This window comes from Oncorhynchus clarkii, unplaced genomic scaffold, assembly GCF_045791955.1.
Source record: "Oncorhynchus clarkii lewisi isolate Uvic-CL-2024 unplaced genomic scaffold, UVic_Ocla_1.0 unplaced_contig_1139_pilon_pilon, whole genome shotgun sequence".
Classification (NCBI taxonomy): Eukaryota; Metazoa; Chordata; class Actinopteri; order Salmoniformes; family Salmonidae; genus Oncorhynchus; species Oncorhynchus clarkii.
Window position 1 is genome coordinate 1 of NW_027260903.1, and position 288,358 is coordinate 288,358.

General features: G+C 44.8%; 10 protein-coding genes, 1 long non-coding RNA gene and 2 pseudogenes across 19 annotated transcripts in view; 5 read left to right on the top strand and 8 right to left on the bottom strand.

The window, feature by feature from the left end:
- Positions 1-7,757: 7,757 nt before the first annotated feature.
- LOC139402176 (cell surface glycoprotein 1-like) lies at positions 7,758-10,734 on the bottom strand. The gene is made up of 4 exons (XM_071146271.1): positions 10,713-10,734; positions 10,099-10,157; positions 8,834-9,360; positions 7,758-8,763 (listed from the first exon to the last, which is right to left on the bottom strand). Exons 1-4 carry the CDS (start codon positions 10,732-10,734, stop codon positions 7,758-7,760), a joined length of 1,614 nt encoding a protein of 537 aa, XP_071002372.1.
- Positions 10,667-20,865, top strand: LOC139402175 (NLR family CARD domain-containing protein 3-like). 4 transcript variants are annotated; one of them, XR_011633239.1, is made up of 8 exons: positions 10,667-10,800; positions 10,900-11,013; positions 11,125-11,187; positions 11,658-13,421; positions 13,578-13,751; positions 19,601-19,774; positions 20,008-20,072; positions 20,186-20,865. XR_011633239.1 is itself a non-coding variant. In XM_071146269.1 (8 exons), the coding sequence occupies exons 1-7, from the start codon at positions 10,733-10,735 to the stop codon at positions 20,018-20,020; spliced, it is 2,373 nt and encodes a 790-aa protein (XP_071002370.1). In that variant the 5' UTR covers positions 10,667-10,732; the 3' UTR covers positions 20,021-20,066; positions 20,186-20,276. The 4 variants fall into 4 exon arrangements, 3 of the variants coding, with proteins under 3 accessions (XP_071002370.1, XP_071002369.1, XP_071002371.1); XM_071146269.1 differs by having other exon boundaries at positions 11,122-11,187; positions 20,008-20,066; positions 20,186-20,276; XM_071146268.1 differs by lacking the exon at positions 20,186-20,865 and having other exon boundaries at positions 11,122-11,187; positions 20,008-20,161.
- Positions 20,866-21,285: 420 nt separating this feature from the next.
- LOC139402163 (elongation factor Tu, mitochondrial-like) lies at positions 21,286-31,259 on the bottom strand. The gene is made up of 10 exons (XM_071146254.1): positions 31,190-31,259; positions 30,522-30,568; positions 30,152-30,296; positions 29,781-29,947; positions 26,577-26,846; positions 25,354-25,486; positions 24,866-24,970; positions 23,315-23,466; positions 21,832-21,951; positions 21,286-21,722 (listed from the first exon to the last, which is right to left on the bottom strand). The coding sequence occupies exons 1-10, from the start codon at positions 31,257-31,259 to the stop codon at positions 21,552-21,554; spliced, it is 1,380 nt and encodes a 459-aa protein (XP_071002355.1). The 3' UTR covers positions 21,286-21,551.
- A 2,789-nt stretch (positions 31,260-34,048) lies between these two features.
- Positions 34,049-42,480, top strand: LOC139402173 (hsp70-binding protein 1-like). 4 transcript variants are annotated; one of them, XM_071146262.1, is made up of 8 exons: positions 34,049-34,243; positions 34,849-34,979; positions 35,110-35,323; positions 37,048-37,272; positions 37,677-37,832; positions 39,890-39,986; positions 40,079-40,190; positions 41,409-42,480. In XM_071146262.1, the coding sequence occupies exons 2-8, from the start codon at positions 34,860-34,862 to the stop codon at positions 41,487-41,489; spliced, it is 1,005 nt and encodes a 334-aa protein (XP_071002363.1). In that variant the 5' UTR covers positions 34,049-34,243; positions 34,849-34,859; the 3' UTR covers positions 41,490-42,480. The 4 variants fall into 4 exon arrangements, with proteins under 4 accessions (XP_071002363.1, XP_071002364.1, XP_071002366.1 ...); XM_071146263.1 differs by having other exon boundaries at positions 34,072-34,243; positions 34,854-34,979; XM_071146265.1 differs by having other exon boundaries at positions 34,073-34,243; positions 34,854-34,979; positions 39,896-39,986.
- A 524-nt stretch (positions 42,481-43,004) lies between these two features.
- On the bottom strand, positions 43,005-46,062 carry LOC139402174 (lysoplasmalogenase TMEM86B-like). Its single transcript, XM_071146267.1, has 3 exons — positions 45,831-46,062; positions 45,392-45,635; positions 43,005-43,588 (listed from the first exon to the last, which is right to left on the bottom strand). The coding sequence occupies exons 1-3, from the start codon at positions 45,879-45,881 to the stop codon at positions 43,134-43,136; spliced, it is 750 nt and encodes a 249-aa protein (XP_071002368.1). The 5' UTR covers positions 45,882-46,062; the 3' UTR covers positions 43,005-43,133.
- Positions 46,063-47,645: 1,583 nt separating this feature from the next.
- On the top strand, positions 47,646-56,741 carry LOC139402167 (aspartate dehydrogenase domain-containing protein-like). Its single transcript, XM_071146259.1, has 8 exons — positions 47,646-47,748; positions 49,889-49,948; positions 50,954-51,098; positions 51,178-51,262; positions 51,745-51,894; positions 54,439-54,662; positions 55,763-55,902; positions 56,008-56,741. The coding sequence occupies exons 2-8, from the start codon at positions 49,894-49,896 to the stop codon at positions 56,043-56,045; spliced, it is 837 nt and encodes a 278-aa protein (XP_071002360.1). The 5' UTR covers positions 47,646-47,748; positions 49,889-49,893; the 3' UTR covers positions 56,046-56,741.
- Positions 56,742-57,542: 801 nt separating this feature from the next.
- Positions 57,543-82,025, bottom strand: LOC139402166 (glycogen [starch] synthase, muscle-like). 2 transcript variants are annotated; one of them, XR_011633237.1, is made up of 17 exons: positions 81,817-82,025; positions 78,413-78,531; positions 77,117-77,298; positions 75,167-75,358; positions 71,771-71,956; positions 70,657-70,801; positions 70,257-70,374; positions 68,072-68,192; positions 66,755-66,861; positions 66,570-66,629; positions 65,469-65,661; positions 64,866-64,992; positions 64,420-64,515; positions 63,992-64,155; positions 63,826-63,906; positions 58,783-59,560; positions 57,543-58,667 (listed from the first exon to the last, which is right to left on the bottom strand). XR_011633237.1 is itself a non-coding variant. In XM_071146258.1 (16 exons), exons 2-16 carry the CDS (start codon positions 78,528-78,530, stop codon positions 59,312-59,314), a joined length of 2,139 nt encoding a protein of 712 aa, XP_071002359.1. In that variant the 5' UTR covers position 78,531; positions 81,817-82,003; the 3' UTR covers positions 57,543-59,311. The 2 variants fall into 2 exon arrangements, 1 of the variants encoding a protein (XP_071002359.1); XM_071146258.1 differs by having other exon boundaries at positions 57,543-59,560; positions 81,817-82,003.
- A 3,345-nt stretch (positions 82,026-85,370) lies between these two features.
- On the top strand, positions 85,371-118,821 carry LOC139402171 (DNA polymerase delta catalytic subunit-like). Its single transcript, XM_071146261.1, has 27 exons — positions 85,371-85,450; positions 87,840-88,026; positions 88,363-88,476; positions 88,786-88,926; positions 89,219-89,344; positions 89,710-89,878; positions 91,197-91,311; positions 91,391-91,520; positions 92,479-92,645; positions 92,756-92,860; positions 97,047-97,187; positions 98,106-98,216; positions 98,792-98,983; positions 99,084-99,172; positions 99,479-99,595; positions 100,461-100,574; positions 101,549-101,696; positions 103,760-103,855; positions 103,972-104,109; positions 105,063-105,238; positions 109,469-109,621; positions 109,802-109,904; positions 110,022-110,154; positions 110,382-110,495; positions 114,869-114,921; positions 117,263-117,360; positions 118,550-118,821. The coding sequence occupies exons 2-27, from the start codon at positions 87,840-87,842 to the stop codon at positions 118,635-118,637; spliced, it is 3,318 nt and encodes a 1,105-aa protein (XP_071002362.1). The 5' UTR covers positions 85,371-85,450; the 3' UTR covers positions 118,638-118,821.
- An 8,694-nt stretch (positions 118,822-127,515) lies between these two features.
- LOC139402165 (NACHT, LRR and PYD domains-containing protein 3-like) lies at positions 127,516-142,022 on the bottom strand (annotated as a pseudogene).
- Positions 142,023-192,705: 50,683 nt separating this feature from the next.
- Positions 192,706-195,643, top strand: LOC139402170 (uncharacterized). Its single transcript, XR_011633238.1, has 3 exons — positions 192,706-192,805; positions 195,252-195,390; positions 195,517-195,643. It is a non-coding gene; the product is annotated as an uncharacterized lncRNA (long non-coding RNA).
- Positions 195,644-197,613: 1,970 nt separating this feature from the next.
- On the bottom strand, positions 197,614-204,654 carry LOC139402168 (GTPase KRas-like). The gene is made up of 5 exons (XM_071146260.1): positions 204,358-204,654; positions 202,623-202,735; positions 201,172-201,350; positions 199,505-199,664; positions 197,614-198,645 (listed from the first exon to the last, which is right to left on the bottom strand). Exons 2-5 carry the CDS (start codon positions 202,731-202,733, stop codon positions 198,532-198,534), a joined length of 564 nt encoding a protein of 187 aa, XP_071002361.1. The 5' UTR covers positions 202,734-202,735; positions 204,358-204,654; the 3' UTR covers positions 197,614-198,531.
- Positions 204,655-208,405: 3,751 nt separating this feature from the next.
- Positions 208,406-262,848, bottom strand: LOC139402169 (vesicular glutamate transporter 1-like; annotated as a pseudogene).
- An 8,184-nt stretch (positions 262,849-271,032) lies between these two features.
- Positions 271,033-288,358, bottom strand: part of LOC139402164 (sodium-dependent neutral amino acid transporter B(0)AT2-like) — a 28,665-nt gene continuing 11,339 nt past the window's right edge. For both annotated transcript variants that reach the window (XM_071146255.1, XM_071146256.1), the window contains 9 exons: positions 284,567-284,693; positions 284,075-284,250; positions 283,412-283,522; positions 281,992-282,233; positions 281,070-281,250; positions 277,139-277,340; positions 276,309-276,468; positions 273,162-273,324; positions 271,033-271,527 (listed from right to left, as the gene is read on the bottom strand). In XM_071146255.1, the coding sequence (XP_071002356.1) occupies positions 271,192-271,527; positions 273,162-273,324; positions 276,309-276,468; positions 277,139-277,340; positions 281,070-281,250; positions 281,992-282,233; positions 283,412-283,522; positions 284,075-284,250; positions 284,567-284,693 (1,698 nt within the window). In that variant the 3' untranslated portion in view covers positions 271,033-271,191. The remainder of the gene's footprint in view (positions 271,528-273,161; positions 273,325-276,308; positions 276,469-277,138; positions 277,341-281,069; positions 281,251-281,991; positions 282,234-283,411; positions 283,523-284,074; positions 284,251-284,566; positions 284,694-288,358) is intronic.

Here is a 288,358-nt window from a genome sequence, read left to right on the forward strand (position 1 = left end):
ACATTAATGTGGATGCATTATTATGATCCATTATTATGGATAATCCTGAATGAATCTTGAATAATGTGTGAGAAAGTTATATACTCTACATGATCAAAAGTATGTGGACGCCTGCTCGTCGAACATCTCATTCCAAAATCATGGGCATTAATAGGGAGTTGGTCTCCCCTTTGCTGGTATAACAGCCTCCACTCTTCTGGGAAGGCTTTCCACTAGATGGTGGAACATTGCTGCAGGGACTTGCTTCCATTCAGCCACAAGAGCATTAGTGAGGTCGGGCACTGATGTTGGGCGATTAGGCCTGGCTCGCAGTCGGTGTTCCAATTCATCTCAAAGGTGTTCGATGGGGTTGATGTCAGAGCTCTGTGCAGGCCAGTCAAATTGTTTCACACCGATCTCGACAAACCAACTCTGACCTTGCGGGAGGTCCAGAGAAACTGCATTACGCCAGTGGTCAGTATAGGTTTATAATGGGCTGCAGAATAGCATTTTGGTGTTGTAGCGAATTTGGAGAGCAGCTTGACATGGGACACACACAGCCTCCGCTCTCCAGGATCCTAAGATCATGTGTTGTAATAGCTGTGCTCACGTAGCCTACTAGCCTATAGTCGTTAGAAGGATAGTTGCCATATGGGGGAAATAAATACTACTCTTAGTAAAGCACCATGGATAAGGTCATTAAAAGTTGCTATTATGCACAGAAGTGTTGTCCTAAACTACTCAGCAGAACGTTGTAGCGAAATTGGGACAGCAGACTGACAGGGACTCAACCCCAGTTCTCTTCACATTCAGAGATGAGAATGTTTTTTGTTTGTGCTCATACCGCACTATGGCCGTTAGAAGAGTGTATGATAGTATGAAATTGCCAGGGGGAAACTTGGGATGTGTGTGTGTGTGTGCGTGCGTGTGTGAGTTTTTAGATCAGTTGATTGATAAACGTGAGTGTGCAGTGACGCCTGTTCAAACAAGTGTGTTAGATTGTTAGATTTATGGCCATTTGTTTTGTTTTTCCCCTACTTTTCACCACCCACACACACCTGCATACACACACAGCCTGTCCGTCTCTACCTAATACTGTATGTAACCATGGGTTCTCCTTCTGAAAATAATCGGTCGTACAACCTCTTCCTGGTCCTAATACTTATAATATGATGGTTATTATGTGCTAAAAGAGCAAGGATTTCCTTGTTACTGAAGCCAATTCTGAAGTATAGTTTCACCAGATCATCTAACTCAGGTATTTCAACAGTGGCGCACACACAGCAACAGGCAACAGAAAGAAAGAACAAAACCCTGTCCCTTTCTCTGATGTCATTCTAATGGAATCCAGAAAGAACAAAACCCTGTCCCTTTCTCTGTGATCATCATTCTAATGGAATCCAGAAAGAACAAAACCCTGTCCCTTTCTCTGTGATGTCATTCTAATGGAATCCAGAAAGAACAAAACCCTGTTCCTTTCTCTGTGATGTCATTCTAATGGAATCCAGAAAGAACAAAACCCTGTCCCTTTCTCTGTGATCATCATTCTAATGGAATCCAGAAAGAACAAAACCCTGTCACTTTCTCTGTGATGTCATTCTAATGGAATCCAGAAAGAACAAAACCCTGTCCCTTTCTCTGTGATGTCATTCTAATGGAATCCAGAAAGAACAAAACCCTGTCCCTTTCTCTGTGATGTCATTCTAATGGAATCCAGAAAGAACAAAACCCTGTTCCTTTCTCTGTGATGTCATTCTAATGGAATCCAGAAAGAACAAAACCCTGTCCCTTTCTCTGTGATGTCATTCTAATGGAATCCAGAAAGAACAAAACCCTGTCCCTTTCTCTGTGATGTCATTCTAATGGAATCCAGAAAGAACAAAACCCTGTCCCTTTCTCTGTGATGTCATTCTAATGGAATCCAGAAAGAACAAAACCCTGTCCCTTTCTCTGTGATCATCATTCTAATGGAATCCAGAAAGAACAAAACCCTGTCCCTTTCTCTGTGATGTCATTCTAATGGAATCCAGAAAGAACAAAACCCTGTTCCTTTCTCTGTGATGTCATTCTAATGGAATCCAGAAAGAACAAAACCCTGTTCCTTTCTCTGTGATGTCATTCTAATGGAATCCAGAAAGAACAAAACCCTGTCCCTTTCTCTGTGATGTCATTCTAATGGAATCCAGAAAGAACAAAACCCTGTTCCTTTCTCTGTGATGTCATTCTAATGGAATCCAGAAAGAACAAAACCCTGTCCCTTTCTCTGTGATGTCATTCTAATGGAATCCAGAAAGAACAAAACCCTGTCACTTTCTCTGATGTCATTCTAATGGAATCCAGAAAGAACAAAACCCTGTCCCTTTCTCTGTGTGTCACGTTCTGACCTCTATTTCCTTTGTTTTTGTATTTATTTAGTATGGTCAGGGCGTGAGTTGGGTGGGCAGTCTATGTTTGTTTTTCTATGTTTTGGGGCAGTTCTATGTTTTCGGCCTAGTATGGTTCTCAATCAGAGGCAGGTGTCATTAGTTGTCTCTGATTGAGAATCATACTTAGGTAGCCTGGGTTTCACTGTTTGTTTGTGGGTGATTGTTCCTGTCTTTGTGTAGTGTTCACCAGATAGGCTGTATTAGGTTTTGAGTTCTCACGTTTCTTGTTTTTTTCGTTAGTTTGTTCATGTATAGTGTCGTAAATAAAATACAATGAACAACCACCACGCTGCGCTTTGGTCCGCCTCTACTTCACAACAAGAGAACCGTTACAGAATCACCCACCACAACAGGACCAAGCGGTGTGGTAATGGGCAAAGGAGAAAGCAGCAGCAGGAGCAGCGCGAGGAGGTATGGACATGGGAGGACGAATTAGACGGTAAAGGACCTTGGGCTCAGCCAGGAGAATATCGCCGCCCCAAGGAAGAACGGGAGGCGGCGAAAGCGGAGAGGCGCTGGTATGAGGAGGCAGCGCGGCGTCGTGGATGGAAGCCCGGGAGTCAGCCCCAAAAATTTCTTGGGGGGGGGCTAACAGGGAGTATGGCTACGCCAGGTAGGAGACCTGAGCCAACTTCCTGTGGTTACCGGTGGGCTAGAGAGACCGGGCAGGCACCGTGTTATGCTGTGGAGCGCACGGTGTCCCCAGTGCGGGTGCACAGCCCGGTGCGGTACATTCCAGCTCCGCGTATCGGCCGGGCTAGAGTGGGCATCGAGCCAAGTGCCATGAAGCCGGCTCTACGCATCTGGTCTCCAGTGCGTCTCCTTGGGCCGGCTTACATGGCACCAGCCTTGCGCACGGTGTCCCCGGTTCGCCTGCATAGCCCAGTGCGGGCTATTCCACCTCGCCGCACTGGCAGGGCGACCGGGACCATTCAACCGGGTAAGGTTGGGCAGGCTCGGTGCTCAAGAGCTCCAGTGCGCCTGCACGGCCCGGTCTATCCGTCACCACCTCCACACCCCAGCCCTCCGGTGGCAGCTCCCCGTACCAGGCTGTCTCTCCGGCCCATCCGTCCAGAGCCTCCCGCCTGTCCGGCGCCTCTGCCGGAGCCTCCCGCCTGTCCGGCGCCTCTGCCGGAGCCTCCCGCCTGTCCGGCGCCTCTGCCGGAGCCTCCCGCCTGTCCGGCGCCTCTGCCGGAGCCTCTCGCCTGTCCGGCGCCGCTGCCGGAGCCTCCCGCCTGTCCGGCGCCGCTGCCGGAGCCTCCCGTCTGCCCAACGCCGCCAGCGCCGCCCGTCTGCCCAGCGCCGCCAGTGCCGCCCGTCTGCCCAGCGCCGCCAGCGCCGCCCGTCTGCCCAACGCCGCCAGCGCCGCCCGTCTGCCCAGCGCCGCCAGCGCCGCCCGTCTGCCCAGCGCCGCCAGTGCCGCCCGTCTGCCCAGCGCCGCCAGTGCCGCCCGTCTGCCCAGCGCCGCCAGTGCCGCCCGTCTGCCAGGAGCCGCCAATGCCGCCCGTCAGCCAGGAGCCGCCAGTGCCGCCCGTCAGCCAGGGGCCGCCAGTGCCGCCAGTCAGCCAGGGGCCGCCAGTGCCGCCAGTCAGCCAGGGGCCGCCAGTGCCGCCAGTCAACCAGGGGCCGCCAGTGCCGCCAGTCAGCCCAGCGCCAGCGCCGCCAGTCAACCAGGGGCCGCCAGTGCCGCCAGTCAGCCAGGGGCCGCCAGTCAGCCAGGGGCCGCCAGTGCCGCCAGTCAGCCAGGGGCCGCTAGAGCCCCTCCGCCCGGAGCAGCTGTCCCTCTGTCCCGAGCAGCTGTCCCTCTGTCCCGAGCAGCTGTCCCTCGGTCCCAAGCAGCTGTCCCTCTGTCCCGAGCAGCTGTCCCTCTGTCCCGAGAAGCTGCCCCTCTGTCCCAAGCAGCCCCTCTGTCCAGTGGGGTCATTGAGAGGGGTGGGCATGGTGAGTAAGCCACGGAGGCGGACAATAAGGCGGACTGAGACAATGGCGAAGTGGGGTCCGCGTCCCGCGCCAGAGCCGCCACCGCGGACAGACGCCCACCCAGACCCTCCCCTATAGGTCAAGGTTTTGCGGCCGGAGTCCGCACCTTTGGGGGGGGGTACTGTCACGTTCTGACCTCTATTTCCTTTGTTTTTGTATTTATTTAGTATGGTCAGGGCGTGAGTTGGGTGGGCAGTCTGTTTGTTTTTCTATGTTTTGGGGCAGTTCTATGTTTTCGGCCTAGTATGGTTCTCAATCAGAGGCAGGTGTCATTAGTTGTCTCTGATTGAGAATCATACTTAGGTAGCCTGGGTTTCACTGTTTGTTTGTGGGTGATTGTTCCTGTCTTTGTGTAGTGTTCACCAGATAGGCTGTATTAGGTTTTGAGTTCTCACGTTTCTTGTTTTTTTCGTTAGTTTGTTCATGTATAGTGTCATAATTAAAATACAATGAACAACCACCACGCTGCGCTTTGGTCCGCCTCTACTTCACAACAAGAGAACCGTTACACTGTGATGTCATTCTAATGGAATCCAGATAGAACAAAACCCTGTCACTTTCTCTGTGATGTCATTCTAATGGAATCCAGAAAGAACAAAACCCTGTCCCTTTCTCTGTGATGTCATTCTAATGGAATCCAGAAAGAACAAAACCCTGTCCCTTTCTCTGTGATGTCATTCTAATGGAATCCAGAAAGAACAAAACCCTGTCACTTTCTCTGTGATGTCATTCTAATGGAATCCAGAAAGAACAAAACCCTGTTCCTTTCTCTGTGATGTCATTCTAATGGAATCCAGAAAGAACAAAACCCTGTTCTCAAACATGTACATCAAAGTTATGGACAAAGACTAAACATCCACATCAAATTAAATATTTTCTTGATCAAATAACATGGAAAACAACCACTTTTTGTGCATGAATTCATTTATCATCCTTACAAACCACTTAATGTAAATGTACATTACTCTATTGAACATAAGTTGGTCATCGTGAAACCATCGGCCAAACGATGGTTATAATATAAAGATGTTTTCAGTGCAATTCGAGTTTTATTAAAAACGTAACTTAAGAAGTAGGTTAAATTACATGACCCTTATATTGTATTCCTGGGCTGTATCAGCCAATATGCTAGATGTACTGTAGGTTGAAGAGAGCAGAGTAGGAGTGTCACAAACCTCGTCAGGGAAATGACCAGACCAAGCTGTCGCGTGGGGAGTAGACATTTCTTTTTATTTTAAATGTCGCCAACAAAAACTATGCTTACTAGGGCTATACAGGCCACTAACCAAGTCAACTACCCACAACTAAGGTGGCAAAACAGGCTGCCTAAGTATGATTCCCAATCAGAGACAACGATAGACAGCTGTCCCCGATTGAGACCCATACCCGGCCAAAACATAGAAACAGAAAACATAGAAATAAAGAAACTAGAATGCCCACCCTATTCACACCCTGGCCTAACCTAACCAAAATAGAGAATAAAAGCCTCTCTATGGCCAGGGCGTGACAAGGAGAGACTTGCACTTTCTCTTAAGCTATTTTTATAGCCAACATTTTAGGAGTGGGAAGATTTTCAGACTGAGAAATATGGGTGATCAATATTTTGTCTTATTTCTAGGCAATGTAGTAAACTTTAGTCGAGTCACAGGCCTATTCAGGAAGTTAATTTCCTTGGAAAGAGAACTGCTCTGTGCTTGTTCCTAAGATCTGTGGTTCGTCAGTGTAAGTTGAGAGGGGTGTATCTTGGCTATAAAATATCTTTGTAATTTTCTGGTGGTACTTCTCAACGGTTCATTAGAAATAGTGAATTGTTGAAAGTCAAATGCTATTGCAAAGCTTATTATTATTAAAGATGTAGTTTAAGTATAACTCTGACTGGTGTGTAGTTTGTAACGCTCCTCATTTGGTAAAGCTGAAATATGCCACCACAGATCAGACAGTGACAGGGGTCTCAGCAGTGTCAGACAGCCAGGGAAGACTAGTTGGTGACAAAGGTGAGGTGAATTAGTGCAGATACAATACTTTGTTCTCTCTGTGCAGCAAACACTGGACAAGCCATATTATATTTTAAGGCAGTCTGACAAACCTCAAGTTGATTTCCATCGTTTATAAAGGGTTGATAAAGGCTTTTCCCGACGACACAAATAAATTCATTAAAAATCCTACAATGTGATTTTCTGGATTTTTTTTCTAATTTTGTCTGTCATAGTTGAAGTGTACCTATGGTGAAAATTACAGGCCTCTCTCATCTTTTTAAGTGGGAGAACTTGCACAATTGGTGGCTGACTAAATACTTTTTTGCCCCACTGTATGTGAATGCCCAGTCAGGTTCATATCATCTCAGACATAAGTTAGTGCAGTTTAAGACCATCCATAGAACGTACTATATGACAGTGTAATTCCTCTGCGGGAGGTGTAAAACACGAAAGGAGACATATCTGCATATGTTATGGTCTTGTGAATAGTGGATGAATTCTGGCAAAGCGCATGTTCTTTTATCTCAGCATGTCTACAGATTCTCCCTTATCCCTGTTTTTGTTTGCTTGGAAATGTTGATACTGGAGACTGTTATCTGAAGAAACTGTGTAACCTAGCATTTATAGCGGCTAACAAATGCATTGCCATTAATTGGAAGGTTGGTTATCCTCCTACAATGTCAAGTTATGTATCACTAGATTGTATTTACTACCAGTTAAGGGTTTACTGGGCAACGTTCATAAGATCTGGATGCCTTATGTGGAATACAGTACGACTAAAGGGGTCTGTAGTGAAAACATGCCACATGAGGCTCAGTCCTGGCCCTGGGGGTCTGCCGTCCTGTGGGTTGTCACTCTGGCCTAACACACCCGAAAACCAATAATGAATGTTTCACTTAGATGCTAAAGCTGAGTGGGATGTGTTGGGTTGGGACGCTACAGGGCTGTGGACCCCTAGGGTCAGGTCGGGGTGACCCAGCTATATTGTCTGCAAGTAAAAATAGCTCTACAGTACTATTAGTCCTATGCGATTAATTATATGGAGGATTTGCTGTTTCTGTGTGTTAATGTATATTTGAGGTGTATGTGGGGTTTTTTGTTTTAGTTTTTTGTTTCCAAACCTTTCCCTTGGGAATTAAAGAAATGTAAGGTGTGAACTGGGAAGGAAATTGTTTTGGGAGAGTTGAGTTATTGACTAGACTGGTGGGGGTCAGGCGTGCAGGTGGCTCGGGCTGGCTGGTCGGGCTGGCTGGTCGGTCGGCTGGTCGGTCTGGCTGGTCGGGCTGGCTGGCTGGTCGGTCGGCTGGTCGGGCTGGCTGGTCGGTCTGGCTGGTCGGTCTGGCTGGTCGGTCGGCTGGTCGGGCTGGCTGGCTGGTCGGTCGGCTGGTCGGTCTGGCTAGTCGGTCTGGCTGGTCGGTCGGCTGGTCGGGCTGGCTGGTCGGGCTGGCTGGTCGGGCTGGCTGGTCGGTCGGCTGGTCGGTCTGGCTGGTCGGGCTGGCTGGTCGGTCGGCTGGTCGGTCGGCTGGTCGGTCTGGCTGGTCGGTCGGCTGGTCGGGCTGGCTGGTCGGTCGGCTGGTCGGTCTGGCTGGTCGGTCGGCTGGTTGGGCTGGCTGGTCGGGCTGGCTGGTCGGTCGGCTGGTCGGTCGGCTGGTCGGGTTGGCTGGTCGGGCTGGCTGGTCGGTCTGGCTGGTCGGTCTGGCTGGTCGGGCTGGCTGGTCTGTCTGACTGGCTGGTCCGGCTGGCTGGTCGGGCTGATGGCTGGCTGGTCGGTCAGCTGGTCGGGCTGGCTAGTCGGTCGGCTGGTCGGTCTGGCTGGTCGGTCGGCTGGTCGGTCGGCTGGTCGGACTGGCTGGTCGGTCTGGCTGGTCGGTCGGCTGGTCGGGCTGGCTGGTCGGGCTGGCTGGTCGGTCAATCTGGTCGGGCTGGCTGGTCGGTCAATCTGGTCGGGTTGGCTGGTCGGGCTGATGGCTGGCTGGTCGGTCAGCTGGTCGGGCTGGCTAGTCGGTCGGCTGGTCGGTCTGGCTAGTCGGTCTGGCTGGTCGGTCGGCTGGTCGGACTGGCTGGTCGGGCTGGCTGGTCGGGCTGGCTGGTCGGTCGGCTGGTCGGACTGGCTGGTCGGACTGGCTGGTCGGGCTGGCTGGTCGGACTGGCTGGTCTGTCTGACTGGTCGGTCGGCTGGTCGGGCTGGCTGGTCGGTCTGGCTGGTCGGACTGGCTGGTCGGTCTGGCTGGTCGGACTGGCTGGTCGGGCTGGCTGGTCGGTCGGCTGGTCGGACTGGCTGGTCGGTCTGGCTGGTCGGACTGGCTGGTCGGGCTGGATGGTCGGTCGGCTGGTCGGACTGGCTGGTCGGTCGGCTGGTCGGACTGGCTGGTCGGGCTGGCTGGTCGGACTGGCTGGTCGGGCTGGCTGGTCGGTCTGGCTGGTCAAGCTGGCTGGTCTGTCTGACTGGTCGGGCTGGCTGGTCTGTCTGACTGGTCGGTCGGCTGGTCGGTCTGGCTGGTCGGGCTGGCTGGTCGGTCTGGCTGGTCTGTCTGACTGGTCGGGCTGGCTGGTCGGTCTGGCTGGTCGGGCTGGCTGGTCGGTCTGGCTGGTCGGGCTGGCTGGTCGGGCTGGCTGGTCTGTCTGACTGGCTGGTCGGGCTGGCTGGTCTGTCTGACTGGCTGGTCAGGCTGGCTGGTCGGTCTGGCTGGTCGGGCTGGCTGGTCTGTCTGACTGGCTGGTCGGGCTGGCTGGTCTGTCTGACTGGCTGGTCGGGCTGGCTGGTCGGTCTGGCTGGTCGGGCTGGCTGGTCGAGCTGGCTGGTCTGTCTGACTGGCTGGTCGGGCTGGCTGGTCTTTCTGGCTGGTCGGGCTGGCTGGTCTGTCTGACTGGCTGGTCGGGCTGGCTGGTCTGTCTGACTGGCTGGTCGGGCTGGCTGGTCGGTCTGGCTGGTCGGGCTGGCTGGTCTGTCTGACTGGCTGGTCGGGCTGGCTGGTCGGGCTGGCTGGTCGGGCTGATGGCTGAAATCTGATAGAGGATTTGTTGTTGTTGTATATCTGTAAGAGTTGTTCATTTGTTAGGCTCTTGGTTAAAGGTGCAACACAATATGTATTATTGAACCTTTGTTCAGTCAGTCTTTTAAACATATGTAATAATGATCTCTTACTTAGCTTGATGACTTAGGGCATTTTGCTGACTTTTTGTTCTAAATAGAGACAGCATATTGGATTTTGTAAAAATACAGGAAATTAGCTTTAGATGGCCCAAAAAATTGGTCATCCTCCCCCAGACCCTCGTCAGGTTATGTCCCCACCACTTCTAAAACAAAAGTGGCACCCCTGGAATCTGCTATGTAAATTGGAGACACTGTTTAACTTACATTTCACTCGGGCTGGGATTCAAAACTGATATATTTTCTGGAATATTCTCTCCTTAGGTTTCCTCAGGCTATCAGGCTATCAGCATCAAAGTCGTTGCTCCATGTTTTGCTTTGTTGTCCTATAATGAAATCATAAACAAAGATAAATGCTTATTTGCAGAATGCTTCTACCAAATGACAGTTGGATGTTGAAAGACTCTTGTTGAATGACAAAGAAGCTCCACCTCCTTATATAACAGGCTCTACAATGAGTCAAAATTAGTCTCTCTGGGGAGAAATAGGAGAAAAGCACTCCCTCTAGAATGAGTCTCTCTGGGGAGAAAGAAGAGAGGGGAGGCCCTCCTTCTAGTATCTGTAAAAAGACTGAAGAAGAAGTCACTGCTTCTGGAGTGAGTTTGTCAGGGAGTGAGGGAGCGTTGTCCCCTAAAAGGAGTTTTCCTACAGAACAGGACACTGATAGTGAACTTAAGAGGTAAGATAATCAAATAGGTGTGAAGGAGCTGAGAGATTGTAACAACTATCTAACAAGTCAGTATTGTTATGATTTGTCTTTATTTCATGCAATAGATCAAGTGAATCAGGCATTTTGTTGGAGACACATGTAATATCTCACTAACCTGTAACTAGTTGTTATGAGCATTTAGACTGAAGACAAATATAAGTAACCATAACAAGGACAGTTACAAGAATCTGAGATGTGTTCAAACTCTCCTACTCACTTAGAAAAAAGGTGCTCTTCAGCTGTCCCCATAGGAGAACCCTTTGTGGTTCCTGGTAGAACATTTTGGGGTTCCATGCAGAACCCTTTCCACAGAGGTTCTACAATGAACCCAAAAGTGTTCTACCTGTAACCAAAATCGGTTAGAGGGTTCTTCAAAGGGTTCTCCTATGGGGACAGCCGAAGAACCCTTTTGGAACCCTTTTTTCTAAGAGTGTATGTTGTAAACTCACATCCTGCTTTACACAGGATCAAGACACACAGACCAGTCTCACCTGTACCTAGCTGTGTCTCCATGAAGAGTGACATGTCTATGATACCTCCTTTTAACTTCAGGGAGGGAGACTTTTCCACTGAACAAAGGTGAGACCTTGTGCTTCTGATATATTATGCTTTTTCTGGTTTCTTCTGTGGGGGTTCTGAGGGAAGGTTAATTATTTCTGCTCCTGTGGCTTTTAACAGGATCAAGACAGACAGACCAGTCTCACCTGTACCAAGCTGTGTCTCCATGAAGAGAGACCAGTCAATGGGACTAAATATTCTCTTCAGGGATGGAGAATTATCCACTGGGCAAAGGTGAACTGAGACATAACATGGTGTTTGATGATGTCACTTCCTTTTATTTACCATCTTCTGTATAGATAAAGACTGATGTTATTTCTCTCTGTGCTCATTTCTACCCAGCAGTATCTCTGAGGAGAATGACCAGTCAATGGATCACCAACCCAGAGTCCCTACTGATGACAAAGTGTGAGTGATCGCAGTTTGCACAGCTTCCTACCTGTTTTCTAGTTTATTTCACCATACATGTGTCTGATCACATCTAGTACCTTTACTCTGTGCATTTCCAGATAATAGCATCCAGTTCATCATTCAGGACGCCTCATTTAGCTTCTTATAGGATTTTAATTGTCTACAGGACATCATTCAGTCTGACTTTATACTAGAAATGTAAATAAAATAATAATATGATGACTATAATAGTGAGACTGGACCCAATGTTGAGTGTAACTATCAGGAGATGCAGAGGGCATTGTCTCTCAGTAATTGCACCATATTTTGTGGCTTCATTTTCACTTAGCTGAACTAACTCTAGGATGTCAAACCATGTACTGTTTCATCATTAATCACATTCAGGTTAGAGTTCATATTTTATATATTTTTTTACCAAAACAAATATAATTCAATTCAACAATGAACATCTTTTTTTCCACACATAGGTACAACACTGTTTCCACTAAGACAGAAATCCAGGAGAAAATGAAATCCTACTTGAAGAATAGGGCATATTCTTTATTTGAAGGCTTTGAGGATCAAGCCAAAAAAACACCTCTTAACAACATCTACACAGAGCTCTGCATCACACAAGCTGGAAATGGAGAGGTTAATTATGAACATGAGGTGAGACAGATTGAGACAGCATGCAGGTTTCCAGTAGAACAAGAGACATCAATCCAACTCAATGACATCTTCAAACCCTTACCTGGACAAGACAAGCTTATCAGAACAGTGCTGACAATGGGAGTTGCTGGCATTGGAAAAACAGTGTCTGTGCTGAAGTTCATGTTGGACTGGGCTGAAGGAAAAGCAAATCAAGACATCCAGATCATCTTTCCACTTCCTTTTCGGGATCTGAACTTGATGAGAGATAAAAATCAAAGTCTGATAGAACTACTTCATCACTCCTTTATAGAAACAAAAGTATCAGAAATCTCAGAAAACAAAAATATTGTGTTTGTTTTTGATGGTCTGGATGAATGTCGCCTTCCTCTGGACTTCCAGAATAATAAGATCTGCTGTGATGTCACAGAGTCAACTTCAGTGGAAGTTCTGCTGACAAACCTCATTAAAGGGAATCTGCTTCCCTCTGCTCACATTTGGATAACCACCCGACCTGCAGCAGCCAATCAGATCCCTCCTGAGTGTGTTGACCAGGTGACAGAGGTACGAGGGTTCAATGACCTACAGAAGGAGGAGTACTTCAGGAAGAGAATCGGTGAGGAGGACCTGGCCAGCAGAATCATCTCACACATAAAGACATCAAGGAGCCTCCACATCATGTGCTACATTCCAGTGTTCTGTAGGATTTCAGCCACTGTCCTAGAGAGACTATTGGTTGAAGCAGAGAGTCAAGAGATCCCCAAGAATCTGACTCAAATGTACGCTCACCTCATGATCTTCCAGTCAAAACTGAGGACTCAGAAATATCCTGTAGAGCATGCCAACAATTCTCACTGGGATAAAGAGATGATTCAGGCACTGGGAAAATTGGCTTTTCAACAGCTAGAAAAAGGCCATCTGATATTCTATGAGGAAGACCTGAGAGAGTGTGGCATTGACATCAAGGATGCGTCTGTGTACTCTGGAGTGTGCACTCAGATCTTCAGAGAAGAGTCTGGGCTTAACCAGATGAAGGTGTACTGCTTTGTACATCTGAGTATCCAGGAGTTTCTGGCTGCACTATATGTGTTCCTCATGTTCGCTAACGACAACAATAATCTGATGGCTAAAGAGAAATCCCTCCGCAAAAACAAAATATACCAAGATGCAGTGGACAAGGCCTTGCAGTTTGAAAATGGCCATCTGGACCTTTTCCTCCGCTTCCTTCTAGGCCTTTCACTGCAGTCCAATCAGCATCTCCTACAAGGCCTACTGACACCAACAGGAAGCAGATCACAGAGCAACAAGAAAACAGTCAAGTACATCAAGGAGAAGATCAGAAAGAACCTCCCTCTGCAGAGGTGCATCAATCTGTTCCACTGTCTGAATGAACTGAATGATCATTCTCTAGTGGAGGAGATCCAAAGCTACCTGAGATCAGGACGTCTCTCAAAATCTAAACTCTCAGCTCAACAGTGGTCAGCTCTGGTCTTCATGTTGCTGACCTCCGAGAAGCTGGGTGTGTTTGACCTGAAGAAATACATCAGATCAGATGCGGCTCTTCTCAAACTTCTCCCAGTTGTCAGATCCTCTAGAACAGCCCTGTAAGTGATTAGTCAAATTACATTCCAGACATCATGCTAATGTAACATAATAATGAACATCTGTTTGCATGACCATTTAGGCTGACAACTCAGTCCTTAAGGGGAGATTTTTTTGTTGGCACCTGTGTTTCTTGAGATGTTTCTTTTTTTCCACAGGCTGAACAAATGTAAACTCACCAAGAAAAGCTGTGATGCAATAGCTTCTGTTCTCAAATCCAATTCATGCTGTCTGAAACTGCTGGACATGAGTGGCAATAAACTCCAGGATTCAGGAGTGAAGCTGCTCTCTGCTGGACTGGAGGATCCACACTGTAAACTGGAAACATTGAAGTAAGTGACTTCGTGACTGTCTCCACTGCAAAGTGAAGTGGATGTTGTAAATATGAAGATGTACATTCTTGTTATACAGTGCCTTGCGAAAGTATTCGGCCCCCTTGAACTTTGCGACCTTTTGCCACATTTCAGGCTTCAAACATAAAGATATAAAACTGTATTTTTTTTGTGAAGAATCAAGTGGGACACAATCATGAAGTGGAACGACATTTATTGGATATTTCAAACTTTTTTAACAAATCAAAAACTGAAAAGCCATACATGCTCATGGAGGATAACACACAATACAGTCTGGGACTTATTTCCATTGTTAAGTCATGGAGGATAACACACAATACAGTCTGGGACTTATTTCCATTGTTAAGTCATGGAGGATAACACACAATACAGTCTGGGACTTATTTCCATTGTTAAATCATGGAGGATAACACACAATACAGTCTGGGACATATTTCCATTGTTAAGTCATGGAGGATAACACACAATACAGTCTGGGACTAATTCCCATTGTTAAATTATGGAGGATAACACACAAAGTCTGGGACCAATTCCCATTGTGGTCCTGTCACGTTCATTTGTAGAAACGGACCAAGGCGCAGCGAGTTCCACATAATATTTATTTGAAAGTGAAACTAAGCAGAGACAAACAAATAAACAATAAACTAACCGTGACTACAGAGATGCTACGTGCACTAACTCAAACAAATAAACTAACAACTAACCGTGACTACAGAGATGCTACGTGCACTAACTCAAACAAATAAACTAACAACTAACCGTGACTACAGAGATGCTACGTGCACTAACTCAAAATACACACTATCTCAAAACAATATCCCATAAAACACAGGTGGAAAAATACTACTTAATATGATCCCCAATTAGAGACAACGATAGCCAGCTGCCTCGAATTGAGAATCATACCAAACACCCAAACATAGAAAAACTAAACTAGAACCCCACATAGAAAATAATAACTAGAAAAAAAACAGTCACCCCCTGACCTACTCAACCATAGAAAATAAGAGTTCTTTATGGTCAGGACGTGACAGGTCCTCTTACAGTGCAATAATATCTAACAATTCACAACAATACACACACACACACACACACACACACACACACATCTAAACAAAAATAATAGAATCAATAAATATATAAAAATTAGTACGAGCAATGTTGGAGTCCGGAGAAAAAATATTATAAATGCATGTATGTGTATATGTCACAGGAGGTTGGTGGCACCTGAATTGGGGAGGACAGGCTCATGGTAATGACTGGAGCTGAATCGGTGGAATGGTATCAAATACATCAAACACATGGTTTCCAGGTGTCTTGTGCCATTCTATTTGCTCCGTTTCAGCCGTTATTATGAGCCGTCCTCCCCTCAGCAGCCTCCACAGGTATATGTGATGGGATGTATAGACGTTATTATGAGCCGTCCTCCCCTCAGCAGCCTCCACAGGTATATGTGATGGGATGTATAGACGTTATTATGAGCTGTCCTCCCCTCAGCAGCCTCCACAGGTATATGTGATGGGATGTATAGACGTTATTATGAGCTGTCCTCCCCTCAGCAGCCTCCACAGGTATATGTGATGCGATGTATAGACGTTATTATGAGCTGTCCTCCCCTCAGCAGCCTCCACTGGTATATGTGATGGGATGTATAGACGTTATTATGAGCTGTCCTCCCCTCAGCAGCCTCCACAGGTATATGTGATGGGATGTATAGACGTTATTATGAGCTGTCCTCCCCTCAGCAGCCTCCACTGGTATATGTGATGGGATGTATAGACGTTATTATGAGCTGTCCTCCCCTCAGCAGCCTCCACAGGTATATGTGATGGGATGTATAGACGTTATTATGAGCTGTCCTCCCCTCAGCAGCCTCCACAGGTATATGTGATGGGATGTATAGACGTTATTATGAGCCGTCCTCCCCTCAGCAGCCTCCACAGGTATATGTGATGGGATGTATAGACGTTATTATGAGCCGTCCTCCCCTCAGCAGCCTCAACTGGTATATGTGATGGGATGTATAGACGTTATTATGAGCCGTCCTCCCCTCAGCAGCCTCCACTGGTATATGTGATGGGATGTATAGACGTTATTATGAGCCGTCCTCCCCTCAGCAGCCTCCACAGGTATATGTGATGGGATGTATAGACGTTATTATGAGCCGTCCTCCCCTCAGCAGCCTCCACAGGTATATGTGATGGGATGTATAGACGTTATTATGAGCCGTCCTCCCCTCAGCAGCCTCCACAGGTATATGTGATGGGATGTATAGACGTTATTATGAGCCGTCCTCCCCTCAGCAGCCTCCACAGGTATATGTGATGGGATGTATAGACGTTATTATGAGCCGTCCTCCCCTCAGCAGCCTCCACAGGTATATGTGATGGGATGTATAGATGTTATTATGAGCCGTCCTCCCCTCAGCAGCCTCCACAGGTATATGTGATGGGATGTATAGACGTTATTATGAGCCGTCCTCCCCTCAGCAGCCTCCACAGGTATATGTGATGGGATGTATAGACGTTATTATGAGCCGTCCTCCCCTCAGCAGCCTCCACTGGTATATGTGATGGGATGTATAGACGTTATGGACAGTATGTCAAATTGTATTGGTCACATACACATGGTTAGCAGATGTTAATGCGAATGTTGCTACATTTTTGTGTGTCTAGTTCCCGACTATGCAGTAATATCTAACAAGTAATCTAACAAATTCACAACAACTACCTTATACACACAAATGTAAAGGGATGAATAAGAATATGTACATATAAATATATGGATGAGCGATGGCTGTGCGGCATAGGCCAGATGCATTAGATTGTATAGAATACAGTATATACAGTTGAAGTCGGAAGTTTACATACACTTAGGTTAAAATCATTAAAACTTGTTTTTCAACCACTCCACACATTCCTTAACAAAGTTAACAAACTATAGTTTTGGCAAGTCGGTTAGGACATCTACTTTGTGCATGATACAAGTAATTTTTTCAACAATTGTTTACAGACAGATTATTTCACTTATAATTCACTGTATCACAATTCCAGTGGGTCAGAAGTTTAAATACACTAAGTTGACTGTGCCTTTAAACAGCCTGGAAAATTCCAGAAAATTATGTCATGGCTTTAGAAGCTTTGATAGGCTAATTGACATCATTTGAGTCAATTGGAGGTTTACCTGTGGATGTATTTCAAGGACTACCTTCAAACTCAGTGCCCCTTTGCTTGACATCATGGGAAAATCAAAAGAAATGGTAGACCTCCACAATTCTGGTTCCTCATTGGGAGCAATTTCCAAACGCCTGAAGGTACCACGTTCATCTGTACAAACAATAGTAAGCAAGTAAAAACACCACAGGACCACGCAGCCTCCGTACCGCTCAGGAAGGAGACGCGTTCTGTCTCCTAGAGATGAACGTACTTTGGTGCGAAAAGTGCAAATCAATCCTAGAACAACAGCAAAGGACCTTGTGAAGATGCTGGAGGAAACAGCTAGAAAATTATCTGTATCCACAGTAAAACGAGTCCTATATCGACATAACCTGAAAGGCCACTCAGCAAGGAATAATCCACTGCTCCAAAACCGCCATAAAAAACCCAGACAACGGTTTGCAACTGCACACGGGGACAAAGATCGTACTTTTTGGAGAAATGTCCTCTGGTCTGATGAAACAAAAATAGAACTGTTTGGCCGTAATGACCATCGTTATGTTTGGAGGAAAAAGGGGGCTGCTTGCATGCCGAAGAACACCATCCCAACCGTGAAGCACGGTGGTGGCAACATCATGTTGTGGGGGTGCTTTTCTGCAGGAGGTACTGGTGCACTTCACAAAATAGATGGCATCATGAGTTAGGAAAATTATGTGGATATATTGAAGAAACATCTCAAGACATCAGTCAGGAAGTTAAAGCTTGGCTGCAAATGGGTCTTCCGAATGGACAATGACCCCAAGCATACTTCCAAAGTTGTGGCAAAATGGCTTAAGGACAACAAAGTCAAGGTATTGGAGTCACCATCACAAAGCTTTGACTTCAATCCTATAGAAAGTTTGCGGGCAGAACTGAAAAAGCGTGTGCAAGCAAGGAGGCCTACAAACCTGACTCAGTTACACCAGCTCTGTCAGGAGGAATGGGACAACATTCACCCAACTTATTGTGGGAAGCTTGTGGACCCGTTTGACCCAAGTTAAACAATTTAAAGGCAATGCTACCAAATACTAATTGAGTGTATGTAAACTTCCGACCCACTGGGAATGTGATGAAAGAAATAAAAGCTGAAATAAATCATTCTCTCTACTATTATTCTGACATTTCACATTCCTACAATAAAGTGGTGATTCTAACTGACCAAAGACAGGGAATTTTTATTAGGATTAAATGTCAGGAATTGTGAAAAACTGAGTTCAAATGTATTTGGCTATGGTGTATATAAACTTCCAACTTCAACTGTATATATGAGATGAGTATGTAGAATATGTATACATTATCAAAGTGGCGTTATTTAAAGTGACGAGTGATACCTTTTATTAAATGTATTTAAGTGGCCAGAGATTTGAGTCTGTATGTTGGCAGCAGCCTCTCTATATAAGTGATGGCTGTTTAACAGTCTGATGGCCTTGAGATAGAAGCTGTTTTTCAGTCTCTCGGTCCCAGCTTTGATGCACCTGTACTGACCTCGCCTGGATGATAGCGGGGTGAACAGGCAGTGGCTTGGGTGGTTGTTGTCCTCGATGATCTTTTTGGCCATTCCGTGACATCGGGTTCTGTAGGTGTCCTGGAGGGCAGTTAGTTTGCCCCCGGTGATGCGTTGTGCAGACCGCACTACCCTCTGGAGAGCCTTGCGGTCTTGAGGGCGGTGCAGTTGTCGTACCAGGAGCTGATACAGCCCGACAGGATGCTCACGATTGTGCATCTGTAAAGGTTTGTGAGTGTTTTAGATGGGGGGGTGAGTGGTTATTTTCCTGACACCACACTCAGAGGGCCGTCTCGTCGTTGTTGGTAATCAGGCCTACTACTGTTGTGACGTCTGCAAATTTGATGATTGAGTTGGAGGCGTGGCCACGCAGTCATGGGTGAACAGGAAGTACAGAGGGGGCTGAGCACGCACCCTTGTGGGGCCCCAGTGTTGATCAGCACAGTGGAGGCGTTTTTTCCTACCTTCACCAGCTGGGGACGACTGTCAGGAAGTCCAGGACCCAGATGCACTGGGCGGGGTTCAGACCCAGATCCCTGAGCTTAATGATAAGCTTGGAGGGTACTATGGTGTTGAAGGCTGAGCCAATGAGTTTTACTTACGTTTCACTTGTGCCTGGGATTTAATCCAATGCGGTGCACTGGACAGCCGACATTAAAAGTCACAAAGGTAATTTATGCCTGAGTTGACATGCGCTACATTTACAGTGAATGGGATCTCTACAAGTGTTGGCAAAATGTTGTCAGTATTGTCGACTGTCCAGTTGCTGCCCTGTAACGCCTTGGATTGAATTCCTCTTGTCACTATTTCAATTTTTATCTTTAACACTGAATTTTTGGAAAAGGACCCATAAATTAGCATTTCACTGTTAGTCTACACCTGTTGTTTAAGAAGCATGTGACAAATACCATTTTATTTGATCTTGGCCTTGGTCTCTGATGTAGCATACATTTTGTCAGCAGTTTGTATAGATGTGTCATGGAGTATGTACAATTATCACATGAAATTATGAATCGGGGCGCCAGTCCATTATTTGACAAAATTGATCAGTTTAGTTGTGTTCATTTCAATTCAATAAAAGGTTCAACATATGAAATTAAAATGACACTTATCTGCCTCTCTTTCCACAGGCTGGCAGGCTGCAGCATCACAGGGAAAGGCTGTGCTTCTCTTGCTTCAGCTCTGAGGTCAAACCCCTCCCACCTGAAGGAGCTGGACCTGAGTGGAAATACTCCAGGAGACTCTGGAGTAAAGCTGCTCTCTTCTGTACAAGAGGATCCCCTCTATACACTGGAGAGACTGCGGTGAGTTTTACTGATCAGGTTCATGAGCACACTGATATAGTGATCAGTAAGCCATTGTAGACATCCAGACACCAGGTCATATTCAACACATGCTAGTTTCTTATTGGATAAGTTCAGGTAGTTCCTGCCCGTTTTGTTCCGTGTTCTTCTCTTTGATGTCTAGTGAATACGACCCCTATATGTCTATGCTTCTGTATAAGGACTTAGATCCACTTCCCTTCTTTCCTTCCCAGGTTAAATGATTGACAGCTCACAGATTCAGTGAAGGAATGGCCTCAACTCAAAATCCTTGGTTGTGGTAGTGCCCCGCAGTTACATGTTTTTCCAACAGTTACTAAATTAATTTAAAAGTGCATGAATGTAAATATTTAATGCTTCGAATCAATGATAATAGCTCCTTGAATCAATCAGAGAGCTCTGGCGAAGTGGTGCGAGGAAAATAACCTCAACAAACACGTCACCAGGGACATACTGCCTGCCCTCCAGGACATCTACAGCACCCGGTGTCACAGGAAGGCCAAGAAGATGATCAAGGATCTCAGCCACCCGAGCCACGACCTGTTCACCTCGCTACCATGTAGAAGGCGGAGACAGTACAGGTGCATCAAAGCCGGGACAGAGAGACAGGACAGCTTTTATCTCCAGGCCATCAGACTGTTAAATAGGGGGGAGGGGTGGGTGGGTGGTTGGATGGGTGTGGCTGAAGAAACAGGATGAGAGGTTCAGACCCACTTTTTAGTTTTCTTGTTTGAATATTGTACCAGTGTTCTGTTAGCTTAGTAAAAAGCCCTCCTTTTATAATGACATGTTATATACATATTGACTGTAGTTCAGTGTTACTATAGTCAGCGTCTTCATCTCAACAACCTTATAGTCTTCCTAGTGACTGTACATCTTACCAGACTGTAGTTCAGTGTATTATGTCTCAGGATTGTCTTGTGTTGTACACTGCTTTGTTTTTATTGTAGCATCGTGGCTTTTTGAAAATGTAGCATTTCTGACATTCTATGTGACCCTGTGTGTTAATCTATGGTCAACTGTATTTCATATTCTTTATACCAAGTAAAGCTGTTATTCATATTGCCGTGTGACATTGTGTCCGTCTGTGATTGAATTACAGCTATGAATGTTCCTACAGTAATAAATAGGTCTACCTGTGTGGTGAAAGCTATGATCCCTTATTGATGTCACCTGTTAAATCCACTTCAGTGTAGATGAAGGGGAGGAGACAAGTTAAAGAAGGATTTTTAAGCCTTCAGACAATTGAGACATGGATTGTGTACAGCATGTGGGCCAAGGCATTTAAGGTATTCTGCTGGTCCAACTAAGATTGATTTGACATGGAACAAAAACATTTCACTACTATACCATATTGTAATAGTTTCTGAATGGGATATGAAGCAGCTAGTTCAGGTGACTATTGCTGCCCAAACCTGAATCTAAAGAACCTAGAAAACCTTTATTATAGAAAGTCACCAAACAATGAAGTAGATGTGAAAACAGGCAGACTGTTTTACTATTAAATACATTTTATTACACAAGAGGACAATGACAGTCTGGCCTTTTCACAGAAAGACAACTATGAACATCTCATTGTGGGTCTTCTGGTTGGTCAGTAAAGCAGAGAGACATGCAGTCTGAGCAGCTCCTTACTGCTGTGTGTGTGTCTAAAGACCGATATATTGGACAGCTAGATGCTTCCTCCCCCACCATTAGTCCCCCTTCCTCCCCCACCATTAGTCCCCCTCCCTTCCCTCCCATATTGTCTTCTCTCTCCTCAGCCCCAGTTGTGTTGGTCTTCCTCTGTGGTGGTCAGTATGTCAGTAACCAGGCCGGTGCCAATAGTTTTGTTGCCATCTCTGAGAGTGAACCGTTGACCTTTCTCCAGAATCATAGGCTGGCGCAGCGTGAGGGTCAGAGATGTGTCTTCACCTGGCATCACCATGTCCTGTTAGAGAGGAGGAGAAGGTAAAGCACAGCCCTGGAACTATGGTACACACTTTATTTTAGAATACACAAATCACATTGGGGAAAAAGATTGACAGATGGACACATACCTTGTCTCCTGCCAGGTAGACCCTGCAGGCCATGTCCCAGGTGAGGGAGAACATGACTGGCATGAAGTTACTGACAAAGGGCTTGTGTCTGCCTCCCTCCTCCTTACTCAGAACATAGACCTGGGATGAAGAGATGTTTTAATGACACATTCTACATCCATTCCATTAAAGAATAATACACTAGTACATAAACACAATTTACAAATATACCACAAATACTATATACCATAGCTCTAGACAGACATATTTCATTTGATCAAATAGTTGAGGGTCAAATTTAAAACGCTGAATAAAGGGAAATTATTTCAGAAGACGATATATTGGGAATACTAGACTGCAACACTACGCATACAATACACCTAGAGTTCACACTCCTCTAGGGCTGCTAACTGAAGATACAGACCTGGACTTTATTTATTTATGATATGATACAGACCTGGACTTTATTTATTTATGATACAGACCTGGACTTTATTTATTTATGATATGATACAGACCTGGACTTTATTTATTTATGATATGATACAGACCTGGACTTTATTTATTTATGATATGATACAGACCTGGGCCTGGACTTTATGATATGATACAGGCCTGGACTTTATGATATGATACAGGCCTGGACTTTATGATATGATACAGGCCTGGACTTTATGATATGATACAGGCCTGGACTTTATGATATGATACAGGCCTGGACTTTATGATGATACAGACCTGGGCCTGGACTTTATGATATGATACAGACCTGGGCCTGGACTTTATGATATGATACAGGCCTGGACTTTATGATGATACAGACCTGGGCCTGGACTTTATGATATGATACAGACCTGGGCCTGGACTTTATGATATGATACAGACCTGGGCCTGGACTTTATGATATGATACAGACCTGGGCCTGGACTTTATGATATGATACAGGCCTGGACTTTATGATATGATACAGGCCTGGACTTTATGATATGATACAGGCCTGGACTTTATGATATGATACAGGCCTGGACTTTATGATATGATACAGGCCTGGACTTTATGATGATACAGACCTGGGCCTGGACTTTATGATATGATACAGACCTGGGCCTGGACTTTATGATATGATACAGACCTGGGCCTGGACTTTATGATATGATACAGACCTGGGCCTGGACTTTATGATATGATACAGACCTGGGCCTGGACTTTATGATATGATACAGACCTGGGCCTGGACTTTATGATATGATACAGACCTGGGCCTGGACTTTATGATATGATACAGACCTGGGCCTGGACTTTATGATATGATACAGACCTGGGCCTGGACTTTATGATATGATACAGACCTGGGCCTGGACTTTATGATATGATACAGACCTGGGCCTGGACTTTATGATATGATACAGACCTGGGCCTGGACTTTATGATATGATACAGACCTGGGCCTGGACTTTATGATATGATACAGACCTGGGCCTGGACTTTATTATATGATACAGACCTGGGCCTGGACTTTCTGGTGGGGCTGGATGGAGCCTGGTTTGCTCATAACCATCCCTCTCCTAATGTCCTCCCTCTTCAGCCCTCGGACCAGAGCCCCCAGGTTATCTCCTGCCTCTGCTCTGTCCAGAGACTGGTGGAACATCTCAATGCCTGGGGAAGAGAGAGGGGGAGCGAGGGAAAGAAAGAGATGGAGAAGGGAGGTGAAGGAAGAACAATTAGACTCAGAACGGTGGTATGTTTTGAGGTTTAGGATGGAGTTGACGGGTTACCAGAGGGATATTTTGGGTAACTGTCCAGTAGTCTTATTAGTGGGTAATTGGTGCTAGAAGTGCAGTGGAGAAACTGTTGTAGTTGTAACTTGGTGTTAGAGCTAGTTCTGTCACCACTCTGTACTAGGGGTTAGAGCTAGTTCTGTCACTACACTGTACTAGGGGTTAGAGCTAGTTCTGTCACTACACTGTACTAGGGGTTAGAGCTAGTTCTGTCACTACACTGTACTAGGGGTTAGAGCTAGTTCTGTCACCACTCTGTACTAGGGGTTAGGGCTAGTTCTGTCACCACTCTGTACTAGGGGTTAGGGCTAGTTCTGTCACCACTCTGTACTAGGGGTTAGGGCTAGTTCTGTCACCACTCTGTACTAGGGGTTAGGGCTAGTTCTGTCACCACTCTGTACTAGGGGTTAGGGCTAGTTCTGTCACCACTCTGTACTAGGGGTTAGGGCTAGTTCTGTCACCACTCTACTAGGGGTTAGGGCTAGTTCTGTCACCACTCTGTACTAGGGGTTAGGGCTAGTTCTGTCACCACTCTGTACTAGGGGTTAGGGCTAGTTCTGTCACCACTCTGTACTAGGGGTTAGGGCTAGTTCTGTCACCACTCTGTACTAGGGGTTAGGGCTAGTTCTGTCACCACTCTGTACTAGGGGTTAGGGCTAGTTCTGTCACCACTCTGTACTAGGGGTTAGGGCTAGTTCTGTCACCACTCTGTACTAGGGGTTAGGGCTAGTTCTGTCACCACTCTGTACTAGGGGTTAGGGCTAGTTCTGTCACCACTCTGTACTAGGGGTTAGGGCTAGTTCTGTCACCACTCTGTACTAGGGGTTAGGGCTAGTTCTGTCACCACTCTGTACTAGGGGTTAGGGCTAGTTCTGTCACCACTCTGTACTAGGGGTTAGGGCTAGTTCTGTCACAACTCTGTACTAGGGGTTAGGGCTAGTTCTGTCACCACTCTGTACTAGGGGTTAGGGCTAGTTCTGTCACCACTCTGTACTAGGGGTTAGGGCTAGTTCTGTCACCACTCTGTACTAGGGGTTAGGGCTAGTTCTGTCACCACTCTGTACTAGGGGTTAGGGCTAGTTCTGTCACCACTCTGTACTAGGGGTTAGAGCTAGTTCTATAGGTACACTGTGACAATGAACAGCAATTAGTGTTAAACTGTACAGGAATAATTCTAGTAATATGAACACAGTTTTACAGCATATGTTACCCTGTGTGCTACAGCTCTAAAATTGAAATTAATCTTTCTATAGTGGTGTGGCTCCCCATTCACTTACCCGTGACCACAGACTTAAAGGCACGGTTGTGCCCCACAAACTCACAGTCGTCGCCCTTCTTAATGACACCCCTCTCCAAAGTGCCAGTCACCACCGTACCCCTGCCTGAAAGAGGGATGAATGAATACACGTTTAATAAATGGTGTTGACGAGAGACGTGGTTAGACAACAGCAGAAAGATCAGAACAGAGACAGAAGTACTGACAGCTGACGGGACAAGGGGGCAGGCTCTGTATGCACGGGACAGTGGGATCCTATCACTGTGTTTTATCTATTGTCATGTTTTCATTAGGAAACACCTATCTGAAGTGCACAGTGGAAGAGCTTGAATTTATCCCTGCAGTACTTCTGAATGATGTCATTTTAAATAGCTTAACAATGAGTCAGATCAATGACATAGAGAGGAGAAGAAACCATGTAGTGGCAACAGCTTTTTAACTAAATGACAAATCTGGGTTTCTTTACAATTTGAGATAGATGTCAGTCACCTGGGATGGAGTAGACTCCCTCGATGGGCAGCAGGAAGGGTTTCTCCAGCTCTCTCTTGGGCAGAGGGACGTATTCATCCACTACTGCTAGGAGCTTCAGCACTGCGTTCACCCCCAGGTCAGGCTGTTTGTTCTGGGAGGGGAGGTTAGACGAGATGAGACAACAGGTAAGGTTTCACCTAAAAGTTATCCTCAATTACCAGACTGATTACCGCTGCACTATCTGTCTGGAAGGGACGCCGTTTGGGCCAAGAGGCGTTGCACAAAACAAATTCAAAAGTGATTGAATCACCTTCAAACCAATCAGAAGAGAGGCCACAGTGCTGCATTTTTCGGAAGTAAGACAAGCACTTGCCATTTTTCAAGAGAAAGGCATGTCGAACAGCAGGACAAATCAGCTAAATGAGCCAAAAAAGGCAGATAAATATTATCAACGTGAGAATAAAATAAATATTGTAGCCCAACATCAGCTAGGGGTATATCTAACGAATTTGCACCTAATATTTTTGCCAAACTGTAGAGATGAGGGTACTACATCAGAATCAATACAGAGAAAGTCTTGATACAGTAACCTCAGATAGCCTTCAGTTCTCTAATTTAGATGAGATGCTTTCACACAGAACGGAGCAGCTCTGATAGGGAGCAGAGTTTATTTAGCAGAGTTCAGACTGTCATGTAAAGCTTTATATTTAGCCATCACCTTGTAAGTAGGACATTACATGTGTTGTCTACTGTCTGTCTACTGTCTGTCTACTGTCTGTCTACTGTCTGTCAGCAATGGTGCTACGTGTCCGTCATCAACTAAACCAATCCCATAGTTCAGAGGATGCTGATTGGTGTGAAGCAATGGTGATAGAAAAGACGGGGCTCATGCTGTCGCAGCCCTACCAGACTGACACCCCTGCCAGACTGATACCCCTGCCAGACTGATACCCCTGCCAGACTGATACCCCTGCAGCGTTTAATGTAAGCTTGTGTTTAATGTAAGCTTGCGGGGTCAGGAGGATTTGTGAGGCTACGTAAAATGACCACATTGAAATAAGTCAGTTGACTTTGTGTTTTTAAACATCAATTATGTTGCATGTTTGTATTATTGTACGAACATGGCTGAAGCAACAGTGTGTATTATAAAACGGTCAAATAAAATACAATGGATCAACCTTCCTAGCGAGCTGACAGCCTATCTGTCACCACCACAACCCTACCTCGTACCAGGCACTCACCTCCAGGGCACAGAGGGCCGAGCCGATGACGACGGGCGTGTTTTCACCGTCGTAGCCAAACTCTGTGAGCAGCTCTCTGATCTCCAGCTCAACCAGCTCCAGCATCTCCTTGTCCTCCACCGCATCCGCCTTGTTCACAAACACCACCACGTGCTCCACGCCGATCTGCCGGGCCAGCAGGAGGTGCTCCCTGGTCTGAGGCATCTGTCCGTCCGTGGCCGCCACCACCAGGATGCAGCCGTCCAGCTGAGCCGTGCCTGTGATCATGTTCTACAGGAGAAAGGTCAACATGTCACCTTGTGTGACAATCTAACTGTCATTCTCTATTTCTTTACCTTTCATACTGAATACTGCATTGTTGAGGAAGAGCCTGCTAGTCACCACCTCTCTGTTCTGTTTATACCTGCTGTGACAAATCAACGTGAACGTGAACTTGAGCCAATGCCCCGAGCCTCAAACCCCCATTAAAATTCTGGTCCCATAATCACAAAGTGTCTCAGTAGGAGTAGAGATGTAGGATCGGTTTTGCCTTTTAAATGACAGACCTGCCAAACACCCCCGGTACCCCCGGCACCACAGATAATGGTTTTTACATGTTTTTGTCATTTAGCAGCCACTGTTATCCAGAACCACTTACAGGTGCAATTATGGTCAAGTGCCTTGCTCAAGGGCACAGACAGATGTATTACCTAGTCAGCTCAGGGATTTGAACCAGCTAACTTTTGGCTACTGGCCCAACGTTCTTAACTCGTAGGCTACCTGCCACCCCACGCGATACCCACACTGCCCAAATCATAGGCAAATACACATTTGAGTTTCTTTACCTAATAATGATGTTGGCAGAAGACTCAGCAGGAATGCTACAGACTGTTAAAGGTACTTGGTCATTGGCTCTTCAGTAGGTTTTTAGTTTTACCAGGCAACTCAGCTTGCCAGGTAAGAACAAATTCTTATTTTCAATGACGGTCTAGGAACAGTGGGTTAACTGTCTTGTTCAGGGGCAGAACAATAGATTTGTACCTTGTCAGCTCAGGAATTCTATCTTGCAACCTTTTGGTTACTAGTCCAACACTCTAACCACTAGGCTACCTGCCGCCCTAGTTAACTAGAAATACGTTTAAATGTGCAATCAGGGCTCTTCCTAGGATTTTCTGACAAAGTGGTGCTGATGTTGGCCAAAGGTTGGGTAGGGGGAGGTCCGGAGTGGTTTAGTCAACTTCCCCCTCAGGAAGTTGGAGCATTTAGCAATTCTGAAAAACCTGTAACTGCCATTTCCTGAAACCTAGAGTCTTAAATTATATCAAACAATGTAGCCAATACAGAAGTCTTGTATGAGCCTAAATAAAACTGAAGTGGTCTCAATGAAGCTATCAGCATTATTCTAGGTTCAATTTAGGGGTAATGATCATTCTAATTAATAGTTGTCTTTATGTGGATATTCTAGTGAAAATGTAAAGAGTCTTGATTTTGTTTGGGGAGAAAATTCAGAATAATTAAATAACTGGATGCAATGTAGCGGTCCCAGCTGACTGTAGCGGTCCCAGCTGACTGTAGCGGTCCCAGCTGACTGTAGCGGTCCCAGCTGACTGTAGCGGTCCCAGCTGACTGTAGCAGTCCCAGCTGACTGTAGCAGTCCCAGCTTACAGTAGCAGTCCTGCTGACTGTAGTAGTCCAGCTGACTGTAGTAGTCCAGCTGAAGTAGTCCAGCTGACTGTAGCAGTCCAGCTGACGTTCCAGATCTCCATCCCTGACCTCATCCATCCAGTTAGGTCTGACTACCAGGCTGCCATTCATTCAACATGCCTTGTCGTCATCCCTGACCTCATCCATCCAGTGAGGTCTGACTACCAGGCTGCCATTCATTCAACATGCCTTGTCGTCATCCCTGACCTCATCCATCCAGTGAGGTCTGACTACCAGGCTGCCATTCATTCAACATGCCTTGTTGTCATTGCTGACCTGACTATTATCACATCATTAGCAGCCTACTGTTGACCTCCAGCTATATGAAGAGGACAGATCAACTGATTCATTAACAAGGGACTACTAATCTTTAACAGTGAAAGACTATTAGTGGAACAGCTCTCACGGCCATGTCTGTTTCCATCCACGCAGCGACGTGCACTGAACTACCGATGCTCTGCACGTTTCCTTGCGCGTCAATGCGCTCGCACCTACTACGGTGGCGGAGATCAAAGCATCTGTGGGCAAAAAAAAAGTGCTCTCACTTCGTTGACTAAACTCTGTAGCTAACTACTTCCTTTGTAATGACGCCTTAGCTAAGGAGCCAACTACCAAATAATAGTGGTTATGTGCTTGACTAACACATCCATTACCCAACCCGTATTCCTCACACATCAGTGGTATCAACAGACGAAGTGGAGAGCTGCCTTCCAGCTGGAGGGAGAAATAAAATACTCAAGGGGGCGGGACAGAGCAGAGGGCAAGAGATTTTCTCTCCTCGCCCAGGACCTCTGATTGGCTCAGCTCCAACATCAGATGGTTGAGTCAAAAACAATAATGTGTTCTGTATATTTTAGAGTTGTTTTTTTAACCGGAGTAATTTGATCTCAAATTGCGTGCATGGTATGCAAAATGTGTGCAGGTTGGCAGGTGTGAAATTATAGTGAATAAGAGGGAGGAACTGATCCTAGATCAGCACTCCTACTGAGACTCTGTGAAAACGGGCCTCGGGGTTATGGCTAAGCAACATGCCGAACATCCCTGTGCCGTATAACCATCCAATCAGATCTTCTCAAACCCACAGAGGGGTTTACCTGACGACTCAAACTGAATTCTTCCACTGCTCTATGTTCGCTACATATTTCAGTCTGAGACTACCATCATTGAAGTGGGTTGTGGTGACTTCAAAATGAGGGGGGGGTTGTACAAAACAAAAGTTGTCAGCGATTGGATCGTCTTTCACCAATCAGAGTATCAAAGCCAATGGCAAATTTTCAAAACACCACTTTACCCCCGTGTGTTCTGGCTCTGGCCTAACCCATCAGTTTCTGGGACCAATCAGAATGGTTACATTGTGTTTGTGTTCTAGAAATCGTCAGGTAGGTACGCAGATCCAGACTCATTGTGGGGAAAAAAAACTCTAGTCTGTGGACGTAGTGTGGCATTTGGCTGGAGCAAGGAGGTATGGGTTTAGGGTGGATTTTAGAATGGGAATAACGTGTGTTCAGGCGCTTGTGTTACCTTGACGTAGTCAGCATGGCCCGGGCAGTCTGTGTGTGCATAGTGTCTGTTGGCTGTGGTGTACTCTACATGGGATGCATTGATGGTGATGCCCCTGGCCTTCTCCTCAGGGGCATTGTCAATGTCCTCATACTTCTTATAGCGGGCGCCTCCAGCCTCAGCCAGCACTAGGAACCACAAAGGCTCAATTAGAAACATACAATAGCACCATATATAGAGAACACACAGCATCTGACAAAACATTGTTATTTTGCTGGCAGATGCTTTGATTGGTCAACAGTCCACAGTAACTCAGTGGGTTTCAAGCACGCTTGTTATCTGCTTAGTTTGAATTCAATAATACAGATGTAAAATGAGGTGACATCTGTTACCTTTGGTGATGGCAGCCGTTAGAGTTGTCTTGCCATGGTCAACATGGCCAATCGTGCCAATGTTCACATGGGGCTTGTCTCTTGCGTATGTTTTCTTGGCCTTGGCCTCTGCTGCAAAGTTCCGCCGAGTAAATGGCACTGCACACTGAAAGAGAAAAAGGATGAAGAAGAGTGTTTGATGGACAGCAGGGCCAGAAGACACATATGGGCAGGAGATCAGTCAAAAAAGGCAACCCAGTTTTTGCCACCCAAAGCATTACTAAAACCAGCAAACATTACTACCCCCTAGGACTGTAATTTTATATCCCTGATTGGTTAGCCATAGGATGTGTGAATGAATGCATACTCAAAACACCATCTAGGTACTCACCAGTTTATAGGAGCTGTGCAGAAGACCCGGTGAGGAAAGCTGAAGGGCTAGAATGACAACATGTATTTAATAATCAGGTGGACTCCCGAGACCGTCGACTGTGTCAAGAGAAGTCGCTAGCTAAATATCACAAGGTATACATACATGGCTTAGGGCCATCTAGCTTCGTCCTGCAACATAAGAGATTATGTTGACATTGGGTTTATTATATACAACTAGCTATGTTGCTGGACGAAGCTAGGCCATGCATAATGTGTATAGGCTAGTTATCTGTTATAACCTAGGCTACCTCAATACACATTACTGTTCCCTGTATGTTATTCTTTCAACATGCAAATGTTTGTGACGCTAGCTACATCGTTAGAAAATTAATGTCGTTTTTAACTGTATCTGACACGTTTCTGATAGGCCCAACGTTTTCACAACGCAAGTGATAGCTAGTTTAACTAATATTATTTAACGTGACCTTGCTCTGCCTGCGGAACTAGTCGAGCGGCTAGCCTGCTACAGCATCCTTGCTCACTAGGGTTCATTCAAACCCCACATACGTTTCGTCGCGATTAAAAAGCAAAACATTACAATGGTAAATAAAGATTATTAATAATTGAACGCAGTAAATTACAATATTGGGCGTGTGGTTGTCAATGCGTTGTATAACTTTAACTAACCAGAGAAACATGCACGAAGCCCAACGAGCGCCGCCATCTTGGACTGACAAGCGGATGAAAGTGACGTCATTACATGGTGACCGTTTCTTTTTCTTCTTCGTCTGTGGGTTATATGGCGGACTACAACCCCAAAAGGTGTGTTGCCGCCACCAACTGGATGGGTTGAAACCAAAACAAGGTAAAAAGAAAATCCGTACGTGGTAAGGAAACTAATTTAATCCACCCAAATAAAAATAGCACATTGACAAAACAAAACTCCCACTTCTTCCTTCTTTCAATTCTCCATATCTCCTTTCTCAGGCTCTAGGGCCTGATAGGGTGGTACGGCTTGTGACAATATTCCATTTAACTCCTTTGATAAGAAATCTTTCAGCCCCAGAAACCGCTCTTCTGCATCCACAATGATTTATATCTTCCTGGACCTTCTCTCCACCTTGGCAGTGCCATTAATTACCATAGCTAAAAAGGCCACAAAGTCCACCATCTTAAGTCCAGTGCTTCTCTCCTGTTACTGGGCAAGTGAGCATGAAGGTAACACATACCCATCCTTCCAGTACGTCGTAACGAACTGACTTACAAAACTCTGTATTGGACGAGACTGACCTTACCTTCATTATCCTAGTTACACTTTGGAGTAAATGTTTATAGTAGAATTACTTAACTTCAAAGGAAGTCTCAAGTAGACAAGTAGGGTTGGGGCGGTGTAGACCACTCTAGCTACCTAGAGAGTTTTCATCTGTATTTTTTGTAGCTGTCTACATAGCACCAGACCAAGGCTGGCACTAAAACTGAACTCAATGAGATGTATTCCGCCGTAAGAAAACAGGAAAATGCTCATCCAGAGGTGGAGCTCCTAGTGGCCGGGTAATTTAATGCAGGGAAACTTAAATCAGTTTCACCTCATTTCTAGCAGCATGTTAAATGTGCAACCAGAATGAAAAAAATTCTAGACCACCTTTACTCCACACACAGAGATGCGTACAAAGCTCTCCCTCGCCCTCCATTTGATAAGTCTGACCATAACTCTATCCTCCTGATTCCTGCTTCCAAGCAAAAATTAAAGCAGGAAGCACCAGTGACTCGGTCTATAAAAAAGTGGTCTGATTAAGCAGATGCTAAACTACAGGACTGTTTTGTTATCACAGACTGTAATATGTTCTGGGATTCCTCCGATGGCATTGAGGAGTACACCACATCAGTCACTGGCTTTATCAATAAGCTCATCGAGGACGTTGTCTCCACAGTGACTGTACGTACATAACCCAACTAGAAGCCATGGATTACAGGCAACATTTGCACTGAGCTAAAGGGTAGAGCTGCCACTTTCAAGGAGTGGGACTCTAACCCGGAAGCTTATAAGAAATCCCTCTATGCCCTCCGACGAACCATCAAACAGGCAAAGCGTCAATACAGGAATAAGATCGAATTGTAATACACCGGCTCTGACACCCGTCCAATGTGACAGGGCTTGCAAACTATTACAGGCTACAAAGGGAAGCACATCCACGAGCTGCCCAGTGACACGAGCCTACCAGACGAGCTAAATAACTTCTATGCTCGCTTCGAGGCAAGTAACACTGAAACATGCATGAGAGCATCAGCTGTTCTGGATGACTGTGTGATCATGCTCTCCGCAGTCGATGTGAGTAAGACCTTATAACAGGCTAACATTCACAAGGCCGCTGGTCAGATGGCAGGACGTGTACTCCGAGCATGCACTCACCAACTGGCAAGTGTCTTCACTGACATTTTCGACCTCTCCCTGTCGGAGTCTGTAATACCAACATGTTTCAAGTAGACCACCATAGTCCCTGTGCCCAAGAAAACTAAGGTAACCTGCCTAAATGACTACCGACCCGTAGCATTCACGTCTGTAGCCATGACATGCTGTGAAAGGCTGATCATGGCTCACATCAACACCATTATCCCAGAAACCCTAGACCCACTCCAATCTGCATACCGCACCAACAGAACCAAAGATGAGGCAATCTCTATTGCACTCAACACTGCCCTTTCCCACCTGGACAAAAGAAACACCTATGTGAGAAGGCTATTCATTGACTACAGCTCAGATTTCAACACCATAGTGCAAAGCTCATCACTGCATACCGCAGTTAACGACCCTGGGACTAAACACCTCCCTCTGCAACTGGATCCTGAACTTTCTGACAGGTAGCAAGGTAGCAACACATCCGCCACGCTGATCCTCAACACGGGGGCCCTTCAGGAGTGCGTACACAGTCCCCTTCTGTACTGCCTATTCACTCATGACTGCACAGCCAGGCACAACTCCAACACCATCATTAAGTTTGCTGACGACACAACAGTGGCAGGCCTGATCACCGACAACGATGAGACGTCAGAGACCTGACCGTGTGGTGCAAGGACAACAACCTCTCCCTCAACATAATCGAGACAAAGGAGATGATTGTGGACTAGATTTGGCATGGGTCCTCAGATCCTCTAAAGGTTTTACAGCTGCACCAGCAAGAGCATCCTGACGGGTTGTATCACTGCCCCCCCCCCCCCCCCCCCCCCCCACTATGCTTCTGCTACTCTGTTATTATCTATGCATAGCCACTTTAATAACTCTACCTATATGTACATACGTACCTCAATTACCTCGACACCGGTGCTCCCGCACATTGACACATTGACTCTGTTCCGGGTCCCACTGTATATAGCTCCACTATTGTTATTTACTGCTGCTCTTTTAAATATACATATTTTTTCTTAAAACTGCATTGTTGGTTAGGGCTTGTAAGTAAGCATTTCACTCTACACCTGTTGTACTCGGCGCATAATACAAATAAAATGTGATTTGATCCCATCCAGTTGGTGGCGACAATACACCTTTTCGGGTTGTCGTCCTCCATGAAACCCACAGAAGAAGAAGAATGGCTTCCTCTGAAACGCATGATGATTCTACGCACAGCAATTAGCTTCGGACTCAACTAGAATGTTCTAGTACCGTTACATTCTTGTACAGTATTAAAGGGCAGCGAAATAAGAACCAACTTTAACATTGTGACAGTCGGCGTCTTGAACAAACAGGCGAGTATATGAGACCAAAGTAAAAAGAGCAGCCCAGCTACGTCAAACTGCCTGACATGTTGTTTACTGTGCTAACAGTAGCTAGTAGGATAGTTTTATTTCTGGCTTTGTAGCCTACCCAAGACCTTTGCTGTAGCTCTCAAAATAGCTAAACCTAGCTAACGTTATTCTGTATGTGCTTGATATTTATGTGACAACTTTCATAGCCAGCAACTTGCTCGCTGTTAGCTAGGCCTAGTATCAGGGATAAAAAGTCCTATTCTTCGTCACTTACCTAGCTAACGTTCGTTACAACCACTTTAATACCAAATCGGGCTATGGAATGTGTCGGTGGTCAGGAACCTGCGGCTCTTTAAATGCCCCGTAGCTGCTTCCTGGAGATCTAGCTAAAATTAGTATTTCAAGTTATCAATAGACGATAGAATAATACTGATGGTATGTCAGAACTTGTAGAGCAGTTTGGAACCTTAATTGCAATCAGCAGTTAATTGAACGTTAAAGTGCATAGGTTGATTTTGCTTTCTGACCACAATTCAGTGCCAAATTTGGGGAATAATACATTGACAAACAAGTTCTGGAATAATTTCACCCATTTTTCTCATCAGCACAGAGCATCATGGCAGAAGACCAACGCAACAGGAGACATCCCCAAAACCTCCAGGGTGTCCTTCGATTGGCTGTGGAGGCTGGCTCTGCTGCAGATGGACCCGCCCTCCCTGAACCCATGTCAGAGGAGGTAATGGTCCTTCTTAGTCACCTCCCAGGTCGTCTTCATTACAGATGACTGTGTAGATCAGCAGATCTCACAACAACTTGTTACATTGACAACCAATTTTACATTGACCGTAATGTCACTTTTGTTACAGAGGAAAGAATGGTTGAAAGGAGCTCTTGCGGAAGTGGCCAAAGGACAGAACAGCGAGGTGGAACAAATGAAGGAGTGTATGCGTGTTCTGCTGAGAGATGGAGGGTGTGAGAGGGGGAGAGAGGGAGAGGAGGAAGGAGAGGATGAAGAGGGGGAGACAGAAGGGGCACTGGAGTTTCTCTCAGAGCTGTGTGAGAACCTAGACAATGCCAGAGGTGAGACATGCCAAGAAACAGGTGCTGATGTAAATAAATTACACTTCAGCTTGTGACCCAAAGGAAAGATTCCACTGTCTTTGATGGACCCTAGTTAAAACAATATCAAATTCAACTTTAAGTTGCTGTAGTTTTATACATTGCATTCGGAAAGCATTCAGACCCCTTGACCTTTTTTCACATTTTGTTACCTTATTCTAAAATGGATTAAACTATGTACAATACCCCATAATGACAGCAAAAAAACTGAAATATCACATTTACATAAATATTCAGACTCTTTACTCAGTACGTTGTTTAATCACCTTTAATAGCAATTAGTAACTCATCTTTTTGGGTATGACGCTACAAGCTTGGTACATGTGTATTTGGGGAGTTTCTCCCATTCTTCTCTGCAGATCTTCTCAAGCTGTGTCAGGTTGGATGGGGAGCGTCGCTGCACAACTATTTTCAGGTCTCCAGAGATGTTCAATCGGGTTTAAGTCTGGGCTCTGGACTTGTCCCGAAGCCACTCCTGCGTTGTCTTGGCTGTGTGCTAAGGGTCATTGTGAAGTTGAACCTTTGCCCCAGTCTGAGGTCCAGGGTGCTCTGGAGGAGGTTTTCATCAATGACCTCTCTGTACTTTGCTCCGTTCATCTTTCCCTCGGTCCTGACTGATCGCCCAGTCCCTGCTGCTGAAAAACATCCCCACAGCATGATGCTGCCACCACCATGCTTCACTGCTGAGATGGTGCCAGGTTTCCTCCAGATGTGATGCTTGGCATTCAAGCTAAGGAGTTCAATATTGGTTTCATCAGACTAGATAATCTTACTTCTCATGGTCTGAGAGTCTTTAGGTGCCTTTTGGCAAACGCCAAGCGGGCCTTCACTCCTTTTACTGAGTTGTGGCTTCTGTCTGGCCACTCTACCATAAAGGCCTGATTGGTGGAGTACTTCAGAGATGGTTGTCCTTCTGGAAGGTTCTCCCATCTTCACAGAGGAACTGGAGCTCTGTCAGTGACCACCGGGTTCTTGGTCACCTCCCTGACCAAGGCCCTTCTCCCCTTATTGCTCAGTTTGGCCAGGTAGCCAGCTCTAGGAAGAGTCTTGGTGCTTCCAAACTTCTTCCATTTTAAGAATGATTGAGACCACTGTTCTTGGGGACCTTCAATGCTGCAGTCATTTTTTGGTACCCTTCCCCCAGATCTGTCCTTCGACACAATCCTGTCTCGGAGCTCTATGGAATTTTCCTTCATTCTCATAGCTTGGTTTTTGCTCTGACATGCACTGTCAACTGTGGGACCTTTATATAGACAGGTGGGTGCCTTTTCTAAATCATGTCTAATCAGTTTAATTTACCACAGGTGGACTCCAAGTTGTAGAAACATCTCAAGGAATATCAATGGAAATAGGATGGACCTGAGCTCAATTTCGAGTCTCATAGCAAAGGGTCTGAATAATTATGTAAATAAGGTATTTCTGTTTATTCTTTTTAATATATTTGCAAACATTTCTAAAAACCTGTTTACTCTATCATTATGGGGTAGAGTGTGTGATGAAAAACATTTGTAATAAATTTGAGTAAGGCTGTAATGTAACAAAATGTGTAAAAAGTCAAGGGGTCTGAATACTTTCCTAATGCTCTGTATATTATAGTAAAGACAGATCAACATAGACATGAATGACAAGTTCTATTCATTAATAATAATACTGTGTGTATTGTCTCTGGTCTGTCTGTGTGTCAGACCTGATGACCCTGGGTGGGTTGGACCTGTGTATGTCGCAGTGCTTGAACCATCCTCAGGGCAGCGTGAGGTGGCGTGGTGCCCAGCTCATCGCCTCCTGTGCCCAGAACATGCCCCAAGTGCAGTGCCACTTACTCAGCAAGGGGGCGCTACCCAAACTGCTACAGCTGACTGACTCAGATCCCCACCCCACCGTTCGAGTGAAGGCCCTCTACGCTGTCTCCTGTAAGTGTTGCCCCTTGGATAGTTCTATTCATTAATAATAATACTGTGTGTAAACAATATGGGGAGCACATTCAGGGCAGCGTGAGGTGGCGTGGTGCCCATCATCGCCTCCTGTGAACATGGTGCAGTGCCAACTCAGCAAGGGGGCGCTACCCAAACTGCTACAGCTGACTGACTCAGATCCCCACCCCACCGTTCGAGTGAAGGCCCTCTACGCTGTCTCCTAGTGCCTATCAAAAGGCAAGGTTAACATATCAAAAGGCAAGGTTAACATATTGCTAATATCTCCTGTTCCTCTCAGATCTAAGGGAGGTTCTGCTGGCCTGGGTGTTGCTGATAGGAGTTCATTTAGATCTGAGCAGTAGTGAAGTACCACACAGTAACTCTTTCTCTCACTCCATCAGGTCTGGTGCGGGAGCAGGAAGTAGGTCTCCGGGCCTTCCTCTCTCACGATGGCTTCTCTGTGCTGATGAGAGGCATGCAGTCTGACAACGAGAAACTGAGGACCAAGTCGTCTTTCTTACTCCTCAACCTGCTCACAGTCCACCCAGAGCATAAAGGTGTGTGACTAACAGGTCCTCTGTCTGACTGCGAGACTCATTTGGAGACTAGAGACTGTCTCTGTTTGCAGCTGTGTGTTGTTATTGGTGGAGACTAGAGACTGTCTGTTTGCAGCTGTGTGTTGTTATTGGTGGTGTCTAGAGACTGTCTGTTTGCAGCTGTGTGTTGTTATTGGTGGAGACTAGAGACTGTCTCTGTTTGCAGCTGTGTGTTGTTATTGGTGGTGTCTAGAGACTGTCTCTGTTTGCAGCTGTGTGTTGTTATTGGTGGAGACTAGAGACTGTCTCTGTTTGCAGCTGTGTGTTGTTATTGGTGGTGTCTAGAGACTGTCTCTGTTTGCAGCTGTGTGTTGTTATTGGTGGAGACTAGAGACTGTCTCTGTCTGACTGCGAGACTCATTTGGAGACTAGAGACTGTCTCTGTTTGCAGCTGTGTGTTGTTATTGGTGGAGACTAGAGACTGTCTCTGTTGCAGCTGTGTGTTGTTATTGGTGGAGACTAGAGACTCTCTGTTTGCAGCTGTGTGTTGTTATTGGTGGAGACTAGAGACTCTCTGTTTGCAGCTCTGTTTGCAGCTGTGTGTTGTTATTGGTTGTCTAGAGACTCTCTGTTTGCAGCTGTGTGTTGTTATTGGTGAGACTGTCTCTGTTGCAGCTGTGTGTTGTTATTGGTGGAGACTAGAGACTCTCTGTTTGCAGCTGTGTGTTGTTATTGGTGGACTCTCTGTTTGCAGCTGTGTGTTGTTATTGGTGGAGACTAGAGACTCTCTGTTTGCAGCTGTGTGTTGTTATTGGTGTGACTCTGTTTGCAGCTGTGTGTTGTTATTGGTGGAGACTAGAGACTCTCTGTTTGCAGCTGTGTGTTGTTATTGGTGGTGTCTAGAGACTGTCTCTGTTTGCAGCTGTGTGTTGTTATTGGTGGAGACTAGAGACTCTCTGTTTGCAGCTGTATGTTGTTATTGGTGGAGACTAGAGACTGTCTCTGTTTGCAGCTGTGTGTTGTTATTGGTGGAGACTAGAGACTCTCTGTTTGCAGCTGTGTGTTGTTATTGGTGGAGACTAGAGACTCTCTGTTTGCAGCTGTGTGTTGTTATTGGTGGAGACTAGAGACTCTCTGTTTGCAGCTGTATGTTGTTATTGATGGAGACTAGAGACTCTCTGTTTGCAGCTGTGTGTTGTTATTGGTGGAGACTAGAGACTGTCTCTGTTTGCAGCTGTGTGTTGTTATTGGTGGTGTCTAGAGACTCTCTGTTTGCAGCTGTGTGTTGTTATTGGTGGTGTCTAGAGACTCTCTGTTTGCGGCTGTGTGTTGTTATTGGTGGAGACTAGAGACTCTCTGTTTGCAGCTGTGTGTTGTTATTGGTGGAGACTAGAGACTCTCTGTTTGCAGCTGTGTGTTGTTATTGGTGGAGACTAGAGACTCTCTGTTTGCAGCTGTGTGTTGTTATTGGTGGTGTCTAGAGACTGTCTGTTTGCAGCTGTGTGTTGTTATTGGTGGAGACTAGAGACTCTCTGTTTGCAGCTGTGTGTTGTTATTGGTGGAGACTAGAGACTCTCTGTTTGCAGCTGTATGTTGTTATTGATGGAGACTAGAGACTCTCTGTTTGCAGCTGTGTGTTGTTATTGGTGGAGACTAGAGACTGTCTCTGTTTGCAGCTGTGTGTTGTTATTGGTGGTGTCTAGAGACTCTCTGTTTGCAGCTGTGTGTTGTTATTGGTGGTGTCTAGAGACTCTCTGTTTGCGGCTGTGTGTTGTTATTGGTGGAGACTAGAGACTCTGTTTGCAGCTGTGTGTTGTTATTGGTGGAGACTAGAGACTCTCTGTTTGCAGCTGTGTGTTGTTATTGGTGGAGACTAGAGACTCTCTGTTTGCAGCTGTGTGTTGTTATTGGTGGTGTCTAGAGACTGTCTGTTTGCAGCTGTGTGTTGTTATTGGTGGTGTCTAGAGACGATCATGCTGTGTCCTCCTGATGTAAGAAATGATTTGAACTGGGTTATTTAGATCATAACTATATAAATGTGTCCTTGTGTGGCAATGTACTATCTCTCCCTCTCTCAGATACAGTTCTCTCCATGGGTATGGTGCAACAGCTGGTGTCTGTTCTACGCACGCCCCACTCCTCCTTCCACGAGCACGTGCTCGGCGCCCTCTGCTGGTAATACATGTGAACACACAGAGGAAAATGTCTTGAAAGTTGCAATGTCTTCTCAATGGAGCTTCAATAAAACAAACGCTCTCTGTCTGTAGCCTGGTGGAGGAGAGTCCTCTGGGTCTGAGGGACTGTCAGAGCCCTACCTTGGGGCTGGAGGAGATGCTCAACCAGCGGGCGGAAGATCTGCAGGGGAGAGAGGAGTGTCAGGTAGGTACCCCTACACACTTTTCTCCACTCTTCTCCTTCTTTCACTTCCCGTGTGACTCATGAACCTCTCCATCTCTCTAAAGGCGTCGTCCGATTGCTTCCCATCTGGAACAGTTTGTGTATATATTATGAGGTTTTGTGATGTTTTTGGTCTTCGGCGAGGGTTCGGCTGTTCATGACCTTTTTTCTCAAGGCAAAGTGAATTTCGGTAGCTGAAGTCTATGCCCCTTCGTCAGTCTTAAATGAAGTGTTAATCCTTCAACGACAGACTCGTTCACATGCACATTTTATTTTTATTTTTTAAATACTGCACCAAACATCTTAACTAGATGTAAAATTGCGCAACTAAACGTCAAAAGTAATAACATAACTTAAGTTATCGTAGATGAATTCAGAGTATTTTGAGGAAGTGTAAACTGACTACAGCATCTCAAGATGGACAAACGGGACTGTTGCCACTTTTTTTCTCGTTTTTCAAGCAACTGTCTTTGAAGGGAGGAGGACAGTGGTCTGGCTAGACGCCATCCGAAGCCTTAATACCACCCCTCTGTCACTCCCCATGTGTCTCCTCTCCATCTCTAATACTGTCCCTCTGTCACTCCCCATGTGTCTTCTCTCCATCTCTCTAATACCACCCCTCTGTCACTCCCCATGTGTCTCCTCTCCATCTCTAATACTGTCCCTCTGTCACTCCCCATGTGTCTCCTCTCCATCTCTAATACTGTCCCTCTGTCACTCCCCATGTGTCTCCTCTCCATCTCTAATACTGTCCCTCTGTCACTCCCCATGTGTCTCCTCTCCATCTCTAATACTGTCCCTCTGTCACTCCCCATGTGTCTCCTCTCCATCTCTAATACTGTCCCTCTGTCACTCCCCATGTGTCTCCTCTCCATCTCTAATACTGTCCCTCTGTCACTCCCCATGTGTCTCCTCTCCATCTCTAATACTGTCCCTCTGTCACCCCCCATGTGTCTCCTCTCCATCTCTAATACTGTCCCTCTGTCACTCCCCATGTGTCTCCTTTCCATCTCTCTAAAACCACCTTTTCGTTCTGGCCCTCTTACTCTTCCCACCGGTCTTTCCCCTCTCTCAAGGTGCATCACTAATAACATGGAATAATGTATTGATTCCCCAGTCTTTTGCCTGGTATATATTGTTACTTATTTGCCACTAGGCTGCATCTTGTCTGATTTCCTTCCTCTGGTATCCTCTTTATAGGAAGAGTTGGAGTTCTGCAAGCGCTTGCGTTCTGCTTGTTTCTGCAGACGGCAACCTGACGACAGTGGAATGGATCGCTGAAATCCAACTGGTCCTCCACTTCTCCTGCAGTGCCGTCATTGGCTAGGAGACATAGGAGGACATTATTTTAAATTAAATTAACTCCTTGAGGAAAATCTGCTGATGTCGTTGTCCCTCTAGACCCATGTTACAGGGTGGCTGGATCTAAGAGTGTAGCAGGCTTTAGAGAGCAGAGGGTGCTTCACTAATCACTGTCACCAGGCGACGCAGATAAACTTCTATCTCTTGTGTTCAGTCACTTCTACCATGTCCAGTCTATATATCATTATGATCTACACCTGACTACTTCCTGCTGACCTCTTGACCTCTTGCAAAAGAGCTTTCTAACTTCTAAGGTGTTTTCCTGCTTGAATAAAGATACAATATTTTATTTTCTGAAAGCACCGTAAGTCATTTCTGAACATTTCTTCGGGTTATCTTGACCTTTGGATTCTGGCCCAACAATCCCTCAGATTCCACACACAAAATATCAGATGTCACATTTAGTGATGATGCGATTTCACAGCCCCGTCACCATTTATATATCTGGCATAGTGTGACGTTACTTGGTAATAATTGGTATCCTCTTGTATTTGTTACAATTATTTACTAAGTGACCGTGTTACCCAATAACTAGTTAAGTAATTTACACTGTTAAACTACATAAAATAGTTCTTATGTTTCTGAATAAATAGCAGGTAATTAGGCTGTAAAATAAAGCGTTACCCATTTAGCAGCTTTCAGCTTCATTAGTCAGATGTTTTATTAGAATCCATTTTGATCGAGTTTCACTACCCATAAGGCATTTCTGTTGGCTTCTTGTGTTTGGCTTTAATGACTGTCTTTCATTCAGAATGTCCACCGTTTGTCGATGTTTTGTTGAGATGTTTCTGTCTATAAACATAATGGGTGACTTGCAGAACGTCTGAAATAACATGAGATAATAACACAACTTTATTTTTCATCCCCATTTCATCATGAATAAATTAACATTTTATTTTTTCATAAGGGACTTCATTTCTGAGAATCGTCTCTTCATATCAACAGACCGTTATACAGAATGTGTTTGATAAATCACAACTAACAAGGGAAGTGCATCATCTCAAATCATGTCTTTAAGACCGTAGGACTGTTTTCACAGACAGAGTGAAGGAGAATGATATTTCTAACTTTATTCTGGACTATGGAAAATACTGTCAAGTCAGTCTCATGTCAGTCCTTGCATCTATCTGTCTGAATTTTGGCAGTGGTTATGTTTCCCATCCCTGAGCTTTCTCAACAAACGGACAGACTGTCCTGATACTCTGAGGTTTAGTTTAATAAAGAGGATTTTCTTTGGGGGGAATCTTCCTTTTTCAACTTCTTTCTGCCTCATTCTCAGTCTAGTCTCAACAAACAGCCTGAAGTTCCTATAGCTGCCGACTAGTCAGAGAATGGTAGTCCCAAGTTTGCTTTCCATGGCAACGTCCTGATTCTCCACCCTTTTCCAGAATTGTGCACTTAACCACTCCCTGTCATTGATTTAAAAGCGTGAGATTAGTATAAGTAGGCTGGAGGGAGTTTCCACCATTGTAATGTCCATGTGAGAAAGGGGACAGTTGTTTGTACACTTCGGGAGCAGGGTGGAAAATTGGGACCTGGCCCCTATCTCACATGACCCCTTAACTAAGATTTCTTCCATTTGGCAAACTCATCCCCGCCCTCCGCGGCCTTGATGTCACCCACGGCGATCAGCAGCTGCGCCAGGTAGTACGTCGTCATGACGATGTGCCTGCCGTGCTCCAGGGGCTCCGTCACTTTGAAGGTCTGCAGCGCCAGCGTCAGGTCAGAGGTCATGAAGATCAAACTGCCCAGCATGATCAGCGGTCGGCGGGTGCGAACCGCCAGCGTAGCCATCAGGACGATCAGAGCCACGTACACCCCGACGCCGGGAGTCAGGGCGGCCGCGTCCGGCGTCTTCTGCAGGAAAGGGAAGAGGTAAGCGTAGAGGCCTCCCCCCAGCAGCCACAGGAGCAGGCAGAAGAAGTAGGACAGGGAAGAGGAGGAGCTGGGGGAGGAGTAACGAGTGGAGAGGAAGGTGAGGGAGTAGAGCAGGTGGGCCAAGGCGAAGGAGGCCATTCCTGAGGAGAGGATTAGAGAGACAACAACATTACTTTATTGCCTGTATTCTACCTGAAATAGAGATTTGTCTATGTGCTTTATCCTCCCCAACAAGACAAGCAGAGCGGTTGGAGCAGACAGTCAGCTGCAGTGCAACACCCCAAGAGCAGCAGTTGTGGGTTGAGTGTCTTGCTCAAGTGCACAACAGCAGTTGATGTCACCATTTATTGATATGTTACCAGGTAAGTTGACTGAGAACACGTTCTCATTTGCAGCAACGACCTGGGGAATAGTTACAGGGGAGAGGAGGGGGATGAATGAGCCAATTGTAAACTGGGGTTTATTAGGTGACCGTGATGGTTTGAGGGCCAGATTGGTAATTTAGCCAGGACACCAGGGTTAACACCCCTACTCTTACGATAAGTGCCATGGGATCTTTAGTGACCCCAGAGAGTCAGGACACCCGTTTAACGTCCCATCCAAAAGACAGCACCCTACACAGGGCAGTGTCATCAATCACTGCCCTGGGCCATTGTTTTAGACCAGAGGGAAGAGTGCCTCCTACTGGCCCTCCAACACCACTTCCAGCAGCATCTGGTCTCCCATCCAGGGACTGACCAGGACAAACCCTGCTTAACTTCAGAAGCAAGCCAGCAGTGGTATGCAGGGTGGTATGCTGCTGGCATACCTTACCATATTAGCCATACATGGTTTATAGTCATTGAAGTATGTCAGAGTACTCCAGTGATGTTACACACCAGCCACCCTCCAGTCAGACATGGGATTCAAACTGCCAACCCTCCAATCAGACATGGGATTCAAACTGCCAACCCTCCAGTGACATCCAATCAGACATGGGATTCAAACTGCCAACCCTCCAGTGACATCTAATCAGATATGGGATTCAAACTGCCAACCCTCCAGTCAGACATGGGATTCAAACTGCCAACCCTCCAGTCAGACATGGGATTCAAACTGCCAACCCTCCAGTCAGACATGGGATTCAAACTGCCAACCCTCCAGTCAGACATGGGATTCAAACTGCCAACCCTCCAGTCAGACATGGGATTCAAACTGCCAACCCTCCAGTGACATCCAATCAGACGTGGGATTCAAACTGCCAACCCTCCAGTGACATCCAGTCAGATATGGGATTCAAACTGCCAACCCTCCAGTGACATCCAATCAGACATGGGATTCAAACTGCCAATCCTCCAATCAGACATGGGATTCAAACTGCCAACCCTCCAGTCAGACATGGGATTCAAACTGCCAATCCTCCAGTGACATCCAGTCAGACATGGGATTCAAACTGCCAACCCTCCAGTCAGACATGGGATTCAAACTGCCAACCCTCCAGTCAGACATGGGATTCAAACTGCCAACCCTCCAGTGACATCCAGTCAGATATGGGATTCAAACTGCCAACCCTCCAGTGACATCCAATCAGACATGGGATTCAAACTGCCAACCCTCCAGTCAGACATGGGATTCAAACTGCCAACCCTCCAGTCAGACATGGGATTCAAACTGCCAACCCTCCAGTCAGATATGGGATTCAAACTGCCAACCCTCCAGTCAGACATGGGATTCAAACTGCCAACCCTCCAGTCAGATATGGGATTCAAACTGCCAACCCTCCAGTGACATCCAGTCAGATATGGGATTCAAACTGCCAACCCTCCAGTGACATCCAGTCAGACATGGGATTCAAACTGCCAAACCTCCAGTTTCTGGCTTGCCCTCTCTAACCTCTAGGCTATCTGCCATGTCTGCAGTGTCTGCAGGACTTTATCAGTAGCAGTAGAAAAAGCTCTCGTTACCATGGAGAAACAGCTCTGGCCATATAAGGCAACAGTCTCCGCCTGCCGAGAAGATCAGGCCCCCCGCCACGCCGAGGAGACTCCTCCCCCCTTTGTAGCTCAGCACCAGGAGAGCCAATGAGATGACAGGGGCGGCCTTAATAGCCGCAGCGAAGATGGAGGGGGAGGAGTCAGGGATCCACAGATAGAAGTAGACAGCGATGGCCAGGAAGAACGGCGAGAGAGAGAGTAGTAGAACACAGTACTGAAAGAGAGAGAGAGAGAGAGAGAGAGAGAGAGAGAGAGAGAGAGAGAGAGGAAGGGGAGACGAGAGGAGAGGAATAAGGGAGGTAGTTAATATGAGAGATTTAAAAGAATGACATTATTATACATTAACACAAACAAGTGTTTGTGTGTGTGTGTGTGTGCATGCGTGTGTGATTAGAGGTAAGGATCATACCGTGTTCCTGCGCTGTCTTCGGTCATAGGCGGCTGTTTCAAGGATGTCCATCTCTCTCAGAACCAAGAGCTGTGTGTATCTGGGCTGTACCGGTTTCCTTCAGTCCTGCCTCCTTCCAGAGGATTTCATGTGTTTCTCTTTTCCTCTGGACTTCCTTGTCTCTTCTCTCTCCACTGGTTCAGTCTGTCTGAGTGTGTCCCTGTCTCTTGGTGCCGGTCGACATTGAACTTTGGACCAATCACAGTGACACGTTATCTGTCAGATTGCTCAGTTATAATCAATGCCCAATGTCTCCTCCTCTCAGTTTTCAACTCTGCCAGTAGTGACCCTTGGCCCATCCAACTAGACCAGATAAGTGACATCATCAACTTGAGGGTGAAGACTGGGCCAGAGCCATGTATTAAGACATGGCTCTGAACCGGGCTGTGTTCAGCAGGACACATGACTCTGAACCGGGCTGTGTTCAGTAGGACACATGACTCTGAACCGGGCTGTGTTCAGTAGGACACATGACTCTGAACCGGGCTGTGTTCACTAGGACACATGGCTCTGAACCGGGCTGTGTTCAGTAGGACACATGACTCTGAACCGGGCTGTGTTCAGTAGGACACATGGCTCTGAACCGGGCTGTGTTCAGTAGGACACATGACTCTGAACCGGGCTGTGTTCAGTAGGACACATGACTCTGAACCGGGCTGTGTTCAGTAGGACACATTACTCTGAACCGGGCTGTGTTCAGTAGGATACATGACTCTGAACCGGGCTGTGTTCAGTAGGGCACAACGCTGTGGAACGTATGTAGAACAAATATGCTAGCCTGGGTGCCAGTCTGTCTCGGCTCTACTGCCAATTCCTAATGGAATTTAGTAGTCAAAAGTGCAAACAGATCTGGGACCAGGCTACAAATATGTCCCTCTGACATGCAGAATATGGACTTGTGTCAGTAGCCAATGTCAGATAGCATGGCTATTACCTTGGGGACAGTCCTTACAACAATCCCCGTACAATATACAATCTCTATCAGCATCTCATCAAAACCATTCTTCTCATCATTTCCTGCCTCAAGGTTGTAAATAAAGACAAGTATTAGTTGGTATGTGATACATTTTGGGGAATAGAGCGACTCACTCTACTTAAAGTGTGTCTATCCACCACTGTATGCAACAGTCACCAGCAGTACTTAGTTTGTCCACACAGTGGCAGTAGATACATTCAGTCATACCAACACTAAGGGTTCTAACCCTAGTTCTATGAACAATAGTGAACCTGTAGTGAACCCAGAACCCTACCACCAAGAGGGTCAACTAGCCTGTCGGGTCAGGTGATCTAAGGGCAGAATAGGTCATTAACTAGCAGGATGCCGGTATGACGTCACACACAGACAATGTTGTAATGGTATTCCTTTGATGCTTCTACGACTGTGTTGCCACTGGAGGCAGCATGTGACTTAGGCTACTGTGTACATTGTACTGTGTACATTACATTGTCCCACATTCAGCTGTAATCACTTCCGTGTGTGGCGCAGCTCATAGACTTTGCTGTGTCCATTACAAGACCAACAGAAATTGTGTTGATCAAAATATAGATAAAATCCATCAAATATATTATCAGTCAGATAACGGCAGTATAGTTATCATTCGGTTTGTCCATAATCTATGACTTGTTCAGGTAGTTTCCTTTCACTGCCAGCTCTTCCTTTCACGGCTGCTAAACTTTGTGAAAATGTGTGGGTTCAAAAACAAAACCCACAACAATTTCACTGATACAGGGACTAATAATTAACATATTCTCTCAGAGTCGGACTTTGACCCCTACCTTTCCCACAATCCTCTGAGAAGGGGTGTCAGTTGGAATGTAGATTGCGAAGGAGAAGGTTTGGAGAGAAAGAGAGAAAGAGAGCAGGGAGAGGAATTCACCGGTGAGTAGCAGTGAACGTTGTTAAAAGGAGAGTTTTGAGGACCACCAGAGTAGATAGGGTCTAGGTACTAAGAGAAGGCCTTGAAAAGATGAAGAGCTGAGAGAGAGAGAGAGAGAGAGAGTAGATAGGGTCTAGGTACTAAGAGAAGGCCTTGAAAAGATGAAGAGCTGAGAGAGAGAGAGAGTAGATAGGGTCTAGGTACTAAGAGAAGGCCTTGAAAAGATGAAGAGCTGAGAGAGAGAGCGAGAGTAGATAGGGTCTAGGTACTAAGAGAAGGCCTTGAAAAGATGAAGATCTGAGAGAGAGAGAGAGAGAGAGAGAGAGAGAGAGTAGATAGGGTCTAGGTACTAAGAGAAGGCCTTGAAAAGATGAAGAGCTGAGAGAGAGAGAGTGAGAGAGAGAGAGAGGGAGAGAGAGAGAGAGAGAGAGAGAGAGTAGATAGGGTCTAGGTACTAAGAGAAGGCCTTGAAAAGATGAAGAGCTGAGAGAGAGAGAGAGAGAGAGAGAGAGAGAGAGAGAGAGAGAGTAGATAGGGTCTAGGTACTAAGAGAAGGCCTTGAAAAGATGAAGAGCTGAGAGAGAGAGAGAGAGAGAGAGAGAGAGAGAGAGAGAGTAGATAGGGTCTAGGTACTAAGAGAAGGCCTTGAAAAGATGAAGAGCTGAGAGTGAGAGAGAGAGGGAGAGAGAGAGAGAGAGAGAGAGAGAGTAGATAGGGTCTAGGTACTAAGAGAAGGCCTTGAAAAGATGAAGAGCTGAGAGAGAGAGAGAGAGAGAGAGAGAGAGTAGATAGGGTCTAGGTACTAAGAGAAGGCCTTGAAAAGATGAAGAGCTGAGAGAGAGAGAGTAGATAGGGTCTAGGTACTAAGAGAAGGCCTTGAAAAGATGAAGAGCTGAGAGAGAGAGCGAGAGTAGATAGGGTCTAGGTACTAAGAGAAGGCCTTGAAAAGATGAAGAGCTGAGAGAGAGAGAGAGAGAGTAGATAGGGTCTAGGTACTAAGAAGAGAAGGAGAGGGCCAGTCTCTCTGGCACCATGGGGAGGTGGGTGGTGTGAGGTGTGAGGTCATGAGAGAAGGAGAGAGCCAGTCTCTCTGGCACCATGGGGAGGTGGGTGGTGTGAGGTCATGAGAGAAGGAGAGGGCCAGTCTCTCTGGCACCATTGGGAGGTGGGTGGTGTGAGGTGTGAGGTCATGAGAGAAGGAGAGAGCCAGTCTCTCTGGCACCATGGGGAGGTGGGTGGTGTGAGGTCATGAGAGAAGGAGAGGGCCAGTCTCTCTGGCACCATGGGGAGGTGGGTGGTGTGAGGTGTGAGGTCATGAGAGAAGGAGAGAGCCAGTCTCTCTGGCACCATGGGGAAGTGGGTGGTGTGAGGTGTGAGGTCATGGGGAGGTGGGTGGGGTGAGGTGTGAGGTCATGGGGAGGTGGGTGGTGTGAGGTGTGAGGTCATGAGAGAAGGAGAGAGCAAGTCTCTCTGGCACCATGGGGAGGTGGGTGGAGTGAGGTGTGAGATCATGAGGGAAGGAGAGAGCCAGTCTCTCTGGCACCATGGGGAGGTGGGTGGAGTGAGGTGTGAGATCATGAGGGAAGGAGAGAGCCAGTCTCTCTGGCACCATGGGGAGTTGGGTGGAGTGAGGTGTGAGATCATGAGGGAAGGAGAGAGCCAGTCTCTCTGGCACCATGGGGAGTTGGGTGGAGTGAGGTGTGAGATCATGAGGGAAGGAGAGAGCCAGTCTCTCTGGCACCATGGGGAGTTGGGTGGAGTGAGGTGTGAGATCATGAGAGAAGGAGAGAGCCAGTCTCTCTGGCACCATGGGGAGGTGGGTGGTGTGAGGTGTGACGTCATGGGGAGGTGGGTGGGGTGAGGTGTGAGATCATGGGGAGGTGGGTGGAGTGAGGTGTGAGGTCATGGGGAGGTGGGTGGAGTGAGGTGTGAGGTCATTGGGAGGTGGGTGGAGTGAGTTGTGAGGTCATGGGGAGGTGGGTGGAGTGAGGTGTGAGGTCATGGGGAGGTGGGTGGAGGGAGGTGTGAGGTCATGGGGAGGTGGGTGGAGGGAGGTGTGAGGTCATGAGAGAAGGAGAGCTCCACTGTCAGTGGGAATTATCAACTCATATACTTGTCTTCTCTTGTCTTCTTTCTCACCAGGAACCATGACTGACATGTTGCCAGTGATGAGAATTGGAGTTGTGGGATATGGACATTTAGGTCAGTGGTGTATTCCTCCTCTCTTCCTCCCTCCTCACCACATCTCATATGTTCTCACTGTGGAATGGATTCATTTATTAAATGTAGTTTTACAGGGAAGATGCACATTCATCAACATTACTATAAAAGTGCCAGCCGGCTAATTTTCAGCTGCAGTCCCTGGGTTGATTGCTGTGGTCAGTCTGTGTCAGTAGGTCCCATCTTCCTAAATCATACCACTTTACAACAGGGTCATTCATTTACAGGCCCTCGAGGGCCTAAGTACTGCTGGGTTTCTTCTCTGTCTGATTGTTCATTGATCAACTAATGTACTGATTGGGCGGAGAGTTCACCAGGTTCATGTTCTGTTTGACCTTTTATCTACAGATGTAGGATCTTAATTTGAGCCAGTTTGCTACAGCAGGAAAATAATCCTGCAGCAACAGGAAATGTGGATTATTATGTGTATTATTATTAAAGGACATTTTTTTGTTAGGGAAAATCAAGTCTGAAATTTCAGGGTGGAAATTACAAACTTCAGAAGACTTTTTAAAACTGAAATACACTACAAGTTGTCCTGCAACAGGGTGATCAAATTTAGATCCTACATCTGTACCTACTGGTATTCATAATGTTGATTGTATATTTATGATAGGCCTTTTGTTGTATTCATGGTTTTCAGTTTGTATTGCCTACTACTGTATGTAGTACTCGATACCACATAATAATGGCCAGAACGGAGCAAACGGAATGGCATCGAACACCTGGAAACCATGGAAACCATGTTTTATATGCTTGTTACCAATCCACTAATATCGCTCAAGTCATTACCACAAGACTGTTCTCCCCGATTAAGGTGCCACCAAACATCCTGTGATTACACAGGCAGCCCAATTCTGATATTCCTTTCAACAATTGGTCTTTTGACCAATCAGATCAGCTCTTTGCCAGTAAGAGGACAACATATCAGAATTGTTCTGCCTGTGTAAACACTGCCCATTCAAGGTGAACGTGTTGAACTTTCAGGGCAGTACCTTGTGGAGCGGCTCCAGAGAGAAGGGGCCCAGGTGGGCCTGACACTGGTCTTTGTGTGGAACAGAAACACTGACAAACTCAGGGAATCAGTGGCTGAGGAGCTCATTCTACACAACCTCCCAGACTTTACAGACAGGTAGAGAGCCACGTCACACACACACACTGTAATGTGTGTTATGTCATGTGCACAAGTAACGTGTGTGTCTGTGTTCTAGGGGTGCTGATGTGATTGTGGAGGTGTGTCATCCCAAAATTGTAAAAGACTTTGGAGTCCAATTCCTCTCTAAGGCCCATTTTCTGGTAAGATCTCTCTCTCTCTGTTTCTATTTTCTAGTTAGATCCCTCTCTCTCTCTCTCTGTTTCTATTTTCTAGTAAGATCCCTCTCTCTGTTTCCATTTTCTTGTAAGATCTCTCTCTCTGTTTCCATTTTCTTGTAAGATCTCTCTCTGTTTCTAAAAACATCTAAATGAACACTTTAGAGCATTATCTCTTATTGAACATTCTTTAGCTAGCATGGATAACCTGGCAAAACACCTGGCATAACATGCCTATATAAATAAATGCTAACAGTATATGCTAATGACAACAGGATAAAAGGAGGATTTCCCTCACACACCAATCTGAAACACGTCAAGTTACAGTACGGAGGTAGTCCTTGAAAAGATTGTGGTCTAATTTCTTCTTTTAAAGTCATTTGTTACCCTGTGCACCAGAAATGAAGTAACTACTACACCCTCCCTCCCTCTCTCTCTCTCTCTCTCTCTGTCTGCCTCTGTTTTAGGTGGGCTCTCCTTCAGCCCTCTCAGACCCACAGCTGAACCAGGAACTGCGCCAGGCTGCAGAGCATCATGGGAGGACCCTATATATCCCCAGTGGTGCATTGTGGGGAGGCCAGGATATCCTGAGACTCAATGATAGTGGATCTTTAAAGGTGCCGGGAAGGAGGGAGGAGGAAAGAGGACTTAACAAATACAATATGTTCATTTATAAGGGATAGCATAGTTAATAGTTAAGTTGGTTACGTTATGTAGATAGTTAAGTTAATATATAAGAGTTAGTATAAGAGAATGTGTAGACCTCATCAATATGAGATTCAATTCAGATTGTTATTAAAGGTGAAGAAGGCCATTGTTCTCTATTTCGAATCTTCTGATATGTCAGAGTAGAGCATACAGAATGGTTATACTGGACAGAATGCTGTTACATACAGAATGGTTGTACTAGACAGAATGCTGTTACATAGAGCATGCAGAATGGTTGTACTGGACAGAATGCTGTTACATAGAGCATGCAGAATGGTTGTACTGGACAGAATGCTGTTACATACATAATGGTAATACTGAACAGAATGCTGTTACATACAGAATGGTTATACTGGACAGAATGGTTGTACTAGACAGAATGCTGTTACATAGAGCATACAGAATGGTTGTACTGGACAGAATGCTGTTACATAGAGCATGCAGAATGGTTGTACTGGACAGAATGATTGTACTAGACAGAATGCTGTTACATAGAGCATACAGAATGGTTGTACTGGACAGAATGCTGTTACATAGAGCATGCAGAATGGTTGTACTGGACAGAATGCTGTTACATAGAGCATACAGAATGGTTATACTGGACAGCATGCTGTTACATAGAGCATACAGAATGGTTATACTGGACAGAATGCTGTTACATAGAGCATGCAGAATGGTTGTACTGGACAGAATGCTGTTACATAGAGCATACAGAATGGTTATACTGGACAGAATGCTGTTACATAGAGCATACAGAATGGTTGTACTGGACAGAATGGTTGTACTGGACAGAATGGTTGTACTAGACAGAATGGTTGTACTGGACAGAATGCTGTTACATAGAGCATGCAGAATGGTTGTAGTGGACAGAATGGTTGTAGTGGACAGAATGGTTGTACTGGACAGAATGCTGTTGCATAGAGCATACAGAATGGTTGTAGTGGACAGAATGCTGTTACATAGAGCATACAGAATGGTTGTACTGGACAGAATGGTTGTACTGGACAGAATGATTTACTGGACAGAATGGTTGTACTGGACAGAATGCTGTTGCATAGAGCATGCAGAATTGTTGTAGTGGACAGAATGCTGTTACATAGAGCATACAGAATGGTTGTACTGGACAGAATGGTTGTACTGGACATAATGGTTTACTGGACAGAATGCTGTTACATAGAGCATACAGAATGGTTGTAGTGGACAGAATGCTGTTACATAGAGCATGCAGAATGGTTGTAGTGGACAGAATGCTGTTACATAGAGCATACAGAATGGTTGTACTGGACAGAATGGTTGTACTGGACAGAATGGTTTACTGGACAGAATGGTTGTACTGGACAGAATGCTGTTACATAGAGCATACAGAATGGTTATACTGGACAGAATGCTGTTACATAGAGCATGCAGAATGGTTGTACTGGACAGAATGCTGTTACATAGAGCATACAGAATGGTTATACTGGACAGAATGCTGTTACATAGAGCATACAGAATGCTGTTACATAGAGCATACAGAATGGTTGTACTGGACAGAATGGTTGTACTGGACAGAATGGTTGTACTAGACAGAATGGTTGTACTGGACAGAATGCTGTTACATAGAGCATGCAGAATGGTTGTAGTGGACAGAATGGTTGTAGTGGACAGAATGGTTGTACTGGACAGAATGCTGTTGCATAGAGCATACAGAATGGTTGTAGTGGACAGAATGCTGTTACATAGAGCATACAGAATGGTTGTACTGCACAGAATGGTTGTACTGGACAGAATGGTTTACTGGACAGAATGGTTGTACTGGACAGAATGCTGTTACATAGAGCATACAGAATGGTTATACTGGACAGCATGCTGTTACATAGAGCATGCAGAATGGTTGTAGTGGACAGAATGCTGTTACATAGAGCATGCAGAATGGTTGTACTGGACAGAATGGTTGTACTGGACAGAATGGTTTACTGGACATAATGGTTGTACTGGACAGAATGCTGTTACATAGAGCATGCAGAATGGTTGTACTGGACAGAATGGTTGTACTGGACAGAATGGTTGTAGTGGACAGAATGCTGTTACATAAAGCATACAGAATGGTTGTAGTGGACAGAATGCTGTTACATAAAGCATACAGAATGGTTGTAGTGGACAGAATGCTGTTACATAAAGCATACAGAATGGTTGTAGTGGACAGAATGCTGTTACATAGACCTTATTTTCTGCATTTTCCCAGAATCCCTACAAAAACGCCATTCATTTCCCCATAGACGTTGTCCAACGAACCATGGTGGAGTTAGTTCCTACAAAAAGACTTACTATTGCTCTCTATTCCCTTTAAATCTTAGAGTTTCTGTTGTATTACTGATGTACAAAACACACGTTTTCTAAATCCCTCCTCTGCCTCTGTTCCTCTCCTCTTTCTTTACTAATCTCACGCCCCTCCTCTCGTTGTTCGCTTGAAGGCACTGTTCATCCGGATGTCCAAGCACCCGTCATGTTTCCGTCTGACAGGAGACGTGCTGTCTGATTGGACAGAGGATGAGGGGAGGCGGGTCTTATTCAGTGGCTCCGTGGCAGAGCTCTGTCCCGTCGCCCCTAACAACGTCAACACCATGGCGGCAGCGGCCATCGCAGCGGGGACCCTGGGTTTCGCTGGCGTCCAGGGGGAGATTGTGTCGGATACGGCGTATGCAAAGCTTCATAAATAACCCAAGATTCAGAGTGCTCTTTTACAATGGGAATCACTGTAACACTATGGGCAGAACAAGCAAGGAGGTGGGCTTGTTCTGCCCATAGTGTTACAAAATATATTTCAATTAAGGAACCCCCACTCTGAAGCACAGCTGTGCAAGAACTTAATTCACTAATTACCATGTGGTGGAGGTCACTGGTGCCAATGGCTTCTCTCCATCTCCTAGACTAAGTGATTACCATGTGGTGGAGGTTACTGGTGCCAACAGCTTCTCTCCATCTCCTAGACTAAGTGATTACCATGTGGTGGAGGTGGAGGTTACTGGTGCCAATGGCTTCTCTCTCTCCTAGACTAAGTGATTACCATGTGGTGGAGGTTACTGGTTCCAAAGGCTTCTCTCCCTCTCCTAGACTAAGTGATTACCATGTGGTGGAGGTTACTGGGGCCAATGGCTTCTCTCCCTCTCCTAGACTAAGTGATTACCATGTGGTGGAGGTGGAGGTTACTGGTGCCAATGGCTTCTCTCTCTCTCCTAAACTAAGTGATTACCCTGATGTGGAGGTTACTGGTGCCAATGGCTTCTCTCCCTCTCTTAGACTAAGTGATTTCCCTGATGTGGAGGTGGAGGTTACTGGTGCCAATGGCTTCTCTCCCTCTCCTAGACTAAGTGATTACCATGTGGTGGAGGTTACTGGTGCCAATGGCTTCTCTCCCTCTCCTAGACTAAGTAATTACCATGTGGTGGAGGTGGAGGTTACTGGTGCCAATGGCTTCTCTCCCTCTCCTAGACTAAGTGATTACCATGTGGTGGAGGTTACTGGTTCCAATTGCTTCTCTCCCTCTCCTAGACTAAGTGATTACCATGTGGTGGAGGTTACTGGTGCCAATGACTTCTCTCCCTCTCCTGGACTAAGTGATTACCATGTGGTGGAGGTTACTGGGGCCAATGACTTCTCTCCCTCTCCTAGACTAAGTGATTACCATGTGGTGGAGGTTACTGGTGCCAATGGCTTCTCTCCCTCTCCTAGACTAAGTGATTGCCATGTGGTGGAGGTGGAGGTTACTGGTGCCAATGACTTCTCTCCCTCTCCTAGACTAAGTGATTACCATGTGGTGGAGGTGGAGGTTACTGGTGCCAATGGCTTCACAGTGCATACAGTGAGGAGGAACCCAGCCAAACTTGGAGCTGTAACTGGGAGTGCCACCTACAACTCCTTCTGGAGCAGCTTACTGGGTGGGTTCTGCTGTAGAAGGGTGTGTGTGTCTCTCGCATGAATCAGTGTGAGAACATGAAGGGTTGTGTTCTCTAACGGTCCATCCTCTCCTTTTCTTCTCTCAGTGTGTAAGGGACATGGTGGCCGGGTTTACTTGTGCTGAAGAGGGAGGGATTTCAGAAGACAATTCCCTCTACCAACCAAACACTCACAACACCATGGTACTGAAACACACACTACACAACATTACGGTACTGAAACACACACTACACAACATTACGGTACTGAAACACACACTACACAACATTACGGTACTGAAACACACACTACACAACACTATGGTACTGAAACACACACTACACAACATTACGGTACTGAAACACACACTACACAACACTATGGTACTGAAACACACTACACAACACTATGGTACTGAAACAAACACACTACACAACATTACGGTACTGAAACACACTACACAACATTATGGTACTGAAACACACTACACAACACTACGGTACTGAAACACACTACGGTACTGAAACACACTACACAACATTACAGTACTGAAACACACACTACACAACATTATGGTACTGAAACACACACTACACAACACTATGGTACTGAAACACACACTACACAACATTATGGTACTGAAACACACACTACACAACACTATGGTACTGAAACACACTACACAACATTACAGTACTGAAACACACACTACACAACATTATGGTACTGAAACACACACTACACAACACTATGGTACTGAAACACACACTACACAACACTATGGTACTGAAACACACACTACACAACACTATGGTACTGAAACACACACTACGGTACTGAACAGTCTGCAGTGGCTGTGTCTGTAGTTACTGATCATGTGTGAGCAAAGTTCGGCTTGCTTCATATAATATGGTGTGACTGTATCAGGATTGACAAAGATGGGCTTGCTTCATATAATGGTGTGACTATCAGGCTTGACAAAGATGGGCTTGCTTCATATAATATGGTGTGACTGTATCAGGATTGACAAAGATGGGCTTGTTCATATAATATGGTGTGACTGTATCAGGATGACAAAAACCTTCAAGTCTGCATCTACAATTCTGGGGAATCAAATGTTGCACCTTCATCCTACACAACATCCTACTACTGTATCCCAGCAGCACTTCCCTCCTTTTCTCTACAAATTAAAACATGACTTTGTGAAGTAACAAGTTAAATGAGCAACTCTCTCAGGGTGATGGCAGACACCACATTCATTAGCAATCGTCTAGCAACAACCCACATCTTTTACAGCTCTTATGCAGTTACATCCACTACTGAGCTGTAATACATGTTAACAGTAATGTATGAGGATCTTTATGTTGACACCACACACACACACCATTGTGACCTTAAAACTAGAAGGTTCTATCTGCAAAAAATAAGGTTCTGAAGCCTAAATGGTTTGAATGATGTATTCTTATCTTGTATTCTTTTGAACTTAACATTGGGTTATATAGTACTCCATGTAGAGAACATTGTACAGAACAAGGAATAACAAAATGTCAATAACAAAACATGCAGATAGAACCTTATAGTTTCAAGCTCTCACAGTATTTCCTGTTGTAGTAAAACCCCAACAAAAGAGAAGAGTCCTGTGTTTCATCATTAATACATAGAATATACTTTATTTTCTCTTCCTATGGTGTGTGATTGTAACAAACAAACAAACTGACACAGCAGTGTGGGATCTGGATCAACTCATCTTGGTTTCTGGCTGTGCACAGCTAGGAATAGGATCCACCCAAACCTGTGACCTTTTCCCTTCGCTCCTCTCTAATACAGTCTGTCGTCTAAAAACACCTCTAGCTTTTCAGGACGGAAGCCCCACCTATTTACCTAAACCTCAGAGTGCAGGCAGAATCAGTGTTCCATCACAAATACATTCACACACACACACACACACAAAGAAAAACACTCAAACACAGGCTCACTGACTGAAAGGATAAAAGGTGACCAATCAACAGTTTTTACACACAGTAATGCCGGTTCTAATACAGTACAAGGCCCAGAGACGATGACAACGCCCACAGAAAGGTCTGAATCTCTGAGCAAATGGGAGCCTGTTTCAGCAGGAGGCTCTTCGGCAGGACGTTCTGAGGCTCAGCCATAGAGTTAGAAAGAGGACTCATCTTAGTATCTGTGGTAGAAGCCCTCAATGGCAATGTCCATGCAGTACATCTATCTAGTCTAACTCTATGGGCCCAGCTCTAAATGTGTTGCTTATTGGTTTCCTAGCCCAGGGAAGTGCTGCTGCTGGTTGGGTTGCTGTTACTGCTACAGTGTGACAGGAAAAGTGCTGCTGCTGTTTAAACAGGTTGCTGTTACTGCTTCAGTGTCTGAACAGGAAAATTGCTGCTGTTGGGTTGGTTGTGTGACTATGACATAGTGGGCCAATGCCTTTGCCCTTGTTAGCAAGACTAATTAGCCCTAGTTTTTTCTTTATCCTGATGATACCACTGGTTATATGGTTATCTTAGCCTCAGTTACAACTCATGTTAGTCAACACTGGCAAGGATTTCATAAATTCCTAGATTAAGGACCAGAGCACAGGAGGTTGGGGAGGACGGGCTCGTGGTAATGGCTGGAGCAGAATACCTGGAATGGTATCAAACACATGGTTTCAGCCATTATTCCAGCTGTTCCTCCCTCAGCAGCCTCCTGTGGACCAGAGGTAACCTAGATTAATGACCAGAGGTAACCTAGATTAATCACCAGAGGTAACCTAGATTAATCACCAGAGGTAACCTAGATTAATCACCAGAGGTAACCTAGATTAATCACCAGAGGTAACCTAGATTAATCACCAGAGGTAATCTAGATTACTGACCAGAGGTAACCTCGATTACTGACCAGAGGTAACCTAGATTAATGACCAGAGGTAACCTAGATTACTGACCAGAGGTAACCTAGATTACTGACCAGAGGTAACCTAGATTACTGACCAGAGGTAACCTAGATTACTGACCAGAGGTAACCTAGATTACTGACCAGAGGTAACCTAGATTACTGACCAGAGGTAACCTAGATTACTGACCAGAGGTAACCCTCCTATATACTCCAAGTTACCCCACTTTGTTATCTCAAAGCTGGGCTCTTTAACTCAAGGAAACATCACCCGGCTAGCCATCCTTTCCCTCTCCTCCTCCATGTCAGTACAGGATGCCCACAGAGGCGGAGCTGCATGTAGGTTTGGAAGACGTTCCGGCTGCTGGATGAATAACACACTGTAAAGAGCTCATCTCTTCAGCAGTTGTCAGATCTATATTATGGAAGTGGAGACGGTCAAGATAAGAGTGCCGTGTTTGTAACGTGTGTGTAGTGAGTATCAGCATATGTCCGTTTGTGTATGTTGTGTGTGTGAGACAGTCAGTTTTTCACGCCGGCGGCTCCGTTCTTCTCTCCATTGGCACCTGGCAGGGTGTAAGGCAAGGCGGGACCCTTTTTACTGGGCAGGGTCAAGGGCTGGCGGATGTTCAATCGGTCTTTCTCTGCCTCTGCATCTTCATCATAGCGGTCATCATCTTCTTCCGCCTCGCTTTGGCGGGGGGAGGAGTGGCGCGACAGAGACGGAGATGGGGGCACAGAGGCCGGTCTAGGGTAACGGAAACCTTGGGCCTGAAAAGAAAGGTTGGTGGGTTTTAGAGGGTAAGACACAGACAACACACCATGGCTGTGTTAAGACAGGCAGACACATTCTGACGTGTTTTTCACCAATTGATCTTTTGACCAATCACGTCAGATGTATTTCAGATCTGATTGGCCAAAATACCAATTAGTTAAAAAAGATCAGAATTGGGCTGCCTGTCTAAACACAGCCAGAGTAGCATAGCAGTATGTTGAATCTCTGACACTTTCTCATAAGATTAACTAATCCAGATTTATATCTTATTTCACATATTAAATAAACCAGGGGTGTCCAACTCAATCCCATCAGGGTCGTGTCTGCTTTCTGCTGTTAGTTCCTTTCAAATTGTATCCAATGAGGACAGAGACAACCAGGTGAGGGGAGTGCCTAATTAATATGACCTTAATTGATAAAGTACAAGGGAGGAAGGAAAACTTGCAGACCCTCAGCCCTCCAGGTAATTGAGTAAACACCCCTGTTATAACCCTCAGCCCTCTGGGTAATTGAGTAAAAACCCCTGTTATAACCCTCAGCCCTCCAGGTAATTGAGTAGACACCCCTGTTATAACCCTCCAGGTAATTGTGTAAACACCCCTGTTATAACCCTCAGCCCTCCAGGTAATTGAGTAAACACCCCTGTTATAACCCTCAGCCCTCCAGGTAATTGAGTAAACACCCCTGTTATAATCCCCAGCCCTCCAGGTAATTGTGTAAACACCCCTGTTATAACCCTCAGCCCTCCAGGTAATTGAGTAAACACCCCTGTTATAACCCTCAGCCCTCCGGGTAATTGAGTAAACACCCCTGTTATAACCCTCAGCCCTCCGGGTAATTGAGTAAACACCCCTGTTATAACCCCCAGCCTTCCAGGTAATTGAGTAAACACCCCTGTTATAATCCCCAGCCCTCCAGGTAATTGAGTAAACACCCCTGTTATAACCCCCAGCCCTCCAGGTAATTGAGTAAACACCCCTGTTATAACCCCCAGCCCTCCAGGTAATTGAGTAAACACCCCTGTTATAACCCCCAGCCCTCCAGGTAATTGTGTAAACACCCCTGTTATAACCCCCAGCCCTCCAGGTAATTGAGTAAACACCCCTGTTATAACCCCCAGCCCTCCAGGTAATTGAGTAAACACCCCTGTTATAACCCCCAGCCCTCCAGGTAATTAAGTAAAAACCCCTGTTATAACCCCCAGCCCTCCAGGTAATTGAGTAAACACCCCTGTTATAACCCCCAGCCCTCCAGGTAATTGAGTAAACACCCCTGTTATAACCCCCAGCCCTCCAGGTAATTGTGTAAACACCCCTGTTATAACCCCCAGCCCTCCAGGTAATTGAGTAAACACCCCTGTTATAACCCCCAGCCCTCCAGGTAATTGAGTAAACACCCCTGTTATAACCCCCAGCCCTCCAGGTAATTGAGTAAACACCCCTGTTATAACCCCCAGCCCTCCAGGTAATTGAGTAAACACCCCTGTTATAACCCCCAGCCCTCCAGGTAATTGTGTAAACACCCCTGTTATAACCCCCAGCCCTCCAGGTAATTGTGTAAACACCCCTGTTATAACCCCCAGCCCTCCAGGTAATTGTGTAGACACCCCTGTTATAACCCCCAGCCCTCCATGTAATTGTGTAAACACCCCTGTTATAACCCCCAGCCCTCCAGGTAATTGAGTAAACACCCCTGTTATAACCCTCAGCCCTCCAGGTAATTGAGTACACACCCCTGTTATAACCCTCAGCCCTCCAGGTAATTGAATAAACACCCCTGTTATAACCCTCAGCCCTCCAGGTAATTGAGTAAACACCCCTGTTATAACCCTCAGCCCTCCAGGTAATTGAATAAACACCCCTGTTATAACCCTCAGCCCTCCAGGTAATTGAGTAAACACCCCTGTTATAACCCTCAGCCCTCCAGGTAATTGAATAAACACCCCTGTTATAACCCTCAGCCCTCCAGGTAATTGAGTAAACACCCCTGTTATAAGCCTCAGCCCTCCAGGTAATTGAATAAACACCCCTGTTATAACCCTCAGCCCTCCGGGTAATTGAGTAAACACCCCTGTTATAACCCTCAGCCCTCCAGGTAATTGAGTAAACACCCCTGTTATAACCCTCATCCCTCCAGGTAATTGAGTAAACACCCCTGTTATAACCCCCAGCCCCCCAGGTAATTGAGTAAACACCCCTGTTATAACCCCCAGCCCTCCAGGTAATTGAGTAAACACCCCTGTTATAACCCTCAGCCCTCCAGGTAATTGAGTAAACACCCCTGTTATAACCCTCCAGGTAATTGGGTAAACACCCCTGTTATAACCCTCAGCCCTCCAGGTAATTGTGTAAACACCCCTGTTATAACCCCCAGCCCTCCAGGTAATTGAGTAAACACCCCTGTTATAACCCTCAGCCCTGCAGGTAATTGAGTAAACACCCCTGTTATAACCCTCAGCCCTCCAGGTAATTGAGTAAACACCCCTGTTATAACCCCCAGCCCTCCAGGTAATTGAGTAAACACCCCTGTTATAACCCTCAGCCCTCCAGGTAATTGAGTAAACACCCCTGTTATAACCCCCAGCCCTCCAGGTAATTGAGTAAACACCCCTGTTATAACCCTCAGCCCTCCAGGTAATTGAATAAACACCCCTGTTATAACCCTCAGCCCTCCAGGTAATTGAGTAAACACCCCTGTTATAACCCCCAGCCCTCCAGGTAATTGAGTAAACACCCCTGTTATAACCCTCAGCCCTCCAGGTAATTGAGTAAACACCCCTGTTATAACCCTCAGCCCTCCAGGTAATTGAGTAAACACACCTGTTATAACCCTCAGCCCTCCAGGTAATTGAGTAAACACCCCTGTTATAACCCCCAGCCCTCCAGGTAATTGAGTAAACACCCCTGTTATAACCCTCAGCCCTCCAGGTAATTGAGTAAACACCCCTGTTATAACCCCCAGCCCTCCAGGTAATTGAGTAAACACCCCTGTTATAACCCTCCAGGTAATTGAGTAAACACCCCTGTTATAACCCCCAGCCCTCCAGGTAATTGAATAAACACCCCTGTTATAACCCCCAGCCCTCCAGGTAATTGAATAAACACCCCTGTTATAACACTCAGCCCTCCAGGTAATTGAGTAAACACCCCTGTTATAACCCCCAGCCCTCCAGGTAATTGAGTAAACACCCCTGTTATAACCCTCAGCCCTCCAGGTAATTGAGTAAACACCCCTGTTATAACCCCCAGCCCTCCAGGTAATTGAGTAAACACCCCTGTTATAACCCTCCAGGTAATTGAGTAAACACCCCTGTTATAACCCCCAGCCCTCCAGGTAATTGAGTAAACACCCCTGTTATAACCCTCAGCCCTCCAGGTAATTGAGTAAACACCCCTGTTATAACCCCCAGCCCTCCAGGTAATTGAGTAAACACCCCTGTTATAACCCTCCAGGTAATTGAGTAAACACCCCTGTTATAACCCTCAGCCCTCCAGGTAATTGAGTAAACACCCCTGTTATAACCCCCAGCCCTCCAGGTAATTGAGTAAACACCCCTGTTATAACCCTCAGCCCTCCAGGTAATTGTGTAAACACCCCTGTTATAACCCTCAGCCCTCCAGGTAATTGGGTAAACACCCCTGTTATAACCCCCAGCCCTCCAGGTAATTGAGTAAACACCCCTGTTATAACCCTCAGCCCTCCAGGTAATTGGGTAAACACCCCTGTTATAACCCCCAGCCCTCCAGGTAATTGAGTAAACACCCCTGTTATAACCCTCAGCCCTCCAGGTAATTGAGTAAACACCCCTGTTATAACCCTCAGCCCTCCAGGTAATTGAGTAAACACCCCTGTTATAACCCCCAGCCCTCCAGGTAATTGAGTAAACACCCCTGTTATAACCCTCAGCCCTCCAGGTAATTGAGTAAACACCCCTGTTATAACCCCCAGCCTTCCAGGTAATTGAGTAAACACCCCTGTTATAACCCTCCAGGTAATTGAGTAAACACCCCTGTTATAACCCCCAGCCCTCCAGGTAATTGAGTAAACACCCCTGTTATAAAACAAGAAGAGTCCAACTACAAAGGTCCACTACAGCAGATTCCTACTGAGTCAATAAGAACACATGTTTTACTCATCTCCCCCGGGCACCATTAGGTACTAGGTGGTTTCCAACGGTGTAGAATTATTAAAATTAAGTACCCATTGTTACCCAAAAGGAGGAAACAGCATCTCCTCTCCAGACAGACAGAGACAGACTTACAGTGTCAGAGTCATGAGGTTGGTAGAAGTAGGTATCTGGGAAGGCTTTAGCCAGGGCCATGTGACGAGCTGATATGTAATACTGAAGGAGAGAGGAGAGAGGAGAGATGATAGTTATTAGTAGAACGGTTGACATTTCTTCTCTTGGTAAAGGTGAAAGTTCTCACCCTGCCCAGGTATCTCCAGTCCAGAAGGTCACTCAGACGCTCTGTGCGGTTCCGCTGGATGATCCTGGCGCGCCGGCTCTGCTGACAGAACTGGAACAGGTACGACGTGAGCTGGTTACATGACTCATCAACCCCTCTGTACCGTCGATCAAGGATGTAGATTCCTGAGGTAGAGGACAACAGCATTAGTCAAATCTACTGGAGATCAGTTGGTAGAGAATGGCGTTTGTAATGCCAAAGGTTGTGGGTTCAATTCCGACTGGAACCACCCCATACGTACAACGTAACATGAATGACTGTCTCTTTGGATAAAAGCCTCATCTAAACAACATATTATACAGGGACCATTACTTCTCTAAATGTAGAATGTTTAATCAGCCCCTTGGAAGACACTTAACAACCTTGACTTGGACACATTCTGAACACACCGTATGCTGAGGGATCAGCTATGTGTTCCTCCATGAAGCAGCCAAACCCAGAGAGGTTGGTAGAGATTGAGGGGATCCCCATGACTGTACACTCAGCTGAGAAAGAGAGAGATTGAAGTAAATATACTTGTATATGCCATACAGCCAATGTACAAGACAACCATATCTCCATGGTTCATAGTATCTGTAAGAGTCTACCTGGTGGTTCATAGTATCTATAAGAGTCTACCTGGTGGTTCATAGTATCTATAAGAGTCTACCTGGTGGTTCATAGTATCTATAAGAGTCTACCTGGTGGTTCATAGTATCTATAAGAGTCTACCTGGTGGTTCATAGTATCTATAAGAGTCTACCTGGTGGTTCATAGTATCTATAAGAGTCTACCTGGTGGTTCATAGTATCTATAAGAGTCTACCTGGTGGTTCATAGTATCTATAAGAGTCTACCTGGTGTATATCCCCACGGTTCATAGTAAGAGGGGAACACTCCAAGATGGCAGCCTCTTACAAACTCTTCATAATCCATCGGCAGGAGGGGAGAGGTGGAGGACAGGAACTCTGGGTGGAAGATCACCTAAAAGGATGATGGGAAACACAAATGAAGCAGGGGATGAGGACAGAGTTGACCAGATGAAAGAGATGCACTTCCACCATATTATTTACACCAGTTTTACAAGTCTTCCAATCAGTGCAGAAGAAGGGGAAGAGAGGAATTATTTTGAAGCAGTTGAACCCATTTGACCCCCAGCTCTGCAGCGGGCTGAGCAATGGTTTCTAGCCATGACTGGCCTGTGCATCAGTAGCAGGATAGTGTTATAGGAATGACATTTGTGTGACGGGAGGGACCAGAGCAGAGCACAGTGTGACGGCTATGTATTTGTAAAGTGTCAGTATGGCCCACATGCCATCTCACTAGCAAATGAGGACAATGGCAATGAGCCGTGTTTTTATCCTGGAGGATTGTTGACATAGTCTATGTAACGTCGTCTCCGGCTGGAGCTGCCTAATACTTTTAATTATCTAATTATTTAAATGAATCAATCAATCTACCTTGACGCGGTCGGCAGAGCTGTTGAACAGGCCGATGCGGCGAATGCAAGTGAGGATGGGGTCGTTGCTGTCCTCCAGCATGTTGTGGGTACAGATGGGAGGCTGGCACTGCCTCTGGGTGGCAAAGATGGCACGCTTCATCATGGTGAAGTCGTCCTTACTCAGCATCTTGGACACGTCCGGCAACTGCCCACTAATGCAGCACAAAGGTAGATTTTACTAAGGGTGTAAAATACAAACCAGCACAAAAGCTCTGATGAAGGCCAAGAGGCAGACACATAAGCATGAATCAAATGTGTGTGGGCTTCCCTTCTCTTTAACTAATCAAATCAAATCAAAATCTTTAACTAACACAAAGTAATTCATACAAACTGTCTATAAGCTCTCTTACAGTAATAATGGTTTACAGGACAGTGATTCATATGGGTTTACAGGACAGTGATTCATATGGGTTTACAGGACAGTGATTCATATGGGTTTACAGGACAGTGATTCACTCCTAGCTGTCCCTAGTCCACCTGGCCGTGCTGCTGCTCCAGTTTCAACTGTTCTGCCTGCGGCTATAGAACCCTGACCTGTTCACCGAATGTGTTACCTGTCCCAGACCTGCTGTTTTCAGCTCTCTAGAGACAGCAGGAGCGGTAGAGATACTCTCAATGATCGGCTATGAAAAGCCAACGGACATTTACTCCTGAGGTGCAGTAGTTGTCTGGGTTTCTGCTTGCTATTTGGGGTTTTAGGCTGGGTTTCTGTACAGCACTTTGAGATATCAGCTGATGTAAGAAGGGCTATATAAATACATTTCATATGGGTTTACAGGACAGTGATTCATATGGGTTTACAGGACAGTAATTCATATGGGTTTACAGGACAGTGATTCATATGGGTTTACAGGACAGTGATTCATAGAGGTCCACTTACACCAGCAGTGATTCATATGGGTTTACAGGACAGTGATTCATATGGGTTTACAGGACAGTGATTCATATGGGTTTACAGGACAGTGATTCATATGGGTTTACAGGACAGTGATTCATATGGGTTTACAGGACAGTGATTCATATGGGTTTACAGGACAGTGATTCATAGAGGTCCACTTACACCAGCAGTGATTCATATAGTTTCTTTCCGAAGCGTTCCTTCACTGTTTGAGCGGTATCCCTGCCATGAGGATGTCAAAACAAAGTCCAGTTATTAGTCACTAGAAATACATACGTTTTCTTATTTTCTCACATGCAAGTGTCTCCCTCTGTGGCAGGAAACAGCCATGGTGGCGTTGTCATTACCAGAGCTGCTTCCTGACTGCTTGGCCTTTCAGCGTCTCCACGTTGAAGTTGTTGGTCCGCGCAGGCATGATGAAGAACGCAACGACAGTCACATCGCTGTGGTTGACCTGGGGGAGAGAGAGGAGGCAGGGAGGGAGTAAATACCTGCAAGATTCTTGAATACATCTAACTAACCGACAGACAGGTAGACAATGGGTGTGTACACTCACACAGACACACAGTCCATTCAGGAAGTATTCAGATCCCTTGACTTTTTACGTTACAGCCTTATTCTAAAATGGATTTTTTTTAAACACAATAACCCATAATGACAAAGTGAAAACAGGTTTTTAGAAATGTTTGCAAATCTATAAAAAAATATTTTTAAAAAATACCTTATTTGAGAATAAACAGAAATACCTTATTTACATAAGTATTCAGACCCTTTGCTATGAGACTCAAAATTGAGCTCAGGTGCATCCTGTTTCTATTGATCATCCTAGAGATGTTTCTTCAACTTGAAGTCCACATGTGGTAAATTCAATTGATTGGACCTGATTTGGAAAGGCACACACCTGTCTATAGAAGGACCCACAGTTTACAGTGCATGTCAGATCAAAAACCAAGCCATGAGGTCAAAGGAATTGTTTGTAGAGCTCTGAGACAGGATTCTCTGGTCTGATGAAACCAAGATTGAACTCTTTGGCCTGAATGCGAAGTGTCACGTCTGGAGGAAACCTGCCACCATCCCTACAGTGAAGAATGGTGGTGGCAGCATCCTGCTGTGGGGATGTTTTTCAGGGGCAGAGACTGGGAAACTAGTCAGGAACGAGGGAAAGATGAACGGAGCAAAGTACAGAGAGATCCTTGATGAAAACCTGCTCCAGAGCACTTAGGACGTCAGACTGGGGCAAAGATTCAACTTCCAACAGGACAACGACCCTAAACACACAGCCAAGTCAATGCAGGAGTGGCTTCGGGACAAGTCTCTGAATGTCCTTAAGTGGCCCAGGCAGAGCCCGGACTTGAACCAAATCGAACGTCTCTGGAGAGACCTGAAAATAGCTGTGCAGCAACGCTCCCCATCCAACCTGACAAGAGTTTGAGAGGATCTCCAGAGAAGAATGGAAGAAACTCCCCAAATACAGGTGTGCCAAGCTTGTAGCGTCATACCCAAGAAGACTCGAGGCTGTAATCTCTGCAAAAGGTGCTTCATAAAAGTACTGAGAGTAAAGCGTCTGTGTCTGAATACTTTCCAAACGCACACACATTTTCTGATACACGTGCACGTACACACACACACACACACAGTGCCGGACACACGCACACACAGCTTACTCTCAGTAGATAGTTGAGTCTGGCCAAAGCCTCCAAGAAGATATCAGCTCCTTTGTTGCTGAACTCATACCTCCCAGCGATGAACAGGAACAGACACTTGTCCAGGTTGAAGTCCAGGTGTCTGGCGGGTGGGACAACAACAACCATTCAAGATGAGACCATCACCTGACCACATGTCCAGACCAGGGTTGGGGTCAATTTCATTTCAATTCAGTCAATTCCAAAAGTAAACCGACATTCCATTTGCTTCTCTATGAGAATTGATATTGGAATTCAGGTTATTTCCTGAATTGAAATGGAACGGACCCCAACCCTCATCCAACCACATCATTCATTCATTCCCTTGTTCTCCATAATCAAGATTTAAAGCATTAAAATGAAGGTTGGGGTATGTAGAATTTGATAACGAGATTGAGAATCTTAGCAAATTAAAGAAAAATACCACAAACTATATTTTGACATTTGTTTAATTAGTCCACTGTTGATACAGTCTCAAAATGTCAGCAATCAAGTTTTTTGGGGGTGTTGTTCCCCTTTAACTCAGGTGAGCACCAGCCAGACAGTTTTGTTTGGCTAACTGTGTTTCTGTAGTCACTTGTGATGCAGTTTTCAAAACAATGGCCACTGGATTGGTGTAAATCATAATGATTCTGCCAGGTGTCTGCCAAGTTATAGGCTACTTTGTATTGACCTTTTAAGTGTCTTTCCATTTACCCCAAAACGGTTAGACGCTCATTAGCACCGCTAACGGCTAAGCCCACAGCAGGGCTTGACATTCTGGTAACTGTGCAAGACACACTGGGCCAGTGCCAACTGAAAGCTACTGGCCCGAAGAAAGAAATACAAGATCTGACAGCAGGTCATTTTCTATTTAATTTGTGGGCTGAGTAAGTCGCCTATACAGGGTTCATACAGACATCGGAATGTCAAATTCAAGGACTTTAAATTCTTTTTTTAAGCACTTAATTGTAGGCAAATTTTGAAGGAGCTACATTTTATGTCATTGTTGTAATAGCCTATAGAAGAAGAAAATTCCCCCCAAAGCGTTTCCACTATGAATAATGCATTCTGTTTTTAATAGGCCTAACCAATAGTATTATGCATTGACATTCACAAAACTTTTACATTCTAAAATGTCACAATAATGTGGAATTTGCCTGACTAAATAGACAGCATGCTCCTGACACAAACACAACAACGTGTCTGTACATGTGGTAGCTAGTCAGTCTCACCACTTTAAAAAATAAATAAGTGAACCTACTAATCGAGTCAGTTAAGAACAAATTCTTATCTGCAATGACGGCCGACACCGGCCAAACTAACTTTGTATAGAAAACCAAGTTGAAGCAAACATAATAACTGCATAGAGTTTTGCTTTCCTCAACACAACAACCAGCTGTTTCAGAGCTGCGCGTTCTTTCTGCGCATCAGATCATCTATAGGCCGTGTGCAGCGCGAGTGATAAATAACCAACGTTATTAACCGACGTTCGTTATGAACGAAAAGCTTTGGGAATCCATTTTTTTAAATAAATTATATAGCCTTGATTAAAAATAGCATTATTAAAATGTGTTTTCCACTGGCCAGGGGGCCACTGATGGAGGGTTTCTAAACCTCCCCTGTATGTCAAGTCCTGACACACACAGACAGGGGCATTCCCGTGACGATGTTGCCTCTTCAGAAACTTGATTTATTTTTGGTCAGTTGCACATTACTGTTTGAATAAATCATGATAAAACGATATGCAACTGCCACCCTTGCGACCAAAACATGTGTCGCACTGTTATGGCCACAGTATCAAACCCTGAAAATGATAGTGTCAATAAGGTTCAAGCAACAGGCTGTTTCTATGGTTGTCTATTAATACGATAGGTAACACTCCAATCACTGGGCAAAAACGGGTTAAATTAACATTGTTTCCACATCATTTAAACAAAACAAATGTGATAATGTTGAATCAACAAAAAAAATAAACAAGGGAATTTCTTTTTTTTTTTTTCACCCAACTTTGAACCTACATCCAATGTGATGGTGATCATGTTTTGTTGAAATCACATTGAATTCACATTAGTTGACAACTCAACATAATGACAATCAAAAATAGACATTGAAATGACATCTGTGCCCAGTGGGTCAGCAGTATGTATATATAGTATATTTGTGTTTGGGTGGTGACCCCACTGACCCATAGAAGTGACCTCTGATGAACTCTTGGATACGGTTCTTGCTCTGGGCGTGCAGGTTCTGGAACTCATGCATGGCAGAGAACTTCTTCACGTTCAGCCCGTTAGGGGTGATTATGTCTGTGGGGTGGGGTGGCGGGGGAGAAGGAGAGAGAAGGAGAACAGGAAAGGGAGAGAGAACAGGAGACAGAGAGGTAGAGATAACAAGAGAAGAGAGGTAGAGAAAGAACAGGAGATGAGGGGTAGAGATAACAAGAGAGAGGAGAGGTAGACAAAGAACAGGAGAGGTAGAGAAAGAACAGGAGAGGTTAGCCAGACAGTCAGAACAAACAATGAGATTAAAAGGTTAAAAAAACAGAGAGACTTGACAGGAATTCCTGTGACAGACATGCACACACACACCTGGTTTCCTCTTGAGCAGGTGCTCTGCCTCAACGGCTGTGATCTGAGAGACGGTGGTGAAGACATGAGCGCAGCGTGCCGCTGTCCGCTCCAGACAATACCGATGGTAGATCTGTCTATCCCCCGCCTCCTTATCCACGTTGAACTGAGACAGAGAGGACAATTCCAAATCGTCAATTCCACTCACCAAGACTAAGCTATTACCTACTATGAGATAAAGTTTATTGAATAAGTAACATGAAAAAAAAAAGTGTTCTCAATTATTTTTGATCATAAAACAAAGCCTATCTGATCTAGAGTAGTGGCTATGGTGAAGAGGCTGGGAGACACTGACCCACAACGTTCAGCAGTTGTGGGCCAAGTAAATAGCACATCAACTAAGTGCTTTCACTGTTTTAGTGGAGCAATCCAGGGTCGATGAAACAGGACAGACTAGATGCTAAAAACCAACATGCTAAAAACGCTAAGGTCCTGCCCGCCCCACCTTCCACACACTTGCGTAACTCTGGAAGCATCAGATTGGTATCATCAGTCTGGTAACAGTTCTCCACTAATTCTAGAAGCATCAGATTGGTATCATCTGGTAACAGTTCTCCCCTAACTCTAGAAGCATCAGATTGGTATCATCTGGTAACAGTTCTCCACTAACTCTAGAAGCATCAGCTTGGTATCAGTATGGTAACAGTTCTCCACTAACTCTAGAAGCATCAGATTCGTATCATCAGTCTGGTAACAGTTATCCACTAACTCTAGAAGCATCAGATTCGTATCATCAGTCTGGTAACAGTTCTCCACTAACTCTAGAAGCATCAGCTTGGTATCATCTGGTAACAGTTCCCTTTCAGATCTACACTAGTGAATACTAAGTAGGGGACTAGGGGTTGATTTAAGATCAGGGCAAAAGATACTAGCTAGGGTGATACAACTGACCTTCAAACAACCTAGAATGACCCACAACGCTTACTGTGAGGTCAGTTACCTGTGAATGATGGTGAAGATGCACAAAGACAGAGCAATCAGAACAAAGTAAACATGACATCCCAACCCTGACCAACACACACCACAGATCATGACATCACCACATGTGTACACACAAACACACAGATACACTCACATCGGCGAGGTTGTTATAGAAGTCCACGCTGCCGGCACACAGGTAGCGTCCCAGCAGGGTGGCGTGGGTGGTGAAGATGGTTGCCACGGGCAACTGTCTTTGTCTACACAGCGCCAAGCCCAGGCCTGCCAGCCACTCATGGAAATGGGCCAGGATATGGGGAGGCTCCTCACACTGCGCTGCATACTGGAAGAAGACAATGTGGGGTTAATATAATGGGCCAGCATACTGGAGGAAGACAATGTGGGATTAATATAATGGGCCAGCATTCTGGAAGAAGACAATGTGGGGTTAATATAATGGGCCAGCATACTGGAGGAAGACAATGTGGGGTTAATACGGAACCTTATACGGAATACTGTTACTAATGAATTGTAAACTTGAACTGACACAAGCCATTATTAATCTGGCTAGAACAGTGGTCGCCAACCGGTCGATCGCGATCTTCAAAACATTCCTAGTCGATGAAATACTTCTGTAGAAAAGCCAACGAACGATAAAGTATTGCACTCCTTTTTTAGATCGTGTTGAGCTGTTGCTGGTAGGTGCACTTGATTCAAAAGTCCTGCGCACCGGGTAAGCAAAGTGTTCCCATGAGACAAACTCTGCATACCCGGCAAATCTGTGACTAAATCAAGTGCACCTACTACGCTGCCCAATCGGAAAGCTCAAATCACCGTGGCTACAACGCTTCCATGACTCTGGCCACCGCCAAGTTTAATAGGCTACTAGTCTACGTAAGATTTAATCACTTTTAAAACCAATGACAACCGAGACTGTCAACGAATACAGCAAAGAGCTGCTGTTTTTATGAGTGTTTAAGTTTCTATTCAGCTCTGTCACTATTAGAAAACGCACATCTCCGTACTTCCACTCAGGCTGCAGCTGTAATGAAAGAGTAGCCAAGTATCAACAGCCCTGCCTTTTATTATTATTAGCAGCTCATCGTGTCCATTTTAATATTATGGAATATTTCACTTTCTCAGGTCACAGGAACATCATGAATGTGTTTATGAGGCAGATGCGGTGCGACCGAGTTTCGCCATCAGGTGGAAGACGGTGTCCCCTCTCTCTGGTCACTCTCACCGGAGGAAAGGAAGGAGAGAGCAGAGATCGTGAGAGGTGGTTGGGAAAAATAGTTTTGAACGGTCATCTAACCCGGAATTCCAAGTCGGAAACTCTGGCATCTTTCTAGAGCTCCGACTTTTCGACCTGAAGATCATTGACGTGGTGATTTGGCCTCGTTGACCATCAGCTGCAGGTACCATCAGTCCAGCAAAATAAAAAAGCCTCGTTGACCATCAGCTGCAGGTACCATCAGTCCAGCAAAATAAAAAAGCCTCGTTGACCATCAGCTGCAGGTACCATCAGTCCAGTAAAATAAAAAAGCCTCGTTGACCATCAGCTGCAGGTACCATCAGTCCGGTAAAATAAAAAAGCCTCGTTGACCATCAGCTGCAGGTACCATCAGTCCAGTAAAATAAAAAAGCCTTGTTGACCATCAGCTGCAGGTACCATCTGTCCGGTAAAATAAAAAAGCCTCGTTGACCATCAGCTGCAGGTACCATCAGTCCAGCAAAATAAAAAAGCCTCGTTGACCATCAGCTGCAGGTACCATCAGTCCAGTAAAATAAAAAAGCCTCGTTGACCATCAGCTGCAGGTACCATCAGTCCAGCAAAATAAAAAAGACAATTATTTAAATTCATGCTTCACAGTGACTCACAACTGCTAAACCAACTGATCTATTTTGTTATCAAAGCTCGAGTTTTGAAATATGGTCTGATTAACAATATTGGCAGGCCAATCATATAGCCAGTATTCTGTGATAATGTATAAGGCCTACTGCCCAAACCTCATTCCTACAAAACTGTTTGTGTGAGGTTAATGTAAAAAATACATCTGAGCAGTAGATCTCAGCTTGCTTTTTGACTGCGAAAGTGATCTTAACTCAGAAAAGGTTGGCGACTACTGGGCTAGAACCACCTACTTATAACAGTGAGCAGTATGTAGGCCACGCCCCCCTTATCCCCATTCAACCCATTATCCCTGACCCTCTGTGGCAGCAACCCACCTCTCCTAGTAACTCATTATCCCTGACCCTCCCTGACAGCAACCCACCTCTCCTAGTAACTCATTATCCCTGACCCTCCCTGACAGCAACCCACCTCTCCTAGTAACCCATTATCCCTGACAGCAACCCACCTCTCCTAGTAACCCATTATCCCTGACCCTCTCTGGCAGCAACCCACCTCTCCTAGTAACCCATTATCCCTGACCCTCCCTGACAGCAACCCACCTCTCCTAGTAACCCATTATCCCTGACAGCAACCCACCTCTCCTAGTAACCCATTATCCCTGACAGCAATCTACCTCTCCTAGTAACCCATTATCCCTGACAGCAACCCACCTCTCCTAGTAACCCATTATCCCTGACAGCAACCCACCTCTCCTAGTAACCCATTATCCCTGACAGCAACCCACCTCTCCTAGTAACCCATTATCCCTGACAGCAACCCACCTCTCCTAGTAACTCATTATCCCTGACAGCAACCCACCTCTCCTAGTAACCCATTATCCCTGACAGCAATCTACCTCTCCTAATAACCCATTATGCCTGACAGCAACCCACCTCTCCTAGTAACTCATTATCCCTGACCCTCCCTGGCAGCAACCCACCTCTCCTAGTAACCCATTATCCCTGACCCTCCCTGGCAGCAACCCACCTCTCCTAGTAACTCATTATCCCTGACCCTCCCTGGCAGCAACCCACCTCTCCTAGTAACCCATTATCCTTGACCCTCCCTGACAGCAACCTACCTCTCATAGTAACCCATTATCCCTGACCCTCCCTGGCAGCAACCCACCTCTCCCAGTAACCCATTATCCCTGACAGCAACCTACCTCTTCCAGTAACCCATTATCCCTGACCCTCCCTGGCAGCAACCCACCTCTCCTAGTAACCCATTATCACTGGCAGCAACCCACCTCTCATAGTAACCCATTATCCCTGGCAGAAACCCACCTCTCATTGTAACCCATTATCCCTGACCCTCCCTGGCAGCAACCCACCTCTCATAGTAACCCATTATCCCTGACCCTCCCTGACAGCAACCCACCTCTCTCAGTAACCCATTATCCCTGACAGCAACCCACCTCTCCCAGTAACCCATTATCCCTGACAGCAACCCACCTCTCCCAGTAACCCATTAGCCCTGACAGCAACCCACCTCTCCCAGTAACCCATTATCCCTGACAGCAACCCACCTCTCCCAGTAACCCATTATCCCTGACAGCAACCCACCTCTCCTAGTAACCCATTATCCCTGACCCTCTGTGGCAGCAACCCAACTCTCCTAGTAACCCATTATCCCTGACCCTCTGTGGCAGCAACCCACCTCCCCTAGTAACCAGGCGGTCAAGAAGCCAAAGAGGACGGCGTCGTTGGCCTCGCGGTCGAACCAGGGCACCCCGATAGAGAAGTTGTCCCACAACTCTTTTTTCCACTTATCCAGGTTCCAGGCAGTGAACGCCACATCTATCAGCACCACGTATGGACTGCCCTCAATCAGCCAACGACCAAAGTACACCTGGGGTGAAGAGAGAGAGTGAGAGAGAAAGGGTGAGAAAGAGACTGGGGTCAGTGTTTTTAAAGTAGCTTGCTAGCCAGGCAGGTGCTGTTAGCCATAGTGTCGCAACACATTTAGCATATTTTCAATGTGGTCACAGTCTGGACATAGAGTGTTTGACATGTATATGTTTATTTGTTGTGGCCCAGTACAGATAATTAAAATACCATTTCCTGTTGTTTATACCATAAAGAACTGGGAGCTTACACAATGATTTACACATATGTTCCACAACTTCCAGTCCTGAAGTGAGGACGATTACGGCACAGTATCGCTCTCATCCAATCAAATGATCTGACCTCACTACACAGGGCTTTCCCATGGTGCACTGCACTGCTACGACAATGCACACCTAGAATGCCAAGGAGTGACTCAGTATGGCACACACACTTACACATATGAACTACACATGCCCACTACACACACGCTACAGACTGCCTACCAGAAATAGACAGCAGTGTGTGTGACACTGATACAGCCTTTAACCTTTTAACAGAAATACCAGAGATTAGAACGACAGGGACAGAGAGTGAAGGATAGAGTGAAATAAATACAGAGAGGAGGGACACTGTGTGTGTGTGTGTGTGTGTGTGTGTGTGTGTGTGTGTGTGGGGACGTGTTCAACTATACTTGTGGGGACCAGAAGTAAACAAATGTATTTTTGACAAACTGGGGACATTTTGTTAGTCCCCACAAGGTCAAATACTATTTCTAGGCGGTTTAGGGTTAAGGTTAGAATTAGTGCTCGGGTTAGAATTAAGTTTAGGGTTAGGAACTAGGGTTAGGGTTAGGAACTAGGGTTAGGGTTAGGAACTAGGGTTAGGGTTAGGAACTAAGATTAGGGTAAGGGAAAATATGATTTTGAATGGAACTGACTTGTGTGTCCCCACAAGGTTAGTTATACAAGACTGTGTGTGTGTGTGTCCTGAGGAAAGGCCAATGCCATGGACCAGTGTTAGGTGGAGTCTTGGGGTGCACAGGGGCTTCTGAGGCAAGGTTGACGTCACTGATCAAACCTTTTTAAAAACCGAAGGACACTGCTTAGAAATGCCTAAAATGGAATAATACTGCTTTTAACCTCATCATAATCCCCCCAAAAAACTTCAATTGCAAGGACGTGAATAAGTTATGTACTGCTAATGTTTTTTTCATATTGTTGTCAACGTCACGATGGAGAACCAATGGTAATTCAGGAAGCTGCACACACACACAGGCTAGTTGAGGTACGAATTCTAATTAGAAACTTCACACTGGGTTCTAAAAAGCACATTTTAGTCTCATGGATTTATTCTCCTTTGGTGCTAATATTACATGCAGCTGCTTTAAAGTGACAATCTGCAGTTTGGTAAAAAGCTGAGGGGTGGGGCTGGGGAAATGTAACCACTCTCAAACTCAGACAGAGCTATGGACTGACCATCCATGATATCACACTGATACGTTTTAACCATGTTTGATTTATATGGTGTTTGTTTAATGTTTACAAACATTGGAGTAAATCAAGCTTGTATATTTTGGGTTGTGGTGGGGTACGACAGTTAAACTAAGCTCATGAGGCATTTAAATAAGTTATATTCTTAAAGAATCAAAAATGGATGAAGCAACTGCAGATTTCCCCTTTAAGTACTTTAACAGTGCCAGCAAACTGGTGTGGGTCTCTGTGCGGGTCTCTGTGTGGGTCTCTGTGCGGGTCTCTGTGCGGGTCTCTGTGTGGGTCTGTACCTTACATCCACTGGAATTCATCTTGTCTATGGCTCTCTTAAGGGCAGGGTTGGTGGGCTCAATCAGCTCCACCTGGGTACGGACGTTACTCTCCACGTACGGACCAACCAGGAAATAGTTTTCTCCCCATTCCTCTGCCGTCAGACGGGCTTTGGTCTGGATCACTGTGTAAATCCCACCAACTGCACAGAGGCACGAACCAAGAGTTATTACCAATATACTGTCATTACACACAGAACCCAGAGTTATTACTAATATACTGTCATTACACACAGAACCAAGAGTTACTACTAATATACTGTCATTACACAGAGAACCAAGAGTTATTACACACAGAACCAAGAGTTATTACACACAGAACCAAGAGTTATTACTAATATACTGTCGTTACACACAGAACCAAGAGTTATTACTAATATACTGTCGTTACACACAGAACCAAGAGTTATTACACACAGAACCAAGAGTTATTACTAATATACTGTCATTACACACAGAACCAAGCGTTATTACTAATAAACTGTCGTTACACACAGAACCAAGAGTTATTACTAATATACTGTCGTTACACAGAGAACCAAGAGTTATTACCAATATACTGTCGTTACACACAGAACCAAGAGTTATTACTAATATACTGTCGTTACACACAGAACCAAGAGTTATTACTAATATACTGTCGTTACACACAGAACCAAGAGTTATTACTAATATACTGTCGTTACACACAGAACCAAGAGTTATTACACACAGAACCAAGAGTTATTACACACAGAACCAATAGTTATTACACACAGAACCAAGAGTTATTACTAATATACTGTCGTTACACACAGAACCAAGAGTTATTACACACAGAACCAAGAGTTATTACACACAGAACCCAGAGTTATTACTAATATACTGTCGTTACACACAGAACCAAGAGTTATTACTAATATACTGTTGTCACACACAGAACCAAGAGTTATTACTAATATACTGTCGTTACACACAGAACCAAGAGTTATTACACACAGAACCAAGAGTTATTACACACAGAACCAATAGTTATTACACACAGAACCAAGAGTTATTACTAATATACTGTCGTTACACACAGAACCAAGAGTTATTACACACAGAACCAAGAGTTATTACACACAGAACCCAGAGTTATTACTAATATACTGTCGTTACACACAGAACCAAGAGTTATTACTAATATACTGTCGTTACACACAGAACCAAGAGTTATTATTACACACAGAACCAAGAGTTTTTCCTAATATACTGTCGTCACACACACAGTGATACCTTTGTTGGCCACCTCCCATGCGATCTCGAAGAGGACAGCGTCCTCCAGGTCAAACTCCTCATCCCACTCCTCCAACCCCGACAGGGAGGTGATGGACAGGCTGCGAGCCAGAGGCATGCTGGGAAAGAACAACAACACACATGGTTTAGACATGTCATGAGACACACACATTGTTTTTTGGAAGGAAGGGTATATTCAGCTGGCAGAGCTAAAATAGCTGAACATGTAGTTAGACATGGGGGTCATCATTGAGGTGGAAAATAAATGGGGCTAGGTGTAGAGTCAGTGAGGTTAAGGGGTGAGGTTGAAAAGTTACCATTGGTTAGGAGTAGAGTCAGTGAGGTTAAGGGGTGAGGTTGAAAAGTTACCATTGGTTAGGAGTAGAGTCAGTGAGGTTAAGGGGTGAGGTTGAAAAGTTACCATTGGTTAGGAGTAGAGTCAGTGAGGTTAAGGGGTGAGGTTAAAAAGTTACCATTGGTTAGGAGTAGAGTCAGTGAGGTTAAGGGGTGAGGTTGAAAAGTTACCATTGGTTAGGAGTAGAGTCAGTGAGGTTAAGGGGTGAGGTTGAAAAGTTACCATTGGTTAGGAGTAGAGTCAGTGAGGTTAAGGGGTGAGGTTGAAAAGTTACCATTGGTTAGGAGTAGAGTCAGTGAGGTTAAGGGTTTAAGTGAATGTGTGCTCACTTTCCAGCATTTTTACATATCAGTTTATTTTACCTTTATTTAACTAGGCAAGTCAGTTAAGAACAAATTCTTATTTTCAATGACGGCCTAGGAACAGTGGGTTAACTGCCTGTTCAGGGGCAGAACGACGGATTTTGACCTTGTCAGCTCGGGGATTTGATTTTGCAACCTTCCGGTTAGTAGTCCACCTGCCTCTAACCGCTAGGCCACCTGCCTCTAACCGCTAGGCCACCTGGCGCCCAGATTGCTAAGACCATTGAGAGAGTGGATGGTTACAACTACCTCAGTACACTCAGCTTAGAGAGAACTGGGACGTCGTGGTTTAAAAATATGTGTCAGTCAAAAATGATTATTTATATTTTATTTCACTTGGTCCCCACACCCCCTCAGTGGTAATTTAGTCTGCTGCTCCCCCCCCCCCCCCCGACAGTCTTTACTCTGTCTCCACCCCCTCAATGGTAATTTAGTCTGCTGCTCTCCCTATGGTCCCCCCCCCCCCCCCCGACAGTCTTTACTCTGCCTCCACCCCCTCAATGGTAATTTAGTCTGCTGCTCTCCCTATGGTCCCCCCCCCCCCCTTGACAGTCTTTACTCTGTCTCCACCCCCTCAATGGTAATTTAGTCTGCTGCTCTCCCTATGGTCCCCCCCCCCCCCCTTGACAGTCTTTACTCTGTCTCCACCCCCTCAATGGTAATTTAGTCTGCTGCTCTCCCTATGGTCCCCCCCCCCCCCCCCCCCCCCGACAGTCTTTACTCTGCCTCCACCCCCTCAATGGTAATTTAGTCTGCTGCTCTCCCTATGGTCCCCCCCCCCCCCCCCCGACAGTCTTTACTCTGCCTCCACCCCAATGGACATGTATTTATTCATCACTGCTACAGTTGTTACTGTGTTCCTATCTATGCTGCTATAGTCTATGTGGCGGGGGATATATATATCACACACACAGTACACACACACACCTCTCTCTCGTGGGACTTTTTCCACATTGCTTGCTCTTTGGGGATTTTAGGCTGGGTATCTGTAGAAGTATTTGTGTCAGCCGCTGATGTCAAAAGGGATTAATTAAATACATTTTATTGACTGAGTCACTGGTCTACTTTGCAAACTGAGAAGGCTGGATAAAAATGACGTCAGAATGGGAGAGTTGGTTTATGTTCAAATGAGATTTGTTGAGACCAGGATATCGGTTGGAGAGCAGCTTGGCAGCTGAGTGTTAGGCAATCTCCTTCACAGCCCAAAGAACTGCCAGACTGGCACACACCTTCAGTCTTTAAAAAGCCAATGAGAAGAGGCTGTTCCAACTAGCTCCTCTGTGTCTTATGGGGTTCTAGGAGTGTGCGTGAGAATGAGAGAGACAGTATGCAGTGTTGTGTGTGTGCATATGGGTGTGTGAGAGAGAATGTGATTTGTGTGGTGTGTGTGTGTGCGTGAGTGTGATCTGTTTGTGTGTGTGAGAGAGAGTGAAATATTTGTGGAAGTACAGTCATCAACTGTAATGTAAAGTAGTGGAAGACAAGAGGGGGAAGGTAGAAGAGGTGGGGGGAGGGAGAGGAAGAGAGAGGGAAGGTAGAAGAGGTGGAGGGAGGGAGAGGACGAGGAAGAGAGGGAAGGTAAAAGAGGTGGAGGGAGGGAGAGGACAAGGAAGAGAGGGAAGGTAGAAGAGGTGGAGGGAGGGAGAGGACAAGGAAGAGAGGGAAGGTAGAAGAGGTGGAGGGAGGAAGAGGACGAGGGGGGGTAAGGTAGAAGAGGTGGAGGGAGGGAGAGGATGAGAGAGGTGCAGGTGGGCTCTGAGTAGAGCCTAGGTCCAGGAAGTTACTACACTATTTTAGTGACATGTTCTGACCAGACATTCCTGTCATGCCAGAAAAATACTGAATGTGACACACACCCCTCAGCTTCTGTGAAATAGCTTGGACAACAAACGATGCTGGTGACACACAGCACCATGATGAAATATTGCAGGGTGATTTACGACACTAGTTGCAGCAACCCAAGGCTGGTCGACTGTTGGCATGCTGTGGCTCGGGCAAAACCAACTCCCATGGTTTCAGACTGTTGTTGGAAATGTAGAGACATGTCATATAGAGCAGGTCATAATACTGTAGTGTAACACACTTGTGATGATCGAGAGAATGTTCTCCCCCTTTTTTTCTTCTCTCTCTCACACACACACACATTTGATGAATGATAAAGCTGTAAAAGACAGATGAGACCTACTCAGCCAGGGCAGGCTAATATATATCATACATGATAGTCTATGTCACACTGACCATGTCTGAGGCTACTTTCTCTTCCTGACTATGAATGAAGTCCATTATACATCCTAAAGAAGCCTGTAGGGCTGCCTGTGAACAGGTTGATGCTACTAGTACTGTCTGAGGCCTCCTCTTCGCTCGTGCCGCTCAGTCACACCTCCAACACAGACACACACACACTCCAGCAGCGAACAACACACTATCATTTATAAATATGAAACACCGCTTTGTTACTAATAATGATAAATGTAACGTGTTTACTGTCATCCGCTACATTGCAACGACACACTGTATCAGGAAAGACTGCTTGCCCAGCCAGAACACAGTGTGACTATGACAGCAAACACATCGCGATGCAGACGACGCTCTCCTAACCTCGGCAATAATACACGTCCTCATAGGCTATACGTTCCAGAAAACATGGAATTATCATCAACCCCACTGAAGTGGTGAAGGTTACTTACCCTAAACCGGTGTCGTACCAAGTTCGGTAAAGCAAGCTATGGCAGCGTTATCATCTGTTTCAATCAATCAACAAAAAAACTTGAGATAGCAGAGGGGGCGGAAGCCTCATGCGAATGCTGGAGATTCACATTGGTTTAATGCACAGTGTGTCATGTTGATGGACAAAATGAAATAACGTCTGTGTGCGGATTACTGCACGTAAGGGGGCGGGGTTGTATCGGCTAAAGTACCGCCCCTTTCACATTATTCATGAGATGGCGTTCTTGACCCCTTGATTTCTATGGGGTACAGGCCCCGCCCATGGGAAATGGGTCGTTTTCACAAACCAAAATGGACAATTGGTTTACTGAGTTCACTAACACGGACTCTGGTTGGTGGACTTTGTTGTCAATCGAAGGAGAGGGAATCGTGAGCAACGTGAGCAACTGGTCTGTCTTTTTTTATTTTTCAAAGAGGAGAGAAAAGGGCAAGCAAGTTATTTATAATGTTCGTTGAGTGTCAGATTGGAGTATAGCGGAAAGTACAACCGACAACGTGATTACAGAATGACATTTGGCCATGCAGCAAGCCCCGCTCTCAGTTCTTATATGCTGTGAAACCTTACCGAACTTATAGTTTTTCCTCTTTGCATGTCTCTCTCTCCACACACACACACACACACACACACACACACACACACACACACACGTCATTGCCCACATGGGGCATTTGCAGATTTGCAGGTAAAGAAAAAAAAATACTACTAGCCAACTAGCAATTCTATAAAGTTGGCTTTAGCTAGCCCAGATGGGTTCCCAATCTCCCAACCTCCAAGAAGCTAGATGCTTTTAGCAACAGTAGTATTTACATACTAGCCTTGTTAGGAATTAGCTTGCAAAGCCAGAAGTTCAATTTCAATTTACTATGTAGATTGTCTGTAGGGTTGGTCCTAATGCAGTGGGGAAATTGAGATTTAAAAAAAACTGAACATAAATTAAACAGACTTTTCAAATGTCTGTCTGTTGTATACCCACTTCCTCTCCGCTTACCTTACGTCATAATTAAAGTTCTGCAGGTGCGCCATACCTGCAACAAAAAAAAGTCAGAACTTGTGGGGGGACTTTTATTTTGAAATGAGGAAATCCGAAAGGAACTGACTTCGCTGAGGAACTGCATGGGTCTACAACAGACCCACGTTTGGAAAGTCTGTTTAATTATAAGTTCCACTGATGCAATCTCTATTGCACTCCACACTGCCCTTTCCCACCTGGACAAAAGGAGCACCTATGTGAGAATGCTATTCATTGACTACAGCTCAGCGTTCAACACCATAGTGCCCTCAAAGCTCATCAATAAGCTAAGAACTCTGGGACTAAACACCTCCCTTTGCAACTGGATCCTGGACTTCCTGACGGGCCGCCCCCAGATGGTAAGGGTAGGTAACAACACATCCGCCACACTGATCCTCAACACGGGGGCCCCTCAGGGCTGCGTGCTCAGTCCCCTCCTGTACTCCCTGTTCACTCATTACTGCATGGCCAAGCACGACTCCAACACCATCATTAAGTTTGTCGGTGACACAACAGTGGCCTGATCACCGACAACGACGAGACAGCCTATAGGGAGGAGGTCAAAGACCTGACCATGTGGTGCCAGGACAACAACCTCTCCCTCAACGTGATCAAGACAAAGGAGATGATTGTGGACTACAGGAAAAAGATGACCGAGCACACCCCCATTCTCATTGACAGGGCTGCAGTGGAGCAGGTTGAGAGCTTCAAGTTCTTTGGTGTCCACATCACCAACAAACTAACATGGTCCAAGCACACCAAGACAGTCATGAAGAGGACACGACAAAACCTAATCCCCCTCAAGAGACTGAAAAGATTTGGCATGGGTCCTCAGATCCTCAAAAGGTTTTACAGCTGCACCATTGAGAGCATCCTTACTGGTTGCATCACTGCCTGGTATGGCAACTGCTCGGCCTCCAACCGCAAGGCACTACAGAGGCTAGTGCGAACGGCCCAGTACATCACTGGGGCCAAGCTTCCTGCCACCCAGAACCTCTATACCAGGCGGTGTCAGAGGAAGGCCCTACAAATTGTCAAGACTCCAACCATCCTAGTTATAGACGGTTTACTCTGCTACCACATGGCAAGTTGTATTGAAGCGCCAAGTCTAGGTCCAAGAAGCTTAGAGGTTAGAAGCTTCTTAACAGCTTCTAGCCCCAAGCCATAAGACTCCTGAACATCTAATCAAATGTCTACCAAGACTATTTGCATTGCCTCAACTCCCCATCCTCTTTCACACGGCTGCTACTCTCTGTTGTCATCTATGCATATTTACTTTAATCCTACATGTACATATTACTTCAACTAACTGGTGGCCCCGCATGTTGACTCTGTACCGGTACCCCCCCTGTATATAGTCTCGCTATTGTTGTTTTACTGCTGCTCTTTAATTACTTGTTACTTTAATTTCTTATTCTTATCTGTATTTTTTTTAACTGCATTGTTGGTTAGGGGCTCGTAAGTAAACATTTCACTGTAAGGTCTACTACACCTGTTGTATTCGGTGAATGTGAACAATAAAATTAGATTTGATTAGATGTTTTTTCTCTCTCAAATCTCCCCTGCATAAAGACCAAGCCTACAGACAATCAACAAAATAAGTTGAAATGTAATTTTATTAAACTTTTGGCTTCTGGCAGATTTTTCAGTTTTTTTGCAAGCTAATTCCAAGCACTGCAATTGTGTAAATGCTAGCGTTGCTAAAGGCAGCAACCAAGAAGACATTTCGGGATATCAATCAAGTTAGAGTAGGCAAGGTTGGTTTAGAAAATCAAGTAATAGCTAAATGTATGGAATAAGACTCAAATTCCTTGAACTCTTTTACCTAGATTTGATCAGAGATGCAGAGAAGAATATTTAGTTTCTTTAAAAAAACAACCACCAGTCAGGAGGAGACAGACAGCTTAGATATGCAGAACATTTGAGGTATTCGTTTACACAGAATTAAGTATGATTATGGCTGTAGATTGCAGGAAAAAGCTGTTTGAGGTGCCCTCCAGCCATCTTCACGTACTTTGTGCCCCCTCAGATTATTGCGGTGCATGATGCACCTACACACACACACACACACACACACACACACACACACACACACACACACACACACACACACACACACACACACACACACACACACACACACACACACACACACACACACACACACACACAACCCTTTAGTAATCCGTAACGATAAATACATTACAGTGAACCACACTGCTTGTTAACAATATAATAATTGGAATAAGATCTATTTCATCTATTGGTTTAGGTTATTAGCTTCATAGAGATCTCTCTTCTCTGTGATTAGACTTCAAATTGAGTGTCACCACAATGTAAACATATTGTTATGATAGCTATCTAACACAGCTCACACAGAGTTGTCAGTCTCTGAGCCACACCAAATATGGCCGCTGCTTCCATCCCTTTTTTCAGCCACGGGTTTCCGCTCTATTGACCAACCACCACGTGCGCTGTGGAAATCCTCCGCTCTTTCCGGGGGTGGAAGTTCACGAATTAAACGCACAAGTGGCGGGAGTTGTTGTCAAGTAAGATCTGATCGAAGTCACCACATTGAACAAAGGTAGCTACAACATTTTATTGCCAAGTAGCGAGAGCTAGCTAATAATGTCACATGTGTCCGATTGCCAAATACATGCGGATAATAATTAATTGGTATACCCATTTGTTTCTTTGTAACTAGCTATTTACAACTGAAACAGGGCTAGCTAGTTAGCTATAGCTAACTTGCAGGCGTGTTGTTGTTCAACGACGTTGAGAAGTTCACATTGAGGCAAATAAACACCTCAACTGCGGCTTGTAACTATTAATATTGATAGCTACTTACTAACGATGCCTGCTCCTCTTCCAAATGTGACCAGTAGTTACCAGTGTCTCAACTTCATCAGCGGATAGCTAGCTATGAGGTTGGAAAGTGATATTTGGATTCGGTTATTGTAGCTAGTTAAGGTTAGCTGTTAAAGGCACAGTCCTTCATTCGTGTTTCAGCCAAACGACAGCCCTGCCACTTGGTTCCTATAGTTAGTGGTGTAAAATACTTTAAGTAAACTACTTAAAGTCGTTTTTTTTGGTTAGTTACTATTTATATTTGACAACTTTTACTTTTACTCCACTACATTCCTTAAAAAGTGTGCTTTCTACTCCATACATTTTCCCTGACACCCAAAAGTACTCGTTACATTTAGAATGTTTAGCAGGACGGGAAAATGGTCAAATTCACGCACTTATCAAGCAAACATCCCTGGTCATCCCTACTGCCTCTGATCTGGCGGACTCGCAAAACACATGCTTTATTTGTAAATAATGTCGGAGTGTTGAACTGTGCACTTGGCTATCCGTAAATTAAAAATACAAAAACACCGTGTCGTCTGGTTTTATTAATATTAGACATTTTAAATGATTTTTACTTTTGATACCTAAGTACATTTTATCAATTACATTTGCTTTTGATACTTAAGTATATTTAAACCAAATACTGACTTTTCCTCAGGTACTATTTTACTGGGTGACTCACTTTTATTTGAGTCATTTTCTTTTAAGGTATCTTTACTTTTACTCAAGTATGAAAATGTTGTACTTTCTCCACCACTGTAGTTAGTTCACAGGAATAGCCAGGGCTGGATACATGTAGATAACTTTGTAAAAATGAGGGAGCTACTGTAGCTAGCTAGGTAATACTCAACTTCATAGATGTAGCTATGAACCTAAAGTCCCAGTCTACATGAGATCAGAGTGATAGCTAGTTTAACACATACTTTGAAGCTATAGCTACATTGTTTAAAAGACATTGTAACAACCTTATATTTTGGATTATGGTGGGGTAAGACCGTTCTACTAAACTCATGAGGCATTTCAAGAATCATTGGGCATTGAAATGAAGTGGCCTAAATATTGAATTCTATGAGGGTAGCTGGCTAGCAAGCTAACACAACAACCTTCACTGTCCACCTGACCGATGCCCAGGCAGCCACTGCGCAAGAAAGCTCACCATAGCTTCATCAGCGACAGTTGAAGTCGGAAGTTTACATACTTAGGTTGGAGTCATTAAAACTTGTTTTTCAACCACAAATTTCTTGTTAGCAAACTATAGTTTAGGCATGTTAGTTAGGACATCTACTTTGTGCATGACACAAGTAATTTTTTCCAACAATTTATACATACAGAGTATTTCACTAATAATTCACTGTATCACAAATCCAGTGGGTCAGGAGTTTACATACACTAAGATGACTGTGCCTTTAAACGGCTTGGAAAATTCCAGAAAAATGTGGTCCTGGCTTTAGAAGCTTCTGATAGGCTAATTTGCATCATTTAAGTCAATTTGAGGTTTAACTGTGGATGTATTTCAAGGCCAACCTTCAAACTCAGTGCCCCTTTGCTTGACATCATGGGAAAATCAAAAGTAATCCGCCAAGACCACAATTTCACATTCTTAAAATGAAGTGGAGATCCTAACTGACCTAAAACAGGGAATTTTTACGAGGATTATATGTCATGAATTGTGAAAAACTGAGTTTAAATGTATTTGGCTAAGGTGTATGTAAACTTCCGACTTCAACTGTATAATCAATGTGACCAGATGACAGTTAATTCTATCAATCAGAATTAAATAGGCCTGGCTATATAATACACATGCTATTTAACTAACGTTTTTATCCAAAGTGACCTACGGTTTTGGGTCAATTTTTTTTTATTGATTGCTGTAGCGGTAATCAAACCCACGACCTGATGGTGCCAGCGCCATGCTCTACCAGCTGAACAAGTTGTAGCCTATTTGGTTGAATAGAATACACTGGAATTACTTTAATTTTCCAGAAGGAACTTAAGTTGTTGCAAATCAGATAAGATAAATATATAGTTTTAAATATATAAACAACATTCACACGTGACAGATACAAATGCTTACAAGGTGTGTAAAGTACTAATCGTTGGTTCATTGATGTCTCCTGTAGATGGATGCTAAAAGGCGGAATAGCGGTCCGCCGAGGGGCGGGGCGTCCCAGGCCAAGCGTGGTAAAACTGGCGGGGATTGGGAAGACAGCCCGTCGATCTTCGAGGAGGAACTCGCCCTGTTCGAAGAAGCCGATATGGAGGCGGAGGAGAGGGAAGGACAGGCGGGGCATGACGTCATCCCTGTTGGTGAGAGGATGAGAGGAGAGCGCATGGTGATGTGCATTGCGCAGGCTTTAGTCTTACCAGGGATTCCTATTGTCTGGAATGACTAGAATGTTTAGGATTTCTGCCATTTAACCAGCCTGAAATCCAGAACCTGTTTAAAACGTCATTCCACTCCATGTAGGCCAACTACATGTTTAGCATGACAAGGAGTGGAATAACTCAACGCACTGGTACCCAGGCTACCATTTGACGCTGGTGGTGGAGAGTTTAATTCATTTTTCACCAACCTGCCTCTTTAACATCACACTGACTGACCAATCTCCTGTCTTCTGCATGTGACCCTTGACCCGGTTGCAGGTGAGCTGTTCTCTACTGACCTCAACCCCCGATGGCGTCGGCCACAGGCCGCCCCTCTTAACCCGGACTCTGACACCCTGGTCTTCCAACAGATTGACCTCGACTACTATTTAGGTAAGCTATGTCACTGAAATGTTTAGGGTTTCTGCCCTTCGACTAGCCTGGAATCCAGAACCTGTTTGAAACCATCATTCCACTACATGTTGGCCTACATGGAGTGGAATGTTGCAATTAAGCTCAGGGATGAGGCTGGAGAAATGTAACCACTGTCAAGATCATAGATGGATATATGAAGGCAATGCCTGACAGTCCATGGGACCAACAGGTTAGTTTTAGTTGGAGCATATTTAGGCTGCCATGGACTTTTAAAGGCCATTTTTCTGTCACGTTTACCTAAACTGTTTGTGATGGTCTGTTCAACAGGGGCTGCTGTGGCTGGCATGCCAGGTCAGTCTCAGGGGAATGTACCAATAATCCGCATGTTTGGGGTGACTGACAGCGGGAACAGTGTGTGCTGCCACGTGCACGGCTTTGCCCCCTATTTCTACATCCCTGCCCCCAATGGTGAGTTTTCTCTGAAAATGAGCAATATAGTGATACGCAACATTACTCTACATATCAGACCTATTAGTGTGAGCTAAGCATGGCATGACCGTGTGGGATACGTGTTTTCTAGGCATCACAGTAGTAATGTCGTGGTCACTTTAAGAAGCAGAAGACTACATTATTATTTAGGACTAAATCTGAGGGCCAACCACAAATTACATGAAAATAATGACTTTAATTTTGTCAATATCAAATTCATCCACCCCTTTTTCTCTCTCACTTTCCCCCTCCCTTCCTCTCTCTGTCTCAGGGTTCACCAGTGATCACTTGAGTGAGTTCAAAAGGGAGCTTAACTCTGCTGTGCTGAAGGACATGCGCTACAACAAGGACAACATGTCGGTCACTGTGCTGGCGGTGGACATCACACACAAAGAAAGTATGTATAGTGTCCCTGTCTGGTCTAGTGGTGGCACTGCAATAGGCTAGTAGTGGGACTGCTGACTCCTGGATACACTCAGGGTGCATTCCACTAGTCATTTGAGGAAAAGGAAAGTTCAGAATGGTAACATGGACATGTTTTGGACAGGTAGCAAAGAAAAGAGCGTTTGAATTGGTTGAATGAACGAAGTAAAGACGCTCTATCAGTCCTTACCTCCTTTTACCCAGGATGCAGAGGAGTATCCTGTGTGTTAACAGTTGAACTGTTGTTTTTGGTTGTGTGTGTGTGTGGTAGCTTGTAGTGCTGTGGTGTTGACTAGGCTGACAAGGTAGTTGATAACTTCCTCCCCATCTCTCCTCCAGGTATGTATGGTTACCATGGGAAACGGATTGCGGACTTCCTGCGCATCACCATGGCAATGCCTCGTCTGATTGCCCCGGCGAAGAGGCTCCTGGAGCAGGGATTTAAGTTTGGACCTTTCCCCATTCAGAGCTTCTCTTCCTACGAGGCTAACATCGACTTTGAGATCAGGTGTGTGTGTGTGTGTGTGTGTGTGTGTGTGTGTGTGTGTGTGTGTGTGTGTGTGTGTGTGTGTGTGTGTGTGTGTGTGAGAAGTAAAAAAAGAAGCAGTCCTGGTTTTCCCTTGACATTTTAACCCAGTTCATTCCCTAAACTGCCGGGTCTCTCTTACCCCCCCCCCCCCCCCCCCCCCCGTACTGCCTCAACGAGCTGCAACACCCTGACAGTCTCATAAATACAGTTCATATATGCTTTTGAAAAAATGATCACTTGGTTGTGTTTATGACGGTCATGAGTAACATTAGAATACAGAATGTATTTCATTTCAAAGAACACATTATCATTGTCATTAGTTTATGTTACTGTAGGTCATCTGTTGCAGCGTGGTCACGTGTGGAGGGCATGAAACATTTTATTTTGAAATAGTGTTCATCTTTTCATTTTGAGAGGTAATTCACAATGGTAAGTGTGTTGGACACCTCCGAATGTGCTCTTTCTGAGACTGTATAGAAATCAACACGTGTTACCTGTGTGTGACTCCAGGAGGATTTGAAAAAGTCGCTTTTTGGCGCTCAGTGAAACAAAATGGCGCGTTGTCCTGAAATGGCTTCTAACACTAATGAAATAGACTTATTTAGGATGAGTCTAGGAAGTAGTGGAGCAGGACTTTAAAAGGAGATGAACATGTTTTATTGATATGCAGACAAAATGACTTCCTCAGGGCTTCCAGTGTTAAACTATATAAACCAATTATTTAGACCTTTTTGGGAGAAATGTATTTTCAACCAAATTCACACAGTAAGCAGTTGTTTTTCATGAGAATGAACAAATTCATTTGTACAGATGTTGTTAAATGAGGTCTGCTGTGTCCCTTGGTGCTATAGGTTTATGTTGTTAAATGAGGTCCGCTGTGTCCCGTGGTGCTATAGGTTTATGTTGTTAAATGAGGTCCGCTGTGTCCCGTGGTGCTAGGTTTATGTTGTTAAATGAGGTCCGCTGTGTCCCGTGGTGCTATAGGTTTATGTTGTTAAATGAGGTCCGCTGTGTCCCGTGGTGCTATAGGTTTATGTTGTTAAATGAGGTCTGCTGTGTCCCGTGGTGCTATAGGTTTATGTTGTTAAATGAGGTCCGCTGTGTCCCGTGGTGCTATAGGTTTATGTTGTTAAATGAGGTCCGCTGTGTCCCGTGGTGCTATAGGTTTATGTTGTTAAATGAGGTCCGCTGTGTCCCGTGGTGCTATAGGTTTATGTTGTTAAATGAGGTCTGCTGTGTCCTGTGGTGCTAGGTTTATGTTGTTAAATGAGGTCCGCTGTGTCCCGTGGTGCTATAGGTTTATGGTGGACAGCGATGTGGTGGGTTGCTGCTGGATTGAGCTGCCCAAGGGGAAGTACCGGGTGAGGGAGGAGAGGATGTTGGGGGAGACGGACGCTCACCACCCAGGCAAGGTAAGAGAATGGAGACCTCTGGGCCTTTACACACCCAGGGGGTGTTCCAGATTTACAATACCTCCCTCCTCTCTCCTAGGTGTCTCTGTGTCAGTATGAGGTTGATGTGGGATGGACCCAGCTGATCAGTCACCCAGCAGAGGGAGAGTATCAGAGGATCGCCCCTCTCAGGGTTCTCAGCTTTGACATTGAGTGTGCTGGAAGAAAAGGTTTGTGCTCTGTACTGCTTTGCACTATATTATACTGTATTGTACTGATTGGGTGTCTGTGGACTGGAGAGACTGTGTTTACTGGCTTGTCCTCTGGCTCCTGTCAGCAGAGCCATGTATTCAGAGAGTTGGGACATTGAGGTTTCTGCATTATGATGCATTTACGTGACACTAGAACATTCTATGACAGCCATGTTATATCTTCATTTACATGACACTACAACATTCTATGACAGCCATGTTAACTCTTCATTTACATGACACTACAACATTCTATGACAGCCATGTTAACTCTTCATTTACATGACACTACAACATTCTATGACAGCCATGTTAACTCTTCATTTACGTGACACTACAACATTCTATGACAGCCATGTTAACTCTTCATTTACGTGACACTACAACATTCTATGACAGCCATGTTAACTCTTCATTTACATGACACTACAACATTCTATGACAGCCATGTTAACTCTGCATTTACATGACACTACAACATTCTATGACAGCCATGTTAACTCTTCATTTACATGACACTACTACATTCTATGACAGCCATGTTAACTCTTCATTTACATGACACTACAACATTATATGACAGCCATGTTAACTATTCATTTACATGACACTACAACATTCTATGACAGCCGTGTTAACTCTTCATTTACATGACACTACAACATTCTATGACAGCCATGTTAACTCTTCATTTACATGACACTACAACATTCTATGACAGCCATGTTAACTCTTCATTTACATGACACTACAACATTATATGACAGCCATGTTAACTCTTCATTTACATGACACTACAACATTATATGACAGCCATGTTAGCTCCCCGTTAACATGACATGAGGAGAATTGACACTGTTCTATGTAACTGAATGTCTAGGATCAGAACAGTATTCACTATTCTAAAGGTTGGCCCAACTCTCTTGTCTTCTTCTAGGGATTTTTCCCGAGGCAGAGAAAGACCCAGTGATCCAGATAGCCTCCATGGTGCAGCGACAGGGAGAGAAGGAACCTTTCATCCGCACCGTCTTCACCCTCCAGTCCTGCTCCAGCATCGTGGGCTCCCAGGTCCTGTGCTTCACTAAAGAGAGCCAGTTACTACAGGTAACATATACACACACACAAACACGCTTGTGGGGAGTTGAGCTTGGCTGCTTTAAGACCAACAGCAGTGGAGGTTCCCCCCTGATTGGCTCTTTGTATTCCCCCTGCAGAGCTGGGCTGAGTTTGTGAGGACAGTGGATGCAGACATCATCACTGGGTACAACATCCAGAACTTTGACCTTCCCTACCTGCTGAACAGAGCAGCTACCCTGAAGGTCAGTACAGACAGACTGGCCATGGTTCTTTGGAAACTTCTAGAATCAGAACGTCCAGATTCTAAGTCTAACCTGCCAGATCAATGTCTGTTGATGCAGTATTTGTTGTATATTGCCTTGTTGTATGTGGACCTGTCAGTCTAACTACTGGAGCTGTACCTGCCTGTCAGTCTAACTACTGGAGCTGTACCTGCCTGTCAGTCTAACTACTGGAGCTGTACCTGCCTGTCAGTCTAACTACTGGAGCTGTACCTGCCTGTCAGTCTAACTACTGGAGCTGTACCTGCCTGTCAGTCTAACTACTGGAGCTGTACCTGCCTGTCAGTCTGACTACTGGAGCTGTACCTGCCTGTCAGTCTAACTACTGGAGCTGTACCTGCCTGTCAGTCTGACTACTGGAGCTGTACCTGCCTGTCAGTCTAACTACTGGAGCTGTACCTGCCTGTCAGTCTAACTACTGGAGCTGTACCTGCCTGTCAGTCTGACTACTGGAGCTGTACCTGCCTGTCAGTCTAACTACTGGAGCTGTACCTGCCTGTCAGTCTAACTACTGGAGCTGTACCTGCCTGTCAGTCTAACTACTGGAGCTGTACCTGCCTGTCAGTCTGACTACTGGAGCTGTACCTGCCTGTCAGTCTAACTACTGGAGCTGTACCTGCCTGTCAGTCTAACTACTGGAGCTGTACCTGCCTGTCAGTCTAACTACTGGATCTGTACCTGCCTGTCAGTCTGACTACTGGAGCTGTACCTGCCTGTCAGTCTAACTACTGGAGCTGTACCTGCCTGTCAGTCTAACTACTGGAGCTGTACCTGCCTGTCAGTCTAACTACTGGAGCTGTACCTGCCTGTCAGTCTAACTACTGGAGCTGTACCTGGCTGTCAGTCTGACTACTGGAGCTGTACCTGCCTGTCAGTCTAACTACTGGAGCTGTACCTGCCTGTCAGTCTAACTACTGGAGCTGTACCTGCCTGTCAGTCTAACTACTGGAGCTGTACCTGCCTGTCAGTCTAACTACTGGAGCTGTACCTGGCTGTCAGTCTGACTACTGGAGCTGTACCTGCCTGTCAGTCTAACTACTGGAGCTGTACCTGCCTGTCAGTCTAACTACTGGAGCTGTACCTGCCTGTCAGTCTAACTACTGGAGCTGTACCTGCCTGTCAGTCTAACTACTGGAACTGTACCTGCCTGTCAGTCTAACTACTGGAGCTGTACCTGGCTGTCAGTCTAACTACTGGAGCTGTACCTGCCTGTCATAAGATACTAGAAACCACTTATATTTACATATAAAATAATATATATAAAACAGTACATCATATAACATTATTACACCACTACTTATCTACAGTACAACATGTACAGTACAGAATGAATAATACCACCATTCAACAATATTTCAATGTATGTGCATGTCTTCACAGTCCTACTCTATTTATGTCCTGCTATTTAAATCTGATTCTACTGCTGCATCAGGTACCTGACGGGGAATAGAGTTCCATGTAGTCATGGCTCTATGTGGTACTGTGGAATAGAGTTCCATGTAGTCATGGCTCTATGTAGTACTGTGGAATAGAGTTCCATGTAGTCATGGCTCTATGTGGTACTGTGGAATAGAGTTCCATGGAGTCATGGCTCTATGTGGTACTGTGGAATAGAGTTCCATGTAGTCATGGCTCTATGTAGTACTGTGGAATAGAGTTCCATGTAGTCATGGCTCTATGTGGTACTGTGGAATAGAGTTCCATGGAGTCATGGCTCTATGTGGTACTGTGGAATAGAGTTCCATGTAGTCATGGCTCTATGTAGTACTGTGGAATAGAGTTCCATGTAGTCATGGCTCTATGTAGTACTGTGGAATAGAGTTCCATGTAGTCATGGCTCTATGTGGTACTGTGGAATAGAGTTCCATGGAGTCATGGCTCTATGTAGTACTGTGGAATAGAGTTCCATGTAGTCATGGCTCTATGTAGTACTGTGGAATAGAGTTCCATGTAGTCATGACTCTATGTCGTACTGTGGAATAGAGTTCCATGTAGTCATGGCTCTATGTAGTACTGTGGAATAGAGTTCCATGGAGTCATGGCTCTATGTGGTACTGTGGAATAGAGTTCCATGTAGTCATGGCTCTATGTAGTACTGTGGAATAGAGTTCCATGTAGTCATGACTCTATGTCGTACTGTGGAATAGAGTTCCATGTAGTCATGGCTCTATGTAGTACTGTGGAATAGATTTCCATGTAGTCATGGCTCTATGTAGTACTGTGTCACTCCCATAGTCTGTTCTGGACTTGGGGACTGTGAAGAGACCTCTGATGGCATGTCTTGTAGGATATGCATGGGTGTCCAAGCTTTGTTCTAGTATTTTAAACAGACACCTCTGTACATTCAGTTAGTCAACACTTCTTACAAAAACAAGTAGTGATGAAGACAATCTATCTTCCACTTTGAGCCAGGAGAGTTTGACATGCATGTCATTAATGTTAGCTCTGTGTACTTTTAAGGGCCAGCCGTGCTGCCCTGTTCTGAACCAACTGCAATTTTCCCAAGTCCCTCTTTCTGGCACCTGACCACACGACTGAACAGTAGTCAAGGTGCAACAAAACTAGAGCCTGTAGGACCTGCCTTGTTGATAGTGCTGTTAAGAAGGTAGAGCAGTGCTTTTATGGACAGACTTCTCCCCATCTTAACTACTGTTGTATCAATGTGTTTTGACCATGACACTTGCTCATTACCACATTCATTACGAGATGTCATTTAGGTTTAGGGTTTAGTGAATCTCATCGATTTGTCCCAAATACAATGCTTTTAGTTTTTAAATATTTAGGACAAACTTAATTCTTGCCCACCCATTCTTTGTTAATTGTTGCAGTCATTTCAGTTGCTGTAGTAGCTGACGTGTGTAGTGTGGAGTCATTTACTCAGAGCCAGTGGCATGTAGTTAGTAAAGATAGGAAAAGGGTAAGGGGCCTAAACAGCTGCCCTATAAGATACTAGAGATCCCCAAAACAGCTGCCCTGTAAGATACTAGAGATCCCCAAAACAGCTGCCCTATAAGATACTAGAGATCCCCTAAACAGCTGCCCTGTAAGATACTAGAGATCCCCTAAACAGCTGCCCTATAAGATACTAGAGATCCCCTAAACAGCTGCCCTGTAAGATACTAGAGATCCCCTAAACAGCTGCCCTATAAGATACTAGAGATCCCCAAAACAGCTGCCCTATAAGATACTAGAGATCCCCTAAACAGCTGCCCTATAAGATACTAGAGATCCCCTAAACAGCTACCCTATAAGATACTAGAGATCCCCTAAACAGCTGCCCTATAAGATACTAGAGATCCCCAAAACAGCTGCCCTATAAGATACTAGAGATCCCCAAAACAGCTGCCCTATAAGATACTAGAGATCCCCAAAACAGCTGCCCTATAAGATACTAGAGATCCCCAAAACAGCTGCCCTATAAGATACTAGAGATCCCCAAAACAGCTGCCCTATAAGATACTAGAGATCCCCTAAACAGCAATCATTTTGGTCCGACCCAAAAAACAACTCGCACACAAACCTTTGACTCTAAGAAATGCATTTGAATTAGGCCCCAAAGATAATAATTGGATCTTCCTCAAATGAAATTCAGGAAAATGTTGTTTTCATAAACAATGACCTTTAAAAAGGCTGATGGAGTAGCGTGTCTGTCTCTCCTACCTGCCACGTCTGTCCTCTATTAAAGTCATGGAAAGAGACATCTGGAGTGATGTCTGTGTCTCTGTGCTTCTGCCTCTGTGTCCCTGTGCTTCTGCCTCTGTGTCTCTGTGCTTCTGTCTCTGTGCTTCTGCCTCTGTGTCTCTGTGCTTCTGCCTCTGTGTCTCTGTGCTTCTGCCTCTGTGTCTCTGTGCTTCTGTCTCTGTGCTTCTGCCTCTGTGTCTCTGTGCTTCTGCCTCTGTGTCTCTGTGCTTCTGCCTCTGTGTCTCTGTGCTTCTGCCTCTGTGTCTCTGTGCTTCTGCCTCTGTGTCTCTGTGCTTCTGCCTCTGTGTCTCTGTGCTTCTGTCTCTGTGCTTCTGCCTCTGTGTCTCTGTGCTTCTGCCTCTGTGTCTCTTGCTCTTTGGGGTTTTAGGCTGGGTGTCTGTGAAGCACTCTGTGGCTTTATAAAAGTGCGTTCTAAAATGTATTTGATTGATATGTCTGATTCCAGGTCAAGCTGTTCCCCTACCTGGGCAGAGTACTGGGCATCAAGTCAGTCCTGAGAGACTCCAGTTTCCAGAGCAAACAGATGGGCCGCAGAGAGAACAAGATCCTCAACATGGAGGGACGAGTTCAGTTTGACCTGCTCCAGGTAACTGGCCGGCCGCTGACCTCGGACCTTATGTATAGGAACATATAACATACTCTCATCCAGTGTTGGAACCCAGAACCATATGTTGCGTGCTGTCCAGCTACTAGATTATCTAGGTTCTGGGAGTAGAGGTTTTCAACTGTAGACCAGCGGAGCAGACAAGATGGAGTCAATATTGTGAGTGTTCTATCTGACTGACCCTGGACCATAGTTAGACTCATCATGGATGCATGTTTTTGTCTGACTGACCCTGGACCATAGTTAGACTCATCATGGATGCATGTTTTTGTCTGACTGACCCTGGACCATAGTTAGACTCATCATGGATGCATGCTTTTGTCTGACTGACCCTGGACCATAGTTAGAGGACTCATCATGGGTTCATGTTTTGTCTGACTGACCCTGGACCATAGTTAGACTCATCATGGATGCATGTTTTTGTCTGACTGACCCTGGACCATAGTTAGAGGACTCATCATGGGTTCATGTTTTATCTGACTGACCCTGGACCATAGTTAGACTCATCATGGATTCATGTTTTTGCGTGGACATTGCCATTGAGAGCTTCCACCATCTTAAAGCAGTCAACTGGGTGGGGATTCCTATGGACAGACTCCATAATGGAATACATACAAAGATGAGGCCTGTAACTCAATGCCCTGGACCTGTCCATGTGGGTTCTTCAGGTGCTGCTGAGGGACTACAGACTGTTCTGTTGTTCTAAGGGTTCTGTTCTGACAGACTGTTCCGAGTGTTCTGTCTGACTGACTATGGATCTGTCCATGTGGGTCCTTCAGGTGCTGCTGAGGGACTACAGACTGTTCTGTTGTTCTAAGGGTTCTGTTCTGACTACAGACTGTTCTGACTGTTCCAAGTGTTCTGTCTGACTGACTAGATCTGTCCATGTGGGTCCTTCAGGTGCTGCTGAGGGACTACAAACTGCGCTCGTACACACTCAACGCCGTCAGCTTCCACTTCCTGCAAGAACAGAAGGAGGATGTTCAGCATTCTATCATCACAGATCTGCAGGTACATCTCTCTGCTCTCTCTGCTCTCTCTGCTCTCTCTCTCCTCTCTCTCCTCTCTCTCTCCTCTCTCTGCTCTCTCTGCTCTCTCTGCTCTCTCTCTCCTCTCTCTGCTCTCTCTCTCCTCTCTCTGCTCTCTCTCTCCTCTCTCTCCTCTCTCTCTCCTCTCTCTGCTCTCTCTCCTCTCTCTGCTCTCTCTCTCCTCTCTCTGCTCTCTCTCTCCTCTCTCTGCTCTCTCTCTCCTCTCTCTGCTCTCTCTCTCTCCTCTCTCTCCTCTCTCTGCTCTCTCTCTCCTCTCTCTCCTCTCTCTGCTTTCTCTCTCTCCTCTCTCTGCTCTCTGCTCTCCTCTCTCTCTCTCCTCTCTCTGCTCTCCTCTCTCTCTCTCCTCTCTCTGCTCTCCTCTCTCTCTCTCCTCTCTCTGCTCTCTCTCTCCTCTCTCTCTCTGCTCTCTCTCTCCTCTCTCTGCTCACTTTCTGTCAAGTGGAGGCCTATTAGTACCTATTAGGACTTTCCCCCAGATACTGACAGCGTCTCATTCATGTTTCCTCTCTTTCCCTCCCTGTCATCCTTCTATCCCAGAATGGTAATGAGCAGACCCGGAGGCGCCTGGCGGTGTACTGCCTGAAGGATGCCTACCTGCCCCTGCGTCTGCTGCAGAAGCTGATGTGTGTGATCAACTACATGGAGATGGCCAGAGTCACCGGGGTTCCCCTCACCTACCTGCTCTCTAGAGGCCAGCAGATCAAAGTGGTGTCCCAGCTACTGCGGCAGGTGAGACACACACTCTATCTCTCAATACACATTCCTAGAACACACGTTCTCACCTAAATGTTTGGGACCGAGAAAATGATGTAGTCTGTGTGTGTGTTAGGCAATGAAACAGGGGCTGGTCATGCCAGTGGTGAAGCCTGAGGGAGGTGAAGACTACACTGGAGCTACAGTCATTGAGCCAGAGAAAGGGTGAGTAACACTGCTCTGTGTTTTAGGGTGAGTAACACTGCTCTGTGTTTTAGGGTGTGTTCTGGCATGGTTTTTACTTGTGATTTTAGCTTGATAGTTTTGTGTATTAATGTAATCTAATATTGATTTTATTTGTATTTGACAGTTCAACAAATATACACACAGTACATACATGCTGTCAGCGATAACACAGTAAAGTCAATGACTTATTTCCATTGTGGTCCCTTTATGTATTTCACTGTCTATGACTGCTATGTGGGTAAAAACATCAAGTGGAAGTAATCTCTCTCTCTCTGGGTTCTCCAGATACTACAGCGTCCCCATCGCCACCCTGGATTTCTCCTCTCTGTATCCCTCCATCATGATGGCCCACAACCTCTGTTACACCACCCTGCTTCAGAAGGGCTCAGCGGAGAAGCTGGGGTGAGAGAGTCACTGTTGTTGTCCCACTAACCAGGGCTCACCAACCCTGTTCCTGGAGAGATACCCTCCTGTAGGTTTTAACTCCAACTCTGTTCCTGGAGAGATACCCTCCTGTAGGTTTTAACTCCAACTCTGTTCCTGGAGAGATACCCTCCTGTAGGTGTTCACTCCAACCCTGTTCCTGGAGAGATACCCTCCTGTAGGTTTTAACTCCAACCCTGTTTCTGTGAGAGCTACCCTCCTGTAGGTTTTAACTCCAACCCTGTTCCTGGAGAGATACCCTCCTTTAGGTTTTAACTCCAACTCTGTTCCTGGAGAGATACCCTCCTGTAGGTTTTAACTCCAACTCTGTTCCTGGAGAGCTACCCTCCTGTAGGTTTTAACTCCAGCTCTGTTCCTGGAGAGATACCCTCCTTTAGGTTTTAACTCCAACTCTGTTCCTGGAGAGATACCCTCCTGTAGGTTTTTAACTCCAACCCTGTTCCTAGAGAGCTACCCTCCTGTAGGTTTTAACTCCAACCCTGTTCCTAGAGAGCGACCCTCCTGTAGGTTTTCAACTCCAACCCTGTTCCTGAAGAGCTACCCTCCTGTAGGTTTTCATTCCAACCCTGTTCCTGAAGAGCGACCCTCCTGTAGGTTTTCATTCCAACCCTGTTCCTGGAGAGCGACCCTCCTGTAGGTTTTCATTCCAACCCTGTTCCTGGAGAGCTACCCTCCTGTAGGTTTTCATTCCAACCCTAATCTAGCTACGGCAGGGCTCTGCAACAGGTGGCTGTGAAAACGTCAGCCAGTTTTGTATGACTGCATCCTTGATTGGTCGACCTAGGTTGATTTTGTAAGTGACATGGGCGTCTTCTCTCCTTAGTCTGACCCCAGAGGACTTCATCAAGACTCCCACAGGAGACCTGTTTGTTAAGAGCTCGGTGAGGAAGGGACTTCTGCCTGATATCCTGGAGGACCTGCTCTCTGCCAGGAAGAAGTAAGCACTGACCTGGAGTCAGCTGAAACAAGGGTCAATGCACATCTCCTAGGTTTCTCAATCTGATCTAGGATCAGTAACACTGCTATAGAGTATATGAGGGCTGTTTTTGTGCAGACTATTCCTTTTATAATGTTGGGTTTGTTTGCTTCTTTGTGTTTCCTGTCTTGATTGAACTGTTTCTGTGTAACTTAATGTGTAATTGCTTGCTGGGTTTGAGATGCAGGGCTCCCTTGCCAAATAGACTTGTTTCTCTATGGGACTCCCTGCTTAGATAAAGGTTACATCAATATAATGGCCAAAAGATGGCCTGGGGATGACAGGTGGTTCTTGTATATTTCTGACATTTTTAAGTGTGCTCTTAACCCATTTCACTCACACAAAAGTTAATGAAACTCTTGTGCCGTCAAATGACCAAAGCTGAGTTGTGTATGAGCCAATTCATCCTGGACAAAAGTCAGTCCATGCAGACCTTAACAAACAGTGAATGAACAGGGCTTAACAAACAGTGAATGAACAGGGCTTAACAAACAGTGAATGAACCGTGCTTAACAAACAGTGAATAGACAGGGCTTAACAAACAGGGAATGAACAGGGCTTAACAAACAGGGAATGAACCGTGCTTAACAAACAGTGAATAGACAGGGCTTAACAAACAGGGAATGAACAGGGCTTAACAAACAGGGAATGAACCGTGCTTAACAAACAGGGAATGAACCGTGCTTAACAAACAGGGAATGAACAGGGCTTAACAAACAGGGAATGAACCGTGCTTAACAAACAGGGAATGAACCGTGCTTAACAAACAGGGAATGAACCATGCTTAACAAACAGGGAATGAACAGGGCTTAACAAACAGGGAATGAACCGTGCTTAACAAACAGGGAATGAACAGGGCTTAACAAACAGTGAATGAACAATGAAAATGAAAGTTGTTGTGGTGGTTGTTATTTCTGACCCCCTTCCGTCTTCAGGGCCAAAGCGGAGCTGAAAAAGGAAACGGATCCTTTCAAGAAACAGGTCCTTGACGGTCGACAGCTCGCTCTCAAAATCAGCGCCAACTCCGTCTATGGCTTTACAGGGGCTCAGGTGGGCAAGCTGCCCTGCCTTGAGATCTCACAGGTGAGCACCCTGCCCAGTTTCCTCAAGCATAGTGTCTCAAAGTGGAAACTGGGACCAGGATCCCAGGCCAGTGGAGCTGTAGGACTCCAGACAATGTCCTGTTTGTATTTACATACCCAGACAACACCATGTCTTCAGACTTCTTAAGACATAAACATGTCTTGATGTCCTTGGACAAATCTTAAGACGTCTTGGAAATACCAGTGTTCCTAACCTCTCCCTGTGTTTCCAGAGTGTCACCAGTGTTCCTAACCTCTCCCTGTGTTTCCAGAGTGTCACCAGTGTTCCTAACCTCTCCCTGTGTTTCCAGAGTGTCACCAGTGTTCCTAACCTCTCCCTGTGTTTCCAGACTGTCACCAGTGTTCCTAACCTCTCCCTGTGTTTCCAGAGTGTCACCAGTGTTCCTAACCTCTCCCTGTGTTTCCAGAGTGTCACCAGTGTCCCTAACCTCTCCCTGTGTTTCCAGAGTGTCACCAGTGTCCCTAACCTCTCCCTGTGTTTCCAGAGTGTCACCAGTGTTCCTAACCTCTCCCTGTGTTTCCAGAGTGTCACCAGTGTCCCTAACCTCTCCCTGTGTTTCCAGTGTGTCACCAGTGTTCCTAACCTCTCCCTGTGTTTCCAGAGTGTCACCAGTGTTCCTAACCTCTCCCTGTGTTTCCAGTGTCACCAGTGTTCCTAACCTCTCCCTGTGTTTCCAGACTGTCACCAGTGTTCCTAACCTCTCCCTGTGTTTCCAGAGTGTCACCAGTGTTCCTAACCTCTCCCTGTGTTTCCAGACTGTCACCAGTGTTCCTAACCTCTCCCTGTGTTTCCAGAGTGTCACCAGTGTTCCTAACCTCTCCCTGTGTTTCCAGAGTGTCACCAGTGTTCCTAACCTCTCCCTGTGTTTCCAGACTGTCACAAGTGTTCCTAACCTCTCCCTGTGTTTCCAGACTGTCACCAGTGTTCCTAACCTCTCCCTGTGTTTCCAGACTGTCACCAGTGTTCCTAACCTCTCCCTGTGTTTCCAGACTGTCACCAGTGTTCCTAACCTCTCCCTGTGTTTCCAGAGTGTCACCAGTGTTCCTAACCTCTCCCTGTGTTTCCAGACTGTCACCAGTGTTCCTAACCTCTCCCTGTGTTTCCAGACTGTCACCAGTGTCCCTAACCTCTCCCTGTGTTTCCAGACTGTCACCAGTGTTCCTAATCTCTCCCTGTGTTTCCAGAGTGTCACCAGTGTCCCTAACCTCTCCCTGTGTTTCCAGAGTGTCACCAGTGTTCCTAACCTCTCCCTGTGTTTCCAGAGTGTCACCAGTGTTCCTAACCTCTCCCTGTGTTTCCAGAGTGTCACCAGTGCTCCTAACCTCTCCCTGTGTTTCCAGAGTGTCACCAGTGTTCCTAACCTCTCCCTGTGTTTCCAGAGTGTCACCAGTGTTCCTAACCTCTCCCTGTGTTTCCAGAGTGTCACCAGTGTTCCTAACCTCTCCCTGTGTTTCCAGAGTGTCACCAGTGTTCCTAACCTCTCCCTGTGTTTCCAGAGTGTCACCAGTGTTCCTAACCTCTCCCTGTGTTTCCAGAGTGTCACCAGTGTTCCTAACCTCTCCCTGTGTTTCCAGAGTGTCACCAGTGTTCCTAACCTCTCCCTGTGTTTCCAGAGTGTCACCAGTGTTCCTAACCTCTCCCTGTGTTTCCAGAGTGTCACCAGTGTTCCTAACCTCTCCCTGTGTTTCCAGAGTGTCACCAGTGTTCCTAACCTCTCCCTGTGTTTCCAGAGTGTCACCAGTGTTCCTAACCTCTCCCTGTGTTTCCAGAGTGTCACCAGTGTTCCTAACCTCTCCCTGTGTTTCCAGAGTGTCACCAGTGTTCCTAACCTCTCCCTGTGTTTCCAGAGTGTCACCAGTGTTCCTAACCTCTCCCTGTGTTTCCAGAGTGTCACCAGTGTTCCTAACCTCTCCCTGTGTTTCCAGAGTGTCACCAGTGTCCCTAACCTCTCCCTGTGTTTCCAGAGTGTCACCAGTGCTCCTAACCTCTCCCTGTGTTTCCAGACTGTCACCAGTGTCCCTAACCTCTCCCTGTGTTTCCAGAGTGTTACTGGGTTTGGCAGACAGATGATTGAGCAGACCAAACAGCTGGTGGAATCCAAGTACACCATCGCCAACGGTTACCAAGCCGATGCCAAGGTGAGAGGAGAGCGAGGAGGACAGTCGTTACATCATCCTCACCTGTCCTTTCTTCTTCTCCTCTTTTTAGTTGTTCTACTTTCACAACCCTCCTTGATTGTCTGTGTGTGTGTCAGGTCATCTACGGGGACACGGACTCCGTCATGGTCAAACTGGGCGTGGACACTGTGAGCAGGGCCATGGAGGTTGGGAGGGAGGCGGCAGAGTGGGTCTCCTCCCACTTCACCCCTCCCATCAAACTGGAGTTTGAGAAGGTACCCAGTTCACCATTTAAAACACAGTTGGTAATAGCCCTGGGTCATGTTCAGTTGATAGGAAACGTTTTGAAACGGAGTGAAACTATTGTTTGAAAACCCTAACCCCTGTGGGGGAAATTATGAAACCAGAAGGTACTACCACGGAGACCCTATTAAAATACTAAATTATGGGGCCTCCCGGGTGGCGCAGTGGTTAAGGGCGCTGTACTGCAGCGCCAGCTGTGCCATCAGAGTTCCTGGGTTCGCGCCCAGGCTCTGTCGTAACCGGCCGCGACCGGGAGGTCCGTGGGGCGACGCACAATTGGCCTAGCGTCGCCCGGGTTAGGGAGGGCTTGGTCGGTAGGGGTGTCCTTGTCTCATCGCGCACCAGCGACTCCTGTGGCGGGCCAGGCGCAGTGCGCGCTAACCAAGGTTGCCAGGTGCACGGTGTTTCCTCCGGCGCATTGGTGCGGCTGGCTTCCGGGTTGGATGCGTGCTGTGTTAAGAAGCAGTGCGGCTTGGTTGGGTTGTGTACCGAGCCCGTACGGGAGTTGTAGCGATGAGACAAGATAGTAGCTACTACAACAAAATTATGGGGCCTCGATACCACGAAATTGGGGAGAAAAAGGGGTAAAAATTCAAAAAATAAAATAAATTATATTATTTAATTATATGGGTACAACCTGGAGTTGTCCAATTAGGAAAAACGTAATTTTTGATGTTGCATCGACAGTGTTCCCGAATGAACATAACCCAGGTCAAGTGCTAGAGCAAGCTAGCTTGTCTTTTGTCTTTTGTTTAGTCTGGAATAAAGCTATGCTCATCCTCTCTTGGATGGTCAAATAACTAACATCATACTCTCTCCTCTCTCCTCCCTATTGGACTTGACCCGAGGCTACTATGAGCTCCTTCTACGGTCAAATAAAGACTAGTTAAACTCCCTCTTATCGCTCTCTCTCTCCTCCCTTCAGGTGTACTACCCCTACCTGTTGATCAACAAGAAGCGCTACGCAGGCCTCTACTTCTCCTCCAGCGCCGACACTCACGACAAGATGGACTGCAAGGGTATCGAGACGGTCCGCAGGGACAACTGTACCCTGGTGGCCAATCTGATCAACACCTGCCTGCAGACCATTCTGATAGACAGGTAGGTACCATCTAGAACATTCTGATAGACGGGTCCGTGCCACCTGGAACATTCTGATAGACGTACCACCTGGAACATTCTGATAGACGGGTAGGTACCACCTGGAACATTCTGATAGACGGGTAGGTACCATCTAGAACATTCTGATAGACGGGTAGGTACCATCTAGAACACATATGTCAGAGTCAAGGCCCGCGGGCCACATCCGGCCCGCAAGAAGGTTTTTTACGGCCCCTGGGATGATCTTGATTTATTATTAGAACCGGCCCGCAGCAAGCCGGCAGCCCGCAGATCTTTTACACGCACCAATACTACATTTCCCACAATGCAAAGGTGACGCACCGAGCAGTAGGCTGCTTCATTTCAATATTTATTGGCGCAGCAGTCGTCAGCATCACAGTAAAATTAACTTTCAGATACCCATCAAAAATGGCAAAACGGAAGGTGGATACTGAGAACCGGGGGTTTCAAACAAGGTGGGAGTCGGAGTATATGTTCACGAAGGTAGCTGGAAAACCTGTGTGTCTTCTGTGTGGAGAAAGTGTGGCGGTACTGAAAGAGTATAATCTGAGACGACATTATGAAACGAAACACGCGGACAAAAACAAGAATATGGACATGGAACAAAGGCTACAAAAGGCAGAGGAATTAAAACGAGGCCTCAAATCTCGACAGGCTCTGTTCAAAAAAGCCAAATCACAAGGCCAGGCTGCTGTCAAGGCCAGTTTTATTTTGGCAGAAGAGATCGCTAAATCAGCCCGGCCATTTACGGAGGGGGATTTCATCAAAAACTGCATGATTAAAGTTTGTGACGAAGTTTGCCCAGAAAAAAGGCAACTCTTTTTAAATGTGAGTCTGAGCAGAAACACCATTGCCGAGAGAGTAGACCAGTTGTCCATCAATCTAAAAGAGCAGCTTGTGAAAAAGGGAAAAGATTTTATTGCATATTCCTTGGCTGTGGATGAGAGCACCGACATTTCTGACATTGCCCAGTTGTCAATTTTCATCCGCGGAGTGGACTCCAACCTAAGCGTGACAGAGGAGTTTTTGGCTTTACGTCCTATGCATGGCACAACTACGGGGCATGATTTGTATGAAGAGGTGTCAAGATGTGTAAATGAGATGGAGCTGCCTTGGGAAAAACTCGTGGGTTTGACAACCGACGGAGCACCTGCGATGTGTGGACACAGGAGCGGACTGGTGGCGAAGATACGGGAAAAGATGCAAGAGGAAAACGCGACAGGTGAGCTGACAGCTTATCATTGTATCATACACCAGGAAGCGTTGTGCGGTAAAGCCTTGAAAATGGAGCATGTAATGAGCATCATCACGCGCACAGTTAACTTTATCAGAGCCAAAGGTTTGAATCACCGCCAGTTCAAGGCATTTCTGACGGAGTTAGAAACGGAGCATGGTGATTTGCCTTATCACACAGAGGTGCGATGGCTAAGCCAGGGAAAGGTGCTTCAAAGATGTTTCGAGCTTCGTGAGGAGATTTGTCTGTTCTTGGACAGCAAAGGGAAAGACACAACACAACTCCGAGACGAAATGTTTCTGTGTGAAATGGCTTTTCTGTGTGACATTACGAGTCATCTGAATGCAATAAACTTGCAGCTGCAGGGTCGGGATCGTGTCATCTCTGATATGTACAGTACAGTGAAGGCATTTAAAACCAAACTGACTCTGTGGGAGACGCAGATGCGGAAAGAAAATTTGAGCCACTTTCCCAGCTGCCAGACCATGAAAGAGAAGCTCTCTACCAGTGCGTTCCCGAGCACACAGTTGGCTGATAAAATAGGTATGCTTGCCGCTGACTTTCGACGCCGATTTGCTGACTTTGAAGCACAAAAAAGCAGGTTGGAACTGCTCGGTAACCCATTTGCTGTTGACGTGGAAAGCTCACCACCAAACCTCCAAATGGAGTTGATTGACCTCCAATGCAATGATGCACTGAGGGCAAAATATGCGGCAGTGGGTGCTGCGGAGTTCGCCCGTTTCCTCCCCGGCACAATGCCCCAGCTGCGCATCCAGGCTGCTCAAACGTTGTCTATGTTTGGCAGCACATACCTGTGTGAACAACTGTTTTCTTTGATGAACCTGAACAAAACATCACACAGAAGTCGACTTACTGCTGAACACCTCCACTCAATTCTGAGGATTTCTTCAGCTCAGAGCCTTACCCCGAACATTGATGAACTTGTGGAAAAGATGGGACACCACCAAGTATCACCCTCAACCTCAAACAAGTGAACATTACTGTGCAATCACATATTTAGAGTTTTTACTCAGTTCAAGTTTAAAAGTTAAAATTTAATACTTGTTTTCACTGCATGTTACTTCTCCTTAAACAAAGTGTTGTTTTTGATTAATAGATTTTTGCACTTTATTTTTTTGTATTTCAATCCAATTATATTTTAAAAATATTTCAGTTGAGTGGATGATAGAAAATTGCTATTATTGTTTTTTCTTTGAAGTAAATTTAGCCCACTTTTGCTAAAATAGAAAATATAGTCTACTGATGGTGCCTTGAATACCGGTTTCTTTCATTTAATGTTCATGTTATGGGGATATTTATATAAAGGAAATTTGTCTTTTGTGTCTGTTGAAAATTAAAGATTACTGACAGAGCCATAAGAAAATATTGCTTTATTTATCTGATCATATTGTAATATATTTGTTAGGTTTTCAGTAGGTTCAATTAGGTTCACTAGACTATATGCGTCATTTAAAATTTTTTCAATGAACATTCGAACAGTCCGGCCCTCGTCTTGTAGCTGATTTTTTTATTTGGCCCTCCGTCCATTTGACTTTGACACCCCTGATCTAGAACATTCTGATAGACGGGTAGGTACCATCTAGAACATTGTGATAGACGGGTAGGTACCATCTAGAACATTCTGATAGACGGGTAGGTACCATCTAGAACATTCTGATAGACGGGTAGGTACCATCTAGAACATTCTGATAGACGGGGCCGTACCACCTGGAACATTCTGATAGACGGGTCCGTACCACCTGCAACATTCTGATAGACGGGTCCGTGCCACCTGGAACATTCTGATAGACGGGTCCGTACCACCTGGAACATTCTGATAGACGGGTAGGTACCATCTAGAACATTCTGATAGACGGGGCCGTACCACCTGCAACATTCTGATAGACGGGTCCGTACCACCTGCAACATTCTGATAGACGGGTCCGTACCACCTGGAACATTCTGATAGACGGGTCCGTACCACCTGCAACATTCTGATAGACGGGTCCGTACCACCTGGAACATTCTGATAGACGGGTCCGTACCACCTGGAACATTCTGATAGACGGGTCCGTACCACCTGGAACATTCTGATAGACGGGGCCGTACCACCTGGAACATTCTGATAGACGGGTCCGTACCACCTGCAACATTCTGATAGACGGGTAGCTGCCACCTGGAACATTCTGATAGACGGGTCCTGTTCAGTAGGTCTGTAACAGAGTGAAACTGGGAGGCACTATCTTAACATGTCCAATAAGAAACTTGTTTTCATTTGCCGCTGCGGAACATTTCAGAATATTGGACAACAATCTAGATATTTGTGTTGTGTACATGTTTGTTACTGACATGCTGCTTGTTGTATTGATGTAAGGTTTGTCTGGTTGATGTTCATGTTACTGACATGCTGCTTGTTATATTGATGTAAGGTTTGTCTGGTTGATGTCATGTCTGAATCTGATGTTGGTTCAGGCCTCTCCTGAAAAAGTTTTATTTCAACGAGACTAACCTGGTTAAATGAATCAAATAAATGACTGCTCCTTCTCTCCTTCATCTCTCTACCCTCCTTCACTCCCCTACTCGTCTCTCTACCCTTCCTCCTGGTCTCTCTACCCTCCCACCCTCCTGGTCTCTCTACCCTTCCTCCTGGTCTCTCTACCCTTCCTCCTGGTCTCTCTACCCTTCCTCCTGGTCTCTCTACCCTCCCACCCTCCTGGTCTCCCAACCCTCCCTCCTGGTCTCTCTACCCTTCCTCCTGGTCTCTCTACCCTTCCTCCTGGTCTCTCTACCCTCCCTCCCTCCTGGTCTCTCTACCCTCCCTCCCTCCTGGTCTCTCTACCCTCCCTCGTCTCTCTACCCTCCCTCCTGGTCTCTCTACCCTCCCTCGTCTCTCTACCCTCCCTCCCTCTTGGTCTCTCTACCCTCCCTACCTCCTGGTCTCTCTACCCTCCCTCCCTCCTGGTCTCTCTACACAGAGATCCCCAGGGTGCGGTGGCCCACGCCAAAGAGGTGATCTCTGACCTGCTGTGTAACCGCATCGACATCAGCCAGCTGGTTATCACCAAGGAGCTGACCCGCACAGCCCAGGAGTACGCTGCCAAGCAGGCGCATGTGGAGCTGGCTGAGAGGTAAGGAGGGAGAGATGGAGAGAGGCACAGAGAGAGGAGGAACATTGGAGGCTGGTACAGGGAGAAATGGGGTGGAAAGGCTCATTGTAATGGCTGGATTGGAACGGTTGATGGAAGCCCATCCAAATAAGTTGTTCTTTTATCTTTGTTACCAGTTGATAACCTCTGACCCCTCTGCAGGATGAAGAAGAGAGACGCGGGTAGCGCCCCCCAACTGGGAGACAGAGTTCCCTATGTCATCATCAAAGCTGCCAAAGGAGTAGCAGCATACATGAAGTCTGAGGTTAGAACTGTGTCTGTCTATTGGAGGCTATTGGAAATATTCATGTGATTGTCGGTGTCCCGAATAAAGGTATACATTAATTAACATTCACACAAATCATTTCTATTGTGTGTGTAGGATCCAATCTATGTTCTGGAGAACAACATTCCCATTGACACCCAGTACTACCTGGAACAACAGCTCTCCAAGCCACTGCTCCGCATCTTTGAGCCCATCCTGGGAGAGAGCAAAGCAGAGAGCGTCTTACTGAGTGAGTCAGCATGCCACACACACACACACACACACACACACACACACACACACACACACACACAGAGGGTCTCTTCCTTTCTCTCGGCCCTCTCACACTCACACACACACACACACACAGGGTCTCTTCCTTTCTCTACGCCCTGTCACTCACACTACAAACACACCATGACTGCTGCTGCTATTAGACTAATTGCAGTAATAAAGTTGATTTGATGTGTGTTTCAGAGGGGGATCACACGCGCTGTAAGACAGTGTTGACCTCCAGGGTGGGGGGGCTCATGGCCTTCGCCACTAAGAGGAGCGCCTGTATCGGTTGCAGAGCAGTGCTGAAGGACGATGGTGAGAGAGAGAGTAATAATGTACTGTGTGTGTGTAAGTAATTTATCAGTTTGATGGATGGATTAGTGGGAACACAGCCACAGTAGAAAGATGTTGGATTAGTGGGAACACAGCCACAGTAGAAAGAGGATGGATTAGTGGGAACACACAGCCACAGTAGAAAGAGGATGTTCCCACTGTGTGTTCCCACTAATCCATCCTCTTTCTATAGTGGCTGTGTGTTCCCACTAATCCATCCTCTTTCTATAGTGGCTGTGTGTTCCCACTAATCCATCCTCTTTCTATAGTGGCTGTGTGTTCCCACTAATCCATCCTCTTTCTACTGTGGCTGTGTTCTCACTAATCCATCCTCTTTCTACTGTGGCTGTGTTCTCACTAATCCATCCTCTTTCTACTGTAGCTGTGTGTTCCCACTAATCCATCCTCTTTCTACTGTGGCTGTGTTCTCACTAATCCATCCTCTTTCTACTGTGGCTGTGTTCCCACTAACCCATCCTCTTTCTACTATGGCTGTGTTCTCACTAATTCATCCTCTTTCTACTGTGGCTGTGTTCTCACTAATCCATCCTCTTTCTACTGTGGCTGTGTTCTCACTAATCCATCCTCTTTCTACTGTGGCTGTGTTCCCACTAATCCATCCATCTTTCTACAATGACTGTTCCCACTAATCCATCCTCTTTCTACTGTGGCTGTGTTCCCACTAATCCATTCATCTTTCTACAATGACTGTTCCCACTAATCCATCCTCTTTCTACTGTGGCTGTGTGTTCCCACTAATCCATTGTTCTACTGTGGATGTGTGTTCCCACTAATCCGTCCTCTTTCTACTGTGGCTGTGTGTTCCCACTAATCCGTCCTCTTTCTATTGTGACTGTGTGTTCTCACTAATCCATCCTCTTTCTACTGTGGCTGTGTTCCCACTAATCCATCCTCTTTCTACTGTGGCTGTGTTCTCACTAATCCATCCTCTTTCTACTGTGGCTGTGTTCTCACTAATCCATCCTCTTTCTACTGTGGCTGTGTTCTCACTAATCCATCCTCTTTCTACTGTGGCTGTGTTCCCACTAATCCATCCATCTTTCTACAATGACTGTTCCCACTAATCCATCCTCTTTCTACAGTGGCTGTGTTCCCACTAATCCAACCTATTTCTACTGTGGCTGTGTTCCCACTAATCCAACCTATTTCTACTGTGGCTGTGTTCCCACTAATCCATTGTTCTACTGTGGCTGTGTGTTCCCACTAATGCATCCATCTTTCTGCAGTGGCTGTGTGCTCCCACTAATCCATCCATCTTTCTGCAGTGGCTGTGTGTTCCCACTAATCCATAATGTTACAGTGGCTGTGTGTTCCCACTAATCCATAATGTTACAGTGGCTGTGTGTTCCCACTAATCCATAATGTTACAGTGGCTGTGTGTTCCCTCTAATCCATAATGTTACAGTGGCTGTGTGTTCCCACTAATCCATAATGTTACAGCGGCTGTGTGTTCCCACTAATCCATAATGTTACAGCGGCTGTGTGTTCCCACTAATCCATAATGTTACAGTGGCTGTGTGTTCCCACTAATCCATAATGTTACAGTGGCTGTGTGTTCCCTCTAACTCATAATGTTACAGTGGCTGTGTGTTCCCTCTAATCCATAATGTTACAGTGGCTGTGTGTTCCCACTAATCCATAATGTTACAGTGGCTGTGTGTTTCCACTAATCCATAATGTTACAGCGGCTGTGTGTTCCCACTAATACATAATGTTACAGTGGCTGTGTGTTCCCACTAATCCATAATGTTATAGTGGCTGTGTGTTCCCACTAATCCATCCATCTTTCTGCAGTGGCTGTGTGTTCCCACTAATCCATAATGTTACAGTGGCTGTGTGTTCCCACTAATCCATAATGTTACAGTGGCTGTGTGTTCCCACTAATCCATAATGTTACAGTGGCTGTGTGTTCCCTCTAATCCATAATGTTACAGTGGCTGTGTGTTCCCACTAATCCATAATGTTACTGTGGCTGTGTGTTCCCACTAATCCATAATGTTACAGTGGCTGTGTGTTCCCTCTAATCCATAATGTTACAGTGGCTGTGTGTTCCCACTAATCCATAATGTTACAGTGGCTGTGTGTTCCCACTAATCCATCCATCTTTCTGCAGTGGCTGTGTGTTCCCACTAATCCATAATATTACAGTGGCTGTGTGTTCATAATGTTACAGTGGCTGTGTGTTCCCACTAATCCATAATGTTACAGTGGCTGTGTGTTCCCTCTAATCCATAATGTTACAGTGACTGTGTGTTCCCACTAATCCATAATGTTACAGTGGCTGTGTGTTCCCACTAATCCATAATGTTACAGTGGCTGTGTGTTTCCACTAATCCATAATGTTACAGTGGCTGTGTGTTCCCACTAATCCATAATGTTACAGTGGCTGTGTGTTCCCACTAATCCATAATGTTACAGTGGCTGTGTGTTCCCACTAATCCATCCATCTTTCTGCAGTGGCTGTGTGTTCCCACTAATCCATAATGTTACAGTGGCTGTGTGTTTCCACTAATCCATAATGTTTCAGTGGCTGTGTGTTCCCACTAATCCATAATGTTACAGTGGCTGTGTGTTCCCTCTAATCCATAATGTTACAGTGGCTGTGTGTTCCCACTAATGCATAATGTTACAGCGGCTGTGTGTTCCCACTAATCCATAATGTTACAGCGGCTGTGTGTTCCCACTAATCCATAATGTTACAGTGGCTGTGTGTTCCCACTAATCCATAATGTTACAGTGGCTGTGTGTTCCCACTAATCCATAATGTTACAGTGGCTGTGTGTTCCCTCTAATCCATAATGTTACAGTGGCTGTGTGTTCCCACTAATCCATAATGTTACTGTGGCTGTGTGTTCCCACTAATCCATAATGTTACAGTGGCTGTGTGTTCCCTCTAATCCATAATGTTACAGTGGCTGTGTGTTCCCACTAATCCATAATGTTACAGTGGCTGTGTGTTCCCACTAATCCATCCATCTTTCTGCAGTGGCTGTGTGTTCCCACTAATCCATAATGTTACAGTGGCTGTGTGTTTATAATGTTACAGTGGCTGTGTGTTCCCACTAATCCATAATGTTACAGTGGCTGTATGTTCCCTCTAATCCATAATGTTACAGTGGCTGTGTGTTCCCACTAATCCATAATGTTACAGTGGCTGTGTGTTCCCACTAATCCATAATGTTACAGTGGCTGTGTGTTTCCACTAATCCATAATGTTACAGTGGCTGTGTGTTCCCTCTAATCCATAATGTTACAGTGGCTGTGTGTTCCCACTAATCCATAATGTTACAGTGGCTGTGTGTTCCCACTAATCCATCCATCTTTCTGCAGTGGCTGTGTGTTCCCACTAATCCATAATGTTACAGTGGCTGTGTGTTCATAATGTTACAGTGGCTGTGTGTTCCCACTAATCCATAATGTTACAGTGGCTGTGTGTTCCCACTAATCCATAATGTTACAGTGGCTGTATGTTCCCTCTAATCCATAATGTTACAGTGTCTGTGTGTTCCCACTAATCCATAATGTTACAGTGGCTGTATGTTCCCACTAATCCATAATGTTACAGTGGCTGTGTGTTTATAATGTTACAGTGGCTGTGTGTTCCCACTAATCCATAATGTTACAGTGGCTGTGTGTTCCCACTAATCCATAATGTTACAGTGGCTGTATGTTCCCTCTAATCCATAATGTTAGTGTCTGTGTGTTCCCACTAATCCATAATGTTACAGTGGCTGTGTGTTCCCACTAATCCATAATGTTACAGTGGCTGTGTGTTCCCACTAATCCATAATGTTACAGTGGCTGTGTGTTTCCACTAATCCATAATGTTACAGTGGCTGTGTGATCCCACTAATCCATCCATCTTTCTGCAGTGGCTGTGTGTTCCCACTAATCCATAATGTTACAGTGGCTGTGTGTTCCCACTAATCCATAATGTTACAGTGGCTGTGTGTTCCCACTAATCCATAATGTTACAGTGGCTGTGTGTTCCCACTAATCCATAATGTTACAGTGGCTGTGTGTTCCCACTAATCCATAATGTTACAGTGGCTGTGTGTTCCCACTAATGCATAATGTTACAGTGGCTGTGTGTTCCCACTAATCCGTCCTCTTTGTGTACGTGTTTAACAATGCCACAAGAATAGTAAACAAACAAACATTTTGTTGGTCCCCACAAGGTCAAATGCTATTTCTAGGGGGGTTAAGGTTAGGGTATGGGTTAGGGAAAATAGGATTTTGAATGGGACTGAATTGTGTGTTAGGTTAGTTGTACAAAACTGTGTTTTGAAATCACAAAACTGTGTGATTTGTAATCTCTGCTTTCCTCCCCACAGCGGCTGTGTGTGATTTCTGTAAGAAGAAGGAGTCGGAGCTGTACCAGAAAGAGGTACACTATATCAACCTGTTGTGTTAATCTGGGTCCTGTTCATTAGGAACTAATATATCAACCCTGTTCTGTTAATCTGGGTCCTGTTCATTAGGAACTAAAATATTAACCCTGTTCTGTTAATCTGGGTCCTGTTCATTAGGAACTAATATATCAACCCTGTTGTGTTAATCTGGGTCCTGTTCATTAGGAACTAAAATATCAACCCTGTTCTGTTAATCTGGGTCCTGTTCATTAGGCACTAATATCAACCTGTTCTGTTAATCTGGGTCCTGTTCATTGGGCACTAATGTATCAACCTGTTCTGTTAATCTGGGTCCTGTTTATTAGGCACTAATATATCAACCCTGTTCTGTTAATCTGGGTCCTGTTCATTAGGAACTAATATATCAACCTGTTGTGTTAATCTGGGTCCTGTTCATTAGGAACTAATATATCAACCTGTTGTGTTAATCTGGGTCCTGTTCATTAGGAACTAATATATCACCCCTGTTCTGTTAATCTGGGTCCTGTTCATTAGGAACTAATATCAACCCTGTTGTGTTAATCTGGGTCCTGTTCATTAGGAACTAATATATCACCCCTGTTCTGTTAATCTGGGTCCTGTTCATTAGGAACTAATATCAACCCTGTTGTGTTAATCTGGGTCCTGTTCATTAGGAACTAATATATCACCCCTGTTCTGTTAATCTGGGTCCTGTTCATTAGGAACTAATATCAACCTGTTCTGTTAATCTGTGTCACGGTGCTGACTTTGCCCGTCACCTGCAGCAAAAGCCTCTATCCCGTCCCCTGGCTAGGCAGAGTACTTTAGGATTTTAGTCACTTCGATGTAACAGGGGCCTCTGGCTGGGCAGAGTACTTTAGAATTTTTGTCACTTCGGTGTAACAGGGGCCTCTGGCTGGGCAGAGTACTTTAGGATTTTAGTCACTTTGGTGTAACAGGGGCCTCTGGCTGGGCAGAGTACTTTAGGATTTTAGTCACTTCGGTGTAACAAGGGCCTTGCCGTGCGGCCCTACCAACTCTTCTATGTATTCGTAATGGCCCTTCGCGTGAGTTGGGTTTGTTCCTTCGTTCACGTTGTCACTCCCTTATTTGCCGGTCTAGTATGGGGCCTTGGATAGATGAGGACTTTATTACTTTATGTTTATAGATTCTTCCTATACTCCCTTACCTTGGGTCTTCTTCTCTTATATCAATACCTAATAACTTATTTTCTGTTAGTTATTATGCTCGTCAGCTAGTAGTCACTGGGAAACTAGTATTGTTATATGTATTGACTTGTCCAAAGATATATTATTGTCCACACAATGAAATATTCTTTAGTGCAATCACTTTAACCTATAACCAGGGTCACTTTCTGTTCAGTGAGTGTCAAAGGCGTTTGCTCTCCAGATCGTTAATCTGGCCTAGTTGTCAAAGTTTCAAGCTTTTATTAAGTCACTCTGTTTTTGGTCTTATACACGTTATTACAATTCAATGGTTATACAGTCCCAATACATCAATAATGCTGAATCAATCCTTAATGTGCTATGCTATGCCAAGTAATGTTGCAGAGGTAAATCACTTAACACACTTCTTTATAACTCTTTAAACCAAGCAAACACCCATATATTTACCTTGACGCTCCATTCCCTTGGTCCTTCCACTGGTCTCTATAAGAGTAGTAATATTTACCTTGACGCTCTATTCCCTTGGTCCTTCCACTGGTCTCTATAAGAGTAGTAATATTTTTGCAGCCTCTGCTGTTTATACTACTATAATCTTCTTATTTAGTCCATTCTAATATATGCAGTTTTGTCACACAACACAATGCCACAGGGAGCATGCAATTGGCATGATGACTGCAGGAATGACCACCAGAGAATTGAATGTGCATTTCTCTACCATAAGCCGCCACCAAAGTTGTTTTATAGAATTTGGCAGTACATCCAACCGGCCTCACTACCGCAGATTACATGGAACCACGCCAGCCCAGGACCTCCACATCTGGCTTCTTCTCCTGTGGGATCGTCGGAGGGGGGGGTTGCGGAGGAGTTTTAGTCTGTAATAAAGCCCTTTTGTGGGGAAAAACTAATTCTGATTGGTTGGACCTGGCTTCACAGTGGGTGACCCTATGCCCACCCATGGCTGTACCCCTGCCCAGTCATGGGAAATCCATAATGAATTTATTCAAATTGACTGATTTCCTTATATGAACTGTATTTCGGCAAAATCTTTGAAATTGTTGCATTTATTTTTGTTCAGTACACTTTCTAATGGTGAATCTCTGACTAGTACTTACTAATGTTGAATCTCTTTGATTAATACTTACTAATGGTGAATCTCTTTGAATTCTAGATCTTCCACTTAAGTACTCTGGAGGAGCGCTTCTCTCGCCTGTGGACACAGTGTCAACGCTGTCAGGGCTCTCTCCATGAGGATGTGCTCTGTACCAGGTACACACACACACATATGCATACAATTGGTGTACAGATGTGTTTGTTTGAAAGTTACTTTCCCGGTACATCGTTAATGTGACTCTCACAGGGTGATGTCAAGCTCCAAGTTTGTTTACAATCTAAAGATAACTTCAGTAAATAAATACTTAGGTGACATTTCTGAAACAGGAGATGCTCTATATTCACTTCTGAAATGGGAGATACTCTATATTCACTTCTGAAATGGGAGATACTCTATATTCACTTCTGAAACAGGAGATGCTCTATATTCACTTCTGACATGGGAGATACTCTATATTCACTTCTGAAATGGGAGATACTCTATATTCACTTCTGAAATGGGAGATACTCTATATTCACTTCTGACATGGGAGATGCTCTATATTCACTTCTGACATGGGAGATGCTCTATATTCACTTCTGACATGGGAGATGCTCTATATTCACTTCTGACATCAAAAACATTGTAGTTACTCCACAATACTAACCTAAATTACAGAGTAAAAAGAAACCTGCACAGAATTTAAAAAAAATATTCTTAAACATGCATCCTGTTTGAAGCAAGGCATTAAAGTAAAACTGCAAAAAATGTGGCAAAGAAATACAATTTATGTCCTGAATACAACATGTTATGTTTGGGACCAATCCAATACAACACATAACTGAGTACCACTCTTCCTATTTTCAAGCATGTTGGGGGCTGCATCGTGTTAAATGTTGAAAAATGTTTAGAAAATGTGAGGTGGTTAATATCACCACTCTTAAATATCAAATGTTATTGGTCACATACACATATTTAGCAGATGTTATTGGTCACATACACATATTTAGCAGATGTTATTGGTCACATACACATATTTAGCAGATGTTATTGGTCACATACACATACAGTGGGGCAAAAAGGTACACTTCAACTATGACAGACAAAATGAGAGAAAAAAAATCCAGAAAATCACATTGTAGGATTTTTAATGAATTTATTTGCAAATTATGGTGGAAAATAAGTATCAAAATCTCTTTCTCTGAGCAACGATGTAATATTCATCCCCATTTTTATGGAGCATACAGCATTGTAATTATTTTATACATTTTTGCTCATCTTTATCAAGGTTGTCAATAATTTAGGACCCCACTGTATATATGATATTATTTATAAGTAAATGTTGCTGTGTCTCCCTCTATCTAGCCGGGACTGTCCCATATTCTACATGAGGAAGAAGGTGCAGAAAGATCTGGATGATCAGGAGAAGCTGGTGTCTCGCTTTGGATGGTGAGAGGCAGAACCAACCGAGACTCCATATTGACCGGCTCCCCTCTCTCTCCCCACTCTTTCTCAGACTCCCTCCCTCTCCTTGAAAGGATTTGTACTGTATTTTCTTCTTGTAAGAATTGTAAATGCTACACTTAGACTTTTTTCTTGAATTATGAATCTAAATAAATGGCATCTTTTTGTAGAAATGTGTCTTACCATAGTTAATCTGTCTTCAGTCTAGAAGATCTCAGTTGCATTGAACTAAAAGTATGGTGGTTGATGTTGTAGTATGTTGAGTACGAAAAGTTAATAACCAATGCAAAGCAGCAGTCGTTTTTTACTAAACACTTCTAATAGGCTATAGCCATGTGTTATGATAGACTAGTGCCTATATCTCTGAAGCATCTCCGTAGGAGTTGTGATCCAGGATAGGGTTTGCAAAGGGAGGGTAATACAGTACTCAGACGTTTTACAGCCTTATTCTAAAATGGTTTAAATCGTCCCCTGCCTCAATCTACACACAATACTCCGTAATGACAAAGCAAAAAACAGTTTTCATACAAATGTTTACAAAATAAGAAACTGAAATATCTCATTTATATAAGTATTCAGACCCTTACCTTAATACTTTGTTGAAGCACCTTTGGCAGAGTTTACAGCCTCAAGTCTTCTTGGGTATGACACTACAAGCTTGACAGCTGTATTTGGGGACTTTCTCCCATTCTTCTCTGCAGATCCTTCAAACCTCTGTCAGGTTGGATGGGGAATGTCGATGCACAGCTATTTTCAGGTCTCTCCAGAGATGGATCAGGTTCAAGTCCGGGCTCTGGCTGGGCCACTCAAGGACATTCAGAGACTTGTCCCAAAGCCACTCCTGCGTTGTCTTGACTGTGTGCTTAGGGTCATTGTCCTGTTGGAAGGTGAACCTTTGCCCCAGTCTGAGGTCCTGAGCGCTCTGAAGCCGATTTTCATCAAGGATCTCTGTACTCATCTTTCCTGACTAGTATCCCGGTCTCTGCCGCTGAAAAACATCTCTACAGCATGATGCTGCAACCACTATGCTTCACCGTAGGGATGGTGCCAGGTTTCCTCCAGATGTAACGCTTGGCATTCAGGCCAAAGAGTTCAATCTTGGTTTTATCAGACCAGAGAATCTTTTCGTGACCTAGCTTCCTGATGCTAAGTGTACTTAATGTTTTGTCGTGCGATCGATAAACTTACAAATGCTTGGATTGCTTTCGCTATAAAGCATCATTTCAAAATCTGACACGACAGGTGGATTAATAAAAGGCTAAACTGTGTTTTGCAATATTGCACTTGTGATTTTATGAATATTTTTTTGTAATATTATTTGACTGTGGCGCTATGCTATTCAGCAGTTGCTGATGACAATTATCCCACTACCAGGATGTGGTGCGTCAACAAGTTTTAAGGACTTTGCCAGAGCTTTTGAGTGTTTTTAATTTGCACTCTTATGTAGACATTGCTCCACCCACATCCGTTTAATGGGGTTGGAGTCTAGGGAAAATAAACATGTTAGTTACCAAATATAACAATGTGCACATAAAATATATTAAACACGTCTGTAAAACCACAACGAGGACATCGACCTATCAAGTAAGTGAATAATCCATGTCGTTTCTCCTGATTGTTCACTAATTCTCTATTTGGGAGTGTCGTGAAAAGTCTACACAAGGGACCCTAAAGCAATTTTAAATGAATAATTCTTTATCAATGCGCTGGAGAGGTTTCAACCAACTCAATGCACCAAGTACACATGTCAATCAGGAGCTCCCCCGGGGCAGTCTCGTTAATTCTTTATATACCGCAGACAAGTCATATTTGAATGATTTAGCTAATTCATTCATTATTGACATTTGCTTTATGTGACCTAACAATACTGGGTCACACATGTGACTGACCAATACCTCACAAGGCTTCTCTAAACTGAGACCTTGAAACTGATCTTACATTCTCAAAAACAGGGTTTGGGCGTACTGCCAAATTGCAGATACTGATAGTGAGGATTTGTTCAGTCACTTGCATGAACACAGAAATTGGTTATTAGAAAAGCACATGAATAGAACACAAACATAGAAATTGGTTATTAGAAAAGCACATGAATAGAACACAAACATAAAATGTTCCATCACAGGAGAACGAGAGGTTTTACCTACATAACACAACCCACATGGACATTTAATCATGTAGATAACATGGGTGGAGGTGCACATAATGTAATTTATTTGGAACCGTTTACCTGTGTGTGTATGGCAGAAATATTCACACTTCATCACATTGTTGCACTGTGCTGTATGTTACCCTTTCTATCAGCTTATATTATAAACTACAATGCGAAAGCTACTGTTTACGTGACTGTTAATCATGTCAGCACATGTAACAGCAGTTTCCAGACCTTTTTCTGTTCCTTATTCTTCCTCTCCTCACTTAAACTATACTGCTTTATTTCCTATGGGCTTCACCAGAGTACCCCCTAGTGGCTGGAATACAACTGTATTAATCCCCTTACCATTTGGAACAGAGTGTAAAAGAGCTTGGCTCATTTTCTTTTGTGGCTGACAGTTGGCCTACTTGTGCGTAAATTGCGACCTCTTCTATATACAAAAGTGGTGGGTTCTTAAATTCAGCTGGCAAAGCTGGGACCCATTGTAAGACATGCCAGTGTTTCTCGACGGCATCTCCCACTTTGCGCGAGTTCAAAGTATATGTGGTGGTGAACAGTGTTCTTTAGCGCTAGTGACGAAGGCCTTCAGGCCGATACATAAAGCAGTGTGTGGGTTTCTTCAGTTGTTAGTTAAAGTATATGTGGTGGTGAACAGTGTTCTTTAGCGCTAGTGACGAAGGCCTTCAGGCCGATACATAAAGCAGTGTGTGGGTTTCTTCAGTTGTTAGTTAAAGTATATGTGGTGGTGAACAGTGTTCTTTAGCGCTAGTGACGAAGGCCTTCAGGCCGATACATAAAGCAGTGTGTGGGTTTCTTCAGTTGTTAGTTACCATGCATCTGCATCAAAGATAGACCAGATGTGCGGGTGCCTTTTGAGTTGTGTTACAGACTCAATTTTAAATGGATTAAATCGATTTGTCACTGGCCTACACATGATACCCCATAATATCAAAGTGGAATACTATTTTTTGAAATATTTACAAATGAATTAACAGTAGAACCACTAAAGCAGTCATTGTGGCTGCCCGTAAATTGTATTTATTACTCTGCCATTTTTTGTCATGCTCCCTCCATCCTTGACTTTTCCTAAAAATACATCTATACAACACGCTGTGTTATAACCGTAATATTACGAGCAGAACTGGAGTTATAGCCAGTTTTAGGAGGCTTGTCATTTGTCTGGATGGTTTTGCCCTCACCAGGCGACAAACAACACTGCCATAAATGCATGGAAGGAAGGGGTGTTTTTTTGTCACAATTTTGGACACATCTGTCAAGAATGAAGCATTAAACAGGTTTTAAATTTGTGAATTTTATTGAATGTTCTCCCTTGATGTCATAACATGAAAATAATTGTCAGATTTTTGTCAACGATTTATTAACAGCTGGATGGGAGTGTTCCCCGATGTGTTCTGGATCTCTTCACACTGGGGACAGGTCACATGGACACTTACTGCAGGAAGAAGAGAGAGAGCGACATTATAAAATCCCTTTCTATGAGCTTATTACACATTCCCATAAAGAATTATTAAACAAATCCAATTTTGATAAACTCATATCTATTGGGTGAAATACCACAGTGTGACATCACAGCAGCAAGATTTGTGACATGTTGCCACAAGAAAAGGGCAACCAGTGAAGAACAAACACCATTGAAAATACAACTTTTATTTATTTATTTTCCCTTTTCTACTTTAACTATTTGCACATCATTACAACACTGCATATAGACATGACATTTGAAATGTCTATTCTATTAGAACTTTGAGTGTAATGTCTACTGTTCATTTGAATTGTTTAATCTATTTCACTTGCTTTGGCAATGTAAACATATATTTCCCATGCCCCTTGAATTGAGAAAGAGAGACCCTTAAATTGAAAAGGTTTAACCACAACTTTTCTTCTACGTCAATACAGTGGAGAAATCCTACACCGAGCCTTCACATGCTCATCCTCAGTCAGAAAGGAGGAAATAAAGATACAGTGGGGAGAACAAGTATTTGATACACTGCCGATTTTACAGGTTTTCCTACTTACAAAGCATGTAGAGGTCTGTCATTTTTATCATAGGTACACTTCAACTGTGAGAGATGGAATCTAAAACAAAAATCCAGAAAATCACATTATGATTTTTTAAGCAATTAATTAGCATTTTATTGCATGACATAAGTATTTGATACATCAGAAAAGCAGAACTTAATATTTGGTACAGAAACCTTTGTTTGCAATTACAGAGATCATACGTTTCCTGTAGTTCTCGACCAGGTTTGCACACACTGCTGCAGGGATTTTGGCCCACTCCTCCATACAGACCTCCTCCCGATCCTTCAGGTTTCGGGGCTGTCGTTGGGCAATACGGACTTTCAGTTCCCTCCAAAGATGTTCTATTGGGTTCAGGTCTGGAGACTGGCTAGGCCACTCCAGGACCTTGAGATGCTTCTTACGGAGCCACTCCTTAGTTGCCCTGGCTGTGTGTTTCGGGTCGTTGTCATGCTGGAAGACCCAGCCACGACCCATCTTCAATGCTCTTACTGAGGGAAGGAGGTTGTTGGCCAAGATCTCGCGAGACATGGCCCCATCCATCCTCCCCTCAATACGGTGCAGTCGTCCTGTCCCCTTTGCAGAAAAGCACCACCTCCATGCTTCACAGTTGGGATGGTGTTCTTGGGGTTGTACTCATCCTTCTTCTTCCTCCAAACACGGCGAGTGGAGTTTAGACCAAAAAGCAAAAATTTTTTCTCATCAGACCACTCCCATTCCTCCTCTGGATCATCCAGATGGTCATTGGCAAACTTCAGACGGGCCTGGACATGCGCTGGCTTGAGCAGGGGGACCTTGCGTGCGCTGCAGGATTTTAATCCATGACGGCGTAATGTGTTACTAATGGTTTTCTTTGAGACTGTGGTCCCAGCTCTCTTCAGATCATTGACCAGGTCCTGCCGTGTAGTTCTGGGCTGATCCCTCACCTTCCTCATGATCATTGATGCCCCACGAGGTGAGATCTTGCATGGAGCCCCAGACCGAGGGTGATTGACCGTCATCTTGAACGTCTTCCATTTTCTAATAATTGCAGTTGTTGCCTTCTCACCAAGCTGCTTGCCTATTGTCCTGTTGCCCATCCCAGCCTTGTGCAGGTCTACAATTTTATCCCTTATGTCTTTACACAGCTCTCTGGTCTTGGCCATTGTGGAGAGGTTGGAGTCTGTTTGATTGAGTGCGTGGACAGGTGTCTTTTATACAGGTAACGAGTTCAAAGAGGTGCAGTTAATACAGGTAATGAGTGGAGAACAGGGGGGCTTCGTACTGGTTACCCCCAGTAACCAAGCTGTCAGAGAAGCAGTCCCTTAAAAAGCATGGGCTGAGGCACACCGCTAAATGTTTGTAGAGGTGCTGAGCAACGGAGGGTAATCTGTATTAAAAGAAAGAAAGGAAGTCTCTCTCAACAATGGTTGTATTAAATAGTTGGGATCATTTGACGTGAGACTTCCTTCCTTTATAGAACAGTAGCCTCTGTCCATCCGTCTGAAACGTATCCCTTCAGATAGCACTTGACTAACTGATCCTTCAGATAGCACTTGAATAACTGATCCTTCAGATAGCACTTGAATAACTGATCCTTCAGATAGCACTTGAATAACTGATCCTTCAGATAGCACTTGAATAACTGATCCTTCAGATAGCTGCTATTTTTACTTGCAATGATTGTGATGTGTGGTTGTTCTTGCCTACTTTAGTTGAATGCAAAGTCAGTGTGTAGTTGAATGGAAATGTTTAGTTGAATGGAAGTCGCTAAATGTAGTTTAGTTTGTAGAGCGTGACGCTTGCAATGCCAGGATAGTGGGTTTGATTCCCGGGACCACCAGTACGTAACATGTATGTTTTAGATAAAAGCATCTTCTAAATGGCATATTGTTATTATATATTATTATTAAGTTAATGTAAATGTTGCTGTGTCTCCCTCTATCCAGCTGGGACTGTCCATTATTCTACATGACAAATCCACTATAATTGAGAATTTCAATAAGCATTTTTCTACGGCTGGCCATGCTTTCCACCTAGCTACCCCTACACCGGTCAACTGCCCGGCACCCTCCACAGCAACCCACCAAAGCCCCCACCATTTCTCCTTCACCCATATCCAGATAGCTGATGTTCTGAAAGAGCTGCAAAATCTGGACCCCTACAAATCAGCCTAAATGCATGCTATTCATCCGATCCCTGCCCGCCCATCCAGCATCATTACTCTGGACGGCTCGGACTTAGAATACGTGGACAACTACAAATACCTAGGTGTCTGGCTAGACTGTAAACTCTCCTTCCAGACTCACATTAAGCATCTCCAATCCAAAGTTAAATCTAGCTTCCTTCACTCATGCTGCCAAACATACCCTCGTAAAACTGACCATCCTACCGATCCTTGACTTCGGTGATGTCATCTATAAAATAGCCTCCAACACTCTACTCAGCAAACTGGATGTAGTCTATCACAGTGCCATCCATTTTGCCACCAAAGCCCCATACACTACTCACCACTGCGACCTGTACGCTCTTGTTGGCTGTCCCTCGCTTCATACTCATCGCCAAACCCACTGGCTACAGGTTATCTACAGGTCTCTGCTAGGTAAAGCCCCGCCCTATCTCAGCTCGCTGGTCACCATAGCAGAACCCACTCGTAACACACGCTCCATCAGGTATATCTCACTGGTCACCCCCAAAGCCAATTCCTACTTTGGTCGCCTTCCCTTCCAGTTCTCTGCTGCCACTGACTGGAACGAACTGCAAAAATCACTGAAGCTGGAGATTCCCATCTCCCTCACTAGCTTTAAGAACCACCTGTCAGAGCAGCTCACAGATCACTGCACCTGTTCATAGCCCATCTGTAACAGCCCACCTCATCCCCATACTGTATTTATTTATTTAGCTCCTTTTGCACCACAGTATCTCTACTTGCACATTCATCTTCTGCACATCTACCATTCCAGTGTTTAATTGCTATATTGTAATTACTTCGCCACCATGGCCTATTTATTTCCTTAACTCCCTTATTTGACCTAATTTGCACTCACTGTATATAGACTTTGTTTTCTTTTTTTCTACTGTATTATTGACTGTATGTTTGTTTTACTCCATGTGTAACTCTGTGTTGTTGTATGTGTCGAACTGCTTTGCTTTATCTTGGCCAGGTCACAGTTGTAAATGAGAACTTGTTCTCAACTAGCCTACCTGGTTAAATAAAGGTGTAGAAAGACCTGGATGATTAGGAGAAGCTGATGTCTCACTTTGGATGGTGAGAGACAGACCCAACAGACTTCATATTCACCTCTCTCCCTCGCTCCCCTCTCCCCCTCTCTCCCCACTACCCCTCTCTCCCTCGGTCCCCTATCTCGCTCCCCACTACCCCACTCCCCCTCTCTCCTTCGGCCCCCTCTTTTGCTCCCCACTACCCCACTCCCTCTCCCTCCTCCTCTTTCCCTCTCTTCCCCTCTGCTGGAAAGGATTTATGTTGTCTTGAGTGTTTGTAAAAATGCTAAAAGTTACACTTATTCTCTAATTTCTTGAAATATGAATCTAAATAAATGGCATCTTTTTTTGTAGATGTTGTCTGTCTTCAGTCTAGAAGACCTCCATTGCATTGAACCAAAAGTAGTTGTGGTTTTGTACTATTTAGAAAAAGCGTTGTGTAGTGCTCATTTTGTGATAACCGATGTGTTACTGTCGTCTGTGGTAAAGCAGCAGGTCATTTTCTTTTTTACTGTTCTTCACTTCTAACAGGTTACATTTCAGGCTCCTATGGGGCCAAACACAATCCAACACACAACCAAAAAAAACAGAAAATGCATCTAATGAGTTTGTAGAGTCACCAACTCTATGTAGTCATTGCGTGCAAGAAATATGGGACTAAATACTAAAGTTTTGACTACTTCAATACACTCTAAGTCAGTTTTTCCCAACTCCGGTCCTCGAGTACCTCCGGGGAAACAGTTGGGAAACACTGCTCTAAGTGAATTGGTCAGAATACTTAAGACTTCTACAAATGGGGGGACTAGATACATAACGTGCTTTCATTTCTAAACTGTGAACCAAATGTACAATTGTAGCTTTACTGTCAAAATACATGAGGGCTGTATATGCATTTATATTCCCTCGAACTCAGTCTCCCTGCTTCTGCTCCTAACCTGTCATATATATATATATACATAATCAATAGGAGCTAAGGTTGTGTGTTTATACCTCTATCTGGTCCAGAAGGTTGTGTGTTTATACCTCTGGTCCAGAAGGTCGTGTGTTTATACCTCTGTCTGGTCCAGAAGGTTGTGTGTTTATACCTCTATCTGGTCTAGAAGGTTGTGTGTTAATACCTCTATCTGGTCCAGAAGGTTGTGTGTTTATACCTCTATCTGGTCCAGAAGGTTGTGTATTTATACCTCTATCTGGTCCAGAAGGTTGTGTGTTTATACCTCTATCTGGTCCAGAAGGTTGTGTGTTTATCCACCAAATTCACCTCAATATTCACCACCAACATTGACCAATATCAGTCAATGCTAAAATTAAATGAGTGTCTAAACCAAAGCTTTATTTCTCTTGAGAAACTCTGGCCTCCTGTACACAGACAGACGGGTGTGTTGTGGTTCCTGTTTGAAGCGAGACATATTTAACAAACTAATATTTACAAAGTATTTGGTCACACTTAACAACAAATTGTATCCTATTCAAAGTCAAAAGCATTTCACATAACTGCACTAACATTACAGAACATGGATGTACAGTCACAGGAATATAATCTAATCATCTGATGTATTAATGTCCATATCTGAAGTCATGACCACTGTCAACCGCATCAAGTCACACGGTTGTGTGTGTGACTGTTGTCATGGAGACCCAGGTGTTCCTCCAGGACCGAGAAGGCTACTCTACCTGGCACAAGGACACTGAGCAAGGGTTACAGCTACCTAGTCCAAAAGCTGGATAGAGGGGCTCAGTGAATGTGGTGTGGAATGTGTACATATGGGTCAATGTTTCAGAGAGGACCGTGTAGAAGGACAGAGTGCCGGCCGGCCAGTCCAGATACACTCCTATTCTGTGCCTAGAGTGGTTCCTAAAGGGGGGGAATGTAATATCTGTGCCATTATGACAAAAATGTGTTTTGTACTCCATACACCAGGACTTGTCATTGTGTCCAATGACAACGTCATTGGAGATGCTGCCTTTTCTTTTGATTCCTTTGTACGTCACTCCGAGAACAACGTCATCAGTTGACTCCGTTTCCCAGTAATGGCGCTCAGTCAGAGCCTCTCTACAAAGAACCTGAAAAGCGTCATAAAATCTCTCTGGGTGATCAGGGTATGGCTGTTTCTTAATCTCATATCTCACCACTCTGTTTCCTTCAGACAGAGAAAGGTGTTTGTTTGCTGTGTTTGGGTCCAGTGTGAGATCACAGGCATCTGTAGACAAGAGGTGAGAGGAGAGGATCAGCTGGATTAAATCAGGAGTGTATTGTTACCAGGGCTGTCAAACTATTTAAAAACGATATGTAGTATAATACTTTATGTACCATGTCAAGTATAATGTATTCTTACACTTCTTCAGCAGCTCCAGTTTCACCCAGCACTCATCGTTCTGGTCAATACTGTGCGAGAGGCAGGAGAACAGATAGTGTGAATATACTCAAAGGTCTTACTAGAGTATCTTGCATTATTTTCATCAACTGCACTTACTTGATGTTCAGTCTACAGGCTGGATCTTCCATAGTAGCAGAGAGCACCTTCACTCCTGAGTCTCCTGGGTAATTGTAGCTCAGGTCCAGCTCTCTCAGGTGGGAGGGGTTTGACGTTAGTGCTGAAGCCAGATAATCACAGCCTTCCTTTGTGACTCTACAGAACGGCAGCCTGCAAAGAGAGGTAATGACGATCTTTGGCACATAAATCCTGCTTTTATTACTCACAGCAGATTCAGACATGAGACCAAATTACAAGGTTCAAGACATGCCAACTTTATGATACACCTATCTGCCATAGGATTGCTTTCAAAATAGAAATAGACAATATTTATAAGATTACCTTTGCAAAGCACATTTTCTCCTGTACTTTACTATCGGGGAAAAGTGTGAAACGATGTCTCAAAAAGATGGGGGTATCGTTGGAAATTGTAGACATGGGTCTCCCGGGTGGCGCAGTGGTTAAGGGCACTGTACTGCAGCGCCAGCTGTGCCACCAGAGACCCTGGGTTCGCACCCAGGCTCTGTCGTAACCGGCCGCGACGCGACGGCCGGTAGGTCCGTGGGGCGACAATTGGCCTAGCGTCGTCCGGGTTAGCCGGTCTCATCGCGCACCAGCGACTCCTGTGGCGGGCCAGGCGCAGTGCGCGCTAACCAAGGTTGCCAGGTGCACAGTGTTTCCTCCGACACATTGGTGCGGCTGGCTTCTGGGTTGGATGCGCGCTGTGTTAAGAAGTAGTGTGGCTTGGTTGGGTTGTGTTTCGGAGGATGCATGACTTTCAACCTTTGTCTCTCTCGAGCCCGTATGGGAGTTGTAGCGATGAGACAAGATAGTAAAACAATTGGATACCACGAAATTGGGGAGAAAAAGGGGTAACAAAAAAAAAAATGTGTGGACATGGAACAAAAAGTTCAGACCCACTTGTTTATTTATCAAAGTTGATATATCGATGGGGATTAAAACATACTGACACGGAAACTACACGCCAAGAGAAAACCTGGTTGTACATTTTTTGAACGGAGCATGCTTGTTTAAGATGGTGAGGAAGGCACTTTTAAAGAATAACCAGGAGTCCTCTACTGACGGGATGAGGTCAATGTCTTTCCAGGATACCCCGGCCAGGTCAATTAGAAAGGCCTGCTCGCAGAAGTGTTTTAGGGAGCGTTTGCCAGTGATGAGGGGTGGTCGTTTGATCGCAGACCCATTACAGATGCAGATTGAAAACAGCAGAGGTGTATTTGGAGAGCGAGTTATTTAGGAGGATATCTATGAGGGTGCCTGTGTTTACGGATTTGGGGTTGTACCTGGTAGGTTCATTGATAATTTGTGTGAGATTGAGGCCATCAAGCTTAGATTGTAGGATGGCCGGGGTGTTAAGCATGTCCCAGTTTAGGTCACCGAGTAGCACGAGCTCAGAAGATAGATGGGGAGCAATCAATTCACTGATAGTGTTGAGGGCACAGCGGGGGGCAGAGGGTGGTCTATAGCAAGCGACAACGGCGAGAGAATTGTTTCTGGAAAGGTGAATTTTTAGAAGTAGAAGCTCAAATTGTTTGGCTACAGACCTGGAAAGTAAGACAGAACGCTGCAGACTATCTTTGCAGTAGATTGCAACACCGCCCCCTTTGGCAGTTCTATCTTGGCGGAAAATGTTATAGTTAGGGATGGAGATTTCAGGGTTTTTGGTGGTTTTCCTAAGCCAGGATTCAGACACGGCTAAGACATCTGGGTTGGCAGAGTGTGCTAAAGCAGTGAGTAAAACAAACTTAGGGAGTAGGCTTCTAATGTTAACATGCATGAAACCAAGGCTTTTACTACAGTTACAGAAGTCAACAAATGAGAGCACCTGGGGAGTGGGAGTGGAGCTAGGCACTGCAGGACCTGGATCAACCTCTACATCACTAGAGGAACAGAGGAGAAGTAGGAGAAGGGTACGGCTAAAGGCTATACGAACTGGCCATCTAGCACGTTCGGAACAGAGAGTAAAAGGAGCAGGTTTCTGGGCACGATAGCGTAGATTCAAGACATAGTGTACAGACAAAGGTAAGGTAAGATGTGAATACATTGGAACCTAGGCATTGAGTAATGATGAGAGAGATGTAGTCTCTAGAGACGTTTAAACCAGGTGATGTCGTCGTATATGTAGGAGGTGGAACAACATGGTTGGTTAAGGCATATTGAGCAGGGCTTGAGGCTCTACAGTGAAATAAGACAGTAATCACTAACCAGGACAGTAATGGACGAGTGATCATATGGATCCAGTGAGTGGTTGGGCTGGCTGGGGACACGGCGATTCAGACAGTTAGCAGTCTGGGGCTAACAAGCTAGCAGTTAGTAGGTCGGGGCTAACAAGCTAGCAGTTAGCAGACTGGGGCTAGCAAGCTAACAGTTAGCAGACTGGGGCTAGCAAGCTAGCAGTTAGCAGACTGGGGCTAGCAAGCTAGCAGTTAGCAAAACGTGGTTAGCAAGCAAGCACGTTGACGTTGAGACTGGTGTTTTGCGGGTACTATTTAATGAAGCTGCCAGTTGAGGACTTGTGAGGCATCTGTTTCTCAAACTAGACACTCTAATGTACTTGTCCTCTTGCTCAGTTGTGCACCGGGGCCTCCCACTCCTATCTATTCTGGTTAGCGCCAGTTTGCGCTGTTCTATGAAGTGAGTAGTACACAGCGTTGTACGAGATCTTCAGTTTCTTGGCAATTTCACGCATGGAATAAGCCATCATTTCTCGGAACAAGAATAGACTGATGAGTTTCAGAAGAAAGTTCTTTGTTTCTGGCCATTTTGAGCCTGTAATCGAACCCACAAATGCTGATGCTCCAGATACTCAACTAATCTAAAGGCCAGTTTTATTGCTTCTTTATTCAGAACAACAGTTTTCAGCTGTGTTAACATAATTACAAAAGGGTTTTCTAATGATCAATTAGCCTTTTAAAATGATAAACTTGGATTAGCTAACACAACGTGCCATTGGAACACAGGAGTGATGGTTGCTGATAATAGGCATCTGTGCGCCTATGTAGATATTCCATAAGAAATCTGCCGTTTCTAGCTACAATATTCATATACAACATTAACAATGTACACTGTATTTCTGATCAATTTGATGTTATTTTCATGGACAAAACAATTGCTTTTCTTTCAAAAACATTTCAAAGTGACCCCAAACTTTTGAACGGTAGTGTACGTACATACTATATATATATATATATATATATATATATATATATTAGCATGGGTATATATATATTAGCATAGGTATATATATATTAGCATGGGTATATATATATATATATTAGCATGGGTATATATATATTAGCATGGGTATATATATATTAGCATGGGTATATATATATATTAGCATGGGTATATATATATATATTAGCATGGGTATATATATATATTAGCATGGGTATTGAAATATACTAGAGGGTGGATAACAATAAAAACACTAATATAAGAAGTGGACAGTACATGTTTTGTTTTTGGTCTGAATGAATGTTTACATTATGATTTTTCTCTGAACTGTATGTGAACCCCTCTGCAATCTACTGGCACTAATCATTAAAACTAGGACTTCAACCAGGCTGTCCCTATGCTATTTGCTCTCTTTCTCTCTTAAACTGCTAGCACAAAGCCTCTGTGAAAATGTGGTTTTTCACAAAAGAGCATGAAAAAAATATAAACTGGCCCAGCTCTACATAATTCAGCAAGGATGTGTGCAACTACCACACATTATAGGTATTACCAAATACCTTTCAATTCACATTCCTTGCAGAAATAACTACTTGTAAACCTTTTAAAACATCCAGAAAGACAGTGGTCTTAGAAGGGCATTTATACTTTAAAATACATATTGTATGTGGATAACAAAATTCTGCAGTATTTTAATGTCCTTGTTTCATATTTTTTTCCTTACCTCCAACTCTATATATCCACCAGAGCCTATGAGGACCTTGGGGATCAGATTTATCATTATACCCATTGATCAAACGTATAACAGACAGACACTGCTCAAAAGGAGTTGTTTGTGATATCTACACTCAGTTGCCACTTTATTAGGTTCATCACCCTATTCACGAAAATAAATTGCTCCTACATACACCAAGTCCAGTGGTCTTGGCTTCCTAGACACTAAAGCATGCAGAGAAGTATTCTGGTATTCTGTTTGAACTTTAGAATGTGCATAATGACAGCAGTCTGTGATGGTCTTTTGTAACTCAGAAAAGTTCCAAAACTGTTTTTTTTTATTTGTATAATTCCAACACAGCTTGTATTGACTGTAAAAAAAACTCCATGTGGACATAAAAGGCTTTGTTCCCGCTTTAGCGGATAATGCATTCACGTTAAACGCTGCATGTCAGCGGAATCGGAAATGACCTTCACATTTCTTTCAAGGAATCTGTAAGGCTTCAGTTTGAATAGAGCCCTAGATGACTCCAACCATGGATAAGTAGCCTAATGTCGCATGTCTTTGGGTAAAAGCCATAGTAAAAGTTGATGGCAGATTGTGATGGGGCAGATAAAAATTATCTTTGGGCCGATACCTTAGAAAGAGTTGGTTGGATAGAGAGAAATGACGTCCTAATTTATTCAATTAAGCTCATATGTATATGCAAATGAGTTGTTATTTTCAAATGTTATTATTCAATCAATATAATAACAAAACATAGAAAAGAGAGTAGCCTACCAACCTCAGAGTCTCCAGTTTACAGTGGGGATTCCCCAGTGCAGTAGACAGCAGCTTCACTCCTGAATCCTTCAGGTCATTGTTACTCAGATCCAGCTCTGTCAGGTGTGAGGGGATGGTCTGAAGAGCTGACGCCAGTGCTTCACAACTTTCGTTATTGAGATTACATTGATAGAGCCTAAATGAAAAGAAGAAACTTATGAAGACAGAAAGTCCCCAGTCCCTGCCAGCCACCGTCACCATCGAAACTGTTTTACTCAGCGACCTGTTCACTTGGATTTGGCCCAAACCTTTTATCCTGTGTCCCAGATCTGTTTTTAGATCCATGCATCGTTTTCTCCTATATCAGCTGTTGAACTCTGTAGCTGTCTTAAAATCCAACATTGGCCTCTTAATGACGTCCCTGTTAACCTGTTATGTTGACCTTGCTCCAAGGAATATGTACTTAGTGTCTTGGTATGTGGTATAACCTCCCCCTGATCACTGCCTGTCCACAATGTCCATGGGATGTTTTAGAAATGCTCCATAATATTTCTTTAACATTGAAAGTGTGAGAGTTGATTGTGAAAGGCTGTCAGGCTATATTTTGTATTTATTTGACCTTTATTTAACCAGGCAAGTCAGTTAAGAACAAATTCTTATTTTCAATGACGGCCTAGGAACAGTGGGTTAACTGCCTGTTCAGGGGCAGAACGACAGATTTGTACCTTGTCAGCTCGGGGATTTGAACTTGCAACCTTTCGGTTACAAGTCCAACGCTCTAACCACTAGGCTACCCTGCCTATATCCTTCAAGAAATACAAACCTGAGAACAAGAAACATACTGACCTCAATTTCTCCAGTTTACAGTGTGGACTTTTGAGTCCAGTGGAGAGCAGCTCCACTCTTAAATCGATCAGGTCACAGTGAACAATGTCCAGCTCTTTCAGATGAGAGGAATTTGAGCTGATAGCTGAGACTAGTACTTCACAGAAGTCGTCTGTTAGTGTATTTCGATTCAGCCTGTACACAAGATTTATTTCATTTTATTATAACATGCATTTTGTTTGTAATTCAAAGATCCCAACATGCTAAATCAAAACGCCTGCATTTATTTAGTAAATCAAACAACCCCTGACAAAGAAATGAATGACTTTGAATTCACAGTCCAAATCGATGTACTAACAGAAAAACTACTGACCTCAGTATCTCCAGTTTACAGTGTTGACTCCCTAGTCCAGTAGAGAGTACCTCAACTACAGAATCCCGCAGTGTGAAGTTACTCAAGCCCAGCTCTCTCAGGTTGCAGCTGAGAACTGTTTTTATAGAGGAGACCAAATTATCACGGCCCTTTTTTACGAGTCCATTCCCGCAGAGACTGCAATTGCAGATATAATGCATTTTAAGGCAGCTTGTTTCATCAACACATTGAGGCAGATTGTTTTGTGAGACATGCTATTATATCTTGTGGACAGATGCACGTAACATAACTGGTATCGATGCCAGACTGGTGCGACGACTAATGAGAAAGTTTGTTTCGGTGTGGCATTAGCACATGGTTTGCAGTAATATGTCATCTTGGACACCCAGAACTAAAATCTTGCATAATTGCATCAGATGCTCGATCAATGCCGCATTCACGTGCTAGTCAGAAGAAGGAAACTATTACATTTCCGACTTGCTAACTAATTGAACGCGGCACGCGTAAAACTACAACCAGTTAGCAAGTCAAAGATTTCAGAGTTTCCTAGTTGCGACTAGCACGTGAACAAGGCATAAGTCAATTTGAGGCAAATGTTTGCCTAAATGGTCATTGTCGTGACAAAGAAAATATTAACACATACAAGAAAGAAAATGTTACCTCATCATTCAACGGCACTTGCTGACATAAAATGTATTTTTCTATTTTAAAAAATCAAATAAAAAATCTCTTCAATTACCTCAGTGCTTCCAGTTTACAGTCTTGGCTAGACAGTCCAGTACAGAGCACATCCACATCTGAATCCATCAAGATTGAATCTATCAGGTGCAGTTCTCTCAATGGTGAGTTTGGTAACTGGAGAGTTGAGGCCAACGCTGCACAGTACCATCTATCCAAATAAACGCCTTCAATTCTGCAGAAACAGAGGAAAATTACATTTAGTCTACATTTGAGTCATTTAGCAGACTTACAAGAGCGAATAGGGTTAAGGGCCTTGCTTTTGACCTAGTCAACCTTGCGGTTCCTGGCCCATCGGTCTTAACTGCTAGTCTTAACTACCTGCTGCCCTAATTATTCCTGTGAGGATTTGGATCTCACAAAAGTTCAGTGTTTGAAAAAGCATCTACTTTCTTTTTTTCCGATAGAAATAAAAGCATTTTCCACGCACTGTAATTTATAAATTGACAAGTGCTAGGTAAATGAGTAATCCTTTTGGAGAAAGGGATTGTAAATACACAGTAATTGTTTTAAGATTTTTCTTTATCATCCCTGGAGAGTGCCAAACATTCAACTTGAGGCCCCCAGAGTGCCAAACATTCAACTTGAGGCCCCCAGAGTGCCAAACATTCAACTTGAGGCCCCCAGAGTGCTAAACATTCAACTTGAGGCCCCCAGAGTGCTAAACATTCAACTTGAGGCCCCCAGAGTGCCAAACATTCAACTTGAGGCCCCCAGAGTGCCAAACATTCAACTTGAGGCCCCCAGAGTGCCAAACATTCAACTTGAGGCCCCCAGAGTGCCAAACATTCAACTTGAGGCCCCCAGAGTGCCAAACATTCAACTTGAGGCCCCCAGAGTGCCAAACATTCAACTTGAGGCCCCCCAGAGTGCTAAACATTCAACTTGAGGCCCCCAGAGTGCTAAACATTCAACTTGAGGCCCCCAGAGTGCCAAACATTCAACTTGAGGCCCCCAGAGTGCCAAACATTCAACTTGAGGCCCCCGGAGTGCCAAACATTCAACTTGAGGCCCCCAGAGTGCCAAACATTCAACTTGAGGCCCCCAGAGTGCCAAACATTCAACTTGAGGCCCCCAGAGTGCCAAACATTCAACTTGAGGCCCCCAGAGTGCCAAACATTCATCTTGAGGCCCCCAGAGTGCCAAACATTCAACTTGAGGCCCCCGGAGTGCTAAACATTCAACTTGAGGCCCCCAGAGTGCCAAACATTCAACTTGAGGCCCCCAGAGTGCCAAACATTCAACTTGAGGCCCCCAGAGTGCCAAACATTCAACTTGAGGCCCCCAGAGTGCTAAACATTCAACTTGAGGCCCCCAGAGTGCTAAACATTCAACTTGAGGCCCCCAGAGTGCCAAACATTCAACTTGAGGCCCCCAGAGTGCCAAACATTCAACTTGAGGCCCCCAGAGTGCCAAACATTCAACTTGAGGCCCCCAGAGTGCCAAACATTCAACTTGAGGCCCCCCAGAGTGCTAAACATTCAACTTGAGGCCCCCAGAGTGCTAAACATTCAACTTGAGGCCCCCAGAGTGCTAAACATTCAACTTGAGGCCCCCAGAGTGCCAAACATTCAACTTGAGGCCCCCCAGAGTGCTAAACATTCAACTTGAGGCCCCCAGAGTGCTAAACATTCAACTTGAGGCCCCCAGAGTGCTAAACATTTAACTTGAGGCCCCCGGAGTGCTAAACATTCAGGCCAAAAAAGCCTGACGTTAGAACGTCTGCACCATTAAAGCTGGAGTCCGTTCTTGGTGAAACTGCCACGCCCTTCTGGGATATTACAACAACGAAGAAGTTACTTCAAACAACCAACACTGTTTGGTTCCCCCCAGAACACTCTGCCGGACACTCCTCTCCTACGTTTCTTAAACAAAACAAAAACACTGATAAAGGTATTGGGGTGAACAGTGGCGCTGTGCGGATTCCAGCTTTAAAGGGGAAATCCAGTAGAAGTTGACAGTTTTCAGTTGAGAAATTATATTCTAGGGTTGGAATTTTTTTTTTTTACTGTTTAAGTAGCCAGGGAAACTAATTGTTCTCAATTTATGATTGAACATTTAGATTTTTCTCCCTGACTGTGGTGCTATTTACCTAAATTATTAGGATTTTCTTGTGATCACAACAAAACTACTTATTTCGCTCAAATAGGGATATCATTCAATTGTGTTTTCTTTGAAAAGATGGGCCTGGCTAAGAAAATAACATTCAGTTAAGTAGCCTACCTCTCCTCTTATAGTTGGGCGTGCGAGATCAAGTGGGCCGAGTATACTCTGGGGTCCCATGTGCCCGTCATCTCACACCTGTGTCTGAATTTTATACAAATATTTAAAGAAATCATTTTGACAGTAACCCTCCTTTTTAATTTCCACATGTAGCAAGCGTGGTGTCCAATCTACATGGGTGGTAGGTGAATCAGACAATATCGTTTTCATGCATCTAATTGCTGCCTGCCTCTGCTTCCTCAGTTAATTGGCTATCAAGTTTTTTTTTTAAGTTAGTGAATCAGGTCGGACTCGGTTGGAGAGTGAGTGTGTTGTTCAAAATGGATAAACAAAAGGTAAGACCAAGTTGTGCACAAAAACACAGCACAAAAGCTTTATCTGATCAAGGTCGTGCCATATTACCGAAGATAACCACATCATGGGGGGGGGGGGGGGTCCCCAAATGCCGACTTTATGGGGGTCCGGAGAAACTCAGCTACACCAGTGTATATGTTCCATACTAACAGCCATCCAAATACAGACTATACTGATTTCTCAACAGCATGCTTATTGCATTTCAGGTCAAAGAGGTAATGGGTAATGAAAACAATAACAATTCAGTATATTCATTGTTATTTGGTATGTGTGAATGTTGACAATCTTTCTTACATTGCCTTTCTGCAGTTCCTCACAGCTGGAAGAAGTCTGAAAAAACCCTTTTGGGAGGTTTTATATTTCTTCAGGACAAACTCATCCAACACCTTCTCTGACATCAGAAGTACATAGGCCAGTACTGAGCAATGAGCGGGTGAGAGCTCTCTGTCTGCTTCCTTTTCTGACAGATATCTCTGAATGTCTTCATGTAGGGAATGGTCTTTAACTTCTTCAGTCAAAGAGAAGAGATTGAGGCACCTCTCAGGGGAGACATCAATTAGATCCATCTCCTTAAGTATTATCTTCATTTCTTTAACAATCTCTGAACTGTTCTCTGTCTTTGGCAGCAGGCCTTGTAGGAGGCACTGAACGGATTCCATAGACATTCCAAGAAGGAAGCGGAGGAACATGTCCATCTCTCCATTCTCTCTGGACACAGAATTGTACATGGTAATCTCCATCAACTCATCCAAGGGAAGGTCTACAGGCTCGTTCTCCAAGATAGCTTTGAGATATGGTTCTGAACCTTCCATCAGGAAAGACTTGAGGCTCGATGACGTCTTGAGGCTCTTGGTTGTGAAACAGTGGAAAACAAAGAGGGCAGCAATAAACTCCTGAATGGTCAGATGCATGAAGCAATACACCTTCTTTTTGTACACCTTCTCTTCTTTAAAGATTTCTGTGCACAACGCAGAGTAGACTGCAACTTCACTGATGTCAATGCCATATTCATTCAGGTCTTCCTCATAGAACATGAGATTGCGTTTCTCCAGGTGTTCAAACGCTAGCTTCCCCAGCTTCAGAAGGAAGTCTTTATTTGATTCCCAGATCTTCTGTGTATCCCTCTCATGCCCAGGATCCTTTTGTGCCAGCTGTATTTGAATGAGCAGGAAGTGAGTGTACATCTCAGTCAGAGTTGTAGGGATTTCTCCATTCACATTTTCTCTCAACAGTTCCTCAAGAACCTTAGCGGAAATCCAACAGAAGACTGGTATGTGGCACATGATTTGGAAAGTTCTCGATGTTGTAATGTGTGCGATGATTCTTCTGGCAACTTCCCCATTCTTGACCCTCTTTTTGAAGTACTCCTCTTTCTGTCGCTCATCGAACCCTCTTACTTCTGTCACCAGGTTGATGTATCTACGGGGAATCTGATTGGCTGCTGCAGGTCTAGAGGTTATCCAGATCAGAGCTTTGGGAAGCAGCTTCTCCTCGATGAGGTTTGTCACCAGTACATCTACATTGTGACCTGTCTTTGTAACATCAGTCACCCTCTTGGTATTGAACTTTAGTGGATGTCGCTTTTCATCCAGACCATCAAAGATGAACAGAACTTTGCTGGTAGCATATATCTTTGCATCTTTTATCTCTGTAAGTTCAGGGTGGAAGTCATTTATAAGTCCATGAAGACTTAACTCATCATCTTTGATCGAATGCAGCTCTCTGAAAGGGAGGACAAAGATGAAATCCAAATCCTGATTGGCTTTTCCTTCGACCCAGTCAAGGACGAACTTCTGCACGGAGACTGTTTTTCCAATGCCAGCAATGCCCTTTGTCAGCACAGTTTTAATGGGTCTCTTCTCTTCTTTCTCTTGTCCAGCTAAGGGTTTGAATATGTCATTAGAGTTGATTGGAGTGTCCGACGATGTTTCTCTTCTGGATGTGTATTCAATCTGCCAAACCTCATGTTCTTTATTAACTCCTTCATTCTCTCCCAGCGTGATATAGAGCTGTGTGTAGATGCTGTTCAGGGGAGTTTCTTCCTCTGCAGTGCCTTCAAACACAAACCTAAACTTCTTCTTCAGACTGGCTTTATGTTCCTCTTTAACTCTCTGTATGAGTTCTGTAAGGACAGAGTCAGAATAAAACAGCTTCGTTATTAGAGCATAAGATGAAGAAGAAGTCTTATCCACCTTTCACTCATACGGTTGAGACTGTCTACTAATAAACCACTATAAGGTCTAGTGAGGTGCTGTGGGGTTTTCATGAGACTGTCTACTAATAAACCACTATAAGGTCTAGTGAGGTGCTGTGGGGTTTTCATGAGACTGTCTACTAATAAACCACTATAAGGTCTAGTGAGGTGCTGTGGGGTTTTCATGAGACTGTCTACTAATAAACCACTATAAGGTCTAGTGAGGTGCTGTGGGGTTTTCATGAGACTGTCTACTAATAAACCACTATAAGGTCTAGTGAGGTGCTGTGGGGTTTTCATGAGACTGTCTACTAATAAACCACTATAAGGTCTAGTGAGGTGTTGTGGGGTTTTCATTGAGACTGTCTACTAATAAACCACTATAAGGTCTAGTGAGGTGCTGTGGGGTTTTCATTGAGACTGTCTACTAATAAACCACTATAATGTCTAGTGAGGTGCTGTGGGGGTTTCATGAGACTGTCTACTAATAAACCACTATAAGGTCTAGTGAGGTGCTGTGGGGTTTTCATGAGACTGTCTACTAATAAACCACTATAAGGTCTAGTGAGGTGTTGTGGGGTTTTCATTGAGACTGTCTACTAATAAACCACTATAAGGTCTAGTGAGGTGCTGTGGGGTTTTCATGAGACTGTCTACTAATAAACCACTATAAGGTCTAGTGAGGTGCTGTGGGGGTTTCATGAGACTGTCTACTAATAAACCACTATAAGGTCTAGTGAGGTGTTGTGGGGTTTTCATTGAGACTGTCTACTAATAAACCACTATAAGGTCTAGTGAGGTGCTGTGGGGTTTTCATGAGACTGTCTACTAATAAACCACTATAAGGTCTAGTGGGGTGCTGTGGGGTTTTCATAGTTTTTTTCTTAATTTGTCAGAAGTCAACTAATTATTCACCATTCCTCATCCTACTCCTTTATCAGTAGTCATCTTATTCAACTCATTCCATTCCTCATCCTACTCCTTTATCAGTAGTCATCTTATTCACCATTCCTCATCCTACTCCTTTATCAGTAGTCATCTTATTCAACTCATTCCATTCCTCATCCTACTCCTTTATCAGTAGTCATCTTATTCACCATTCCTCATCCTACTCCTTTATCAGTAGTCATCTTATTCAACTCATTCCATTCCTCATCCTACTCCTTTTGAGTCCACACTTACTTATACTGTATCTATGGTAACATCTCCTATGAATACCCTCTTCATAATGCATTATATGTGCATGCATATGCACAATACACAATGCAATATAACCTATTAGCTCCTATGTCATACATCATAATATGTGCTTATAATTAAAGATGTATTTAGTCTTCTTTGTCTTTATCTTCATATTGTGGTGGTAGTGGATGGCAGTGTGTGTTCCTCGACACGCTCTGGGTCTCTCTGCACTCTGGGGACAGGTAGCATAGATCACCATGCAACTCACTGCAGAAAGAGAGAGAGGGTTCAACCACAAAACTTTTATTGTAAACACACACACACTCTAGTAAAGTAAAATGTTTGACACCTTACCTTTTTTGTGTGTCACTGCATTGTGCAACCTGGGAGGAGTCATCTAGAATTTGAACAAAGAAGGAAAATATATGATATTCTCCTACAGTTCTGAAGGTGACTTGATTGAATACAGTATGAATTTAATGTGCAGGTGGATACTTTTTCCTCACAGTTATGTAAAGAAAGTTATGTTTTTACCGTTGTTCTGAATGACGTTCTGAGTGATGTTCTGAGTGATGTTGATGCTACCTCCTACTTCATTATTACTGATCACTGGGGCACATAGATTGCTTCCACCCTCAGCTGTGAGGGAAAACCGGGGATTGTATGCTGGTGAGAACGGGGATTGTAGGCTAGGAAGACTAGGAGAGACAAAGAGATAAATAGAGGTAACACTGGCCCCTGTGTCCTCACCCTTGTACTACAACACAAGGCAAAACCGACAAACCATTTCAGGGAAATTGGTCTCACCTTTGTTGACAGGGCGTTTCTCCACCAATGAGACTGTTGCCCTCTGCGATCCTCCCTACCCCGATTTTCTTCTTTGATTTTTGGAGAAAGTGGTTGTGTCCCCATCTTCTCTCCTCCCTTTGGAGCAATTGCTCCCCATCTCTTTCTCTCAAATCTCAATCTATGGAACATGAGTGAACTCATGAAAACATTTTGTTGTATTCTTCAGAAAATGTGTTCTAAACCCTACCAAATTAAAGACAATAGCTGTTACCTAGAAAACAGTTACAAATATATTTTACTCTTATGTATTGCAAATCCATTTGAGTTTGATAAATTGTTGAGAACACTTCTGTTCCACCATATCAGTAGCATCTGATTTAAAGGGAAATGGAAACCGTTTAGGAAGTAGATCTAAGCACTAAACATGTTCATTTAACATAAAAACATCTATATTTTTTGTATTTTGATCGCCGACAAGGTTTATTTGAGCTATGGTCAGCGCTATTTTAAATTGCCATAGCAAATTGTCTGTGGTATTGAGCTTTCACGCGGAGAGTGAATTGAAGAGAGTGAGGTCAGGTGCGGACAACGAAGATGGCAACAACAAGTAGTCATTCAAACATGAACTGTATAGCGCCAGGCTATAGGAATTGGCTCCAAAAGAATCCCTTGGTAAACTACCATCAGCTGCCCAATGACCCACAACTTTTGAAGAAGTGGCTTCATGTCCCAAAGAGGAAGGACATGCCAGCTTGAGCTTGTAGGATGTGCAGACAGCACTTCGGAGGCAGACTTTGCGATGAAGGGCACTTTCGATGCGGCAACTGACGTCACCGATTGAAACACTATTAGCGCGCACCACCGCTAACCAGCTAGCCATTTCACATCGGTTACACTCACCCCCCTTTTGACCTCCTCCTTTTCTGCAGCAACCAGTGATCCGGGTCAACAGCATCAATGTAACAGTATAACTTTACCTCGTCCCCTCGCCCATACCCGGGCTCGAACCAGGGACCCTCTGCACACATCAACAACTGACACCCATGAAGCATCGTTACCCATCGCTCCACAAAAGCCACGGCCCTTGCAGAGCAAGGGGAACCACTTCTTCAAGGTCTCAAAGCGAGTGACGTCACTGATTGAAACGCTATTAGCGCGCACTACCGCTAACTAGCTAGCCATTTCACATCCGTTACATATAGTTGAATGTAACTACCTAATTGCATCTGAAGTGTTTTGTGTAACACCCCCCCCCCCCCCCCCCCCAGAAAATAACGTCAGCAAGCAACTCAACTGCAACTAAAGTTGCAACAGTTTCTGTGTACTCCTGTTATCAGGTAATGTCAGATAGCTTCCACCTCAGATAGTTAAGTAACGTTAATGTAATATATTTTTGTTGACAGATTTTTGTTGTAATGTTTTGTTAGCTCCACCTCATTTAGCTAGACTGAAGTTGACATAGCTAATGTTTGATGAAAAATACATTTCCCTGTATTTTCAGACAGACAGACAGACAGACAGACAGACAGACAGACAGACAGACAGACAGACAGTCTGTCTGTCTGTCTGTCGACAAAGCATACAAGACAGGTAGCTTGTTGATACCAACTGAAGTTGGGGTTCAGTTGTCTGAACAAAGCGTTTGTTTACAGGATGACATCTTCATTCCCGAACATGTTTTCATCCTGGAGGAGACTGCAGGAGGCAGAGGAGGTACATGCAAATCTCTAAGGCTATTGTTTATTTCAAGTTTATGTAGTGATTTTTGAATATACAGTTGAAGTCGGAAGTTTCCATACACTTAGGTTGGAGTCATTAAAACTCATTTTTAAACCACTCCACAAATGCCTTGTTAACGAACTATAGTTTTTGCAAGTCGACATCTACTTTGTGCATGACACAAGTAATTTTTCCAACAATAGTTTACAGACAGATTATTTCACTTATAAGTCACTGTATCACAATTCCAGTGGGTCAGAAGTTTACATACATTAAGTTGACTGTGCCTTTAAACAGCTTGAAAAGTTCCAGACAATTATGTCATGGTTTAGAAGCTTCTGATAGGCTAATTAACATAATTTGAGTCAATTGGGGGTGTACCTGTGGATGTATTTCAAGGCATACCTTCAAACTCAGTGCCTCTTTGCTTGACATCATGGGAAAATCAAAAGAAATCAGCCAATACCTCAGAAAAAAAACTGTAGACCTCCACAAGTCTGGTTCATTCTTGGGAGCAATTTGGTACCATGTTCAGCTGAACAAACAATACTACGAGAGTATAAACACCATGGGACCGCGTAGCTATCATGCCGCTCAGGAAGGAGATGCGTTCTGTCTCCTAGAGATGAACGTACTTTGGTGCGAAAAGTGCAAATCAATCCCAGAACAACAGCAATGGACCTTGTGAAGATGCTGGAGGAAACAGGTACAAAAGTATCTATATCCACAGTAAAACGAGTCCGATATCGACATAACCTGAAAGGCCGCTCAGAAAGGAAGAAGCCACTGCTACAAAACCGCCATTAAAAAGCCAGACTACGGTTTGCAACTGCACATGGGGACAAAGATCGTACTTTTTTGAGAAATGTCCTCTGGTCTGATGAAACAAAAATAGAACTGTTTGGCCATAATGACCATCGTTATGTTTGGAGGAAAAAGGGGGATGCTTGCAAGCCGAAGAACACCATCCCAACTGTGAAGCACGGGGGTGGCAGCATCATGTTGTGGGGGTACTTTTCTGCAGAAGGGACTGGTGCACTTCAAAAAATAGATGGCATCATGACAGAGGAAAATTATATGGATATATTGAAGCAACATCTCAAGACATCAGTCAGGAAGTTAAAGCTTGGTCGCAAATGGGTCTTCCAAATGGACAATGACCCCAAGCATACTTCCAAAGTTGTGGCAAAATGGCTTAAGGACAACAAAGTCAAGGTATTGGAGTGGCCATCACAAAGCCCTGACCTCAATCCTATAGAAAATGTGTGGGCAGAACTGAAAAAGCATGTGCGAGCAAGGAGGCCTACAAACCTGACTCAATTACACCAGCTCTGTCAGGAGGAATGGGCCAAAATTCACCCAACTTATTGTGGGAAGCTTGTGGAAGGCTACCCAAAACATTTGACCCAAGTTAAACAATTTAAAGGCAATGCTACCAAATACTAATTGAGTGTATGTAAACTTCCGACCCACTGGGAATGTGATGAAAGAAATAAAAGCTTAAAAAAAAATCCTCTCTACTATTATTCTGACATTTCACATTCTTAAAATGAAATGGTGATCCTAACTGTCCTAAAACAGGGAATTTTTACTAGGATTAAATGTCAGGAATTGTGAAAAACTTGAGTTTAAATGTATTTGGCTAAGGTGTATGTAAACTTCCGACTTCAACTAACTATAGCCTAATAGGTCCCTTATTTGTTATCTACCAACAGGAAAGAACGGTTAGTACAGCTGCGTAGTGTTCCTGCGCTGCGGTGGAGAAGAGGTCCACTGGGACCATCACTGAAGAACTCAGGGCCCAGCTAGATTGCGCTCACGACCATCAGTATACAACCAAGTCCTGTATTCTGATACTGAGTCCCCTATACGCCACAGATGGAGTTGACGGAGAGTGAGGTCATTGAAGACCAGAACTCGCTGTGTGAACCTGTGAGCTCAGAATCACAATCATCACAGAGCGAGCCAATATATATATACTATCAATCACTTTGGGGGAGCGGGCTGGTGTTCTGAGAAGGAGCAGGCCATTCAACAGCTAATTCTAAAAAACACCCACCCATAAAGGGAATCGGAGTGGAATAGTTTTTCCACACATTTTTTTTTAGGGGTTTCAATGGATGTGCTACTTTGTCCCGATCCTGCTGTTTCGACTTTCTCTCAACCTATGAATGCTCAGCTATGAAAAGACAACTGACATTTGCTCCTGAGGTGTTGAACTGTTGCACCCTCTATAACCACTGTGGTTATTATTTTGATGTAAAAAGGGCTTTTGTAAAATACATTTGAATGATTGGATGCTGTGTATTCACTAACTGTCTGAGTGATGGGACATTTATAGTATCTGTAACATGTTTTGGTGTGGATTTAATCTGCATCTTATTTTCTTAAAGTGGGAATCATCAGTAGAAACAATAAGTGTTCTCCCTGCTCCTTATTCAGTAAAAAGCTGAGGGACGGGGCTGGAGAAATGTAACCACTCACAAATTCATAGACAGAGCTATAGATGCAAGAACTGACCATCCATGATATCAAAATTGTAATCCTGTTTCTGATCTGTTTCCACTACCATGTACCCTGTTCGCTTTGGATAAAGGTGTCTGCTAAATGGCATATATTATTGAAGTCTACTTTAACTCTGCCAAGTAGCTGCCCAGCGTAGTTACCATTCCTTTCCAATAGATGGCAGTGGAAGCTGGTTGAAGTCTCTGTAGCGGCAGGGACATGGGATTAGTATGTATTGAAAGTAGTTTTATCTGGTTACGCTTCAACCTGTTGTTTATACCGGACAAGCTAACTAATACTATTTTTACATATAGAAGAAACGACACACTCAGGGATGAGATTCCGTACACCTCGTCCAATTCTCCCTTTTGCCCATAGGGTGAACTGGAAAAATCATAAGAAAAGTTAGTCTGATATCGAAACTAAATCATATAATGAGCACGTCCCATATTTGGTTAGAAAGAGATTTCATGAATCATGATGTCTGCGATTCCAACTCCGGTCATCTAATCTAAAGGTAAATGTGTTACCATAGCGCCAAACAGCGCTGATAAAACATCTCTATACTATACTGATTATATATATATATTGAGCACCTACCCACTACAGATATTAACCTTAAACTATTTATAATCAAGCAAAATGTCACCAATTATTTAACTGGCATATCGGCTGCAGACTGGTCGAGAAACCTCTTCAGCCAGGAAGTCCTTCATAACGATTAGTGACACGTCCAATAAATACATCGCCAGACAGACTGACTGGAACCTCTGACTGGATGTAATACAGCCACCATCCAGACAGACTGACTGGAAACTCTGACTGGATGTAATACAGCCACCATCCAGACAGACTGACTGGAACCTGACTGGATGTAATATAGCCACCATCCAGACAGACTGACTGGAACCTGACTGGATGTAATACAGCCACCATCCAGACAGACTGACAGGAACCTGACTGGATGTAATACAGCCACCATCCAGACAGACTGACTGACTGGATGTAATACAGCCACCATCCAGACAGACTGACTGGAACCTGACTGGATGTAATACAGCCACCATCCAGACAGACTGACAGGAACCTGACTGGATGTAATACAGCCACCATCCAGACAGACTGACTGGAACCTGACTGGATGTAATACAGCCACCATCCAGACAGACTGACTGGAACCTGACTGGATGTAATACAGCCACCATCCAGACAGACTGACAGGAACCTGACTGGATGTAATACAGCCACCATCCAGACAGACTGACTGGAACCTCTGACTGGATGTAATACAGCCACCATCCAGACAGACTGACTGGAACCTGACTGGATGTAATACAGCCACCATCCAGACAGACTGACAGGAACCTGACTGGATGTAATACAGCCACCATCCAGACAGACTGACTGGAACCTCTGACTGGATGTAATACAGCCACCATCCAGACAGACTGACTGGAACCTGACTGGATGTAATACAGCCACCATCCAGACAGACTGACTGGAACCTCTGACTGGATGTAATACAGCCACCATCCAGACAGACTGACTGGAACCTGACTGGATGTAATACAGCCACCATCCAGACAGACTGACTGGAACCTCTGACTGGATGTAATACAGCCACCATCCAGACAGACTGACTGGAACCTCTGACTGGATGTAATACAGCCACCATCCAGACAGACTGACTGGAACCTCTGACTGGATGTAATACAGCCACCACCCAGACAGACTGACTGGAACCTCTGACTGGATGTAATACAGCCACCATCCAGACAGACAGACTGGAACCTCTGACTGGATGTAATACAGCCACCATCCAGACAGACTGACTGGAACCTGACTGGATGTAATACAGCCACCATCCAGACAGACTGACAGGAACCTGACTGGATGTAATACAGCCACCATCCAGACAGACTGACTGGAACCTCTGACTGGATGTAATACAGCCACCATCCAGACAGACTGACTGGAACCTGACTGGATGTAATACAGCCACCATCCAGACAGACTGACTGGAACCTCTGACTGGATGTAATACAGCCACCATCCAGACAGACTGACTGGAACCTCTGACTGGATGTAATACAGCCACCATCCAGACAGACTGACTGGAACCTGACTGGATGTAATACAGCCACCATCCAGACAGACTGACTGGAACCTCTGACTGGATGTAATACAGCCACCATCCAGACAGACTGACTGGAACCTCTGACTGGATGTAATATAGCCACCATCCAGACAGACTGACTGGAACCTGACTGGATGTAATACAGCCACCATCCAGGCAGACTGACTGGAACCTGACTGGATGTAATACAGCCACCATCCAGACAGACTGACTGGATGTAATACAGCCACCATCCAGACAGACTGACTGGATGTAATACAGCCACCATCCAGACAGACTGACTGGATGTAATACAGCCACCATCCAGACAGACTGACTGGATGTAATACAGCCACCATCCAGACAGACTGACTGGAACCTGACTGGATGTAATACCATCCAGACAGACTGACTGGATGTAATACCATCCAGACAGACTGACTGGAACCTGACTGGATGTAATACAGCCACCATCCGCTGGGATTTTGTGCTGTTTCGCCACCATCTCTCTACAACACACACACACTCCTATTCTATCTGGCAGCATCCCCACTCACACCTGTTAGTTTTGCTACGCAGACCCTCTAGCTGAGGTGTTTCAGGCGGCATATCTGTGTTGTTACTGCTACGAAAACGAACTCTGATCTCGGGCAACAGTCGGCTCAAACATGAACGGCTTCAGTAGGTTTATTGGCTCCCTAACTAACAATTTCATTCTCTGTAATAAACGAATTCTCAGACTCGGAGCTACTTGGTAATTCAGCCATTTTTGGGAGTTCCATAATGTTCTCTCCTGCCAGTGACGCAACAATGCCAATATGGCGATTTACAGTTAGCTGGTGTTGTAAATCCTAGTGTTTCCATTCCTCCTTAAGGTGAATCTAAATATTCGGTTCAACAAAGATTTACATCAGAAGTTACTCCAAAACAAATCGAACATATTGTAATTATTAAAAGAAGATCCTTACCTTTCTGGTAATATAAATTTACTGCGGTGTGAATGTCATGTTATTGTGTGTGTGTGAGAGAGAAAGAAAGACAGAGAGAGCGAGAATGAAAGAGAAAGAGAACCCCTATCTTGGCAGGTTGTTATCTTAGATCAGGGCACAGCAGGACTGTCAGCAAACAATCTCTACGAAGATAAGCGCCGTTCTAGAATATTGGTTCCCACATAATATCCTATTGGTGAGCCAACTGGTAAATGCAGAGGGTCCACCCAGAAACAGTGTTGCATCTTTTTTGGCATTGTATTCAAATATCAATTACGGTCCCATTCTGATTTGCTTCTAACAGTACCAAAAATGATTACAGGTCATGGTAGAAATAGTTTTAGTTACTTAGCACCGTGGTCCTGGAATTCTCTCCTGAACATTTTTAAAATGTGATGATCTAGTGTCGTTGGTGGAGTTTAAACACTTGATCGATGTATATATCATAGAAGAGTGTAATTGTTTTTAGGCCAGCTGTTTTTAGTCAAGATGTTTGTGTTTTTAATGTAATATGTAATTGTTGTACTGTATGTGTGTTTATAGTTTTGTTTAATGTTGTGTTAGTGTATGTAAGTTGTTTTGTCTGAAACGTTGTTCCCCCTGCTGCTATTGGACCAGGTCTCTCTTGGAAAAGAGATATTATCTCAATGAGAAAAAAAAAGACATGCTTTTTTTCTATTGCCTACTTAAGTAGACGGTCTGACTTCACCACTACGCGCCAAATCTTCCCCTATATTCTGAACATGGCGAACCTGTTACCAACACCTGCGCCGAACGTTGTGCAACAGGTAATTCATATGTTTACCTAAGTAGTTAGAAGGGTCAGAGCCAATGACACATCAAATCATTGATTGGGTTAAGACGAACCGCCACTCCAAAACTAGCAGACTAATGGAGACACATTGTCTACGCCTCATGGGAAAATAACGGTACAACTTGCAATCTAAAAGACTGGCAGTTTAAGCAAAGAAACAGACATCGAAAGAAAATATACGAGTAGCGTAACCAAAAGGTAGTACATGCAGGCAAGAGCGTAGGCAACATGTATTCAATGGGATTGGTTGCTGGGAAAGTTGAACCGAAAACCATTTTTGCATTCGTTTTCAAATATTTGTCATAGAGTTTTGCTCTCGCTTTAAAATGATTTGCTTATAAGTTTTGGGGGTTTGCTTTTGATGTGTTCTTTTTGTTGACAATTCTGTACATTTTGCTTTCAATTGTTTGGTTTTTGATTTCAACATCCATTACTTCACCCATCCTCGAAAATATGTTTACATTCACAACTTTATTTTTCATGTTCACAATTTATTTTATTTTGAATTCAATACATATGGCATGAAATTGACCCCATACATTACCGCCACTTACTGTTCTGGAGCGCCTCTGCCTCCCACCTATGAACATGGATCTAGTTAGTATGCCAAAAGATCCCGGATGTTGTACTAAATTCGCCAAAATAGGACATATACACGCATTAGACATAATGCAATAGTTGCCATAATGCAATTCTTCAGAAAACGGGCGAGGCTTCACAACGTTTTCAGAGTTGAAGAAAATGGTGGAAAATATGCAGCTGAAGTCCAATGAGAGTGGATACAAATTAATTGCAACTAATTATGACAAATGTTAAGAAATATAATAAAGAAATGACTTTTCCAATAAGTTACACATTATGTTGGTGGACAATTTGTTAGCTACGCTATCCTTACGAACTGCATAGCATTACAGCAGTATGTACCGGTATGTTAGCGAGTTACCTAACATTAGTTGTCTACTACATCGAACTTGCAAGGCAGTATATTAACTAACTAACTACCCAACATTGACTTGATTATTCACATCATGCTTAGCTAAGTGGTATAGTCGTTGTGCCTTTCAATGGAGTTAACAGCTCTCTCGTCTGAGTGTGCCAGAGCGCAGAATAACTGATGAATTTACGAACGCTCAACACCAGTTGAATATGGTCAGTAAACATAAGCAAAAAATGTATTAAAAAAGCGTAATTAAATTGTTGCTAGCAGCACAGTTACAGTCACCAACGCACTGGATAACATGAAAACAGCCTAACCAGCTCTGCTAGGCTAGGGCGAATAAAATAGTCAGAGTGAGGTGTTCTCTCATTTGTGGCAAAAAGTAGCTAGCTAATGTTAGCCAGTTAGCTTGGGTGCCTGACTGCAGTTGAACACTCGGATCAACCCCCCTCGGCCAGAGTGTCCAGTACGCTCCGAGAGCAAAATGCTCTGAATTTGATGAACTGACAATCTGACAACGCTCTGGATTTAAAAAATGTTTAGCAAGTAATTTGTTATGCTAACAAGCTAGCAAGAGGTTGCATAGCAACAGCATCAACTTCCGGTAGACAGGTGAAGCGCTAGTACGCTCAACGATACCGTTCCTTTACAGTATACTAAAATGAACTAATAGTATGTAGTATATACTCATTAAGTATGTAGTATACAGTAAAGGTATTAGAACACAGCTATTTATTGCCTACCTCCTCATGCCTTTTGCACACAATGTATATAGATTTTTTTCTTTCTACTATGTTATTGACTTGTTTATTGTTTACTCCATGTGTAACTCTGTGTTGTTGTCTGTTCACACTGCTATGCTTTATCTTGGCTAGGTCGCAGTTGCAAATGAGAACTTGTTCTCAACTAGCCTACCTGGGTAAATAAAGGTGAAATAAAACATTTAAAAAATAAACAGCTATAGCTTAAAAATTTATCAATATAAGTACAAAGAGGGGTTCCTACTGATGCCTCCGCCCCAAAAAAACATGAATTTCCTTCAATTCGCAAGAGGCTGAATGTATCTCACTCGAGAAACCATCAGAGCGAACGAAACAGCGCCCCTCTGACTCAGGTCTTAGTATGTGTAGAGTATCTATCTGATCCTGTCTGGTCAGAAAGAGTATGACATTGTTGCTACCCATAGCATTGAATGCAAGGGAAGCCAGCAAGCATTTGGCCTCCCTTGATAAAACAATGTCTTAAATAATAGCCAATCAGCATTGAGCTAAGCCGAACGAGTTCAGCTGTGAATGGTCCTGACGCACCAACAAAAAAAGTGTGAAGGGAAGCCAGTGATTCTGATCCAACCATAAATTAATACTGTGCCGCTGGCCTGAGATTATGGAAGTTCAATATGGAGCCAGATGTAGTATAGCTATGTTAACTAGCTGGCATGGCATATCATTACCATGAAAGGAAGTTCGGGAAGTGAGTAAGTATTTTAACCAGGTAGCCTAGGACAACAAAAAATACAAAATGTGTACTGTATGACAGTCATAGACCGTTTAGGCAACATGAAAGAGAGGAGGATGGCATTGGCATTTCTCTACAAGGTGAGTCAACATGTTTTTCTACTTTCCCGAACAAGCATGCACACAGAAATCAGAACCATGGATAACCACATATTTAGCTTCAGTTGATTGGACTAAATCGTTATATTTTAGTTGTACTAGACGATTAGATGATGTGTTACCAGGTTCTGCACCGGTTCCTTTCTGCGTTTGTGTTCTGGTGAGGTGCAGGTGGAAGGGAAGGCTCTGAACACGATTCTGCCAGTTGTCTCTCTTAATGGCTGCATGGAATGGATACAAATGCAAGGCAAACGTTAATGCTGCCATCTGGACTCCATACAAGTATATTTGCCTCTCCTCATCACACTTTGAGCAAAAACCACGTAAAAAAAATGCATTGTAGAAAATGTACATGTTCATATTTTCAAGAGACTCACATTTCATTTTATAAACCTTTAACACCATTACACTAATTGTCTAATAAGTGCTAAATATTTGAGTGTACTATTGTACCATTATACCTGAGGCATACTAATGAGGCAACAACCCCATTTTTGACATGACCGGACAGGTAACAAAATGAAGGACAGCTAACTAGGCACATTAAACATGAAATACAAAAACGTCACATTTCACAACATACCTGCATGGAATAGATATAAATGCAAGACTAACTTAATGCTGCCGCCTGGACTCTCATACACAAGTATATTTGCCTGATAAAAGACAGTGCAAGAATGCCCGTGAGAAAATCGTCAGAAAACTCAAGCTGTCTAATGTTACCCGAAAGAGACCCTCTACCGCAACCAAAGCTAACCGTAGCTGGGCTAGCCTTGCAAAGTTGCAATTGAAAATTATCCCCATTCACGCTAATCGATATTGCTACAAGCAGTAGTGGAACAACACTAAATCAATGACGATATCATTTTTTGCTTGTCGTTTTTGTGCATTTGCGAACATGTGTATACATAAACACATACCTCTACTCATCAAGCCTTGTGCAAACTGAGGAGTAAAAGCATGGCTCCCGATGACGACATTAACACAATTTAGAAAATAAATACAATAAAATAGTTCACTCTTGAAAATAGTGTAATACATCTCAAAATAACCTTAAAATAATAAATGAAAATAAATGAGGGATTTTCTGTGAAATACAATACAAGTATATTTTACACATCCTGAATTTCACCAAAATCCTGAATGCATATCAAAACAGGATATACATCACAAGGGACAACAAACTCTACTGAGTCACTACTTGCACATGTGAACACCAAGATCTCACCTTCGGTCTCTGCTATACAAGCCATCTATCTATCTGCTGGGCAGATTCGGATGAGTGGGGCAGCAGGTAGCCTAGTGGTTAGCACATTGGACTAGTAACCGAAAGGTTGCAAGATCGAATAAGGGGCAGAAAGCTGTCATTGAAAATAAGAATTTGCTATTAAATGACTTGTTCAGAGCGGCATAGGATAGTGGGGAGAACAAGTATTTGATACACTACCGATTTTGCAGGTTTTCCTACTTACAAAGCATATAGAGGTCTGTCATTTTTTATCATAGGAACACTTCAACTGTAAGAGGCGGAATCTAAAACAAAAATCCAGAAAATCACATTGTACGATTTTTTAAAAGTAATTCATTAGCATTTTATTGCATGACATAAGTATTTGATCACCTACCAACCAGTAAGAATTCCGGCTCTCACAGACCTGTTAGTTTTTCTTTCAGAAGCCCTCCTGTTCTCCACTCATTACCTGTATTAACTGCACCTGTTTGAACTCGTTACTTGTATAAAAGACACCTGTTCACACACTCAATCAAACAAACTCCAACCTCTCCACAATGGCCATGACCAGAGGGCTGTGTAAGGACATCAGGGATAAAATTATAGACATGCACAAGGCTGGGATGGGCAACAGGACAATAGGCAAGCAGCTTGGTGAGAAGGCAACAACTTGAAGACAACAAATTGAAGACGTTCAAGATGACGGTCAATCACCCTCGGTCTGGGGCTCCATGCAATATCTCACCTCGTGGGGCATCAATGATCATGAGGAAGGTGAGGGATCAGCCCAGAACTACACGGCAGGACCTGGTCAATGACCTGAAGAGAGCTGGGACCACAGTCTCAAAGAAAACCATTAGTAACACACTACGCCGTCATGGATTAAAATCCTGCAGCGCACGCAAGGTCCCCCTGCTCAAGCCAGCGCATGTCCAGGCCCGTCTGAAGTTTGCCAATGACCATCTGGATGATCCAGAGGAGGAATGGGAGAAGGTCATGTGGTCTGATGAGACAAAAATAGAGCTTTTTTGTCTAAACTCCACTCGCTGTGTTTGGAAGAAGAAGAAGGATGAGTACAACACCATCCTAACCATGAAGCATGGATGTGGAAACATCATAATTCTTTGGGGATGCTTTTCTGCAAAGGGGACAGGACGACTGCACCGTATTGAGGGGAGGATGGATGGGGCCATGTATCATGAGATCTTGGCCAACAATCTCCTTCCCTCAGTAAGAGCATTGAAGATGGGTCGTGGCTGGGTCTTCCAGCATTGCAACGACCCGAAACACACAGCCTACCGGGGAACTAAGGAGTGGCTCAGTAAGAAGCATTTCAAGGTCCTGGAATGGCCTAGCCAGTCTCCAGACTTGAACCCAATAGAAAATCTTTGGAGGGAGCTGAGTCCGTATTGAGTCCGTATTAAGTCCGTATTGCCCAGCGACAGCCCCGAAACCTGAAGGATCTGAAGATGGTCTGTATGGAGGAGTGGGCCAAAATCCCTGCTGCAGTGTGTGCAAACCTGGTCAAGAACTACAGGAAACGTATGATCTCTGTAATTGCAAACAAAGGTTTCTGTACCAAATATTAAGTTCTGCTTTTCTGATGTATCAAATACTTATGTCATGCAATAAAATGCTAATGAATGACTTAAAAATCATACAATGTGATTTTCTGGATTTTTGTTTTAGATTCCGTCTCTCACAGTTGAAGTGTACCTATGATAAAAAGTACAGACCGCTACAAGCTTTATAAGTAGAAAAACCTGCAAAATCGGCAGTGTATCAAATACTTGTTCTCCCCACTGTACATGAGAAATGCAAGATATGAAAACATTATTAAAGGGACTAGTGTTCCAAATGCAATTATTGTTAATGCATTATCTTAATTAGGACTGTTATTTTTATATTTTTTAAATGTGAGCAATAATACTAAATTCTGTGTCCATTGATATCAGAAAAGTGCCCTATGGATTGTAGCTACTTCGCAGACAGAGTTCAGTGTGTCAAATCGGAGGGTCTGTTGTCTGGACCTCTGGCAGTCTTATAGGGGTACCACAGGGTTCAATTCTCGGGCCAAATCTTTTCTCTCTATATATCAACGATGTCGCTCTGTATCCATCTGGCCCTTCTTTGGACACTGTGTTAACTAACCTCCAAATGAGCTTCAATGCCATAAAACTCTCCTTCCATGGCCATCAACTGCTCCGCAGTTGTAAATGAGAACTTGTTCTCAACTAGCCTACCGGGTTAAATAAAGGTGAAATAACAAAATAAAATCAAAAAGTAGCTGAGGGTCAAACTGGCTGCATTACACAGACTCCCTGTGATGACAAACAAATGCAATTCTAGAGCTCAATGCCATTTAATTTTTTTTTAACTAGGCAAGTCAGTTAAGAACAAATTATTATTTACAATGACAGCCTACCGGGGAACAGGGAATGAACAACCAATTTGTATGTTGTCAGCTCGGTGATTCAATCCAGCAACCTTTCGGTTACTGGCCCAACACTCTAACCACTAGGCTACCTGTAAAACAAATCCCCTCCATCATTTATTCATTATTTTATAGAAACAGTATGTTCCTCCAGCCTTGTCTTGAATAGTGATTTCCTACTCATTGTAATGGCACTATACATCCACTAGATGGAGGTGTTTTGACTAAAGTACCTCCTTTTCCAAAACTCCATCTGTTTAATTATTATATTAATGTACTAATAGCCACTACCCTTTCCAAAGGAAAAAGCCTGGAAGAAAATATTGCTCCTGCAAAGGATTTAATAAACTGCTGAGGAGGCTGCAGTGGAGGAAGCACCAGGGTCATTCCAATGCCCACTAATTCTGGAACTCAAATCAAGCTCTATTTATATAACACATTTTAGACATGAATGAGCTAAAATACAATGCACTTCTCAGGAAAAAAAAATCTAAAATCTGAAAACAAAAACATAAAAGAGGATTAAAAAAACAAAATAATAACTATTTAAAACTGAAAGCAAAAGTAAAGCTGAAAATGTTTGTTTTAAGATCTTTAAAATATGTACTCAGTTTCAGCCCCCCTCATGTTCTCTGGCAGGCTATTCCAGAGGCAGGGGGTATAGTAACTAAAGTCTGCCTCTCCATGCCTCCTGGTCCTAGGCTTTAGGATAGTTAGAAGGCTGTCTCTCCATGCCTCCTGGTCCGAGGCTTTGGGATAGTTAAAAGGCTGTCTCTCCATGCCTCTTGGTCCTAGGCTTTGGGATAGTTAAGACTGCCTCTCCATGCCTCTATGGGATAGTTAAAAAGCTTCCTCTCCATGCCTCTATGGGATAGTTAAAAAGCTTCCTCTCCATGCCTCTATGGGATAGTTAAAAGGCTGTCTCTCCATGCCTCTTGGTCCTGGGCTTTGGGATAGTTAAAAGGCTGCCTCTCCATGCCTCCTGGTCCTAGGCTTTGGGATAGTTAAAAGGCTGTCTCTCCATGCCTCTTGGTCCTAGGCTTTGGGATAGTTAAAATACTGTCTCTCCATGCCTCCTGGTCCTGGGCTTTGGGATAGTTAAAAGGCTGTCTCTCCATGCCTCTTGGTCCTAGGCTTGGGGATAGTTAAAAGGCTGCCTCTCCATGCCTCTTGGTCCCAGGCTTTGGGATAGTTAAAAGACTGTCTCTCCCTGCCTCTTGGTCCTAGGCTTGGGGATAGTTAAAAGGCTGCCTCTCCATGCCTCTTGGTCCTAGGCTTGGGGATAGTTAAAAGGCTGCCTCTCCATGCCTCTTGGTCCCAGGCTTGGGGATAGTTAAAAGGCTGCCTCTCCATGCCTCTTGGTCCCAGGCTTGGGGATAGTTAAAAGGCTGTCTCTCCATGCCTCCTGGTCCTGGGCTTTGGGATAGTTAAAAGGCTGTCTCTCCATGCCTCTTGGTCCTAGGCTTTGGGATAGTTAAAAGGCTGTCTCTCCATGTCTCTTGGTCCTAGGCTTTGGGATAGTTAAAAGGCTGTCTCTCCATGTCTCTTGGTCCTAGGCTTTGGGAGAGTTAAAAGGCTGTCTCTCCATGTCTCTTGGTCCTAGGCTTTGGGAGAGTTAAAAGGCTGTCTCTCCATGCCTCTTGGTCCTAGGCTTTGGGATAGTTAAAAGGCTGTCTCTCCATGCCTCTTGGTCCTAGGCTTGGGGATAGTTAAAAGGCTGCCTCTCCATGCCTCTTGGTCCCAGGCTTTGGGATAGTTAAAAGACTGTCTCTCCATGCCTCTTGGTCCTAGGCTTGGGGATAGTTAAAAGGCTGCCTCTCCATGCCTCCTGGTCCTGGGCTTTGGGATAGTTAAAAGGCTGTCTCTCCATGCCTCTTGGTCCTAGGCTTGGGGATAGTTAAAAGGCTGTCTCTCCATGCCTCTTGGTCCTAGGCTTGGGGATAGTTAAAAGGCTGTCTCTCCATGCCTCTTGGTCCTGGGCTTTGGATAGTTAAAAGACTGTCTCTCCATGCCTCTTGGTCCTGGGCTTTGGGATAGTTAAGACTGCCTCTCCATGCCTCCTGGTCCTAGGCTTGGGGATAGTTAAAAGACTGTCTCTCCATGCCTCCTGGTCCTAGGCTTGGGGATAGTTAAAAGACTGTCTCTCCATGCCTCCTGGTCCTAGGCTTGGGGATAGTTAAAAGACTGTCTCTCCATGCCTCCTGGTCCTAGGCTTGGGGATAGTTAAAAGGCTGTCTCTCCATGCCTCCTGGTCCTAGGCTTGGGGATAGTTAAAAGACTGTCTCTCCATGCCTCCTGGTCCTAGGCTTGGGGATAGTTAAAAGACTGTCTCTCCATGCCTCTTGGTCCTAGGCTTTGGGATAGTTAAAAGACTGTCTCTCCATGCCTCTTGGTCCTAGGCTTTGGGATAGTTAAAAGACTGTCTCTCCATGCCTCCTGGTCCTAGGCTTTGGGATAGTTAAAAGGCTGTCTCTCCATGCCTCTATGGGATAGTTAAAAGTCTGCCTCTCCATGCCTCCTGGTCCTAGGCTTGGGGATAGTTAAAAGACTGTCTCTCCATGCCTCTATGGGATAGTTAAAAGTCTGACTCTCCATGCCTCCTGGTCCTAGGCTTTGGGATAGTTAAAAGGCTGTCTCTCCATGCCTCTTGGTCCTGGGATTTGGGATAGTTAAAAGGCTGTCTCTCCATGCCTCCTGGTCCTAGGCTTGGGGATAGTTAAAAGACTGTCTCTCCATGCCTCTTGGTCCTAGGCTTGGGGATAGTTAAAAGACTGTCTCTCCATGCCTCTTGGTCCTAGGCTTTGGGATAGTTAAAAGACTGTCTCTCCATGCCTCTTGGTCCTAGGCTTTGGGATAGTTAAAAGACTGTCTCTCCATGCCTCTATGGGATAGTTAAAAGACTGTCTCTCCATGCCTCTATGGGATAGTTAAAAGACTGTCTCTCCATGCCTCTATGGGATAGTTAAAAGACTGTCTCTCCATGCCTCTATGGGATAGTTAAAAGTCTGCCTCTCCATGCCTCCTGGTCCTAGGCTTTGGGATAGTTAAAAGGCTGTCTCTCCATGCCTCTTGGTCCTAGGCTTTGGGATAGTTAAAAGGCTGTCTCTCCATGCCTCCTGGTCCTAGGCTTTGGGATAGTTAAAAGGCTGTCTCTCCATGCCTCCTGGTCCTGGGCTTTGGGATAGTTAAAAGGCTGTCTCTCCATGCCTCTTGGTCCTAGGCTTTGGGATAGTTAAAAGGCTGTCTCTCCATGCCTCCTGGTCCTGGGCTTTGGGATAGTTAAAAGGCTGTCTCTCCATGCCTCTTGGTCCTAGGCTTTGGGATAGTTAAAAGGCTGTCTCTCAATGCCTCTTGGTCCTAGGCTTTGGGATAGTTAAAAGGCCAGTGCCAGAGGCCCTGAGGGACCTACTGGGTACATAACTTAAAAGCATGTCTGATATGTATTGGGGTGCATGACTGTGGATTGATTTGAAAACCAACAGAATAATCTTAAAATGTATTCTAAAACTCACAGGCAGCCATTGCAGAGACCCTTGTGTGGTGTTCGGGTCTGTGGGACTCATTTTGTCACGCCGTGATCTGTTTCACCTGTTTCTGTGATTGTCTCCACCCCTTCCAGGTGTTGCTATTTTCCCCAGTGTATTTATCCCTGTGTTTCCTTTCTCTCTGTGCCAGTTTGTCTTGTATGTTAGTCAAATCAGCCAGTGTGTTTTTTGCTGTACACCTTTTGCTATCCTTTTTGATAGTCTTCCCGGTTTTGACCCCTGCCTGACTCTGGACTACTTTCCCACCTGCCTGATCATCCTGCCTGACTCTGGACTACTTTCCCACCTGCCTGATCATCCTGCCTGACTCTGGACTACTTTCCCACCTGCCTGATCATCCTGCCTGACTCTGGACTACTTTCCCACCTGCCTGATCATCCTGCCTGCCCTGACCTTGATTCTGCCTGCCCTTCGGTACCTTTTTGACTCGGTACCTTTTGCCTGTCCACGACCATTCTCATGCCTTACCCTATTGGATTAATAAATATTGTAAGACTCCAACCATCTGCCTCCTGTGTCTGCATCTGGGTCTCGCCTTGTGTCATGATTCATTTTAAATGTTTACTAAAATAAAAATTATACAATTCATTATTTTTTCAACCTGAGACTCATTGGACTAAAATAACACATTTTCATTGGGTGCACACTGCACCCCCCTACACATTTATATTACATATGTAGTGTTTGTGTCCGCCTGAGGGTAATAAAAGTGTGAAAAAGTGTGTGTGTGTGTGTGTTGGTAAAAACAAGTCAAAATGAAACAAAAAGGTTTGTTGTGTGTCTTCACTGTCTTCCTCCTCACTGGGCCTGCTGTTTCAACATGGGCAGACAGACAGACAGGTTATTGGTGCTATCTCCCACTTTTCTCGCTCTTTTTAACCTTTGAAGTGTGTGAAACTACACAATGTCTTGCAGGAACCTGAACAATGCTATCACAATACTTTATTTTTGATACATTGTAAAAAATGCAGTGTTTTTCCACACAAATTGGGGGAGGGACACAACAAATAAATATCTTGACATGTGTGGCTCCTTATCAGCAGCCAGCCCCAGGACCAGCCCAATCAGCAGCCAGGACCAGCCCATCAGCTGCCAGGGCCAGCCCATCAGCAGCCAGGACCAGCCCATCAGCAGCCAGCCCCAGGACCAGCCCAATCAACAGCCAGGACCAGCCCAATCAGCAGCCAGGACCAGCCCAATCAGCAGCCAGGACCAGCCCAATCAGCAGCCAGGACCAGCCCATCAGCTGCCAGGGCCAGCCCATCAGCAGCCAGGACCAGCCCATCAGAAGCCAGCCCCAGGACCAGCCCACCAGCAGCTAGGACTAGCCCATCAGCAGACAGCAGCCAGGACCAGCCCAATCAGCAGCCAGGACCAGCCCAATCAGCAGCCAGCCCCAGGACTATCCCATCAGCAGCCAGGACCAGCCCATCAGCTGCCAGGGCCAGCCCATCAGCAGCCAGCCCCAGGACCAGCCCATCAGCAGCCAGGACCAGCCCATCAGCAGCCAGCCCCAGGACCAGCCCACCAGCAGCTAGGACTAGCCCATCAGCAGCCAGCAGCCAGGACCAGCCCATCAGCAGCCAGGACCAGCCCATCAGAAGCAAGCGCCAGGACCAGCCTATCAGCAGCCAGGACTAGCCCATCAGCAGCCAGCAGCCAGGACTAGCCCATCAGCAGCCAGCAGCCAGGACTAGCCCATCAGCAGCCAGGACCAGCCCAATCAGCAGCCAGGACCAGCCCAATCAGCAGCCAGGACCAACCCATCGGCAGCCAGGACCAGCCCATCAGCAGCCAGGACCAGCCCATCAGCAGCAAGCGCCAGGACCAGCCCATCAGCAGCCAGGACTAGCCCATCAGCAGCCAGGACCAGCCCATCAGCAGCAAGCGCCAGGACCAGCCCATCAGCAGCCAGGACTAGCCCATCAGCAGCCAGGACCAGCCCATCAGCAGCAAGCGCCAGGACCAGCCTATCAGCAGCCAGGACTAGCCCATCAGCAGCCAGGACCAGCCCATCAGCAGCCAGGACCAGCCCAATCAGCAGCCAGGACCAGCCCAATCAGCAGCCAGGACTAGCCCATCAGCAGCCAGCAGCCAGGACCAGCCCATCAGCAGCCAGGACCAGCCCATCAGCAGCCAGGATCAGCCCTATCAGCAGCCAGCAGCCAGGACCAGCCCATCAGCAGCCAGGACCAGCCCATCAGCAGCCAGGACCAGCCCATCAACAGCCAGCCCCAGGACCAGCCCAATCATTAGCCAGCCCCAGGACCAGCCCATCAGCAGCCAGGACCAGCCCAATCAGCAGCCAGCCCCAGGACCAGCCCAATCAACAGCCAGCCCCAGGACCAGCCCAATCAGCAGCCAGGACCAGCCCATCAGCAGCCAGGACCAGCCCATCAACAGCCAGCCCCTGGACCAGCCCAATCAGCAGCCAGACCAGGACCAGCCCATCAGCAGCCAGCCCCAGGACCAGCCCATCAGCAGCCAGCCCCAGGACCAGCCCATCAGCAGCCAGCCCCAGGACCAGCCCATCAGCAGCCAGGACCAGCCCATCAGCAGCCAGGACCAGCCCATCAGCAGCCAGGATCAGCCCAATCAGCAGCCAGACCCAGGACCAGCCCATCAGCAGCCAGGACCAGCCCATCAGCAGCCAGCCCCAGGACCAGCCCATCAGCAGCCAGCCCCAGGACCAGCCCATCAGCAGCCAGCCCCAGGACCAGCCCATCAGCAGCCAGCCCCAGGACCAGCCCAATCAGCAGCCAGCCCCAGGACCAGCCCATCAGCAGCCAGGACCAGCCCAATCAGCAGCCAGCCCCAGGACCAGCCCAATCAACAGCCAGCCCCAGGACCAGCCCAATCAGCAGCCAGGACCAGCCCATCAGCAGCCAGGACCAGCCCATCAACAGCCAGCCCCTGGACCAGCCCAATCAGCAGCCAGGACCAGCCCAAACAGCAGCCAGCCCCAGGACCAGCCCAATCAACAGCCAGCCCCAGGACCAGCCCAATCAGCAGCCAGGACCAGCCCATCAGCAGCCAGGACCAGCCCATCAACAGCCAGCCCCTGGACCAGCCCATCAGCAGCCAGGACCAGCCCATCAGCAGCCAGCCCCAGGACTAGCCCATCAGCAGCCAGGACCAGCCCATCAGCAGCCAGCCCCAGGACTAGCCCATCAGCAGCCAGGACCAGCCCAATCAGCAGCCAGGACTAGCCCATCAGCAGCCAGCAGCCAGGACCAGCCCATCAGCAGCCAGGACCAGCCCATCAGCAGCCAGGACCAGCCCATCAGCAGCCAGGACCAGCCCATCAGCAGCCAGGACCAGCCCAATCAGCAGCCAGACCCAGGACCAGCCCATCAGCAGCCAGGACCAGCCCATCAGCAGCCAGCCCCAGGACCAGCCCATCAGCAGCCAGCCCCAGGACCAGCCCATCAGCAGCCAGCCCCAGGACCAGCCCATCAGCAGCCAGGACCAGCCCATCAGCAGCCAGGATCAGCCCTATCAGCAGCCAGCAGCCAGGACCAGCCCATCAGCAGCCAGGACCAGCCCATCAGCAGCCAGGACAAGCCCAATCAGCAGCCAGCCCAGGGACCAGCCCAATCAACAGCCAGCCCCAGGACCAGCCCATCAGCAGCCAGGACCAGCCCATCAACAGCCAGCCCCAGGACCAGCCCAATCAGCAGCCAGCCCCAGGACCAGCCCATCAGCAGCCAGGACCAGCCCAATCAGCAGCCAGCCCCAGGACCAGCCCAATCAACAGCCAGCCCCAGGACCAGCCCAATCAGCAGCCAGGACCAGCCCATCAGCAGCCAGGACCAGCCCATCAGCAGCCAGCCCCAGGACCAGCCCATCAGCAGCCAGCCCCAGGACCAGCCCATCAGCAGCCAGCCCCAGGACCAGCCCAATCAGCAGCCAGGACCAGCCCATCAGCAGCCAGGACCAGCCCATCAGCAGCCAGGACCAGCCCATCACCAGCCAGCCCCAGGACCAGCCCATCAGCAGCCAGCCCCAGGACCAGCCCATCAGCAGCCAGCCCCAGGACCAGCCCAATCAGCAGCCAGGACCAGCCCATCAGCAGCCAGGACCAGCCCATCAGCAGCCAGGACCAGCCCATCAGCAGCCAGCCCCAGGACCAGCCCAATCAGCAGCCAGCCCCAGAACCAGTCCATCAGTAGCCAGGACCAGCCCAATCAGCAGCCAGCCCCAGAACCAGTCCATCAGTAGCCAGGACCAGCACATCAGTAGCCAGGACCAGCCCATCAGCAGCCAGGACCAGCCCATCAGCAGCCAGCCCCAGGACCAGCCCATCAGCAGCCAGCCCCAGGACCAGCCCATCAGCAGCCAGCCCCAGGACCAGCCCAATCAGCAGCCAGGACCAGCCCAATCAGCAGCCAGGACCAGCCCATCAGCAGCCAGGACCAGCCCATCAACAGCCAGCCCCAGGACCAGCCCAATCAGCAGCCAGCCCCAGGACCAGCCCATCAGCAGCCAGGACCAGCCCATCAACAGCCAGCCCCAGGACCAGCCCAATCAACAGCCAGCCCCAGGACCAGCCCAATCAACAGCCAGTCCCAGGACCAGCCCAATCAGCAGCCAGCCCCAGGACCAGCCCATCAGCAGCCAGGACCAGCCCATCAGCAGCCAGCCCCAGGACCAGCCCATCAGCAGCCAGCCCCAGGACCAGCCCATCAGCAGCCAGCCCCAGGACCAGCCCAATCAGCAGCCAGGACCAGCCCATCAGCAGCCAGGACCAGCCCATCAGCAGCCAGGACCAGCCCAATCAGCAGCCAGCCCCAGGACCAGCCCAATCAGCAGCCAGGACCAGCCCATCAGCAGCCAGGACCAGCCCATCAACAGCCAGCCCCTGGACCAGCCCAATCAGCAGCCAGACCCAGGACCAGCCCATCAGCAGCCAGGACCAGCCCATCAGCAGCCAGCCCCAGGACCAGCCCATCAGCAGCCAGCCCCAGGACCAGCCCATCAGCAGCCAGCCCCAGGACCAGCCCATCAGCAGCCAGCCCCAGGACCAGCCCAATCAGCAGCCAGGAGCAGCCCATCAGCAGCCAGGACCAGCCCATCAGCAGCCAGCCCCAGGACCAGCCCAATCAGCAGCCAGCCCCAGAACCAGTCCATCAGTAGCCAGGACCAGCCCAATCAGCAGCCAGCCCCAGAACCAGTCCATCAGTAGCCAGGACCAGCACATCAGTAGCCAGGACCAGCCCATCAGCAGCCAGGACCAGCCCATCAGCAGCCAGCCCCAGGACCAGCCCATCAGCAGCCAGGACCAGCCCATCAGCAGCCAGCCCCAGGACTAGCCCATCAGCCCCAGGACCAGCCCATCAGCAGCCAGCCCCAGGACCAGCCCATCAGCAGCCAGCCCCAGGACCAGCCCAATCAGCAGCCAGGACCAGCCCAATCAGCAGCCAGGACCAGCCCAATCAGCAGCCAGGACCAGCCCAATCAGCAGCCAGGACCAGCCCATCAGCAGCCAGGACCAGCCCATCAACAGCCAGCCCCAGGACCAGCCCAATCAGCAGCCAGCCCCAGGACCAGCCCATCAGCAGCCAGGACCAGCCCATCAACAGCCAGCCCCAGGACCAGCCCAATCAACAGCCAGCCCCAGGACCAGCCCAATCAACAGCCAGTCCCAGGACCAGCCCAATCAGCAGCCAGCCCCAGGACCAGCCCATCAGCAGCCAGGACCAGCCCATCAGCAGCCAGCCCCAGGACCAGCCCATCAGCAGCCAGCCCCAGGACCAGCCCATCAGCAGCCAGCCCCAGGACCAGCCCAATCAGCAGCCAGGACCAGCCCATCAGCAGCCAGGACCAGCCCATTATCAGCCAGCCCCAGGACCAGCCCAATCAGCAGCCAGCCCCAGAACCAGCCCATCAGTAGCCAGGACCAGCACATCAGCAGCCAGCCCCAGGACCAGCCCATCAGCAGCCAGCCCCAGGACCAGCCCATCAGCAGCCAGGACCAGCCCATCAGCAGCCAGCCCCAGGACTAGCCCATCAGCCCCAGGACCAGCCCATCAGCAGCCAGCCCCAGGACCAGCACATCAGCAGCCAGGACTAGCCCATCAGCCCCAGGACCAGCCCATCAGCAGCCAGCCCCAGGACCAGCCCATCAGCAGCCAGGACCAGCCCATCAGCAGCCAGGACCAGGACCAGCCCAATCAGCAGCCAGGACCAGCCCATCAGCAGCCAGCCCCAGGACCAGCCCATCAGCAGCCAGCCCCAGGACCAGCCCAATCAGCAGCCAGCCCCAGAACCAGCCCATCAGTAGCCAGGACCAGCACATCAGCAGCCAGGACCAGCCCATCAGCAGCCAGCCCCAGGACCAGCCCATCAGCAGCCAGCCCCAGGACCAGCCCATCAGCGGCCAGGACCAGCCCATCACTAGCCAGCCCCAGGACTAGCCCATCAGCCCCAGGACCAGCCCATCAGCAGCCAGCCCCAGGACCAGCACATCAGCAGCCAGGACTAGCCCATCAGCCCCAAGACCAGCCCATCAGCAGCCAGCCCCAGGACCAGCCCATCAGCAGCCAGGACCAGCCCATCAGCAGCCAGGACCAGCCCATCAGCAGCCAGCCCCCAGGACTAGCCCATCAGCCCCAGGACCAGCCATCAGCAGCCAGCCCCAGGACCAGCACATCAGCAGCCAGGACTAGCCCATCAGCCCCAAGACCAGCCCATCAGCAGCCAGCCCCAGGACCAGCCCATCAGCAGCCAGGACCAGCCCATCAGCAGCCAGGACCAGCCCATCAGCAGCCAGCCCCCCGGACTAGCCCATCAGCCCCAGGACCAGCCCATCAGCAGCCAGCCCCAGGACCAGCACATCAGCAGCCAGGACTAGCCCATCAGCACCAGGACCAGCCCATCAGCAGCCAGCCCCAGGACCAGCCCATCAGCAGCCAGGACCAGCCCATCAGCAGCCAGGACCAGCCCATCAGCAGCCAGCCCCAGGACTAGCCCATCAGCCCCAGGACCAGCCCATCAGCAACCAGCCCCAGGACTAGCCCATCAGCCCCAGGACTAGCCCATCAGCCCCAGGACTAGCCCATCAGCCCCTGGACCAGCCCATCAGCAACCAGCCCCAGGACTAGCCCATCAGCAGCCAGGACCAGCCCATCAGCAGCCAGGACCAGCCCATCAGCAGCCAGCCCCAGGACCAGCCCATCAGCAGCCAGGACCAGCCCATCAGCAGCCAGGAACAGCCCATCAGCAGCCAGCCCCAGGACCAGCCCAATCAGTTGCCAGCCCCAGAACCAGTCCATCAGCAGCCAGGACCAGCCCATCAGGAGCCAGGACCAGCCCATCAGCAGCCAGGACCAGCCCATCAGCAGCCAGGACCAGCCCATCAGCAGCAAGCGCCAGGACCAGCCTATCAGCAGCCAGGACTCGCCCATCAGCAGCCATGACCAGCCCATCAGCAGCCAGGACTAGCCCATCAGCAGCCAGGACCAGCCCATCAGCAGCCAGGACCAGCCCAATCAGCAGCCAGGACCAGCCCAATCAGCAGCCAGGACCAGCCCATCAGCAGCAAGCGCCAGGACCAGCCTATCAGCAGCCAGGACCAGCCCATCAGCAGCCAGGACCAGCCCAATCAGCAGCCAGGACCAGCCCAATCAGCAGCCAGGACCAGCCCAATCAGCAGCCAGGACCAACCCAATCAGCAGCCAGGACCAACCCAATCAGCAGCCAGGACCAGCCCATCAGCAGCCAGGACCAGCCCATCAGCAGCCAGCCCCAGGACCAGCCCATCAGCAGCCAGCAGCCAGGACCAGCCCAATCAACAGCCAGGACTAGCCCATCAGCAGCCAGCAGCCAGGACCAGCCCATCAACAGCCAGGACCAGCCCATCAGCTGCCAGGACCAGCCCCATCAGCAGCCAGCAGCCAGGACCAGCCAATCAGCAGCCAGGACCAGCCAATCAGCAGCCAGGACCAGCCCATCAGCAGCCAGCCCCAGGACCAGCCCAATCAACAGCCAGCCCCAGGACCAGCCCAATCAGCAGCAGGGACCAGCCCATCAGCAGCCAGGACCAACCCATCAGCAGCCAGCACCAGGACTAGCCCATCAGCAGCCAGGACCAGCCCAATCAGCAGCCAGGACTAGCCCATCAGCAGCCAGCAGCCAGGACCAGCCCATCAGCAGCCAGGACCAGCCCATCAACAGCCAGCCCCAGGACCAGCCCAATCAGCAGCCAGCCCCAGGACCAGCCCATCAGCAGCCAGGACCAGCCCAATCAGCAGCCAGCCCCAGGACCAGCCCAATAAACAGCCATCCCCAGGACCAGCCCAATCAGCAGCCAGGACCAGCCCATCAGCAGCCAGGACCAGCCCATCAACAGCCAGCCCCTGGACCAGCCCAATCAGCAGCCAGGACCAGCCCAATCAGCAGCCAGCCCCAGGACCAGCCCAATCAACAGCCAGCCCCAGGACCAGCCCAATCAGCAGCCAGGACCAGCCCATCAGCAGCCAGGACCAGCCCATCAACAGCCAGCCCCTGGACCAGCCCATCAGCAGCCAGGACCAGCCCATCAGCAGCCAGCCCCAGGACTAGCCCATCAGCAGCCAGGACCAGCCCAATCAGCAGCCAGGACTAGCCCATCAGCAGCCAGCAGCCAGGACCAGCCCATCAGCAGCCAGGACCAGCCCATCAGCAGCCAGGATCAGCCCTATCAGCAGCCAGCAGCCAGGACCAGCCCATCAGCAGCCAGGACCAGCCCATCAGCAGCCAGGACCAGCCCAATCAGCAGCCAGACCCAGGACCAGCCCATCAGCAGCCCGGACCAGCCCATCACCAGCCAGCCCCAGGACCAGCCCATCAGCAGCCAGCCCCAGGACCAGCCCATCAGCAGCCAGCCCCAGGACCAGCCCATCAGCAGCCAGGACCAGCCCATCAGCAGCCAGGACCAGCCCATCAGCAGCCAGGATCAGCCCTATCAGCAGCCAGCAGCCAGGACCAGCCCATCAGCAGCCAGGACCAGCCCATCAGCAGCCAGGACCAGCCCAATCAGCAGCCAGCCCAGGGACCAGCCCAATCAACAGCCAGCCCCAGGACCAGCCCATCAGCAGCCAGGACCAGCCCATCAACAGCCAGGACCAGCCCAATCAGCAGCCAGCCCAGGGACCAGCCCAATCAACAGCCAGCCCCAGGACCAGCCCATCAGCAGCCAGGACCAGCCCATCAACAGCCAGCCCCAGGACCAGCCCAATCAACAGCCAGCCCCAGGACCAGCCCAATCAGCAGCCAGGACCAGCCCATCAGCAGCCAGGACCAGCCCATCAACAGCCAGCCCCTGGACCAGCCCAATCAGCAGCCAGACCCAGGACCAGCCCATCAGCAGCCAGGACCAGCCCATCAGGAGCCAGCCCCAGGACCAGCCCATCAGCAGCCAGCCCCAGGACCAGCCCATCAGCAGCCAGCCCCAGGACCAGCCCAATCAGCAGCCAGGACCAGCCCATCAGCAGCCAGGACCAGCCCATCAGCAGCCAGCCCCAGGACCAGCCCATCAGCAGCCAGCCCCAGGACCAGCCCAATCAGCAGCCAGGACCAGCCCATCACTAGCCAGGACCAGCCCATCAGCAGCCAGGACCAGCCCATCAGCAGCCAGCCCCAGGACCAGCCCAATCAGCAGCCAGCCCCAGAACCAGTCCATCAGTAGCCAGGACCAGCACATCAGTAGCCAGGACCAGCCCATCAGCAGCCAGGACCAGCCCATCAGCAGCCAGCCCCAGGACCAGCCCATCAGCAGCCAGGACCAGCCCATCAGCAGCCAGCCCCAGGACTAGCCCATCAGCCCCAGGACCAGCCCATCAGCAGCCAGCCCCAGGACCAGCCCATCAGCAGCCAGCCCCAGGACCAGCCCAATCAGCAGCCAGGACCAGCCCAATCAGCAGCCAGGACCAGCCCAATCAGCAGCCAGGACCAACCCAATCAGCAGCCAGGACCAGCACATCAGCAGCCAGGACTAGCCCATCAGCCCCAAGACCAGCCCATCAGCAGCCAGCCCCAGGACCAGCCCATCAGCAGCCAGGACCAGCCCATCAGCAGCCAGGACCAGCCCATCAGCAGCCAGCCCCCAGGACTAGCCCATCAGCCCCAGGACCAGCCCATCAGCAGCCAGCCCCAGGACCAGCCCATCAGCAGCCAGGACCAGCCCATCAGCAGCCAGGACCAGCCCATCAGCAGCCAGCCCCAGGACCAGCCCAATCAGCAGCCAGGACCAGCCCATCAGCAGCCAGGACCAGCCCATCAGCAGCCAGGACCAGCCCATCAGCAGCCAGCCCTAGGACCAGCCCAATCAGCAGCCAGCCCCAGAACCAGTCCATCAGTAGCCAGGACCAGCACATCAGTAGCCAGGACCAGCCCATCAGCAGCCAGGACCAGCCCATCAGCAGCCAGCCCCAGGACCAGCCCATCAGCAGCCAGGACCAGCCCATTAGCAGCCAGCCCCAGGACTAGCCCATCAGCCCCAGGACCAGCCCATCAGCACCCAGCCCCAGGACCAGCCCATCAGCAGCCAGCCCCAGGACCAGCCCAATCAGCAGCCAGGACCAGCCCAATCAGCAGCCAGGACCAGCCCAATCAGCAGCCAGGACCAACCCAATCAGCAGCCAGGACCAGCCCATCAGCAGCCAGGACCAGCCCATCAGCAGCCAGGACCAGCCCATCAGCAGCCAGCCCCAGGACCAGCCCATCAGCAGCCAGCCCCAGGACCAGCCCAATCAGCAGCCAGGACCAGCCCATCAGCAGCCAGGACCAGCCCATCAGCAGCCAGGACCAGCCCAATCAGCAGCCAGCCCCAGGACCAGCCCAATCAGCAGCCAGGACCAGCCCATCAGCAGCCAGGACCAGCCCATCAACAGCCAGCCCCTGGACCAGCCCAATCAGCAGCCAGACCCAGGACCAGCCCATCAGCAGCCAGGACCAGCCCATCAGCAGCCAGCCCCAGGACCAGCCCATCAGCAGCCAGCCCCAGGACCAGCCCATCAGCAGCCAGCCCCAGGACCAGCCCATCAGCAGCCAGCCCCAGGACCAGCCCAATCAGCAGCCAGGACCAGCCCATCAGCAGCCAGGACCAGCCCATCAGCAGCCAGCCCCAGCACCAACCCAATCAGCAGCCAGCCCCAGAACCAGTCCATCAGTAGCCAGGACCAGCCCAATCAGCAGCCAGCCCCAGAACCAGTCCATCAGTAGCCAGGACCAGCACATCAGTAGCCAGGACCAGCCCATCAGCAGCCAGGACCAGCCCATCAGCAGCCAGCCCCAGGACCAGCCCATCAGCAGCCAGGACCAGCCCATCAGCAGCCAGCCCCAGGACTAGCCCATCAGCCCCAGGACCAGCCCATCAGCAGCCAGCCCCAGGACCAGCCCATCAGCAGCCAGCCCCAGGACCAGCCCAATCAGCAGCCAGGACCAGCCCAATCAGCAGCCAGGACCAGCCCAATCAGCAGCCAGGACCAGCCCAATCAGCAGCCAGGACCAGCCCATCAGCAGCCAGGACCAGCCCATCAGCAGCCAGGACCAGCCCATCAACAGCCAGCCCCAGGACCAGCCCAATCAGCAGCCAGCCCCAGGACCAGCCCATCAGCAGCCAGGACCAGCCCATCAACAGCCAGCCCCAGGACCAGCCCAATCAACAGCCAGCCCCAGGACCAGCCCAATCAACAGCCAGGACCAGCCCAATCAGCAGCCAGCCCCAGGACCAGCCCATCAGCAGCCAGGACCAGCCCATCAGCAGCCAGCCCCAGGACCAGCCCATCAGCAGCCAGCCCCAGGACCAGCCCATCAGCAGCCAGCCCCAGGACCAGCCCAATCAGCAGCCAGGACCAGCCCAATCAGCAGCCAGGACCAGCCCAATCAGCAGCCAGGACCAGCCCAATCAGCAGCCAGGACCAGCCCATCAGCAGCCAGGACCAGCCCATCAGCAGCCAGGACCAGCCCATCAACAGCCAGCCCCAGGACCAGCCCAATCAGCAGCCAGCCCCAGGACCAGCCCATCAGCAGCCAGGACCAGCCCATCAACAGCCAGCCCCAGGACCAGCCCAATCAACAGCCAGCCCCAGGACCAGCCCAATCAACAGCCAGGACCAGCCCAATCAGCAGCCAGCCCCAGGACCAGCCCATCAGCAGCCAGGACCAGCCCATCAGCAGCCAGCCCCAGGACCAGCCCATCAGCAGCCAGCCCCAGGACCAGCCCATCAGCAGCCAGGACCAGCCCATCAGCAGCCAGCCCCAGGACTAGCCCATCAGCCCCAGGACCAGCCCATCAGCAGCCAGCCCCAGGACCAGCCCAATCAGCAGCCAGGACCAGCCCAATCAGCAGCCAGGACCAGCCCAATCACCAGCCAGGACCAGCCCAATCAGCAGCCAGGACCAGCCCATCAGCAGCCAGGACCAGCCCATCAACAGCCAGCCCCAGGACCAGCCCATCAGCAGCCAGCCCCAGGACCAGCCCAATCAGCAGCCAGGACCAGCCCAATCAGCAGCCAGGACCAGCCCAATCAGCAGCCAGGACCAGCCCAATCAGCAGCCAGGACCAGCCCATCAGCAGCCAGGACCAGCCCATCAGCAGCCAGGACCAGCCCATCAACAGCCAGCCCCAGGACCAGCCCAATCAGCAGCCAGCCCCAGGACCAGCCCATCAGCAGCCAGGACCAGCCCAATCAACAGCCAGCCCCAGGACCAGCCCAATCAACAGCCAGCCCCAGGACCAGCCCAATCAACAACCAGGACCAGCCCAATCAGCAGCCAGCCCCAGGACCAGCCCATCAGCAGCCAGGACCAGCCCATCAGCAGCCAGCCCCAGGACCAGCCCATCAGCAGCCAGCCCCAGGACCAGCCCATCAGCAGCCAGGACCAGCCCATCAGCAGCCAGCCCCAGGACTAGCCCATCAGCCCCAGGACCAGCCCATCAGCAGCCAGCCCCAGGACCAGCCCATCAGCAGCCAGCCCCAGGACCAGCCCAATCAGCAGCCAGGACCAGCCCAATCAGCAGCCAGGACCAGCCCAATCAGCAGCCAGGACCAGCCCAATCAGCAGCCAGGACCAGCCCATCAGCAGCCAGGACCAGCCCATCAGCAGCCAGGACCAGCCCATCAACAGCCAGCCCCAGGACCAGCCCAATCAGCAGCCAGCCCCAGGACCAGCCCATCAGCAGCCAGGACCAGCCCATCAACAGCCAGCCCCAGGACCAGCCCAATCAACAGCCAGCCCCAGGACCAGCCCAATCAACAGCCAGTCCCAGGACCAGCCCAATCAGCAGCCAGCCCCAGGACCAGCCCATCAGCAGCCAGGACCAGCCCATCAGCAGCCAGCCCCAGGACCAGCCCATCAGCAGCCAGCCCCAGGACCAGCCCATCAGCAGCCAGCCCCAGGACCAGCCCAATCAGCAGCCAGGACCAGCCCATTATCAGCCAGCCCCAGGACCAGCCCAATCAGCAGCCAGCCCCAGAACCAGCCCATCAGTAGCCAGGACCAGCACATCAGCAGCCAGCCCCAGGACCAGCCCATCAGCAGCCAGCCCCAGGACCAGCCCATCAGCAGCCAGGACCAGCCCATCAGCAGCCAGCCCCAGGACTAGCCCATCAGCCCCAGGACCAGCCCATCAGCAGCCAGCCCCAGGACCAGCACATCAGCAGCCAGGACTAGCCCATCAGCCCCAGGACCAGCCCATCAGCAGCCAGCCCCAGGACCAGCCCATCAGCAGCCAGGACCAGCCCATCAGCAGCCAGGACCAGGACCAGCCCAATCAGCAGCCAGGACCAGCCCATCAGCAGCCAGCCCCAGGACCAGCCCATCAGCAGCCAGCCCCAGGACCAGCCCAATCAGCAGCCAGCCCCAGAACCAGCCCATCAGTAGCCAGGACCAGCACATCAGCAGCCAGGACCAGCCCATCAGCAGCCAGCCCCAGGACCAGCCCATCAGTAGCCAGGACCAGCACATCAGCAGCCAGGACCAGCCCATCAGCAGCCAGCCCCAGGACCAGCCCATCAGCAGCCAGCCCCAGGACCAGCCCATCAGCAGCCAGCCCCAGGACCAGCACATCAGCAGCCAGGACCAGCCCATCAGCAGCCAGCCCCAGGACCAGCCCATCAGCAGCCAGCCCCAGGACCAGCCCATCAGCGGCCAGGACCAGCCCATCAGCAGCCAGCCCCAGGACTAGCCCATCAGCCCCAGGACCAGCCCATCAGCAGCCAGCCCCAGGACCAGCACATCAGCAGCCAGGACTAGCCCATCAGCCCCAAGACCAGCCCATCAGCAGCCAGCCCCAGGACCAGTCCATCAGCAGCCAGGACCAGCCCATCAGCAGCCAGGACCAGCCCATCAGCAGCCAGCCCCCAGGACTAGCCCATCAGCCCCAGGACCAGCCCATCAGCAGCCAGCCCCAGGACCAGCACATCAGCAGCCAGGACTAGCCCATCAGCCCCAAGACCAGCCCATCAGCAGCCAGCCCCAGGACCAGCCCATCAGCAGCCAGGACCAGCCCATCAGCAGCCAGGACCAGCCCATCAGCAGCCAGCCCCCAGGACTAGCCCATCAGCCCCAGGACCAGCCCATCAGCAGCCAGCCCCAGGACCAGCACATCAGCAGCCAGGACTAGCCCATCAGCCCCAGGACCAGCCCATCAGCAGCCAGCCCCAGGACCAGCCCATCAGCAGCCAGGACCAGCCCATCAGCAGCCAGGACCAGCCCATCAGCAGCCAGCCCCAGGACTAGCCCATCAGCCCCAGGACCAGCCCATCAGCAACCAGCCCCAGGACTAGCCCATCAGCCCCAGGACTAGCCCATCAGCCCCAGGACTAGCCCATCAGCCCCAGGACCAGCCCATCAGCAATCAGCCCCAGGACTAGCCCATCAGCCCCAGGACTAGCCCATCGGCCCCAGGACCAGCTCATCAGCAGCCTGTAGGACATAGTCTTCTTTTGAATTGTTCATCCCAGACACCATCCAGAAAATCATTCTGAACTGCACTAATTTGAAGGGAAGGTGTGATTTTGGAGAGAGATGGAAGGAGATGGACCAAACTCATTTACATGCATACTTTGGGGTTCTTATCCTTGCTGGTGTTTTCATATCCAATGGGGAATCCACAGGATCCCTGTGGGATGCAGAAACTGGCAGAGAACTTTTCCGTGCAACAATGTCTCTGGAAAACTTCACATTATTTCCAGGATTATTCATCTCGATAACTGAGACACCAGACCAGCTTGGTGGCAGAGAGACAAGCTAGCTGCATCAGGACAGTGTGGGTCAAGTGGGTGGACCGCCTTCCCCTGTTTTACAACCCTGGGCCCAACGTTATTGTTGACAAGCAGCTTATGCCATTTAGGGGCCGCTTCCCCTTCAGGCAGTACATACTGTCTAAACCCGCAAAATATGGAATCAAGGTCTGGGCTGCCTGTGATGCTGCTTCATCACGTGTGTGGAACTTGCAAGTGTATACAGGGAAGCCAGATGGAGGAGCCCCTGAGAAGAACCAATCAATGGATGTGGGTTGTCCTGGACGTGACACAGGGACTTTGTGGCCACAGCATCACATGCAATAACTTTTTTACTTTGCACAAGCTGGGACAGGAGCTCCTCAAGAGGAAGCTGACGATGGAAGGAACAGTACGAAAAAAAACAAGCCAGAGCTCCCACCTCAGCTGTTGAATACACGGAACAGGCCTATCAATTCCTCTAAGTTTGTGTTCACGGCCGACACGTCCCTAGTGTCATGTGCCAAAGAAAGGCAAAAAATGTGGTACTCATGAGTACGCTGCATAGGGATGGGAGAATCTGTGGCCAGGAACATCAAAAACCAGAAATCATAATGATTTACAATGCCACAACAGGAGGGTGGACAATTTAGACAAGCTGGTGACTGTCTGCAGCTGCGACAGAAGAACCCTACACTGACCTCTTGTGATATTCCTCAACATCTTGGACATCTCGGCATACAACGCATTTGTCATCTGGATGAACCCAGATTGGAACAGAGGGAATCTCCAGAGGAGACGGCTCTTTCTCGAGGAGCTGGGCAAGGCATTGGTAAGACCTCAAATCCAGAGGAGGCAACATGTCCCAAGGACCCCAGCTTCTGCAGCCATCATGAGGAGGATTCAGGAGGAGGATGCTGGTGCTCCATCTGTCAGACCCACAGAACCAACAACTCCAATACCAGAAGTAAGTGTGAGTGATGTTGTTGCAAGTGTGTGTGTCTGAATCTCCTACCTTGGCCTGCTGTAACTATATATGTGAGTGTGTGAGTGAGATGTTAGTAAAATTCCTGAACTAAGTGTTTTCATCATTCTAGATTGCAGCCGGTAGCAACAAGAAGAAGCACTGCGATGTGTGTGGACCCAAGAAGGACAGGAAGACACAGTACGCGTGCATCAAATGCAAGAAATACATTTGTAACACACACACAGTAAAACTCCAGTCCCTCAGGTGGTGTGTAGAAAGGCCTTAATTTGTGTCCAATAGGGCTCATTTATCATTTACATCAAATACTCAATCAAAGCAATAAACATCAATAGTGATGACAACCTTGTTTCAGTTATATTTTTTCAAGATAAACATGACATATTCCACCCATGTCTTGATTATAATAGATTTTTGTTTACAAAAATCCCATTTTATAAAAAAAAATGAATAGCATTTTTATTGATAAATGTGATCTGGCAGAGGTAAATGGCAAATATTAGCCATGTATGCTGTCTATATTGCTTGTAATTGATTCAAGTCAAGTATTAAGTATTTTTTACGTAAATTGTTATGGCTGTATTGTTTTAAACTGAATAATGTTGTGGATCCATCAGACCCACGAACATTGGGTGAAAAACATGAACACCACACAAGGGTTAATACCGGTGTAATGTGTGCTCTCTGTCTGGTTTTGGTCAGTACCCGTGTTTCAGCATTCGGTATGTTTTGCAGTTGACCAATGGCTTTCTTGGGTAGACCAGACAGGAGAGTATTACAGTAGTCAAGCCTGCTTGTAATAAAAGCATGGATGAGTCTCTCTGTATCAGCCTGAGATAGGAACATTGCCAAGGTGCGGCCGTTTCTAAGGTGGTAAAAAGCTATTTGGTTCCATTCCTAATGTGTAATCGAAATGGAGTTCAGAATCTAAAATGACACCTAGGTGTTCTACCTGCTGTTTTAAAGTCCAGATTCTCTCTGTGCGCTTTGGCTCCAATAATAAGTAGCTCTGTCTTCTCTTGATTTAGCCGGAGGAAGTTGTGAGCCATCCAAGTATTTAAATACTGTGTGTGTTGCTTTATCAATAAAGTAGCATAACAACGGTTGCCATGTGAAAACCGTAACAAATATTAACAGGCTACATACAGTGGGGCAAAAAAAGTATTTAGTCAGCTACCAATTGTGCAAGTTCTCCCACTTAAAAAGATGAGAGAGGCCTGTAATTTTCATCATAGGTACACTTCAACTATGACCGACAAAATGAGAAAATAAAAATCCAGAAAATCACATTGTAGGATTTTTTATGAATTTATTTGCAATAACATTCTAACGGCCATGGTGCGTTGTCAGACTGCAAAGGGACATGAAGTTGCGTGCATCAGGCCTTGTCATGGTAACCTTTGAATTCACTGCAATGTTATACTCAGGCCCCTGCGTATACCAACACCTTGTATAGTATATTTTAGAGAGTAACAGTTCAGCCAGCAGCCGAATGTGTGCGTAATGGCACTGTGTTTTATGTAGGCTACACTTCTAATGAAGTAATGTCATAGGCCTGTGTTTATAATCTTGTGAATATAGGTCACTGGAGAAGGATTGCCCTCAAGGGCTACTGCGCCCAAACCCCTGTCATGGACCTTACATAGCCACGGGGCAGGGGGTTCGGTATAGTCACGCCTGAGACAGTTATTTTACGTTCCATTAACAGGTCGAGCCTACGGAGAATATCAACACATTAACATCCCATGGCACTTATTGTAAGAGTAGGGGTGTTAACCCCGGTGTCCTGGCTAAATTCCCAATCTGACCCTCAAACCATCACGGTCACCTAGTAATCCCCAATTTACAATTGGCTCATTAATCCCCCTCCTCTCCCCTGTAACTATTCCCCAGGTCGTTGCTGTAAACGAGCGTCACGTTCTGACCTTAGTTCCTTTGTCTTGTCTTTGTTTTAGTATGGTCAGGGCTTGAGTTGGGGTGGGCAGTCTATGTTCCTTTTTCTATAATTTGGGATTCTGTGTTTGGCCTGGTATGGTTCTCAATCAGAGGTAGCTGTCAATCGTTGTCCCTGATTGAGAACCATACTTAGGTAGCCTGGTTTCACTTTTGAGTTGTGGGTGATTGTTTCCTGTGTCTGTGTGTTCCACACTGAACTGTTTCGGTTTGTTATTTTTGTATTTTGTCGTGTTCAGTTTACCACGCTACGTATTGGTCCTCCTCTTCTCCTTCATACGACGACCGTTACAATGAGAACGTGTTCTCAGTCAACTGTCCTGGTAAAATAACGGATAAATTAAAAAAATTATGATTAAATTAATTAATAACTGTGATTCAAAAAAATAGTAATTATATAGGTGATTAACAAAATATGCACATGACAGTGACACGGTTTCACATGACATGACACGGTTTCTCGTAGTTATTTATCACAGTCAATTTTGATAACTGGGTTTACTTTTATGCTGTTGAGGGGAGTTTCTTCCTCTGCAGTGCCTTAAAAACACAAACCTAAACTTCTTCTTCAGACTGGCTTTATGTTCCTCTTTAACTCTCTGTAGGAGTTCTGTAAGGACAGAGTCAGAATAAAACAGCTTCGTTATTAGAGCATAAGATGAAGAAGAAGTCTTATCCACCTTTCACTCATACGGTTGAGACTGTCTACTAATAAACCACTATAAGGTCTAGTGAGGTGCTGTGGGGGTTTCATGAGACTGTCTACTAATAAACCACTATAAGGTCTAGTGAGGTGCTGTGGGGTTTTCATGAGACTGTCTACTAATAAACCACTATAAGGTCTAGTGAGGTGCTGTGGGGTTTTCATGAGACTGTCTACTAATAAACCACTATAAGGTCTAGTGAGGTGCTGTGGGGTTTTCATGAGACTGTCTACTAATAAACCACTATAAGGTCTAGTGAGGTGCTGTGGGGTTTTCATGAGACTGTCTACTAATAAACCACTATAAGGTCTAGTGAGGTGCTGTGGGGTTTTCATGAGACTGCCCACTAATAAGCCACTATAAGGTCTAGTGAGGTGCTGTGGGGTTTTCATGAGACTGCCCACTAATAAGCCACTAACTCTAACCTTAATTGTAACCCCAACCCTAACCCCTAAGTTTAAAATAGCCTTTGTCCTCTTAGGGAAGGGACGAGGGAAATGTCCCCACGATGGAGAATTGTACTTGTTTTATTAATTTTAGGTACCCACAAAAATAGGAGAACACACACACACACACACACACACACACACACACACACACACACACACACACACACACACACCTAAAGGTATATTTTCGGCCTGGTAATTATTCAGCGTGAAATACTAAGGAAAAACTATGACAAAAAGAGAAGAGGAAGTTCCATCAGTGTCTGTCTACATGTATTTTCTAGTGACGGTGAGAAAGAGCTCTGGCTGGACTCCTGTTTCAACATGGTAAGAATCTCTGTTACTGGACTCCTGTTTCAACATGGTAAGAGTCTCTGTTACTGGACTCCTGTTTAACATGGTAAGAGTCTCTGTTACTGGACTCCTGTTTAACATGGTAAGAATCTCTGTTACTGGACTCCTGTTTCAACATGGTAAGAGTCTGTTATTTGTGTTACTGTAATTTAATTTAATATGTTTTCATTAATTGAATTCCCTTAATCTATTTTATGAGAATTTGTAAGATTCTTGTTTGCATAAAATAGATGGAGACCAGTCTTATCAATAAAATATAAAAGTATTTATTCTCGGAGCGCGTTACCACGAGCAACAGTTTATATACAATAACATGACGTCATTTCATTGCTTCTAAAATTAATCTCCTCCTCCAGACCGAGACAAAGGGAACTTTAAAGGTTTATTCTGAGTTCATTCTGACCAACTAGCACATACACAGGACACACAACACAACTGAAATAACTTTTGACCCCTCAACATTATCGATCACCACTTAGCTGACAGTTCTAATTAACAGAAAACCTAGGAATGCACTCACTGCCTTATCTAAAACACACCAGAGCTCAGTTTTGTCGGTTCAACCATAGGTTAACTGTCTTATCTGCTTACTTAATCCACAACTCATTCCTTTCTGCCTAGTTGGAATGGTGTTCATTAACTTTAATTACTCCTTGTCCGTGTCACACAATCCCTTCTTATGAACTCATATTGTTAATCAGATATAATAAAACAGAGTATAAGTTTACTTAGTTACAGTTCCATTTAAAATGATTTGTTCAGTGATTTAGTCATAATATTCCTAACACTAGACCCCTGTTTAACATGGTAAGAGTCTCTGTTACTAGACTCCTGTTTAACATGGTAAGAGTCTCTGTTACTGGACTCCTGTTTAACATGGTAAGAGTCTCTGTTACTGGACTCCTGTTTAACATGGTAAGAGTCTCTGTTACTGGACTCCTGTTTAACATGGTTAGAGTCTCTGTTACTGGACTCCTGTTTAACATGGTAAGAGTCTCTGTTACTGGACTCCTGTTTAACATGGTAAGAGTCTCTGTTACTGGACTCCTGTTTCAACATGGTAAGAGTCTCTGTTACTGGACACCTGTTTCAACATGGTAAGAGTCTCTGTTACTGGACTCCTGTTTAACATGGTAAGAGTCTCTGTTACTGGACTCCTGTTTCAACATGGTAAGAGTCTATGTTACTGGACTCCTGTTTCAACACGGTAAGAGTCTCTGTTACTGGACTCCTGTTTAACATGGTAAGAGTCTCTGTTACTGGACTCCTGTTTAACATGGTAAGAGTCTCTGTTACTGGACTCCTGTTTCAACATGGTAAGAGTCTCTGTTACTGGACACCTGTTTAACATGGTAAGAGTCTCTGTTACTGGACTCCTGTTTAACATGGTAAGAGTCTCTGTTACTGGACTCCTGTTTCACATGGTAAGAGTCACTGTTACTGGACTCCTGTTTCAACATGGTAAGAGTCTCTGTTACTGGACTCCTGTTTAACATGGGAAGAGTCTCTGTTACTGGACTCCTGTTTAACATGGTAAGAGTCTCTGTTACTGGACTCCTGTTTCAACATGGTAAGAGTCTCTGTTACTGGACTCCTGTTTCAACATCTTAAGAGTCTCTGTTACTGGACTCCTGTTTAACATGGTAAGAGTCTCTGTTACTGGACTCCTGTTTAACATGGTATGAGTCTCTGTTACTGGACTCCCGTTTCAACATGGTAAGAGTCTCTGTTACTGGACTTCTGTTTCAACATGGTAAGAGTCTCTGTTACTGGACACCTGTTTCAACATGGTAAAAGTCTCTGTTACTGGACTCCTGTTTAACATGGTAAGAGTCTCTGTTACTGGACACCTGTTTCAACATGGTAAGAGTCTCTGTTACTGGACTCCTGTTTCAACATGGTAAGAGTCTCTGTTGCTGGACACCTGTTTCAACATGGTAAGAGTCTCTGTTACTGGACTCCTGTTTCAACATGGTAAGAGTCTGTTACTGGACTCCTGTTTCAACATGGTAAGAGTCTCTGTTACTGGACTCCTGTTTCAACATGGTAAGAGTTTCTGTTACTGGACTCCTGTTTCAACATGGTAAGAGTCTCTGTTACTGGACTCCTGTTTCAACATGGTAAGAGGCTCTGTTACTGGACTCCTGTTTAACATGGCAAGAGTCTCTGTTACTGGACTCCTGTTTAACATGGTAAGAGTCTCTGTTACTGGACTCCTGTTTAACATGGTAAGAGTCTCTGTTACTGTACTCCTCTTTAGCATGGTAAGAGTCTCTGTTACTGGACTCCTGTTTCAACATGGTAAGAGTCTCTGTTACTGGACACCTGTTTAACATGGTAAGAGTCTGTTACTGGATTCCTGTTTCAACATGGTAAGAGTCTGTTACTGGACTCCTGTTTCAACATGGTAAGAGTCTCTGTTACTGGACACCTGTTTAACATGGTAAGAGTCTCTGTTACTGGACTCCTGTTTCAACATGGTAAGAGTTTCTGTTACTGGACTCCTGTTTAAACATGGTAAGAGTCTCTGTTACTGGACTCCTGTTTCAACATGGTAAGAGTCTCTGTTACTGGACTCCTGTTTAACATGGTAAGAGTCTCTGTTACTGGACTCCTGTTTAACATGGTAAGAGTCTCTGTTACTGGACTCCTGTTTAACATGGTAAGAGTCTCTGTTACTGGACACCTGTTTCAACATGGTAAGAGTCTCTGTTACTGGACTCCTGTTTCAACATGGTAAGAGTCTCTGTTACTGGACACCTGTTTCAACATGGTAAGAGTCTCTGTTACTGGACTCCTGTTTCAACATGGTAAGAGTCTCTGTTACTGGACTCCTGTTTCAACATGGTAAGAGTCTCTGTTACTGGACTCCTGTTTCAACATGGTAAGAGGCTCTGTTACTGGACTCCTGTTTAACATGGCAAGAGTCTCTGTTACTGGACTCCTGTTTAACATGGTAAGAGTCTCTGTTACTGGACTCCTGTTTAACATGGTAAGAGTCTCTGTTACTGTACTCCTCTTTAGCATGGTAAGAGTCTCTGTTACTGGACTCCTGTTTCAACATGGTAAGAGTCTCTGTTACTGGACACCTGTTTAACATGGTAAGAGTCTGTTACTGGATTCCTGTTTCAACATGGTAAGAGTCTGTTACTGGACTCCTGTTTCAACATGGTAAGAGTCTCTGTTACTGGACACCTGTTTAACATGGTAAGAGTCTCTGTTACTGGACTCCTGTTTCAACATGGTAAGAGTTTCTGTTACTGGACTCCTGTTTAAACATGGTAAGAGTCTCTGTTACTGGACTCCTGTTTCAACATGGTAAGAGTCTCTGTTACTGGACTCCTGTTTAACATGGTAAGAGTCTCTGTTACTGGACTCCTGTTTAACATGGTAAGAGTCTCTGTTACTGGACTCCTGTTTAACATGGTAAGAAGTCTCTGTTACTGGACTCCTGTTTAACATGGTAAGAGTCTCTGTTACTGGACTCCTGTTTCAACATGGTAAGAGTCTCTGTTACTGGACACCTGTTTAACATGGTAAGAGTCTCTGTTACTGGACTCCTGTTTAACATGGTAAGAGTCTCTGTTACTGGACTCCTGTTTAACATGGTAAGAGTCTCTGTTACTGGACTCCTGTTTAACATGGTAAGAGTCTCTGTTACTGGACTCCTGTTTAACATGGTAAGAGTCTCTGTTACTGGACTCCTGTTTAACATGGTAAGAGTCTCTGTTACTGGACTCCTGTTTAACATGGTAAGAGTCTCTGTTACTGGACTCCTGTTTAACATGGTAAGAGTCTCTGTTACTGGACTCCTGTTTAACATGGTAAGAGTCTCTGTTACTGGACTCCTGTTTAACATGGTAAGAGTCTCTGTTACTGGACTCCTGTTTAACATGGTAAGAGTCTCTGTTACTGGACTCCTGTTTAACATGGTAAGAGTCTCTGTTACTGGACTCCTGTTTAACATGGTAAGAGTCTCTGTTACTGGACTCCTGTTTAACATGGTAAGAGTCTCTGTTACTGGACTCCTGTTTCAACATGGTAAGAGTCTCTGTTACTGGACTCCTGTTTAACATGGTAAGAGTCTATGTTACTGGACTCCTGTTTAACATGGTAAGAGTCTCTGTTACTGGACTCCTGTTTAACATGGTAAGAGTCTCTGTTACTGGACTCCTGTTTAACATGGTAAGAGTCTCTGTTACTGGACTCCTGTTTCAACATGGTAAGAGTCTCTGTTACTGGACTCCTGTTTAACATGGTAAGAGTCTCTGTTACTGGACTCCTGTTTCAACATGGTAAGAGTCTCTGTTACTGGACTCCTGTTTAACATGGTAAGAGAGCTTCTATATAATGTTTTTCGTTGTTCATGTTCAACTAGTTCATTGGTACTAAAATAAATACATACATTGGAAGGATTTGGTTAGAGATCTCACACAGTAGTATAAATACACACACAGTAGTATAAATACACACACAGTAGTATAAATACACACACAGTAGTATAAATACACACACAGTAGTATAAATACACACACAGTAGTATAAATACACACACAGTAGTATAAATACACACACAGTAGTATAAATACACACACAATACACACACAGTAGTATAAATACACACACAGTAGTATAAATACACACACAGTAGTATAAATACACACACAGTAGTATAAATACACACACAGTAGGAGGATCTGAATCACCACGAAGGGTATTTGATAGTCCCTTGTGGTGGTCTGGATGTGAAGACTCCACTATCGAGAAAAATATAGCTGTAGTATTAGAATAGAATGATTTGTTAAAACCAGGTTTAATTAGCCATTTAGTATTATGTATGTTGTACTTCTGAACAGGCTCTTATCAGGCCTTGTGTGTCCTCTCATACTTTTCATATCATAGTATTTATTCTCTTATTATTTTGCATTGAGTATACTGCACATGAAGTATGTTCTGTCATGATGTTGACTGGTTAGTATACTGTACATGAAGTATGTTCTGTCATGATGATGATGTTGACTGGTTAGTATACTGTACATGAAGTATGTTCTGTCATGATGTTGATGTTGACTGGTTAGTATACTGTACATGAAGTATGTTCTGTCATGATGTTGACTGGTTAGTATACTGCACATGAAGTATGTTCTGTCATGATGATGATGTTGACTGGTTAGTATACTGTACATGAAGTATGTTCTGTCATGATGTTGACTGGTTAGTATACTGTACATGAAGTATGTTCTGTCATGATGATGTTGACTGGTTAGTATACTGTACATGAAGTATGTTCTGTCATGATGATGATGTTGACTGGTTAGTATACTGTACATGGAGCATGTTCTGTCATGATGATGATGTTGACTGGTTAGTATACTGTACATGAAGTATGTTCTGTCATGATGTTGACTGGTTAGTATACTGTACATGAAGTATGTTCTGTCATGATGTTGACTGGTTAGTATACTGTACATGAAGTATGTTCTGTCATGATGTTGACTGGTTAGTATACTGTACATGAAGTATGTTCTGTCATGATGATGACTGGTTAGTATACTGTACATGAAGTATGTTCTGTAATGATGTTGACTGGTTAGTATACTGCACATGAAGTATGTTCTGTCATGATGTTGACTGGTTAGTATACTGTACATGAAGTATGTTCTGTAATGATGTTGACTGGTTAGTATACTGTACATGAAGTATGTTCTGTCGTGATGTTGACTGGTTAGTATACTGTACATGAAGTATGTTCTGTAATGATGTTGACTGGTTAGTATACTGTACATGAAGTATGTTCTGTCATGATGATGTTGACTGGTTAGTATACTGTACATGGAGTATGTTCTGTCATGATGATGATGTTGACTGGTTAGTATACTGTACATGAAGTATGTTCTGTCATGATGATGATGTTGACTGGTTAGTATACTGTACATGAAGTATGTTCTGTCATGATGATGTTGACTGGTTAGTATACTGTACATGAAGTATGTTCTGTCATGATGATGTTGACTGGTTAGTATACTGTACATGGAGTATGTTCTGTCATGATGATGATGTTGACTGGTTAGTATACTGTACATGAAGTATGTTCTGTCATGATGTTGACTGGTTAGTATACTGTACATGAAGTATGTTCTGTCATGATGTTGACTGGTTAGTATACTGTACATGAAGTATGTTCTGTCATGATGTTGACTGGTTAGTATACTGTACATGAAGTATGTTCTGTCATGATGATGTTGACTGGTTAGTATACTGTACATGAAGTATGTTCTGTCATGATGTTGACTGGTTTGTATACTGTACATGTAGTATGTTCTGTCATGATGATGATGTTGACTGGTTAGTATACTGTACATGGAGTATGTTCTGTCATGATGATGATGTTGACTGGTTAGTATACTGTACATGGAGTATGTTCTGTCATGATGATGATGTTGACTGGTTAGTATACTGTACATGAAGTATGTTCTGTCATGATGATGATGTTGACTGGTTAGTATACTGTACATGAAGTATGTTCTGTCATGATGTTGACTGGTTAGTATACTGTACATGAAGTATGTTCTGTCATGATGTTGACTGGTTAGTATACTGTACATGGAGTATGTTCTGTCATGATGATGATGTTGACTGGTTAGTATACTGTACATGAAGTATGTTCTGTCATGATGTTGACTGGTTAGTATACTGTACATGAAGTATGTTCTGTCATGATGATGATGTTGACTGGTTAGTATACTGTACATGAAGTATGTTCTGTCATGATGTTGACTGGTTAGTATACTGTACATGGAGTATGTTCTGTCATGATGATGATGTTGACTGGTTAGTATACTGTACATGAAGTATGTTCTGTCATGATGTTGACTGGTTAGTATACTGTACATGAAGTATGTTCTGTCATGATGATGATGTTGACTGGTTAGTATACTGTACATGAAGTATGTTCTGTCATGATGATGATGTTGACTGGTTAGTATACTGTACATGAAGTATGTTCTGTCATGATGATGTTGACTGGTTAGTATACTGTACATGAAGTATGTTCTGTCATGATGTTGACTGGTTAGTATACTGTACATGAAGTATGTTCTGTCATGATGTTGACTGGTTAGTATACTGTACATGAAGTATGTTCTGTCATGATGATGTTGACTGGTTAGTATACTGTACATGAAGTATGTTCTGTCATGATGATGACTGGTTAGTATACTGTACATGAAGTATGTTCTGTCATGATGATGATGTTGACTGGTTAGTATACTGTACATGAAGTATGTTCTGTCATGATGTTGACTGGTTAGTATACTGTACATGGAGTATGTTCTGTCATGATGATGATGTTGACTGGTTAGTATACTGTACATGAAGTATGTTCTGTCATGATGTTGACTGGTTAGTATACTGTACATGAAGTATGTTCTGTCATGATGATGATGTTGACTGGTTAGTATACTGTACATGAAGTATGTTCTGTCATGATGATGATGTTGACTGGTTAGTATACTGTACATGAAGTATGTTCTGTCATGATGATGTTGACTGGTTAGTATACTGTACATGAAGTATGTTCTGTCATGATGTTGACTGGTTAGTATACTGTACATGAAGTATGTTCTGTCATGATGATGATGTTGACTGGTTAGTATACTGTACATGAAGTATGTTCTGTCATGATGTTGACTGGTTAGTATACTGTACATGAGGTATGTTCTGTCATGATGTTGACTGGTTAGTACTGTACATGTATGTTCTGTCATGAGGTTATGTTCTGTCATGATGTTGACTGGTTAGTATACTGTACATGAAGTATGTTCTGTCATGATGATGATGTTGACTGGTTAGTATACTGTACATGAAGTATGTTCTGTCATGATGTTGACTGGTTAGTATACTGTACATGAGGTATGTTCTGTCATGATGTTGACTGGTTAGTATACTGTACATGAAGTATGTTCTGTCATGATGATGATGTTGACTGGTTAGTATACTGTACATGAAGTATGTTCTGTCATGATGATGTTGACTGGTTAGTATACTGTACATGAAGTATGTTCTGTCATGATGTTGACTGGTTAGTATACTGTACATGAAGTATGTTCTGTCATGATGATGTTGACTGGTTAGTATACTGTACATGAAGTATGTTCTGTCATGATGATGTTGACTGGTTAGTATACTGTACATGGAGTATGTTCTGTCATGATGATGATGTTGACTGGTTAGTATACTGTACATGAAGTATGTTCTGTCATGATGATGATGTTGACTGGTTAGTATACTGTACATGAAGTATGTTCTGTCATGATGATGACTGGTTAGTATACTGTACATGAAGTATGTTCTGTCATGATGATGATGTTGACTGGTTAGTATACTGTACATGAAGTATGTTCTGTCATGATGATGATGTTGACTGGTTAGTATACTGTACATGAAGTATGTTCTGTCATGATGTTGACTGGTTAGTATACTGTACATAAAGTATGTTCTGTCATGATGATGATGACTGGTTAGTATACTGTACATGAAGTATGTTCTGTCATGATGATGTTGACTGGTTAGTATACTGTACATGAAGTATGTTCTGTCATGATGTTGACTGGTTAGTATACTGTACATGTATGTTCTGTCATGATGAGTATGTTCTGTCATGATGATGATGTTGACTGGTTAGTATACTGTACATGAAGTATGTTCTGTCATGATGTTGACTGGTTAGTATACTGTACATGAAGTATGTTCTGTCATGATGATGATGTTGACTGGTTAGTATACTGTACATGAAGTATGTTCTGTCATGATGATGATGTTGACTGGTTAGTATACTGTACATGAAGTATGTTCTGTCATGATGATGTTGACTGGTTAGTATACTGTACATGAAGTATGTTCTGTCATGATGTTGACTGGTTAGTATACTGTACATGTCATGATGATGATGTTGACTGGTTAGTTACTGTCATGATGATGATGTTGACTGGTTAGTATACTGTACATGAAGTATGTTCTGTCATGATGTTGACTGGTTAGTATACTGTACATGAGGTATGTTCTGTCATGATGTTGACTGGTTAGTATACTGTACATGAGGTATGTTCTGTCATGATGTTGACTGGTTAGTATACTGTACATGAAGTATGTTCTGTCATGATGATGATGTTGACTGGTTAGTATACTGTACATGAAGTATGTTCTGTCATGATGTTGACTGGTTAGTATACTGTACATGAGGTATGTTCTGTCATGATGTTGACTGGTTAGTATACTGTACATGAAGTATGTTCTGTCATGATGATGATGTTGACTGGTTAGTATACTGTACATGAAGTATGTTCTGTCATGATGATGTTGACTGGTTAGTATACTGTACATGAAGTATGTTCTGTCATGATGTTGACTGGTTAGTATACTGTACATGAAGTATGTTCTGTCATGATGATGTTGACTGGTTAGTATACTGTACATGAAGTATGTTCTGTCATGATGATGTTGACTGGTTAGTATACTGTACATGGAGTATGTTCTGTCATGATGATGATGTTGACTGGTTAGTATACTGTACATGAAGTATGTTCTGTCATGATGATGATGTTGACTGGTTAGTATACTGTACATGAAGTATGTTCTGTCATGATGATGACTGGTTAGTATACTGTACATGAAGTATGTTCTGTCATGATGATGATGTTGACTGGTTAGTATACTGTACATGAAGTATGTTCTGTCATGATGATGATGTTGACTGGTTAGTATACTGTACATAAAGAATGTTCTGTCATGATGTTGACTGGTTAGTATATGTAGTATGTTCTGTCATGATGATGATGACTGGTTAGTATACTGTACATGAAGTATGTTCTGTCATGATGATGTTGACTGGTTAGTATACTGTACATGAAGTATGTTCTGTCATGATGTTGACTGGTTAGTATACTGTACATGAAGTATGTTCTGTCATGATGATGATAATGATGATGCTTTTGTATCCTCTTCTTCGTCATCTTGTTTCTCTGCAGGGTGCTGGATCTCTCCAACCTGGTAACCTGGTTACCTGGTATTCCAACCTGGTAATCATCCTGCTCATGACTACAGGTAAACTGGATGAGATTAAATATTATTTTAGTTGTATTTGTTTGTTTACCTCCTGAAAAGGAATGATCTGGATTCATGACGTTGTTGAGCATATAGCAGTATACAGTCATACAGGGAAAATAGGGTGCGTAGTGTCCAGTTGACAACTAAACCTCACAGTACTTCTCTTTTGGTGTTTTTTTCTCTAACACTTGGAACTCTCCTAGAATAGATTTCAACAACACAAATGTACTTCTTACTTCTTGGAACTTCTCCTTTAGTTTGTCAGTAAAAAACACATTCACCACAAGAGGTTGACCTCTCATAGTATATAGAGTGTGACCATCTTCAGTATCAATTAATTAATGATGGAATTACGATTCAGCGTCCTGATGTGTGACCTATGTTTCAGGGTGTCTGGGTCAGGACAACGGGAGTGTGACTTACACCCCAAGAAGAGTCTGCTCCTTAGAGGGCTCTTCTGTGACCATGCCCTGCTCTTACACATTTCCCAAGGGTCACAAAGTCACAACAGCTTTCTGGTTCAAAGGTCAAGTGCCTGGTGCTGAGTCTCTGGATCTGAATTTGAACCCTGAGTACAAAGGCCGTGTGGAGTATCTAGGGGACAGTAACCAAGTCTGTACACTGAGAATCACAGACCTGAGAGAGAGCGATTCAGGAACCTACAGCTTCCTGTTTGGGACTGACGTCAATCCTGGGGGATGGATGGGGAATCCAGGAGTCAGGTTAAATGTCACAGGTAAGGCCACGGCATGAATTCATCCACATGAATATGGATAAAATCGTTGTCCGTCAATGTTCAACTCAGCTATTTTCGGACGAGTTGCATATGCACAAAGTCTTCACAAAGGCAGACAAAAGCCTGTACGTAGAAAAGGAAGGGAAGCTCTGCTAAGGTACACAGTAGTAGATGTTGGTAGACTGAAGGTGCTCTATGGTAAAAGGGGTAAATTGGTCATCAAAAAGAAAGAAGGACCAAGGCCCTCTTCATATAAAACACAGTTTAAAAAGTCCAACGCGTTTCAGCTGCATGGACTTCATCAGGGAAAGAAACGATAAAACAATGTCCTCTTTTGGACAGATTATTTTTTAGGGGAAAAAGCTGTTCAAAAGAGGACATTGTATTATCACTTCTTTGTCCCCCCCTGACGAAGGCCATGCAGCCGAAACGCGTAAGAGTTTGTCAACTCTGTTTCCATTGAACATGCCATACTAAAAAAGGCATGTTAATTAATTAATTATATGAAGAGTGACTTGGTCCTCTATTCTTTTTGAAAAGCAGATGCATCTTTTAGACGGACAATCATCTCCTCTGTCCATCATCCGTCAGCGGATTACTCACATTGAAAAAAACATTGGCTTCATCTGTCATTTTAAGAAACAATAACATAGGAGAATCTTGTAGAAGCTTTGGGAGGAGAATGTATTATTCTTTATGTTACGGTCTGTTCTTTTCCTGGGTTTGACTTGATCTAATAAAGCTATTTTGTTTGAAATCAAATCAAAACTCAAATTAAAATGACCCCCACTCTACCCAGGGCTCCATGTTGATTTGACCCCTGACCTAGCTTTGGACGGCGAGTGGGCAGACCTTACCTGTGGCTCCTGCTTCTTGAGTGAAAATCCCACCTACACCTGGTACAGGGACAAACAGCCTTTGAACTACACCAACAAGGTCAAGGTTATGGCCAACTACCTGGAACTAGACCCGGTAGGCAGGGAAGATGCAGGCAGCTACTCCTGTGCGGTGAGCGGCAGAGAGGATTCCCCTGGTCCGGCAGTGATCCTTGTAGTGGGATGTAAGTAGTGTATAGAGAGGATATTAGAAATGTATGAATTTCATCTGTTTATGTCACTAGCAAATCATCTATTGGTTCTGAGAGTCAGCAACCCAAATATGGCTTTGTTTACTGACCTATATCTTAGCATTAGCTTGAAAAACAACGAAGGGGTATACTACAGCTAACTTTGATAAACAACCAGAAATAACCATTGATTTCCTGATTCATTAAGAAAGCTGAACTTCAATGTGTGTTTTTGGTTGTTCAGTCAATTAGACCATGTCATTTTAAGCTTGTTTTCTATGAATAAAACATTATTTTAGAATATTTAGGCTGGCTAACTCATTGACCCTGCTTCGTAGTAACCCCCTCTGGAGTGGAAGGACCCCAGTCAGCATGTGCTAAATAACATGCCATAAACAGCTCAATGTCACCACAACATGAGCTGTGGGTGTTAATCTAGATGTCACAAACTGTCTTCATTTTCTCCTCCAGACTTCCCAAAGAACACCTCAGTGTCAGTCACAGTCAGTCCCTCTGGTGAAATAGTGGAGGGCAGATCAGTGACTCTGACCTGCAGCAGTGATGCCAACCCACCAGTGGACAAATACACCTGGTACAAGAAGAATGAAGAACGGACGGGGTTCTCAGAAAAAGGATCAGGGCAGAGTTACGTCATCCTTAAAATGAGCAATGAGGACAGCGGGCAGTACTTCTGTAAGGCTGAGAATCAATACGGACCACTTGACTCTGCACCTGTGCATCTGAGTGTAACAGGTAAGATATCCATTTACTTAAGGCAGAATAGACCGGCCATACTGTAGGTCGGGCAAACGTCAGATGGGCTGGTTAGTATTTCTCCTATTGGGCCGTTCTACATGATAATGATTAATTGTCAGATGGGCTGGTTAATATTTCTCCTATTGGGCCGTTCTACATGATAATGATTAATTGTCAGATGGGCTGGTTAGTATTTCTCCTATTGGGCCGTTCTACATGATAATGATTAATTGTCAGATGGGCTGGTTTATATTTGGCCTAGTGGGCCGGTCTCAACTAGTCAACTTCTGTAGGTGGTCACCAACTAGTCAACTTCTGTAGGTGGTCACCAACTAGTCAACTTCTGTAGGTGGTCACCAACTAGTCAACTTCTGTAGGTGGTCACCAACTAGTCAACTTCTGTAGGTGGTCACCAACTAGTCAACTTCTGTAGGTGGTCACCAACTAGTCAACTTCTGTAGGTGGTCACCAACTAGTCAATTTCTGTAGGTGGTCACCAACTAGTCAACTTCTGTAGGTGGTCACCAACTAGTCAACTTCTGTAGGTGGTCACCTTCACCAGGGTTGTAGGTTAAATGTTCTGATGTGAGTAGATGTGTCTTTATCTGGTAATTCGTCCTCTCCCAGGTAAACCAGTGTTTCCCTGGGCTGGTGTTGTGGGGGTGGTGGCTGTGTTGGCAGCTGGAGCTCTGCTAGTCATCCTCTATGGCACATTGAAGAAGAGGTGAGTCCATTAAGATACCAGGGTTGGGGTCAATTCCACTTAAATTCCAGTCAATTCAGAAAGTAAACCAAATTCCAATTTCAAATGTTCCTAATTGAAAAGTATTGAAATTTCAGTTTACTTCCTGAAATGACTTGAATGGAATTGATCCCAACCCTGCCATTAGGATACCTATGTTTTAAAGACATAGCCTTTCATTGAACAGCTTATTGTGCTTCTAAGAGGCAAAGTATTTAGAATCCAGTTAAGAAATTATGGCATACAAAAAAATAAGTGTGTCTTTACTCTACAGTGTTATGGTCTGTTGTCCTGAGACTACTACATGACCTTTACTCTACAGTGTTATGGTCTGTTGTCCTGAGACTACTACATGACCTTTACTCTACAGTGTTATGGTCTGTTGTCCTGAGACTACTACATGACCTTTACTCTACAGTGTTATGGTCTGTTGTCCTGAGACTACTACATGACCTTTACTCTAGTGTTATGGTCTGTTGTCCTGAGACTACTACATGACCTTTACTCTACAGTGTTATGGTCTGTTGTCCTGAGACTACTACATGACCTTTACTCTAGTGTTATGGTCTGTTGTCCTGAGACTACTACATGACCTTTACTCTAGTGTTATGGTCTGTTGTCCTGAGACTACTACATGACCTTTACTCTACAGTGTTATGGTCTGTTGTCCTGAGACTACAGCATTATGGTCTGTTGTCCTGAGACTACAGCATTATGGTCTGTTGTCCTGAGACTACTACATGACCTTTACTCTACAGTGTTATGGCCTGTTGTCCTGAGACTACTACATGACCTTTACTCTAGTGTTATGGTCTGTTGTCCTGAGACTACTACATGACCTTTACTCTACAGTGTTATGGTCTGTTGTCCTGAGACTACTACATGACCTTTACTCTACAGTGTTATGGCCTGTTGTCCTGAGACTACTACATGACCTTTACTCTACAGTGTTATGGTCTGTTGTCCTGAGACTACTACATGACCTTTACTCTACAGTGTTATGGTCTGTTGTCCTGAGACTACTACATGACCTTTACTCTACAGTGTTATGGTCTGTTGTCCTGAGACTACTACATTACCTTTACTCTACAGTGTTATGGTCTGTTGTCCTGAGACTACTACATTACCTTTACTCTACAGTGTTATGGTCTGTTGTCCTGAGACTACTACATGACCTTTACTCTACAGTGTTATAGTCTGTTGTCCTGAGACTACTACATGACCTTTACTCTACAGTGTTATGGTCTGTTGTCCTGAGACTACAGCATTATGGTCTGTTGTCCTGAGACTACAGCATTATGGTCTGTTGTCCTGAGACTACTACATGACCTTTACTCTACAGTGTTATGGTCTGTTGTCCTGAGAATACTACATGACCTTTACTCTACAGTGTTATGGTCTGTTGTCCTGAGACTACAGCATTATGGTCTGTTGTCCTGAGACTACAGCATTATGGTCTGTTGTCCTGAGACTACTACATGACCTTTACTCTACAGTGTTTTGTCCTGAGACTACTACATGACCTTTACTCTACAGTGTTATGGCCTGTTGTCCTGAGACTACTACATGACCTTTACTCTACAGTGTTATGGTCTGTTGTCCTGAGACTACTACATGACCTTTACTCTACAGTGTTATGGTCTGTTGTCCTGAGACTACTACATGACCTTTACTCTAGTGTTATGGTCTGTTGTCCTGAGACTACTACATGACCTTTACTCTACAGTGTTATGGTCTGTTGTCCTGAGACTACTACATGACCTTTACTCTACAGCGTTATGGTCTGTTGTCCTGAGACTACAGCATTATGGTCTGTTGTCCTGAGACTACAGCATTATGGTCTGTTGTCCTGAGACTACTACATGACCTTTACTCTACAGTGTTATGGTCTGTTGTCCTGAGACTACTACATGACCTTTACTCTACAGTGTTATGGTCTGTTGTCCTGAGACTACAACATTATGGTCTGTTGTCCTGAGACTACAGCATTATGGTCTGTTGTCCTGAGACTACTACATGACCTTTACTCTACAGTGTTATGGTCTGTTGTCCTGAGACTACTACATGACCTTTACTCTACAGTGTTATGGTCTGTTGTCCTGAGACTACAGCATTATGGTCTGTTGTCCTGAGACTACAGCATTATGGTCTGTTGTCCTGAGACTACTACATGACCTTTACTCTAGTGTTATGGTCTGTTGTCCTGAGACTACTACATGACCTTTACTCTACAGTGTTATGGTCTGTTGTCCTGAGACTACAGCATTATGGTCTGTTGTCCTGAGACTACAGCATTATGGTCTGTTGTCCTGAGACTACTACATGACCTTTACTCTAGTGTTATGGTCTGTTGTCCTGAGACTACTACATTACAGCGTTATGGCCTGTTGACCTGGGACTCCTACATGTCATCTGTCACTCTCTCCAGGAAAGCCCCAAGAGGAATGAACTTTATCGGGGAGGCACAGATGGTACCTTGTGGTAAACCGACACACAAGGCGCAGTCTGATGACACGTACATGACTCTGAATAAAAGGACAATGTCTCCTGAGTATGACACTCTGGCTGTAAGTTTCTCCCTTGAAAAGAACTTTGATGATTTACGGGTTAGTCACAATAATATTTCCTTTCTCCCGAAGTGTGCACATGTTCCCCAAGTTTAAAGTGACATCTGGTTCGCTCTCTCCTTTCAGAATGTCAGAAACACTGTTGGCTGAAGAAGACCCTATGCCTGCGACCTCAACATAAATAGGGTTAGAAGTGAACACCATATAACCGGTTGAAAATTATTAAAAAGGGTATAATTTTTAAATGATCAAATTTAGAGTTGTATATTTGTTTTTCTATAGGTACGCCTAAAGGTTTTTAGGCAAAATAACCCATTCAAAACGGAAAGCTAATTGAACGTGGGAATATGCCAGGGCTATTGTATAAATAGAACAAAAACGAACTAAACGTTTAAGAGATCTGAATTTTAGTTTCATCTACCCAACTCGTTCCTTTCTTTTTTCATGTGCACGTAGTAAGTACACCATCATACCTTTCAAAGGCACTAAGTCATTTGTTTAATTTGTATTTAATTCTAAGTCACAGCACTCTCTCTTGGTCCTCATTTTTGTAAGTCACCTTGCTTTAGCACATGCGCGTTTGATCAGTTTCTTTATGGAAATATTTAGTGAACTCCATGACAGTAGCTAAAGCAAAGGGATATAGCAGCACACAAGTAGACTACAAATGCATGCTGGGCCCAGCATGTACTGAGCGCAACTTGGAGTGTTATTGAAGCGGGCGAGAAGGCAGACGCTCCAGATTTCGGGAATCTCGCTCCTTGCTCCGCTCAGATACTCCTTTCTAGAGAAGCAGAGCCATTGTGCCACTAGAGGGCGGTCTCCCTCCATTTGATCCTGCTTACTGATATATTTGATTTAACCAGGAAGGGCTCATTGAGATTTGAAATATATAGTAAAGGCATAAATGTAGCTGATACTAGCTGATTGACAGAAAGGAGGGCCCATAAGTGTCTTTCTATTCAACTTGTTTCTACCAAAAACAAAGACACAAGTCCAAATAGCCAAAAGCCACTTTATTTATGAAACAACCTTAAAGTGACTAGACCAGGAGTATGAAGAAGTGGTACAACCCAGTAACTGGCGGTACAACTCAGTAACTGGCGGTATGCTGTCTAGTCTCTCAAAGTGGAATGTATTCTAGCAGTGTTGCTCAACTCCATCACAGGTCCCCCTAGGGCAGGGGGTACTCAACTCTTACCCTACGAGGTCCAGAGCCTGTTGGTTTCCTGTTCTACCTGAATTAGTTGCACCCACCTGGTGTCCCAGGTCTAAATCAGTCCCTGATTAGAGGGAAACAATGAAAAATTGCAGTAGAACCGGCTTCGAGGTCCAGAGTTGAGTTTGAGGACCCTAAGGGTTGCACATTTGTTAACATTAGTCCAGCACTACAGTAACACAACTGCTGCAACGATCAACAAGCTCGAGTAGTTGCGTCAAGTGTGTTAGTGCTGGACTATACAAATATGTGCAACAGGGGGGCGAGGGCATGAGACTACACTCCCGGAGAGTTGAGTAACACTATTAGAACTGGGCAATGTAACACTACCACAGACACCTATAGGTTACACTCAGTAACTACTGAATCTTTAGGGGGATTCTTCCTCTGCTCATCCTACTGGCAACAGCAGGGTCATTGTGGGTTCACCTCAGCCCACATATTACATCAGTCATTTGGGATGAGACTAGAAAGTGTCCAATGACCACATTTAGTATAATTCCAACCAATAAAACAGCATGTTTTCACTCAAAGTGTTGGTCTGACACCTTTCAGTGTGTAAATACCTGTTTTTGTCCTCCGATTCTCTTGTCTAACATTTCAGATACCTGTAGACTGAAGTAATTCAAATGTTGCAGATTGAAATACATGGTATAGAATGAACGCTGTTTCGATCTCCACAGAAGAGAATCACATTTTCTGACACGTTCTATTATTTCAACCTCTTGGGGAAAAGTCCCTGGCTTCAGCTATTAAGAATGTAAAGCTAGAGATATTAGCAAATTACACATTACTCATTTGCAAAGGCTGATTGAGTTTTGAGATCATTCAGCTCAAATTCCTGACCACTAAACCACCATGCACACTTAGCATGAAACTATTGGGCATGCACTAAGGAGTATGCTAGCATGGACATTGGAACACATCCAGAATTTGTATCTGAAATAATACCACACGACGAACATCAAAATGGAATCTGGCGATCAGAAGTCACAATAGACATGTTCATGTGCACAACTTTACCTTTAATGGACCTCAAGCTAGGACACTGAACAGCTAGCCTAAATAATTGGACATGATCCTATAGAAATGGCAACAGTATAAGGCCGTGTTCACACAGGCAGCCTAATTCTGATATTTTCCTCACTAACTGGTCTTTTGACCAATCAGATCAGCTCTTTTGCCAATAAAAAATCCCAATTGAGCTGCCCTTGTAAACGCTGCCTAATGACACAATAGTAAGTTGTGGCCTTCGACTCTGTGATTGGATTTTTTTTAAATACAGAAAGTGAGAGTGAGGCTAGTGAGGACCAAAATACCTTCTCTATTACAGCCCTGCTGAATCGTTTAAAAAACAATAACAGAGATAGCCACTTGTGTAAATACTGAAGAGAAAACTACCTTGGAATGCAAGAAAAGCTAGCCTACACTGGCTTCTTGCAATGCAGAACACGTTGGCAAAGACCAAAAATCAATTTTTTCCCCCTTAGGGTGAAAAAATAAACAAGATGATCATTTGGAACGTGTAGCTATGCGACTTGCACCATTAATTAATCAATTAATTACTCTTCAGATATTTACCACTAGGGGCAGTAAAGTGACGTTCATATTTAAACCAACCGAAGATGGCGGCTTTAAACCCAATCTATAAATCCCCTCTTCAACGCTACAACTTCTAGTTTCTTGTTACAATTGTCAGAAAACAACGTGCATAAACTGAAGTCACAATTCTAATGGAGCAGCCAATGAGAAGCAACAGGAAGTGAAGTTTCCGTTACTGCGGTAACGACACTAATGACAGAAAGTGGAACTTGATGCGTTCACCATTCCAGATCCCCTGTCAATACGAGAGGTAACGTCTCCCATGTGGTAAAGGAACTGCAGTGTGTTGGGGGGGGTTATGGGCTATGTGCAGTGTGGTGTTATAGAATGGTGCAACGTCTCTGAGTGCTCTTCTTGCTCTTCTTGTTGCTGCGGTTGGTTTCCTTATACCTCCTGATCTCTCTGACTAGAGAGTAGAACGCCTCCTCCACGCCCTGAAACAAAGACGCAAAAAGCAGAAACTTTACACTCAGATGAAGCGTGATGGAATGCAGCTTGGTCGCCTTCAGTAGACTCAACAGAGCAAACGAGTAGAATAGAAGAGTGCTACCTGAAGGTATCCAATATCAAAGTTATCCCATTTGTGCCCTCAAATAGTGACACGACAGCTGTGTATAAATGTGTTATGTTACCCAATACCTTTAGTGAGTCTGTTGAGTTTATTCAAATGATACACACAACAGTTAAGACACAGAACAGTTAAGACACAGGAGTCTGTCAGGACAACACATCTCCTCTGACCCTCCCTGTTTAGGACCAAAACGCTCCTTAACAGCTTCTACCCCCAAGCCATAAAACTGCTGAACAATTAATCAACTGGCCACAGGACTACCTACATGTACAAATGACCTCTAACCTGTACACCCGCACACTGACTCGGTACCGGTACCCCCTTTATATAGCCTCGTTATTGTTATATTATAGTGTTACTTTGTATAAAAAAAAAATTAACTTTAGTTTATTTGGTAAATATTTTCTTAGCTTTTCTTGAACTGCACTGTTGGTTAAAGGCTTGTAAGCAACATTTCACGGTAAGGTCTACACTTGTATTCGGCGCATGTGACAAATAACGTTTGTTTAGATTTGTCCAGTTTGAGGCCTAACAGGCCTGCTACAAGAAGTAGGAGAGCGAGGCGCTGCTCAGCGTCTGGTTCTATTTCAACATTCCCGCCTGTGAACACGTGATGAAGTGGATCACGTGCTGCTAAAAGTTCTGCTTCCAGTGTAGCTGGTCCATTCCTACTGCTCCCCCGTGTCGCTCCCCCGTGTCGTTCCCCTGGCTGGAAAACCCACCTGTCTGGTTTTGGCAGAGGTCTCCACGAAGGGCACACCATAGCCGCGGGCCAGCTCCTGAGCCTGCCTGCTCTCCACGCTCCGACTCCCCAGGTCACTCTTGTTCCCCACCAGCACCATAGGCACACTGTCACTGTCCTTCACCCTGTTGATCTGTTCTCTGAGGAGGAGAAAAAAGGACGGAGAAGTGGAAAGGAAGAATAGGACCAAGAGGTAGAGTCATGTGCCAAACAAATGGACATGACAAAAAACATTAAATATACTTCCAATTCCAAAGCCTCGTCTCCATTGTCAGTGACAACGCAGTTCCTCCATGTCCGCCCGGCCGGACGGGAACCCACATGGTTCAAATGATCACGTTGACTTCATGGACCGCCAGTCCTTGCATTCATAGAGCCATCTATACATTTGAGTGGCTACAGATATCCAGTCCCATCCCTCAGCTTTAACCTTTTGCGTGTAGGGGGCAGTATTTTAGTTTTTGGCTAAAAAAACATACCATTTGAAACGGCCTATTTCTCACCCCCAGAAACTAGAATCAGATTAGGATGGAAAACTCTAAAGTTTCCAAAACTGTAAAAATATTGTCTGTGAGTATAACAGAACTGATATTGCAGGCGAAAGCCTGAGGAAAATCCAATCAGGAAGTGCCTCTTATTTTGAAACCTCTCCGTTCCTATGCATGCCTATCCTCCATTTAAAGGGATATCAACCAGATTCCCCTTTCTATGGCTTCCCTAAGGTGTCAACAGTCTTTAGACATAGTTTCAGGCTTTTATTTTGAAAGATGAGCGTGAAGGATCACATTGCGTAAGTGGATAGGTGGGGGCTCCGAGTGAGTTTTGCGCAACTGAGTAAAGCCGCCATTGTTCCTCCCGCTGTTATTGAAAAACCTACACACTGTTGATATATTATCAAATATATATTTTAAAAACAACATGAGGATTGATTATAAAAAACGTTTGACATGTTACTGTGGACATTATGGATACTATTTGGAATATACCTCTGCGTTGTCGTGACCGCTCTTTCCTGTGGATTTCTGAACATAACGCGACAAACAAACATCTGTATTTTGGGTATAAAAATAATCTTTATGGAACAAAAGGAACATTTGTTGTGTAACTGGGAGTCTCGTGTGAAAACATCCAAAGATCAAAGGTGAACTATTTTTTTGATTGCTTTTCTGATTTTCGTGACCAAGCTACTTAAAGCAAACCAAGTAGTGGGAACGCTGTTTAGCTGTTGTTCCACATTTAGAGTTGGGCCTTAATTGGGGCGTGATGCCTAACGGAGTCTGACAACAGGGAAAATAATGCATGCTAATGGAACATGATAATGACTCCACAGCGTTGTATTCAGTAGTCGCAAAACCTTTGGTCTGTGGCGGAACATTTTGCAACGGAAATAGTTTACTCCAAACGGAAAGCATTTTGCAACGGAAATAGTTTACTCCAAACGGAAAGCATTTTGCAATGGAAACTAGAGTTTATATTGGACAAATTCAAGTAGGTCCCTCCCAGTTTCCTTCTGTTTGCTTCCTAGTGTAAACGGTTTCCGTTGCAAAACTTTTCACAAACAGGCCAAACGTTTCACTACGGTCTGCTAATAATGAATACACTCCAGGTGTCGGACAGCAGACACTGTGACGGACAGTCAGTCAGTACCTGTACAGGTGAACGTCCTCAAAGGACTTGATGTTGTTGATGGCGAACACACAAAGGAAGCCTTCGCCTGTCCTCATGTACTGGTCCCTCATGGCGCTGTACTCCTCCTGACCTGCTGTGTCCAGGATGTCCAGCAGACACGTCTCTCCGTCAATCACCACCTGCTTCCTGTACGAGTCCTAGATTGAACATAAAGCTTAAGAACAGGATTCTAATATCCTAGAACTCTTAGCATAAATTAGGAGGAATTCAAAACAATGGGACCAGCGATGCTATTAAGCAACACCGCTGGGAATCTGTTAATTTTCAGAAGCTTCCACATGGAATTATTAGGTTTTGCTAACCTGGGTATATTCAACCTAGTACAAGTCCTAAAATAGGGGTGTGTTCATTCGGCACCAAATGGAAGGAAACAAGCAGAAACAGGGAGGGACTACCTGGACTTGTCCAATGAGAAAATGTTTATTTTTGTTTTCCATTGCAAAACTGTATTTTTTTCCTGTTGCTCTAATGCAGTGGGTCCCAACTCCTGTCCTGGAGAAACCCACATCTGAACACATTTTTGTAGCCCTGGACAAACAGACCTGATTCAACTCATTGAGGGCCTGATGACTAGTTAGAATCAGGTGTGCTTCACCGGGGCTACAATAAAAACATGTACTGTTGGGCGTACTCGAGGACTGGATTTGGGAACCGCTGCCCAAATGAACATTATCCAGAGACAACAGGTGCCAATTTCTAATAGACTCCTACCACCTACCCATAGGTACTGGTGTGAATCTGAATGGATTGGAAAGCATGATGGTAACAATGTTTGGAAAGTAATAACCCCTCCCCTTTGCCACCCTCATAGCTTACAGAACCACTCTGTAAATCATTCTAACCATTTAGCTAGCGGCAACACTTATCCTAATGATCAGGAGACTGTGGATAGATATTATAGAATAGAATCTACATAGACTCCATATAGTGGGTTGCTACTTTTGAAGCAGACGATTTCAATCGAATTAACTTACTATTAAATGGCAACTCCACAACTTTCTAACCTCCTATTCATTATTTCCATCACCAAACCAGTGTCCATATATGTGGAAACGGCTCATTTCTACATAAAAAAAAAAAAATCATTTTTAAATGACATCAAAAGTAAAGACAAAAAATGATTTTCAAACACTGACATTCACATTGATGTGGGGAGCAAGAAATAGCATCCTTTGGCTAGAAACTCATTGCAGTTTTTGAAAATCACAGTTTCTCTTACTTTTAATTCTACCCTGTGATGTCACAGAAGCATTTTAGAGGAACCCTTCTTATAACTTTTTAACTACAGATCGTAACAATGTGCCATTTTCATATATGTAGACACTGGTTTGGTGCTGGAGATATAAGGGGAAAAGTGGCGGAGTTGCCCTTTAATAAGAGTCACACAGAGACAAACACCTGCAACTCACCTCGATGGTGGGGTCATATTCATCCACAAAGTGATTCTGGATGAGCTGGATAGTTAAGGCACTCTTCCCAACACCTCCAGCACCCACCACAACAAGCTTATACTCAGTCATGCCTAGAGAGAGCGGGAGAAAGAGAAACACGTGTTTCCATTAAAGCTTCACATAGAAATGTGTGTTATAGATCTGTCCTTCTCATTGAAAGCAAGTCTACGTGGTAGATCTGTTCTATGTAAGCTATTACTATGCGTCCCGTTCTTATGTTTTGTTTCTGCTTCTTTTGGTTTCTTACACCAGCTTCAAAACAGCTGAAAATACAATATTTTTTGTAATAGAAAATACAATACTTTTGTTTATGGAAAATATATTTCACAGCGGTTTAGACGGTACAATGGTTCTCTACACAATGACTGCTTGTTTTGTCACATTCACTGAAATTGGGGAAACTATTTAGAATTTTAGCAACCAGGAAGTGGCAGAGTGATTCCTGCATATTGCATCTTTAATAGCACACATGGAACAGATGTACCACTTAGACTAAATGAGAATGACAGACCTATAACTCCCATTTCTATATATATTGTTGGGTCGCCCAAAAAGTTACATAATGTAGCTTTTAATGTTGAATCCATGTACATTTATTAATTACTATTATTATTATTATTTTTTAACTAGGCAAGTCAGTTAAGAACAAATTCTTATTTTCAATGACGGCCTAGGAACAGTGGGTTAACTGATTTAAGTACTAGCTGTTTTCTTACTTGTAAATAAGTTCAGAAATGTCTGTGTGTGTAATTGTGTGTGTGCATGTCAGATTTACACCTGACTGTATGGTTCATTGTAGAGACCTTAACCCAATGACCTCAAAGAGACTTGGACCTCCTGCCGTAATGATTCATGTGTTGGGCTTTACAGTAGCTGGACCCAGATTTGAGTCCTGGTCGGTGCTACCCCCTCAATTGGCTACACTGGTGTCAGATGTGGGATGGCACCCGTGAGGCCATCTGAGAGGGGTGTACACCAGAGGAACTTGTTATAGAGAAGCGTGGGTCACACTCTCCTGAAGGAACGTGGTAATGTAGAGACCTTAACCAAACCTCAGCAAGAGATTCTGACCTCTTTGCATAATGGATAAGGTGTTGACTTGACAGTCTCTAGATCAAGGTTTGTGTCCCAGTCAGGGCTAGTCCCCGAATTCATAACTCATTTCTGAACCAAATGAGTCCAACATTTTAGGCAAATTATATACTTTCTGTTCAAGTGTGATGAGGTGTTCGTCTTTCTGTCTAATTAGGTAGATTCTAGACAATATTTCTGTACACTTGGGGGACCCCTTTTGAGTGAAGAGCAAACGCTCTGTATACTATTTCAATTAAAAACAATGCATTAGTAAGACAAAGGCACGAGGAAACCTGTGGTGTCTACAGTACAGCCAACAACAAGTTCACATAATATGCTTTTTTCAGTGATTTGGAATAGCCTACGGCCCGGAGTATTGTCTGAACATTGCAGGATATCAATCTTTATTCGCGGTCATTACAAAAATATGCTGGTATCTACCATGCAAAGAGGCCGGCTCTAATTTGACCCAGATTTGTATGGGGGCTAACGTTAGCTAGCATAGCATAACTAACAGACTGCGGTATATGACACACTAGGCAGAATACAATCACTGCATTTCTGCGATAATAATGTAGGCCTATTGCATGAGGAAATTGACAAAAAACAGAGCGCTTACCTTAATTTGGTTGGTCTTTTTTTACCAAACAAAAATGCAGCGTTTGAATGACAAAATGAGATTAGTGCTACATAGCCTGAAACAATTTCCTGATTGAAGCCAGCTAAGAACAAATATATGCTTTTAGAAACTGCAATTTTTGCCGCAATTGAGCCACAAATATGATAAATCACTGTTGGCAATGAACGGGAAATATAGGCTGAATATAACCCGATTTAATTTAAAGGTAAGAATTAGTAGTAGGGGAGTAAATCTCTCTAGACTCCATTGTGGTTGAAAAGGGGTAAGGCTTTCACGGCAAACGCAATCAATGGTATTGATTTAACAGCCAATACCATTGTGGTGAAATAGACAGACAGTAGAGTAACCTAACCAGAATGGGGCTTTCGTTCTACTTCCGGTTATACCCGCCTTCAAATCAGAAACTGACCAATCAGGAACCGACTGAAAGCCTCATTGGTCGTGTCCGAAAAAATAAATCGCATGCTCTCAACGCCTTGATAGTCCCGCCTTTGTACGAAGATTAACCAATCAAAGACATTGCTGCAGGGAGGTTTGGAAAGAGCGCACTCGAGTCTGATTGGCTCGATTATTTGGGTTGTTGAGTGTGCGGAGATAATTTGACCACTAGATGGAATCACTGTACTAGCGGCTAACCAACCGAAAGGCTGTAAAAAGAGCTAACCGCTCCCGACCAAAGTATACAATATTTAGATGTCTGTGAAAAACAGACACACAGTCAAGATCGCTTTGTTCATTGCAGGCGATTGACACGTTTCAAGCACAAGGTTGATGGCCCAATTTTATGGGGTTTCCTTAAAAAACGATATTCAAACTGACAAATTGGTTGAGGATAATATTGGGAAATAAAACTTAATGGAATACCTTAATCTCTATTGGGTTTGCTGTAAGTATCGAACTGCATTCATTAAAGAGAGGATTGGTGCTGTAAAGGTCAGTAGTGGAACCCTGACAGTGATGGATCAAACTGTGTTACAGCTCACTAAGGATTTAGGGAAGCGCGCGCGCACACACACACACACACACACACACACACACACACACACACACACACACACACACACACACACACACACACACACACACACACACACACACACACACACACACACACCAGTCTCTCCCCCTCACCTCCCTGCCATAACCTAGGCTATAGCCAATCCCCTGCATCCTGCCCCATTTCTCTCTCTCTCTCTCTCTCTCTCTCTCTCTCTCTCTCTCTCTCTCTCTCTCTCTCCTACTGAGTGCATCTGCTCTTCTCACTAATCTTTGCCTAAAATCACAGAGATAATCCAGCATCCATCTGTCATGGAGGAGAGAGAGAGAGAGAGAGAGAGAGAGAGAGAGAGAGAGAGAGAGAGAGAGAGAGAGAGAGAGAGAGAGCATTGGGAATATGAATGTGAATATTATGTAAAAAGTTACACATTCCTTGTGCTCTTACAATACCAATCGCTGTATTTACTAAAATGTACCAGTGCTATACGACTACTGTAACCAATATGCTATTGTAAACTTAGAAAGGGATAAAACCAGAACTATGGATCGATTGTAAACAGTAATGACAACAGGGGTGTAATAACGATGAGACCATGTTATATATATGTATATATGCTATATGACTAATAACGATGGTTATATATATGTATATATGCTATGTGACTAATAACGATGGTTATATATATGTATATATGCTATATGACTAATAACGATGGTTATATATATGTATATATGCTATATGACTAATAACGATGGTTATATATATGTATATATGCTATATGACTAATAACGATGAGACCATGTTATATATATGTATATATGCTATATGACTAATAACGATGAGACCATGTTATATATATGTATATATGCTATATGACTAATAACGATGAGACCATGTTATATATATGTATATATGCTATATGACTAATAACGATGAGACCATGTTATATATATGTATATATGCTATATGACTAATAACGATGGTTATATATATGTATATATGCTATATGACTAATAACGATGGTTATATATATGTATATATGCTATATGACTAATAACGATGGTTATATATATGTATATATGCTATATGACTAATAACGATGAGACCATTTTATATACACCTTTTATTTTACACATATACATATTTCATACATGTCATATTTGTTGTGTGTTTTTGTATGTATATGTCTGTATGTGTTTTCACATGTTGTATCCCCACAGGTACGTTTCAACAAGACGGAGGAGAACATGGAAACAGGAAAGTAAGAATCCAAGAGACAAAAGAAATCAACAGAAAAACAACAACAACACAACTAGAGTAACAAGTCCAGGATTGGTTGCTCAAATGTTCTGTTCAGGACACGTGAAGCATACAGTCCCCCTTAGCCTCGCACACATACACTGTATAGTATGACAGAACACACACACCTGAAGATACAGTTCATATTGCTAAAGACCAGTACTAGACACACATTGCACGCTGTGGTGCAATGGCAACCGCACATGTTTTCCATCACTGCACAAAAGGTTAACACACAATTCACCAACAGTCAGTCATTCACTGACAGGCCGACAAGTTTCATCAAATGAAAATAATAAAGCAGCGTGTGTTCACACATTAACATCCTACGTCATCATTACTTCTCTTGTCACACGTGGACACATGGACACGTTGTGTGGTGCACTCACTGCACCCATGAAACCATCATTACAGCATGCTCACCGCACAATGTTCCAGCACCTGCACCCGACACACACACACACACACACACACACACACACACACACACACACACACACACACACACACACACACACACACACACACACACACACACACACACACACACACACACACACACACACACACACACACACACACACACACACACACACACACACTCACACACTCACACACACACACAGCTAACTTTGTGGGGACATACAGTTCAGTCCCATTCAAAATCCTATTTTCCCTAACCCCTAACCTTAACCCTAAGTTTAACCATAACACAAACTCTAACCTTACCCCTAAACCCCCTAGAAACAGCATTTGATCTTATGGGGATCAACAAAATGTCCCCAGTTGGTCAAATATTTGTTTGTTTACTAGTTAGTATAGTTAAACACACACACACACACACACACACACACACACACACACACACACAGACACACACACACACACACATTTCGGGAGAATACTGTCTAATACATAGAAACGTATATAGAAAGGAACAGTAGCCTACATACAGTAAATATTGACTTCTACATATAAGTGCATTCAGTGATTTTGGCAAAATGCCTAAAATACTGAGAGGGTAATATGACAATAATGACAGAATTCTGGAGCACCATTTAACTGCTCTCTGACAGGATTCAGTGGAGTAACCCATGGCCCTTTCTCATGGATATAATGCCCACTTTGCCGATGCTCGAAACATTGGACTGCTGTGTGCAACATAGGCCAGTAGCAACTGAAAATAAGCATTGGGCCGAGTCGCAGTCATCCATACCACCCATGCTTATAAACAACAAGCTTTTCAAAAACGAGACACTTACATTTGATTTCCAGAGACACTCACAAAGCCGACAGACAGCTCATGGAGAATTATTAGTTTGAAAGTAAATTACATGTAAATTAAACTCAACTGATGAGTGAGCAACAGTGATCCAATTAGAGTTTCAGGTTCAACAGGCAAAATGTTCATGCACACACGCACGCACGCACACGCACGCGCGCGCACACACACACACACACACACACACACATACACACACACACACACACACACACACACACACACACACACTTATTCAAATGCATACAATTCATATAATGTCCCACATGTGTAAATGTACGTATATACAAAAACACACCTATGACAATTTGCTAACCCTCTATCTTCCCTCACTACATGTCATTTTCCAAAACATCTGCCCTTTCTTATTTCACCTCTCTCTCTCTTCCCTATCTCCCCTCTCTTCCCTATCTCCCCTCTCTTCCCCATCTCCCCTATCTCCACTCTCTTCCCTATCTCCCCTCTCTTCCCTATCTCCCCTCTCTTCAGACTTGAGAAAGGGACAGTATACTTAACATGGACTTAAGTCAGCCTTTTTAGACTAAGGTCCACGTTTAGTCAACTTATCTCAAGTCTGAATAGGGCATTATGTGAGCTCCCTCTCTCCCTCCCCTCCGTAGAGTTACTGGTTGTATCCCGGAGGTTGAACATATTCCTCCGTCTTCTCCCAGTCCTGGACCCACCCTGCCCCCCCTCCAGCACCCCCTCCTCCGTTGGGGCCCGCTGTTGGCTGGCTCATGGCTCCGTACTGCCCCCCTCCGCCAGTGCGGTACATCTCTTCCGTCTCATTGGCCAGTTCGTCCTCGTCGATGATGCCACACTTCTCATCGCTGGTGTCCTCCTGGTCCGCCCACGGCTGCTTCTCCCCTGACGCAAAGATTCCTGGGAAAGAGCCAGGAGGATAATTCAGAATCAGGTTTGGGTCACATTAGATTCACACCTCGGTCTATTCATAAGGCACCAATTGGAAGAAAACTGATGGAAACAGAAAGGGACTAACTGAGCTTGTCCAATTAGAAAGGTTAGCAAAACCTTTTGCTACGATGTGATTAATACTTTATGTGGCACAGTGAATTCAAATAAGTAATCACATTCTCAATTGTGATTGAATTCACGCAATTAGTTTCAAACATGATTTTTTAATTTAATTCATTCTGAATTTCCTTTAGGGTTCACACATGATTGATTTGGTGAAGGATTTATATCAGTCATTCATCTTGGATTCAAATAAGATTTCGGCAGAACTCAAGTTGCATTCATTCGTATATTGGTGATTTACATGAGCCACAGTCGATTCATTTGTGGTTCACACTAAATTGGAACTGGATTCCCAGTATTTTACACATCATTTAATTGCGATTCACATAGGAGTCATGTGATTTAGAAACCCCTCACACGTGGTTTGTTGATGAAATTAACCATTTGTATACAATTCACAAAGACTCCCTGAACTATAGGTTCATTGAAGGACTGACTGGAGCTTCACACAGGAACCAACACATAAACACATACCATAGAAAATCACTCCACCATAGTGAACAACTGAAGCAATGAGGAAGACACCCTGCCAATCTTCACGTGTCTGAGAGAGAGAGAGAGAGGAGGTTTTAAGATCGGGAATTATGGAAATAGAAACATGTTAGAACCATCATGTTGACAAATTCTGGACAGCTGAATAGTTTACAAGCAGTTTATGATTAGACCTAATGCCTTGTCCTGGAGTAAAAACCATTCTCATTAAATCATGTCCATTGAAATTTCATTTCAGTCTTTTTCTGCTGTCTTGCCGACAACTCATGGAATTGTCTTGACAATGACAATGAAGTAGGTAAAGCACAGACCGATCTGGGACCTGCCTACATGTTAGTCCAGGACTAGGCTTAATCTGTGTCTGGGAAACTGCTCCTACATGTAACTGGCTAAATGTAATGCCAGTTTGATTGAACAGAGCGCTGTGTGTCTTAATTCACCTCCATGTAACTGGCTAAATGTAATGCCAGTTCGATTGAACAGAGCGCTGTGTGTCTTAATTCACCTCCATGTAACTGGCTAAATGTAATGCCAGTTTGATTGAACAGAGCTCTGTGTGTCTTGGTAATTCACCTCCATGTAACTGGCTAAATGTAATGCCAGTTTGATTGAACAGAGCTCTGTGTGTCTTAATTCACCTCCATGTAACTGGCTAAATGTAATGCCAGTTTGATTGAACAGAGCTCTGTGTGTCTTAATTCACCTCCATGTAACTGGCTAAATGTAATGCCAGTTCGATTGAACAGAGCTCTGTGTGTCTTGGTAATTCACCTCCATGTAACTGGCTAAATGTAATGCCAGTTCGATTGAACAGAGCGCTGTGTGTCTTAATTCACCTCCATGTAACTGGCTAAATGTAATGCCAGTTCGATTGAACAGAGCGCTGTGTGTCTTGGTACCTTGTGTTTGGTCATGGCGCCCACTATAAGAGGGCACACCATTCCCGACAAGGTGCCCACTCCGTTGGAAATGCCCATCAAAATGCTGGCATAGCGGGGGGCAATATCCAAGTGATTCACGTTGAAACCTGAAGAGAGAGGGAGGGATGGGGGGACAGGAGAAATGCAGAGAAATATGTTGGTTTGGAACCCAGAACCAAATCTCCCGCTATGTAGCAGCCTGTCTGGAGAGACTCACCATCTGACCATGCTACAAACAACTGAAGTATGAGGCTTTCCTTATCACCAGTAGGCTGCCTAATCTAATCTAACCACAACCTTACCCAAACCCTAACTACAACATTACCTTAACCCAGGGGTGTCAAAGTCAAATGGACGGAGGGCCAAATAAAAAAATCAGCTACAAGACGAGGGCCGGACTGTTCGAATGTTCATTGAAAAATTTTTAAATGACGCATATAGTCTAGTGAACCTAATTGAACCTACTGAAAACCTAACAAATATATTACAATATGATCAGATAAATAAAGCAATATTTTCTTATGGCTCTGTCAGTAATCTTTAATTTTCAACAGACACAAAAGACAAATTTCCTTTATATAAATATCCCCATAACATGAACATTAAATGAAAGAAACCGGTATTCAAGGCACCATCAGTAGACTATATTTTCTATTTTAGCAAAAGTGGGCTAAATTTACTTCAAAGAAAAAACAATAATAGCAATTTTCTATCATCCACTCAACTGAAATATTATATGCGCGTGATGATGCTCATTACATGCTCCATTTTCAAGGCTTTACCGCACAACGCTTCCTGGTGTATGATACAATGATAAGCTGTCAGCTCACCTGTCGCGTTTTCCTCTTGCATCTTTTCGTATCTTCGCCACCAGTCCGCTCCTGTGTCCACACATCGCAGGTGCTCCGTCGGTTGTCAAACCCACGAGTTTTTCCCAAGGCAGCTCCATCTCATTTACACATCTTGACACCTCTTCATACAAATCATGCCCCGTAGTTGTGCCATGCATAGGACGTAAAGCCAAAAACTCCTCTGTCACGCTTAGGCTGGAGTCCACTCCGCGGATGAAAATTGACAACTGGGCAATGTCAGAAATGTCGGTGCTCTCATCCACAGCCAAGGAATATGCAATAAAATCTTTTCCCTTTTTCACAAGCTGCTCTTTTAGATTGATGGACAACTGGTCTACTCTCTCGGCAATGGTGTTTCTGCTCAGACTCACATTTAAAAAGAGTTGCCTTTTTTCTGGGCAAACTTCGTCACAAACTTTAATCATGCAGTTTTTGATGAAATCCCCCTCCGTAAATGGCCGGGCTGATTTAGCGATCTCTTCTGCCAAAATAAAACTGGCCTTGACAGCAGCCTGGCCTTGTGATTTGGCTTTTTTGAACAGAGCCTGTCGAGATTTGAGGCCTCGTTTTAATTCCTCTGCCTTTTGTAGCCTTTGTTCCATGTCCATATTCTTGTTTTTGTCCGCGTGTTTCGTTTCATAATGTCGTCTCAGATTATACTCTTTCAGTACCGCCACACTTTCTCCACACAGAAGACACACAGGTTTTCCAGCTACCTTCGTGAACATATACTCCGACTCCCACCTTGTTTGAAACCCCCGGTTCTCAGTATCCACCTTCCGTTTTGCCATTTTTGATGGGTATCTGAAAGTTAATTTTACTGTGATGCTGACGACTGCTGTGCCAATAAATATTGAAATGAAGCAGCCTACTGCTCGGTGCGTCACCTTTGCATTGTGGGAAATGTAGTATTGGTGCGTGTAAAAGCTCTGCGGGCTGCCGGCTTGCTGCGGGCCGGTTCTAATAATAAATCAAGATCATCCCAGGGGCCGTAAAAAACCTTCTTGCGGGCCGGATGTGGCCCGCGGGCCTTGACTCTGACATATGTGCCTTAACCACACCATTACCATAACCACAACCTTATCCTAACCCTAACCTTATCCTAACCCTAACCACAACCTTATCCTAACCCTAACTACAACATTACCTTAACCACAACATTACCATAACCACAACCTTATCCTAACCCTAACCACAACCTTATCCTAACCCTAACCACAACCTTACCCAAACCCTAACTACAACATTACCTTAACCACAACGTTCCCATAACCACAACATTACCATAACCACAACCTTATCCTAACCCTAACCACAACCTTATCCCAGCCCTAACCACAACATTACCATAACCACAACCTTATCCTAACCCTAACCACAACATTACCTTAACCACAACATTACCATAACCACAACCTTATCCTAACCTTAACTACAACATTACCATAACCACAACTTTATCCTAACCCTAACCACAACCTTATCCCAACCCTAACCACAACATTACCATAACCACAACCTTATCCTAACCCTAACCACAACATTACCATAACCACAACCTTACCTTAACCCTAACCACAACATTATCATAACCACAACCTTATCTTAACCATAACCACAACCTTATCTTAACCCTAACCACAACATTATCCTAACCCTAACCACAACATTACCATAACCACAACCTTATCCTAACCCTAACCACAACATTACCATAACCACAACCTTATCCTAACCCTAAAATAAGACTAAAAAACTCATAAGAATCTGATTATATGGCCCATTTTTTCCCATAGCATGACCATTTCAACAAAAATCACTTTCAATGTCTGAAAAGGAAAGAACAGTCCTTAGGTTTGGTATTGTCTTCCTGACTGTTGTTACTCAGTAAACCTAACAGACAGTTTGGTATTGTCTTCCTGACTGTTGTTACTCAGTAAACCTAACTGACAGTTTGGTATTATCTTCCTGACTGTTGTTACTCAGTAAACCTAACTGACAGTTTGGTATTATCTTCCTGGCTGTTGTTACTCAGTAAACCTAACAGACAGTTTGGTATTATCTTCCTGACTGTTGTTACTCAGTAAACCTAACAGACAGTTTGGTATTGTCTTCCTGACTGTTGTTACTCATTAAACCTAACTGACAGTTTGGTATTGTCTTCCTGACTGTTGTTACTCAGTAAACCTAACAGACAGTTTGGTATTATCTTCATGACTGTTGTTACTCAGTAAACCTAACAGACAGTTTGGTATTATCTTCATGACTGTTGTTACTCATTAAACCTAACAGACAGTTTGGTATTGTCTTCATGACTGTTGTTACTCAGTAAACCTAACAGACAGTTTGGTATTATCTTCCTGACTGTTGTTACTCAGTAAACCTAACAGACAGTTTGGTATTATCTTCATGACTGTTGTTACTCAGTAAACCTAACAGACAGTTTGGTATTATCTTCCTGACTGTTGTTACTCAGTAAACCTAACAGACAGTTTGGTATTGTCTTCCTGACTGTTGTTACTCGGTAAACCTAACAGACAGTTTGGCATTATCTTCCCGACTGTTGTTACTCAGTAAACCTAACTGACAGTTTGGTATTATCTTCCTGACTGTTGTTACTCATTAAACCTAACAGACAGTTTGGTATTATCTTCCTGACTGTTGTTACTCAGTAAACCTAACTGACAGTTTGGTATTATCTTCATGACTGTTGTTACTCAGTAAACCTAACAGACAGTTTGGTATTATCTTCCTGACTGTTGTTACTCAGTAAACCTAACTGACAGTTTGGTATTATCTTCCTGACTGTTGTTACTCAGTAAACCTAACAGACAGTTTGGTATTATCTTCCTGACTGTTGTTACTCATTAAACCTAACAGACAGTTTGGTATTATCTTCCTGACTGTTGTTACTCTGTAAACCTAACAGACAGTTTGGTATTATCTTCATGACTGTTGTTACTCAGTAAACCTAACTGACAGTTTGGTATTATCTTCATGACTGTTGTTACTCAGTAAACCTAACAGACAGTTTGGTATTATCTTCCTGACTGTTGTTACTCATTAAACCTAACAGACAGTTTGGTATTATCTTCCTGACTGTTGTTACTCGGTAAACCTAACAGACAGTTTGGTATTATCTTCATGACTGTTGTTACTCAGTAAACCTAACTGACAGTTTGGTATTATCTTCATGACTGTTGTTACTCAGTAAACCTAACTGACAGTTTGGTATTATCTTCATGACTGTTGTTACTCAGTAAACCTAACAGACAGTTTGGTATTATCTTCCTGACTGTTGTTACTCAGTAAACCTAACAGACAGTTTGGTATTATCTTCCTGACTGTTGTTACTCAGTAAACCTAACAGACAGTTTGGTATTATCTTCCTGACTGTTGTTACTCGGTAAACCTAACTGACAGTTTGGTATTGTCTTCATGACTGTTGTTACTCAGTAAACCTAACTGACAGTTTGGTATTATCTTCCTGACTGTTGTTACTCGGTAAACCTACATGTATTGAATTACGAGTGGGACATTTCACTTCCATTTATCCAGCGAGTGGTGCAACTGAGCATCGTCTCTCAGACCTACAATTTGACAGAAGAATACCCTCACTGATTGGTTGTTGTCTTTCTCCAAAGTGAATTGACAAATCAGATTACAGAGTCAGAGGCGGGAGATGACACCCATACCTTTGCATCACAAAGCATTCATCACTGAGGATTCTACCAATGCTCATGCACAGACAGTGGACACGTTCCAGGCTGACTACACTTCAGACACATGATCTCACAATGCCTGGATAGGTGTTTAATAGCTAGCCACATACATACGTCATCAACAGAACATCCTTGACAGTTCAAAACAAATAGATAATTAATAATTCATGGATTGGATTTATATAGTGCTTTTCTACCAACTGAGGTCCTCAAAGCGTTTTACATAGTAAGGAGGAAACTCACCTCATCCCCCACCAATGTGGAGCACCCACTTGGGTGATGCACGGGCACCATTTTTGTGCCAGAACGCTCATCACACAACAACTGAATATGAATTTAAATATGGTTTCTCACAGCTCTGTAGCGATGTAGTGACGGTCCTAAAGTCGGTTTGTTTGTGGGAGAGAAAATCTTTCACGTTCTTACCTGAGATGGCAAATCCGCTGAAGCCCACAGCGATGACTAAAAAGGAGATGGCCATGACCTTGGTGTGAGAGTATCCCACCACCAGCAAGAAGGTGGCCTCCATCCCAAACCCTGGTGATAAAACAGGAATCACAACTAAACACACTACAATCACCACTAACAACAAACACGAAAGATCACAATATGGAAAGGACCCTTTGACTCTAATGTTGGTCCTGGTATTAGGGGTGGGTGGGGGTGTTGATCACCATTTAGTTTTGCACTCTGTGACAAACAGGTTGTGGGCAGAGACATACATTTAGAGAGCTGGGATAACTTTTAGAATTTTTCGCCCAACAAAATGTACATATTGCAACTTTATCATTAATGTCTTGTCTTAGTCGTGTTTGTTGAGTGGATCGTTTTAATTTGCCCCTTCTGTCATGCCCATGCCCTGTGCCAGTGACGTGGTGATGATGATGATCCTGTGTGGCTCAATTGGTAAGAGCAGAGCGCTAGCAATGCCAAGGTCATGGGTTCAATTCCCACAGGAATCGTGTATATACAGATACTATAATGTTTGCCCTCACTGAACTGTAAAGTCATTTTGGATTAAAGCATCTACCATTTGGCACATATTATATCCTTTCTGTTTTATATAACAATTATAGAACGTTCTGCATTCCTTCTGTTTATATAACAATTATAGAACGTTCTGCATTCCTTCTGTTTATATAACAATTAGAGAACGTTCTGCATTCCTTCTGTTTATATAACAATTAGAGAATGTTCTGCATTCCTTCTGTTTATATAACAATTAGAGAACGTTCTGCATTCCTGCTGTTTATATAACAATTAGAGAACGTTCTGCATTCCTTCTGTTTATATAACAATTAGAGAACGTTCTGCATTCCTTCTGTTTATATAACAATTAGAGAACGTTCTGCATTCCTTCTGTTTATATAACAATTATAGAACGTTCTGCATTCCTTCTGTTTATATAACAATTATAGAACGTTCTGCATTCCTTCTGTTTTATATAACAATTATAGAACGTTCTGCATTCCTTCTGTTTTATATAACAATTATAGAACGTTCTGCATTCCTTCTGTTTTATATAACAATTATAGAACGTTCTGCATTCCTTCTGTTTATATAACAATTAGAGAACGTTCTGCATTCCTTCTGTTTATATAACAATTATAGAACGTTCTGCATTCCTTCTGTTTTATATGACAATTATAGAATGTTCTGCATTCCTTCTGTTTATATAACAATTAGAGAACGTTCTGCATTCCTTCTGTTTTATATGACAATTATAGAACGTTCTGCATTCCTTCTGTTTTATATGACAATTATAGAATGTTCTGCATTCCTTCTGTTTATATAACAATTATAGAACGTTCTGCATTCCTTCTGTTTATATAACAATTATAGAACGTTCTGCATTCCTTCTGTTTATATAACAATTAGAGAACGTTCTGCATTCCTTCTGTTTATATAACAATTAGAGAACGTTCTGCATTCCTTCTGTTTATATAACAATTATAGAACGTTCTGCATTCCTTCTGTTTTATATGACAATTATAGAATGTTCTGCATTCCTTCTGTTTATATAACAATTAGAGAACGTTCTGCATTCCTTCTGTTTATATAACAATTAGAGAACGTTCTGCATTCCTTCTGTTTATATAACAATTATAGAATGTTCTGCATTCCTTCTGTTTATATAACAATTATAGAATGTTCTGCATTCCTTCTGTTTATATAACAATTATAGAACGTTCTGCATTCCTTCTGTTTATATAACAATTATAGAACGTTCTGCATTCCTTCTGTTTATATAACAATTATAGAACGTTCTGCATTCCTTCTGTTTATATAACAATTAGAGAACGTTCTGCATTCCTTTTGTTTATATAACAATTAGAGAACGTTCTGCATTCCTTCTGTTTATATAACAATTAGAGAACGTTCTGCATTCCTTCTGTTTATATAACAATTAGAGAACGTTCTGCATTCCTTCTGTTTATATAACAATTATAGAACGTTCTGCATTCCTTCTGTTTTATATAACAATTATAGAACGTTCTGCATTCCTTCTGTTTTATATAACAATTATAGAACGTTCTGCATTCCTTTTGTTTATATAACAATTAGAGAACGTTCTGCATTCCTTCTGTTTATATAACAATTAGAGAACGTTCTGCATTCCTTCTGTTTATATAACAATTAGAGAACGTTCTGCATTCCTTCTGTTTGTATAACAATTATAGAACGTTCTGCATTCCTTCTGTTTTATATAACAATTATAGAACGTTCTGCATTCCTTCTGTTTTATATAACAATTATAGAACGTTCTGCATTCCTTCTGTTTATATAACAATTAGAGAACGTTCTGCATTCCTTCTGTTTATATAACAATTATAGAACGTTCTGCATTCCTTCTGTTTTATATAACAATTAGAGAACGTTCTGCATTCCTTCTGTTTATATAACAATTAGAGAACGTTCTGCATTCCTTCTGTTTATATAACAATTAGAGAACGTTCTGCATTCCTTCTGTTTATATAACAATTATAGAACGTTCTGCATTCCTTCTGTTTTATATGACAATTATAGAATGTTCTGCATTCCTTCTGTTTATATAACAATTAGAGAACGTTCTGCATTCCTTCTGTTTATATAACAATTAGAGAACGTTCTGCATTCCTTCTGTTTATATAACAATTATAGAATGTTCTGCATTCCTTCTGTTTATATAACAATTATAGAATGTTCTGCATTCCTTCTGTTTATATAACAATTATAGAACGTTCTGCATTCCTTCTGTTTATATAACAATTATAGAACGTTCTGCATTCCTTCTGTTTATATAACAATTAGAGAACGTTCTGCATTCCTTCTGTTTATATAACAATTAGAGAACGTTCTGCATTCCTTCTGTTTATATAACAATTATAGAACGTTCTGCATTCCTTCTGTTTTATATGACAATTATAGAATGTTCTGCATTCCTTCTGTTTATATAACAATTAGAGAACGTTCTGCATTCCTTCTGTTTATATAACAATTAGAGAACGTTCTGCATTCCTTCTGTTTATATAACAATTATAGAATGTTCTGCATTCCTTCTGTTTATATAACAATTATAGAATGTTCTGCATTCCTTCTGTTTATATAACAATTATAGAACGTTCTGCATTCCTTCTGTTTATATAACAATTATAGAACGTTCTGCATTCCTTCTGTTTATATAACAATTAGAGAACGTTCTGCATTCCTTTTGTTTATATAACAATTAGAGAACGTTCTGCATTCCTTCTGTTTATATAACAATTAGAGAACGTTCTGCATTCCTTCTGTTTATATAACAATTAGAGAACGTTCTGCATTCCTTCTGTTTATATAACAATTAGAGAACGTTCTGCATTCCTTCTGTTTATATAACAATTAGAGAACGTTCTGCATTCCTTCTGTTTATATAACAATTATAGAACGTTCTGCATTCCTTCTGTTTTATATAACAATTATAGAACGTTCTGCATTCCTTCTGTTTTATATAACAATTATAGAACGTTCTGCATTCCTTCTGTTTATATAACAATTAGAGAATGTTCTGCATTCCTTCTGTTTATATAACAATTATAGAATGTTCTGCATTCCTTCTGTTTATATAACAATTATAGAACGTTCTGCATTCCTTCTGTTTATATAACAATTATAGAACGTTCTGCATTCCTTCTGTTTATATAACAATTAGAGAACGTTCTGCATTCCTTTTGTTTATATAACAATTAGAGAACGTTCTGCATTCCTTCTGTTTATATAACAATTAGAGAACGTTCTGCATTCCTTCTGTTTATATAACAATTAGAGAACGTTCTGCATTCCTTCTGTTTATATAACAATTATAGAACGTTCTTCATTCCTTCTGTTTTGTATAACAATTACAGAAGGTTCTGCATTCCTTCTGTTTTATATAACAATTAGAGAACGTTCTGCATTCCTTTTGTTTATATAACAATTAGAGAACGTTCTGCATTCCTTCTGTTTATATAACAATTAGAGAACGTTCTGCATTCCTTCTGTTTATATAACAATTAGAGAACGTTCTGCATTCCTTCTGTTTATATAACAATTATAGAACGTTCTGCATTCCTTCTGTTTTATATAACAATTATAGAACGTTCTGCATTCCTTCTGTTTTATATAACAATTATAGAACGTTCTGCATTCCTTCTGTTTATATAACAATTAGAGAACGTTCTGCATTCCTTCTGTTTATATAACAATTATAGAACGTTCTGCATTCCTTCTGTTTTATATAACAATTAGAGAACGTTCTGCATTCCTTCTGTTTATATAACAATTAGAGAACGTTCTGCATTCCTTCTGTTTATATAACAATTAGAGAACGTTCTGCATTCCTTCTGTTTATATAACAATTATAGAACGTTCTGCATTCCTTCTGTTTTATAAGACAATTATAGAATGTTCTGCATTCCTTCTGTTTATATAACAATTAGAGAACGTTCTGCATTCCTTCTGTTTATATAACAATTAGAGAACGTTCTGCATTCCTTCTGTTTATATAACAATTAGAGAACGTTCTGCATTCCTTCTGTTTATATAACAATTAGAGAACGTTCTGCATTCCTTTTTATTGGTTCGATGGTTTTGTTCTTCCCCTCTCTGACACAAATAGGTTGTGTTGGGACGTTGAGCTAACGTTGAGCTAACGTAGTTCTGGCACTGAGAGTTACCTATCTCCTGTTCTGTTCTGTGAGACTGCTCTCATTAGCAGAGGGGCCAGTGATGCGTACACAGCATGCTTGTGTTAGCGCAGTCCCAGCTGTAGAATCATCAGTTTGATCCCGGCTAGCACACCACTACCACTAGCTCACAGCAGCAGAACATGTCTGTGTGCTGCCACCGTCATACACTGTGCTCTCTCAGGCACTTTAATACTGCTGTTACACACATGATGCCCTCATGAACAAGCTGCCGCCACAGTCACACACTTTATTTTACACTCACAATCACACATCTTCGTCATCAGCTGTTTGGGCCTTCCCTCTCTCTCTCTCTCTCTCTCTCTCTCTCTCTCTCTCTCTCTCTCGCTCTCTCTCTCTCTCTCTGTCCCTCTCTCTCTCTCTGTCCCTCTCTCTCTCCATCCCTCCGTCCCTCTGTCCCTCTCTCTCTCTCTCTCTCTCTGTCCCTCTCTCTCTCTCTCTCTCTCTCTCTCTCTCTCTCTCTGTCCCTCTCTCTCTCTCTGTCCCTCTCTCTCTCTCTCTCTCTCTGTCCCTCTCTCTCGCTCTGTCCCTCTCTCTCTCTCTGTCCCTCACTCTCTCTGTCCCCCTCTCTCTCTCTCTCTCTCCTCCCTTATAACTACAGGATTTTCATTTGAGCCAGTTTGCTACAGCATGAAACTAATCCAACAGCAACAGGAAATGTGAATTATTATGTGGATTAGAATTCATGGACAGTTTTTGAAAGGTTGAATCTGAAATTACACTACAAGTTTGAAATGAAGTGTATTGCATAAAAGTTATCCTGCAACACGACCCACCCCTCTCTGCCTCAGTCTCTCCCTCCCCCTGCTCAGCTAAAAACCTCTCTATTTGTCCTCCCTCCCACTCCACTTTATCCATCCTCCTCTCTCTCTCCACCCACTTTCTCCCCTACTTTTCAATTCAATTCAAGGGCTTTATTGGCATGGGAGACATATGTTAACATTGCCAAAGAAAGTGAAGTAGATAATAAACCAAAGTGAAACAAACTATAAAAAACAACAGTAAACATTAAACTCACATTACACTTGTTCTAAACATTACACTTGTTCTAAACATTACACTTGTTCTTCACTGGTTGCCCTTTTCTTGTGGCAACAGGTGACAAATATTGCTGCTGTGATGCACACTGTGGTATTTCACAAGGTAGATATGGGAGTTAATAAAAAATTGTGTTTGTTTTCGAATCCAAGTTTCCCTTAAGTACAGATCTAGGATCAACTTCCCCTCCCCCGATCCTAACTTGAACCATTAGTGAGGGAAATGCAAAACTGACCCCATATCTGTGTCTATATAGGGGAAAGTTCACTGTGGAGTGGGCTCTCACCTCCACAGTTCATGAGCTTCCTGACGTTGGTGGTGGTCATGATGTTGTGTGTTCTAAGGTAGTCGGCCAGCTGTCCCCCGATGGGCACAATGATGGTCATCACCAGATGTGGCAAGGCCGACACCATCCCCACCTGACAGAGAGAGAGAGAATTCACAAAATGGAACAAACACCAAATTAAGACTCTGCATGCAGAATTCTGCAAAAACATCCTCTGTGTACAACTTAAAACATCAAACAATGCATGCAGAACAGAATGAGGACGATACCCCCTAATTATCAAAATCCAGAAAATAGTTAAAATAGTTAAATTCCACCTTAAACGAAGCAATTCCCCAACCTTCTAGAACAAAGCCATCACAAACATAAACAGACCCCACAGATCCCCAGGACAGCAACACAATTAGACCCAACCGAATCATTGAGAAAACAAAAAGATAATTACACATTGGAAAGAATTTACCAAAAAACAGAGCAAACTGGAATGCTATTTGTCCCTAAACAGAGAGAACACAGTGGCAGAATACCTGACCACTGTGACTGACATACATTTTGACTATGTACTGTACAGACTCAGTGAGCATAGCCTTGCTATTGAGAAAGGCTCCCGTAGGCAGACATGACTCTCAAGAGAAAACAGGCTATGTGCTCACTGCCCACAAAATGAGGTGGAAACTGAGCTGCACTTCCTAACCTCCTGCCAAATGTATGACCATATTAGATACACATATTTCCCTCAGATCACAATGACCCACAAAGAATTCCAAAACAAACCCAATTTTTCTATACTCCCATATCTACTGGGTGAAATACCACAGTGTGTCATAGCAGCAAGATTTGTGACATTTTGCCACAAGAAAAGGTCAACCAGTGAAGAACAAACACCACAACCCATATTTATTTATGTTTATATGTATGTTTATTTATTTTTCACATCAATATAACACTGTACATAGCCATAATATGACATTTGAAATGTGTCTATTCCTTTGAAACGTGTCAGTGTAATGTGTCATGTTAATTTTTGATTGTTTATTTCACTTTAGTTTATTATCTATTTCACTTGCTTTGTAAATGTAAACATATGTTTCCCATGCCCATGCCTGTTTTCTTACCAAAAACAAAAAATGTGAAACTATGGTGGGCCAAATTTAACCCGTAGACCACCAGTTGTTTTTCTCTGGGCTAGGGGTTAGAGGCCAGGGGATAGGGGCTAGGTTAGGGGATAGGGGCTAGGCTAGGGGATAGGGGCTAGGCTAGGGGATAGGGGCTAGGGATAGGGGATAGGCTAGGGGCTAGGGGCTAGGCTAGGGGATAGAGGCTAGGGGATAGGTGCTAGGCTAGGGGATAGGGGCTAGGCTAGGGGATAGGGGCTAGGGTAGGGGATACAGGCTAGGCTAGGGGATAGGGGCTATGGGATAGAGGCTAGGGGCTATGGGATAGAGGCTAGGGGCTATGGGATAGACGCTAGGGGCTAGGGGATAGGGGCCAGGGGATAGGGGCTAGGCTAGGGGATAGAGGCTAGGGGCTAGGCTAGGGGGATAGAGGCTAGGGGATAGGGGCTAGGCTAGGGGATAGGGGCTAGGCTAGGGGATAGGGGCTAGGTTAGGGGATAGGGGCTAGGCTAGGGGATAGGGGCTAGGTTAGGGGACAGGGGCTATGCTAGGGGATAGGGGATAGGCTAGGGGATAGGAGCTAGGCTAGGGGCTAGGGATAGGGGATAGGGGATAGGGGCTAGGCTAGGGGATAGAGGCTAGGGGATAGGTGCTAGGCTAGGGGATAGGGGCTAGGGTAGGGGATAGGGTAGGGGATAGAGGCTAGGCTAGGGGATAGGGGCTATGGGATAGAGGCTAGGGGCTATGGGATAGAGGCTAGGTGATAGGGGCCAGGGGATAGGGGCTAGGCTAGGGGATAGAGGCTAGGGGCTAGGCTAGGGGGATAGAGGCTAGGGGATAGGGGCTAGGCTAGGGGATAGGGGCTAGGCTAGGGGATAGGGGCTAGGTTAGGGGATAGGGGCTAGGCTAGGGGATAGGGGCTAGGTTAGGGGACAGGGGCTAGGCTAGGGGATAGGGGATAGGCTAGGGGATAGGGGCTAGGCTAGGGGCTAGGGATAGGGGATAGGCTAGGGGATAGGCTAGGGGCTAGGGGATAGGGGCTAGGCTAGGGGATAGAGGCTAGGGGATAGGTGCTAGGCTAGGGGATAGGGGCTAGGCTAGGGGATAGGGGCTAGGGTAGGGGATAGAGGCTAGGCTAGGGGATAGGGGCTATGGGATAGAGGCTAGGGGCTATGGGATAGAGGCTAGGGGCTAGGGGCCAGGGGATAGGGGCTAGGCTAGGGGATAGAGGCTAGGGGCTAGGCTAGGGGGATAGAGGCTAGGGGATAGGGGATAGGGGATAGGGGTTCATTCATAATTAAAACTCTGTCTCACCTTGCTGATCTCAAAGCCAAACACTTCCTCAAAGTAGGCCGGCTGGCTGATGAGAAGCAGGTAGAAAGTCCAGCTCCTGCAGAAGTTGGCTACGATAATGGCGTACACCGGCATGGACGTGAAGAATGCTCTCCATGGGGTTTTGAATTTCTGCAACAAGGAGGAATTAGAGATGGTTGTGCTCACAGTCCTCACCAGCCCTCACACAGCAAAAAAAGTGAAATTATAGAGGGATGTGTGTGTGTGTGTGTGTGTGTGTGTGTGTGTGTGTGTGTGTGTGTGTGTGTGTGTGTGTGTGTGTGTGCGTGTGTGTGTGCACAAGTCACAAGCAAAAAGAAAAGTGGTGCAGTGTGTGTGTGTGTGTGTGTGTGTGTGTGTGTGTGTGTGTGTGTGTGTGTGTGTGTGTGTGTGTGTGTGTGTGAGACAGTGCAGTTTGTTTGAAATAAAATGTTTCATGCGTCTTGGTGCTTACCTGTAGAGGATTGGCAAAACCTGCTGACTCTCCGATGGCTTCCTCAATGTACTTCCTCTCCTCAGGGGTGATAGTGGGGTGGGCTGCCGGGCTTTCATACGACACCAGGATCCAGAAGAGATACCATGCTATCCCAAAACTGCCTGGGAGAGGGAGGGAGAGGGAGAGAGGAAGAGAGAGGTAAAGGGGGAGAGAGAGGATGACAGAGGTAGAGAGATAAAGAGGAGAGAGAGAGGAGAGAGGAGGAAAGAGGAAGAGATGTAAAGAGGAGAAGGAGGAGAGAGGTAGATGTAAAGAGGAGGGAGAAAGGAGGAGAGAGGTAGAGAGGTAAAGAGGAGAGAGAAAGCAGTAGAGGTAGAGAGGTAGAGAGGTAAAGAGGAGAGAGAAAGGAGGAGAGAGGTAGAGAGGTAAAGAGGAGAGAGAGAGGAGGAGAGAGGTAGAGAGGTGAAGGGGGGAGAGGAGGAGAGAGGTAGAGAGGTAAGAGGGAGAGAGAGGAGGAGAGCGGTAGAGAGGTAAAGGGGGAGAGAGAGGAGGAGAGAGGTAGAGAGGTAAAGAGGGGAGAGAGAGGAGAAGAGAGGTAGAGAGATAAAGGGGGAGAGAGATGAGGAGAGAGGTAGAGAGGTAAAGAGGAGAGAGAAAGCAGTAGAGGTAGAGAGGTAGAGAGGTAAAGGGGGAGAGGAGGAGAGAGGTAGAGAGGGAAGAGGGAGAGAGAGGAGGAGAGCGGTAGAGAGGTAAAGGGGGAGAGAGAGGAGGAGAGAGGTAGAGAGGTAAAGAGGGGAGAGAGAGGAGAAGAGAGGTAGAGAGGTAAAGGGGGAGAGGAGGAGAGAGGTAAAGGGGGAGAGAGAGGAGGAGAGAGGTAGAGAGGTAAGAGGGAGAGAGAGGAGGAGAGCGGTAGAGAGGTAAAGAGGGGAGAGAGAGGAGGAGAGAGGTAGAGTTAAAGAGGCGCGAGAGAGGAGAGAGGTCAAATGGAGAGAGAGAGCAGAGAGAGAGGATGAGAGTGGAAGAGAGGTAAAGAGGGGAGAGAAGGGTAGGAAATGAGAAGGGTGGAGTAAGGAGAAAGGTAGGGTCGGGAGAATGGTCTCTACAGTACACTACAGTGATGACACGTTTGCAATAACATAATTGTGTCAGTTTGGATGTCATTGTCACAGAAAAAATACCCAGCAAGCTTAGCAAGACCCATGTCTCTACCGCTCTCCTCCTATGAACTGGTGCTATACCGCTAGCTCCCCAAAGGAGGGTAGCACTGGCTAACTGAGTAGTCAGCATACCACTTTCAATAGTCTGGGCTACCAACACTGGGTCATGGGCAGTAGGCAGCTGAGCAGGGGCCACCCACTAATTTTTTTTTGTATTTTACCTTTATTTAACTAGTTAAGAATGGCCTAGGAACAGAGAGTTAACTGCCTGTTCAGGGGCAGAACGACAGATTTGTACCTTGTCAGCTCTGGGATTTGAACTTGCAACCTTCCGGTTACTAGTCCAACGCTCTAACCACTAGGCTAAGCTTGCTGGGGTTTATCTTAGGGGACCTGTATGGTGATGAGACAGTTAAACTCGGTACTGCCCGGTTGGTTTTACTCACCATAGACGTAGAAGACTGAAGGCCACCCTACATACTGAACCAACACCCCAGCAAGAGGCATGGCCACCACAGCTCCCGCATAGGAACCTGTGACACAAAGAAAGAGCGAGACACAGAAATATGAAACATTGATGTTTCTATTGTTGTTGTGTAATGCCTCAGTCAGGCCAGATCTGAACACCTCAGCACCCACAATCAAAGTCAGTAGCAATAGCTAGCTAGCTCACGCAATATTTGTTTCTGGGTTTCGAGATTAGCTAGCAAGCTAATGAACTAACCTAGCCAACTAACAAACTAACAAACTAACGAACTAACTAACTAGCTAACCTAGCCAACTAACTGTGGAGAGAAACAATTAACTTACAGTAAGAACAGTTAATTAGCTCTTTGCTAGAAAAGATTATGCTGCCTCCTAAACTGATAAGGTGGCTTCACTAATGTTTACACATTGACAAGTCCTGTTCATTGTCAATGTCTATGAAAAGTAACAGCACAGGAGGTTGGTGGCACCTTAATTGGGGAGGATGGGCTCGTGGTAATGGCTGGAGCGGAATCGGTGGAATGGTATGAGATACATCAAACATATGGTTTCCATGTGTTTGATGCCATTCTATTTGCTCCGTTCCAGACATTTTTATGAGCCGTCCTCCCCTCAACAGCCTCCACTGATTCACAGCATTACAGTTATAACCCATTACATACTGTATGTGGACAGGGACAAACAGAAATGGGCCTCCACTGATTCACAGCATTACAGTTATAACCCGTTACATACTGTATGTGGACAGGGACAAACAGAAATGTTTCTAACAGAAAACATTTAAAAAGCATAACCATGGTAGCAGTGGAAAGAGAAGACATTTAAAAAGCATAACCATGGTAGCAGTTGAAAGAGAAGACATTTAAAAAGCATAACCATGGTAGCAGTTGAAAGAGAAGACATTTAAAAAGCATAACCATGGTAGCAGTGGAAAGAGAAGACATTTAAAAAGCATAACCATGGTAGCAGTTGAAAGAGAAGACATTTAAAAAGCATAACCATGGTAGCAGTTGAAAGAGAAGACATTTAAAAAGCATAACCATGGTAGCAGTTGAAAGAGAAGACATTTAAAAAGCATAACCATGGTAGCAGTTGAAAGAGAATACATTTAAAAAGCATAACCATGGTAGCAGTGGAAAGAGAAGACATTTAAAAAGCATAACCATGGTAGCAGTGGAAAGAGAAGACATTTAAAAAGCATAACCATGGTAGCAGTTGAAAGAGAAGACATTTAAAAAGCATAACCATGGTAGCAGTTGAAAGAGAAGACATTTAAAAAGCATAACCATGGTAGCAGTTGAAAGAGAAGACATTTAAAAAGCATAACCATGGTAGCAGTTGAAAGAGAAGACATTTAAAAAGCATAACCATGGTAGCAGTGGAAAGAGAAGACATTTAAAAAGCATAACCATGGTAGCAGTTGAAAGAGAAGACATTTAAAAAGCATAACCATGGTAGCAGTTGAAAGAGAAGACATTTAAAAAGCATAACCATGGTAGCAGTTGAAAGAGAAGACATTTAAAAAGCATAACCATGGTAGCAGTTGAAAGAGAAGACATTTAAAAAGCATAACCATGGTAGCAGTGGAAAGAGAAGACATTTAAAAAGCATAACCATGGTAGCAGTTGAAAGAGAAGACATTTAAAAAGCATAACCATGGTAGCAGTTGAAAGAGAAGACATTTAAAAAGCATAACCATGGTAGCAGTTGAAAGAGAAGACATTTAAAAAGCATAACCATGGTAGCAGTTGAAAGAGAAGACATTTAAAAAGCATAACCATGGTAGCAGTTGAAAAGGAAAACAGAACAAAGGTGAGGATACAATCAAAGCAAATACATTACTGTTGATATTTACATTTACTGGACTTTTCACAGCATTTGTCAATAATATAATCTGGAAAAATGCTGGATACATTCAGTGACATAATAAGAATATTCATGCAACATTTGGGCTAGGTGAAACATTTTATTTGGAACAAAGCCCTGCATTTGCATATGTGAACTGATTGCCCCCCATCTATCTTCAGAGCTCGTGCTGCTAGGTGACCTAAACTGGGACTTGCTTAACACCCCAGCCCTGCTACAATCTAAACTTGATGCCCTCAATCTCACACAAATTATCAATGAACCTACCAGGTACCACCCCAAAGCAGTAAACATGGGCACCCTCATAGATATCATCCTAACCAACTTGCCCTCTAAATACACCTCTGCTATTTTCAACCAAGATCTCAGCGATCACTGCCTCATTGCCTGCATCCGTAATGGGTCAGTGGTCAAACGACCTCCACTCATCACTGACAAACGCTCCCTGAAACACTTCAGCGAGCAGGCCTTTCTAATCGACCTGGCCTGGGTATCCTGGGGGGATATTGACCTCATCCCGTCAGTAGAGGATACCTGGTTATTTTTTAAAAATGCCTTCCTCACCATCTTAAATAAGCATGCCCCATTCAAGTTCTGGGACACTGTAAAGTCCATGGAGAATAAGAACACCTCCTCCCAGCTGCCCACTGCACTGAGGATAAGAAACTGTCACCACCGATAAATCCACTATAATTGAGAATTTCAATAAGCATTTTTCTACGGCTGGCCATGCTTTCCACCTGGCTACCCCTACCCTGGTCAACAGCAATGCACCCCCCACAGCAACCTGCCCAAGCCTTACCCATTTCTCCTTCTCCCAAATCCAGTCAGCTGATGTTCTGAAAGAGCTGCAAAATCTGGATCCCTACAAATCAGCCGGGCTAGACAATCTGGACCCTTTCTTTCTAAAAATGATCTGCCGAAATTGTTGCACCCCCTATTACTAGCCTGTTCAATCTCTCTTTCGTGTCGTCTAAGATTCCCAAAGATTGGAAAGCAGCTGCGGTCATCCCCCTCTTCAAAGGGGGGACACACTCTTGACCCAAATTGCTACAGACCTATATCTATCCTACCCTGCCTTTCTAAGGTCTTCGAAAGCCAAGTCAACAAACAGATCACCGACCATTTCGAATCCCACCGCACCTTCTCCGCTATGCAATCTGGTTTCAGAGCTGGTCATGGGTGCACCTCAGCCACGCTCAAGATCCTAAACGATATCTTAACCGCCATCGATAAGAAACAATACTGTGCAGCCGTATTCATTGACCTGGCCAAGGCTTTCGACTCTGTCAATCACCACATCCTCATCGGCAGACTCGATAGCCTTGGTCTCTCAAATGATTGCCTCGGCTGTTTCACCAAATACTTCTGTCAAATCGGAGGGCCTGTTGTCTGGGCCTCTGCCAGTCTCTATGGGGGTGCCACAGGATTCAATTCTCGGGCCAACTCTCTTCTCTGTATACATCAATGATGTCACTCTTGCTGCTGGTGAGTCTCTGATTCACCTCTACGCAGATGACACTGTTCTGTATACTTCTGGCCCTTCGTTGGACACTTTGTTAACAACCCTCCAGACGAGCTTCAATGCCATACAGCTCTCCTTCACTGGCCTCCAACTGCTCTTAAATACAAGTAAAACTAAATGCATGCTCTTCAACTGATCGCTGCCTGCACCTGCCCGCCCGTCCAGCATCACTACTCTGGACGGTTCTGACTTAGAATATGTGGACAACTACAAATACCTAGGTGTCTGGTTAGACTGTAAACTCTCCTTCCAGACTCACATCAAACATCTCCAATCCAAAGTTAAATCTAGAATTGGCTTTCTATTTCGCAACAAAGCATCCTTCACTCATGCTGCCAAACATACCCTCGTAAAACTGACCATCCTACCGATCCTCGACTTTGGCGATGTAATTTACAATATAGCCTCCAATACCCTACTTAATAAATTGGATGCAGTCTATCACAGTGCCATCCGTTTTGTCACCAAAGCCCCATATACTACCCACCACTGCGACCTGTACGCTCTCGTTGGCTGGCCCTCGCTTCATACTCATCGCCAAACCCACTGGCTCCAGGTCATCTACAAGACCCTGCTAGGTAAAGTCCACCCTTATCTCAGCGCACTGGTCACCTTAGCAGAACCCACCTGTAGCACACGCTCCAGCAGGTATATCTCTCTGGTCCCCCCAAAAACAATTCCTCCTTTGGCCGCCTCTCCTTCCAGTTCTCTGCTGCCAATGACTGGAGCGAACTACAAAAATCTCTGAAACTGGAAACACTTATCTCCCTCACTAGCTTTAAGCACCAGCTGTCAGAGCAGCTCAGATTACTGCACCTGTACATAGCCCATCTATAATTTAGCCCAAACAACTACCTCTTTCCCTACTGTATTTATTTATTTATTTAGCTCCTTTGCACCCCATTATTTCTATTTCTACTTTGCACATTCTTCCACTGCAAATCTACCATTCCAGTGTTTTACTTGCTATATTGTATTTACTTCGCCACCATGGCCTTTTTGCCTTTACCTCACCTCATTTGCTCACATCGTATATAGACTTGTTTATACTGTATTATTGACTGTATGTTTGTTTTACTCCATGTGTAACTCTGTGTCGTTGTATGTGTCAAACTGCTTTGCTTTATCTTGGCCAGGTCGCAATTGTAAATGAGAACTTGTTCTCAATTTGCCTATCTGGTTAAATAAAGGTGAAATAAATAAATAAAAATCCCCACCATCACACAATTAATCCCCACCATCACACAATGTTATGCAATCCAACAACAGTCCACTACAATCCAACAACGGTCCCCTACAATCCAACAACGATCCACTACAATCCAACAACAGTCCACTACAATCCAACAACGGTCCCCTACAATCCAACAACGATCCACTACAATCCAACAACAGTCCACTACAATCCAACAACGATCCACTACAATCCAACAACGATCCACTACAATCCAACAACGATCCATTACAATCCAACAACGATCCATTACAATCCAACAACGGTCCACTACAATCCAACAACAGTCCATTACAAATCTCCATCTGGTTTAGTGAAAAGCATCATTTGAAAGTGCCTCAAATTTAAGCTCTTATCAGTGACCAAATCTGCCATTTTGATCTCTCATACCTGGACCCTGGAGTGTAAAGGGCTACATACACTTCCTGCAGCTGAGAATGCATCAATGGAGGCTGTTGAGGGGAGGACGGCTCATAATAATGGCTGGAATGGAGCGAATGGAATGGCATGTATTTGATACCATTCCATCCATTCCACTCCAGCCATTACCACAAACCCATCCTCCCCAATTAAGGTGCCACCAACCTCCTGTGGAATGCATGCATACAGTATGTAGGACAATGTGCTGCACTAGATTTATTTGGGATCTTACCAATAGGAACTTTACTATAATGTTGAGGTTGTTTATAAGCACATCTTAGCTACCCTCTTGACAAGAACATCAAGTAACATCACAAATGGTTGGATCCAGTAATGTGTAGAGTAGTCTTTATTATCCCCGGGGGAAATTCATTCATTCATTGTGTGGTTTAAGAGAGAGAAAAGGGGAGGGAGAGCATGAGAGGATGTTTAAATCCATTTGTTTTAGTATCTTACCACAGAATGCTGTTGTGGCCAGTCGACTTCTCTCTAGAGGGGGGGCCCATTTGGCCCAGATCCCATGGCATGCTGGGTAAGATACGCCCTATAGGGAAGTAATGAAGTGATGCACACAGTAAATATCCAAACATAATATTCAACACACGCACGCACGCACGCACACAGAGAGTGAGAGAGACAGATGCACTCTAAGTACCTCGACGAGGCCTTGGCATATCCTGACTAGTATGACACAGCTGTAGTGTGTACGAGCAGCAGATGGAATCAGCATGTTGAGAGTGGATGTGGCCACTATGGCAAAGCCAAACACGCTGAAACACACCAAGACAGAAACAGTCAGAGACAAACACAACCAGCCTTCATTTCAACCACAGAGAGCTATAGAGACCAGCCTTCATTTCAACCACTGAGAGCTATAGAGACCAGCCTTCATTTCAACCACTGAGAGCTATAGAGACCAGCCTTCATTTCAACCACTGAGAGCTATAGAGACCAGCCTTCATTTCAACCACTGAGAGCGATAGAGACCATGGTTCATTAGGGGTCAGTTTAATTTTCAATTTAGTTTAATTCAGGAAGTAATTATTGGCAAATATTTTCTATGAAGATAAAATATTTAAATTCTATAAAGATTTAAATTCATGAGCTGGTTTTCATTTCATTTGACTGATATCAACATGTAATTAACCCCAATCCTGAGAGAAATGTCTTTGGTGTTATTGATGAGACTGTCTCAACCTTTGTAGCAGTTCAAAATGTCTGATGGAAACCCTTGACTATAAGGGCTCCGTCTATACATTAGTAAAAATGAATACATCACTTTTTGATTGAGGCAACATCCGAAGCCATAGTTTAGTAGCCAATGTATACTGTTCTCTTAGTTTTTGTACCGCTTATAAATGTGTTAGTTAAGCCAACTGAGTGGCCTTGTGGTAGGACTGTCCACCCTGAGATTGGAAGGTAGGGGGTTCAATCCCCGGCCAAGTCATACCAAAGGCTGTATGAATGGGACCCATTCATGGGACCCATTGGCTCTCTGCATTAAGGAGATAGATGGAGAATAATGTCCTGTCCAGGGGATGTACTTGTTCATCAAGCTGCTACAGAAACAGGAGATAACAGACTCCTGTTATGATGAGGCTACTACTTATGGATAAGTCATATTGGACCCCTTCATGTTATCATAACAGTACTGTTATTAGATGTTGTTTGGGGACAAAGGAGAAAGTGGGAAATATAATGTATACTTTAGTCAAATATAATGTATACTTTTGTCAAAATAATGTATACTTTAGTCAAATATAATGTAAACTTTAGTCAAATATAATGTATACTCTAGTAAAATATAATGTATACTTTAGTCAAATATAACGTATACCTTAGTCAAAATAGTGTAGACTTTAGTCAAATATAATGTATACTCTAGTAAAATTGAATGTATATTTTAGTAAATATAATGTATACTTCAGTAAAATATAATGTATACTCTAGTAAAATAGAATGTATACTTTAGTCAAATATAATGTTTACTCTAGTAAAATACAATGTATATTTTTGTAAATATAATGTATACTTTAGTCAAATGAATCCTAGTAGTAAAAAAGTTGACCTCCGACACGTTTGAGGAAAGGTATTGACATACAATAAGGAAATCAGTCAATCAATAGAGGAATAATAATCCCAAAGCATGCTAAAACGTACATACTTGTTAGCTTAGTATTTTTGACATATGAGACCTCCAGGAATCTGTGTGACGATGTATCCTAAAATGCACTTACTTGTTAGCTTTATATTTTTGACATATAAAACCTCCGGGAATCTGTGTGACGATGTATCCCCAGAAGAAGGACCCGTGGATCATCCCCACGGTCTCTGGATCCCAGCTGAACTGTGCTGCCTGGGGGGAGAGAAAGAGGAGGAGTGACCATGGTTGTGCTCATAAGACACCAAACGGAAGAAAACCATCTGGGAGCAAGGGACTACCTGGATTTGTACAATAAGAAACGCTCATTTAGATTTTCAGTTGCAGAACATTTTTGAAGCATTTTTTCGTTGCGTGTCCTAATGAACACAACCCATGACTACGGATGTGTAGCGGAGTGGGTTCGTTAAATAATGCTTGAGTGATGAGAAACCTTGCCTGAGGCCTGAAGACTTGTGTTAGCTTCCCAAGCACCTTGATAAAGGCTACACTTCAAAAGGTGCTGATTGTGATTATAAATAAGTATTTTCAAGTCAAAGTACATTGTCCATTGACAGTATTCTTCTTCCTCTGCACAAAAATAAAGCTTGGACACACTCCAACCTCAGCGAGGTCGGAAACAACCGGAAGTATGCGGTTTTCATTGATACAGTATCTTCAACCTAGCTTGCTTTTCCCCTGAAAAATGGATGTGTGGACCCCGCTCAGGTATTTATTTTACACCTGCTACGTTAGGTTACACACACTATGAGCCTCCAAGCCCAAAGGTACAACCTTTGTTGTGGCCTGTAGCCAGCCCTCCCCATGACCTGACCTGACCTGACCCCAACCCTCCTCTTCCCACAACACTAGCTAGCAAGGTTATTTGCTACCATTCAGACAGTGAAGAAAGAAGGGAAAAGCCCTCTTCAAGAAAATGGTTCTTTGAGAAGAAAGAGTGCCACATAGAACCACCGGTCACTTCAAAGAGCCCCCCCCTTTTCAGACATTTACATTGGGTTGTTAGCGCAGACAGTCATAGTAAATGTTTTCCTCATTAAAGTAGACAGTCATAGTAAATGTTTTCCTCATTAAACAGACAGTCATAGTAAATGTTTTCCTCGTTAAACAGACAGTCATAGTAAATGTTTTCCTCATTAAACAGACAGTCATAGTAAATGTTTTCCTCGTTAAACAGACAGTCATAGTAAATGTTTTCCTCATTAAGCAGACAGTCATAGTAAATGTTTTCCTCATTAAACAGACAGTCATAGTAAATGTTTTCCTCATTAAACAGACAGTCATAGTAAATGTTTTCCTCATTAAAGCAGACAGTCATAGTAAATGTTTTCCTCATTAAACAGACAGTCATAGTAAATGTTTTCCTCATTAAACAGACAGTCATAGTAAATGTTTTCCTCATTAAACAGACAGTCATAGTAAATGTTTTCCTCATTAAAGCAGACAGTCATAGTAAATGTTTTCCTCATTAAACAGACAGTCATAGTAAATGTTTTCCTCATTAAACAGACAGTCATAGTAAATGTTTTCCTCATTAAACAGACAGTCATAGTAAATGTTTTCCTCAATAAAGCAGCCATCAGCAAAGTCAGAACTACAGTCTTAGACAAAAAGGTTCCACAAGGGTTCTTCGGCTGTCCTATAAAGGAAAGCCCTTTTTGGTTCCATGTGAGACTGTTTCGGTTCCAGGTAGAACCTTTTTCCAAAAGAGGTCTACCTGGAACCAAAAATAATCATTTTCCAAATGGGTTTTTACTTGGAACCAAAAGTGTTCTACCTGGAACCGAAAAGGATTCTTTAAAGGGTTCTCCTATGGGGACAGCCGATTAACCTTTTTAGTTCTAGAAGTGTAGGAAGAAAATAGAAGAGTGAGTGTAAGTGCCAGAACAGTGTGCCTCACCACCAGGACCTCCTTGTTACCCTTCCAGACAGTGTGGTCGTTGACCATGCTGACGATGGCCACGCCCAGGTTGCAGCGGATGCCGAAGGAGATGCAGAAGCCCAGGCCTGAGAGGATGGCGATGATGTAACGACGGGGAAGGCCGAAGCAGGTGCAGTCCACCACGGGCATCTCCTTCTCCTCCACAAGCTCTGGGCGGCCCTCGGCCGAAAGCTCGATGGTCTCCCCATTGGGCTGACGCTTTTCTAGGATTCTGGTGAAGAGCAGAGGGAGAGAGAGGGACAAAGTTAGTAGCAATAGTAATAATTACACATGGTATGTAGCGCTCTTCAAGCACCCAAAGTGGCTTTACAATTCTATAAAACAAAAAGAAGAAAGTGAAATGTAGTGAGAATTGAACCCTGTGGTGCTCAGTTGGAAGAAGGAGCATTGTGTTAACAACGGCAAGGGTTCAATTCCCAAATCATTTATTATTATTATTTCTTATTTAACTTTATTTAACTAGGCAAGTCAGTTAAGAACAAATTCTTATTTACAATGACGGACTAGGAACAGTGGGTTAACTGCCTGTTCAGGGGCAGAATGACAGATTTTTACCTCATCGGCTCAGGGATTCGATCTAGCAACCTTACGGTTACTGGCCCAACGCTCTAACCACTAGAGGTAAAACCACCTGCCGCCCTGAATCACATAGTATACTTCAAATGTGTGTACTGTGTGTATGTACTCGCTGTGTGTACTCAGCTGTACTGTATGTCTCCTTGGGTGAAGGCGTCTGTTAGTATCATGTAGTGTCAATAAGCAGGGAGAATGTGGACCTAACCAATGCAACAGCCAAGTCAAATTTCCATTGATGAGTCGAAAGGACACCTTTTTGTAAACCAACGTGTTTGTAATGTCGACAAGGTCAAGGTCATCTACATGTTTACCAGGGTTGGGCTCAATTCCCTTTTCAGTTCAGTCATATCATGAATTTCAGTTTGAAGCTAGAGATGACAACACAACCATTTTTTGAAGGGCCTGGGAGGTCGTAAGCCCCACCCCCCCCAGCCGTGGTATAACATGAACATCACTGATACTGTGGATAGCATGACTGCCTCACAGCCAGAAGGTTGTAGGTCCGAGTCCCGGGTGGGCTACCCCCCCCAGCCGTGGTATAACATGAACATCACTGATACTGTGGATAGCATGACTGCCTCACAGCCAGAAGGTTGTAGGTCCGAGTCCCGGGTGGGCTACCCCCCCCCCCCTCCCTGAATTCAGTACTGTGTATTGGCAATCCATACAGACTGCGTTAACATGACCCTAGCCATGTGTACACATGGTTAAGGTATCAAGCAAACATTTCACATAGATTGTCTTTCCACAGTTTTATAGGGGTTTCATGATCAAAAAGCCTGTCTCTCCCAAGCTTACACACACACACACACACACACACACACACACACACACACACACACACACACACACACACACACACACACACACACACACACACACACACACACACACAAACACACACACACGCATATGTTAAGGTCATCTCTGAATCAGCAACTCCCCCTGTGTAGGAGCATCTGTTGTTTGCCTGGTCCCTAGGTGGGTGGGTACCAGCTATGGCACATTCCCCCAGTGTTCAGTCCTTCACAGTAGCCTATACCTGCTGCTGCTCTGGCACTGACCACTCTGTCACACACACACACACACACACTTTAGACACTAAAGCGCAGTTCAGTTCAGAGTCCAAAGCAGCTGAGTCGTGATAGTCCGGAGTCCCATAGTGACATCAAATCAAATCAAATCACATTTTATTTGTCACATGCGCAGGGAAATGCTTACTTAACCAACAATGCAGAATTTTGGATCTTGCTCTGCGATCACCATCTGCAGGGAACACACAGCCCGAACATGCACCTCCCACAAATTCTCAACCAAAGCATCTCCGTGTACAAAGCTCCTACACATTTCGTTGTGGTGACGGCTGCAGAAATGTCTTCAGCCACACTGAGAATTCATAAAGTATGAAAACCAACGGTCTAGTATTCTAGAACTCTGCTGTGCGGACCATCACTGATAAGCTCTTAGCCCTTCTGACACTGTCCACTCTGTCATACACACACTGGCACCAGCACCCACCCACACAGAGCTGTGGTATCGAATCAAATGTGGAGCCGTGTGTATCCACGGTAAAGACGTAGCCATACAGAACCTTGGACCTCGATAACAAAACCACCATGATCATTATTGAACGCGCGCGCACGCACGCACGCACGCACACACACACACACACACACACACACACACACACACACACACACACACACACACACACACACACACACACACACACACACACACACACACACACAATCACAGTATATATGCAATGGCTAATTTCACTTATAGCTAGCATGGCAAAGAAAGAGAGAGAGAGACCGAGAGGGGTAGAGAGAGAGACAGAGAGGGACAGAGACATAATTAGAGAGAGAGAATGAGAGAGGGGTAGAGAGAGAGACCGAGAAGGGTAGAGAGAAAGTCAGAGAGGGACAGAGACATAATTAGAGAGAGAGAATGAGAGAGGGGTAGAGAGAGAGACCGAGAGGGGTAGAGCGAAAGACAGAGAGGGGCAGAGACAGAATTAGAGAGACAGAATGACAGAGGGGTAGAGAGATACAGAATGAGAGAGGGGTAGAGAGATACAGAATGAGAGAGGGGTAGAGAGATACAGAATGAGAGAGGGGTAGAGAGATACAGAATGAGAGAGGGGCAGAGAGATACAGAATGAGAGAGGGGTAGAGAGAGACAGAGAGGGACAGAGACAGAATTAGAGATGTTTTGTGTGTGTGTTTATATAGGTGTATGTATAGGTGTGTTTGTGTTTGTGTGCGTGTGTGTGTGTATATATATAGGTGTGTGTAGGTGTGTGTGTGTATCAGTGTTTTAGTGTGTGCCTGCATGTGCATGTGTGTGTGTGTTTGTACAGGGTCACACAGGAGCTCACAGGTTGTCTGGTTTCCATGGAGGTTCCAGTTACTCAGTGAGGTCGACAAAAGCAGCCGGAATCAATGCTAGAAGTCATTGTGTTCCAAAGAGTTGATTCATTGTGAATCAGTCCGGACTAAATCAAATAGAATGTCTAAATAGAAAGACTCATCCTTTATTCAAATCAAGTGATTTAGAGATTCCTGGAGATGATTCTTGCCTCACTCTATTCTCCTCTTCCATTATTTTTCTCCCACAAGTATGAACACACACACACTGAACACACACTGGACAAACACACAGACACACACTGAACACACACACAGACACACAATAAGCATTTCACTGTAAGGTAGACCTGTTGTATTCAGCGCATGTTACAAATACAATTTGATTTGAATGAACACAAATACACAATACACACAAGCAAGTCCAACTCTTAGATTGATTAAATATTAATAGATTTTGGGGGGAGATGAATTATTGAGTTATACCCCTTCTAATATTCTCTCTTTCCATCATCATTCTCTCTCTCTCTCTCTCTCTCTCTCTCTCTCTCTCTCTCTCTCTCTCTCTCTCTCTCTCTCTCTCTCTCTCTCTCTCTCTCTCTCTCTCTCTCTCTCTCTCTCTCTCTCTCTCTCTCTCTCTCTCTCTCTCTCTCTCTCTCTTGTTGTCAGTCAGTCAGTCAGTCAGTCTGTCTGTCTGTCTGTCTGTCTGCACTGAAGAAAAGTATATAAACGCAACATGTAAAGTGTTGGTCCCCATGTTTCATGAGCTGAAATAAAAGATCCCAGAAATATTTTCCAGATGCACAAACAGCTTATTTCTTTCAAATTTTGTGCACGAATGTGTTTAAATCCCTGTTTGTGAGCATTTCTCCCTTTGCCAAGATAATCCATCCACCTGACAGGTGTGGCATATCAAGAAGCTGATTAAACAGCCTTATCATTACACAGGTGCATGCTGATTGCATGAATGTCCACCAGAGCTGTTGCCAGAGAATTTAATATTCATTCCTCCACCATAAGAAACCTCCAACGTAGTTTTAGAGAATTTGGCAGTACATGTATATGCATTAATTTCAATGTACTGATTTCCTCATATGAACTGTAACTCAATAAAATGGTTGAAATTGATGCATGTTGCGTTTATATTTTTGTTCAGTATATCTCTCTATATGTATGTTGGTCAATGCTCTTATGTTGCAGCTTGTACCTCCCCCTTTCAACAAAGCAGATTTGTTGTAATCCCTTCAAACGCTGAAAACACGCAATCAGTAAGACGCAAACCAAGAACAGCATAGAAGATAGAGAGAAAACTTGGTTCTAGATTGAAATGTACATAATATTTATTTAGCAAAGTAGTATACAGTGTATTGTTATAGTGACTAATACAATGTATAGATAGAGGGATAAAAAACAGTTTATTTGGATGTAAATGGGATTAAATGTTATGCCCTCCCTGCCTCCCTCCCTCCCTCCCTCCCTCCCTCCCTCCCTCTCTCCCTCCCTCCCTCCCTCCCTCTATCCTATCCCCTGCTACTGTACCTCTTCCGGTGTATTCTCCCTCCCTCCTCACTCGCTCTCTCCCTTTTTCCATCTCTCATGCGCTGTTCAAGTGATCCCAATCTCTCCTCCCACTCCCTCTTAATCTGTCACAACATTCAGATTAGGATTACCCAAAAATATTTACTTCCGGAAACGAATTTGGAGGAATAAACGATGGCATCAAGCGCAACACATACTACGCTAGTGGGTCATCCTCTATTCCTCATTCTATCTCTCCATCCTCTTTTCCTCATTCTACCTCTCCATCCTCTATTCCTCATTCTACCTCTCCCTCCTCTAGTCCTCATTCTACCTCTCCCTCCTCTAGTCCTCATTCTACCTCTCCATCCTCTAGTCCTCATTCTACCACTCCATCCTCTCTATTACCTCTCATTCTACCTCCACCATCCTCTATTCCTCATTCTACCACCATCCTCTATTCCTCATTCTACCACTCCATCCTCTATTCCTCATTCTACCACTCCATCCTCTATTCCTCATTCTACCTCTCCATCCTGTAGTCCTCATTCTACCTCTCCACCCTCTAGTCCTCATTCTACCTCTCCATCCTCTATTCCTCATTCTACCTCCCCATCCTCTATTCCTCATTCTACCACTCCATCCTCTATTCCTCATTCTACCTCTCCATCCTCTAGTCCTCATTCTACCTCTCCACCCTCTAGTCCTCATTCTACCTCTCCATCCTCTAGTCCTCATTCTACCTATCCACCCTCTAGTCCTCATTCTACCTCTCCATCCTCTATTCCTCATTCTACCTCTCCATCCTCTAGTCCTCATTCTACCTCTCCATCCTCTATTCTTCATTCTACCACTCCATCCTCTAGTCCTCATTCTATCTCTCCATCCTCTAGTCCTCATTCTACCACTCCATCCTCTATTCCTCATTCTACCTCTCCATCCTCTAGTCCTCATTCTACCTCTCCATCCTCTAGTCCTCATTCTACCTCTCCATCCTCTAGTCCTTATTCTATCTCTCCATCCTCTAGTCCTCATTCTACCTTTCCATCCTCTAGTCCTCATTCTACCACTCCATCCTCTAGTCCTCATTCTATCTCTCCATCCTCTAGTCCTCATTCTATCTTTCCATCCTCCAGTCCTCATTCTACCACTCCATCCTCTAGTCCTCATTCTACCTCTCCATCCTCTAGTCCTCATTCTACCTCTCCATCCTCCATCCTCTAGTCCTCATTCTACCACTCCATCCTCTAGTCCTCATTCTACCTCTCCATCCTCTAGTCCTCATTCTACCACTCCATCCTCTAGTCCTCATTCTACCTCTCCATCCTCTAGTCCTCATTCTATCTCTCCACCCTCTAGTCCTCATTCTACCACTCCATCCTCTAGTCCTCATTCTACCACTCCATCCTCTAGTCCTCATTCTACCTCTCCATCCTCTAGTCCTCATTCTACCACTCCATCCTCTAGTCCTCATTCTACCACTCCATCCTCTAGTCCTCATTCTATCTCTCCACCCTCTAGTCCTCATTCTACCACTCCATCCTCTAGTCCTCATTCCACCTCTCCATCCTCTAGTCCACATTGTATCTCTCTATCCTCTAGTCCTCATTGTATCTCTCCATCCTCTAGTACTCATTCTACCTCTCCATCTTCTAGTCCTCATTCTACCTCTCCATCCTCTAGTCCTCATTCTATCTCTCCATCCTCTAGTCCTCATTTTACCTTTCCATCCTCTAGTCCTCATTCTACCACTCCATCCTCTAGTCCTCATTCTCTCTCCATCCTCTAGTCCTCATTCTATCTTTCCATCCTCCAGTCCTCATTCTACCACTCCATCCTCTAGTCCTCATTCTACCTCTCCATCCTCTAGTCCTCATTCTACCTCTCCATCCTTTAGTCCTCATTCTACCTCTCCATCCTCTAGTCCTCATTCTATCTCTCCATCCTCTAGTCCTCATTCTACCTTTCCATCCTCTAGTCCTCATTCTACCACTCCATCCTCTAGTCCTCATTCTACCTCTCCATCCTCTAGTCCTCATTCTATCTTTCCATCCTCCAGTCCTCATTCTACCACTCCATCCTCTAGTCCTCATTCTACCTCTCCATCCTCTAGTCCTCATTCTACCTCTCCATCCTCTAGTCCTCATTCTACCTCTCCATCCTCTAGTCCTCATTCTCTCTCCATCCTCTAGTCCTCATTCTATCTCTCCATCCTCTAGTCCTCATTCTACCTCTCCATCCTCTAGTCCTCATTCTACCTCTCCATCCTCTAGTCTTTACTTTTCTCTGACTGTCTTTATTCTTTTGTGGAACACCATTTCTCTCTCTCTCTCTCTCTCTAACTCTCTGTCTCTCTCTCGCTCACTCTCTAACTCTCTCTTCCACTCTCTCCCTCTAACTCTAACACACTCAACCCATCTGCTCCAACATGTCTTTCCCTAACTCCACCCTTTCTTTTATATCTCTCTTTTTTGGATGGACATACAGTATTCTTTACTGACCATCTCTTGGTTTTAGCAACAAGTCACATTTGGGGAATTGCACTGATTATTAAATTGAGTTAATGAGAAGGATGACTGGTACACAAAGCACTGATGTATGCTAGGATTGTTTAGCATACTTACCTACTTATGTGCACTACACAGTATTTCAAATATCAAAATAGAATAAACTAGTCAGACTTCTTTCCTTCAATATGCATATTTAATTGAGATGACACAGTTTCTTTGTCTAAAGTAAGCAATTTGGATGTGGTGGCCAGCCCATAATATGTTGTTTATTTATAATATTAAGTCCCTTTGGATTTCCCTTTGCACATTTGGGATTTTAGCACCTCTACCAATCTGCTGAATAATGCTATCCATGGTATCCATCCACCCAATACAAATGGAGGAGATGAGATGGTGACTAAACACCAGCGTGCTACCAGCCCCATCACAGCTGAGCTGAGTGGTGTGGATGTTGCAGGAGGGCCTTCATTAACCATCAGCCTTTGTATTGAGACCCAACGAGACAGATTGCAGCCCGGCACCAGCAAATATGCTACCTGCTAACGAGACTAGCCCACGGGGTTAATTAACGTTAATTACACTTCTATTCACTCAAAGGGCTGCTCTTTCCCCCACGGTGTGTGGTCTCTGGTCCAGGGCTTCGGCAGTACTCTAGTGGGACGTCCTCTACAGTATTGTGCAGTCTCTTTAACCTAAGAGCACTATCAAGGTGGCTAAATTCACTGGAAATGTTAATTTAATATATTCTGGAAATTAACTTTTCAATTTATTACATTTAAAACGTAATTCAATAAGTATATGAACACGTTCAATGAATGGATAGAATTTCCATCCATCTCCTGAATGGACTAAATCAAAATGGAACATCGTGATCACTGTATCAATGTGACTCAGAGTAACTGAAAGGAAGTTTGTGAAAAGGAAAGTTTTCTTAAGCCCAGAAATTCTCTCCCTGTTTCAGTCCATTTTCTTCCGTTTGGTCCCTAGTGAGCACAGCCGATGTCAATTACGCTGTAACTAAAAGGTCTGTCCCTCTTCTGCTGCCATAACCTCTGTGACGATGTATCAATGTCTCTTTAACACTGTAAAACTCTCTGTTTCTGGTTGGTAGCTAGTCATGGACCAGGTATGAGACCACAAGATATGTAACCCTCTGGCATGTTACAAGTATCCAGCACCATCATCATCATCATCATCATCATCATCATCATCACCACCATCATCATCCTCATAATCACCACCATCATCATCATCATCATCATCAACATCACCACCATCAACATCATCAACATCATCATCATCAACATCACCACCACCACCATCATCATCATCACCATCATCAACATCAACATCACCATCATTAACATCATCACCACCACCACCACCATCACCATCATCATCACCACCACCACCATCAAAATCGTCAACATCCACATCACCATCATCAACATCATCACCACCACCACCATCATCATCAACATCACAATCATCATCATCATCATCATCACCACCACCATCATCATCATCACCAACATCAACATCACCATCATCAACATCACCACCACCACCATCATCATCACCACCACCACCATCACCATCATCACCATCACCATCATCAACATCATCACCATCACCACCATCATCACTACCATCATCATCAACATCACCACCATCATCACTACCATCATCATCAACATCACCATCATCATCACTACCATCATCATCAACATCACCATCATCATCATTATCATCATCATCATCATCATCATCATCACCATCACCACCACCATCATCATCATCATCATCATCATAATCACCACCATCATCACTACCATCATCATCATCATCACCAACACCACCACCATCATCACCGTCACCATCATCACCACCACCATCATCATCATCATTTTCACCATCAACATCATCATCACCATCAACATCATCATCATCACCATCATCATCACCATCAACACCACCATCATCATCATCACCATCATCATCATCACCATCATCATCATCCTCATAATCACCACCATCACCATCAACATCATCATCATCACCATCATCATCACCATCAACACCACCATCATCATCATCACCATCATCATCATCACCACCATCATCATCCTCATAATCACCACCATCATCATCACCATCATCATCACCATCAACACCACCATCAACATCATCATCACCATCAACATCACCATCATCACCATCATCAACACTCCACCATCATCACCATCACCATCATCATCATTAACATCATCACTCCACCATCATCATCATCATCACCACCATCACCATCTTCAACACCACCATCACCACCATCATCATCATCATCACCACCACCATCATCATCACCATCATTACCACCACCATCATCATCATCATCATCACCACCATCATCACCACCACCATCATCACTACCACCATCATCAGCATCATCATCACCATCATCATCATCCCCACCATCATCATTACCATCATCATCTTTCTGTGTCCTCATTTGAAGCTCAACCACTTAATTTCCCGGTCAGCTGATACAGTTCATATAGTGTGTTCTGATTGGTCTCAGCTGGCAGCAGTTAAGAGGTAGGAAACACACACACACATAATGAAGAGGTAGGAAACGAGACATGAGGCATGAGTCAGATGACCCTAGGCACTGTATTAATGATGTCAGGAAGAAGGAATCCAGTGTAACACATGGGGATGTGTGAAATTCACTCCTTAGCCTGAAAGATCCCCACCTGCTACCGAATAGCTGGATAAGACACTTCAGGAGGGCGGTCAGGTGTGTTTGCGAGGCAGAGATTCTGGGTTAGAGCCTTGGTATGAGCCAAATCAGGAGGGCGGTCAGGTGTGTTTACGAGGCAGAGATTCTGGGTTAGAGCCTTGGTATGAGCCAAATCAGGAGGGCGGTCAGGTGTGTTTGCGAGGCAGAGATTCTGGGTTAGAGCCTTGGTATGAGCCAAATCAGCAGGGCGGTCAGGTGTGTTTGCGAGGCAGAGGTTCTGGATTAGAGCCTTGGTATGAGCCAAATCAGGAGGAAGCGGTACTAAGCGAACAGAGTGATGTCTGTTACACTAGAAATCAATTGATGTTTACCGGTACCTCTGCATTCCCAAAATGTTAGTAGGGACATTCAGAGAAGGTTTAAAATGTCAACGTTTCTAAAAGTTCTCTGAATTATTAACTGGGGTTCCCAGGGATGCTCCCCGCGGGACAAAAAACATTCTAGAAATGTCAAAAACAAACAGAAATGAGATGTGGTCATGCTAACATTAGTTGTACACCAAATTGGGACTCCATTAGAAAGTGACCTAATGTTCGCTGTTTGCCGAGAAGAGGTTCCTGGGCCATTCAGAGACAGGTCAGACAGTACTATGCCGACAGCCTGGAGCAAACCAGGTAGAAATACTGTACTCTGAATGTTGGGAGAACTTGTGGTTGGTGTAGCGATCCTGGCCTGCAACGTGGGTGCTTTAGGAACAGTTCCATTGGCTCCATCGTTCCATTGTGTCTGATAGGAAACACTTTTCTTTGTTTTCTTCTGTCCGTTCTTTTTAACGGTGCCCTTTTATAAACCCAATACAACACGTTGACAGTCCAGGAATACCATTATCATTACATTGAGGGGCACAACAGATAACTCAGGTCCTCTTTCCATTGCTGTTCCAGTCAAATGTCAAATAGCAACCTTGGTTTATTCAACGGGTACGTTTCAGCCTCGACTGTGTGTGCGGCGTGAAGCACTGCACTACCCATAATGCAATGAGAGCCTAGCATGGTAATTCGTTTCACATTTATCAACAGAAGGCTAAAGTGAATCAGAGGTGGCCTTAAGCTGACAGTATCTGCTGTTGACTTGCAGATAAGATAACACATGCACATATCTCCTGTACATGTACAGGCAGTCCCTCTGGTGGCTCTATGGAATCCATATCTACATATACAGGCAGTCCCTCTGGTGGCACTATGGAATCCATATCTACATGTACAGGCAGTCCCTCTGGTGGCACTATGGAATCCATATCTACATGTACAGGCAGTCCCTCTGGTGGCACTATGTAATCCATATCTACATGTACAGCCAGTCCCCTGGTGGCACTATGGAATCCATATCTACATGTACAGGCAGTCCCTCTGGTGGCACTATGGAATCCATATCTACATGCACAGGCAGTCCCTCTGGTGGCACTATGGAATCCATATCTACATGTACAGCTAGTCCCTCTGGTGGCACTATGGAATCCATATCTACATGTACAGGCAGTCCCTCTGGTGGCACTATGGAATCCATATCTACATGTACAGGCAGTCCCTCTGGTGGCACTATGGAATCCATATCTACATGTACAGCTAGTCCCTCTGGTGGCACTATGGAATCCATATCTACATGTACAGGCAGTCCCTCTGGTGACACTATGGAATCCATATCTACATGTACAGCCAGTCCCCTGGTGGCACTATGGAATCCATATCTACATGTACAGCTAGTCCCTCTGGTGGCACTATGGAATCCATATCTACATGTACAGGCAGTCCCTCTGGTGGCACTATGGAATCCATATCTACATGTACAGCTAGTCCCTCTGGTGGCACTATGGAATCCATATCTACATGTACAGCTAGTCCCTCTGGTGGCACTATGGAATCCATATCTACATGTACAGCCAGTCCCAGCTAGTCCCTCTGGTGGCACTATGGAATCCATATCTACATGTACAGCCAGTCCCAGCTAGTCCCTCTGGTGGCACTATGGAATCCATATCTACATGTACAGCCAGTCCCTCTGGTGGCACTATGGAATCCATATCTACATGTACAGCCAGTCCCTCTGGTGGCACTATGGAATCCATATCTACATGTACACCCAGTCCCTCTGGTGGCACTATGGAATCCCTATCTACATGTACAGCCTGTCCCTCTGGTGGCACTATGGAATCCATATCTACATGTACAGCTAGTCTCTCTGGTGGCACTATGAAATCCATATCTACATGTACAGCCAGTCCCAGCTAGTCCCTCTGGTGGCACTATGGAATCCATATCTACATGTACAGCTAGTCCCTCTGGTGGCACTATGGAATCCATATCTACATGTACAGCCAGTCCCTCTGGTGGCACTACGGAATCCATATCTACATGTACAGCCAGTCCCTCTGGTGGCACTATGGAATCCCTATCTACATGTACAGCCAGTCCCTCTGGTGGCACTATGGAATCCATATCTACATGTACAACCAGTCCCAGCTAGTCCCTCTGGTGACACTATGGAATCCATATCTACATGTACAGCCAGTCCCTATGGTGGCACTATGGAATCCATATCTACATGTACAGCCAGTCCCAGCTAGTCCCTCTGGTGGCACTATGGAATCCATATCTACATGTACAGCCAGTCCCTCTGGTGGCACTATGGAATCCATATCTACATGTACAGTTAGTCCCTCTGGTGGCACTATGGAATCCATATCTACATTTACAGGCAGTCCCTCTGGTGACACTATGGAATCCATATCTACATGTACAGCCAGTCCCTCTGGTGGCACTATGGAATCCATATCTACATGTACAGCCAGTCCCTCTGGTGGCACTATGGAATCCATATCTACATGTACAGCCAGTCCCTCTGGTGACACTATGGAATCCATATCTACATGTACAACCAGTCCCAGCTAGTCCCTCTGGTGACACTATGGAATCCATATCTACATGTACAGCCAGTCCCAGCTAGTCTCTCTGGTGGCACTATGGAATCCATATCTACATGTACAGCCAGTCCCTCTGGTGACACTATGGAATCCATATCTACATGTACAGCCAGTCCCAGCTAGTCCCTCTGGTGACACTATGGAATCCATATCTACATGTACAGCCAGTCTCTCTGGTGGCACTATGGAATCCATATCTACATGTACAGCCAGTCCCAGCTAGTCCCTCTGGTGACACTATGGAATCCATATCTACATGTACAGCCAGTCCCAGCCAGTCCCTCTGGTGGCACTATGGAATCCATGGCACTCTGTGATAATGTTAGTAATGACGAGGCATGCGTTATCATCTTTCTAACAATAAACAGCGTTCCATACTGAGAGGAACCTCTAAAGGTTCTAATGACTGGATATAGACTCTGATTTACAGTGAAGTACTGTAACAGAGGACTGTTCTACAGTTAGAAACAGTAGGATACTGTTAAATATTGTCCGTGTCCGAAATCTGTCTTGCCTACTACTTAATAAAACTACACACTGTGTCCTCATCTTACTACATGCCATTTAGAACGTACTATTTAGTACTAACGTACTATAACAATGTATGCAGTAAGCAACAAATATTATACTGAGAATATGTCATGTAATCATTATACCTACATGTACATATTACCTCAATTACCTGGACTAGCCCATGCCCCCAGACATTGACTCTGTACTGGTACCCCCTGTATATAGCCTCGTTACTGTTATTTTATTGTTGCTCTTCAATTATTTGTTATTTTTCTATTTTCTTCTTGTATTTATCTTTTGTCACTTCTGTTTATTTAGTAAATACTTTCTTAACTCTTATTTTTCTTAAAACTGCATTGTTGGTTAAGGGCTTGTAAGCATTTCACTGTTGAATTCGGCGAATGTGACAAATAACATTTGATTTGATTTGATTTGTAAATTGCGTTGTGTCCCGCCGTCCGTTCATATTGATACAGCCCGTCTTCTTATCTGATTACCGGCTGTTGTCAAACACAGCGTGGGTCTGAAGAGACGATGCTTTTCCTCAGTAGCATGCATCCAATTCCTACTAGACGGAAAGCCGAAAAGACTATGACATCCTGGCATTTAAAGTATACTCAGTTCTCAAAATGTCACATGTTATAAAAGGAATATTTTCGCATACCCAATCAGCCTACTATTTAGAATTCAACTGCGGGTATTGGGACACGGCCAGTGTCTCAGTGATGCTCTGTGTAGAGCTGTGGATATGGACTGGATGATCATTTAAAATGATGTAGTAGGTTGTAATCTAACATTGATCCATCCATCTACCCATCTACCCATCTGTCCATCTGTCCATCTATCCATCAATCCATCCATTCAGACATCTAACATTGATTGTGAGCACAATCTACTCCATAACGTTGACTTAGGAGTTTCTGTAGCAGTTCTATAATCTATAACAGGTTATAAAGGTGCTGTGAAGGTTATAACATACACACTACCTCACTGCCAGACAGAACAGCCTGGCTGGGCCTCCATGTGTGTTATAACACATAGACTGGCTGGGCCTCCATGTGTGTTATAACATATAGACTGGCTGGGCCTCCATGTGTGTTATAACATATAGACTGGCTGGGCCTCCATGTGTGTTATAACATATATACTGGCTGGGCCTCCATGTGTGTTATAACATATAGACTGGCTGGGCCTCCATGTCTGTTATAACATATAGACTGGCTGGGCCTCCATGTGTGTTATAACATATAGACTGGCTGGGCCTCCATGTGTGTTATAACATATAGACTGGCTGGGCCTCCATGTGTGTTATAACAGATAGACTGGCTGGGCCTCCATGTGTGTTATAACATATAGACTAGCTGGGCCTCCATGTCTGTTATAACATATAGACTGGCTGGGCCTCCATGTGTGTTATAACATATAGACTGGCTGGGCCTCCATGTGTGTTATAACAGATAGACTGGCTGGGCCTCCATGTGTGTTATAACAGATAGACTGGCTGGGCCTCCATGTGTGTTATAACAGATAGAACAGACTGGCTGGGCCTCCATGTGTGTTATAACATATAGACTGGCTGGGCCTCCATGTGTGTTATAACATATAGACTGGCTAGTCCTCCATGTGTGTTATAACAGATAGACTGGCTGGGCCTCCATGTGTGTTATAACAGATAGACTGGCTGGGCCTCCATGTGTGTTATAACAGATAGACTGGCTGGGCCTCCATGTGTGTTATAACAGATAGAACAGACTGGCTGGGCCTCCATATGTGTTATAACAGATAGACTGGCTGGGCCTCCATGTGTGTTATAACAGATAGACTGGCTGGGCCTCCATGTGTGTTATAACAGATAGAACAGACTGGCTGGGCCTCCATGTGTGTTATAACATATAGACTGGCTGGGCCGCCATGTGTGTTATAACATATAGACTGGCTAGTCCTCCATGTGTGTTATAACATGTAGACTGGCTGGGCCTCCATATGTGTTATAACAGATAGACTGGCTGGGCCTCCATGTGTGTTATAACAGATAGACTGGCTGGGCCTCCATGTGTGTTATAACAGATAGAACAGACTGGCTGGGCCTCCATGTGTGTTATAACATATAGACTGGCTGGGCCTCCATGTGTGTTATAACAGATAGACTGGTTGGGCCTCCATGTGTGTTATAACAGATAGACTGGCTGGGCCTCCATGTGTGTTATAACAGATAGAACAGACTGGCTGGGCCTCCATGTGTGTTATAACAGATAGAACAGACTGGCTTGGCAAATGAGCTGATGACAACTCTTTTGTTACCTTTTATATTAAATTCTCAAATTCACAGAGCGTTCCTGATAATCCCCTCATAAGAGGATGAGAGACAGACAGAGAGAAATAGAGGGAGAGAGAGAGAGAGAGAGAGAGAGAGAGAGAGAGAGAGAGAGGAGAGAGTAAAATGTTACGTCATCTCAGACGCCCTAGTGATCACTTGTCCATATATAATGATATTTCTGAGGTCCCTCCCTCCTCTTGCTGTCCCTCCCTCCTCTTGCTGCCCTCTTGCTGTCCCTCCCTCCTCTTGCTGTCCCTCCCTCCACTTGCTGTCCCTCCTCTTGCTGTCCCTCTACTCTCTTACTGTCCCTCCCTCCTCTTGCTGTCCCTTCATCCGATTGCTTTCCCTCTACCCTCTTGCTGTCCCTCTACCCTCTTACTGTCCATCTACCCTCTTACTGTCCCTCCCTCCTCTTGCTGTCCCTCCTCCTCTTGCTGCCCTCTTGCTGTCCCTCCATTCGATTGCTTTCCCTCTACCCTCTTACTGTCCCTCCCTCCTCTTGCTGTCCCTCCCTCCTCTTGCTGTCCCTCCATCCTCTTGCTGTCCCTCTACCCTCTTACTGTCCCTCCCTCCTCTTGCTGTCCCTCCCTCCTCTTGCTGTCCCTCCATCCTCTTGCTGTCCCTCTACCCTCTTACTGTCCCTCCCTCCTCTTGCTGTCCCTCCATTTTCTTTGTTTACAAACATTGGAGTAAAACAAGCTTAAATGTGGGGTTCTGATGGGGCACAACAGTTAAACTAAGCTCATGAGGCATTTAAAAGTTAGATTATTCAAGAATTAATGGGTATAAATCATTAATTAATAAGTCAAAAAATGGATGTAGCAACTAAGGATTCCAGCTTTAAAGTTCAATGAAATGAATAAACTGGTTGAATGGAAGAGATGACTTGTTGGATGTCGTTGGTGAAGTGACGGTTGGGGGCTTCAGAACAGAGCCCTTGTCTACTATCCATACCTCCCAAATGACACACTATTCCCTACATAGTGCACTACTTCTGACCAGAGCCCTGTAGGGAATAGGATGCCATTTGGGACTCAGAGAGCGTTTGAAGGTCAGTGGGTGGAAACCTTCGTTAAGTCCATTGGTTTATTTGAAACCTAGTGAAAGTTGAAGGTGGACATATTGAACATTGGGCGCTGTCTGATGAGATTGATTAAAATCCTCTTCAAATCTCCCTCTTGACGCTCTAAATGATTGCTGCTATTGCCATTTGAATTAAGATAACAGTGATGGCTTCCCTTATCCCCCCTCCACCTCTCTCTTTCTCTCTCACCCTCCCCTCCTCTCTAGTGAACAGATTGTGTCTCTATGGGACGATGTTACCTAGGGAGTCATACTCCCCCCTCCTGTCACACGATCTCCGTCATAGACACACACACAAACACGCACGCACACACACACATTGCATGACCTTTATACACCCCAGAAACAAAATTACACCCAGACATTGTGAAACAACTTAGTACAAACTCGCTCATGCACACACACACACACACACACACACACACACACACACACACACACACACACACACACACACACACACACACACACACACACACACACACACACACACACACACACAAACCTACAGCATGCAGTTGTACAGGACTGCTCTTGAAGAGATATGAGTTTTTACTACTCACACTGCGCAAACTGCATGGCAATTCACATAACTTAGAAAGACAGCATCCATGTGACATACTGTAAAACAGCATCCATGTGACATACTGTAAAACAGCATCCATGTGACATACTGTAAAACAGCATCCATGTGACATACTGTAAAACAGCATCCATGTGACATACTGTAAAACCAGGAAGTCACTATCAATACATATTAAAACGCCACCAACTATTTTTTGATTATATGTTATTACACAAATATATATATATTTTTGTTTTGTTTACTATGTTTATTTATTTATTTTACCTTTATTAAACTAGGCAAGTCAGTTAAGAACAAATGCTTATTTTCAATGATGACCTAGCAACAGTTAACTGCATTGTTCAGGGGCAGAACGACAGATTTTTTTACCTTGTAAGCTGGGGGATTCGATCTTGCAACATTTCGGTTACAAGTCCAACTCTCTAACCACTAGGCTACCTGTCTCTCTAACCACTAGGCTACCTGTCTCTCTAACCACTAGGCTACCTGCTGCCCATGTATGTACTGTATGTACTGTTTTTTAAATATATTTGTAGTGTTTTAATGTTTATGAAAGGTGCTTTACAGATGTAGAACTATAGTAGTACTGTCTTGACATTGCAGTGAAGCGTCGTCGGTGTGGAAAGTTACATTTCCCTCCCCATGCCTGTGGTAGCATTTCCCTCCCCATGCCTGTGGTAGCATTACCCTCCCCATGCCTGTGGTAGCATTACCCTCCCCATGCCTGTGGTAGCATTTCCCTCCCCATGCCTGTGGTAGCATTTCCCTCCCCATGACTGTGGTAGCATTTCCCTCCCCATGCCTGTGGTAGCATTTCCCTCCCCATGCCTGTGGTAGCATTTCCCTCCCCATGCCTGTGGTAGCATTTCCCTCCCCATGACTGTGGTAGCATTTCCCTCCCCATGCCTGTGGTAGCATTTCCCTCCCCATGCCTGTGGTAGCATTTCCCTCCCCATGCCTGTGGTAGCATTTCCCTCCCCATGCCTGTGGTAGCATTTCCCTCCCCATGCCTGTGGTAGCATTTCCCTCCCCATGCCTGTGGTAGCATTTCCCTCCCCATGCCTGTGGTAGCATTTCCCTCCCCATGCCTGTGGTAGCATTTCCCTCCCCATGCCTGTGGTAGCATTTCCCTCCCCATGCCTGTGGTAGCATTTCCCTCCCCATGCCTGTGGTAGCATTTCCCTCCCCATGCCTGTGGTAGTATTTCCCTCCCCATGCCTGTGGTAGCATTTCCCTCCCCATGCCTGTGGTAGTATTTCCCTCCCCATGCCTGTGGTAGCATTTCCCTCCCCATGACTGTGGTAGCATTTCCCTCCCCATGCCTGTGGTAGCATTTCCCTCCCCATGCCTGTGGTAGCATTTCCCTCCCCATGCCTGTGGTAGCATTTCCCTCCCCATGACTGTGGTAGCATTTCCCTCCCCATGCCTGTGGTAGCATTTCCCTCCCCATGCCTGTGGTAGCATTTCCCTCCCCATGCCTGTGGTAGCATTTCCCTCCCCATGCCTGTGGTAGCATTTCCCTCCCCATGCCTGTGGTAGCATTTCCCTCCCCATGCCTGTGGTAGCATTTCCCTCCCCATGCCTGTGGTAGTATTTCCCTCCCCATGCCTGTGGTAGCATTTCCCTCCCCATGACTGTGGTAGCATTTCCCTCCCCATGCCTGTGGTAGCATTTCCCTCCCCATGCCTGTGGTAGCATTTCCCTCCCCATGACTGTGGTAGCATTTCCCTCTCCATGACTGTGGTAGCATTTCCCTCCCCATGCCTGTGGTAGCATTTCCCTCCCCATGCCTGTGGTAGCATTTCCCTCCCCATGCCTGTGGTAGCATTTCCCTCCCCATGCCTGTGGTAGCATTTCCCTCCCCATGCCTGTGGTAGCATTTCCCTCCCCATGCCTGTGGTAGCATTTCCCTCCCCATGCCTCTGGTAGCATTTCCCTCCCCATGCCTGTGGTAGCATTTCCCTCCCCATGCCTGTGGTAGCATTTCCCTCCCCATGCCTGTGGTAGCATTTCCCTCCCCATGCCTGTGGTAGCATTTCCCTCCCCATGCCTGTGGTAGCATTTCCCTCCCCATGCCTGTGGTAGCATTTCCCTCCCCATGCCTGTGGTAGCATTTCCCTCCCCATGCCTGTGGTAGCATTTCCCTCCCCATGCCTGTGGTAGTATTTCCCTCCCCATGCCTGTGGTAGCATTTCCCTCCCCATGACTGTGGTAGCATTTCCCTCCCCATGCCTGTGGTAGCATTTCCCTCCCCATGCCTGTGGTAGCATTTCCCTCCCCATGCCTGTGGTAGCATTTCCCTCCCCATGACTGTGGTAGCATTTCCCTCCCCATGACTGTGGTAGCATTTCCCTCCCCATGCCTGTGGTAGCATTTCCCTCCCCATGCCTGTGGTAGCATTTCCCTCCCCATGCCTGTGGTAGCATTTCCCACCCCATGCCTGTGGTAGCATTTCCCTCCCCATGCCTGTGGTAGCATTTCCCTCCCCATGCCTGTGGTAGCATTTCCCTCCCCATGCCTGTGGTAGCATTTCCCTCCCCATGACTGTGGTAGCATTTCCCTCCCCAGGACTGTGGTAGCATTTCCTTCTTAACCATGAATTCCATCAATATGAGGGTTTAAAATGACATGAATTCCATCAATATGAGGGTTTAAAATGACAGAGCAGCTGGCACTACATATCTTAACCATGAATTCCATCAATTTGACAATGATAGCACTTTATGGCTCTGCCAAAATGTCACCCTGCATGTCGGGGTCTGTTACAGGCTGTACTAATTGGGTGTATGACCCCCCCCCCCCCCCTAACTTGAGAGACCTCCGCTGTGATAGTCAATAGATTGAGAGAGCACGGCTGTGATAGCCAATAGGTTGAGAATGCTCCGCTGTGATAGCCTATAGGTTGAGATAGCTCTGTTGTGATGACCATTATCTAATAAGCTAGATTCCAAAGATCAGTTGGTAGAGCATGGTCCTCTGTAGTTCAGTTAGTAGAGCATGGTCCTCTGTAGTTCAGTTAGTAGAGCATGGTCCTCTGTAGACCAGTTGGTAGAGCATGGTCCTCTGTAGATCAGTTGGTAGAGCATGGTCCTCTGTAGTTCAGTTAGTAGAGCATGGTCCTCTGTAGTTAAGTTGGTAGAGCATGGTCCTCTGTAGACCAGTTGGTAGAGCATGGTCCTCTGTAGATCAGTTGGTAGAGCATGGTCCTCTGTAGACCAGTTGGTAGAGCATGGTCCTCTGTAGATCAGTTGGTAGAGCATGGTCCTCTGTAGTTCAGTTGGTAGAGCATGGTCCTCTGTAGATCAGTTGGTAGAGCATGGTCCTCTGTAGTTCAGTTAGTAGAGCATGGTCCTCTGTAGATCAGTTAGTAGAGCATGGTACTCTGTAGACCAGTTGGTAGAGCATGGTCCTCTGTAGTTCAGTTGGTAGAGCATGGTCCTCTGTAGACCAGTTGGTAGAGTATGGTCCTCTGTAGTTCAGTTAGTAGAGCATGGTCCTCTGTAGTTCAGTTGGTAGAGCATGGTCCTCTGTAGTTCAGTTAGTAGAGCATGGTCCTCTGTAGTTCAGTTAGTAGAGCATGGTCCTCTGTAGTTCAGTTAGTAGAGCATGGTCCTCTGTAGTTCAGTTAGTAGAGCATGGTCCTCTGTAGACCAGTTGGTAGAGCATGGTCCTCTGTAGTTCAGTTAGTAGAGCATGGTCCTATGTTGCTCAGTTAGTAGAGCATGGTCCTCTGTAGACCAGTTGGTAGAGCATGGTCCTCTGTAGTTCAGTTGGTAGAGCATGGTCCTCTGTAGTTCAGTTAGTAGAGCATGGTCCTCTGTAGTTCAGTTAGTAGAGCATGGTCCTCTGTAGTTCAGTTGGTAGAGCATGGTCCTCTGTAGTTCAGTTGGTAGAGCATGGTCCTCTGTAATTCAGTTAGTAGAGCATGGTCCTCTGTAGACCAGTTGGTAGAGCATGGTCCTCTGTAGACCAGTTGGTAGAGCATGGTCCTCTGTAGTTCAGTTAGTAGAGCATGGTCCTCTGTAGTTCAGTTGGTAGAGCATGGTCCTCTGTAGTTCAGTTAGTAGAGCATGGTCCTCTGTAGATCAGTTGGTAGAGCATGGTCCTCTGTAGTTCAGTTAGTAGAGCATGGTCCTCTGTAGACCAGTTAGTAGAGCATGGTCCTCATTAGATCAGTTGGCATGGTGGTTGCAACACCAGGATTGTGGGTTTGATTCCCAGGACCACCCAGACATTAAATATATGCACACATGACTGTAACTCGCTTTGGATAAAAGCCTCTGCTAAATATGATTACTTATTGACGGATGACAAGGGAATGACTGCAGGGAAGAGGTGAAGGTAGAGAAGAGGAGAGAGGAGAGGAGAAGGTGTTGGGGCTCTGTACCTTAGAGAGGAGAGGAGAAGGTGTTGGGGCTGCTCTATACCTTAGAGAGGAGAGGAGAAGGTGTTGGGGCTCTGTACCTTAGAGAGGAGAGGAGAAGGTGTTGGGGCTGCTCTGTACCTTAGAGAGGAGAGGAGAAGGTGTTGGGGCTCTGTACCTTAGAGAGGAGAGGAGAGGGTGTTGGGGCTGCTCTGTACCTTAGAGAGGAGAGGAGAGGGTGTTGGGGCTGCTCTGTACCTTAGAGAGGAGAGGAGAAGGTGTTGGGGCTCTGTACCTTAGAGAGGAGAGGAGAAGGTGTTGGGGCTCTGTACCTTAGAGAGGAGAGGAGGTGTTGGGGCTCTGTACCTTAGAGAGGAGAGGAGAAGGTGTTGGGGCTCTTTACCTTAGAGAGGAGAGGAGAAGGTGTTGGGGCTGCTCTGTACCTTAGAGAGGAGAAGAGAAGGTGTTGGGGCTGCTCTGTACCTTAGAGAGGAGATGAGAAGGTGTTGGGGCTGCTCTGTACCTTAGAGAGGAGAGGAGAAGGTGTTGGGGCTGCTCTGTACCTTAGAGAGGAGAAGAGAAGGTGTTGGGGCTGCTCTGTACCTTAGAGAGGAGAGGAGAAGGTGTTGGGGCAGCTCTGTACCTTAGAGAGGAGAAGAGAAGGTGTTTGGGCTGCTCTGTACCTTAGAGAGGAGAGGAGAAGGTGTTGGGGCTGCTCTGTACCTTAGAGAGGAGAAGATAAGGTGTTGGGGCTGCTCTGTACCTTAGAGAGGAGATGAGAAGGTGTTGGGGCTGCTCTGTACCTTAGAGAGGAGAGGAGAAGGTGTTGGGGCTGCTCTGTACCTTAGAGAGGAGAAGAGAAGGTGTTGGGGCTGCTCTGTACCTTAGAGGGGAGAGGAGAAGGTGTTGGGGCTGCTCTGTACCTTAGAGAGGAGAAGAGAAGGTGTTGGGGCTGCTCTGTACCTTAGAGAGGAGAGGAGAAGGTGTTGGGGCTGCTCTGTACCTTACACTACCATAGTATTTGCCTACCTAGTTTAATATAGAAACTAGAGACGCATTCCGATGGAGAAAAACTCTAAATAATAGATGAACTACTGGCAGCATTCACAGGGAGGATCACGGTTCTGTCGGTGAGGTAGACCACTCACACAGTATACACACTCACATACGCACACACAAACACACACACACACACACACACATACTTCCTATTGTTTGAATATAGAGTACCAATCAAAAGTTTGGAGACACGTAGTCAGGGTTTTTCTTATTTATTTTCTACGTTGTAGAATAATAGTGAATACATCAAAACAAATACACATATGGAATCATGTAGTAACCAGAAAAGTGTTAAACATATCAAAATACATTTTATATTTGAGATTCTTCAAAGTAACCACCCGTTGCCTTGACGACAGCTTTGCACACTCTTGGCATTCTCTCAACCAGCTTCACCTGGAATGCTTTTCCAACAGGCTTGAAGTAGTTCCCATATACGCTGAGCACTTGTTCGCTGCTTTTCCTTCACTGGAGGACAGGTAGCCTAGTGGTTAGAGTGTTGGGCCAGTAACCGAAAGGTTGCTAGATTGAATCCCTGAGCTGACAAGGTAAAAATCTGTCATTCTGCCCCTGAACAAGGCAGTTAACCCACTGTTCCTAGACTGTCATTTTAAATAAGAATTTGTTCTTATCTGACTTGCCAAAGTAAAATAAAAAATAAAAACTCTGCAGTTCAACTCATCCCAAACCATCTTAATTGGGTTGAGATCAAATGATTGTGGAGGTCAGATCATCTGATGCAGCACTCCATCACTCTCCTTTTTGGTCAAATTGGCCTTACTTAACTGCACATCAGATTGAATTGCTGCAAAGAAACCACAACTAAAGGACACCAATAATAAGAAGAGACTTGCTTGGGTCAAGAAACACGAGTAATGGATATTAGACCGGTGGGAATCTGTCCTTTGGTCTGATGAGTCTAAATGTAAGATTTTTGGTTCCAATCGCCGTGTCTTTGTGAGACGCAGAGTAGGTGAATGGATGATCTCCACAAGTGTGGTTCCCACCGTGAAGCATGGTGGAGGATGTGTGATGGTGTGGATGTGCTTTGCTGGTGACAATGTTGGTGATTTATTTAGAATTCAAGGCACAGGAGGTGTGTTGGGTCATTGTCCTGTTGAGAAACAAATTATAGTCCCACTAAGCTCAAACCGTATGGGATGGCGTATTGCTGTAGAATACGGTGGTAGCCATGCTGGTTAAGTGTGCTTTGAATTCTAAATAAATCACCAACAGTGTCACCAGAAAAGCACATCCACACCATCACACATCCTCCTCCATCCTTCATGGTGGGAACCACACATGTGGAGATCATCCGTTCACCTACTCTGCGTCTCACAAAGACACAGCGGTTGGAACCAAAAATCTTACATTTAGACTCATCAGACCAAAGGACAGATTTCCACCGGACTAATATCCATTACTCGTGTTTCTTGACCCAAGCAAGTCTCTTCTTATTATTGGTGTCCTTTAGTTGTGGTTTCTTTGCAGCAATTCAATCTGATGTGCAGTTAAGTCTAATTAACTTATCCTCTGCAGTAGAGGTGACTATGGGTCTTCCTTTCCTGTGGCGGTCCTCATGACAGCCAGGTTCATCATTGCGCTTTATGATTTTTGCGACTGCACTTGAAGAAACTTTCAAAGTTCTTGAAATGTTCCGTATTGACTGACCTTCAAGTCTTAAAGTAATGATGGACTGTAGTTTCTCTTTGCTTATTCAAGCTGTTCTTGCCATAACATGGACTTGGTCTTTTATCAAATAGGGACATATTCTGTATAACACCCCTACATTTTCACAACACAACTGATTGGCTCAAACACATTAAGAAGGAACAGAATTCCACAAATTCACTTTTAACAAGGCACACCTGTTAATTGAAATCCATTCCAGGTGACTACCTCATGAAGCTGGTTGAGAGAATGCCAAGAGTGTGCAATGATGTCATATAGGCAACGGCTGGCTACTTTGAAGAATCTCATCTAAAATATATTTTTATTTGTTTAGCACTTTTTTGGTTACTACATGATTCCATGTGTGTTATTTCATAGTTTTAATGTCTTCACTATTATTCTACAAGAAACACCCAAGTATAAGTAGCTGTGTCCAAACTTTTGACTGGTACTGTAGGCCTACCATATACGTGAATACACCAATAATTTACAAAATATGGATTAGTTCAACCCTTTGATTAGGATACACTACAGTCATATAGCTAGTTCCTCTGAGCCCTCAGTCTGATACACTACAGTCATATAGCTAGTTCCTCTGAGCCCTCAGTCTGATACACTACAGTCATATAGCTAGTTCCTCTGAGCCCTCAGTCTGATACACTACAGTCATATAGCTAGTTCCTCTGGGCCCTCAGTCTGATACACTACAGTCATATAGCTAGTTCCTCTGGGCCCTCAGTCTGATACACTACAGTCATATAGCAAGTTCCTCTGAGCCCTCAGTCTGATACACTACAGTCATATAGCTAGTTCCTCTGGGCATTCAGTCTGATACACTACAGTCATTTAGCTAGTTCCTCTGAGGGTGAGCCCTCACAGTCATGCAAGAAGTGTAGTGTGAAGGTGATTTCCCCCTTTTAGCCTACTATGTAAAGCGCTTTCAGTACCTCCTTTAGCCTACTACCTCAGTTGGTAGAAAGAATTGGTAGAAAGGCCCTATATAAATAAATCAAATCCAATCACATACAGTATTTCAAAGCAAATAGCATTGGACACCAGCACGCACGTGCCTCACGAGAGCCAGGGGGAAAAAAGCGATTTGACTCGCGTGCCCTTACACTCTTAATCCGGGGCCCCGGATGAGATGATGGAGTAGGCTGGTCTGTGAATGAGGAGGGGGTGAGAGGAGGGGGGCGAGAGGAAGTGACAGTGGGCTGGGCTTGGAGTGGGAATGTGGGAGGGGTAGAGTTAGGGGATTTGCGTGGACCGACAGCTGGGCGGAGAAACGGGCTATTTCAGGATGGGGATTTATATGTTTGGTTGCTACCTCAAACCCCGGGAGAGCTCGAGTGTGCTGCCCTATCAATGACTATAATCTCTCATTTTTTGTCACCTACACAGACGATCAATTGATCACTTTTTAATATTCTATTTTAAACTGTATATGGTAATTTATTATGTAGATTATCGACCGGTTTAAATGAACATGAAATTGTGTTTTCTCACAGGTTTTTCCTTCCGTAACGCTGCATTTGTTTAGGCCATGCTGTTGTAAACATATATAAAACATGCAAACGATATTAATAATGGGCTAATAATAATAAAATAAAGAAAACGTGAGATTTCTGAAATCTTCAAAACGTTTGGAGTTATGCTTCGATTCAGGGTTTCGACAGGAGGCTGCAGGAGCTTTAAAATGCGATTTTTTTCGACACCTATTTTATAGCCTTTAGTTTAGCAGTGACTCCTGCCTGAGTGTCCAGTCGACCTACGGAGAATCCGTCTGACAAAATAACTGTAGGCCTAGTCGACCCACGGAAGTTTGTCTGGCTGGAGCACCGCGATACATTTAATTATCCAATAAATGCAACCAATCAATTAATACACCTGGCAAAAGTTATTGGAAAGACCTCTATTGATTTGACAATATTTCCAATTTTAATCACAGCCTAAATATCCCAATGAGTTAATTCCAAGCTAAAATTATGGACATTTAGTCTAATGTGATGAAATGTTCATGTTGAAAGATGATTTTGTGCAAACACATCTTCTATACATCTGGTCATCATAACAATGACTGGGGCTTTTTATTTTATTGTAGGCCTATTTGAACGCCATATGGCTTTTTTTATGAATACATTTCAAAGTTACTAAATAAAAATAGATTGGAAACATTATTTATTAAACCAGTGGATGCACGTGACCACTGCACTTGCATAGCGAAAGATAGGCCTATAATCCGCACCTGTAGTTGCAGGGGAAGTTTCAAATCCTTTTCCAACTATGTACATGTTCAGAGCCATTGTAACGAACCGTCAGGTTGAATGTAAACCACTTGATTGAACACGCGACAATTAGGATGGCGATGGGTATTGTATGTATGTCTTTCTGAGTGTCCTGTCTGTCTGTCGATGTTTCGGTCTGTCATCGGCACCGGGGACCATACATGTTACATGAGGCTAATCTGATTCTCTCTATTCCTTTCCACCTGGACAACCTTCTCAATCGGCCAGTGCGCGTCAATTACGCACGAAAACATTATGTAATCACACCTCTCCGAGCAACACAGGTCCCAGATACCGCACGCACTCTCTGCTGAAACCAAGAGTGGCACATCTCACCTGAACGCCAAAACCGAAACAATCTAGGTAGCCTACAATCGAAGGGTTGGGGGCAATTCGAATTTAATTTAAAGCAGTTCATTTAGGAAGTGAATTTTAAAAAATGGTACTTCTGAAATAAATAGGTACTTTCCAGTTTATTGAGAAGTCACTGAAAATGTATGCCCTTTTCAAATAATTGAATTGGAATTTCAGTTGAATTCCTGAATTGACTGCATTCAGTTCGAATTGACCCAAACCCTGCTACAATCAATTTACATCAATACATTTCGACTGTTATACAGCCTATCCGAATCGAATTTCATAAAATACACGCTCTCAATTTGTTTGAGTTGTTCTAGTTTTCTAGTGATAATGTCCACCCCGTCTCTGGATGCACACCAGATGTTGCCATTTTGCTGTGTCCCTGAGCGCACACTGTCCAAACGAGTCCAGGTGCGCCTAGCATACAGTGCGCGCCACTGAGATCCAGGTATCGACCGTGGCGCTACATTGTCTGAAAGTGCCACTTCTTTTTAGTCACTTTCACAAACAGTTGCCCTTTTGGGCTTTGAATATCACCAATAAAAGTTATATTACCGCAGCATATAGAAAAAGCTATTTTCAACAAACGGTTTACATAAAAATAAGGCAAGCCATAAGCAATTGTTAAGAAGTTAAGGAGGTACCTGTGTATCTTTCCCAGATTCTTGGCTGCAACCGCCTTAAACCTGTCTGGTCGGATCTCCATCTTCGCGACTCCCCGATCCAGCCGGTGTGCTATCCCGCGCGCACTCCAGCTCTAAGCGCAGTCCCTCTCTTTTTCTCTCTCTCTCTATCTCTCTTACACACTCCACCAGTCCATCCCTACCACTTCTTGCGCTCCTATACACAACAGAAATTGCTTGTCATAAAATGTATATTTCTAAATACAATAGCCAACATTTAGATGTAGCCTAGTCTAGCCTATAGGCAGGCATATCTTTATTATTGCGCCCATTCGGAAGTGACTTTTCTTTCACAGGATAGTATAGCCTACACTTCCCTCTCGAAACAACATTGATAGTGCTCTCATCCACCAGGCCTATGTATAATTTGGAGTAGCCTAGACCTAGTCTCTGCATATATTAAAGCCAAGGCTGCCATTTTAAATTATTTTAATCAATTGACATGATAAAAGTAATAAACATAGTTTGTCGTCATGTGATTAAAAAACACGATACTAAAACTTTTCTGTCATCCACTTATTTTTGACACGCACTGCCTCGTGACCAGTCTCTCCACTCATGCTGCCATCTAGCGGCCACTTACTTTCACATTAGATGGCGACAGTGGTTAAAAGTTTCCGCCCCCTTTCCCCCTCAATTTTCGCCTAAAATGACATACCCAAATCTAACTGCCTGTATTTTAGGACCTGAATCAAGGATATGCATATTCTTGATACCATTTTAAAGGAAACACTTTGACGTTTGTGGAAATGTAGAATGAATGTAGGAGAATATAACACATTAGATCTGGTAAAAGATAATACAAAGAAAAAACAACCTTTTTTTGTACCATCTTTGAAATGGAAGAGAAAGGCCATAATGTATTATTCCAGCTCAGGCGCAATTTAGATTGTTGCCATTAGATGGCAGCAGTGTATGTGCAAAGTTTTAGACTGATCCAATGAACCATAGCAAGTCAGTTCAAAATGTTTTATCAAGACTGCCCAAATGTGCCTAATATGTTTATTAATAACTTTTCAAGTTCATAACTGTGCACTCTCCTCAAACAACATCATGGTATTCTTTCCCTGTAATAGCTACTGTAATGGAACAGTACAGCTAAGCTTTCTGCCAATATCAGATATGTCTATGCCCTGGGAAATGTTCTTGTTCATTACAACATCATGCTAATCACATTACCGCACATTAGCTCAACCGCCCTGAGGGTGGGACACCGATCTGTAGAGATGTAAGACGCAATTATCTCTCCTTCCTCCCAAAGTTTGCACTTGTTAACTTCCCCTTCACTTATTTGAAGGAAATCACTGGTAAAATAAATTTGGTATAAACCCCCTCTAGCCTAAATGCCTCCACCAATCCAATGCTTTTAGATGTGTGGGAAGTAGCCTAGTGAAGGAGAGTAGACCTACACTTCAGGAGAAAGGAGGAGTTATGGTGAAGTGAACTAGGAGGGGCCAGGGGTAGGCTGCCCAATAGGACCACAGATAGCAGCAGTTTAAAGGAAGTTCCACAGGTTTTCGGTTGGACCTTTTTTTAGCTTCAGCCTATCCACACCTCATGTAGCCTATCTTTGTTTGGACTTTTAAATATATGATATTTCCGTTTCTCACAAAACGGAAAATTAAGTATCTATATTATATTCTAATCTCTTGTTCTATTCTAAAGCCGATTGCCTCTTTAAAATCCAATACACTGTAAAACTCCATCATAACCTCGGAGGCTGCTCACCCACTGGACCACTGCTTCAGAATAGAACACAGTAAAATATAATAGATATTTATTCTACCTATGTCAACCCCCTTTATCTACCTATCTCAATACCCTTTCTTAACATATCTCAAGGCCATGATCAGTTATGCAGATCCTTATTGGAAATGTGTTAGCGCTGGGATAGAACAAAAGCCTGCTTACCCAGTAGTTCCCCATCACCGGACTTGGAGAGCCCTGACCTAGGAGGAATAGAAGCCAAAGACAAACACGGAACAGGAAATCACCTGTTCAAAAGGATACTTTATTTGGTATATAACAGTACAATCCTATTATTAGACAACAACACATACATACTTGAGGTAAGACATCTTTCAAAACAACTCATATATACATATATATATTCAGACAGACACACACACACACACGCTCAGTTTTACACTGACATAGATTCAGTCAGAGGCATACATTCACACATACATAATCACATTTCCTAGGGAGCTAACAAGGCCAAGGTGGTGTCCATGCAAACCCATCCTCAACATGGATCAAGCTAAGCTGAAATTGCAGCATAATAGCTCAAGCTTTTTCATAATATACAGTAAAACACTGCATGCAAACCTCTTTGGCGTTGGTAAGATTGTGCTGTAATGAACTCACACACAAAAACAAACACAAAGCTGCCTTGATTGTCTGGAGTGCGGAGTCTCTATGACAATGTGGCCTCTCACTGTCTCAACAGGGTAGTGTTTACTATGCACCAAACAGAAGAAAACTGACTGAAACAGGGACAGATACCTGAACAATAAGAAACAATTGTTTTTAGTTGCAAAACATTTTGCTATGCTGTGCCATAATCACTACAACCCAGCGTTCCTGCAGTTCATCTATCTCAGGGCGTGTCCTTGACTCTCAGGCCTTAGTGAACCCAGGACTGTGTATCTGTCTTTCAGTCTCCCTCACTTTTTGTCATCCATTCCCCTGGAGCATGAATGGGCAACTCCAGTCCCCTGGGTCAGGGATGGGCAACTCCATTCCCCTGGAGCATGAATGGGCAACTCCATTCCCCTGGAGCATGAATGGGCAACTCCAGTCCCCTGGAGCAGGGATGGGCAACTCCATTCCCCTGGAGCAGGGATGGGCAACTCCATTCCCCTGGAGCATGAATGGGCAACTCCATTCCCCTGGAGCAGGGATGGGCAACTCCAGTCCCCTGGAGCAGGGATGGGCAACTCCATTCCCCTGGAGCAGGGATGGGCAACTCCATTCCCCTGGAGCATGAATGGGCAACTCCATTCCCCTGGAGCAGGGATGGGCAACTCCAGTCCCCTGGAGCAGGGATGGGCAACTCCAGTCCCCTGGAGCAGGGATGGGCAACTCCATTCCCCTGGAGCAGGGATGGGCAACTCCAGTCCCCTGGAGTAGAGATGGGCAACTCCAGTCCCCTGGAGCAGGGATGGGCAACTCATAGTCCCCTGGAGCAGGGATGGGCAACTCCAGTCCCCTGGAGCAGAGATGGGCAACTCCAGTCCCCTGGAGCAGGGATGGGCAACTCCATTCCCCTGGAGCAGGGATGGGCAACTCCAGTCCCCTGGAGCAGAGATGGGCAACTCCAGTCCCCTGGAGCAGGGATGGGCAACTCCATTCCCCTGGAGCAGGGATGGGCAACTCCAGTCCCCTGGAGTAGAGATGGGCAACTCCAGTCCCCTGGAGTAGGGATGGGCAACTCCAGTCCCCTGGAGCAGGGATGGGCAACTCCAGTCCCCTGGAGCAGAGATGGGCAACTCCAGTCCCCTGGAGCAGAGATGGGCAACTCCAGTCCCCTGGAGTAGGGATGGGCAACTCCAGTCCCCTGGAGCAGAGATGGGCAACTCCATTCCCCTGGAGCAGGGATGGGCAACTCCAGTCCCCTGGAGCAGGGATGGGCAACTCCAGTCCCCTGGAGCAGAGATGGGCAACTCCAGTCCCCTGGAGCAGGGATGGGCAACTCCAGTCCCCTGGAGCAGGGATGGGCAACTCCAGTCCCCTGGAGCAGGGATGGGCAACTCCAGTCCCCTGGAGTAGGGATGGGCAACTCCAGTCCCCTGGAGCAGAGATGGGCAACTCCAGTCCCCTGGAGCAGAGATGGGCAACTCCAGTCCCCTGGAGCAGAGATGGGCAACTCCAGTCCCCTGGAGCAGAGATGGGCAACTCCAGTCCCCTGGAGCAGAGATGGGCAACTCCAGTCCCCTGGAGCCGGAATGGTGTCACACTTTGACCCACACCTAGCAAACACGGCTGATTAAACTAATTACATTCTGAACTGAAGATCATGATATTGGAGTCAGGTGTTTTAGCTGGGGATGGGGAAAAAGTGTGACACCAATCAGGCGCTGGAGGACTGGAGTTGCCCACCCCTGACCTGGAGTGTGTTTGACTGCGGGACTACAAGTGTACCAATCCTTCTAGTACAGTAAGGTTTCTGGCCACACTTGACACCATAGGCTTTGCCTTGTTAAACCATATTAACAACCAATGAAATAAGCTGTGTAATTACCATGTAATAACAGGGTCGTAAACAAGTTTTGGAAATGTCACTACTTTTAGATTCCCTTTTTCATATGAATTACAATTTGTATTTTTTTCAAATACTAATTTCAAACACGATTTAAATGGAAAAGCAGTGGAAGTGGACTGTAACTGGGTACATGTCTGGTATTAAATCATTAAATTTGTTATTTCATTACAGTTACTAATAAGGCCTAAGTTACGCTGTGATGCCATGATGATGTTTGTACAATCATTGTGAAGTCTACATCCCAGTTCTAACTGTGGAGGATTCTGTTCTCTCTGCAGTCTCCGTTGCAGCTACTAGCTTTGCTTTGATGGTTATAGCTGTGCAGAGCACTCAGAACTCCCAGTTTATATCTAATGACATGAATGGGCAGAGCTGGGTGGTAAACTCACCAGGCAGGATCAATGAGTTAGCCAGTTGACCAGGGTAAACTCAACACTGAGAAATACAGTAACAGTTGACCTGGGTAAACTCAACACTGAGAAATACAGTAACAGTTGACCTGGGTAAACTCAACACTGAGAAATACAGTAACAGTTGACCTGGGTAAACTCAACACTGAGAAATACAGTAACAGTTGACCTGGATAAACTCAACACTGAGAAATACAGTAACAGTTGACCTGGATAAACTCAACACTGAGAAATACAGTAAGAGTTGATTGTCTTGATCAAGGGTGCATAAACTCAGGCCCTCGACATCCACAGTCCTGCTAGGTTAGTGTTTCTCCCTGGTACTTATGATCAACTAATGATTGGCTGACGTGTGCACACACCTCGTTTCCCAGCGACAAATCAATCACTGGTAACAAGGCAAGGATGAAAAAACAGTTATTTTCACACTACGGAGTCGATCTGAGCCAAGCTGAACTGGCCTGCAAAGGACAAGGTAGTAAGAATGGTTAGATGGTTAGGATCAGAACGACAGTGTGACTAGGTTAAAGGAGTAGAACCAGAACAGTATGGTTAGGATCAGAACGACAGTGTGACTAGGTTAAAGGAGTAGAACCAGAACAGTATGGTTAGGATCAGACCAGTGTATAGGTTAGGAGTAGAACCAGAACAGTATGGTTAGGATCAGAACGGCAGTGTGATTAGTGTAGAACCAGAACAGTATGGTTAGGATCAGAACGGAGATTAGAACCAGACCAGTATGGTTAGGATCAGAACGGCAGTGTGATTAGGTTAAAGGACTAGTCTGCTTTGAGGACTGAGACTTTGCACCATGGTCTCAAGATCATAAGGGAGGTAAAGTTGCAGCTCATTGAAAGTAAGAGTCAAACATACATATACACTATGTACAAAATATATTATTAGATATTTAGCTCACTGGTTCTGCCTGGTGACCAGCCCCCTGATGGGGCCTCCCTAGCTCACTGGTTCTGCCTGGTGACCAGCCCCCTGGTGGGGCCTCCCTAGCTCACTGGTTCTGCCTGGTGACCAGCCCCCTGGTGGGGCCTCCCTAGCTCACTGGTACTGCCTGGTGACCAGCCCCCTGGTGGGGCCTCCCTAGCTCACTGGTTCTGCCTGGTGACCAGCCCCCTGATGGGGCCTCCCTAGCTCACTGGTTCTGCCTGGTGACCAGCCCCCTGGTGGGGCCTCCCTAGCTCACTGGTTCTGCCTGGTGACCTGCCCCCTGGTGGGGCCTCCCTAGCTCACTGGTTCTGCCTGGTGACCAGCCCCCTGGTGGGGCCTCCCTAGCTCACTGGTTCTGCCTGGTGACCAGCCCCCTGATGGGGCCTCTCTAGCTCACTGGTTCTGCCCGGTGACCTGCCCCCTGATGCCTCCCTAGCTCACTGGTTCTGCCTGGTGACCAGCCCCCTGGTGGGGCCTCCCTAGCTCACTGGCTCTGCCCGGTGACCTGCCCCCTGATGGGGCCTCTCTAGCTCACTGGCTCTGCCCGGTGACCTGCCCCCTGATGGGGCCTCTCTAGCTCACTGGCTCTGCCCGGTAACCTGCCCCCTGATGGGGCCTCTCTAGCTCACTGGCACTGCCCGGTAACCTGCCCCCTGATGGGGCCTCTCTAGCTCACTGGTTCTGCCCGGTGACCTGCCCCCTGATGCCTCCCTAGCTCACTGGTTCTGCCTGGTGACCAGCCCCCTGGTGGGGCCTCCCTAGCTCACTGGTTCTGCCTGGTGACCAGCCCCCTGGTGGGGCCTCCCTAGCTCACTGGTTCTGCCTGGTGACCTGCCCCCTGATGCCTCCCTAGCTCACTAGTTCTGCCTGGTGACCAGCCCCCTGGTGGGGCCTCCCTAGCTCACTGGTTCTGCCTGGTGACCTGCCCCCTGATGGGGCCTCTCTAGCTCACTGGTTCTGAATGGTGACCAGCCCCCTGGTGGGGCCTCCCTAGCTCACTGGTTCTGCCTGGTGACCTGCCCCCTGGTGGGGCCTCTGACAGACAGACAGACACGTTGGGTCAGAGGCAACAATAGGCATCAGGAGATGATGTGAATGTTAAGTTCCCTTTCAGTCCGTTCACTACTATTAACACTACTAACACACAGCTATGTGGATTGTGCTGTTCCTCACTACCATCACATACTACAGGCCAGTAAAACCCCAGACACAAGGCATGTTCTTTTCTAAACATCCTTTGGAAGTTACTTTTGCAGGATCGTTGTTTATGGGCGGTTACTGGTCATACCGAGTACCACTGCACAACTTCCCCAATCTTTGCCCCAAATTCAGCTCCTTACTTTCTTGAACTAAGTTTAGCACCCTGATAAAAAAAACTGCATATCAGAATATATCAAATATATATTTTGTGGCTCTCTGGATCAGAGCCTCTACTTGTCTTACAAGAGTATTACTACGCAATATACAAGCTGGACTTTAAAGTCCTTCGCTTCCCTCAATACTCCTCACCTTCAGAAGTGTCTTTGGAGCAGAATCAAGTCAAACTACAAGAAACCCAAGAATACAAGTCATACTTATAATTGACCTGTGAGCAGCTAGTTGAAACTGTCATCACAGTTCAAGGAACAGGATCCTGGGTGTGTTAATACAGCACTTGAACCATAAGGCACTTCCTACAGTACTTATCAGTATAATGATAGGTAACCTATAATAAGGCACTTCTTACATTACTTATCAGTATAATGATAGGTCACCTATAATAAGGCACTTCTTACAGTACTTATCAGTATAATGATAGGTCACCTATAATAAGGCACTTCTTACAGTACTTAGCAGTATAATGATAGGTCACCTATAATAAGGCACTTCTTACAGTACTTAGCAGTATAATGATAGGTCACCTATATATAATAAGGCACTTCTTACAGTACTTATCAGTATAATGATAGGTCACCTATAATAAGGCACTTCTTACAGTACTTAGCAGTATAATGATAGGTCACCTATAATAAGGCACTTCTTACAGTACTTATCAGTATAATGATAGGTCACCTATAATAGGTCACTTATAATAGGTTTTGTATATAGTCAATTTAAAAATTGAGTCAGTTAACAACAAATTCGTATTTACAATGACAGCCTACCAGGGAAAGGTGGGTTAACTGCCTTGTTCAGGGGCAGAACAACAGATTTTTACCTTGTCAGCTCAGGGATTCCATCCAGCAACCTTTCAGTTCCCGGCCCAACACCTAGGCTATCTGCCACCCCTGGTCACTTATAATAGGTCCCTTATGATAGTTCAATTATGATGTTACTTATGATAGGTGACTTATTCAATTCAATTATGATACGTGACTTATGATAGGTCACTTATGATAGTTCAATTATAATAGGTCAATTATGATAGGTCAATTATGATAGGTCAATTATAATAGGTCAATTATAATAGGTCCCTTATGATAGGTGACTTATGATAGGTGACTTATGATAGGTGACTTATGATAGGTCACTGATAGGTCACTGATAGGTCACTGATAGGTGTGCGTTGGCACTAAGGATACAGGTTATTACATTGTGCTAATGTTAGGTTTCTTTGGTAATATGGATGATATGGACATACATTGTAATACATTACTAAGATTGCCTATCAATTAAAAGTCTGGGGATATAAGTGGAGTCCTTTCCACTATTTCAGTCAAGAGACGCTCTCTCTCTCTAAAGTGGGGCTCTCTTTCCCGCGGCCACTCTCCTCTCTTCGTCCCTCGATTCTCAAACCCTCTCTCACATCGTATCCTCTTCCTCCTCCTCCACGTCTTCCTGTTGTGGGAGGAGTCTGTAGTGGTCGAGGCCCAGTGGTAGGAAGCTAGCCCTGGGTCGGCCATCATCCTCCACCGAAGGGGTATGCTGGGAGTTGGAGTCCAGGGCGTCGCTGGAGTTGCACTTGGTGTACCTCTCTCTGTCTATCTCCTGGCCCGCGAGCTCCCCCTCAGGGCCCATGCCACGGTTCTTCAGCCAGGAGTGGAAGTAGCCAACAGGGACAGGCAGGGTGGCAGCCAGGATCAGCATGGCCAACATGGCCAGGGCCCAGCCTGGGTACTCCAGAGTTGTCTCCGATGCCTGGAGAGGAAGACATACATTCTAAGGGTTCCAAAAGGGTTCTTCGGCAGTCCCCATAGGAGAACCCTTTCTGGTTCCAGGTAGAACCCTTTTTGGTTCCAGGTAGAACTCTTTAAGGTTCCATGTAGAACCCTCTGTGTTAAGGGTTCTACATGGAACTCAAAAGGGGTCTTCTAGAGGCAAAAGAAACGCACATCTATTTTGGCGAGGTGCTGGCCAGCGGAGTAGAACACTTGAACAATTTATAATAATGAATAACCAAATAACCAACATTTCGACAGACAAGCTGTCTTCTTCAGGGTATAATAATAAACACTGCAGGGTGACATGATCTTTTTCAAGGAGAGTCTCGCAAAAAGAAACATTCTTGCGTTCTAACTACCCGCTATTCAAAGTGCTCTGAACAAATTAACGGAATCGTTCACAAACATTGGCACATTCTAAGATCCGATGATAGTCTCGGTAATGTGTTTTCGGACCTTCCCTTGATCGTATTCTCGCTGGGCAGAAATCTCAGAGATGAATTGGTAAACTCTGATTTACCCACACCAAGATATCCCGTCTATTTGTGCCCCTACTGGATGGAAACTACAAGTGTAACGTCTGTGCTCAATGCAATGGCACTTATAAATGTTGATCCTTCAAACACCCACAAACAGGGAAACAGATCCCAATCAAAGGTGTTATCACATGCTCCACTAAGGCAGCTATTTGTCTTATAACTTGTCCTTGTGGTAAAAAGTAAGTGGGTAAAACAAAACGCAAATTAAAAGTATGTATCTCAGAGCATCGTAGCACCATTAGGTACAAAAACTCGACTTACCCAGTTTACAGCACACTTTTTGGAAGCAAACCACTCGATTCCGTCCTTACGTTATATCGGCATCGAACCCTAGGAGAGGGGGTGGTCTCGACAATTTATTGTTAAAAAGACCCTTGCTCCCTTCGGTCTCAACGTAGACTGTGATCTGAAGCCATTCTTGTGATTATTGTGATTTTGCTGTTGTAAATGTTTGTAGGCTTATGTAGCCAGATTGCTTCTATGATCGTATGCTATCCATTCATGTTTTTGGTATGTTATTTTTATATCTGAGAATTAACCAATGATATCAGGCCACACCCAGCTATGATTACAGACACCTGTGTGTGTCCTTTGACACTATATAAACTAGGCACCCTGCAGTGTTTGTCATTACACCCTGATGAACACAGCTTGTCTGTCGAAACGTTGGTTTTTAGGTTATTCAATTATTGCATCTGAGCTCCTACAGTGTGCGGCACTCAAAAGGGTTCTACCTGGAACCAAAAGGGTTTTACCTGGAACCAAAAAGGGTTTTTCAAAGGGTTCTCAAAATGGGACAGTCAAATAACCCTTTTAGGTTCTAGATAGCACCTTGTATAGGGGGATGAGAGTGAAAGAGGGAGAGAAAAAAAAGAGAGAAAATAAAGAAAGAGGGAGGGAGGTATAAGAAGAGAGTGAAAAAAGAACATGAGTGTAATCAAGCAATTGAGAGAAAAATGTACTTCAAGGAAGTTAGGAAGGAAGTTAGGAAGGTCAAAAGGAAGGAAGGAAAGGAAGCCCTCCATCTAGCCAGCCAGGAACAGGGACCAGGGCCATTGTAGGGGTATCTCACCGTGGTGTGGTTCCAGGCTGTGTAGGTCGGTCGTTTGAAGACCATTCGAAGTAGACTTGCCGCCAGCAGGCCCACCATAGCAAACAGACACACGTACTTCCACAGGTACTTATACAGCACCGGGGGGCGCCATTTCAGCATGATCTCAATGTCATCCAAGAAGCTAGGGAGGAGAGGAGATGCTAGATGTGTCGTCATCACAGATGCTGAATCTCAAACCAACCCCATATAGCCTCTAGCCCGCTAGACTCTTGTGGAGATGTTAGAGGATTAGATAGCTGTCCACAATATGGCAACAATTCCACCCAGCCTATCGGAGGCTTCATTGTACTTCAGATATCTCTGAGCCTGATTTAGCTTTGAGACATTTTGCAGATGTCTTCAATACTATTGCGGATAATCATGTTCCCTTCAGAAAATGAAGGGTTAAAAGTCAATCGAATGCCTGGTACACTCCGGAGGATGCAGAAGTCATTCATAAAACAGTTGATGTTTGGGTCAAGGCCAGGGACACATGATTAGGCCTGGACTGGTAAGTTTTTAAGCAACTGAGGAATCATTGTCTAAGACAAATCAGAAAGGCTAAATCTGATCACTATGTAAGTTTTCCTTGATTAAGGCTGAACTCTGATGCCCGTTCATGGTTTCATGATTATCTTAGTGACAGAACTCAGGCCATCAAAATTGATGGGGTTAAGTCTGAATGTCTTGAAGTACATAAAGGTGTACCACAGGGGTTATTTTGGGACATATTCTCTTCACTATTTATATAAACACCATTGGTCAATCTGTAAAAAAAAATTCAACTTCATCTATATGCGGATGATAGGAATTTGTTCTTAACTGACTTGCCTAGTTAAATAAAGGTAAAAAAATGTTTCTTCTTTTTAATTATGTATGCTAATGCCCCAACCATTAATCTGTCTGTGTTAAAACTACAGTAAGATTTTATAGCTATTCTGGAATACCTTGCTGATTTAAAACTTGTGCTTAATATGGGCAAAACGAAATACATGTTGTTAACAAACTCTCGTAAGAATTTTTAAGATTAACTATATGTTCACTCATTAGATCGAACGTGCTCCCCCATATGACAGATTACTGCACCTGTACATAGCCCACCTATAATTTAGCCCAAACAACTACCTCTTTCCCTACTGTATTTATTTATTTTATTTATTTATTTTGCTCCTTTGCACCCCATTATTTCTACTTTGCACATTATTCCACTGCAAATCTACCATTCCAGTGTTTGACTTGCTATATTGTATTTACTTCTCCACCATGGCCTTTTTTGCCTTTACCTCCCTTATCTCACCTCATTTGCTCACATCGTATATAGACTTGTTTATACTGTATTATTGACTGTATGTTTGTTTTACTCCATGTGCAACTCTGTGTCGTTGTATGTGTCGAACTGCTTTGCTTTATCTTGGCCAGGTCGCAGTTGTAAATGAGAACTTGTTCTCAACTAGCCTACCTGGTTAAATAAAGGTGTTCTCAACCTGCCTACCTGGTTAAATAAAGGTGTTCTCAACCTGCCTACCTGGTTAAATAAAGGTGTTCTCAACCTGCCTACCTGGTTAAATAAAGGTGTTCTCAACTAGCCTACCTGGTTAAATAAAGGTGTTCTCAACCTGCCTACCTGGTTAAATAAAGGTGTTCTCAACCTGCCTACCTGGTTAAATAAAGGTGTTCTCAACTAGCCACCTGGTTAAATAAAGGTGTTCTCAACCTGATGAATTTGATTTTATATTCTTGAAGCCCAATTCAAAAACCGTATTGGACATGATCCAGAAAGTAGACAGGATCGTACCGTATTACGGAGGGACACAGGATCGTACCGTATTACGGAGGGACACAGGATCGTACCGTATTACGAAGGGACACATGATCGTACCGTATTACGGAGGGACACAGGATCGTACCGTATAACGGAGGGACACAGGATCGTACCGTATTACGGAGGGACACAGGATCGTACCGTATTACGGAGGGACACAGGATCGTACCGTATTACGGAGGGACACAGGATCGTACCGTATAACGGAGGGACACAGGATCGTACCGTATTACGGAGGGACACAGGATCGTACCGTATTACGGAGGGACATCACAATGTGACGTATTGGACATGATCCAGAAAGTAGGCAGGATCGTACCGTAAGAAAGGAGTACTGTACATCACTGGTATTATACTATTACACTGGTATTATACTGTACATCACTGGTATTATACTATTACACTGGTATTATACTATTATACTGGTATTATACTATTACACTGGTATTATACTATTACACTGGTATTATACTATTACACTGGTATTATACTGTACATCACTGGTATTATACTATTACATTGGTATTATACTATTACATTGGTATTATACTATTACACTGGTATTATACTATTACACTGGTATTATACTATTACATTGGTATTATACTATTACATTGGTATTATACTATTACACTGGTATTATACTATTACACTGGTATTATACTATTACACTGGTATTGTACTGGTATTATACTATTACATTGGTATTATACTATTACATTGGTATTGTACTGGTATTATACTATTACACTGGTATTATACTATTACATTGGTATTATACTGGTATTATACTATTACATTGGTATTATACTATTACATTGGTATTATGCTATTACATTGGTATTATGCTATTACATTGGTATTATACTATTACATTGGTATTACACTGGTATTATACTGGTATTATACTATTACATTGGTATTATACTATTACACTGGTATTATACTATTACATTGGTATTATACTATGGTATTATACTATTACTATTACACTGGTATTATACTATTACATTGGTATTATACTATTACATTGGTATTATACTATTACACTGGTATTTTACTATTACATTGGTATTATACTATTACACTGGTATTATACTATTACACTGGTATTATACTATTACACTGGTATTATACTATTACACTGGTATTATACTATTACACTGGTATTATACTATTACACTGATACTATTACATTGGTATTATACTATTACATTGCTATTATACTATTACACTGGTATTCTACTATTACATTGGTATTATACTATTACATTGGTATTGGTAAACCTGTTTGGACATCTTACCGGTCAGCTCCGTACACCCAGGCCACAGCGAATGTCTCAAAGACCACCACGATGATCAGGGGTAGGGTGGCAGAGTAGTCATCGAACATTGTCACAAAGTAGTTCCCTGAGCGCTGGGTAAACAAAAGTCCGATCACAAAGCCCAGGGCACAGCTGCACACTGAACCATAATGACAAAGAACACAGCTATTTAGTGACACACTGAATCATAATGACAAAGAACACAGCTATTTAGTGACACACTGAATCATAATGACAAAGAACACAGCTATTTAGTGACACACTGAACCATAATGACAAAGAACACAGCTATTTAGTGACACACTGAATCATAATGACAAAGAACACAGCTATTTAGTGACTCACTGAACCATAATGACATAGAACACAGCTATTTAGTGACTCACTGAACCATAATGACAAAGAACACAGATATTTAGTGACTCACTGAACCATAATGACAAAGAACACAGCTATTTAGTGACTCACTGAACCATAATGACAAAGAACACAGCTATTTAGTGACACACTGAACCATAATGACAAAGAACACAGCTATTTAGTGACTCACTGAACCATAATGACAAAGAACACAGCTATTTAGTGACACACTGAACCATAATGACAAAGAACACAGCTATTTAGTGACAGACAGACAGACAAAGAGCACAACTACAAACTAAAACTTGTTATATTTTTGGGTGTTTGAGTTTGTAGTTGTGCTCTTTGTCGGTCTTTGAAACATTTAGTTGAGTGTGTGTGCGCACGTGTGTGTACGTGGGTGCATTTGTGTATTGGGTCATTGGTGTGTGTGAATGTGTCTGTATTACCTGTGAGCATGGTCCGGTGGCGTCCCAGCAGGCTGAAGTTGTCCATGAGGGGGGTGAGGATCCCCTGCATGGTGCCGAACATGGTGCTCATGCCCAGGTTGAGCAGCATGAGGAAGAAGAGCGTGGACCAGAAGGGGCTGGCAGGGAACTGGGCCATGGCCTCTGTGAAGGCAATGAACGCCAGGCCCGTCCCTTCCACACCCTGGGGGTTAGAGAGAGAGGGACAAGAGGGACAAACACTTTCATTTATGTGGAGTATGTTGATATTTGTAACTTGTATTCTATGTGGAATATGATGATATTTGTAAACTGTATTCTATGTGGAGTATGTTGATATTTGTAACTTGTATTCTATGTGGAATATGATGATATTTGTAACTTGTATTCTATGTGGAGTATGTTGATATTTGTAGTTGTGACCTACCTATTCTATGTGGAGTATGTTGATATTTGTAACTTGTATTCTATGTGGAGTATGTTGATATTTGTAACTTGTATTCTATGTGGAATATGATGATATTTGTAACTTGTATTCTATGTGGAATATGATGATATTTGTAACTTGTATTCTATGTGGAATATGATGATATTTGTAAACTGTATTCTATGTGGAGTATGTTGATATTTGTAACTTGTATTCTATGTGGAATATGATGATATTTGTAACTTGTATTCTATGTGGAATATGATGATATTTGTAAACTGTATTCTATGTGGAATATGTTGATATTTGTAACTTGTATTCTACGTGGAATATGTTGATATTTGTAACTTGTATTCTATGTGGAACATGATGATATTTGTAACTTGTATTCTATGTGGAATATGTTGATATTTGTAAACTGTATTCTATGTGGAATATGTTGATATTTGTAACTTGTATTCTATGTGGAATATGTTGATATTTGTAACTTGTATTCTATGTGGAATATGATGATATTTGTAACTTGTATTCTACGTGGAATATGATGATATTTGTAACTTGTATTCTATGTGGAGTATGATGATATTTGTAACTTGTATTCTACGTGGAGTATGATGATATTTGTAACTTGTATTCTATGTGGAATATGATGATATTTGTAACTTGTATTCTATGTGGAATATGATGATATTTGTAACTTGTATTCTATGTGGAGTATGATTATATTTGTAACTTGTATTCTATGTGGAATATGATGATATTTGTAACTTGTATTCTATGTGGAATATGATGATATTTGTAACTTGTATTCTATGTGGAGTATGATGATATTTGTAACTTGTATTGTATGTGGAGTATGATGATATTTGTAACTTGTATTCTATGTGGAGTATGATGATATTTGTAACTTGTATTCTATGTGGAATATGATGATATTTGTAACTTGTATTCTATGTGGAGTATGATGATATTTGTAACTTGTATTCTATGTGGAATATGATGATATTTGTAACTTGTATTCTATGTGGAGTATGATGATATTTGTAACTTGTATTCTATGTGGAGTATGATGATATTTGTAACCTGTATTCTACGTGGAATATGATGATATTTGTAACTTGTATTCTATGTGGAATATGTTGATATTTGTAACTTGTATTCTATGTGGAGTATGTTGATATTTGTAACCTGTATTCTATGTGGAGTATGTTGATATTTGTAACTTGTATTCTATGTGGAATATGATGATATTTGTAACTTGTATTCTATGTGGAATATGTTGATATTTGTAACTTGTATTCTATGTAGAGTATGTTGATATTTGTAACCTGTATTCTATGTGGAGTATGTTGATATTTGTAACTTGTATTCTATGTGGAATATGATGATATTTGTAACTTGTATTCTATGTGGAATATGTTGATATTTGTAACTTGTATTCTATGTGGAGTATGTTGATATTTGTAACCTGTAGTCTATGTGGAGTATGTTGATATTTGTAACTTGTATTCTATGTGGAATATGATGATATTTGTAACTTGTATTCTATGTGGAATATGTTGATATTTGTAACTTGTATTCTATGTGGAGTATGTTGATATTTGTAACTTGTATTCTATGTGGAATATGATGATATTTGTAACTTGTATTCTACATGGAATATGATGATATTTGTAACTTGTATTCTATGTGGAGTATGATGATATTTGTAACTTGTATTCTACGTGGAGTATGATGATATTTGTAACTTGTATTCTATGTGGAATATGATGATATTTGTAACTTGTATTCTATGTGGAATATGATGATATTTGTAACTTGTATTCTATGTGGAGTATGATGATATTTGTAACTTGTATTCTATGTGGAATATGATGATATTTGTAACTTGTATTCTATGTGGAATATGATGATATTTGTAACTTGTATTCTATGTGGAGTATGATGATATTTGTAACTTGTATTCTATGTGGAGTATGATGATATTTGTAACTTGTATTCTATGTGGAGTATGATGATATTTGTAACTTGTATTCTATGTGGAATATGATGATATTTGTAACTTGTATTCTATGTGGAGTATGATGATATTTGTAACTTGTATTCTATGTGGAATATGATGATATTTGTAACTTGTATTCTATGTGGAGTATGATGATATTTGTAACTTGTATTCTATGTGGAGTATGATGATATTTGTAACCTGTATTCTACGTGGAATATGATGATATTTGTAACTTGTATTCTATGTGGAATATGTTGATATTTGTAACTTGTATTCTATGTGGAGTATGTTGATATTTGTAACCTGTATTCTATGTGGAGTATGTTGATATTTGTAACTTGTATTCTATGTGGAATATGATGATATTTGTAACTTGTATTCTATGTGGAATATGTTGATATTTGTAACTTGTATTCTATGTGGAGTATGTTGATATTTGTAACCTGTATTCTATGTGGAGTATGTTGATATTTGTAACTTGTATTCTATGTGGAATATGATGATATTTGTAACTTGTATTCTATGTGGAATATGTTGATATTTGTAACTTGTATTCTATGTGGAGTATGTTGATATTTGTAACCTGTATTCTATGTGGAGTATGTTGATATTTGTAACTTGTATTCTATGTGGAATATGATGATATTTGTAACTTGTATTCTATGTGGAGTATGTTGATATTTGTAACTTGTATTCTATGTGGAGTATGTTGATATTTGCAACCTGCCTTTCTCAACAACGTATTGAAATTAAGAGGGTTTGAGCGACATATGGGTTAGAGAGGGGTTAGATATGAGTTAGAGAGGGGTTAGAGAATTTGTTAGACATGGGTTAGAGAGGGGTTAGATATGAGTTAGCGATGGGTTAGAGAGGGGTAGGATATGGGTTAGAGAGAGGTTAGATATGGGTTAGAGAGGGGGGGTTAAAAACGTAATAGAGAAAGGGAGAGAACGAGGGAGGGAGGGGGGAGAGAATGAGGGAGGGAGAGAACGGTGGGAACGAGGGAGGGAACGAAGGAGAGAACGAGGGAGGGAGGGAACGGGGGGAACGAGGGAGGGAACGAAGGAGAGAACGAGGGAGGGAGGGAACGGGGGGAACGAGGGAGGGAACGAAGGAGAGAACGAAGGAGGGAGAGAACACGGGAGGGAGGGAGAGAATGAGTGAGGGGGGGCAAGGTGTTAACAGGAGGTTGTAAGGGGTGAAGAAAGAGAGGGAATACAAGGTAGGGGAAACAGTTAGAGCCAGGTAAAGACAGTTAGAGCCAGGTAAAGACAGTTAGAGCCAGGTAAAGACAGTTAGAGCCAGGTAAAGACAGTTAGAGCCAGGTAAAGACAGTTAGAGCCAGGTAAAGACAGTTAGAGCCAGGTAAAGACAGTTAGAGCCAGGTAAAGACAGCTCCTTATTAATAACTTTGTGCCTACATTACAAAGGACTCCTTTCTCCATTATTTCTGAAAATAGGATTTGAACCACAAGCCCCCTAAAACCTAATCTAACCCTCACCTTGCTCATCTCCTCATCCAGGTCACAGTCGGTGATGTTTGTCCCCACCTGGGAGCCGTAGTGATGGTACCACTCTCTGTAGTCAGGTATGGTGACGGAGGCAGGATCAGACATGTTGAACCACGGCCACCAGTGATGGTTGCTTCCATGTGTGGCCATGTCATTTAACAGGCCCAGATTTCTGAAGGATGGGAGGTGACGTAGTCGGAGCTTAGAATTATAAGGTTCCTTCTGTAAAAAGTTGATTCTGAGATAATTGGCTTTAAAGTTACCAAACCTTATTGTTTTGAATGGAGTGAGCAATTTCTATCTCATATCCTTATTCACTTAACAACATGAATTGGTGGGTATTTAGAGTACTATATAGGTAGAGAACATTGAACAGAACAAGAAAATGTCCAGAACTCAATTTGGGCAAAATTGCAGATAGAACATGATAATTCCAAGCTCTCAATATCGCAATTCCCTTCAGGTACATTGCTAATACTTTATTTGAAGGTATGCTTACACTCTTAGAAAAAAAGGTTCTGAAAAGGTTAGTCAGATGGACCCATAGGAGAACCATTTTGGTTCCAGGTAGAACCCTTTTTTTGGTCCCAGGTAGAACCCTTTTTGGTTCCATGTAGAAACTGGAACCAAAAGGGTTCTACCTGCAACCAAAAATAGTTCTTCAAATGGTTCTCCTATGTGGACAGTTGAAGAACCCTTTAAGGTTCTAGATAGCACCTTTCTTTCTAAAAGAGTACATATAGACATGTCTTGGATATGTTTCCATAATATTGACATAAAGGGATAGTTCATCCGAAGTAACAAAATGACATTTCTCACTCACTCACTCACTCACTCACTCACTCACTCACTCACTCACTCACTCACTCACTCACTCACTCACTCACAATCCCCCCCTTGACTCCATACTTACTGGGTGATGCAGTTCAGGACAATGTTCTTGGCCCTGAAGCCCAGCACTACGAACACCACCAGTGATGCGAGCACTGAGGTCATGAAGTTGATGCAAGAGACCATGAGCGCGTCACGGTGACAGTTGTTGTGGATGGGGTTGTAGGAAGAGTAGGCAATCACAGAGCCGTAGCCCAGGCCCAGGGCAAAGAACACCTGTGTGGCTGCCTGCCGCCACACCTGCACCTCAGCCCAAATTTCTATCTGAGACAGAGAGACAGAGAGAGAGAGAGAGAGAGAGAAAGAGACAAAAGTGAGAGAGAGAAAAAGAGAGAGAGAGAGACAAGAGAGAGAGAGAGAGAGAGAGAGAGAGAGAGAGAGAGAGAGAGAGAAAAGAGAGAGAGAGAGAGAGAGAGAGAGAGAGAGAGAGAGAGAGAGAGAGAGAGAGAGAGAGAGAGAGAGAGAGAGAGAGAGAGAGAGAGAGAGAGAGAGAGAGAGAGAGAGAGAGAGAGAGAGAGAGAGAGAGAGAGAGAGAGAGAGAGAAGAGAGAGAGAGAGAGAGAGAGAGAGAGAGAGAGAGAGAGAGAGAGAGAGAGAGAGAGAGAGAGAGAGAGAGAGAGAGAGAGAGAGAGAGAGAGAGAGAAGAGACAAAAGAGAGAGAGAAGAGAGAGAGAAGAGAGAGAGAGAGAGAGAGAGAGAGAGAGAGAGAGAGAGAGAGAGAAAGAGAGAGAGAGAAAGAGAGAGAGAGAGAGAGAGAGAGAGAGAGAAAGAGAGAGAGAGAGAGAGAGAGAGAGAGAGAGAGAGAGAGAGAGAGAGAGAGAGAGAGAGAGAGAAAGAGAGAGAGAGAGAGAGAGAGAGAGAGAGAGAGAGAGAGAGAGAGAGAGAGAGAGAGAGAGAGAGAGAGAGAGAGAGAAGAGAGAGAGAGAGAGAGAGAGAGAGAGAGAGAGAGAGAGAGAGAGAGAGAGAGAGAGAGAGAGAGAGAGAGAGAGAGAGAGAGAGAGAGAGAGAGAGAAGAGAGAGAGAGAAAGAGAGAGAGAGACAAAAAGAGAGAGAGAGAGAGAGAGAGAGAGAGAGAGAGAGAGAGAGAAAGAGACAAAAGAGAGAGAGAGAGAGAGAGAGAGAGAAAGAGAGAGAGAGAGAGAGAGAGAGAGAGAGAGAGAGAGAGAGAGAGAGAGAGACAAAAGAGAGAGAGAAAGAGAGAGAGAGAGAGAGAGAGAGAGAGAGAGAAAAGAGAGAGAGAGAGAGAGAGAGAGAGAGAGTGAGTGACAGCATAAGACTAAATTCTATTCTATTTATATTCTGTCAATTCAGGAAGTGAATAGAATTTTTTTTTTTTTATTATTCTTGTTTTTAAGCATCTTTGTACATCTTTGAGATTCTACTTGTAATTAAAAGCGCAAAATCAATGAAATATATTATTATTATTGTTATTATTGTACTTACTTTAGGGTAGAACATGTAGGCGATTCCCTCCTTGGCTCCATCCAGCATCAAGCCTCTGACGAGGAAGATGAACAGCACAGCATAGGGGAAGACTGAGGAGAAATACATCACCTAAGGAAAAGACAATTACAATTAGGAACCATCACTTATTTTAATGGAGATTGTAAAATATGTCTATGGATTTAGGAGAGGTTGTATTTCTCCAGCCCCATTCCTCAGCTGTATACCAGGACAGGTGGTGGGGTTGCCGCTTTGTTGTTTTTCCAATTTCAGAATGTATCTTTAACTTTACCTATAGGTAGATATAGGGCTGGGTTCATGGACACAGACTAAGTACCATAAGATATTGGATTAAATCAATATTTATCAAAAGACATTCTACATTCTCTTTTAAAAACTATACATGAAAAAAAAACATTTAACAAGACAAGGTCAACGAAGGAGGACATTAACATTAACATTAAACAATTTAAAAGTAACATATGCCAAAAACAGAATTCAGTCACTTTCCTTCACAGCTAGCGTGTTAACTACTAGCCTACCATAATCATGGTTAGTGGTTGCCGGGGGCGACACTACTGAGGGTCAAGGCAGGTGGTGACCCGTTATACTGTTTGTAACATGCTATATGTTGTGAAAAAGATGAACTGAGAGCGTCCTTACCTTGGCAGAGGACTTGATGCCTTTGATCATGGCTAGACAGACGATGGCCCAGGCAGCCAGCAGACAGCCCGTCATGATGGGGTTAAACTCACCAGACTCATCGATGGAGTCTGTGATGTCTAGAGCCTTCCGGAACCAGAAGTATGAGGTTGGGGAGCTACCTAAGCATTCCTTTACTGACAGACAGAGAGAGCGAGGGATAGAGAGAGAAGGAGGGAGAGGAAGTGAGAGATAGAGAGGGGGAGTGAGAGAGAGTGAGTGAGAGAGAGGGAGAGAGATTTATAGTTTACATACACAAACCCTGCTTTTGTAGAATACAACGTGTCCATTACACATCTAAACACAAATAAGGAGAAGCATGATATGAACCACACACACACACACACACACACACACACACACACACACACACACACACACACACACACTTGTACAACTAACCTTGTGGGGACAAAATACTATACTACATGCACACACACAGCTAGTGAATACCAGTGTTATTGGTGGTCATGTTGATGGGACATTGCTCCCAGGGTAGAGGATACTGGAAGGAGTTGCCCATGTAGAAGAGACTCCATGCGATGATGACATTGTAGTAGAGAGCCACAAAGAAACACACCTGAGGAAGGAAGACAGGGTTAATGCAGTATTTAACATGCTAGCTGCACCTGAGGAAGGAAGACAGGGTTAATGCAGTATTTAACATGCTAGCTGCACCTGAGGAAGGAAGACAGGGTTAATGCAGTATTTAACATGCTAGCTGCACCTGAGGAAGGAAGACAGGGTTAATGCAGTATTTAACATGCTAGCTGCACCTGAGGAAGGAATACAGGGTTAATGCAGTATTTAACATGCTAGCTGCACCTGAGGAAGGAAGACAGGGTTAATGCAGTATTTAACATGCTAGCTGCACCTGTAGACTTCCAGTCATTGCAAATCAAATCAAACTTTATTTGTCACATGCGTCAAATACAACAAGTACCGTGAAATGCTTACTGACAAGCCCTTAACCAACAGCGCAGTTCAAGACGAGTTCAGAAAATATTTACCAAATAAACTCATGTAAAAAATAATAAAAGTAACACAATAAAATAACAATAATGAGGCTATATACAGGGTGTACCGGTACCGAGTCAGTGTGGGGGCTATATACAGGGTGTACCGGTACCGAGTCAGTGTGGAGGCTATATACAGGGTGTACCGGTACCGAGTCAGTGTGGGGGCTATATACAGGGTGTACCGGTACCGAGTCAGTGTGGAGGCTATATACAGGGGGTACTGGTACCGAGTCAGTGTGGGGGCTATATACAGGGTGTACCGGTACCGAGTCAGTGTGGAGGCTATATACAGGGGGTACCGGTACCGAGTCAGTGTGGGGGCTATATACAGGGGGTACCGGTACCGAGTCAGTGTGGGGGCTATATACAGGGGGTACCGGTACCGAGTCAGTGTGGGGGCTATATACAGGGGGTACCGGTACCGAGTCAGTGTGGGGGCTATATACAGGGGGTACCGGTACCGAGTCAGTGTGGAGGCTATATAAAGGGGGTACCAGTACCGAGTCAGTGTGGGGGCTATATACAGGGGGTACCGGTACCGAGTCAGTGTGGGGGCTATATACAGGGGGTACCGGTACCGAGTCAGTGTGGGGGCTATATACAGGGGGTACCGGTACCGAGTCAGTGTGGGGGCTATATACAGGGGGTACCGGTACCGAGTCAGTGTGGGGGCTATATACAGGGGGTACCGGTACCGAGTCAGTGTGGGGGCTATATACAGGGGGTACCGGTACCGAGTCAGTGTGGGGGCTATATACAGGGGGTACCGGTACCGAGTCAGTGTGGGGGCTATATACAGGGGGTACCGGTACCGAGTCAGTGTGGGGGCTATATACAGGGGGTACCGGTACCGAGTCAGTGTGGGGGCTATATACAGGGGGTACCGGTACCGAGTCAGTGTGGGGGCTATATACAGGGGGTACCGGTACCGAGTCAGTGTGGGGGCTATATACAGGGGGTACCGGTACCGAGTCAGTGTGCAGGGGTACAGGTTAGTCGAGGTAATTTGTATATGTAGGTGAAGTGTGGGGGCTATATACAGGGGGTACCGGTACCGAGTCAGTGTGCAGGGGTACAGGTTAGTCGAGGTAATTTGTATATGTAGGTGAAGGGTGAAGGGTGAAGTGACTATACATATAATAAAACTGCAAGTAGTAGCAGTTAGCAGCGCTAACGCTAGTTAACAATGGCTCGCAAAACTAAATTAAACTTCCTTCAAACTGTATGCAGGGACATCAAATCACAAAGTTCTCTGACTCTGGGTAAGTAATTCCTAAAGTATCACACTATCCCTTTAAATATTGTTATAGCAGCTCCCTGACATCAGCACTGACAGAATGAGTATGAATAGGGTGTCAGTGTTAAGCAATAGGGTGACGCTGGGCCAATTGTGCGCCACCCCATGGGTATCCCGGTCGCGGCCGGCTGTGACAGAGCCTGGACTCTTACCCAGAATCTCTAGTGGCACAGCGGGAGAGAGCACTGCCCCACTCAGGAGGCCCTAGGCTGTCAGTGTTAACCAATAGGGTGTCAGTGCATAAGTCATACTAACACAGGGGAGAGAGGAGTGTGCAACTACTTCTCACACATTAGAAAGAGATCGTTCCCCTAACCCCAGACAGACAGACAGACAGACAGACACACACACACACAGACACAAACCTCTAGGCTTCTCGAGCCACACAGGTGTACGAGTCAGTTTGTTTTGTATCTCTGTTTACCAGACATGAGGTGACTAAAAAGTTAATTATGGAGTGATCTCTCACTATAACTATGCTGTTTCTATGACCTCCTGCATGGTTAAACTAAGTTGACTGATTCTGACTGATAGACTACACCAGTCTACTTCTGCAAGCTGTTCTGCTGTTCTTCTTTGCCTCAGGGCTTAAGGTTAGGTTCCAAACACGTCCACAGTCATTGGTGCAGGACCTGTTAACAACACTAGGAGCCATAATCACACTGTTGACTGATATTATGGATATTTATGCATATTCAAATATGCATTCTGCATGCATGGAGCTGTTTTTAACTTACCTGGAAATCTAGTCAACAGGTTTATTGTGTCGGGTCCTGGTCTATTTTTTTGCCTTCACCACAGATCTATAGCCTCAACATTAGGCCTTAACCGTCACCCTGGTGACAATGCTTGGCTCCCAAAACATTTCTGTCAGGCCAGGGAACAGCCTATGTTCCAGTGTTTCTAATTCCTGAGAACGTTCCTTTTGAAAACATTGTAGGAACAGTCTAGCAACATTGTGACAAATCAAGGGGCATGGAAGGAGGTTCCTTGTATTTTGCTCAATTGCCCTCAGCTATGTTTAGACGGTTGTAGTTCATGTTTTGCTGCGTTCTAGTGTACCATAATATATGGCTTTCTTATTCTTGACACTTCTCCCAGTCATATTTAAGGTTAGAACTACCTTTCTAAGTGTTATGATGCTTCTAGCTTGGAGTTGTATTTTTATGATAACATAGCTACAGTATTTCACTTTTGAATGTGTATAGTATTGCTTACTAGGTGTGTCCAATCAATTGTGTAACCACTCCCTCTTCCAATTAGGGCTAATTGGAAAATCTGTTCAAAGAGGACATTGTATTATTTCTTTGTACTCCCTGACGAAGGCCATGCAGCCCGAAACGCGTCAGATTTTTAAAACCTTGTTTCTATTGAACATGCCATACCAATAAAGGCCTTTTTCATCAATTATATGAAGAGTGCCTTGGTCCTCCTTTCTTTTTGATGACCAATTCACCCCTTTTACCAAAGAGCACCTTCTATCTCCCAAAATGTACTATTGTGTACCTTAGTAGCGCTTCCCTTCCTCCTCTTTCTACGAGGTTCCTTGTATGTTGAATAATGACGAAGTCAAAATGTTCCTTCAGCCATCGTCCAAATGTTTCTCATGACAAGCAGAAGAAATAAATAACATTTTCTTGTACCGCAACCAAACACCAAAATGGTAACCAACCAAACACCAGAATGGTAACCAACCAAACACCAGAATGGTAACCAACCAAACACCAGAATGGTAACCAACCAAACACCAGAATGGTAACCAACCAAACACCAGAATGGTAACCAACCAAACACCAAAATGGTAACCAACCAAACACCAGAATGGTAACCAACCAAACACCAGAATGGTAACCAACCAAACACCAAAATGGTAACCAACCAAACACCAAAATGGTAACCAACCAAACACCAAAATGGTAACCAACCAAA

What these genes read in the sequence shown, in the direction of transcription:
- LOC139402175 (XM_071146269.1), top strand. Translation starts at nt 10,733, where the DNA reads ATGAAGAGTGACATGTCTATGATACCTCCTTTTAACTTCAGGGAGGGA. An exon ending in GTCCCTACTGATGACAAAGT is followed by an intron (nt 11,188 to 11,657) that starts GTGAGTGATCGC and finishes TTCCACACATAG; the next exon opens with GTACAACACTGTTTCCACTA. An exon ending in AGATCCTCTAGAACAGCCCT is followed by an intron (nt 13,422 to 13,577) that starts GTAAGTGATTAG and finishes TTTTTTCCACAG; the next exon opens with GCTGAACAAATGTAAACTCA.
- LOC139402176 (XM_071146271.1), bottom strand. Translation starts at nt 10,734, where the DNA reads ATGGAGACACAGCTAGGTACAG. An exon ending in GGAGACACAGCTAGGTACAG is followed by an intron (nt 10,158 to 10,712) that starts GTGAGACTGGTC and finishes CCTGTTCTGTAG; the next exon opens with GAAAACTCCTTTTAGGGGAC. An exon ending in ACAAACTCACTCCAGAAGCA is followed by an intron (nt 9,361 to 10,098) that starts GTGACTTCTTCT and finishes ATCAGATTTCAG; the next exon opens with CCATCAGCCCGACCAGCCAG.
- LOC139402163 (XM_071146254.1), bottom strand. Translation starts at nt 31,259, where the DNA reads ATGACGTCACTTTCATCCGCTTGTCAGTCCAAGATGGCGGCGCTCGTT. An exon ending in TGCACAGCTCCTATAAACTG is followed by an intron (nt 30,297 to 30,521) that starts GTGAGTACCTAG and finishes TTTCTCTTTCAG; the next exon opens with TGTGCAGTGCCATTTACTCG. An exon ending in CGGCCCTCTGTGCCCTGGAG is followed by an intron (nt 25,487 to 26,576) that starts GTGAGTGCCTGG and finishes CTCCCCTCCCAG; the next exon opens with AACAAACAGCCTGACCTGGG.
- LOC139402173 (XM_071146262.1), top strand. Translation starts at nt 34,860, where the DNA reads ATGGCAGAAGACCAACGCAACAGGAGACATCCCCAAAACCTCCAGGGT. An exon ending in AGTCCACCCAGAGCATAAAG is followed by an intron (nt 37,833 to 39,889) that starts GTGTGTGACTAA and finishes TCCCTCTCTCAG; the next exon opens with ATACAGTTCTCTCCATGGGT. An exon ending in GTGCTCGGCGCCCTCTGCTG is followed by an intron (nt 39,987 to 40,078) that starts GTAATACATGTG and finishes CTCTGTCTGTAG; the next exon opens with CCTGGTGGAGGAGAGTCCTC.
- LOC139402174 (XM_071146267.1), bottom strand. Translation starts at nt 45,881, where the DNA reads ATGGACATCCTTGAAACAGCCGCCTATGACCGAAGACAGCGCAGGAAC. An exon ending in GAAGACAGCGCAGGAACACG is followed by an intron (nt 45,636 to 45,830) that starts GTATGATCCTTA and finishes TCTCTCTTTCAG; the next exon opens with TACTGTGTTCTACTACTCTC. An exon ending in GCCAGAGCTGTTTCTCCATG is followed by an intron (nt 43,589 to 45,391) that starts GTAACGAGAGCT and finishes TCCTCTCCTCAG; the next exon opens with GAATGGCCTCCTTCGCCTTG.
- LOC139402167 (XM_071146259.1), top strand. Translation starts at nt 49,894, where the DNA reads ATGACTGACATGTTGCCAGTGATGAGAATTGGAGTTGTGGGATATGGA. An exon ending in ATGATAGTGGATCTTTAAAG is followed by an intron (nt 51,895 to 54,438) that starts GTGCCGGGAAGG and finishes GTTCGCTTGAAG; the next exon opens with GCACTGTTCATCCGGATGTC. An exon ending in GAGATTGTGTCGGATACGGC is followed by an intron (nt 54,663 to 55,762) that starts GTATGCAAAGCT and finishes TCCCTCTCCTAG; the next exon opens with ACTAAGTGATTACCATGTGG.
- LOC139402166 (XM_071146258.1), bottom strand. Translation starts at nt 78,530, where the DNA reads ATGCCTCTGGCTCGCAGCCTGTCCATCACCTCCCTGTCGGGGTTGGAG. An exon ending in GCAGTCAGGAAGCAGCTCTG is followed by an intron (nt 66,630 to 66,754) that starts GTAATGACAACG and finishes TCCTCATGGCAG; the next exon opens with GGATACCGCTCAAACAGTGA. An exon ending in GCTCTGCCGACCGCGTCAAG is followed by an intron (nt 64,993 to 65,468) that starts GTAGATTGATTG and finishes TCATCCTTTTAG; the next exon opens with GTGATCTTCCACCCAGAGTT.
- LOC139402171 (XM_071146261.1), top strand. Translation starts at nt 87,840, where the DNA reads ATGGATGCTAAAAGGCGGAATAGCGGTCCGCCGAGGGGCGGGGCGTCC. An exon ending in TCAAACTGGAGTTTGAGAAG is followed by an intron (nt 104,110 to 105,062) that starts GTACCCAGTTCA and finishes TCCTCCCTTCAG; the next exon opens with GTGTACTACCCCTACCTGTT. An exon ending in CATGTGGAGCTGGCTGAGAG is followed by an intron (nt 109,622 to 109,801) that starts GTAAGGAGGGAG and finishes ACCCCTCTGCAG; the next exon opens with GATGAAGAAGAGAGACGCGG.
- LOC139402168 (XM_071146260.1), bottom strand. Translation starts at nt 202,733, where the DNA reads ATGACTGAGTATAAGCTTGTTGTGGTGGGTGCTGGAGGTGTTGGGAAG. An exon ending in AATATGACCCCACCATCGAG is followed by an intron (nt 201,351 to 202,622) that starts GTGAGTTGCAGG and finishes TGTTCAATCTAG; the next exon opens with GACTCGTACAGGAAGCAGGT. An exon ending in GAGGACGTTCACCTGTACAG is followed by an intron (nt 199,665 to 201,171) that starts GTACTGACTGAC and finishes TCTCCTCCTCAG; the next exon opens with AGAACAGATCAACAGGGTGA.